Source organism: Apium graveolens, chromosome 1 (genome assembly GCF_009905375.1).
Source record: "Apium graveolens cultivar Ventura chromosome 1, ASM990537v1, whole genome shotgun sequence".
NCBI lineage: Eukaryota > Viridiplantae > Streptophyta > Magnoliopsida > Apiales > Apiaceae > Apium > Apium graveolens.
Window position 1 is genome coordinate 195,826,864 of NC_133647.1, and position 275,234 is coordinate 196,102,097.

General features: G+C 35.4%; 20 protein-coding genes and 2 pseudogenes across 28 annotated transcripts; 13 read left to right on the forward strand and 9 right to left on the reverse strand.

Annotated features, from left to right (window-relative positions):
- The first annotated feature begins 11,620 nt into the window (after positions 1-11,620).
- On the forward strand, positions 11,621-15,152 carry LOC141676171 (protein WVD2-like 3). 3 transcript variants are annotated; one of them, XM_074482096.1, is made up of 7 exons: positions 11,621-11,741; positions 12,848-13,205; positions 13,375-13,463; positions 13,565-13,658; positions 13,796-13,867; positions 14,355-14,465; positions 14,859-15,152. In XM_074482096.1, the coding sequence occupies exons 2-7, from the start codon at positions 12,852-12,854 to the stop codon at positions 14,979-14,981; spliced, it is 843 nt and encodes a 280-aa protein (XP_074338197.1). In that variant the 5' UTR covers positions 11,621-11,741; positions 12,848-12,851; the 3' UTR covers positions 14,982-15,152. The 3 variants fall into 3 exon arrangements, with proteins under 3 accessions (XP_074338197.1, XP_074338198.1, XP_074338196.1); XM_074482097.1 differs by having other exon boundaries at positions 11,636-11,741; positions 12,845-13,205; XM_074482095.1 differs by lacking the exon at positions 11,621-11,741 and adding an exon at positions 11,753-11,893.
- A 5,833-nt stretch (positions 15,153-20,985) lies between these two features.
- On the forward strand, positions 20,986-26,891 carry LOC141676209 (upstream activation factor subunit UAF30). The gene is made up of 3 exons (XM_074482098.1): positions 20,986-21,126; positions 25,990-26,185; positions 26,547-26,891. Exons 2-3 carry the CDS (start codon positions 26,012-26,014, stop codon positions 26,673-26,675), a joined length of 303 nt encoding a protein of 100 aa, XP_074338199.1. The 5' UTR covers positions 20,986-21,126; positions 25,990-26,011; the 3' UTR covers positions 26,676-26,891.
- A 39,508-nt stretch (positions 26,892-66,399) lies between these two features.
- On the forward strand, positions 66,400-67,491 carry LOC141714804 (zinc finger BED domain-containing protein RICESLEEPER 2-like). The gene is made up of 2 exons (XM_074518303.1): positions 66,400-66,933; positions 67,141-67,491. Exons 1-2 carry the CDS (start codon positions 66,400-66,402, stop codon positions 67,489-67,491), a joined length of 885 nt encoding a protein of 294 aa, XP_074374404.1.
- Positions 67,492-91,943: 24,452 nt separating this feature from the next.
- LOC141723782 (uncharacterized) lies at positions 91,944-94,074 on the forward strand. Its single transcript, XM_074525674.1, has one exon. It carries the CDS (start codon positions 92,011-92,013, stop codon positions 93,967-93,969), a length of 1,959 nt encoding a protein of 652 aa, XP_074381775.1. The 5' UTR covers positions 91,944-92,010; the 3' UTR covers positions 93,970-94,074.
- A 1,695-nt stretch (positions 94,075-95,769) lies between these two features.
- Positions 95,770-112,017, forward strand: LOC141714810 (uncharacterized; annotated as a pseudogene).
- Positions 112,018-116,530: 4,513 nt separating this feature from the next.
- On the forward strand, positions 116,531-122,684 carry LOC141714817 (calmodulin calcium-dependent NAD kinase-like; the record flags this gene model as incomplete). The annotated part of the gene is made up of 7 exons (XM_074518313.1): positions 116,531-116,824; positions 117,295-117,353; positions 120,478-120,696; positions 121,053-121,182; positions 121,263-121,585; positions 121,676-121,820; positions 122,157-122,684. Coding segments are annotated over 7 exons (1,431 nt in total), but the record flags the coding sequence as incomplete, so codon positions are not given.
- Positions 122,685-132,108: 9,424 nt separating this feature from the next.
- On the forward strand, positions 132,109-132,735 carry LOC141714823 (DNA-directed RNA polymerase V subunit 7-like). Its single transcript, XM_074518319.1, has one exon. The coding sequence runs from the start codon at positions 132,109-132,111 to the stop codon at positions 132,733-132,735; it is 627 nt and encodes a 208-aa protein (XP_074374420.1).
- A 459-nt stretch (positions 132,736-133,194) lies between these two features.
- On the reverse strand, positions 133,195-136,936 carry LOC141676225 (protein transport protein SEC23 G). Its single transcript, XM_074482099.1, has 2 exons — positions 135,918-136,936; positions 133,195-135,047 (listed from the first exon to the last, which is right to left on the reverse strand). The coding sequence occupies exons 1-2, from the start codon at positions 136,608-136,610 to the stop codon at positions 133,392-133,394; spliced, it is 2,349 nt and encodes a 782-aa protein (XP_074338200.1). The 5' UTR covers positions 136,611-136,936; the 3' UTR covers positions 133,195-133,391.
- Positions 136,937-158,838: 21,902 nt separating this feature from the next.
- Positions 158,839-160,086, reverse strand: LOC141714841 (uncharacterized). Its single transcript, XM_074518337.1, has 2 exons — positions 159,639-160,086; positions 158,839-159,524 (listed from the first exon to the last, which is right to left on the reverse strand). The coding sequence occupies exons 1-2, from the start codon at positions 160,084-160,086 to the stop codon at positions 158,839-158,841; spliced, it is 1,134 nt and encodes a 377-aa protein (XP_074374438.1).
- A 3,769-nt stretch (positions 160,087-163,855) lies between these two features.
- On the reverse strand, positions 163,856-167,440 carry LOC141676241 (auxin-responsive protein IAA7-like). The gene is made up of 5 exons (XM_074482100.1): positions 167,066-167,440; positions 166,131-166,381; positions 165,347-165,482; positions 164,593-164,654; positions 163,856-164,152 (listed from the first exon to the last, which is right to left on the reverse strand). Exons 1-5 carry the CDS (start codon positions 167,281-167,283, stop codon positions 164,115-164,117), a joined length of 705 nt encoding a protein of 234 aa, XP_074338201.1. The 5' UTR covers positions 167,284-167,440; the 3' UTR covers positions 163,856-164,114.
- A 14,052-nt stretch (positions 167,441-181,492) lies between these two features.
- Positions 181,493-191,229, reverse strand: LOC141676257 (pentatricopeptide repeat-containing protein At2g20540-like). Of its 5 annotated transcripts, none has more exons than XM_074482105.1 (4): positions 188,933-191,229; positions 183,455-183,556; positions 181,721-182,086; positions 181,493-181,574 (listed from the first exon to the last, which is right to left on the reverse strand). In XM_074482105.1, exon 1 carries the CDS (start codon positions 191,223-191,225, stop codon positions 189,309-189,311), a length of 1,917 nt encoding a protein of 638 aa, XP_074338206.1. In that variant the 5' UTR covers positions 191,226-191,229; the 3' UTR covers positions 181,493-181,574; positions 181,721-182,086; positions 183,455-183,556; positions 188,933-189,308. The 5 variants fall into 5 exon arrangements, 4 of the variants coding, with proteins under 4 accessions (XP_074338206.1, XP_074338205.1, XP_074338204.1 ...); XM_074482104.1 differs by having other exon boundaries at positions 181,493-181,593; XM_074482103.1 differs by lacking the exon at positions 181,493-181,574 and having other exon boundaries at positions 181,674-182,086; positions 188,933-189,053; positions 189,294-191,229.
- LOC141676324 (auxin-induced protein 22D-like) lies at positions 184,490-185,930 on the forward strand. Its single transcript, XM_074482107.1, has 4 exons — positions 184,490-184,945; positions 185,043-185,242; positions 185,351-185,450; positions 185,561-185,930. The coding sequence occupies exons 1-4, from the start codon at positions 184,737-184,739 to the stop codon at positions 185,634-185,636; spliced, it is 585 nt and encodes a 194-aa protein (XP_074338208.1). The 5' UTR covers positions 184,490-184,736; the 3' UTR covers positions 185,637-185,930.
- A 934-nt stretch (positions 191,230-192,163) lies between the features above and the next one.
- Positions 192,164-198,272, reverse strand: LOC141676308 (uncharacterized). Its single transcript, XM_074482106.1, has 8 exons — positions 198,017-198,272; positions 196,576-196,705; positions 196,334-196,461; positions 195,538-195,676; positions 193,812-193,926; positions 193,339-193,402; positions 192,766-193,245; positions 192,164-192,502 (listed from the first exon to the last, which is right to left on the reverse strand). The coding sequence occupies exons 1-8, from the start codon at positions 198,170-198,172 to the stop codon at positions 192,497-192,499; spliced, it is 1,218 nt and encodes a 405-aa protein (XP_074338207.1). The 5' UTR covers positions 198,173-198,272; the 3' UTR covers positions 192,164-192,496.
- Positions 198,273-198,912: 640 nt separating this feature from the next.
- Positions 198,913-201,920, reverse strand: LOC141676340 (serine/threonine receptor-like kinase NFP). The gene is made up of 2 exons (XM_074482108.1): positions 200,583-201,920; positions 198,913-199,828 (listed from the first exon to the last, which is right to left on the reverse strand). The coding sequence occupies exons 1-2, from the start codon at positions 201,690-201,692 to the stop codon at positions 199,097-199,099; spliced, it is 1,842 nt and encodes a 613-aa protein (XP_074338209.1). The 5' UTR covers positions 201,693-201,920; the 3' UTR covers positions 198,913-199,096.
- Positions 201,921-204,579: 2,659 nt separating this feature from the next.
- Positions 204,580-205,682, forward strand: LOC141714846 (protein FAR1-RELATED SEQUENCE 5-like). The gene is made up of 2 exons (XM_074518343.1): positions 204,580-205,164; positions 205,317-205,682. Exons 1-2 carry the CDS (start codon positions 204,580-204,582, stop codon positions 205,680-205,682), a joined length of 951 nt encoding a protein of 316 aa, XP_074374444.1.
- Positions 205,683-205,715: 33 nt separating this feature from the next.
- On the forward strand, positions 205,716-206,396 carry LOC141714853 (protein FAR1-RELATED SEQUENCE 3-like). Its single transcript, XM_074518350.1, has one exon. It carries the CDS (start codon positions 205,716-205,718, stop codon positions 206,394-206,396), a length of 681 nt encoding a protein of 226 aa, XP_074374451.1.
- Positions 206,397-208,173: 1,777 nt separating this feature from the next.
- LOC141714860 (ubiquitin-like-specific protease ESD4) lies at positions 208,174-209,099 on the reverse strand. The gene is made up of 3 exons (XM_074518358.1): positions 208,983-209,099; positions 208,504-208,869; positions 208,174-208,410 (listed from the first exon to the last, which is right to left on the reverse strand). The coding sequence occupies exons 1-3, from the start codon at positions 209,097-209,099 to the stop codon at positions 208,174-208,176; spliced, it is 720 nt and encodes a 239-aa protein (XP_074374459.1).
- A 23,924-nt stretch (positions 209,100-233,023) lies between these two features.
- LOC141676373 (uncharacterized) lies at positions 233,024-236,296 on the forward strand. 3 transcript variants are annotated; one of them, XM_074482111.1, is made up of 4 exons: positions 233,024-233,201; positions 234,379-234,507; positions 234,958-235,182; positions 236,024-236,296. In XM_074482111.1, the coding sequence occupies exons 1-3, from the start codon at positions 233,041-233,043 to the stop codon at positions 235,166-235,168; spliced, it is 501 nt and encodes a 166-aa protein (XP_074338212.1). In that variant the 5' UTR covers positions 233,024-233,040; the 3' UTR covers positions 235,169-235,182; positions 236,024-236,296. The 3 variants fall into 3 exon arrangements, with proteins under 3 accessions (XP_074338212.1, XP_074338213.1, XP_074338211.1); XM_074482112.1 differs by having other exon boundaries at positions 236,030-236,296; XM_074482110.1 differs by lacking the exon at positions 236,024-236,296 and having other exon boundaries at positions 234,958-235,418.
- On the reverse strand, positions 236,032-238,396 carry LOC141676356 (photosynthetic NDH subunit of subcomplex B 5, chloroplastic). The gene is made up of 5 exons (XM_074482109.1): positions 238,129-238,396; positions 237,822-237,885; positions 236,681-236,743; positions 236,541-236,599; positions 236,032-236,460 (listed from the first exon to the last, which is right to left on the reverse strand). The coding sequence occupies exons 1-5, from the start codon at positions 238,384-238,386 to the stop codon at positions 236,230-236,232; spliced, it is 675 nt and encodes a 224-aa protein (XP_074338210.1). The 5' UTR covers positions 238,387-238,396; the 3' UTR covers positions 236,032-236,229.
- A 647-nt stretch (positions 238,397-239,043) lies between these two features.
- On the forward strand, positions 239,044-246,436 carry LOC141676409 (acylamino-acid-releasing enzyme-like; annotated as a pseudogene).
- Positions 246,437-247,682: 1,246 nt separating this feature from the next.
- On the reverse strand, positions 247,683-249,373 carry LOC141676425 (CBL-interacting serine/threonine-protein kinase 7-like). Its single transcript, XM_074482114.1, has one exon. The coding sequence runs from the start codon at positions 249,274-249,276 to the stop codon at positions 247,912-247,914; it is 1,365 nt and encodes a 454-aa protein (XP_074338215.1). The 5' UTR covers positions 249,277-249,373; the 3' UTR covers positions 247,683-247,911.
- A 12,282-nt stretch (positions 249,374-261,655) lies between these two features.
- Positions 261,656-266,552, forward strand: LOC141676441 (uncharacterized). The gene is made up of 2 exons (XM_074482115.1): positions 261,656-261,877; positions 266,251-266,552. The coding sequence occupies exons 1-2, from the start codon at positions 261,749-261,751 to the stop codon at positions 266,353-266,355; spliced, it is 234 nt and encodes a 77-aa protein (XP_074338216.1). The 5' UTR covers positions 261,656-261,748; the 3' UTR covers positions 266,356-266,552.
- The last annotated feature ends 8,682 nt before the right edge of the window (positions 266,553-275,234 follow it).

Genomic DNA, 275,234 nt, shown 5'->3' on the forward strand with positions numbered 1-275,234 from the left:
TTTTTCGATTTAAATAATATTTATATTCAGTATGCTAAGCGATCTGAAAACAAAACTGCTATTCATTTAGCTCGTTTATTTGTTTGTCAACCTGATCGTATCACCGGTTTTGGAGTTTGTTCAAGGTGGATTAAGTTTTTTTGATGAAATATATAATATTTTGGAAAAAAAAGTTATAGTATGAAATATATGAATTTTTATAGTATGAATAAATATGAAACATGAAAGTCATAAAATAGTTGTAAGACTATTGTAAATTGTGTGCTCCATCTGCTTGAAAGGAAGTAGAATATGTAATTAATGATGCTCTTAATAATTACTCCCTCCGTTCCAATTTATCGGTCTTATTTGATTTTTTACGGTTAAATTGATCCAACTTTGACCGAAAATTTCACATAGTATAATATCAAATACTTATAAAATTTATATCATTAGAAAAAATATATTTAATCTACTTTTATATGTATATTTTATTTTTGTAAAATAATGAAAAAATGAGTTTTTATTTACGGTCAAAGTTGAATCAATTTGATCATCAAAATTCAAATAAAACAGATAAATTAGGACGGAGGGAGTAATATTAAAAGTTCAAACTTGACAACTGGTTTTTAAGGGGCATTTATAAATATGAAATAGTAAAGCTAATTATAGTTAGTTTATTTGAAAATATGATATATTTTTAAATATAATTATTAATGAGATATATTTATAAACGGGATTTTAAAATGGGACATATTAGTAGACAATTCGAAAATAAAATATCCCTGCAAGGACCATTAGTTTGATAATCCAAATGACATGTTCATTAATTTTTCTTTCAAAAGTCAGTTGAATACGAGGATTTCAGTTTAACACTGAATGTCATACGAAGTTCAGTTTAACACTGCCAAAATTGGAATTCAATTAATAATTATAAACAAATAAAATCAAATTTCAAATTGTAGCACAATTAGAGCATGGTTTTAATAAAACCAAATTATGCTAGCCAGAAAGAGTTTTTGTACGGAACTTCTCTAATGTCATGTCTTGGGTGCTAAGTTTGTTTAAAGATAATTTATAAAAGTAAATTAGTAATTTTAAGAGTATTTTAATAAAATCACCATGTACCAAAAAAAAGTACCGGGATCAAAATTTCAATATTTCGCATTTATTATACAATAGGATAAATAGATGGTTCATAAGTTCATCTAGACTAAAAGACAAGACTCAACTAGATATAATTTCTATCTGTGAAAACAATCTGCGATTAATACAAATAATCAAACAAGTGTGTGCGTGAGTAAACGAAATCAAACGGAGGAAGAAAAGATATAAACAGAAGAGAGATCCTCGAGTCCAGTTGAAACTGTCTCCTTAAAGCTATTTCGCCTCTCACCGTATGTGCGAGTCGATAGCCTCCCAGGATAAAACGAGGTAGCGGCGGCGTTACGGATAACGAGCACCTTCAGCGAGCTTGAACGGGCACGAAACTATCACCGAGAGAGAGAGATTTGTGTTTAGAGGCGAATATGTTTTTGGTGTGTCTAACCCTAACGCCTTAGAGGTGTTTATATAGGTGTAGATAGACTTGTGCGCTACTCTTTTCCATAATTAAATATCATTAATTATGGAATCGGTGTAATACTTGCAAGCTACTCTATTCCATAAATAATCTGAAACAGAATCGGATTAAATATATCAAGACATACACCATATCAATTAATCTGAAACAAAATCAAATTAATTTATGCCATAATATTTGAGCCAAATTCTAATGGAAAATAATAATTTCCATTATTAAGAGAATATCATCATATCTCACACATCTTTTAGTCATAATGCTAAAAAATATGACTTACCAATATGGGACTTATACCCATATTTTCCAACAATCCCCCACATGGGTGAGATTGGTGATCTTAGTAGCACACACCAGACAGACAGACAGACACGGAGTTTGACTTGGTGATAGTTTCTTCGATCAGATATAGCATACGATAGGTAGAGAATGCTCCTTGAACCTTCGCTCGAGTAAGCATACCGACTTTACTGGTAGACAGTAGACGTGCTTGTCCTTGAACTGTTCGACCGTTTATGTAAACGATGATATACTTATCACTATATCGTTTCTGACTCGTTCAGCTCTCATGAGTATGTCCATTTTGGCCATGGAACATCGTCCTGGTTCTGCAGAAGTTTCTAAAGAATTGTGCCTCGCAATTCTCCTTTGAAGCGTCCCCACTTCTCTCCCACATAGGTGATCTTTATCTTATAGAGTAACCCGCGTTTACTCAACTGAATTCCATGCGTTCACTCCTGAGCTCCATGTATTCATCAAAGATCATTAAAGGCTCAAAGCTTAACCTCGTACCTTACGGGTCTCACTGTTTCCTCATCATAGGAACAGGCCAGGGGTTACCCCCACAGTGATTTGGTCATCATGATTTAGTTGTCCCATTGAACCAAGTTCTTGGGATCTCCAGTCAGCAATGGTTGGGTATCCACCATGATGCCGTTAAGCAATAGGCTTAAGACCCATCCCTCTCGATGATTTCTCAACCACTTCTCTTGATAACCCTTTGGTTAGTGGATCCGCGATATTATTCTTTGACGGTATATAGTCAATAGTGATAATTCCGGTTGAGATCAATTGTCTAATGGAACTGTGTCGTCGTCGTATATGACGAGACTTTCCATTATACATCGTGCTCTGTGCTCTGCCAATAGCGGATTGACTATCACAGTGAATCCCTATTGCAGTTACAGGCTTTGGCCATCTTGGAATATCCTCCAGAAACTGACGTAGATATTCAGCCTCTTCGGCGCATTTATTTAGTGCCACAAACTCAGCTTCCAACGTGGAATGAGTTATCACCGTTTGTTTTGAGGATTTCCATGATATTGCCGCTCCAGCTAATGTAAACACATAGCCACTCGTAGACTTAAGTGCTTTCTTGCTAGATATCCAATTTGCGTCAGTATATCCTTCTAATACTGCTGGGTATCTGCCATAGTGCAGTCCATAGTCTCGAGTTCCCCTCAAGTACCTTAGTACCCTTATAATCGCTTTCCAGTGATCAGCTCCCGGATTACTCGTAAACCTACTCAACTTGCTAATTGAGTATGCAATGTCTGGTCTTGTACAACTCATGAGGTACATCAGACTACCAATTATCCTCGAGTATTCCAATTGGGAAACAGCTACACTTTTGTTCTTGGATAGGTGCAAAGTCATATCCACAGGTGTCCTAGCTTTCTCAAAGTCATCCTTAAGAAACTTCTCAAGGATCTTGTCAACATAATGTGGTTGACTTAATGCGAGACCCTCTGCTGTTCTAGAAATTTGAATTCCCAGAATTACATTTGCTAGTCCCATATCTTTCATGTCGAACCTTGATTTCAACATGTCCTTTGTAGATTTGATAACTTTATCATTGCTTCCAGCAATAAGTAGATCATCTACATATAGTGTCATCATGACATAGCCATTGTCATTCTCCTTGACATAGCTGTTCTCGTTATCCTTGTAATAGGCACAACTATCACATTCATTGATTTTGAAACCATTGGCCAGCACGACCTCATCAAATTTTTCATGCCATTTCATAGGCGCTTGTTTCAAACCATACAATGATTTCACCAATCTACACACTTTCCTTTCTTGTCCTGGGACAACAAACCCTTCAGGTTGTTCCATATAGATTTCTTCATCTATGTCTCCATTTAGGAAAGCTGTTTTCACATCCATTTGATGTACAGTTAGATTACGCATTGCAACAATAGCAAACATCATCCTTATGGACGTTATTCTCGTTACAGGAGAATATGTATCAAAGTAATCAAGACCTTTTTGTTGCTTGTATCCTTTAATTACAAGTCTGGCCTTATACTTATCAATAGTGCCATCAGTTTTCAACTTCTTCTTGAAAACCCACTTGCTACCTAATGGTTTGCAACCAGTTGGCAAGTCCACTAATTCCCAAGTATGATTTTGCATAATTGAATCAACTTCATTCTTGATGGCCTCTTTCCACATAGGCCCATCAGGTGAGGTAACCGCCTCCTTATAAGTTTTTGGGTCACCTTCTTCGAGCAAATAGGTCATAAAATCAGACCCATAGGATTTCTCCGTTCGTTGTCTTTTGCTCCTTCTCACTACCCCCACATTTTCGTCTTCACTTTCGTCACTCTCATTATCGTCATCTACAGACTCATGAGATCGTTTAGACGTCGTAGGTTGTTGGTTTCCTGGATTACAGGGAAACATCGTCTCAAAAAATGAGGCATTCCTTGATTCCATAATGGTATTCTTTTGAATACCAGGAATCTTGGATTCATGAACAAGAAACCGATATGCAGTGCTGTGTGGAGGATATCCGATGAAGACACAATCCACAGTCTTAGGACCTATCTTTACCTTCTTCGGTGTAGGGATCAGTACCTTTGCAAGGCACCCCCACACTTTCAGGTGTTGGTAACTTGGTTTCTTTTTCTTCCACATTTCATAAGGACTTACATCCTTATTCTTGCGCATCGTAATATTTAAAATATTATTTGCGCTTAAGATGGCTTCTCCCCACATCGATTGTGGGAGCCCAGAGCTTAACAACATCGCATTCATCATCTCTTTCAGAGTGCGATTCTTCCTTTCAGCCACACCATTTGACTGAGGGGAGTATGGTGTAGTGACCTCATGGATTATACCATGTTGTGAACAGAATTCCCCAAACGGTTCAACATATTCACCTCCACGATCACTTCGTATCGTTTTGATTTTCTCAGTTTGTTGTGTCTCAACTTCTTCCTTATAGATTTTAAATTTATCTATAGCTTCGTCTTTGCTTTTCAACAAATATACATAGCAGTATTTTGTACAATCATCAATGAATGTAATAAAATACTTGTTTCCTCCTCTTGTTGGAGCGAATTTTAAATCACATATGTCGCTATGTATTAGGTCTAGCACTTTGGTGTTCCTTTCCACACGTTTAAATGATGATCTCGTTAATTTTGCCTCAACACAAGTCTCACACTTATGTTTTGGATCGATAGTAAGTTTAGGTATGTATTCTTTTGCACTTAAACGTCGTAAAGTGTCATAATTTACATGTCCTAATCTAGCATGCCATAAATTAGGAGACTCAAGCAAGTAAGCAGAAGAATTCTTCATTTCATTATCGTCCTTAACGGACATTACATTGAGCTTAAAAAGCCCATCAGTTAAATAACCCTTGTCTACAAACATACCACTCTTAGACAAAATAACTTTATCTGACTCTATTATAATGCGAAAGCCATGCTTATTCAACAGAGAACCAGACACAAGGTTCTTGCGAATATCAGGCACATAAAGTACATTCTTCAAAGTCAGATTCTTCCCAGAGGTCATCTTCAGGATCACCGTGCCTTCACCCTCAATGGTAGAAGTTGCTGAATTCCCCATGTAGAGCTTCTCACCAGCATCGGAAGCTTTGAGGCTAGAGAAAACCGCCTTGTCTGAGCAAACATGCCTAGTAGTACCAGTATCAATCCACCATTCACGTGGATTAGAACCGACCAGGTTCACTTCAGAGACCGTAGCACAGAGGTCTATGTCACCCATCTCCTTGGAGATATTCTCTACCATGTTTGCTTCTTTCTTCTTGTTGGGCTTCTTGGGCTTCTTGCAGTCAGAAGACCTATGACCAACTTTATCACAGTTGTAGCACTTCCCTTGAAATTTCGACTTCGAAATCCCTCCCTTGGGTGCCAGTTTTGCCCCTTTACCAGAATTAGCCTTCTTGGGCTTGGAGCTTTGAGCATGCTCCACCATGATTACCTTCTCAGTGGCAACGTTAACTTTCTTCTCGGACCCTCTGTTGTCTTCTTCAATACGAAGTCTAACAATAAGATCCTCCATAGACATCTCCTTTCGCTTGTGCTTAAGGTAGTTCTTGAAATCTTTCCATCCAGGTGGAAGCTTTTCAATAACAGCAGCAACTTGGAAAGACTCACTTATGACCATTCCCTCAGCATGAATGTCATCAATGATCACCTGCAGTTCCTGCACCTGACTGACCACAGTCTTAGAGTCTGCCATCTTATAATCAAGAAAGCGGCCAACAATCCACTTCTTTGCCCAGCGTCCTCGGTTTTATACTTATGGTCAAGTGACTCCCATAAGAACTTAGCTGTTGGCTTCGCGCTATATACGTTATACAACGAGTCAGACAAACAATTTAACACATAGTTCCGACAGATGTAGTCGGAGTGCTTCCAAGCATCAGCAGCATACACAGTCTGCATGTTACTCTCAGCAGTGAGCAACGGTGGTTCTTCCTTAAGGAAGCGATCCATATGCAACGTGGTCAGATAAAAGTGCATCTTTTGTTGCCAACGTTTGAAGTTCGTTCCGTTGAACTTCTCAGGTTTTTCAGCATGTGCAGCAGGCACGGTTGGCATAACAGGTGCAGCAGGCACCACGGGTGGAATAGATGGTACGTGCGTCTGTACTACATGTGTATGCACACCGGTAGGCACCGCAGGTATGATCGGAGGAGTGAATCCTGCCGATATCTGTCCAAGAGGAACACTAAACTGTCCAATGACAGTGTGTCCCACAGGCACATGTCCCGAAGGCACATGTCTAACAGGCGTTTGACCCCCATCAGATCGTACGATCCGTGCGTTAGGGTTAATCGGCTGCTGGTGAACCCCATCAGATCCAGTGATCTGTGCGTTGGGATCAGCCGTCATGTTCATCGAATCGTTCACAGTTTGGTTCTCCATCGATCTGTTACTCAACAAAACAAGCAGATACAGATGTATCAGTCACAGATGTATATAAAATAAATAGCTTTAAGATTGTGAAAACAATCTGCGATTAATACAAATAATCAAACAAGTGTGTGCGTGAGTAAACGAAATCAAACGGAGGAAGAAAATATATAAACAGAAGAGAGATCCTCGAGTCCAGTTGAAACTGTCTCCTTAAAGCTATTTCGCCTCTCACCGTATGTGCGAGTCGATAGCCTCCCAGGATAAAACGAGGTAGCGGCGGCGTTACGGATAACGAGCACCTTCAGCGAGTTTGAACGGGCACGAAACTATCACCGAGAGAGAGAGATTTGTGTTTAGAGGCGAATATGTTTTTGGTGTGTCTAACCCTAACGCCTTAGAGGTGTTTATATAGGTGTAGATAGACTTGTGCGCTACTCTTTTCCATAATTAAATATCATTAATTATGGAATCGGTGTAATACTTGCAAGCTACTCTATTCCATAAATAATCTGAAACAGAATCAGATTAAATATATCAAGACATACACCATATCAATTAATCTGAAACAAAATCAAATTAATTTATGCCATAATATTTGAGCCAAATTCTAATGGAAAATAATAATTTCCATTATTAAGAGAATATCATCATATCTCACACATCTTTCAGTCATAATGCTCAAAAATATGACTTACCAATATGGGACTTATACCCATATTTTCCAACACTATCATATTCGAATATTCGCTAACTTCAAAGCCCATTTTTTGGATCGAATCGTAAATTACAAACGCCTGTAATCGGAGATCACACCGCCATTTATTCAGTGAAAAAAGTTTTTAAAAAAATAAGTTTTGATTCCAAATTAAGCAATCGTTTCTCCAAAAATCTAAAGGAGTTAAAAATTGGATTTAGAAAGATCAAATTTTATCATCAACAAATTTGCTTCCATGCGACACCCGAATAAGACCTGCAATTGGACTTCATGAAAAGAACTACTCACTATATCCCATTAAATTCTATATATTACTTTTTGACACGCTTTTCAATACTGTTTTAAAACATATTTCCTCTGTACCGGTGAGTTGTTTACACTGTTTGTACGTATTTCGAGACTTCAATAAAATATAGTTTCATAATGGCTTTTTTTTTTAAAAAAAATTCTGAATAAAAGTTTAAACATGAAACTTTTTTTCAAATTTTTTTTTTAAAAAAATATTATGGAAGTATAATTTAAACAAACATTGAAAAGCGTGCCGAAAAGTAACGTAAACAATCCAGTGGGACTGAGGAAGTATATAGTTCCATAATATATTTTTTAAATTTTTTTATTCTGAATACAAGTTTTATATTTAAACTTTTATTCAATTTTTTTTTAAAAAAAATATTATGAAACTAGATTTTATAGAAGCCCTGAAGTACCTGTAAATAGTAAACGTATACTACCTACCGGGACGGAGGGAGTATTTAATTAGCCAGAATCGAATAACACATGGCCTTAATCACAAAACAAATAATAAATGTTTATACGTTAATTAATTATATATTTATATCCGAATTCCCCATTGGACTCTGACAGCTAATTCCATAGTAATGCAGATATGCCCTTAAGATATGATTTGAATATAATAATCTAAATAATCCAGTACAAGTTAAAAAAGAACTAACTTTTATGCAAAGAAACACAAAAGAATATTTTATAATTTTTAATAAAGTAATAAACAGAATGAAATTAACAATTTCTTAACGCTAATGCATGCCTTAAGTCGGTAAACGACTCCGTTAACAATCATTGTCTCTAAATTTTTTTATAATCTAATTTTGCATTTTTATGCCGACAGTGTTGGGTTGGAGGGAATTGAGTCAGTGTGTAGAGTTAATTAATCAGTAATATAATAATATAAATTTTTTAAAAAAATATGCTTTAGGTAAGTGATTCTTCTTTAGATAGGAAGTGTAGCCTTTTAGGTCAACTTTATTTCTTCTTTATTGTATGCGAAATTCGAGAATGCTTGTTTTATTTGAAGTGTGATAAAGATTCTCTAGTTTTTTAGTATTAATTTATTTACGAGTTAAATAGTTTGTTATAATTTGTTCGCTTGTTAATAACTTCTGTCGAGCCCTCCATTTATAGCTGTAAAATGATCCGGGTAGAATCGGACGCCCGCGTGTTCAAGTATCATATTATTTTATTTTTAGTGTGTCCAGATTTGGATCTGTGATTATATTATTCGGATATAAATTTATGTCGGGTATATGAGGACCGCATCCAAACCGAATATAAGCCGGTCGGTACTGTATTTTCAATTTCTAACTAGGTAATTTATGATACACCAGATATGAGTGTAATATAATCCACTAACGTTAAGTATCACTTTTATTTTAACTATTCTGATGATTAATAATATTATAAAAATAGTAACCATAAAAGTTATTTTATATATAAAATTAAAACTTATATAAGATATAAAGAATGATAAAAATGATTATTTACTTACAAATATAATGAATTCAAAATATATCATACATATGGGGTCGAATCGAATATGAGGCATGGATCATATTTGAATATTCAGATATGATTATTTTATAGAAAATAATATAAAAGCTAATTTGAGTGGGTTATGAGTGCTCATATCCGTGATTATTTCATCCAAACTTAATTTTCCCGCAAGATTTTGATCGTTTATAAAAAAAATTTGAGACATGTATCATATTTTTAAGTCGGATATAAGCCGAGATACCAGATAATCCGGATCAACTTACAGCCATACCTCTTTTAATATTCCAGATAATCCCTTCACTTGCCCAAATATTCCCTGTAAACAAAATAGTTGTTTGCTGGCAAAAGAAAAAAAAATTATAATCTAATAGGTAAAAATAAGGAAATAAGAAAATTCACCTGTTTTCGATCGACAAAGTATAGAATTTTCTTGGCTTTCCTTTTTATTTTTTCATTGATTATAATGAGATATCTTTGCATGACTCTCATAAAATTCAGTTTACAGGTCATACTGCATATGAGTCAGGCTCTGGTGAAAAAAATATTAACGTGAGAAAAGTAAGAATTACACTATTATTGTGCAGCAGAACTATACAACATCAGGCATCTTAAGAATAGCACATAACTATTATTCTCAGTAATTCGACATAAAAAAGGTTCTCATCTGAATCATGCACCGTGCATATATATAGACTAAAATCTGATTTGTTCAGTAAAATTGAAAAGTAACCCAAGGCTTGCTCATACTTGCAGGCAAAGTGTCCTTTCCGGAGGACCGTTAACACATTTGTACCCACTGAGCATGACAATTCACTTATTTCCGTGTCTCCCGAAAGTTCGAACTTGTGATCTTGAGATCATAAGATCCTAAAATCATGCTCTAAAACAACTAGGACAGGGAATTAAAGTGCCCTTTTATGTTAGGCATTATTTGTGCTTTACTCGCTGCACTTCCCTGCATCTTTTAATAGTTTTAAGTATAAATAAAGTATGGCTAACCAAGACCAAGGTCATGTTGCTTTAAATAGTTTATAATTAAGATGATAAACATTAAATAAGACCAACCTGGAGAGACTATCTGCTGAACGTCCGATCTATGTTACAGATTTCGAAAATCAATATTATTCGATTGACTATTAATTTGCGATTTATTAAACGATTTTAAAAAAATCGAATAATTTATCGATAATTTATCATAAATCGAACAAATCGAACAAATATTTTTAACCGATTTTTAACGATTTATTAACGATTTTTGAAAAATTAACCGATTTTTATAACAAAGCGGATGACACCTTGCTTTAACCTAGGTATGCAACAACAAGATCCCTTCTTGATCCTTGTCTGATGTACACTTGACGATTAGTTTTCCATAACACACTTACCAGGAAGCTTCTCACTCTAATAGTTTCGAGTTTCGCTAATTAAAACACGTTTAATAAATTTCTTGTCCCGCTCATCTCTTTAGTCGGTTATTGAACGTAAAATAAATTTTATTTTACGTTCTTCCATTTCCAAAAATGAACTTGGCCAAGCATGCACTTTTTAATCTTTTGACTCTTATAGTTATGATGTTTTTTTGGACCTTCTACACAAACTTGACGGAGCCACTTCTAATAAACTAGTGTACTAACTTTTTAATCTTTTGACCAGTAGAATTTTGATGTTAATAAACAGAAATTATAAGAAATTATAATGACCAGTAGAAATATAGTTGGTGAAATGTGAATGCAGCTGTACATTTCAAAGAAGACAAAAGAAATTGGAATCACAATCATTCCGGTTCTTGAATAAATTTACTCAATCCTTTTGTTCGTATACTTAGAGCCTGTTCCGAGTTTTTTAATGAGAAGGAAACGAAGTAATAATGAGGTAAAGTATTTTAATCCCATTTTTGGAATGAAAGTTTGTTAAAATTAATATTTGTTTTTGCTCTTTTTAAAAACTCGGGAGTACGATTACGAAGAAACTGAAACTACTTATTTCCTTACTTTTTAAAACTCGGGAGTAAGGATTTGTAAAATAGTATCAACATTCTTGATATACTATATTTTTCTCGCCTTCTTTACAGAATATCGAAAATTATCAGAATCACGTAAATAATAAAGTGTGTTTAAGTAAGAAGTGTTTTTTCCTGAAAGAATTCAATAATAGACCGAGCTTGTATTCGATAATGTTTTCTAATTCTATTTACTAATAATGTCTTAATAGCTAATACAAATTAGGTAAAAATACCAATAAAATTATTGAGTCGCCAAAAAACAATAGTACTTCACCAAAAATTAACCTCTAGGAAAGACAAAACAGCCAGCCCACCGCGACAGCCACCAGAAAAAGATTCTAACAACAGACAAGCTTTCGTTTGAAACGCCGTTAGTTATCATGTATACATTTATTTATATAAGTACAGACGCACGCACGTTTATCTAGCGTATTCACTTAACATTTGTCTCTGCAGTTGACAAACTCGCCATCACACAAGGATTCAAAGCTCAAACTTGTAAGATATCGTTTTCGTTGCTATAAGTTGGTTCATTTTGATATGCATGATGTACCCTGTTCGTTTTTTCATGTGTTTGCTTTGTTTTGTTACTATTTTTATTGCATAATCATTGTCGGTGCTTACGGTTCTGACATTGTTTCTACTTTAAGGTTAGCGGCGCAGCTTGTTGCTCGTTTGTTTTCCATCTCGATGTAATCTTTCAGAATTTTGAATAAAAACTATAGAAGGACTTATATGGTTACAAAGAAAATAATAAAGCTTAACATGGGTATTTTATAACTTGTAATTGAGATGGACAGTTCAAATTTAGTGATCAACTTTGCGTTGTCGTATAATCTGGTTTTCTCTGTGATAAATGTGTGTTGTTTTGCATGGTGTCCTGTTCTGTACGTAACTCTGCCTCTTGGTTGCAGATTAATAAACCTTCCATGTTCTTTAACTCGATTTATTAGTTTCTGTTCTGTCTTGGTTTGGCGTTGTTGTGTCCAACAAAACCTGTTGTGAGGGGAAAGTAGAGTGGAGGAGAAGTATTGTGAGAAAAATTTGATCAGTGTTTGATAAATTTATGCTGAAAGTTTTTAAGTTGAAATAATTTTCTTGAAATAACGTCGAAGGTTAGGTTTATTTCTGAGAATTGAGAGAGTGACAGTCTTTTGTCTTAATCGGAAAGTATAAATATCTGTTTTTGATGAAATCTGGTGAATTTTGATTTTCATGATGAGTTTGTCTGTCAATTCTGTAGATCAAACTTTTAACAGGTCTCTTAAGTATTGTTAGTGGATCACCATGAAAGAATGCATATGCAGATATATCATTAACTCTGTCTGACATAAATCGGATGTTTAGTATGACTGCATGATCTGCAGTTCTGCACGAGAGTTGGACAACGATAACGTCTGCAAGATGCTATGAATAATTATCTAAAGCAGCGAATATAGATTACTTAGCAAGATACTATGGTGGTTTCTGAGTAGAGAGTGTGAATATGATTAGGTATTTAGGTGGATGCTTTGTGTCTGTGGTGTGTGTAGAAGACAGTTTCTAGGATGTAGTTTACCTAATTTGCTTATGTTGAATGCTTATATTTCTGCTATCTGTAGCAGCAAAATGAGAATGAAAGTAACTGATATTTTCACGAAGAAGGAACCTGATGGCAAGCATGACATACTAACCATAAATCGCGAGACTGGACTCTTGATGGAAAAAGTGAAAAGTGAGACTCAGAACATGAAGGGAGACTGTAAGAAGTCTGGAATTTGTATAAAACATGCAAAAAAATCAACTCCTGGGAATGTCAAGACCAAGTACACTGTTCCCCAGCCATTTGCTCTAGCAACTGAAAGACGTGCTCAAAGCGTTACTCGTCCCACTGGGACTGAAACAGATGCTGGTACTCCTGGGAGAAAATCATATCACTTTACAAGCAATTTGAATACTCAACCTTCCTTGAAACAGACTGAGGTAATATTGAACAACTCCTTAGTGTTGTTATAAGTTCTTACCATGATACATGACCCTGTAATCTACTGCTACTTAAACTTCAACTCTTTATCATCTAAGGTAATAATGAACAACTCTTTAGTGTTGAATGCTAACTCTGACCAGTTCCCAACTTCTCATCTCCTCACAGCAAGTCTTGCCCTTGTTACTACGGAAGCCATTGCAACCTTATTATAAGAAGCAATCCGATGAAGATGACTCTTGTTTCGTTCCTTCTTTGTATCCTTTTACAGCTGCAATTGAGTAATGTATTTAAGAATATATCATCCTCCTATTTTAGTTACACTCTTCCTTGCCAAGTTATTCTTAACCACACAAAGTACAACTGCATCACCAAGGGCTATTACACCCAGGGTCACAATTGCTTCAGCCCCCGCGTTCAGGAGCATCACTCGTGCAGAGAGACGAAAGGAGGTAATCTTTCATCAATTTCCTAAATGTAAAGATTGTTTCAGTTTCAATCCTCTTTGACAAGTGTTTTATTATAAAATTAGAACAAAATAAGAACGATATCGTTATCTCTTAAATCTTTGCTTGCACCATTTTTTCAGTTTTATACAAAATTGGAGGAGAAGCACCATGCACTGGAGGTTGAAAAAATTCAGTATGAAGAAAGAACTAAGGTACCCTTGTCTCCTTTTCTCTAACGATATAGATCTAAGAAGCAAGGATACGGGTGCAGGGATGTGGTGCATAGTGAGGGAATACATGCATTCGGCAAACAAAATAATATGAGAATTCGGGTGCGGGGATACGTCACATATACTAATACTATAAAAATAAAAATATACTTGCTGCTATGGATAATGAAATTGACTAACAAAATTAGTATATTTTATGCAAATTAGTTCAAATACATGATACAAGCATCTAAAACACACAAACTTAAACTAAAATCACTTTTGCTGGTAGTACAAATATTTAAAAAGATGAATTTTCGTTGAGATTTTTGAGGATCCAAATTTCCCAAGAACGGGGTGCGTGGGGATACAGGGCTCGTTGGATGACCAAAGAATCCTTGCTTTCTAGATATAGATGTAATAAATTGTTCCTCTGCCTTTGCTTTCTGCGGCATATCTATCTCTGTGTGATATATTTTAAACATTTTAGGAAGAGAAAGAAGCAGCAGTCAAGCAACTAAGAAAGAGTTTAGTATTCAAGGCGAACCCAATGCCAAGCTTCTATCATGATGGTCCGCCACCAAAATACGAGTTGAAGAAGGTACTCTAACATGATTCAATCTTGTTGTCTTTACGCCGCGAAGAAAGTTTTTATTGCATGAAATTTGTAGAAGGAAGTGTTAAGTAATCAACTCATCTACAACTTTAAGGTGGTTGAGGAAGGTCCGAACAGGATCTTATACTCTTTAACATTCCCCTCAATTATACGATACTTTTCACTACAATTGACAACGACAAATGCAACCAATACCAATACCAATATCAACCAACAATATTTAATTCGAGTCCCTCCCTAAACCGAGTTCTGATATCATGTTAAGTAATCAACCCATCTAAAACCTTAAGGTGGTAGAGGAAGGTCCGAACAGGATCTTATACTCTTTAACGGGAAGAACTAAGAAAGATATTCTAAGCATTACTTGCTTTTGTGCAGCCACCACCAACTCGTGCAAAATCACCGAATTTGAGCAGAAGAAAGAGCTGCAGCGATGCAGCTCCAGTAAATAAAGAAAGAAGGGATCGTAGGAGAGAAAATCGATACAATCTTGTCGACTAAGGAGCTAGTAAAATCATCTCCTCTGACATGAAGAATTACTGGACAGGGAAATCTAAATGTTGTTGTTTTGTCTTTCTTTTTTGCTGTTTTTTTTCTAGTTTCTTGTTTTTTTAGTTTCTTGTGAGTTATCTATTGATTTATTTGTGTGTGTGGGGGGGTGGGGGGGTTGGTTTGATGATAAATTTCTCTAGTTTTGTATTTCTTAGCTTGGACTCTCTTAGTTTTGTATTTCTGGTAGCTTGGTGAAGTGTGCTTGGACTTCAAAGCATGTAGATATCTTGTAATCTACTATTTTCTAATTAACAAGTTCGACTGTATATTTGAAATAATTCTATATATAAGATTCAAGTGTAGAATTCATAACTACAATCTTCATTCAACAAAAACTTATCTCTATCAATATACAAGTTAGTTATTCTATAATGATGATCGTTTATGTGTTTAGATTGAAACTTGATACTGAAAGCTTCATGTTTAACATAGTATCCGAGCATCCATGTTGATGATCTTTAATTACATCGTTTTGGTTACAACCGTGTTCAATTGTATCGTTCATTTTCGGGTGTCATTCATCTTTTCGTCTTTTCATTGCATTTATACACATGATGTTGATTGTGATTGCTTCATTTGTTGTATTCATCGTTTTCGATCTGATATTCATGAAAGATATGGTTCAGGGAAGTAATAACTGGTCAAGATTGATCTCATCAAATCAAGATGCTTCGAGTGTATATTACATACATTCATCTGATGTGAACACAACATAACTTGTTTCTGTCAAATTCAATGGCAGGTTATAGTAACTGGAAAAGATCCATCATGCTTAGTTTATCTGCCAAAAATAAGCTAGATTTTATTGACGCGTCTGTTGTTAAACCTGCTACCAAATCTAATGATTACAAAGCCTGTGAGCGATGTAATGATTTGGTTTGTTCATGGCTTATATGTAACTTGGATGATTCTATCTCTAAAAGTGTTCTGTTCTTCAAGACAGCCAGGGAGATATGGCTTGATCTTGAAGAATGATTTGGATATGCTTCCACGGCTCAGATTTTTGCTCTTGAGCAACAATTAACTGATTTGAATCAAGGTTCTAAAAGTATTTCTGACTTCTTTACTGAAATTACAGGTTTGTGGGATGCAATGAGTGATATAAGTCCCTTACCTTGTTGTACGTGCTCTAAGTGTATCTGCAATATTACTCAGAGGGTGATGCAGATGCAACAAGATCAAAGACATACAGTTTATGATGAAACTTAGTGAGAAGTATTCTATTGTGAGAGGCAACATTTTGATGCAACAACCTTTGCCTGGTCTTCCTAATGCTTTCAGAATTTCCTCTCAAGAAGAGAGACATCAAGAACTATTTTAGTCTACTAGTCACATAGAGAATTTGGCTTTTGTGACTGATAATAAGAGAAACATTAGCTATCAGAGACAGATTTATGGTAATGCAAAAGGTAATCTAAGTATCTCTACTTTCAATGCATCTACTAAGAAAGGCAACAGTTACTTCTGCAAGCATTGTAAGATTGCTCGACATAGTGTTGATAGATGTTTTAAGATACATGGATATCCACCGCATTTTAAAGGTTCTAAAGACATGAGAGTCAATGCTGCTGTTTCTCTTAATTCACCTGATAGTATGGATGATTCTCCCTCAATTTCTGTTGCTCAATACAATCAACTTCTGGAAATACTGAATAAGCCGACAATTTCTGATGTCAATAAGCATCAGAATTCTCCACAGCTTGATCATGCTTTATTAGCTGGTAAGGTTTGTTTGTTGGCAGAAAGCCATTTATAAACAGGTTGGCTAATTGATAGTGGTGCAACAGACCGCATTTGCTCCAATCTTGGTCTTTTTCACTCTTACAAACCTATAAATTCAATCAGGGTCTTATTATGCATACAGGGTCTGTTAAATTCAATCAGTATTTGACCTTAAATGATGTTTTGCATATCCCTAATTTTCAATATAATCTGATTTCTGTTCAGAGGTTATGCAAGGATTTGAACTGTATAGTCAGTTTTAATGGATTTCTCAGGACCTTTTGAAGAAAGAGAAACCAATGCTTCTTGGTAAATTTCAGAGTGGCTTATACAGCACAATAAGAGTTGTTAATACTTTGTTTTCAAACATAGAATTGATTGTGTAAAGGTGATGCAGAACTTTATTGTACATGTTGAAGTTCATTATAAAGCTAAGATTCTTACTGTCAGATCAGATAACGCACCTGAACGGTGCCAGGGTCCTATGAGAGATTTATTTTTGCAGAAAGGAATTTTCCATCAGATTTCCTGTAGTTACACTCCACAATGAAATTGTGTTGTGGAGCGTAAACACAGGCACTTGAAACAACAAGGTCCTTGTTTTTCCGGATAAGTTTTGGAGTGAAAGTGTGCTATGTGCTATTTACTTAATAAATAGGGTTCCACTACAGAGTATTAAGAATAATACTCATTATCATAAACTCATTGGTACTCATTCTTCCTTATCTCATTTAAAAAAAATTGGTACATTATATTTTGCTTCTACGTTCGGTGAACTCCGAACTAAGTTTGATCACAGATTTAAAAAAAAATTGGTACATTATATTTTGCTTCTACGTTCGGTGAACTCCGAACTAAGTTTGATCACAGAGCTGTTGCTTGTGTTTTTTTTTAATTTTCAAGTACCCAAAAAGGAAGAATAAGGAGGATAATGAGTGTTTGTTTGGCTAGGTTTATGGGTTTGAGTTGGTACAGTTTGTGAAATTTGAGTTTCTTGGACTTTATGTTTCTTTTCTCCTCCTTATTTGTCTTCACATCATCCTTTCCTTTCTTATCCTCATTCCCCTTATTCTCGTCATCCACTTTGCTGCTACTATTTTTTCTAGAATGACCTGTATTTGAGGCAGAAGATTTATGCTCATCTTTCTTCTGCTCATCATCATCCAAATCATCCAATTTATGCTCATCTTTTTTCTAACAAGACTCTAGTTTTGCTAGAATGTTAGCTAGGATTGTGAGTGGAGTTGTTCTGCTTGAGAAGCCTCCAATTGAATTGGAGAGGATTTGAGTAGCTCCCCCTCAGGAGTACTACCCTCAAACTTTGCAGTCTGTGAAGACTGTTGTGCATATGAAGGTGCAATTTGAACCTGCACAGGGTCTTCAGTAAAAACTGATGAAACCCCTGTATTTTTTATGGTGTCATTAGGCTAGCTTCTTGATAAGATCTAGGTTCTGTGATGGTGCATTTAGGCAGAACAATGAGAGAATAAACCAAATTACACCAGTGTAATGGTTTGGAAACAATGTTACATTTGTAAAATGACAAGTAAGATGGTGGATTATGAATTCAAGTAGATCTTCTAATAGGTAGAAGAGAATAAATTGCAGAATCAAGCTCAGAACTAGTACTGAGATCATGAACGGAAGAAGACGAATTGACAGGAGAAGAATTAACTACATGTTCGATGCTAGTATGATTGTTAATAAAAGAAGGGGAGTTATCAAGTTATTGACAGGAAATGTAATCATTAAAATGAAATGGATCAGATGACTCTACAAAGTTTACATGATTAGGTATAACATTGTTAATATTGTCTGTATAATTGTCTAATGAAGTAATAGATGGAAAATATATAGCAGTAAAAAAGAGTGTGGGTTGTGTATGAGGATGAAAATGGAATTGTGTTTCATGAAAAGCCACATTCCGAGAGACAAAGAAATGATTATTAGTACAATCAAACACTTTGTAGCCTTTTTGGGTACTTGAATATTCCAAAAAAATACAAGCAACAGCTCTTTCCATGTATCTTAAAACATCGAAAATGTAGTCAATTCTTCTTCTGCCCTTATGATCTCAGTACTAGTTCTGAGCTTGATTCTGCAATTTCTTCTCTTCCACCTATTAAAAGATCTACTCAGTTTCATAAACCACCATCTTACTTGTCATCTTACAAATGTAACATTGTTTATAAACCATTACACTGGTGTAATTTTGGTTCATTCTCCCACTGTTCTGCCTAAATGCACCATCACAGAACCCTAGATCTTATCAAGAAGCTAGTCTAATGACACCACCAAAAATACAGGGGTTTCATCAGTTTTTACTGAAGACCCTGTGCAGGTTCAAATTGCACCTTCATGTGCACAACAGTCTTCACAGACTGCAAGATTTGAGGGTATTATTTTTTAGGGGGAGCTACTCAAATTCTCTCCAATTTAGTTGGAGGTTTCTCAAGCAGAAACAAATCCACTCACAACCCTAGCTAACATTCTAGCAAAACTATAGTCTTGCTAGAAGAAAAATGAGCATAAATTGGATGATTGGGATGATGTTGAGCAGAAGAACGATGAGCATAAATCTTTTGACTCAAATCCAAGTCGTTCTAGCAAAATTAGTAGCAACAAAATGGATGACAAGAAGAAGGGGAAGGAGGATAAGAAAGGAAAAGATGATGGGAAGACAAAGAAGAAGGATGGAAAAGGAGGAGAAAAGAAACATAAAGTCCAAGAAATTCAAATTTCACAAACTGTACCAACTCAAACCCATAAACCTAGTCAAACAAACACTTATTCTATCCAAACTTCAAACCCAAGTACCTATACAAGCCATCTACACATTCCCTACTCAAAATACCTATCACGGCCAGCCAAACCTCACTCAAGAAAATATCTAAACCACCTTCTTTCATACCTTTAACTAGAATTCACTTCAAGACAACAGAAAGAAAGACAAGAGAAATTCAAGATGATTTTGGTGCTCTTTGGAATTGCTTCAATCAAAATGACTTTCTATCAATTTCTGAGAACATATCAAATGATGACTATCACAAACAGTTAGTTGAGGAGATAGTCAAAATTTGTGTTGTTACTTTAGGAGAAGTCAGGATTTACTACAAAGATGTCACCTTCATTTTGCTGAATAGAGGAGTAATTAAAACATTTTCAACTGCACAATTGGAGAGAGTGATTAGTTTGATGAATGCTATGGATTCATTTATAAGAATGAGGAAGGCTATATTGGCTGAGAGGTTGAGAGAGAGGAATATTAGGCATGCAAGGGAAAAGGATGAAAGGGAGGAAAGAGAAAGAAAATATATTGAATAGATTGAGATGTTTGAGAAAAGATCAAATGAACTGAATGCAAGGGGATTCAACAGGGTATCTAAGGATGGACACATGCTAAACATAAAGACCAACAAGTTTGCAAGGTACATGATTCACTTGCTAAATAGTTACTCATTAGCTGAATGACTCAAACTGGTGGAAGCTCTAAGAGAGACTGAGATTATTGAAGAACTTGAAGTATTAGTCAAAATCAAGGACCTTATTAGAAAAGAACATCATTATGAGAAATTTAGTTAAGCTTTGTAACTCTGTACTGATGTAACTGCAATTTGTATAAAAATATACTTTGTAAATTTGTCAGTCTCATTGTAATTGATTTTAACTTGGGGTTAGTCTTGTTATCAGACATGAATTTGTGATAAGTGATCTTCTCACAAATTGGGGGAGATTGTTGTGCCTGTATATAATAAGACTAAGTCATATTGACAGTTCTAAGGTTAAGTTGTATGATAACCTATATTTATATTATGTAATTGTATTACTTAAGTCTGTAAACATGTTTAGTAGATTAAGCTGGAAGGGATTTTTCTGTGAACAACCTTCAAGTTAAGGAATAAACTTTGGAAGAATATCAATTGCTGATCATGCCTGAGAGAGAAGTGTATCAGCTTGGATTTATTGTGTTTAATTAATAAAAAAAATTAACGCACTTACACAGTTAATAATATAAAACATGAAAATTTTATAATTTATATTTTTTTCCATAAAATTATGACATGCCTCTAATTATATTAAAAATAATTCTTTTTCATTTTGTGAATAAATAATTTAGTCAATATATTGTAAAATCGGGAATCATATCTAATAATAGGTTAATTTATCAAATTATAATTAAATTGAAATTCGGAGATTAAGCGACTCAAAATTGAATATATTTGAAAGTCTATAATTATTCATAAATTATTATACAAATGAATCAATCTGCCGGGAATTTTTAGAATACTTGGCTTAGTTCGTCCATAGATAAACAGGAAGTGAAGGGGGAGATCAAACTAGTTGTGTCCGAAGACTCAATTCTCTTGACAAGGTAATACATACACCTCTGTATACACATGTTCTGTAATAATCAATTATTAGTATTTGCAGATTATTAATCAATTATCTCTCATTTGTTTTCAATTTCCTAGCTAGGGTTTAACAAGGGTTTTAATTTTATCCCCCTCTCTTTAATATATCATCTCATTTTCCATTGTTTTCGAAACTTATGATGTTATATTAACTCCTGTGTATTGTTTGACATAAATTTCGAAACTGCTATTGGTTTGGGTAATTTTGAGAAGTTAGAAATGCACAATATGTTTGCCATTGCTATTGATGTGTGTGGATATGTTTCTGCTTATTTGTTAAATATTGTTATATTTTTTCGTCGTTGTTCTTGAATTGTTCCTTGTGTAGAAATTTACTATTGTTTAGGAATTAGTAGTATCTTTAATCTTTAATACATGCTCTTTACTCTTTTGGTACTGCAGAATGATTAATTTAGAATTATATTTTGAACACTATCTAGTATGCTTTTAGTTGCTAGTGTTGCCAGATGATAACATCTCCCAAGTTTTGATATCACGAACGAATTGTTTGTTCTTACTTGGAACTCCTGATCTTTGAGTGTATTTATGGTTAGAAAGAATGAACCACCGATATCATCACATAATAATATTCTTAATTTCTGGAGTGAGCTTAAATTTTGTTCACATATTATTTTACTTCGGTTGTATATATATGTTTGAGGAAATAAGTCTTGAGTTAGTTGAGTTCACGCTGAAATTGGATATGACCAACAAGTTACTTAAGTTTGCTTCTGTACAGATGCTTAGACATAAACATAATGCGGTATAATTCAATCTGAAAGTCAATTAGTATGAGATACTAAATTGATCACCTAAATTTAAGTAATATTAGACTTGTTGTGAGTTACCTAAAAACAATTTCATGTTAGATTGGAGCAATTTTACATGGGACGGGATTCGATTCGAAATGGGGTGCAAAAACGGATGTGGAACGTTACTTAAAGTGAATCCGGTGGTATGGTTGGTGTGTTGGAACGGTTGGGTACGATGGATTGAAAAAAGTGTAGGCCCAATAATAATCAATAAACCCAAAGGCCCAGTTTGGACAATTTTAATACTTTTTTTCTGGACAATAATACGAACCCTAAAGTAAACACATAAAATCAGCCGCTCAGCACCACGTTTTTCAACAGCCGCCCACGCTTTTCAACAGTATGCCTTCTTCTTCTCTAAGCCTATTCCTCCTCAAAATAGAGTCTTGCTCATCATCTCTCTTATTCAAGCTTCTTTTTCTTCACTCTCTATTTTCGTCGGTACATTATCATGGACGATCTGGGTCGCGAACCCCAGCGATTTGGATCACGAATGCACGGTGTTCAGGAATGAACGATCTGGATCGCAAAACGGGGGTCGTTCCGGTATCATTGGATTGACCCAAAACCGATATAGTATTATGAAGTAAAGGTTTGTTTTGTAACTTCCAAATATTTCGGTTTCATGTATGTTTAATAATTTCGCTTTATCTTATATTTACCCGTCATCTATAATCTCTAGTAATTTGATTAGTTTTATATATGTCACTAATTTATCACTTGATGTATATTTCAATGGTCCACTTGATCATTTGGGCACATATCTCTTTACCTCCTTATTTGACACTTTAGTTTAATATGGATTTTACTTAATTTGTTTGTGATCAATACAAAATCGAAATGAAAAGCTTGAAACATATTATGTATCTATGTTTGCTCCACTTTCATGATCTTGAAATTTTAATATAGTTTTACAAGATAAAAGAACCTCTGGTAGCTAATTATCAATGAGGACTTACCTAGGGAAACCTCTAAGGTCTAATTTGGTATGTGAAGATTATGAAACACATACTCGTAGTCTGTAAATATACATTTAGTTTAAACCAGAATAGACTAATCCTAGTAATAATATCGGTGCATCTTATTAATTAGAGCAAAGGAACGATCATTACCTTTTCGGGAAATAAGATTTATTCGGGAGGTGTTGTAATAGTAGGTATTTTCTTAGATTATATGCTTCAATATTTTTTGAGTAATTTCTATCTTTAATTTCTACTTAATTTTCCGAATGTCGATTTTGACAAATAATGAGAATTGACAAACTCAGAACAACTCCCGTCCTTGCAGGTAAGCATATGGTTTTTAGTAACAACTTTACTTATATAATTATGCAGGGGAAATTAAGAAACCCTAAGACTTAATGTTGATCAGGGCATTTCAAGGCTTAATGTATAATTAAACAAGAAAAAATTTCAAACTGTCATTTATTAATCAACCCAAACTGCAAAAGAACATTGTCTAATAATACAAAGAAATTGTAATTAACAAAATTACATTATCATGATCTTATAACAAATTCGAAATTAACATGTAGAATTTTAACATGAGACTAGTAGTAATTCGGTAATCAGTTTAATAAGGAACTGACTAATTGTAATTCAGTCGACCGGTGATATTACTAAAAAACATGTACACCAGATTACTGATCCATGCTTCCAAGTCATGTCCATTGTCACAAACATTGTTTAATATTGGACTAATGGTAATCCAGCAAACAGGTGATCTTACAACTTGTTTGTACACCAAATTACTAACGATGCTCCAAGAATATGTTTATTCTCACGAACAAAAGCTCGATCAACCGACACTCCATCATCTTTTACGCCTTTTTGCTTGAAATCCAAGAAAGAGTACAAATCCTAAGTGTGCTTGCAAGAACAAAATGCACATTTCAAATCAACCTTATGATACTCATTACCATCACTAAGTGCCTTTCAAATCATGCTCTGCTTCAAATTTACGAAAATTCCCCGATCAGAATAGTGTGATTTCCCTTATTATGCCCACTAGGCCAATTACTAGCATGCAAACAATTCATGCCAAATCGGTGATCTAACAACTCATTTCCTTGTTCATAGCTCAATCCTGAACTCTCCCGAGCCAAATGAGATCCCACACAATTGTCATAATTATCACCATTGTCGTTAACAATTTTTGTGGTCCTTGCCTCCATGGGACTACCCACCTGAGAAAAACGTGGGCAGTAGAATAAAACCTTAAATAGCGCATCCCAACCACCCAGCGGGAAATTAGAGACAGTGCCTGAGAGAAGATCGGACACTACAACTGGATTTGTTTGGGTACATTATATTTTGTAACAAACGTATGTTGTATAGAATACAACATTTTTGAAACACAAGATAGACTACCCCAGTCTTTTAAATCTTGAGATTGGGGTACTCTAGCTTGTGTTTCGAAAATGTTATGTTCTACACTGCATGGCATCACTTACAAAATAAAATGCCCTAAAAATCTAGTTATAGTGTTCGATCTTCTCTCAGACACAGTCTCTAGTTTCCCGCGGGTAGTTGGGTTGCGGTATTCAAGGTTTTATTATGCTGCCCAGGCCTTTCTTGAGGTTGTTCGTGTGGAGATAATGACCATAAAAATTAACGACAATGGTGATGATTATGACAATAGAGTGAAAACTCATTTGGCTCGTAGGAGGTCATGGTTGAGGTGTGAACAAGGAAATGAGTTGTTGGATGACCAATTTCGCACGAATTATTTGTATGTTAGTAATTTCCCTAATTGTGGGCACAATGTGGGAAAACATAATTATCTACCCTTTAAGAGAATTTTCATAAATTTAACGCAGAGCATGATTTGGAGGAGACTTGGTGATGGTAATGGATATTATAAGGTTGATTTGAATTGTGCATTTTGTTCTTGCAAGCACACATAGGGTTTGTATTCTTCCTTGGGTTTCAAACAAAAAAGCGTAAAGATGGGGAGTGCCGGTTAATCGAGCTTTTGTTTGTGAGAATGAAGATGTTTTTGGAGCATGGGTCAGTACTTGGTGTAGAAAATGTTTTGTTGTAAGATCACATGTCTACTGAATTACCCTTTAATATTAAACTTTTTTTTTGAGAATGGACATGTCTTCAGAGCATGGATCAGTAATTTGGTGTTCACCATTTTTGTTGTAAGATCACCTAATCTACCGAATTATTCCTAGTTCAATATTAAACTAACTACCGAATTACTAATAGTCCCATGTTAAAAATTCCGATGTCAATTTTGATTTTTTTATTATTGTTATAAGATCATGATCTTGTTGATTATAATTTCTTTGTGTTTTAGACAATGTTGTTTTGGAGTTTGGGTTGATTAATAAATGACATTTTGAAAATTTGTCTTGTTTAATTATACATTAAGTCTTGAAATGTTTAATTAACATTAAGTCTTAGGGTTTCTTAATTTTCCCATTCGTAATCATATAAAGTAAAGTTGTTACTTCACTAAAAAACATACGTTTACCGGGACTTATTTAGTCTGTTGGGCAACGCTTTTGGTTTGTTAATTGTCAAATTTGACGTTTGGAAATTTAATCAGAAATCAAAGATAGAAATGTGCCCTAACGATCAGGTGGATCATTGAATTATACATGAAGTGATTAATCAGTGACATATATTAAACTAATTAAGTAATCAAGTTACTAAGAATTATAGGTGATGAGTAAATATACGATATAATGAAATTACTGTACATAAATGAAATAGTAAAAATTGGAAATTATAAAACAAGCCTTTACTTCATAATACTATATTGGTTTTGGATCAACCCAACATGAAATTGTTTTTAGGTAACTCACTAAAAGTCTCATTTTAATAAAAATTGATCTTAGAAGAAATACATCATAGTATTCCTAAAAGCATTTCAAGAAGATTAAAATGATGTAATTTTTTCTGTGTTTGATTATGAAATATAGCTTTCAAAGCCATAGTCTTCTAAAGATGTGGATGTGTGAGTAGAAGGCATTATCCTGTTTTATGACCTGTGACTTTGCAGGGTTTACAAAATATTAACAATCATGTTGCCTCCACGAATGAAGATGGCAGTTACAGAAAACCCCAAAAAATTGGCCAATTTAATTGACCTTGTTAATTTACCTTCACCGCTACGTGACTTTTTGGGACAGTCTCAGATTTCTCGCTTGGGCTGTTTCATGCGCGTTTGGTCATACATCAAAACTAATAATCTCCAGGTTCTGATTTTCAGTCCATAATTTTATCTCTTGAAAGTTTCTTTAGTTTGATGACTATTCTAATATTCATGTTGTGTATCATTGTTATCTTTATGATGGAAAAGAGGAGCATTACTTGATTTAACCTTTGTTGAAACACTGGCTGTTAGTTCATATGGCATTTGATTTTTCTTTCCATTTTGAATTTGAATGCTACTTATAAAGGAAGTGATCATATAGACATTAAAAAAAGTTGAAAGCTGTAATTTCTTCAAAGGAATAGGTACATCAAGAATTTTGAAAATGTATTGCCTACTCAAGAGCGAAACAAAAAACATGATAATTCATACCCTAACTGGAGCTTTTTTTCTTCCCATTTCAGGATCCAAATAACAAGAATCTAGTGAACTGTGATGAAAAGTTAAAGAGTATTCTGCTGGGTAAGCCACAGGTTGAGCTTTTGGAGCTTCCTGTGCTCATTAAACTGCATTTTCCCAAGGAGCCAAAATGAGTTTCAACTAAGGAAATTTGCATCTCTATCATAATATTGTGGTGCATAATTGATTGTACAATATTTTCTCTGCAACCTTGAATCCGACCTTTCTCAGTTAAGCATTACTCCTGTTATGTTCTGAAGTCTTAATTATATGGTTGCTGTGGTATTGAAGTTCTGTTACAGTGACGTGATGCCTTTTTTTGAATATAAAAATTGGTTATTAGCATTAAATATGTTTTTTTTTTAATTAAACAAGCTCGGACATCTATTTTTCCTTCGACAAGGAAAAGGAGTGACGGTGATACCGCCAGAGCAAGAGCAAACAACATGTTAGTTTTATATAATGTTAAAGACAAAAAATTCGAAAATGTTTATTTTGCCTTGTATTCTGCAGTTGATGAGAGCAAGCCGTGCCTGGGAAAACTTTACCTTCGGGTCTTACTTTTTGGCTTACAATTGGCTAAATGTTGTTATTATTGTATTCAAAATATTATTATGAAACTTTGGGATGAAACTTTGTGTCATATTTAAATTTCTATAGCCATGTAGCAAATTTAGGATCCCAAATGTACTCTCTAGTGTTTGACTCTAGGATTTGCAATAAGGATGAAGTTCTTTACAGTCACTTACTGATTGAATGTCAGTTTAAAATACTGACTTGAAATTGAATGGTAATGCTGCTTAGAAATGAAACTTTACTGGACTGGGGAGTTTACCGTTCTGTTTGATTTTTTTTCCTCATCTGCTTTGAATATCTAGTGAAGTTTCTTCTTCATTTCTGTTTTAGTTTTCTTAGAAGAAGTTTATAAATTTTGGGCCCTTGGGGGTTGGGGAGGGGTGTTCGATGTCAATCTTAGTTTTTTTTTGCGGTTACTTGAGTAATAGTATATGTTTTAAATTGTGAACATATAATAAGATTTGTTGCAGTGGCTTGTACAATGTTAATGTCACACAGGCACAGTGTACATGTTTTGCAGTTGTTTTTTTTGTTTAAGAGATTACCTGCAAAACTATTGTTAGATTAAGGAAGTACTTTTGGTTGAGTTGCGATTCAGAATAAACTCTAAAATTAAATTGATGAAATAACGAGTTAAAGGCCGTTATGCAGCAGGAAAGAAGGTGATCTATGGGATCAAAACCCGAAAATCTTTGATTGCCAGGAAATGATCAAACTCGCGAACTAGCCCAGACTCTCCTTTTCTGCCCAAATCTCTTCCTTACATGCTCACATTGTGCTTGTCTGTATCACTCTCCTTTTCTGCCCAAATCTCTTCCTTACACGCTTTCGCATTGTGCTTGTCTGTAGAAGCTCTATTTGTATGAAAATCGGAGATGAGAAAAACTTGTTAGTTTATGATATCTTTCGTTAAAACTTAGGTTATATTGCTTATATATTTTGTTTCTAAGAATCTTTCTAATTCATGAATAAAATTAACAAATTTGCGAGACATGTTTATGGGATCGTGCAGTAGTTTACTGCAGAAATGTTCGCAAATAATATTTTTATTAATAAGTTGAACTCGGTTTAGATTTTTGACTATATCCAAACTAATTTTTGGTCTATATTACTCTTCAAACAAGAAGATTCTAGGAATCAATTCATTGCATTCTTACCTTCTGATTTACTCTCTGCCTCAAATTTCCAGTACTTTTAAAACAATCTAAATTATAATCTTGTCGGAAATTTTGTTATTTATAATAACGTATTTACTTGTCAAACACACTCACACACCCATCTTGTTTTTGACAAAGTTCAAGAGCGAGAGAGATACCGTTACACATGCTCCTGACTAATAGGATATGTTTTGCGATAATATATGGAGGGGTTACAAGTGTTTTAAAAAGAGTCTTTTAAATAAGAATAACTCAAAACACACCAGCAGTAGAATTTGTAAGCTTGTCATTATTATTTTTTGGATACCATGAGATAAGTAGGAATTTTTTTATTATTTTTTTTTTAGCGGCTGCGGGTTACCTACGAGAAGTAGGAATTTTTCTTCTCACCTTTTATGAAAAACAATAATATAATCCAGGATCTTTTAGTCTAGAGATCTTTTTTTATGAGATGTCGAAAGTCCGAAACTTGTCAAATACGAGTGAATGTGTTTAATTTGGAAAAAAAACAGTATGACAAAAGAAGTAAAACCCCAGCTTCCCATTGCACTGACCACAATTACAAACTATTCAATGGAGTATGATTCATTTTTCATAGACGTTCTACCTGTCTGCATAAAAAAGTCAAAATTTTCGAACGGCTCGGATATTTTGTTAATGCACACAAAAAGTACAGGAGAATTAGCAAGGCATCAATGGAGGGCACCACTATCGTTTTCATCAGCTCCTTTTTACTCTCAATCTTGTTGTTCTCCTCTGCAGCAGACACCATAACTGCAAATCAAACGCTTCGTGATGGACAAACCATTGTTTCAGCTCGTGGAGAGTTCGAATTGGGATTTTTCAGCCCGAAAGGCAATGTGGTATCTGGTACAAGAAAATATCGAATGGAACCTTACTACTTCAGGCATTTTAAGGGTCACCAGCAAGGGAATTGGTGGCTAACAGTAATTCCTCTTTTGTTTTATCCAGCTAAGAGCTTCGCAAATCCTATAGCCTCTGCACACTGCATCTCTACTACACCAGGAAACGTTCATGCCCCTGCCCCTGCTTTAATCAGCAATCCTTCATTTTTTCTGGCTATCACTAGTCTCAGTTATCACAACTGGACCTGTTGGACTTGTAGCCCCCAGTTTTTGAACACTTCTCCATTGTGAAAGGTAAGCATTTGCTTTAAACACCATTGGCAAGACATGTTAACTTAACAATGCATCTCTTCAGGCTTTATCTAACCAGGATTTCTCAAATTTTCTCGAATTTATAGAATATAAATCAGAGTCAAAATAATAAAATCATTATTGAAATGGATTCCTAAATTAAATCAAAACAAATGGTTAATCTTAAGGGAAATCGTCAAAAATACCAATTTTGGGGTATTTATTTGCAAATATACCAACATGTAATAGTTATAGCAAATTTACTATTTTTTACAATTTAAAATTGCAAATTTACATTCTAAACAACCCGGCCCATATCAAAACTATACGCCCCCTTATTTCTCTCCCCACTCTATTTCTCTCTCTCATGTTCTCTCTCTCTCCCGTGTTCTCTCTTGCTCTCTCTCCACACACACAAATATACATACGGGTTCTTATATTCAACTTGTTCTCAATTAAATTCTGAACTATTCTAAATTATTGATTCTCGTAATTCACAATTCAATCAACTCAAACTTGTTCTTAGTAATTTATGTGTAGATTTTGAGATTAGGGGGAATGGGTTTTTAGGATTTTGTGTTCATGGGGTTGTGGTTAAGAAAGGGTTTATGGAGTGTAATGTGTTTGTTTGTAATGTACTTACGATTTAAGAGTGGGGTTTTTAGGGATGCGCGGAAGGTATTTGATGAAATATGTCGGAGAGGTGTTGAGGATGTAGTTTCGTGGAATTCGATTGTGGTTGTGTATGTGCAGAGTGGGGGATGTTAAGGGTACGTTGAGGTTGTTTGAGATGATGCAGTAAGTCTTGTTAATGTTCTTCCTGCTTGTGGGGTTGGGAAAGTGTGGAGGAGAGAGAAGGAGGTTCATGGGTATGCGGTACAGAGTGGGCTTTCCGAGAATGTGTTTATGGGGAATGATATTGTGGATATGAATGCAAAGTGTGAGTTGATGGATGAAGTGAGTAAAGTGTCTGAGAGGATGAAGGCGAAGGATGTTGTTTCTTGGAATGCAATTTTAACAACCCAACTAATAAAATTTCTCAAGATAAAACTTATTTAAATCCAAACTCCATTAAAATCCGATAAAACTTTCAATTCTTGAAATATAATACAACTAAATTACAACCAAACCAACAAACTGTAAAGAAAATCTAAGAAAATACAAAACTCCTCAAAGTCTTGGAACTCGCACTCTTCCCCTTAAACAACCCATCTAAAAGAGAGAATACCCGCCGGAGGAAAACAAGAAAAACAAAGGATCGGCAGTGAGCGAAAGGCTCATATACGGATATAAAATAAAACATAACTGAACAAAGTTTAAAAGATGACGATGCTAAAAACACAACTGAATATCTGAATGAAGCACAATAATAATAGTGAATAAAACAATATAAAAAAATGAATAATCAACTCACAAAACAAAACTAAATGCTTACCAACCAAAACTTATCATACTCTTACACATATCCTTATCAATTATACATAATAATCACAAATAATATAATCGAAAGAATAATGATAAAATCAAATCATACCCTTACACATACTATTACACATATTCTCACACTTACAAAATAATACATAAAATAGCTTACATACGTACATGGGAGATAATCTTACACTTACAGGATGTCCTACATTTTCGGTAATCCAGAAATAGGTAGTCATCAAAACTTACAGGGGCTTGCACAACACAAAGCAAATGCTACCCAATATCTTACAAGGGCTTGCACGGTAATAAGCACGTGCTACCCAAAAGGCCAAATACTAGCCATGGATATACGTGTCCCACAACTTCGGCGACATGCCCATACAATTTAAGTACACCGCATAGGAGGTGACATGCACGAGATTATCCACTCGCGACGGATGTCTTACAAACTCCCAAGTCATACAAATAACATAAATAACTCAAAATAAATACTCAAATGTCACACAATCAAATATCTTACATCTCCAAAATCATATATAAATTTATCAAATAACCTCAAAAAAACTATAACCAACATCACGAAACAAAATAACATAACAAACCACTAATTATTGATAAGATCAAATCTGATCAGTTTCAAAGAATGTCAAATTACTGTATAAAGATGAAGTCAACTGAAAAAGTACGAAACACGAAAGTCGTAGAAAATTACGATACCTTTCCAGAATGGTAAGGCTCGTCAAAAACGAACAAGTAACGAATTCAGAAAACAAATAAATGCGGACTGCAGAACAGGATCAGTCCCTGATTACAATTGTATTTTGATGTTTAAGACATCAAAATCACAGAATTTAGCAGTAGAATGTAAACGCAAATTATAGATATCGAAAATAGCTTTCCAGAATGGTATTGCTCATAATATTTGACCAAATACTCAATTTATAATGAATTTATGAAGTTAGAACGTACAAGCACAATTTGACCCACCAGATTTCATAAATTGTAGACTTCGAGATACTTACAAGTAAAATTTCAGAAAATGTAAAGAACGAAAGATGAAGATAATCAAATAAGCTTTCCGATGAGTCTAGAATCACAACAATCCGATAAACAGAGAATTAATTACGAATTTCATAAGAATTCAGATTACTAGAATTGAAGCACAAGAATCCGATGAAGTATAACAAGATTTAGAATATAACGAAAATATCCGTACACACGAATTCAAATACGAAAATAAACAGTACAAGGAATATATCCGTACCTCAAGATCTTAATGACCGAGAACGCTAATAACGATTTCAGAACCACAAATCACAAGAACCCCAATTCCACAAACGCCAAATTCAAAACCATCCAAAAAGTTCTTGATGTTCATCTCTATCTCCATCTATTTTCTCTTTCTCTCTTCCTCTCTCCTCTCTTCTCCGATCAAAGTAACGCAAACCCTTATTTTTTTAGCAAACCCTAACTCTTCCCTGTTTCTCCTTTTTTTTATTAAAACCCTCACTCTTTTTTAATAAAGCCTTACTATTTTTTTAAAACTAATACTCTTAAAATAATATTCTGATTATAAATATAAAAATAAACTTACACAAACTAATTTAATTACAACATATTGACATTAATAAATAATTAAATCAAATAATCGAACTAAAAATAATTATAAAATATCGGGATGTTACATTCTTCCCTCCTTACAAAAATTTCGTCCTCGAAATTTAACTGAAACATCTTTTTTTTTAAAAAAGCGAATTTAGACAGACAACAAAGAAACACGAAGTGAATAACATTCTTAACTAACAATCCATTCTAAAGTCTATCCACACTCACAGGTCGAGCCTAAAGGCAACTCTAAGGCTATAAGTCTATCTTACAACTACCCACAATTCATACATCGAGCCCAAAGGCAAGTCTACAGAATCTTAAAACACTAGCTCTGATACTAAATTTAACAACCCAACTAATAAATTTCTCAAGATAATACTTATTTAAATCCAAACTCCATTAAAATCCGATAAAACTTTCAATTCTTGAAATATAATACAACTAAATTACAACCAAACCAACAAACTCTAAAGAAAATCTAAGAAAATACAAAACTCCTCAAAGTCTTGGAACTCGCACTCTTCCCCTTAAACAACCCACCTAAAAGAGAGAATACCTGCCGGAGGAAAACAAGAAAAACAAAGGATCGGCAGTGAGCGAAAGGCTCATATACCGATATAAAATAAAGCATAACTGAACAAAGTTTAAAAGATGACGATGCTAAGAACACAACTGAATATCTGAATGAAGCACAATAATAATAGTGAATGAGACAATATAAAAAAATGAATAATCAACTCACAAAACAAAACTAAATGCTTACCACCCAAAACTTATCATACTCTTACACATATCCTTATCAATTATACATAATAATCACAAATAATATAATCGAAATAATAATGATAAAATCAAATCATACCCTTACACATACTCTTACACATATTCTCACACTTACAAAATAATACATAAAATAGCTTACATACGTACATGGGAGATAATCTTACACTTACAGGATGTCCTACATTTTCGGTAATCCAGAAATATGTAGTCATCAAAACTTACAGGAGCTTGCACAGCACAAAGTAAATGCTACCCAATATCTTACAGGGGCTTGCACGGTAATAAGCACGTGCTACCCAAAAGGCCAAATCATACACATACTAGCCATGGCTATAGGTATCCCACAACTTCGGCGACACGCCCATACAATTTAAGTACACCGCGTAGGAGGTGCCAAGCACGAGATTATCCAATCGCGACGGATGTCTTACAAACTCCCAAGTCATATAAATAACATAAATAACTCAAAATAAATACTCAAAGCTCACACAATCAAATATCTTACATCTCGAAAATCATATATAAATTTATCAAATAACCTCAAAAAAACTATAACCAACATCACGGAACAAAATAACATAACAAACCACTAATTATTGATAAGATCAAATCTGATCAGTTTCAAAGAATGTCAAATTACTGCATAAAGATGAAGTCAACTGAAAAAGTACGAAACACGAAAGTCGTAGAAAATTACGAGACCTTTCCAGAATGGTAAGGCTCGTCAAAAACGAACAAGTAACGAATTCAGAAAACAAATAAATGTGGACTGCAGAACAGAATCAGTCCCTGATTACAATTGTATTTTGATGTTTAAGACATCAAAATCACAGAATTTAGCAGTAGAATGTAAACGCAAATTGTAGATATCGAAAAGAACTTTCCAGAATGGTATTTCGCATAATATTTGAACAAATACTCAATTTATAATGAATTTATGAAGTTAGAACGTACAAGCACAATTTTACCCACCAGATTTCATAAATTGTAGATTTCGAGATACTTACAAGTAAATTTTCAGAAAATGTAAAGAACGAAAGATGAAGATAATCAAATAAGCTTTCCGATTAGTCTAGAATCACAATAATCCGATAAACAGAGAATTAAATACGAATTTCACAAGAATTCAGATTACTAGAATTGAAGCACAAGAATCTGATGAAGTATAACAAGATTTAGAATATAACGAAAATATCCGTACACACGAATTCGAATACGAAAATAAACAGTACAAGGAAGATATTCGTACCTCAAGATCTTAATGACCGAGAACGCTAATAACGATTTCAGAACCACAAATCACAAGAACCCCAATTCCACAAACGCCAAATTCAAAACCCTCCAAAAAGTTCTTGATGTTTATCTCTATCTCCATCTATTTTCTCTTTCTCTCTCCCTCTCTCCTCTCTTCTCTGATCAAAGTAACGCAAACCCTAACTCTTCCTTGTTTCTTCTTTTTTTTATTAAAACCCTCACTCTTTTTTAATAAAGCCTTACTATTTTTTCAAAACTAATAAACTTAAAATAATATTCTGATTATAAATATAAAAATAAACTTACACAAACTAATTTAATTACAACACATTGAAATTAATAAATAATTAAATCAAATAATCCAACTAAAAATAATTATAAAATATCGGAATGTTACATTCTTCCCTCCTTACAAAAATTTCGTCCTCGAAATTTAACTGACACATCTTTTTTTTTTTATAAAGCGAATATAGACTGACAACAAAGGAACACGGAGCGAATAACATTCTTAACTAACGATCCATTCTAAAGTCTACCCACACTCACAGGTCGAGCCTAAAGGCAACTCTAAGGCTATAAGTCTATCTTACAACTACCCACAATTCATACATCGAGCCTAAAGGCAAATCTACAGAATCTTAAAACACTAGCTCTGATACCAACTTTAACAACCCAACTAATAAAATTTCTCAAGATAATACTTATTTAAATCCAAACTCCATTAAAATCCGATAAAACTTTCAATTCTTGAAATATAATACAACTAAATTACAACCAAACCAACAAACTCTAAAGAAAATCTAAGAAAATATAAATTTCCTCAAAGTCTTGGAACTCGCACTCTTCCCCTTAAACAACCCACCTAAAAGAGAGAATACATGCCGGAGGAAAACAAGAAAAACAAAGGATCGGCAGTGAGCGAAAGGCTCATATACGGATATAAAATAAAGCATAATTGAACAAAGATTAAAAGATGACGATGCTAAGAACACAACTGAATATCTGAATTAAGCACAATAATAATTGTGAATGAGACAATATAAAAAAATGAATAATCAACTCACAAAACAAAACTAAATGCTTACCACCCAAAACTTATCATACTCTTACACATATCCTTATCAATTATACATAATAATCACAAATAATATAATCGAAAGAATAATGATAAAATCAAATCATACCCTTACACATACTCTTACACATATTCTCACACTTACAAAATAATACATAAAATAGCTTACATACGTACATGGGAGATAATCTTACACTTACAGGATGTCCTACATTTTCGGTAATCCAGAAATATGTAGTCATCAAAACTTACAGGAGCTTGCACAGCACAAAGCAAATGCTACCCAATATCTTACAGGGGCTTGCACGGTAATAAGCACGTGCTACCCAAAAGGCCAAATCATACACATACTAGCCATGGCTATAGGTGTCCCACAACTTCGGCGACACGCCCATACAATTTAAGTACACCGCGTAGGAGGTGCCAAGCACGAGATTATCCAATCGTGACGGATGTTTTACAAATTCCCAAGTCATATAAATAACATAAATAACTCAAAATAAATACTCAAAGCGCACACAATCAAATATCTTACATCTCCAAAATCATATATAAATTTATCAAATAACCTCAAAAAAACTATAACCAACATCACGAAACAAAATAACATAACAAACCACTAATTATTGATAAGATCAAATCTGATCAGTTTCAAAGAATGTCAAATTACTACATAAAGATGAAGTCAACTGAAAAATTACGAAACACGAAAGTCGTAGAAAATTACGAGACCTTTCCAGAATGGTAAGGCTCGTCAAAAACGAACAAGTAACGAATTCAGAAAACAAATAAATGCAGACTGCAGAACAGAATCAGTCCCTGATTACAATTGTATTTTGATGTTTAAGAAATCAAAATCACAGAATTTAGCAGTAGAATGTAAACGCAAACTGTAGATATCGAAAAGAACTTTCCAGAATGGTATTGCTCATAATATTTGAACAAATACTCAATTTATAATAAATTTATGAAGTTAGAACGTACAAACACAATTTGACCCACCAGATTTCATAAATTATAGATTTCGAGATACTTACAAGTAAAATTTCAGAAAATGTAAAGAACGAAAGATGAAGATAATCAAATAAGCTTTCCGATGAGTCTAGAATCACAACAATCCGATAAACAGAGAATTAAATAGGAATTTCACAAGAATTCAGATTACTAGAATTGAAGCACAAGAATCCGATGAAGTATAACAAGATTTAGAATATAACGAAAATATCCGTACACACGAATTCGAATACGAAAATAAACAGTACAAGGAAGATATCCGTACCTCAAGATCTTAATGACCGAGAACGCTAATAACGATTTCAGAACCACAAATCACAAGAACCCCAATTCCACAAACGCCAAATTCAAAACCCTCCAAAAAGTTCTTGATGTTCTTCTCTATCTCCATCTATTTTCTCTTTCTCTTTCTCTCTCCCTCTCTCCTCTCTTCTCCGATCAAAGTAACGCAAACCCTTATTTTTTTAGCAAACCCTAACTAGACCTGGCAATATGGGCCCAAAACCATATATTCAGTCCAAACCAAACCAAAATTTAAAATTTGGCCCAAAAATAAATCACACATTTTATTTGGATTTGGTTGGTTTCAAAATCACGTATTTCTCCTAAATATGGGCCTAAATATGGATCAAATGTGTGATATCCATATTTTCAGAAACAGACTTCGAAGACCTAAAGACTCAATTGACATTCAGCGAGCAAAACTGTAACCCTCTCTCTGCACGACTATACACCTGGGTCTTAAAATTATTTTTACACTAAATTAGAAGAAACTTTAATTGATTTACCTTTCATCTTCGAGCAAGATTTAGCTGATTTTGCACCGTATTCTCAAGCTCAAGTTGATTCTCTGGTATGTATCTACAAACACCTAAACATACATAGAGACACACATCTTCACTTTTTCTGTTTGACGGAGTTATTTTTAATATTTGGGTATGTTGAATTTATGTATATGTATGTTCGATTCATGTATGTATGTTTAGGCGTGTTGGTCAAATTGTGTACAGTGTACTAATTGTGATAGCGTATGCATATTTGTTTATATTTCATGGTATGTTTATGTATATGTTATTATTTGGGCAGTCTAATTCTAATGTACATATCTATATTTTTTTTTGTTTTTTGTTGGTTTGATGTAGATTTAAAGTTATAATGGAAGAAGAACAAAGTTCGACCACTAGTAGACCTACAAAAAGGTTTAAGAAATCTACGTCAATAATTTGGGATTTATTTGATAAGTTTACAGAGAATGGAATACAAAAGTCTAGGTGTAAAAAATGTGATCAAGTATATATAAGTGAACATGGTACCTCAAATATGCGAAAGCATATATTTTCAAAACATGGAGAAGTTGTGCCTGGTGATGAGCTTAAAATTGTTCCTTTTGAGCAAAGTGTTTATCGTATTCTAATGGGAAAATCAATAGTACAACATAATTTGCCCTTTAATTTTGTTGAGTATGATGGAATTCGGGAAATGCATAGGTACTTAAATCACAAAGTACAAGTCATTTCGAGAAACACTATAAAAGCTGATATCTTGGATATATATAGGATTGAAAAGAGAAAAATGAAACAAGAGTTAGAGTTTTTATCTGGGAGAATATGTCTTACATCTGATTTATGGTCTTCATCAACCATGGATGGGTACTTATCTCTTACTGCACATTTTGTGGATGAAAATTGGGAATTGCAGTCAAGGATCTTAAATCTAAGATTTATGCCTCCACCACACACTGGACAGTTATTGGCAGAAAAATTTATTAGTTTGCTTAAAGAGTGGGGAATTGAGAGAAAGGTGTTTTCATTGACTCTTGATAATGCTTCTGCAAATAATTCTTTCGTAGAGATTTTAAAAAGTCATTTGAATATGAAAGGTGTCTGTTATTCCTAGTGAACTAACAATGAGATTTACAGAAGGGGGGTTGAATGTAAATCTCAAAACTTTTTCAGATTTTGAGCAGTTTCAAGGGCTATGTGTTCAAGATGAACAAGTGTGTGAATTGCTACAAGCTAATACAGACAGATATATATTCAAACACAAATATAGAGAACACACCAGACCTTAAAAACTTTTCTGGTGGATTTGTTGTTCCACCAGAGATGGTATTTCAGAAAATCTGTGATTCAAGAAGTTGATCACAGCTGCGTCCTAGTACAAACTAGATAAATTTTCTCTCAAGATTTTTCTAAACAGCTCTGGAAAATTTCTTATCTAATTACTAGCTTCTGCTTGGTTTATATATCACCAAGTTTTCAAGTGAAGACAAAGATAAAATACAATAATAAAATAAGTTCTCCACTTGTTTCTTCTCCATTTTACTCCAGTGCATTGTTGATTATTGCCTCTTTGTACTAGAGTAGAACGACTGCTTTTTCTGATGTTCCTGAAATAGGCTACCACATCTCAGTTGTCTCTGTCAACCCATGTGCCTCTGTTTGTAGGTACAACTACCACTTGTCAACTGCTATTTAACAGAACATCCGTTGAAGCCTTCATCCGTTGATGGCTTTATCCGTTGATGTGTTAGCAGTTGAAGCTCTATCCGTTGATGCACTCATCCGTTGAAGGATGTTATCCGTTGAAGCTTTAGAGACATCCGTTGAAGCTTTGTTTTTCATCCGTTGAAGGTCTTCAATATCCGTTGACACTTCTTCACTTATACAAAATTACAAGGCATGAAATATTTACAATTGGCCTTCCTATTTGCATATTCTCTAGTAGTCAACATGACTTATAATTCCTCTCAACTTTTAAGAATTATATCTCAAATACAGAGACTGAAATGTGCTACAACACTAGACTTATTTCTAAGTAAAGCTACACCATCAACGGATAGCCAAAGTGGTCTTATCCGTTGAGGCTACAAACACTAGATTTCTACTTAAGTGTTTTGCTGAACTTATCATCAAACTAATACACATATTCCTAACAATCTCCCCCTATTTATGTCTATAAGAATTGTAGGCATAAATTCAGGGTTAACTTGATGATAACAAAACACTTAACAAATATATGAACTGAAACTAAGTAGAAATTTAAAAGTGCTGCAAAAGTGTATGTACTAGAAGGTAATTGAAGATTTACAGTATTTCCAAGGGTGCTCCTCTAGCCTGAGCAAATCATCTTTTTCTTCTTTGTTCCCTGGTTTTCTTTCCTAGCCCTTTGTCATTTTCCTCAATTTGGAGTTGGAGTTGTCTGAAGAATTCAGCTTCATCTTCATCACTGATATCCAACTTAGATTGCATTTCCTTGAGAGTTTCATTGCTGGCAATCTTGAGTTGGTCTTCAAGTCTGAAAAATCTTCTGACTCCTTTATCATCTCTGAATTCCATCAACCAATGAGGTGATTTGTGAATTGTAGTTCCCCTTTCTTGAATGAGTAAGGTTCTGGGCAAAGCATTGGGCTCCCTCCAAGTTTTCCTTATGTTGGCAATCTTGTTGAGAATTTCAGTCTTGGCAGTCCTGGTAAATCCAGAATCCTTTTGTATGGCTGAAAAGACTCTGATCAAGGTAGAGTAGCCTTCATTCAGAATCCTGTAGAGAGGCCATGTTCTTTCCCCAGCTTCTTTGTATCTGAACACCAATCTCTCTGGTAGCTGTCTGTAGGCAGTTATTCCCCTTACATCCTCCAGCTCATCCAGATAGAGTTCAATGTCTGAAATTTCTTTCATGTCACAGATGTGAACATAATCATCTTTAGAAATGGGTGGCTTAGGGTTAGGTTTATGTTTTTGAGTGAATTTCTTAGAGGTTAGGGGAGGTGTAGATTTGGATTTTCTTTTCTGTTTCTTTGGTAGTGGAAGAGTGGTTAAAAAGGTAGGCTAATTGATGGTGTCCCAATCAATAGGTTCCTCTTTTGGGATGATTGGTTCACCATGGATGTTTATAGTGGGATCAACAACAAAGGGTTCAGGTATGGAAGGTAGTGGTTTAGATATTGATTTAGTTTCTTCAGTGTTGTCTTCACTCCTTCTATGTGCCTTGACCTTTCTTCTGTTTCCCTTCTGCCATTCCTCTTTTTCCTCCATACTTTCACCAAATATACTCCCAAAAACCTCATCTAAGTTTGCAATCTTGTCTTCACCCCTGACTTCAATTCCTTTCTCTTCTTCAACTAGACTTGACTTAAGCTGTTGTTCAAGCTTTGCTTGTGCTCTTTTGTCAGCCTTTAGCTGTTTGGCTTCTTCCTTCAACCTTTTGGTTTCTTCCCTCTTGGCTATTGAGAATTTGGGATGTCCTTGCATCACACATATGCTCTTTCCCTCTCTAAAGATAATAGCCATGTTTCTCCTTACAGCCTCATTCATGGTCTCTTTGAGATATGCAATACTTCTACCTAAAAGCTTGTTCTCATCAGCTTTTGGAAGAGGAAAATCCACCTCTTTTAAAGGATTCTTTGTAGAGTCCTTATTGGATCTGTTGTTGGGCTTGAGAATCATAGGTTGCAGATCTTTGGAAGAAGCTTCTCCATCCTTATGTCTCCCTACTGGCTTGAGTTCCATAATAATTGATTCCACTTTTGTGCTATGCTTCACAGATTGTGATTGAGAAGTTGTAGAACCAAATATTAGTTGCATCTTTTCATCAATCTTCTTCCTTTGCTCTTTGACTTGCAATTCAGTTGCTGCTATCTGGATTAGATCAATTCCATCTAGCTTTCCTTTGACTTGAATTGGTGGAGAAGTTGTGATGACAGGAACTAGCACTTGAGAAATCTGAACTGTTGTAGATGGCTCTCCTTCCCCTTCCCCTTTATTCTCCCCCTTTTTGTTATCATCAAGGGTAGGGGTCAAGCCTTGTGCTTGTGCCAGCTGCATGAGTAGATTTGTTTGAGTTTGTTGATTCTGAATAATGGTGACCATAGAGTCTTCAATGATTTGAACCCTATCTTCCAATCTGGCCAGCCTCTTGTCAGCATCAGATGCCTTCCTCAGTCTCCCCAACAAATCTTGCATAGTACCATAGGGTAGAACTGAATCCAATTTCTCAGCATTGTAGGATTTCAGATCAGCAAGGTCTAGCTTGAGCTCATCCACACTGAGATTGTGCTGGTAATGCTGCAACTTCAAGAGATGCAGAGATTCCAGATGAGTTTGAAGAATTGCCTTGGTACCAGCATCCTTAGTCTCCTGAATGGACTACTGAATTTTCATGATTTGTTTGACCAAAGTGACACCAAACTCTTCTGGTGTTGATGGTTTTGCCCATGCCCATGCAGGAAGACTAGGAACAGAACTTGGGCCTGCTACTCCCCCTAAGTTCATGCTCTCATTCAAAGAATTAGAGTCATCATCATTAGAATTTACTCCAAATTCTTCAGATGGCTCACCAGCTTGAGAAGGCATCTTGTTAATAGCAGCTTTATCCCTTTGAAGAGATTCTGTTGTATGTACTAGATGTAGTGTCTTTTCTGCCTCCACATTGCCCTGTGCAGCCCATAATTGATAGGCTGAAACAGGATGAGTAAAAGTGTCAGCATCCAAGGAAATGTTATCAATTACAGCTTTGTAATGTTGCTGAAATTGTCTTTCCTTTTCAGCATCATTCACAATCATTGACTCACTAGCAATGGCTGGATCCACCCTTATATCTGCTGTACCTGCCTTTCTCTCATTTTCTCTATGTTCTTGCATCAGGGGCTCCCCCTAGCTCACACAACTCACTCCCTCACCTTCACCTACTAAGGTGGTACTCCTCTCACTTACTTTTGCCATGCTGGAAGAAATAGCATGCATATTTGAGCTCTCAATCTCTCCTTTTTCCTGGGAGCAACCCAACCTCTCACTCAAATTGTCACTCCCTTCCCTCAGTCCTAGAAGAGATTGTACAGTAATCAAGTCTTCTACACTTGGAATTGTTTCAGTTGTGTGTGTAGAGACTATCAACGGATGCGGAATAGCCGTTGAAGGTGAAACTGATGGTATCAACGGATAACTGCTGTTAAGCTTATCCGTTGAAGAACAACCACTTGTCAACGGATGAGTGATATCCGTTGAAGAAGGAAAAGAAGTAGAAATTGAAAGTGATATAACTGTTGAATCTGTGTAGATTGATGTGAGTTTTGGTGACACAGATCCTTCAATTACATCTGAAAGAATTTGCGGGTGATCCAACAAATCATCTAAAAGATGATGATCACCTGTATTTGAGTGGGGCTCCTCCCTGAGTTGTAAAGAGGGAGAATCAGGAATTGATGGGAATAACATATCCACATCCAGAGATGGTGATGAAGTGTGTGGTGATTGATGTGTGTTAATTGTGAGAGAATGGGGCTGTGACTCCACATTTGTTGGAGCCACATCAAACTGAGTTTGAGAAGTGTTAGGTCCCAATCTGTTTGTAGAAGGGGGGTTGAATACAAACAGTACCGAATAATCGAATAAATGCGGAATAAAAAATGTGAAACAAAATTCAAGTTAAATAAAAATATTATTAAACTTGAAAGGTGTTACAACAACTGTATCGATTACAAGGAATTAATCTCAAATTAATTATCACAAATCTAGAATAAATTCGACATGAACTTTTTCTATTTTTGCAATAATTAGAATCAAATGCTAAACGCGATTTGAGATTAAGTTCTAGGGATTTTGATCCACTAGATTGTTACACAAGAACAAGATAAATAATTCTAGTGGTTTGGATTTAACTTTAGAAACTAGAATTTTGATCTTGAATTTCTGCAGATGAAGGATGATATATTTTCTTTTCTTTTCTGCTGTGTTCTCTTTTGTTGACTTGTGTTCGTGATGGATAAAAAATCTGCTGCTTGTCTGCTTCTTTTTAATCACCAGAATAGAATTGAACTGGCAAGACAATCCTGAGCTCAGCAAGACAATCAGTAGGACAATGGATTGAACTAGTAAGACAATCTGATTGAACTAGCAAGACAATCAGAATGAACTAGCAAGACAATCAGAATGAACTAGCAAGACAATCAGAATGAACTAGCAAGACAATCCTCCTCCTAGTGTAACTTTCGGTGAGACTATTGAAAATGGCCTAGCATGACAATCGGTATGACAATCCAGATTGTCATGCTAGTTCATTTTCAATTGTCTTGCTGATTTAAGATTGAATTTTAATCCAATTAAACTTCTGAAAATTCCTAAAATTAATTCTGAATTAATTAATCAATTAATTTAATTAATCAATAAATTAATCTTTGCAGATATAATTTATTTACTTAATTAAATTATATGACTTAATTAATTAATGGAGAATTAATACTAGTCTTGAGCAGCAACCATTCTTCTGCAAATCTTCTGAAAATCATTGAAATACATGAATCAATTCCACCACTTCAACGTTGACACTCGATGTACTGTCTGGTTCATGAGTGACTAACTTCCGTGACGTTTCTTCATGTCTTGACTTTGATACTCTTGATTTTCTTCAGACTAAATCCTTGTAATTAATTGATACTCTGACGAGATCTCTGTCACTTGATTAAATCCACGATCTTGATTTATATCACTGAGGCATGATCAACTTCTTGAACTTCTTCCAGTGAATTAACTCCTCAAGTCTGTAGATGAACCTTGTTTCTGAATCCTTTGACAGATATTACTTTGCGAGATCTCTCTGACGGTCGATCCACTATTTACTTATTACATTCTTATTTGAGTTGAGTTGAATCCTCGAATATACAAATAGGCTATGACATATGACTTACAAGAAGGCATAGATACAGATGGATGTATCTGTGCAGTGTGTGCACCCTGTGTAGAAGATTGGGTTCTAGCTCTCTTTCTTCTAATAAAGACTTTTGTTGGTGAGTGTTTGGCTTTAGTGTCCCTCCCTCGTTTGTTCTGTGTTCCTGGTTGGGAACTATTTTCAATAGTTACATCCTTTTGGGAGGATGCAGCTAGGGATATGCTAGTAACCTTTTCAACCACCACAGCTTTTTGAGAAACTGTGGCTTGGCTAGCTTGGGAAGCACTTATCTCTCCTTCCTTATCCTGGGGGTTTCTTTGATGTTCACCCCTCCCCTCACCACTCACACCCTGTTCACTCCCCTCAGGGTTAATGGTAGGTGTTACAACTGTTGTCTTTTGAGAAACAACAGAGGTGGTTTTCTTTGTCTTTAATTTTGAAAGTTTAGTTTTGGTGACCTTGGTAGGAATCTGTTGGGGCATTATCACAGATTCCATGGCCACACTAGAAGATAAAGAAATAGAGGGGTTGGAAGAAGTAGGAGTTGTAGAAGCAATTACCTCACTTACCTGAGGTGCATTCATGATTGGTAAATATACCAATGGCACACTGTTGTTTAGATCCATTCTCACTAAATCTGCAAAAACTCTTTTCTCTTGTGCCCAGCACTTGAGTTTATTATTCTCATTGGTTATGACCAAACCTTCAGCAACATGGTTAGCCAATAACATAAAGAATCTAGCATAATAGATGTTATTAGGTCTATTAGCTTTGTTACCTAATCTAGTACCCAATTCTAGCATTACATAGTTGCTAAAATTAAAATACCTATCAGAAACAAGCATATAGAGCATATTAACAAGAGATGAAGTTATGGCATCAAAATTGCTAATTTTCCCAGAGAAAACCTTGATAAAGGCATCCCCAAGAAAACTCCATTCTTTCCTAAGGCCTTTTCTTTTAATACTCCCTAAACTAGCAGAGTTAAGAGAGTAACCTATGGAATCTAACATGCTGGATACATCATTATCAGTGTGTGGTGTCATGGCATTGTTCTCAGGTAATTTAAAACATGCTAGTAAATCATCACAGTTAACACAGTGATTTTTACCTTTGAGAGTGAAGGAGATAGTCATATCTATTGAGTTGAACTCAGCAGTTGTCCAAATCTCCTCAACTACTTCACAGTAAATCGTTGGGGCTTCCAGCATTGCATAGCTAAGTTTACAGTTTTTGATGAAGTCCATCATTTTGTGATAATCTGAGTGGGCTTCATTCTTTTCTACCAAAGCTATGAAATTGTTCTTCTCATAGATGAACCCAGATTGAGACATTATCTTTACTACTGGTGCCATTGTTGTGAGTAGAAATTGCAGAGAATAACTTGAAGGTTTTGCAGAGAGAAAATGGTAAAAGCTTTGAAATTTCAAGAAAGCGTAAAGTAAAAATGAAAAATCAGAAGGGCTTATATACTTTCTCAAATTAAAAAGCATAAATAAAAGATTAAACAATAAATATATATAAGTGAATTTCAGCCGTTTAAGAATAAACTGTAAGTATTCTAAAAACTACCTTTAAAACAAATACATACAGCTGTATGTATGAGTATCAACGGTTAAGAAAATAGAATCAACGGCTGTGAAACACCTGAATCGACTGATGTGATATTTCAACGGATAAAGTAAACTGTCATCCGTTGAAGAGCACTTCGGTTTTATCCGTTGACGGATAAAAATTCCAGAAATGTATATGTTTTTCAACGGATAATGAACATTCGTTGACAGAACAATTTTGACTTTCAACGGATAGGGAATATCCGTTGATGGAATAATCTGTGTTAAAAATAAAATTTGTTCTAGCAGCTAATACATTTCAGGCTTCAATTCAAATTGCAGTTAAGACATGAATTTTTAAGAGTAATTAAGCATACCTAGCTCACTTACCAATCTTGTGAATGTTGATTCATCAAGTGGCTTGGTAAATATGTCTGCAATTTATTGTTCACTTGGAACAAAATGTAGTTCCACTGTACCATTAATGACATGCTCCCTAATGAAGTGGTACTTGATATCAATGTGCTTGGTCCTTGAGTGCTGTACAGGATTCTCTGTTATGGCTATGGCACTTGTGTTGTCACAAAAGATAGGAATTCTATCAACATGAAGTCCATAGTCAAGGAGTTGATTCCTCATCCATAACACTTGAGAGCAGCAACTTCCAGCAGCAATGTATTCAGCCTCAACTGTAGAATTAGAGACTGAATTTTGCTTTTTGCTAAATCATGATACAAGCTTGTTTCCCAGGAATTGGCAGGAGCCTGTTGTACTTTTCCTGTCTATTTTGCAACCTGCATAGTCTGCATCTGAATAACCAATTAGATCAAAGCCAGATTCTCTAGGATACCAAATACCTAAATTTGGTGTACCCTTGAGATATCTGAAAATCCTCTTGATAGCAATTAAGTGAGACTCCCTAGGATTAGCTTGAAATCTAGCACACAGACATGTAGCAAACATTATATCTGGTCTACTGGCAGTTGAATATAAAAGTGAACCAACCATGCCTCTATAACTTGTAATGTCCACAGACCTTTCAGTCTTATTTAATTCAAGTTTGGTGGCAGTGGCCATGGGAGTTTTTGCAGATGAACATTCCATTAAGTCAAACTTCTTTAAAAGATCATGAATATATTTAGTTTGACTAATGAAAATTCCATCACTAACTTGTTTAACTTGTAAACCAAGAAAATAGGTTAGTTCTCCCATCAGGCTCATTTCATAATTACTTTGCATTAGCTTAGCAAACTTTTTGCAAAGTTTATTATCTTTAGAACCAAATATTATGTCATCTACATAAATTTGAACAAGTATACTAGAGCCATTAACATTCCTAAAGAAGAGAGTTTTATCAACAGTACCTCTAGTGAAGTGATTCTCCAAAAGGAATTTTGATAAGGTTTCATACCAGGCTCTAGGTGCTTGCTTCAGTCCATAGAGTGCTTTCAACAGATAATACACATAGTCTGGAAAATTTGGATCTTCAAACCCTGGAGGTTGACTTACATAAACTTCTTCCTCCAATTTCCCATTTAGAAATGCACTCTTGACATCCATTTGATAGACTTTGAAATTGGCATGGGCTGCATAGGCTAGAAAAATTCTGATGGCTTCTAGTCTTGCAACAGGAGCATATGTCTCATCAAAATCTATTCCCTCTTGTTGAGAATAGCCTTTAGCAACCAATCTGGCTTTATTCCTTATGACAATGCCATTTTCATCCATCTTGTTTCTGAATACCCATTTTGTGTCAATAGGACTCTTGTTCTTTGGTTTAGGTACCAGCTTCCAAACTTTGTTTCTCTCAAATTGGTTCAGCTCTTCCTGCATAGCTAATATCCAATCTGGATCCAATAAAGCTTCTTCCACTTTCTTAGGTTCCTCCTGAGATAGAAAACTACTATACAGACATTCATCTTGAGTAGCTCTTCTTGTTTGCACTTTAGATGATACATCACCAATGATCAGTTCAAAGGGATGATTCTTGGTCCATTTCCTTTGAGGTGGAAGATGTGCTCTAGATGAGGTGGCCTCAATATTGTCATGATGTGAGACAGAGTGTTGATTAGTTGAAACTCCCCCTGAGTTGTTGGTCCTTTGCAGGGAACTTGGAGTTCTATCAACTGATGATGTAAATCGATTATCCGTTGATGAACTATGATCAACGGATGCTTCATTTTGTACTTCAACGGATGATGCACTATGTCTTTCAACGGATACTGCATTGCCTCTATCAACGGATGCAGAATTCTGACTTTCAACGGATGCAGTATTTTGTGCATTATCCAAAGGCATGTTTTGAATCCCTTTTGAAGTGTCATCTCCATCAGTCTCCTCTTCACTATCATCACAATATATCTCAATGTTGTCAAATTTGAGTCTCTCATGATGTCCCTCATCTGTTAGTCCATCAATCTTTTTATCATCAAACACAACATGCACAGATTCCATAACAATGTTGGTTCTTAGATTGTAGACCCTATAAGATTTTCCAGCTGAGTAACCAACAAATATCCCTTCATCAGCCTTTGCATCAAACTTCCCTTTATGGTCAGATTGATTCCTCAGTATAAAACATTTACATCCAAAGACATGAAGAAAGTTTAGAGTTGGTTTTCTTCTCTTGAACAACTGATAAGGAGTCATGCCTTTAGCTCGATTGATCAAAGAAATATTCTGAGTGAAACAGGCACAATTAACAGCTTCAGCCCAGAAATATGTTGGTAACTTTGATTCTTCAAGCATTGTTCAGGCAGCCTCAATTAAAGATCTGTTCTTTCTTTCAACTACCCCATTTTGCTGAGGTGTTCTTGGAGCTGAGAACTCATGCATGATTCCATTTTCTTCAAAGAATAGCCTCATTGACAAATTCTTGAACTCAGTTCCATTGTCACTCCTGATATTCCTAACCTTCAAGTCAGGATGATTATTGACTTGCCTGATGTGATTGATAATGATTTCACTTGCTTCATCCTTTGATCCAAGAAAATAGACCCATGAAAACTTTGAGAAATCATCTACAATCACTAAGCAATATCTTTTTCTTGCAATTGAAAATACATTGACTGGTCCAAACAAATCCATATGTAGCAGCTGTAATGGTTCATCAATTATTGTTTCAAGCTTCTTTTTGAATGATGCTTTCCTTTGTTTGCCTTTTTGACAAGCATCACACAAACCATCCCTTGAGAATTCAACAAGAGGAATTCCTCTTACTAAGTCCTTTTTGACTAGATCATTTATTGTCTTGAAATTCAAATGGGATAGCTTCTTGTGCCATAGCCAACTTTCAACTGGACTTGCTTTGCTGAAGAGACAAGTAATAGATTCTTCATCTGTAGAGTTGAAGTCAGCTAAGTATACATTTCCTTTTCTAACTCCAGTTAGAACCACTTTGTTGTCTTTCTTACTGGTGACAACACAGGCTTCAGAATTGAAAGAAATTGTATTCCCTCTATCACATAGTTGACTGATGCTCAGTAAGTTGTGCTTGAGACCTGTTATTTCTAGTGAACTAACAATGAGATTTACAGAAGGGGGGTTGAATGTAAATCTCAAAACTTTTTCAAGTTTTGAGCAGTTTATAAAGACTGTGTGTTCAAGATGAACAAGTGTGTGAATTTCTTTAAGCTGATACAGACAGATATATATTCAAACACAAATGTAAAGAACACAATAAACCTTTAAAAACTTTTCTGGTGGATTTGTTGTTCCACCAGAGATGGTATTTCAGAAATTCTGTGATCTAAGAATTTGATCACAGCTGCATCCTAGTACAAACTAGATAATTTTTCTCTCAAGATTTTTCTAAACAGCTCTGGAAAAATTCTCTTCTAATTACTAGCTACTACTTGGTTTATATATTACCAAGTTTACAAGTGAAGACAATGATATAATAAAATAATAAAGTAAGATCTCCACTTGTTTCTTCTCCAGTTCACTCCAGTACTTTGTTGACTTAATGTCTCTTTATACTAGAGTAGAACGACTGCTTTTTCTGATGTTCCTGAAATTAGGCTTCCACATTTCAGTTATCTCTGTTCACCCACGTGCCTCTGTTTGTAGTTACAACTACCACTTATCAACGGTTAATCAGAACATCCGTTGAAGCTTTCATCCGTTGATACACTCATCCGTTGAAGGATGTTATCCGTTGAAGCTTTCATCCGTTGAAGACTTTATCCGTTGATGCTTTCATCCGTTGAAGGATGTTATCCGTTGAAGCTTTAGAGACATCCGTTGAAGCTTAGCTTCTCATCCGTTGAAGGTCTTTAAGTCATCCGTTGATACCACTTCATTTATACAAAATTACAAGGCATGAAATATTTACAATTGGCCTTCCTATCTGCATATCTTCTAGTAGTCAACATGACTCATAGTTTCTCTCAACTTCTAAGAATTACATCTTAAATACAGAGACTGAAATATGCTACAACACTAGACTTATTTCTAAGTAAAGCTACACCATCAACGGATAGCCAAAGTGGTCTTATCCGTTGAGGCTACAGACACTGAATTTCTACTTAAGTGTTTTGTTAAACATATCATCAAACTAATGCACATATATTCCTAACAATCTCCCCCTATTTATGTCTATAAGAATTGTAGGCATAAATTCAGGGTTAACTTGATGATAACAAAACACTTAACAGATATATGAAATGAAACTAAGCAGAAATTCAAAAGTGCTGCAAAAGTGTATGTACTAGGAGGTAATTGAAGATTTACAGTATTTCCAAGGGTGCTCCTCTAGCCTGAGCAAATCATTATTTTCTTCTTTGTTCCCTGGTTTTCTTTCCTAGCCCTTTGTCATTTTCCTCAATTTGGAGTTGGAGTTGTCTGAAGAATTCAGCTTCATCTTCAACACTGATATCCAACTTAGATTGCATTTCCTTGAGAGTTTCATTGCTGGCAATCTTGAGTTGGTCTTCAAGTCTGAAAAATCTTCTGACTCCTTTGTCATCTCTAAATTCCATCAACCAATGAGGTGATTTGTGAATTTTAGTTCCCCTTTCTTGAATGAGTAAGGTTCTGGGCAAAGCATTGGGTTCCCTCCAAGTCTTCCTTATGTTGGCAATCTTGTTGAGAATTTCAGTCTTGGCAGTTCTGGTAAAGCCAGAATCCTTCTGTATGGCTGAAAAGACTCTGACCAAGGTAGAGTAGCCTTCATTCAGAATCCTGTAGAGAGGCCATGTTCTTTCCCCAGCTCCCTTGTATCTGAACACCAATCTCTCTGGTAGCTGTCTGTAGGCAGCTATTCCCCTTACTTCCTCTAGCTCATCCAGATAGAGATTAATGTCTGAAGTTTCTTTTATGTCACAGATGTGAACATAATCATCTTTAGAAATGGGTGGCTTAGGGTTAGGTTGTTGTTTTTGAGTGAATTTCTTAGAGGTTATGGGAGGTGTAGATTTGGGTTTTCTTTTCTGTTTCTTTGGTAGTGGAAGAGTGGTTAGAAAGGTAGGCAATTTGATGGTGTCCCAATCAATAGGTTCCTCTTTTGGAATGATTGGTTCACCATGGATGTTTATAGTGGGATTAGCAACAAGAGGTTCAGGTATGGAAGGTAGTGGTTTAGATATAGATTTGGTTACTTCAGTATTATCTTCACTCCTTCTATGTGCCTTGGCCTTTCTTCTGTTTCCCTTCTGCCATTCCTCTCTTTCTTCCATACTCTCACCAAATATACTCCCAAAAACCTCATCTAGGTCTGCAATCTTGTCTTCACCCCTGACTTCAATTCCTTTCTCTTCTTCAACTTGACTTGACTTTAGCTGTTGTTCAAGCTTTGCTTGTGCTCTTTTGTCAGCCTTTAGTTGCTTGACTTCTTCCTTCTTGGCTATTGAGAATTTGGGATGTCCTTGCATCACACATATGCTCTTTCCCTCTCTAGAGATAATAGCCCTATTTCTCCTTACAGCCTCATCCATGGTCTCTTTGAGATAAGCAATACTCCTACCTAAAAGCTTGTTCTCATCAGCTTTTGGAGGAGGAAAGTCCACTTCTTTTAAAGGATTCTTTGTAGAGTCCTTATTGGATCTTTTATTGGGCTTGAGAATTATAGCTTGTAGTTCTTTGGAAGAAGCTTCTCCATCCTTATGTCTCCCTACTGGCTTGAGCTCCATGTTGATTGGTTCAATCTTTGTGCTATATTTCACAGATCTTGATTTATTTTGTGTAGAGCCAAACAACTGTTGCACCCTTTCATCAATTCTCCTCCTTTGCTCTTGTACTTGAATTTCAGCTGCTGCCAGTTGGATTAAATCAATTCCATCAGGCTTTCCTTTGATTTGAATGATTGGAGAAGTAGTGATGGCAGGAACTAGCACTTTAGATATTTTGATGTTTGTAGATGGCTCTCCTTCCCCTTCCCTTTTACTCTCCCCCTTTTTGTTATCATCAAGGAGAGGGGTCAAGCCTTGTGCTTTTGCCAGCTGCATTAGGAGACTGGTTTGAGATTGTTGGTTGTGAAGAATGGTGGCCACAGAATCTTCAATAACTTGAACTCTGTCTTCCAACTTGGCCAGCCTTTTCTCAGTAACTGATTCCTTTTTCAATCTCGAAACCAAGTCCTGCAATGTACCATAGGGCATGACTGAATCCAATTTTTCAGAACTGTAGGATTTCAAGTCAGCAATATCCTTCCTGAGATCATCCATACTCAGATTCTGCTTTACTTGCTGCAACTTCATGAGATGCAGTGAGTCCAGGTGAGCTTGAAGGATAGCCTTGATACTTGCATGTGAAGTGTTCTGAATGGCCTGTTGAATAGTGTTGATTTGTTTGACTAAGGAGACATTGAATTCCCCTGATCTATACTCCTTTGTCAAAGCCCATTCAGGTAGATTTGGAATTGAACTAGGGCCTTCATCTCCCCCTAAGTTCATGCTTCCATCAAAAGAAACAGAGTCATCATCATCAGAATTTACTCCAAATTCCTCAGATGGCTCACCAGCTGTAGAAGGCATCTTGTTAATAGCAGCTTTATCCCTTTGAAGAGATTCTGTTGTGTGTACTAGATGTAGTGTCTTTTCTGCCTCCTCATTGCCCTGAGCAGCCAACATTTGATAGGCTGACACAGGATGAGTAAAAGTGTCAGCATCCAAGGAAATGTTATCAATTACAGCTTTGTAATGTTGCTGAAATTGTCTTTCCTTTTCAGCATCATCCACAATCATTGACTCACTAACAATGGCTGGTTCCACCCTTATACCTACTGTACCTGCCTTTCTCTCTTTTTCTCTATTTTCTTGCATCAGGGGCTCCCCCTGGCTCACACAACTCACTCCCTCACCTTCACCTACTAAGGTGGTACTCCTCTCACTTACTTTTGCCATGCTGGAAGAAATAGCATGCATTTTTGAGCTCTCAATCTCTCCTTTTGCCTGGGAGCAACCCAGCCTCTCACTCAAATTTTCACTCCCTTCCCTCAATCCTAAGAGTGATTGCACAGTATTCATGTCTTCTACACTTGGAATTGATTCAGTTATGTGTGTAGAGACTATCAACGGATGTGGAATATCCGTTGAAGGTGAAACTGATGTTATCAACGGATAACTGCTGTTAAGCTTATCCGTTGAAGAGCAACCACTTGTCAACGGATGAGTGATATCCGTTGAAGAAGGAAAAGAAGTTGAAATTGAAAGTGATATAACTGTTGAATCTGTGTAGATTGATTTGAGATGTGGTGACACAGATCCTTCAATTATATCTGAAAGAATTTGCGGGTGATCCAACAAATCATCTAAGAGATGATGATCACCTGTATTTGAGTGGGGCTCCTCCCTGAGTTGTAAAGAGGGAGAATCAGGAATTGATGGGAATAACATATCCACATCCAGAGATGGTGATGAAGTGTTTGGTGATTGATGTGTTATTATTGTGAGAGAATGGGGCTGTGACTCCACATTTATTGGAGCCACATCAAACTGAGTTTGAGAAGGCATAGATACAGATGGATGTGTCTGTGCAGTGTGTGCACCCTGTGTAGAAGATTGGGTTCTAGCCTTCTTTCTTCTAATAAAAGCTTTTGTTGGTGAGTGTTTGGCTTCAGTGTCCCTCCCTCGTTTGTTCTGTGTTCCTGGTTGGGAACTATTTTCAATAGTAACATCCTTTTGGGAGGATGCAACTAGGGATGTGCTAGATACCTTTTCAACCACCACAGCTTTTTGAGAAACTGTGGCTTGGCTAGCTTGGGTACCACTCACCTCTCCCACCTTATCCTGGGGGGCTTTTTGATGTTCACCCCTCCCCTCACCACTCACTCCCTGTTCACTCCCCTCAGGGTTAATGGTTGGTGTTACAACTGTTGTCTTTTGAGAAACAACAGAGGTGGTTTTCTTTGTCTTTGATTTTGAAAGTTTAGTTTTGGTGACCTTGGTAGAAATCTGTTGGGGCATTGTCACAGATTTTATGGCCACACTAGAAGATAAAGAAATAGAGGGGTTGGAAGAAGTAGAAGTTGTAGAAGCAATTACCTCACCTACCTGAGGTGCATTCATGATTGATAAATATACCAATGGCACACTGCTGTTGAGATCCATTCTCAATAAATCTGCAAGAACTCTTTTCTCTTGTGCCCAGCACTTGAGTTTATTATTCTCATTGATTATGACCAAACCTTCAGCCACATGGTTAGCCAATAACATAAAGAATCTAGCATAATAGATGTTATTAGGTCTATTAGCTTTGTTACCTAATCTAGTACCCAATTCTAGCATCACATAGTTGCTAAAGTTAAAATACCTATCAGAAACAAGCATATAGAGCATATTAACAAGAGATGAAGTTATGGCATCAAAATTGCTAATTTTCCCAGAGAAAACCTTTATAAAGGCATCCCCAAGAAAACTCCATTCTTTCCTAAGGCCTTTTCTTCTAATACTCCCTAAACTAGAAGAGTTAAGAGAATAACCTATGGAATCTAACATGCTGGATACATCATTATCAGTGTGTGGTGTCATGGCATTGTTCTCAGGTAATCTAAAACATGCTTGTAAATCATCACAGTTAATACAGTGATTTTTACCTTTGAGAGTGAAGGAGATAGTCATATCTATGGAGTTGAACTCAGCAGTTGTCCAAATCTCCTCAACTACTTCACAGTAAATCGTTGGGGCTTCCAGCATTGCATAGCTAAGTTTACAGTTTTTGATGAAGTCCATCATTTTGTGATAGTCTGAATGGGCTTCATTCTTTTCTACCAAAGCTATGAAATTGTTCTTCTCATAGATGAACCCAGATTGAGACATAATTTTCACGACTGGTGCCATTGTTGTGAGTAGAAATTGCAGAGAATAACTTGAAGGTTTTGCAGAGAGAAAATGGTAAATGCTTGAAATTTTAAGAAAGCGTAAAGTAAAAATGAAAAATCAGAAGGGCTTATATGCTTTCAAAAAAAAAAAAATTAGTAAAAGATTAATCAATAAGTATATGTTAGTGAATTTCAGCCGTTTAAGAATAAACTGTAAGTATTCTAACAACTACCTTTAAAACCAATACATACAGATGTATGTATGAGTATCAACGGTTAAGAAATTAGAATCAACGGCTGTGAAACACCTGAATCGACTGATGTGTCATTTCAACGGATAAGGCAAATTGTCATCCGTTGAAAGGTACTTCAGTTTTATCCGTTGACGGATAAAAATTCCAGAAATGTATTTGTCTTTCAACGGATAATGATCATCCGTTGACAGAACAATTTTGACTTTCAACGGATAGGGAACATCCGTTGATGGAATAATCTGTGTTAGAAGTCAAATTTGTTCTAGTGGCTAATACATTTCAGGCTCCAAATCAAATTGCAATAAAGACATGAATTTTAAGAGTAATTAAGCATACCTAGCTCACTTACCAATCTTGTGAATGTTGATTCATCAAGTGGCTTGGTAAATATGTCAGCAATTTGTTGTTCACTTGGAACAAAATGTAGTTCCACTGTACCATTCATGACATGCTCCCTAATGAAGTGGTACTTGATATCAATGTGCTTGGTTCTTGAGTGCTGTACAGGATTCTCTGTTATGGCTATGGCACTTGTGTTGTCATAAAAGATAGGAATTCTATCAACATGAAGTCCATAGTCAAGGAGTTGATTTCTCATCCATAACACTTGAGAGCAGCAACTTCCAGCAACAATATATTCAGCCTCAGCTGTAGAAGTAGAGACTGAATTTTGCTTTTTGCTAAACCATGATACAAGCTTGTTTCCCAGGAATTGGCAGGAGCCTGTTGTACTTTTCCTGTCTATTTTGCAACCTGCATAGTCTGCATCTGAATAACCAATTAGATCAAAGCCAGATTCTCTAGGATACCAAATACCTAAATTTGGTGTACCCTTGAGATATCTGAAAATCCTTTTGATAGCTATTAAGTGAGACTCCCTAGGATCAGCTTGAAATCTAGCACACAGACATGTATCAAACATTATATCTGGTCTGCTAGCAGTTAAATATAAAAGTGAACCAACCATGCCTCTATAACTTGTAATGTCCACAGACCTTTCAGTCTTATTTAATTCAAGTTTGATGGCAGTGGCCATGGGAGTTTTTGCAGATGAACATTCCATTAAGTCAAACTTCTTTAAAAGATCATGAATATATTTAGTTTGACTAATGAAAATTCCATTACTAACTTGTTTAATTTGTAAACCAAGAAAATAGGTTAGTTCTCCCATAAGGCTCATTTCATAATTACTTTGCATTAGCTTAGCAAACTTTTTACAAAGTTTATCATCTTTAGAACCAAATATTATGTCATCTACATAAATTTGAACAAGTATACTAGAGCCATTAACATTTCTAAAGAAGAGAGTCTTATCAACAGTACCTCTAGTGAAGTGATTCTCCAAAAGAAATTTTGATAAGGTTTCATACCAGGCTCTAGGTGCTTGCTTCAGTCCATAGAGTGCTTTCAACAGATAATACACATAGTCTGGAAAATTTGGATCTTCAAATCCTGGAGGTTGGCTTACATAGACTTCTTCCTCTAATTTCCCATTTAGAAATGCACTCTTGACATCCATTTGATAGACTTTGAAATTGGCATGGGCTGCATAGGCTAGAAAAATTCTGATGGCTTCAAGTCTTGCAACAGGAGCATATGTCTCATCAAAATCTATTCCCTCTTGCTGAGAATAGCCTTTAGCAACCAATCTGGCTTTATTCCTTATGATAATGCCATTTTCATCCATCTTGTTTCTGAATACCCATTTTGTGTCAATAGGACTCTTGTTCTTTGGTTTGGGTACCAGCTTCCAAACTTGGTTTCTCTCAAATTGGTTTAGCTCTTCCTGCATAGCTAATATCCAATCTGGATCCAATAAGGCTTCTTCCACTTTCTTAGGTTCCTCCTGAGATAGAAAACTACTATACAGACATTCATCTTGAGTAGCTCTTCTTGTTTGCACTTTAGATGATGCATCACCAATGATCAGTTCAAAGGGATGATTCTTGGTCCATTTCCTTTGAAGTGGAAGATGAGCTCTAGATGAGGTGGCCTCAGTATTGTCATGATGTGAGACAGAGTGTTGACTAGTTGAAACTCCCCCTGTGTTGTTGGTCCTTTGCAGGGTACTTGGAGTTCTATCAACTGATGATGTAAATCGATTATCCGTTGATGAAATATGATCAACGGATGCTTCATTTTGTACTTCAACGGATGATGCACTATGTCTTTCAACGGATACTGCATTGCCTCTATCAACGGATGCAGTATTTTGTGCATTATCCAAGGGCATGTTTTGAATCCCTTTTGAAGTGTCATCTCCATCAATCTCCTCTTCACTATCATCACAATATATCTCAATGTTGTCAAATTTGAGTCTCTCATATTGTCCCTCATCTGTTAGTCCATCAATCTTTTTGTCATCAAACACAACATGCACAGATTCCATAACAATGTTGGTTCTTAGATTGTAGACCCTATAAGATTTTCCAGCTGAATAACCAACAAATATCCCTTCATCAGCCTTTGCCTCAAACTTCCCTTTATGGTCAGATTGATTCCTTAGTATAAAGCATTTGCATCCAAAGACATGAAGAAAGTTTAGAGTTGGTTTTCTTCTCTTGAACAACTGATAAGGAGTCATGCCTTTAGCTTGATTGATCAAAGAGATATTTTGAGTGAAACAGGCATAATTAACAGCTTCAGCCCAGAAATATGTTGGTAACTTTGATTCTTCAAGCATTGTTCTGGCAGCCTCAATTAAAGATCTGTTCTTTCTTTCAACTACCCCATTTTGCTGAGGTGTTCTTGGAGCTGAGAACTCATGCATGATTCCATTTTCTTCACAGAACAGCCTCATTGATAAATTCTTGAACTCAGTTCCATTGTCACTCCTGATATTCCTAACCTTCAAGTCAGGATGATTATTGATTTGCCTGATGTGATTGATAATGATTTCACTTGCTTCATCCTTTGATCCAAGAAAATAGACCCATGAAAACTTTGAGAAATCATCTACAATCACTAAGCAATATCTTTTTCTTGCAATTGACAATACATTGACTGGTCCAAACAAATCCATATGTAGCAGCTGTAATGGTTCATCAATTGTTGTTTCAAGCTTCTTCTTGAATGATGCTTTCCTTTGTTTGCCTTTCTGACAAGCATCACACAGACCATCCCTTGAGAATTCAACAAGAGGAATTCCTCTTACTAAGTCCTTTTTGACTAGATCATTCATTGTCTTGAAATTCAAATGGGATAGCTTCTTATGCCATAGCCAACTTTCAACTGTACTTGCCTTGCTGAAGAGACAAGTAATAGATTCTGCATCTGTAGAGTTGAAGTCAGCTATGTACACATTTCCTTTTCTAACTCCAGTTAGAACCACTTTGTTGTCTTTCTTACTAGTGACAACACAGGCTTCAGAATTGAAGGAAACTGTATTCCCTTTATCACATAGTTGACTGATGCTCAGTAAGTTATGTTTGAGACCATCAACTAATGCAACTTCATCAATGATGACATTCCTTGTTGAAATCAAGCCATATCCCATAGTAAACCCTTTGCTGTCATCTCCAAAGGTTATGCTAGGGCCAGCTCTTTCCTTAAACTCTGTGAGCAGGGAGAAATCTCCTGTCATGTGTCTTGAACAGCCACTGTCCAAGTACCATAGATTTCTTCTATTTCCCTGCACACCACAAAATCAATCAATTTGATTTTGGTACCCAAGTTTCCTTGGGTCCATTCTTGTTAGCCTTTCTCCTAGACTTCATTCCTCCTGCATCTCTAGACTTCGGTAACTTTGAGTCAACCTTGGTCTTGGATGTAGTTGGTTGAGGTGTAGGGTTAGTCACAGAATCATTTAGCACATTTGGAATATGATAAGGCATGGATTGTGCATACATGTTATTCCACATAGGCATATTGTATGGCATTTGAGGCATACTAAATGCAGCAAGATAAGGATTGTTAAAATATGGCATGTTTGTAAAGTGTGCATAAGGATTCTGTTGAGACATAGTAGGCATAGCCTGTAGAGGTGATGCAGACATGTTAGGCATGGAAGAGGGTACAGTTATGGGGGTTTTTTTAATAGATTTGCAATTAGCAGATAGATGATTAACACTACTACAATGCACACAGCTTTTTCTAGGAGCATACCTATCAGGTGTGTAATTGTTATGTTTGTTAACACCTACCTTCCCATTTCTGTTAGATTTTCTTTTAGTTTCCTTTTTATCCTCAACCATCTTGAGCCTATTATTTAACTGTTCTAAGGTCATGTGCCCTATATTCACCTTACTGACATCTTTGGATGTGCTTGCTTCTTCTTTAACAAAGTTCTTGGAAGTTGAACCAAACTTTTTGTTGAGTTTCTTTAGATTTTCACTATTAGAAACATCTGCCTGTCTTAATTGAGGAACCTTCAACGGATGCTCATTTTCTTCCTTCAACGGATAACTTTCATCATCCGTTGATTCCACATCCGTTGACAGCCCATCAATTAATTCCAGTTTCTTTTTGTTTTTATCCCAGACAGTTTCACAGAATGATTCAATTCCTTGGACCTTGGCAATTTGAGCACTAACATCCCTAGATGTTTTCCAGGCTTTAATCACCTCTTGCTCTCTCTCTAATTGATTAGAAAGTATTTCTACTTTCTTAATAGATTCAGTTAGTTCATTCTCAACAGATATACAATGCAGCTTGGTTTTCTTTAGGTCAATCAACTTATCTTCTAACATAGCATTTCTATTACTTAAAAACAGATTGTTCTCTTTAATCCTACTATTTTCTTTAGCAAGAGATTTAAGAGACACACGCAAATGATACAATTCAGTAGACATGTCATTAAAAGCATCATTGCACTCTTCTTTAGTAAGCTGTGTTACATCAGTAGTGATTACCTGAGTTGTTACCTGATTGCTTGATGAACTAACTTCATTTTCCTCAGAATCAGCCATGAGAGCTAAGTTGACATACTCCACATCTTCATTCTTTTCCTCTCCATCAGCTGCCCAATCTTTTTCTTGAGTAATGAAAGCCCTTTCCTTTTGCTTGAGCAGATCAAAATATTTCTTCTTGTAATCTACTTGGTCAAATTTCTTCTTTTCAGAAGTTGGCTTTCTGCACTCACTTGCAAAGTGTCCACTTACACCACAATTGAAACACTTGAACTTTGATTTGTCCACCATGTTCTTATGAGGTTTAGTGGCTCTAGTGTTTTTCTTAAACTTCATCTTTGCAAATCTCCTGGACAGAAATGCAAGATGCTCATCAACACTATCAGAGTCATCTTGACTGGAGTTGTCTTCATTCTCAGCAACTTGCTCTTTTCCTTTGCTTGATTCCTGATATCTTGTACCATCTTTGGAGTTTGATGTAGATCTCACAGTTTCTTGTCTGCATTCCCTCTCATTTTCAGCTACCAATGCAACTGAACTTCCTTTCTTTCTCCCCTTCTCCAATACCTCCTCCTGTTCCAACTCTAGTTCATAAGTCTTCAAGATTCCATATAATCTTTCAAGAGTGAAGTCCTTATAATCCTGAGAGTTTCTTAAGGAGACAGTCATGGGTTTCCATTCCTTTGGCAAGGATCTTAAGAATTTAAGATTTGAATCCTTCACTTGGTACACTCTACCATACAGCTTCAATCCATTCAACAGCTTTTGGAATCTGTTAAATGTGTCATTTAAAGATTCATTTTCTTCAAAATGAAAATACTCATACTGTTGAATGAGAAGCTGCATCTTGTTCTCTTTTACTTGTTCTGTACCTTCACACAGCAGCTGAACTGTGTCCCAAACCTCTTTGGCAGTTGAGCAATTTATCACATTATCAAACATATCCTTGTCAAGACCATTAAACAAAATGTTCATAGCCTTCTTATCCTTGTGGACTTCTTCTGTGTCTTCCATTGTCCATTCTGCTCTAGGTTTTGGAATGGATTGACCAACAGCAATTGTGGCCGTAGCAACTGTGGCTACTTTGTGGGGAATGTGAGGACCATTCTCAATGCAGTTTACATAACCTTCATCTTGGGAGAGTAGATGAAGGTGCATTTTCACCTTCCAATGGTGATAACTGTCTTTGTCAAGAACTGGGATCTTTACTCCAATATCCTTCTTACTCATCTTTGTTAGTTTCCAAGATCTTTAAACTCTTTGTTTGTCAAGAGCCTGCTCTGATACCAATTGTTATTTCTAGTGAACTAACAATGAGATTTACAGAAGGGGGGTTGAATGTAAATCTCAAAACTTTTTCAAGTTTTGAGCAGTTTATAAAGACTGTGTGTTCAAGATGAACAAGTGTGTGAATTGCTTTAAGCTGATACAGACAGATATATATTCAAACACAAATGTAAAGAACACAATAAACCTTTAAAAACTTTTCTGGTGGATTTGTTGTTCCACCAGAGATGGTATTTCAGAAATTCTGTGATCTAAGAATTTGATCACAGCTGCATCCTAGTACAAACTAGATAATTTTTCTCTCAAGATTTTTCTAAACAGCTCTGGAAAAATTCTCTTCTAATTACTAGCTACTACTTGGTTTATATATTACCAAGTTTACAAGTGAAGACAATGATATAATAAAATAATAAAGTAAGATCTCCACTTGTTTCTTCTCCAGTTCACTCCAGTACTTTGTTGACTTAATGTCTCTTTATACTAGAGTAGAACGGCTGCTTTTTCTGATGTTCCTGAAATTAGGCTTCCACATTTCAGTTATCTCTGTTCACCCACGTGCCTCTGTTTGTAGTTACAACTACCACTTATCAACGGTTAATCAGAACATCCGTTGAAGCTTTCATCCGTTGATACACTCATCCGTTGAAGGATGTTATCCGTTGAAGCTTTCATCCGTTGAAGACTTTATCCGTTGATGCTTTCATCCGTTGAAGGATGTTATCCGTTGAAGCTTTAGAGACATCCGTTGAAGCTTAGCTTCTCATCCGTTGAAGGTCTTTAAGTCATCCGTTGATACCACTTCATTTATACAAAATTACAAGGCATGAAATATTTACAATTGGCCTTCCTATCTGCATATCTTCTAGTAGTCAACATGACTCATAGTTTCTCTCAACTTCTAAGAATTACATCTTAAATACAGAGACTGAAATATGCTACAACACTAGACTTATTTCTAAGTAAAGCTACACCATCAACGGATAGCCAAAATGGTCTTATCCGTTGAGGCTACAGACACTGAATTTCTACTTAAGTGTTTTGTTAAACATATCATCAAACTAATGCACATATATTCCTAACAAGACCATCAACTAATGCAACTTCATCAATGATGACATTCCTGGTTGAAATCAAGCCATATCCCATAGTAAACCCTTTGCTGTCATCTCCAAAGGTTATGCTAGGGTCAGCTCTCTCCTTAAACTCTGTGAGCAGGGTGAAATCTCCTGTCATGTGTCTTGAACAGCCACTGTCCAAGTACCATAGATTTCTTCTTTTTCCCTGCACACCGCCAAATCAATCAAGTTGATTTTGGTACCCAAGTTTCCTTGGGTCCATTCTTGTTAGCCTTTCTCCTAGACTTCATTCCTCCTGCATCTTTAGACTTAGGTAACTTTGAGTCAACCTTGGTCTTAGATGTAGTTGGTTGAGGTGTAGGGTTAGTCACAGAATTATTTAGCACATTTGGAATATGATAAGGCATGGATTGTGCAAACATGTTATTCCACATAGGCATATTGTATGGCATTTGAGGCATACTAAATGCAGCAAGATAAGGATTGTTAAAATATGGCATGTTTGCAAAATGTGCATAAGGATTCTGTTGAGACATAGTAGGCATAGCATGTAGAGGTGATGCAGACATATTAGGCATGGAAGAGGGTGCAGGTATGGGAGTTTTCTTAATAGATTTGCAATTAGCAGATAGATGATTAACATTACTACAATGCACACAGCTTTTTCTAGGAGCATACTTATCAGGTGTGTAATTGTTATGTTTGTTAATCCCTACCTTCCCATTTCTATTAGATTTCCTTTTAGTTTCCTTTTTATCCTCAACCACTTTGAGCCTATTCTTTAACTGTTCTAAGGTCATGTGCCCTATATTCACCTTACTGACATCTTTGGATGTGCTTGCTTCTCCTTTGACAAAGTTTTTGGAAGTTGAACCAAACTTTTTGTTGAGTTTCTTTAGATTTTCACTTTTAGAAACATCTACCTGTTTTAATTGAGGAACCTTCAACGGATGCTCCTTTTCTTCCTTCAACGGATAACTTTCATCATCCGTTGATTCCACATCCGTTGACAGTCCATCAATTAATTCCATTTTCTTTTTGTTTTTATCCCAGGCAGTTTCACAGAATGATTCAATTCCTTGGACCTTGGCAATTTGAGCACTAACATCCCTAGATGTCTTCCAGGCTTTAATCACCTCTTGCTCTCTCTCTAATTGATTAGAAAGTATTTCTACTTTCTTAACAGATTCAGCTAGTTCATTTTCAACAGATATACAATGTAGCTTAGTTTTCTCTAGGTCAATCAACTTGTCTTCTAACACAGCATTTCTATTACTTAAAAACAGATTGTTCTCTTTAATCCTACTATTTTCTTTAGCAAGAGATTTAAGAGACACACGCAAATGATACAATTCAGTAGACATGTCATTAAAAGCATCATTGCACTATTCTTTAGTAAGCTGTGTTACATCAGTAGTGATTACCTGGTTGCTTGATGAACTAACTTCATTTTCCTCAGAATCAGCCATGAGAGCCAAGTTGACATATTCCACATCTTCATCCTCTTCTTCTCCATCCGCTGCCCAGTCTTTTTCTTGAGTAATGAAAGCCCTCTCCTTTTTCTTGAGCAGATCAAAATATTTCTTTTTATAATCTACTTGGTCAAATTTCTTCTTTTCAGAAGTTGGCTTTCTGCACTCACTTGCAAAGTGTCCACTTATACCACAATTGTAACATTTGAACTTGGATTTGTCCACCATGTTCTTATGAGGTTTAGTGGCTCTAGTGTTTTTCCTAAATTTCATCTTTGCAAATCTCCTGGACAGAAATACAAGATGCTCATCAATTCCACCAGAGTCATCTTGGCTGGAGTTGTCCTCAATGTCAACAGCTACTTCTTTTTCCTTGCATGATTCCTGATTTCTTATACCATCTTTGGAGTTTGATGTAGATCTCACAGTTTCTTGTCTGCATTCTCTCTCATTTTCAGCTACCAAGGCAACTGAACCTCCTTTCTTTCTCCCCTTCTCCAATACTCATCCTGTTCCAGCTCTAGTTCATAGGTCTTCAAGATTCCATATAACCTCTCAAGAGTGAAGTCCTTATAATCTTGAGAGTTTCTCAAGGAGACAGTCATGGGTTTCCATTCCTTTGGCAAGGATCTTAAGAATTTAAGATTTGAATCCTTCACCTGGTACACTCTACCATACAGCTTCAGTCCATTCAACAGCTTTTGGAATCTATTGAATGTGTCATTTAAAGATTCATTTTCTTCAAAATGAAAATACTCATACTGTTGAATGAGAAGCTGCATTTTGTTCTCTTTTACTTGTTCTGTACCTTCACACAGTAGCTGAACTGTGTCCCAAACCTCTTTGGCAGTTGTGCAATTTATCACATTATCAAACATATCCTTGTCAAGACCATTAAACAAAATGGTCATAGCCTTCTTATCCTTGTGGACTTCTTCTGTGTCTTCCATTGTCCATTCTGCTCTAGGTTTTGGAATGGATTGACCAACAGCAATTGTGGCCGTAGCAACTGTGGCTACTTTGTGGGGAATGTGAGGACCATTCTCAATGCAATTTACATAACCTTCATCTTGGGAGAGTAGATGAAGGTGCATTTTCACCTTCCAGTGGTGATAACTGTCTTTGTCAAGAACTGGGATTTTTACTCCAATATCCTTCTTACTCATCTTTGTTAGTTTCCAAGATCTTTAAACTCTTTGTGTGTCAAGAGCCTGCTCTGATACCAATTGTTATTCCTAGTGAACTAACAATGAGATTTACAGAAGGGGGGTTGAATGTAAATCTCAAAACTTTTTCAGATTTTGAGCAGTTTCAAGGGCTATGTGTTCAAGATGAACAAGTGTGTGAATTGCTACAAGCTAATACAGACAGATATATATTCAAACAAAAATGTAGAGAACACACCAGACCTTAAAAACTTTTCTGGTGGATTTGTTGTTCCACCAGCGATGGTATTTCAGAAAATATGTGATTCAAGAAGTTGATCACAACTACGTCCTAGTACAAACTAGATAAATTTTCTCTCAAGATTTTTCTAAACAGCTCTGGAAAATTTCTTATCTAATTACTAGCTTCTGCTTGGTTTATATATCACCAAGTTTACAAGTGAAGACAAAGATAAAATACAATAATAAAATAAGTTCTCCACTTGTTTCTTCTCCATTTTACTCCAGTGCATTGTTGACTATTGCCTCTTTATACTAGAGTAGAACGGCTGCTTTTTCTGATGTTCCTGAAATAGGCTACCACATCTCAGTTGTCTCTGTCAACCCATGTGCCTCTGTTTGTAGGTACAACTACCACTTGTCAACTGTTATTTAACAGAACATCCGTTGAAGCCTTCATCCGTTGATGGCTTTATCCGTTGATGTGTTAGCAGTTGAAGCTCTATCCGTTGATGCACTCATCCATTGAAGGATGTTATCCGTTGAAGCTTTCGAGACATCCGTTGAAGCTTTGTTTCTCATCCGTTGAAGGTCTTCAATATCCGTTGACACTTCTTCACTTATACAAAATTACAAGGCATGAAATATTTACAATTGGCCTTCCTATTTGCATATCCTCTAGTAGTCAACATGACTTATAATTCCTCTCAACTTTTAAGAATTATATCTCAAATACAGAGACTGAAATGTGCTACAACACTAGACTTATTTTTAAGTAAAGCTACACCATCAACGGATAGCCAAAGTGGTCTTATCCGTTGAGGCTACAAACACTAGATTTCTACTTAAGTGTTTTTCTGAACTTATCATCAAACTAATACACATATTCTTAACAGTGTCTTACTTTGTGATGGGGATTATTTTCATGTGCGTTGTGGTGCACAGATCTTGAATTTGATAGTTCAAAGTGGCCTTAAAGTTGTAGATGATTGTGTAAGTAAAGTTAGAGAAATGGTAAAATATGTTAGAGGAGCAAAAGGAAGGATGATAAAATTGGCAGAATTTATTAGTCAACTTTCAATTAATTGCAAGAAGAAACTTTCTCAAGATGTTCCAACAAGATGGAACTCTACTTATGTTATGCTGGAGAGTGCATTGCAGTACAAGGTTGCCTTATCTCAGTATGAATTAGTAGATAAAAATGTGGGTTATTTAACAGATGAAGAATGGGCCAAAGTTCATAAAATTTGTCAATTTTTAAAGCCTTTCTATGATATCACAGTTTTATTCTCGGGAAGTCAATATCCAACTTCTAATCTTTACTTTCGTGGAGTGTACAAGATACAGTCACTTATTAGCAATGAAATGCAAGACGAGGGTAGTATTTTATATCAAACGGCATTTGAAATGAATGAAAAGTTTAGGAAATATTGGAAGAATTATAGCTTGATATTGTCATTTGCCGTAATATTGGATCCTCGCTACAAGTTAAAGTTCGTGGAGTATGTCTTTAGAAAGATCTATCCTACAAATTATTCTGAAAAAGTTAGACAAATCTATGAGAAGATGGAAGATCTATTGAATATCAAATATTTCTTCAACATCCATCACTTCTTGTCCAAGAGTTACTAACGAAGATCATGATGAAGAAATGGATGATATAGATGTAAGCTTTTTCTTTGATCTTAGTGTTCATTTTATATATTTGTATATGTGCTTTATTCTTATGCTAACTTTGTTTTAATATTGTAGGAGTTTGAATCAATTTTTTGTCAAAATGACTCACAAAATGAAACTAAATCACAACTTCATTTGTACTTGGAAGAAAGTAAATTGGATGCTAGAGTGAAACTTGATGTACTTTCTTTTTGGAGATCAAATAAAAGCAAATACCCCATTTTATCTGCTATGACACGAGATATTTTAAGCATGCCAATAACTACTGTTGCTTCCGAGTCTTCTTTTAGTATTAGAAGTCAAATTATTAGCAAGTATCGTGGTTCTATTACACCGGACAATGCAGAGGCGTTATTATGCACTCGCAATTGGTTATATGGGGCTAAAGGTAAAGTTAATATCATTTTAATTTGTTGCATTATTTAATTTCAATTACACATTATTTAGTTTTCAATACACATTATAATGTAATTATTGTAGTTTTTGGGGATGAAGAAAGTGATTTGGAAGATTCCATTGGCGATGTTGAGAAGCTTGTACTTAGTTTTCAGACTCCGGAAAATTGATGTTTTATTTCATTTGCTATTGTAAGGTAATATGCTTATTTACTGTTTTGTTCTATGGTAGAAACATAGTCACAAGTAGCAACTCCTGTGATTTGCTATTTAATTGCTTGGTACCATTGAATACACTACTGGCCACTGTGTTACCTGTTGATTAATGGGTCTGTTGATTAATGGGTGCATCCTCTTGAACCTCTGGCAGAATAATATTTTCTATTTTCAGTTTAACCTTTGTAGAACAAACTGTTGGTGTAAAACTATAGCTGTTGTGTTTTATGTCCTAGGTGTGCACAATTTAAATTTTTGTAAAGCCTTCTGCAGCATCCAAAATGCTTATATGGTTTCTCAAATTTTTCTATTCTTTTACTGAAATGTGTGTGATCTTGTTTTGTTGCTGCTTCTATTTCAAGTAGTTTCTTTACTCTTAAGTCACAACCATGATGCTCTCTTTTACTTTTTGCTAATTGAAAAAACTTTTCTACACTAGCTAGAACCGTCAACCAGCTCATTTGATCACTGTGCATATTGTTAAATAGTTTAGATTGTTTTTTAGATTGTCTCTATCTTTTTGGTATTAAGCACTGATGTTATAATTATCACTATATTCTTAGGTTTTGCCTTTTTATCTTCCAGATATGTACTACTACTAAGGTGCTCATCATATTGACCAGAGAATCAAGATGAAAACAGAGATACAGAAAGGGGTCGACAACAAGATCATATACTCAGATAGATATGCAGCAGTTCCCAGTGCTGCTTTTAAACGGAGAGAGTGTTGGTACTTTTATTCCTCTGTACTGTGTGTGAAATATGCAATATCAAAATTGTATCAGCATCCAACATTGGTTAGTCATCTGGTATTATAGCTTGATAAGATAAAAGAGCATGTGCTTGTGCTTCTATGAAGTTCAAACTTTCGGAGCTCTGTTTGCTGTATGGCTTTATTTGGCAGGTTCAGGTTCATTTCCCACTGTATTTCTGCCTTAATTTGTTAGCAAATGTAATTGTTAGCTGGTGTAAATATGTTGAGATTGATCCAACTTAGTCAGAGAGCCCTGATTATTGTTTATAATCATTAGCTCATTAACATCCATATACCTACTTTACTAAAAGCCAAGTAGAGTTGATCAGCAAAAAAATTTACTACTATATATTTAACCATAAAGAAATATATATTTTTAAAATAATTAAATATATTAAACAATGTTAAATAAAACAACTAAAAATTGATTGATGGAGATTTTAATTTTTATATAAAAATATGGATATCCAAATTTTAATCCATAACCGTATAAAACCAAACCAAATTATAACCATATTTGATACAATATGGTTAAAATATGGTTTTGGTTCATAAACCGGTCCAAATCCATTTTAATGAGTTAAAACCGGTCCAAATCCATATTCCGCCAGCTCTAACCCTAACTCTTCCTTGTTTCTCCTTTTTTTTATTAAAACCCTCACTCTTTTTTAATAAAGCCTTACTATTTTTTTAAAACTAATACTCTTAAAATAATATTTTGATTATAAATATAAAAATAAACTTACACAAACTAATTTAATTACAACACATTGACATTAATAAATAATTAAATCAAATAATCCAACTAAAAATAATTATAAAATATCGGGATGTTACATTCTTCCCTCCTTACAAAAATTTTGTCCTCGAAATTTAACTGACACGTCTCTTTTTTTAAAAAGCGAATATAGACAGACAACAAAGGAACACGAAGCGAATAACATTCTTAACTAACGATCCATTCAAAAGTCTACCCACACTCACAGGTCGAGCCTAAAGGCAACTCTAAGGCTATAAGTCTATCTTACAACTACCCACAATTCATACATCGAGCCTAAAGGCAAGTCTAGAGAATCTTAAAATACTAGCTCCGATACCAACTTTAACAACTCAACTAATAAAATTTCTCAAGATAATACTTATTTAAATCCAAACTCCATTAAAATCCGATAAAACTTTCAATTCTTGAAATATAATACAACTAAATTACAACCAAACCAACAAACTCTAAAGAAAATCTAAGAAAATATAAAACTCCTCAAAGTCTTGGAACTCGCACTCTTCCCCTTAAACAACCCACCTAAAAGAGAGAATACCTGCCGGAGGAAAACAACAAAAACAAAGGACCGGCAGTGAACGAAAGGCTCATATACAGATATAAAATAAAGCATAATTGAACAAAGATTAAAAGATGACGATGGTAAGAACACAACTGAATATCTGAATGAAGCACAATAATAATAGTGAATGAGACAATATAAAAAAATGAATAATCAACTCACAAAACAAAACTAAATGCTTACCACCCAAAACTTATCATACTCTTACATATATCCTTATCAATTATACATAATAATCATAAATAATATAATCGAAAGAATAATCATAAAATAAAATCATACCCTTACACATACTCTTACACATATTCTCACACTTACAAAATAATACATAAAATAGCTTACATACGTACATGGGAGATAATTTTACACTTACAGAATATCCTACATTTTCGGTAATCCAGAAATATGTAGTCATCAAAACTTACAGGGGCTTGCACAACACAAAGCAAATGCTACCCAATATCTTACAGGGGCTTGCACGGTAATAAGCACGTGCTACCCAAAAGGCCAAATCATACACATACTAGCCATGGCTATACGTGTCCCACAACTTCGGCGACACGCCCATACAATTTAAGTACACCGCATAGGAGGTGCCAAGCACGAGATTATCCACTCGCGACGGATGTCTTACAAACTCCCAAGTCATACAAATAACATAAATAACTCAAAATAAATACTCAAAGATCACACAATCAAATATCTTACGTCTCCAAAATCATATATAAATTTATCAAATAACCTCAAAAAAACTATAACCAACATCACGAAACAAAATAACATAACAAACCACTAATTATTGATAAGATCAAATCTGATCAGTTTCAAAGAATGTCAAATTACTGCATAAAGATGAAGTCAACTGAAAAAGTACGAAACACGAAAGTCGTAGGAAATTCCGTGACCTTTCCAGAATGGTAAGGCTCGTCAAAAATGAACAAGTAATGAATTCAGAAAACAAATAAATGCGGACTGCAGAACAGAATCAGTCCTTGATTATAATTGTATTTTGATGTTTAAGATATCAAAATCACAGAATTTAGGAGTAGAATGTAAACGCAAATTGTAGATATCGAAAAGAGCTTTCCAGAATGGTATTGCTCATAATATTTGAACAAATATTCAATTTATAATGAATATATGAAGTTAGAACGTACAAGCACAATTTGACCCACCAGATTTCATAAATTGTAGATTTCGAGATACTTACAAGTAAAATTTCAGAAAATGTAAAGAACGAAAGATGAAGATAATCAAATAAGCTTTCTGATGAGTCTAGAATCACAACAATCCGATAAATAGAATTAAATACGAATTTCACAAGAATTCAGATTACTAGAATTGAAGCACAAGAATCCGATGAAGTATAACAAGATTTAGAATATAACGAAAATATTCGTACACACGAATTCGAATACGAAAATAAACAGTACAAGGAAGATATCTGTACCTCAAGATCTTAATGACCGAGAACGCTAATAACGATTTCAGAACCACAAATCACAAGAACCCCAATTCCACAAACCCCAAATTCAAAACCCTCCAAAAAGTTCTTGATGTTCATCCCTATCTCCATCTATTTTCTCTTTCTCTCTCCCTCTCTCCTCTCTTCTCCGATCAAAATAACGCAAACCCTTATTTTTTTAGCAAACCCTAACTCTTCCTTGTTTCTTCTTTTTTTATTAAAACCCTCACTCTTTTTTAATAAAGCCTTACTATTTTTTTAAAACTAATACTCTTAAAATAATATTCTGATTATAAATATAAAAATAAACTTACACAAACTAATTTAATTACAACACATTGACATTAATAAATAATTAAATCAAATAATCCAACTAAAAATAATTATAAAATATCGGGATGTTACAATGGTTACTGGGTATTCTCGGGTTGGGAAGTTTGAAGATGCTTTGAGCTTGTTTGAGATGATGAAAGTGGAGAAGAGGTTTGGTATTGACAGGAAGTGGGAGAGCAAAATTGGAGAGGATGGATTTTGGTTGCTTTTAGGCGATTTTTGCTTTGCTTTTAGTTGATTTCATGGTTGCTTTTGTGATAGTAGTATTGGCCCCGTAGGGGCACTCATTTTTCGCCATTTGCAACCACTTGCAACTTATTTTGCAATTAAATGTAATTTTCAACAGATTTTTTTAAATTTGAATTTGTGGTTGCATATATGGTTGCTAGCAGTTACAGATATGGTTGCAAATGCAACCTCCGTATTTTTGCAAATATTTTTTGAAAAATAGTACTTTTGCAATTTGTTTCAAAAAATGACAGTATTTTTACAAAATATTTGTAAAATTTGGATATTTATGATAAAAGCCCTAATCTTAAATATATAAATTATAAATCAAAATAATCATTTACATCGAGCCTTAAATCACTACAAGAAACATAACCAATCTCATGACTTCTATCTCGTAAGAAGATCCATATAATTTTTAGACACGATTCTATCAAATAGAACCACTCTCTCTAGTTATTAACATCCTTTTCCCCCACAAAGGACATAGAGAGATCAACACAGTCCATTTTCTAGTATACGTGCTAGAAAATTTTAGTTTATTGACTTCTCAACTTTAGTCAATGTTCTCTTGATATCAGAGAATCACATAAATCACTTAAAAATTTGAAGCTTATCTTTGAGTTATTATGACATTGCGGACAAACATGTTTGCCAAGTCTCTTACTCTTTTTAGGATCATCCTCACATTCATCCGAAAAATTATAATCCGGAAAATTATAAGTTCGTTCAGATGACTTCGAATTACAGATACACACAGTACTACTAACTCATTATTATAAGTATTTCTTGATTTTGTAAAATATCATTAGACTCATTTATTGTCTATATATCCACCCAAAATATCTCAATTGATTTTGGATTTCATCTTTCCTTTAGAGGTACTAGTATTAAGTTTCGAAATACCCCATATTTTAATAATTTTCAATAATGTTTCACTACATTTTAATATTCATAGAAAATTCAATAATTTCCATTCCAGATACCTCACAATTTTAATATTTCAAAGAATATCAAAACGCATTCCAAAGCTAATAGGAAATTCGACTATTTTCTTTCGTGGTATCTTGTTTAAGAAATGATTAGCTTTCCGTAAATAATATCCTCAAATTCTGTGATAGTCTAAACTGATCACAATCGTTTTGTATCTCCCTTGGAGCTAAACTCAAGCATGCATCTACTCCATCTGATTAATGCGAGTAAGGTACAATGGCATCATAAAAATCACGTTGTGAACAAAATTCACCCGGTGATTTTTGATTCTCTACCATTTTAATTATTCGTATAAAAACGATTTTCAATCTTGTTCAATCTTGATCTTATAGAGCACATGCCTTTCTATTTAGCTTCATTATTTACTCGTAGCCCATTCCAATTTTGGGCGGAACAGATCTACTAATTCTTTGATGAGTACACGCTATCAATGCTTTACTATCAAACCAGAAAGTAAGCACATATCAGGTCACTACCTCTCATCTGAGCAGCTTTCACGTCATTCATTAAGAACATCTGAGGTTTTTAATATCAGGTTTAAAGAACTCGCGTAGTTCTTATCACCAGAAATTAAATTACTGAATTTCTCTAAAAATAAAAATTTTACATGGCTCATAACCAACATGGTTCACAAGAACCTACATCTCTGGCTCACCCACTAGTACAACCAGAAGAGACCCAAGGATGAACATAAATTTTCAGTAAACCCACATTCATTGGTTCTTAATCGACTGATGCGTTAGGGTTAACAAATTTCCGGATTATCTCCGAAATTCAGCATACACAATTGACATCAATATTCGCCATACTAAGTAACACATGTATCACCTTAATATGTCTGTGTGTCACTGCAGCAGCAGAACGACACCAACAAGATAAATAATATTTTTTTACGGAGGAACATATCCACCCAAAATATTATAAATCTCATGCCAACCCATAACCTGTATTCTGTACCAGGCCCGTTAGGTTTCTTAATGTCACTTCCTCTAATAAAATTTTCTTTTCGCTTGTGCTTAAGGTAGTTCCTGAAATCTTTCCATCCAGGTAGCAGCTTTTCAATCACAACAACAACTTGGAAAGACTCACTAATGACCAATCCCTCAGCATGAATGATCACCCACAATTCTTGCACCTGACTGACCACAGTCTTAGAATCCGCCATCTTATAGTCAAGAAAGCGGCCAACAATCCACTTTTGAGCCCCAACGTCCTCAGTTTTATACATATGGTCAAGTGACTCCCATAAGGCTTTAGTTGTTGGCTTCGAGCTATACTCATTATACAACGAGTCAGCCAAACAATTCAGCACATAATTCCAAACAGATGTTTTCAGAGTGTTTCTGAGCATCTACAACATACAGAGTCTACGTGTTGCTCTCACCAGTGAGCAATAGTACCTCTTTCTTCAGGAAGCGATCCAAATGCAACATGGTTAGATAAAAGTGCATCTTTTGCTATCAATATTTGAAGTTCATTCCATTGAACTTCTCGGGTGTATCAGCATGTGCAACATGCACAGTTGGCATAACAGGTGCAACATGTACCGCATGTGTGACAGTTGGTACCCACGTCTGTACTACAGGTGTATGCACCAGTATGCACCGCATGTAAAATCAGAGGAACGAATCCTGCCAACGTTTGTCCAAATGGCACACTAAACTGTCCAATGATAGTGTGTCCCAGAGGCACATGTCCCGAAGACACATATCCAACAGGTGTCTGACCCCCATCAGATACTACGATCTATGTGTTAGGATTGGGAGCCTAATGCTGAACCCCATCATATCCACCGATCTGTGCGTTGGGATCGTCCATCATGTTCATCGCGTTGTTCACAGTTTGATTCTCCTTTGATCGTCACTCAAACAAACAAACACATAAGTAATCACAGATGTAAATAAAATAATACACTTTAAGATTGTTGTTCAATCTGCGAAGAACCAAGTTATAATAACAATGGTGTTCGTGTGTGTGATTAACAGAGTGGTGTAAACAAACAATGAATGAAACAAAATTAAATAAGAAGGAGACAAGAACGGAAAAAACCCGAGTACAGTGCGTGTCTGTCTCCTTAAAGCGTATTAGCCCTCACTATATGTGTGAGCGAATAACCTCACAGGATAAAACGAGTTGCAGTGGGGCAGAGCATCACTTCCAGCGAGTTTGAGACGAACAAGAAACTATCACCAGAATATTTTGAAAATTTAGGACTAGAGAGAATGAGAATTAAAGAGATGACTCTTATTTTCTTGATATAATAAAACCGCTGCCCTAAGACTCTATTTATAAAGAGAGGCTTGAAAGTACTTGTTATTCTTTTCGATGTGGTACATGGTATTTATAAGAAAAACCAAGGAAGGGGTTTCTGCTACTCTCGATGGGGTACAAAACCACTTTTCACATTAAAAGGTCACACATTGTAACATCAGTTCTCATTCACCTTTTACTCATTTTGAGCGTGTAAATATGCGTTGGAATCCCCTCGTAGATGAGAATACGTTCCAATAAATACACACCACTAATACATACTGTGTCTCACTCATATAGTCTCAAAATAATTCACAACTTAGTTTAAAATACTAAGTTTTTCCAACAAACACAATACAAAGTACTTCCTAACATATCTGTAAACTAACATAATGACACATAAAATGAAGAAATGTCATAGAGATAATACAGAAGAAAGAAATACTTTAAAAGAAGCAAGCCTCAACTGGCCAGGAAAAAGTTCACATCATGTTCAAAATAACAGATGGAACGTTAGTACATAAAAATATATTTCTAAGAAGCTTAGTCAAACAACTAACACTTCTACTTTTTTATATGAAGGAAAAAGATAAATGTTACTTTCTGGAATTCGTTTGTAGAATAATTTTAAAAGGATTGGGAGGAACCAATCATATTGATCATTGAAAGTGCAAAAGTTAGTCCTTGGAAAGGTATTTTATCATGAAAGAAATTACAATTAAATGTTCTCATTCCTTTATTACCTTATAATAAATTCTATGTTATAGATGAAATAGATGTGTGCAACTACTCCCCCACCAAGTTCTACTTAATCTACGACCATCACAGTGTGGTCCACTTGCGAAAAATGTATTATCAAATCATCCATTCATATAAACCTGAAATTTTCATTTTATCTTCTAAATATGTTAAGTTCAAATGATCATCTTGTTTCTTTGTTTTAGGTTAAAAAGATCCAAATTTTGCAAAGACTCAACTACACACAAATGAAAACTCTTCAAGTATGCACTGTGGAACAGTTAAAAAATTTGGGGAACAAATTTCTTAATGTAAGATTTTACTTTTACTTTTCCATAATACATTCTTATATGATTATACTGCTACAACATATAATGCATAAGTTTCTTATCCAATAGGAAGAAGTTGTTCTTAAAGCTACCATCGAATTTGTTGAGGAGACTATAAATTGGATGATTTATGTATGCTCATCATGCTACGAAGATACGTAATTGGTGGGAGGAAACTACTTCTGTAAAAATTGTAAGAGAAAATTCCAGAACCACTAAAAAGGTATGTCACGGTCCACAATCTCCTTACTTTACAATTGGAAGAAATTACAAATGATACATCCAAATTCAATTTAATGCAGGTTCAACATTAACATGGTCGCAACTGACAGCATTGGTGGTGTATAGATTATTTTGAAAGACCGTGAAGTGCGTACATTGCTGGGGAAAAATGCAGAGGAACTGGAAACTGAGGTACATTTAAATTAGTTTACAATTATATGTTAGAAAATGGAAAGTTTGAGGCATATTTTATATATGTTCTTGATATGATTTCCGGAAACTAACACTTGGAGGTTGTTCCTTGACATGAGGACTTAAACTTTCATATTTGGATCTAAGATATTTTCTTAGTGGAATCCATGAATATATTGAGACAAAGTTGCTTGTTTGAAATGGGTTTTGGGGATTTTGTCCCACATTGGTATTGTAAAAGAAAGATATTGAGTTTATATAGCATCTTGTGTTAATGTTGTTTACAACTACTAGCATAAGTGGAATGCTTGTGTGGCCTAGTGCTAGTGGGAACTCTTATATTTTTCTTTTCTATTACAAGTTTAATTATTTATATTGATTATTTAATTATTAATATAAAATATATTGAGTAAGGATTATTTTAATCATACTCTGAATATATTTTATAATATTAATATTAATTAATCAGGATATAATATAAATAATAAGGAAAACCCATTTTGTTTACTTTTTCTGTTTTGTTACTTGGTGTACCACATCGAGTAAAATAGAAGAAGAGCAACTTGAGATGTCTATATATTGAGAGGTATACTTGAGATTAAAATGACACAAGTCTCGGTGCCTACCTCGTAAACATATATGAGTTGCATAGGTTTTTGGGCAAACTGAGGTGCGAGTCACCGTTGATCATTGTTGGTTCTGTGACCAGATTGATCTGTTGTTGTTTTATCCTGGAAGCGATATTGCTGCATTCCATCACAGCTTAAGTGGGGGGCAATAATCTCTTCAAGAACAGTCAAGTCCTCTTGAAGGGTTTGGCGACTCAGCTGTTTTGTTCTTCTTCTTATCAGAATTTGGAAAGCGATAAGCGATAAATTTTCTTTACTTTCTTTGTCAATTACAGTCTTTATAGTTTGTTATTGCCTTCGTGTTTTATTTCGTTAGTTGGTTATTTGCCATGTTCTTGTTATTATATATATAACTGCCCATTGTTGCTGTGTAGTTAAAATTATACCCAACAATCTTGAAGATATTATAGTTATATATAGTTAATTAGCAAGATGGTTAACGAAACTGCTGATGTTCCTAAAATTGTTGAGACTGGTTCTGGTTCTGGTGGTACTACTACCATTGACTGGACCACGTATCGTTTTCCCCATCCAATTGATTTATCGGGTATGCCTAATAAATTTAGTGGTGGAGCTTCTTTTTCTCTTTGGCATAAAAAGACGAAGCTCTAGTTAACGATTAAGGGTCTATTGTTAGTGGTAAAGTATGATCCTCCTGGGTTAGATCAAGAGAAAGCTGAATCTGTTAAGGTTTATGCTTTATGGGCTGAGAAGGATGGGGTGGCTAGGGCAGCCAATTTTGGCATCCTTGGAGAACACCTTGTTCGATGTTTATTCATCATATGTCTATACTGCTAAAGTCTTATGGGATAAGCTGGACCAAACCCATAATACTGATTCTCAAGGATTTGAGAAGTATTCTGTGGCTAGGTTTCTTGATTTTAAGTTGGTGGATGGAAAATCTATGACTGAACAGGTTCATGAGTTTGAGATGTTAGTTCATGATTTGGGTGAGTCCGGTATGGTCTTGCTTGAGAAGTTTTGAGTGATGTCTGTGATTGAAAAGCTCCCTAAGTCTTGGGAAGAGTTTGCTCTCTCCCTGAAAAGACAGAAAGGAGAGATCACATGGACTAACTTGATGTTGGACATCTCAGTACAGGAGCAGCACAAGTCCAAACAGGGACATGTGTTGCCTGTGGAACATGGGAGCTCGAAGGTGAATGTAGTGACTGTAGGACAGAAAAGAAAGGTAGTCACTAAGAAGGCTAACACTAAACCTGACAAGAACAAGGCTAAGAAACCAAAGGCGAACAAACCATGTTGGTCTTGTGGACGGGTTGGTCATTGGAGCAAGGACTGTCCAAGTAAGAAAGCTAAGAAAGCTGGAGTGGTAGCTCAAGCAAATACTGTGCTTGGACTTGGAACCACGAGTGGGCCAGTAGCTAACATGGTCATTGGTGAGGTTGTTGCCTCTGGAACCGATGACTGGTATGTTACTTACCACTCTGTACTACTTTCCACTTATCTGTCACGTGAGTGGTTGATTGATACTGGAGCTAATGTACATATTTGTGCTGATATTAGCTTGTTTGTATCTTATCAACAGAGTCATGGAGTGATAGTGACGATGGGGAATGCTAGTGCTGCACAAGTGCTTGGAATAGGAAACGTGGACCTGAAGTTTGCTTCTGGGCGGATTCTATCTCTCACTAGAGTGTATCATGTTCCCTCTATTTGTAGAAATATTATAAGTGGAAGTTGTTTAGTTAAAAATGGCTTTGAACTTTCTTTGAAGTGTAATAAAGTAGTTATTACTCATACTGGTACATTCTTTGGCAGGGGTTACTTGTCTGATGGTTTGGTTTTTAATAAATGTTGAAACCGTTTTGGGTGGTTTTATTAATGATAGTGTTGCACCTTCTGTTAATTGTGTACAATCATCTGATTTGTGGCACTTACGACTTGGTCATTTAAATCTTGGTGCTCTAAAGAATATGATGAATTTAGAGTTGATTCCAAAGTACGCCATTGATAAGAAATCTAAGTGTCAAGTATGTGTAGCTGCTAGACAAACAAGGAAACCTTTTCATAATGTTGTTAGGGATTCAGACTTGTTAGATTTAGTGCACTCGGACATATGTGAATTTGGTGGTGTGTTGACTAAGGATCACTGTAGATATTTCATTATCTTTATAGATGATTATAGTAGATATTGTTATGTTTATTTGCTTAAACATAAGAATGAAGCACTAGATAAATTCATTATGTATAAAAATGAAGCTGAAACACAAATTGGCAAAGTACTTAAACGTTTGAGGTCTGATAGAGATGGTGAGTATACGAGTACCTTGTTTAATGAATTTTGCGCAAACAATGGTATAGTTCATGAGGTTACTCCACCATACACACCTGAGTCTAATGGGTGGCAGAACGAAAGAACAGAACTTTTAAAGACATGATTAACAATATGCTAATTAATTCTGGGTTGCCTAAGTACATGTGGGGAGAGGCTCTGAATACGGCTTGCCATATTCTGAACAGAGTCCCTCTGAAACATATGGACAAGACACCATATGAATTATGGAGAAAGCATAGAACAAGTTTGAGTTATCTTCGTGTGTGGGGGTGCCTTGCTAAGGTGCTTTTCCCTGAACACAAGAGAAAGAAACTGGGTCCAAAAACTGTTGATTGTATCTTTCTGAGCTATCTTGAAACCACAACTGCTATAAGATTTTTAGTATTAAAATCTAACATAGATGGTATTGTGGCGAATACGATAGTTGAGTTTCGTGATGCAACTTTCTTTGAGGAAGTATTCCCAATGAAGACTGGTATATCTTTGGGTAGTTCTGAGGATGATCCCACTCACACATCAAGTTCTATTCCTAATCATGTGGAAAAGATGATAAATGTGGGGGTGGATCCTGGTAGTAGCTGTACTCCTAACAAAGTAGAGGAACCTAGAAGGAGTAAGCGTGCAAAGGTAGTCAAGGACTTTGGAAGTGACTTTATCACTTACAATGTCGAGGATGAGCCTTTAACTTTCCGTCAAGCCGAGGATTCTTCGGAGTCAAGGAATTGGAAAGGCGCTGTAAAGAGTGAAATTGACTCAATTGTTTCAAACGGAACATGGGAGTTAGTTGATATCCCTCCAGGGTGTTCTACTATTGGATGTAAATAGATCTTCAAGAGGAAGCTAAACCCTGATGGCTCAATAAATAAGTACAAGGCTAGGCTAGTTGCTAAGGGCTTTAGGCAAAGGGAAGGCATTGATTATTTTGATACATATTCTCCAGTTGCCCGAATGACAACAATCAGAATGCTTATTGCATTGGCTTCTGTACATGGTCTTATCATCCATCAAATGGATGTAAAGACAGCTTTTCTTCATGGTGACCTTGAAGAAGAGATTTATATGGATCAACCTGAGGGATTTGTTGCTTCTGGTAATGAGAGGAAAGTATGTAGACTAGTCAAGTCCATCTATGGCCTTAAACAAGCACCTATAGACTGGCATAAAAAGTTTGATGAAACTGTTTTAGACTTCGAATTTTTTAGTTAATGAAAGTGACAAGTGTGTCTACTATAAGGTTAGAGGTAATGACTGTGTGATCGTATGATCGTGTGATCGTGTGCTTGTATATAGATGATATCTTGTTGTTTGGAACCAATATTGAGATTATTATCGAGACAAAGAGTTTCTTGAAGAGGCACTTTGAGATGAAGGATATGGGTGAGACTAGTGTGATTCTTGGGATCAAGTTGACTCAGTCAACTGATGGAATAACTTTGTCAGAGTCTCATTATATAGAGAAATCTATACTTGAGAAGTATGGTTATTCAAATTGTAGAATCGCTAGTATACCATATGATTCAAAAGTTGCCTTAGTCAAGAATAGTTCAGGAGTTCCTGTGTCTCAGTTAAGGTATTCTTAGATTATTGGGAGTTTGCAATATCTTGCGATGTGACTAGGCCAGATATTTCTTATTCTGTATCTAAGTTGGCTAGATATACAAGTTATCTAAACAAGACTCATTGGGAGGCACTGGATAGAGTTCTTAGATATCTGAAGGGAACTATTTCCCTTGGCTTGCATTACCGGAGATTTTCGGGGGTACTCGAGGGGTACAGTGATGCAAGTTGGTTAGCTAAGAAATCTGGTTCCAATGGAGTGACTGGATATGTGTTTACCCTTGCGGGTGGAGCAGTGTCCTGAAAGTCTTCTAGACAGACTTTGATTACTCGGTCTACTTTTGAGGCTGAGTTGTGTGCACTTGATGACACGGGGACGGAGGCTGAATGGTTACATGGACTCATGAGTATGTTACTTGTAGTAAGCAAGCCGCTTCCTGCCACATCTGTTCATTGTGATAGCCGTACAACTATGGACAAAGTCAGAAGTGTAAAGTATAATGCTAAAACAAAGAGACACATCCAAGTTAGACTAAAGTCTATAAGGGGTCTTGTGTCTGATAGGATTATTGCTATAGAGTTCATAGGAACTCAGGATAATATAGCTGATCCGCTGACTAAAGGAATTGAGCATGCTATAATCCTTAAGTCGAGGTTTGGGATGGGACTGGTAACCCATCATAATTCATCAACAACGGGAACCCAATACACCTGAGAGGAGATCCCTCGAAGTGTATTCAATGTGGTTATAACAAGTTGTAAGGATGAATTGGTAGTACCTCTACCATATACATTTAGATACTTATGTATCTGAGTCTATCCCCTATAAACCTTAAGAGGTACTTGAACTGCTAGTTAGCAAGAGTTATTTGAACTCTGAATGGGGTCAAGTCGTTTGACGAGATGATAGCAGTGCATCTCTGGAGATGCCCAGCTAAGCGAATGTAATTGTGTGGTCGCAACTAGAGGAAAGGGTTATTCCTCGAAACATTCGACGAACAGGATCGAGACATGACCATTAATGTCTCAAAGCCGTAGATTGGCACCATAGCCTTTGACTTGTCGTCGTCTATGGAGTGTGATTACACCCAACGGATTAAGATTCAAGGTGAAACATTCCATCTGTATCTGGTAGCCATCGAAGTAGAGGACTTAGGAGGGTTCAAACCCGGAAGGGTACCGACTCTGAAAAACATGTCATGTATAAAATCTGGTATGCAATTTAATTATGGATTTGTGGGGGATTGTTAGAAAATGGAAAGTTTGAGGCATATTTTATATATGTTCTTGATATGATTTCCGGAAACTAACACTTGGAGGTTGTTCCTTGACATGAGGACTTAAACTTTCATATTTGGATCTAAGATATTTTCTTAGCGGAATCCATGAATATATTGCGACAAAGTTGCTTGTTTGAAATGGGTTTTGGGGATTTTGTCCCACATTGGTATTGTAAAAGAAAGATATTGAGTTTATATAGCATCTTGTGTTAGTGTTGTTTACAACTACTAGCATAAGTGAAATGCTTGTGTGGCCTAGTGCTAGTGGGAACTCTTATATTTTTCTTTTCTATTACAAGTTCAATTATTTATATTGATTATTTAATTATTAATATAAAATATATTGAGTAGGGATTATTTTAATCATACTCTGAATATATTTTATAATATTAATATTAATTAATCAGGATATAATATAAATAATAAGGAAAACCCATTTTGTTTACTTTTTCTGTTTTGTTACTTGGTGTACCACATCGAGTAAAATAGAAGAATAGCAACTTGAGATGCCTATATATTAAGAGGTATACTTGAGATTAAAATGACACAAGTCTCGGTGCCTACCTCGCAAACATATATGAGTTGCATAGGTTTTTGGGCAAACTGAGGTGCGAGTCGCCGTTGATCATTGTTGGTTCTGTGACCAGATTGATCTGTTGCTGTTTTATCCTGGAAGCGATATTGCTGCATTCCATCACAGCTTAAGTGGGGGGCAATAATCTCTTCAAGAACAGTCAAGTCCTCTTGAAGGGTTTGATGACTCAGCTGTTTTGTTCTTCTTCTTATCAGAATTTGGAAAGCGATAAGCGATAAGTTTTCTTTACTTTCTTTGTCAATTACAGTCTTTATAGTTTATTATTGCCTTCGTGTTTTATTTCGTTAGTTGGTTATTTGCCATGTTCTTGTTATTATATATATAACTGCCCATTGTTGTTGTGTAGTTAAAATTATACCCAACATTATATTCATAACTTTACTAATTTCCGGATTATATAGGATAATTCTTTCCCAATAACCATCAAAAGCATCTAAGCAATACACTATGAAGATTTTCATAGAAAAGGAAAATATCAAAAAGAAGAACAATGTCTATGTGGCAACAAACATATTCGAAGGAGTGAACTATCAACAGGAAAAAATTAAACAGCAACATACAATGGAGAACACACAAACTTTTAATATCAAGGCCACATTGAAGTACCACAAAGATCTTTAATTAAGAACTTCTTTTCTTATTTTTATTACATTCCAGACCATCTTTTAACATGGCATCATATTCTCCAAATGTACAGCCTTCTGGATCATCTTACCATCTCGACAACATCTCTCAGATGAACTACCAGAAACAGTAAAACTCTATAACTTTTGACAAGGTATAATAAACAAGCTACAATACTAATTGTGAAATTAAATTATATTTGGTATAGTAAATCTAAAATAACAAACTCAACTGCAATGTAGAAAGGTCAATTACTTGAAGGACGGAATATCTCATTTTGAAAGATAATTCTAATTACAACTTTTTTATATAAATAACAAAAAAATATAGAAAAACAGATTCAAAAATAAAATCCAAGCACACTTACTCATCAGAGATATTATCGGAAACCTTCTCAACCTTCTCAGCTTGTGCTCCATCAACCTTATCACCTCGTGCTCCATCAATAACATTGACAAAACATAGAAAAACGTATAAACAACAAAAAATATATAAAAATAATAAATTCAAAAATAAAATACAAGCACACTTACTCATCATAGACATTATTGGAAACCTTCTCAGCTTGTGCAACAACTTTCTTAACCTTCTCAGTTTGTGATGTATCAACCTCATCACCTCGTGCTCCATTAATAACATTGACAAAACACAGAAAAGCATATGAGCAACAAAAAATATATAGAAAAGATTATATTCAAAAATAAAATCCAAGTACACTTACTCATCAGAGATATTATCGGAAACCTTCTCAGTTTGTACAATAATCTTTTGAACCTTCTCAGCTTGTGCTCTATCAACCTTATCACACTGTGTTTCATCTCCATCAATAACACTGAAAAAACACAGAAAAACATATAAATAATAAAAAAATAAGGAATATATAAACAACAACACTACTACTGAAAAAATATATACATAAAAAAAATCGAATCACTTACTCATTTGCAACCTTCTCGGTTTGAGAAAAATCAACATCTTTCATTTTCATTCGGAAACCTGTCAAGTCAAAAACAAAAGTTACATGAACAAAAACGTGAGAATGAACTTAAATATGCACATTCATACACACACACACACACATAATTAAAATGAAAACTAGAAAGTAATATAAGCCACTAGATCAATCTAATCCAGTGGCCCCTTATAGGCGCAACAAATAATTAAACAACACCGTCTCACACAGAATCTCAGCTTTTCTTCTCCATTTTTAATTTGATTTTTCTTTTGAAACGGTAAATTTTTTTAATATCTGACTTCACTATTTTTTTTCTACATCTCCAACGATCAATTTGCATATCTTATGTGCTATATTTCGACATGATTTAGAATTTTTTTATTTTAATTTCTAGTTTTCATTATAAGGGAGTTTCTATTAGAGTAAGACCATCTATATATAAGTCGCAGTACTCGTATAAATAGAGATGATCATCACATTATATTGGACTTATGCCTATGTTTATCAAGCCTATGCAATTCTCATACCAAGTGCTTCGTATGTGATATTTAATGTCGGTCAACCATGATTTCAGTCGGAACTCGACCCATCATTTGAAACCATCTCTTTACCATACACCAAAATTTAGAAATTATTATCATGAAATAAGAAAAAATTGAAAATAAAAAGATGGAGAAACAAAGTTTAAGAAATTCCATAATATAGAATCCAAATTAACCAATAACAAAACATAATGTACATATAATATACATGACTCAGACAATATATGTATGTATATATAGATCAGAAGTGATGGTGCGGCTTGAAAAAGTAGGTTAGGATAAGTTGAAGAAGTGGTTGCTTAGAAAAGGGGAATAGGGTAGACGAATCTCGTTTAAGGGTCGAGTTAAAAGAAACCAAACAAGGATCTGATTCAATTCAATGGAAACTTCGCTTCTACCCTGTGTGGTATTTTGGAACTTAGTCCACTAGAAAGCGTATTTTTTAGCTTGAATTTTAGCCTTTCAGGAGTGAAAGTTTGAGTTTTAAAATAAAAGGAGAACTTTTTCTTACCTTTCTGCTCTGCCTTTGCTTTAATGCGCCGATTACTTATCGGACGATTTGACTTTTCTTTCAGAACCTCTCTTGCAGCTAAAGGAAGAATTGGGTGTAGAGTGAGTTTATATGCGACCTTACATGTATAATATATTATAATTTATAGATGGTACAAATGTTTTCTTTTAAAAATATATAATTATAATGGGTAAAGATTTCGACTCATTTTTAAAAATATATTATTATAATGGTATAATCTACACTAGCCTAGTTAGGGTAAAGATTTCAGTTCATTTCTCAACTCGACTCGTGAGAATAAATGAGCCGAATTCAGGTAGAGATTTAAACTTGATTCGGTGTAAAATTAAACGAGCCGGCTCGCCCGAATCGTTAAAATCGGATAGTTTTTAAAAATATATCATTATAATAGTATAATTTAAACTAGCATAGTTCGGGTTGAGGAATGAGCGGAGTTCGGGTATAGGTTAAACTCGATCAAATATAAAATTAAACGAGCTGACTCACTCGAATTGTTAAAGTCGGCTCGTTTTGCTAAACGAGTCAGCTCGACTCAAATCATGAAATAAAACGGGTCGAGTTCAGGATGAGGTTTTGGTTTGATTAATTTAAAAAATCCGGCTTCGACTCGATTAACCTCGACTCAAATTACGCCTGGTTCGAAACTCGGCTCTTTCGACCCGAACTACAGTCTTAGTAAAAGTACACAAGCCGCTAACGTAAAATATATTTTTGTTACCATAAAATTTGAATTCAATTATGTTTTTATTTTAAAAATTTTATGAGTAAAACGTACCGTGTGTACGTGCACTTTAGGTGTCAGATCCTTTGGAATACTACACTTCATAAACTAGCAAAGTCTATATCACAGTCCATATAACTCTGTTACTTTTTGAAAGGGTAAAATAACCATTTCCTTCATCTTCTTCATTTTATTTTCCTCAACCTTCTTCATTCCATCTTCCTACTGCTTCAAAAATTCGGCCACCTACTTCAACACTCTGACCTTTGTCTGGTTGGCCCCCAAAAGGCACGGTTTACACATGTATTTTGTCCACATCCAAAAAATCACCATTGACTCAAATATTCATAATAAGCTGATTTAAATCAACAAAACATTAACAACACAACCATAAAATTGAAGAACACGTACAAGGTGACAGTTTTCCGACGAGTATTAAACGAACACAAAAAATTATGAAAAAATATGTATGAGCTGCAAATCACACGATTTATACAATCATAACATCAAAACGTATGGAAAACTAACTTGAATAAAAAAAAATCCTAATTTGATAAAATTCAAAAAATTACCAAACTTACAAACTAATTAAGAATATGGAAAGGTGGTGATTCAAGCTTCAGTTTGGCTACTTATGTTAGGTAATGAATACAACATAGAAGGGGGGTGAATGTGTTTTGGATTATTTTTAAGCTTTTTAAACTGTTATGGATGTGGTGAACAAAATAATCTAACTTATAGAGATAAAGTGTTTTAACAGGAATAATAAAACATGCACATTAACACAATATCTTCAAAACTCACTTAATTTTATATTAAAATCAAGTATGTCTTACTACAAATTTCTGGGTTTTTTGTTTATAGAGAACTCAGCTTCTTTCTTGAGAGAGTTACAAGATTTTTAGATCTATTTGTTACTTCTTAAAACAAAGCATCTGGTGTTTACTTTATAGAACAGTAAACACTGGTTTTACACAACATGCAATAGCATGTACTAAACCCTACTTTAATTTAACTAAAACTTTTCATTTATGGCTTAGTGTATCTTTTCAAATTGTGCATGTATGTGACTTTACTTTGTCAGTTAATCTTGGCCTTTGATCTTGAACTCTTCAAGCTGCTTTTGTTGACTTTTCAAATCATTGATTGATTTGTTTGTTGATTGACAATCTTGGATCTTTAACTGGTCTGCATTTTGTACTTGAGTTTTATATCGAGATCTCCAGTTTTTTAGATAGAGAACTCGACATCTCTATAAGTATAATGACTTATCGAGATCTCTTATTTCTCTATAGTTGTTTTGACTTATCGAAGTCTCTGAGTTCTCTATAAAAGAACTTTACTTGTCGAGATCTCTGAATTTCTGTATCTAGAAAAGACTTGTCGATATCTCTGAAATCTCTATTTGCATATTGACTTATCGATATCTCTGAGATCTCTAATGAGAGTTTGACTTGTCGATATCTCCAATCTTCACATCTTCATTTTGGCTTGTCGATATCTCTGAGTTCTCTAATGCGGAAATGACTTGTCGATATCTCAGAGATCTCTATATACATTTTGAATTATCGATATCTCTGAGATCTCTAATGATAATTTGACTTGTCGATATCTCCAATCTTCATATCTTCATTTGGCTTTTCGATATCTCTGAGACACCTCTATAAGTTTTTCTTGACTTCTCGATAAGTCATTCTGGAGTTCTCGAATTACTTCTCTATATGACTTGATCTATTTACACTTTTACAGACTCAAGTAATATAATACAAAATGCAAACTTAGATTATCATACAACTTACTTAGGGCTGTCAATTTGACCTAGTCTTGTTATTGTACATATATGTCTTGTTCAACAACTTATACATGCGATTTTGAAACTATAACACGATCAAAATGCCTTTGATTCGCAAGAACATTCACGAACAATATTTTAATTCGTAACCCCCTATTTTGTAATCTGTAATAAAACTTTAATTTAATTTGAAAAGATGAGCTTACTCCCGTAAAAAACTAAAAAAGTTATACATAATTAATAGTCGTCTACCGTTTTTAAGTAAACGTGAACTATGATATAGCATGTGCTAGTTTGTGAAGTGTAATATCTCAAGTGGTCAAAATCCTAAAGTGCATGCATTTTACTCAAATTTTTATTTTTTTTATTCCATTATATTATTTTGATTATTTTGACATTATAAGATTTTTTAAAATTTAATTTGAATTGGAATTTTTAAGATATGAAATTTGTTTATTTAAAATTTTTAATGATATAATTTTATAATAATTATATATACACGTATATATTTTTGATATTTTTTATTTAGAGATATTTAAATTTGAAAAAAAGTACATATTAAAAGATACATTCTTATTGATATCTTTAAATGTGTTTATGAACGGTAATTTTTTTTATTTAAAAGATAAGTTTTAACATGTTTCAATAGTATACAAATTACCTTTAGTTTGCTTTTAATTTATTTTATCCGGAGACCAATTATATCGACCAAATACAACTAATTATATTTAATTTGATTTTTTGGAGGGTCAAATTATACTTGATTTTATTTATGTTTTATCATAGATTAATTCTATAAATCTTTAGCATTGATAAATTGTATATATTATTTTATTCTAGAATGACGTTAACATACTGATCAAAGAATTATCTCTAGTTTTTTAATATAAAAATATGGATATTATCGATATAGAAGTACGTTCGTTATTATATAAAATTTTGTTATAGTGTGCACCAATGATATGCATTATTTTGTTCTAGTAATAGTACAATTCTACCGAATAAATAATATAATTTTGTTTTTGTCCACACCAATATTTTAATTTATTTTTGGTTTTTATACTGTGTGTCCAAGGGCACAACTAAGAATCCGTACTTGATGAGTGTCAAAATTTTATTGGTGAAGATTTTTGTGCATACAGGGGGTCCACCATTATTAATAAACTATCGGTTTTGTAATACAAGCCTTAATATAACAAGACTAAGTCACTTTTGTAATCTTAAGAATTAGTTGACTTTTAATTATTGTGTAATCTGTAATTGTGTTCCTTAAGTCTGTAAAAATATTTAAGAAGACTAGACTGAGATATTTTTATATGAACAACCATCAAGCTAAGGAATAAACTCTGGAAGAAGATAAAGCCTGATCATGTCTCAGAGAAATGATGTAACAGCTTGAAGATGAATAATGATGCATGTTGAAAAATGTCCTAAGTTAGACGTCAAGAAGTCACAGATCAAGGATTACAAAGAAGTCATATCGAGGAGTCAATTTGACATGCAGAGAAGTCACTTCACCTGTAGTGAAGTGGAGATATCGACAAATCTTTTACACATGTAGATAAGTGGAGATATCGATAAGGCAAATGTATGTAGAGAATTGGAGATTTCGACAAGTCAAATGCACGTAGAGAAGTGGAGATATCGACAATTAAAAGCAGGTAGAGAGGTAGAGATATCAACATGTCACTTATACATGTATAGATGCAGAGATATCTACAAGTCATTCGACATCGCGATACAGATATCTTTATACACTTTGAAGATCTCGATAACAACTCGGGTCCATGCAGGGTGCTTCCTCTGCCGTGTTTCTTTTACTGTTCCTAGTTTCTTCGAAAAAGGCTAATCTTCTAGTGCTTTTGTGCAGGGTAAAGATGCTGAACTAATCATTTTAGATGACTAAGTAGGTTTTATCTAGAGTAATTTTTGTATTGTGTACCTGAAATTTCAGGTTGGTGCACTTTGTGATCGAGAGTTCGATAACTAGCAAAATACATGTTGCAGTGTCAAAAACCGTGCAAGAAGCATATTTCTGTCAAATCGTGATAACTCCGTGATAGTATTTCTGTGAATTCAGTAGGCAAACTGAAGACATCATTACAAAAACTGTATAATAACAATCAGAAAGGATGAAAAATGATACCATTGATGTACTCTGATGTCATTCTATTGCTTTCCAGATTTCTATGAAACACACCTTTCGAAAGCTGTCTTATTTCTGAATGTTAATAGAAACTTCAGGACAAATTTATCAATCCATGTATTAAAACAATCAGGCGGATAAACAATGAGACCAATACCTTGTTCTGGTGTCACGCTTTGATCAATAATTGATAACGGAGTTCTTACAGAATGACCTGTTTTATTAACATAAGCACATCAAATATATGTATAACAATGTACATTATCATCACTCTTATGCTCAGTCCGAGAAGATACATGGTATGTTACATAACATGGTCGGTCAAACATATATACACATCAACCAATCGAAAATTCTTTAGAGAAAGCTTACGTATATCATATATGTTCGCTGAATTTGTGAGATTCTTGTCCACATTCATCCCACGCGTACGACGTTTGACAACCGAATTAATACATGAATATTATTATCACTTTCAATAAACGAATCAGAAATGGAATTAAAGTGTACACTACCTTGATTCTCTGGTTTTGATGGATTTTTAAATACATTTTCAACATTGCGTCCACGAACACGTCGTTTTGAACCTATAAGAAAATCATGATCAAATCAGATATCTGCAAAACGATGTTATTATAAGTAAACTTACAAAGGAGATGAATACCCGATGTACTTGTTCCTCGAGAATCCATCCGGATATATTCAGTAAATCATGAACCTGGTTTTAACAGATGAACAACATATTATGTAAACTTGTATGACGAACATGATACACATCAAATCTTCATCAAGAATTTTATGAAAAAATTAGGTCATGCTTGCAAAGAATGAGAGAGAATAAGGAAACCAATAATTATCATTGAATTAGTGTTGTAACAGATGTGAGAAAATCATGCAAATCTTTCCTTAGATAAGATGTTTAAATTTTAAAATTCAAAAAAATTCCATGTTTAGTGTGTTGATGGATAAAAAAATGAGTAAACTTATATGGATATATCCATGAATATATAGATTTTATACTTAATATGGGTCATGAATAAATTAATTTACCCATTGGGTAAATTTTGTGGATATATCCATGGATCTAGTGATTTTATACTTAATATGGGTTATGGGTAAAAAAATTAACCATTTGGAAAATGGATAAATTAAGGAGTATATTTTAAGAATATATAGATAATGTTGTTACTTTCACTTGTTTTTACTTAAATTCTTGGTAGCTGTTAGGAGTTTGAACTATAGGAAGTATTATAGAAACACTCACCGATAGTGTAAAATAGATAGATCCAAACAGCAATGATAGTACGGTATTTGCATCTTTATCTTAATATTGTGGTCCATGATTAATTTTACGATATTTTTATCTTCAAGCTTGAACCTATTATATTATCAAGTCTTATTAAATGCAATAATTTAATTTTTCAAAAATCTTCTGATAAATCATAAATCGTTAGCTCAATCAATTAGTTTCGATTTTTGAAAACGTAACTAATTACTGAACTGGACGATTTTCGAAATCCTTAAAAAATGGCCGGGCAGGATATTTATTTCAAAAAAGGAAAAGATAATCTCTTGCAGTCAAAAACTTAATTACAGCTATACCATATCGATAACAGATTCTAAAAAATCGTAACCGCCCTAAACAAATTAAACCCTAAACTTGGTCATCAAGTTTAATCTTCAAAACTACAAATATATATACACTCCTCTTCTGGTCTCTCCAATCTCATATTCTTATTCTCCGTTCTGTCAAAATCTCTCTCTCTCTCTCTCTCTCTCTCTCTCTCTCTCTCTCTCAAACACACAAACAAATTCTTAGCCATGGGTTATGGTTATTTTTCACCTTTGATGGGACTTACTGACGATGAAGACTCAGGCCTGACTGAAAACGTACAAATGATCCGCCTGTCTGATGAAGACTCATCAATGTCTGATGAAGACTCGCCAATGATGGGCCTGACTGAGAACTCCTCAGCCACGTACTTGTCCACATGCAATCCCTGCCTGGACTTCTTCTTCCATGTTGTCCCTGACACGCCTCCTTCTCAACTTATCGAACGTCTCGAATCTGCATGGGCTCATGATCCATTGACTACTCTCAAACTGATCTGCAATCTTCGAGGCGTTCGAGGCACTGGGAAATCGGATAAGGAAGGGTTTTACACTGCTGCATTATGGCTTTTCAAGAACCATCCTAAAACCCTAGCATGCAATGTTCTAGTTTACGCGTCATTTGGGTACTTTAAAGATTTGTTGGAGATCATGTTTAGGATACTTCAAGGGCCTGATGTGAGGACTGTGATGAAGAAGGAGTGGGAATCTGTTAAGGTTACCTCGACAATTAGAGGATTGAAGAGGAAGAGTTTTCATGTTACCAAGACTGGGAAGAAGAGGACTGATACGCGGAGTCAGGCTAAGAAGAAGAGGAAATTGAGAGCAGAGGTGTCGAGAGAAGAGAGGATTGAAGCGAATAAGGCCAAGGTTTTGGAGGAAAAACAGAGGGCTAGGGCTTTGAAAAGGGAAAAAGATCTTGAGAGGTCTAAAAAGGCTATGGATATCTATAACGCTGATTTGGATTATCAGTTGTTGTTTGAGAATGTTTCTACCCTTTTCGCGGATTTATTGAAGGCAGATATCCAGTTTGTAAATTCTGGTGAAGCCAAGAAAATTAGTTTGGCTGGGAAATGGTGCCCTACAGTTGATTCGTCTTATGATAAGTACACACTGATATATACTAGCATTGCCAAGAAAGTGTTTCCGCGTGAATCGTGCCCTGAGTATGAAGGAATTGCAGAGGATCAGTATGTGTATAAAGTTAAAAATAGGTTGAGGAAAGAAGTTCTAGTTCCACTTCATGAGGTGCTCAAGTTGCCCGAGGTTTATATGAGTGCAAGGGAATGGAATTTGATTGCCTACAATAGGGTTGCATCTGTCGCGATGAAGAATTACACCAAGATTTTTATGGATCATGATAAAAAAAGGTTTAACGAGTTTCTTATGAATGTGAAACATGGGAAAGCAAAAATTGCAGCCGGGGCATTGCTTCCCCACGATATAATTAGGTCTTGTATGGGAAGCTATAGTGACAGTGATAGTGATAATGAGGGAGAAAGAACTGTCGCAGAGCTGCAATGGAAACGAATGGTGGATGATATGACAAAGAAGGGTAAACTGAGAAATTGTATTGCTGTTTCTGATGTCTCGGGGAGTATGCATGGAACTCCAATGGAAGTTTCTATTGCACTTGGTTTACTAGTCTCCGAGTTAAGTGAAGAGCCTTGGAAGGGACATGTGATTACATTTAGCGAAAACCCAAAGCTTCACTTGATTCAAGGAAGTAATCTCCAAGAGAAGTGTGAGTTTCTTGAGGAAATGGATTGGGGTGGTAGTACAAACTTCCAAGCGGTCTTTGATAGGATATTAGACCTCGCGGTCACTGCAAAGCTGAGTGAAGAGCAGATGATCAAGACGGTGTTTGTGTTCAGTGATATGGAGTTCAATCAAGCATCAGAAAATCTATGGGAGACTGATTACATGGTGATTCAGAAGAAATTCAGGAAAAAAGGGTATAAAAAAGTCCCTGACATTGTGTTTTGGAACCTCAGGAACTCCTCTGCAACGCCTGTCACAGCCACAGAAAATGGTGTGGCTATGCTTAGTGGATTTTCAAAGAATTTGTTGATGATGTTCTTGGATGGAGGGGGTGAAATCAGTCCTCAGGTTGTGATGGAGGCGGCCATTTCCGGTGATGACTATCAGAAACTTGTGTTATATGATTGAGAATGAATATGTATCCTGTAGCAATGGTGAGCTACTAATATGAAATTTACATTTTTTCTGAAAAAATAAACATATGTCCTTTGCTTGTAAACAATGAGTGTTTTGTTCTTGTAATTTGATTATGTTTTGATAATTATTTGACTTTTTAGCTTTGCATATGACTTTTTTTGCTTGTGCAATTTTTTATCCGTTAAAGAGTAGCAATGGTGATTGTTTTTTAGAAGTTAAGAGTGGTCACTGAGCTTTTGTTACTAGAGATGTTTGATTTTGCTTATTCAACTTTTTACGGACTAAAAAGTAGCAATGGTGAATATTTTTTAGAAGTTAAGAGTGATCGTTTGTTACTAAAAATTTGTAAGTTTTGACATTAGGGCCAATATTGTACTATTAAAATCTCTCAAAATCTGAACCAACCAAATATGTCCCTGTTTTATCTCCAAAAGTCTAAATAAATTGAATTAGTGTTTGAATATTACCAAATTTTAAAAAATTCTTTATAATCTATAATGAATAATCCCAACTTCACGGGTTAGCTCAATTGATAAGAGCAAGGATTTGTTTGAGAGTGTTGTTAAAAACTGCTGTGTTGTGATAAAAAATGCTGGTGGAAAAAGTGCGGTCAGGAAAATTTAGATGACTGTTTGATAATTTTTTTTAATTTACGCATATTTTGAGATATAATATATAAAAATAATATTTTTGAGAATGTTTGATAGTGAAACCGATAGCTAATTCATGCAAAAGCTGAAACACACAGTTTTTTCCAAAAGCATGGAGGACATGTTTTTGCTAATAGCACCTTTTAAACTAAAAACGCTTTTCTAAACACCAGTTTTTAGAATTTACCAAACACAGCATCTTTTCAGCAAAAAGCTGTTGTAACCGTCTGCAACAGCAATACTAAACGGAGCCTAAGAGCAAGTTGTAGTTATTAAGACGGAGGGATAGTTCCTCAGTTAAAAAAAAGAGCAATGCAAAATATTCAAAAAAAAATCCAAAACATTTCCAAAATGACACGTGTGATTTTTTTTAATTCGTGAGATTCATATTAATATGAGTGGCCCATTTTATTTGTAAATAAATATTTAATAGCACTTTCACAACTTATCATTCGGAAATGATATTGGAAACCGTTTTTAGGATTTTAGCATTTTTCCAAAAAATAAAATAAAAGATCCTGCATCTTAAATATAACTCCTCTTCTTTTTTAATCATAAAATATTACTCTTTAAAAATCTGGATTAAAGATCTCAAACTTCTTAAACTCTGAACAATATTATTGAATTTTATTTAAATCCATATAAAATTCAGTTCAAATTTTAATTTTCTTTAACATCATGCTCGAATAAACTCATTTTCTAATAATTTCTTTTATAGATTTCAAATTAAATGCCTCATTTTCGAAATCCAAATGATTCTATAAATCAATAACAATTAAATTTCTTTACCCATTTATGGAAAAAAAATCACAATTCTCCTCTTATCTTTCCAAACTGATCTTGTAACCGTTCTTGAGTAATTTTTGCACCGTACTGCCTAAGTAAACTTGGACCCCAAGATTATAGTTTTGCTATATATCTAAGATTATAGTTTTGCTATATATCTAGGACACTGTAAGTTGTAACACTCCAACTATTTCATAATTATCTGCAATATCATATAGCTAGCACACAGGCCTATAATTTCTCTGCAAAAATTTCAGATAAAAATTGTGCAGCTGCCATGGATTTCAAGAATGCACTAGTAAATTGTTCTAAACCAGCCCCAGTCTCCCGGACCATCATAATAAAATCAACTGACATGTGCCCTCCTGCCAAAAGTTCCGAAAATCCGAAAATGGGCTATACTGAGAACAATTCAGCTACTTACTTGTCCTCAGGCAATCCATGTGTTGATTTCTTCTACCATGTAGTCCCTGATACGCCGCGGTATCAGCTACTTCAGCGTCTGGAAGCATCATGGGATCGTGATTGTGTCATGACTCTGAAACTAATCTGCAATCTTCGAGGCGTTAGAGGCACATGCAAGTCTGATAAAGAAGGCTTTTTCACAGCTGCTTTGTGGCTTTATGATAGCCATCCGAGAACACTAGCTTGTAATGCGCATGTTATTGCTTCTTTTGGATGTTTTAAGGATCTGTTAGAGATTTTGTTTCGGATACTGCAAGGCCATGATGCTCGAACGAGATTAAAGAAAGAATGGTTAGCTAGAAAGACATCAAGATCAGGCAAACGTGTTAAGAGGAAGATGGTATATTGTTATGCCACGCGTAGGTTGAAGAAGAAGAGAGACAGTCTAGCTGTATTGATGAAAAAGATGAGGCTGAGGGCTAAGGTGCCGAGAGAAATAAGGATTGAAGCGAATAAGGCCAAATTGATGAGGGAAAAACAAAGGGCTAGGGCTTTAAGAAAGAAGAAGCAGCTTGAATTGACCAAGCAAGTACAAGAGTTGTACGTTTCTGATGCAAATTATCGGTTGTTGCATGAGAAGGTTTCTACATTTTTCGTGGATTTGTTGAAGGCAGATTTGGAATGCCTAAATTCAGATAAAGCAAAGAACATTAGTTTAGCTGGGAAGTGGTGTCCTACAATTGATTCGTCGTATGATAAGCACACTTTGATATGTGCTAGCATTGCCAGGAAATTATTTCCGCGAGAATGTTACCCTGAGTATGAAGGACTTGAAGAAGCGAAATATATTTGTTGACGGAGGAATCTGGTAACAACAAATATTGAGGTTTCTCGCCGGAACTAAGATCTGTGACGGTGGTTCTTTGCCGGAAACTTAAGCGGTGTGTGGTTGATTGTGATTGTTTTAGGCTGAGATTGATTAGAGTAAGTGGTGGCTCTCTTATCAGCTCTCAACTTCTTACCCTCTCAATGTGCCTACGTACCCTTTATATAGGGATCAAGCCTAACGTAGTTCTCGTAGAACAGGAAGTCTAATAAGGTTAGACTTCTTACTCCTAAGCCCAGTAGAAGCCCATCCAATATCCGTCTTCCGCTAGCTTTAGGAATGTCCAACTATGAGGCCCAACCGCGAAGGCCCAAGGCTCGTCCGTAATCGTAGGACTTCACGGATAGTGCATCTCCCTGTGCTAGGATAACACTCCGCTACAGCTATCTCCCTTGATTTACGAACGCAGGTATAGCCACGGTTCACCCCAAATGCCAGACGCGTCCCTGTCCCCCGAATGAGGATAACCCACCAGATAGCAGGACAGGTGATCCCAAGCTCTTGGGTGCAAAGTGCAGGATGACTCCAAAGTTCTCCAACGAGGACACCCGTTGAATACAAGAACAGAGCTCCCAAAGCACACACCAAAATTAACCCCGCATCCCCAACGAGGACACCCGTTGAATACATGAGGAGGCCTTCAATCATCAGGCATACCCCTGAAGGCCTTCAAGCTTTTCACGGACATCCCCCTCCTTGACCGTCTCAAGGAGGGAATTCTTTAAAGAGTACCTGCAACAAATACATGAGTAAAAATAACCTCCATTGCTCCTCTCCATGCAAGCTTTGTCCTGAATTCAACATCAAAAGTACATAGATCAAACACAGGACGCGTCCTAACCCTTTGGGCGCGTCCTCACCTTCATAAATCCAAACCTGTTTCCTCATCAATCGTTCCTTATAGCATTCAAAATCACAGGACACGTCCTAGAATTTAGGGCGCGTCTTCCTTTAAACCATCATGCACAGCGTTTCACCTCCTATGACGCATCCTTGCTAAAGTAGGTGCGTCCATCACCATAAGATTTCATCTGCCAAGCACTTTCATAAACATTGACGCGTCCATAAAGCCTGGGCGCGTCCTTCCTTGACCACGCACTCTTCTCGCCTCGTAACATATCCCTTCTCAAGTAGGCGCGTCCTTAATGCTTGGACGCGTCCTCACTTTTACAACGCAATACTGAGTTTGACCGTAATTAGCCCGCGTTTGACTTGAGTCAATCCAATGCCAAATTTTGGGTATAACAACTACCCCCCAAATTCCATTTGCAGTTGAAAACAAAATTGGAATTTCTTTCCAAGCGAAATTTGGCTCAAAATAGATGGACGCGTCGTGACAGGAAGACACGTCTTACTTTCACCTTCTGCATGTGGTGTACCGCTGTCGTCCGCATGGTCGTCCTTCCTCTATAAATACCCTAGTTTCGTCATATCACTACCACCATCCTCCTTTCTCTCTCTCAGAACCGCCATTACTGCCGCTGCAAGAAGTTAAATCCAAGAACTCGGCAACCCCACCGGCCATTTCTCAATTTGTGCTGCTTAATCCAACTCCCAACTTACGAGGTATGCAAATCCTCCATTATCTCTTAATTTCTTTGAGCAAATCGACTAGAACAAGCAAAAACTGTTCACATTCCTTATGTTTCCATAAACTGTTCATATTTTTTCCTGTATGTATATGTGTATATATCTGTAATTAGATCATATTCTGCTCTTTTGATTCCATAATTACATGCTTCTAGGTTCGTAGAAAAACTTCCCCCAAATTGATCACAATCGATTGAAATTCCACCATTGTAACCATATAGGACGCGTCTTCCCGTTAGAGCGCGTCCTGTATCTCTTAATTTAAGACATGTCTAAGCTGTCCCAAACAAAGGTAATATAGGGCCAAAGGCTTATTAGGACGCGTCATCATAACACACCCCCTACGGTAGATTTTTTAGGACACATCCTCCAATGTTTCCATTATCCTCCCTTCTCTTTTCTTTCTTCTTTTCTTCTTTTTTTATGGACGCGTCCTCAAGTTTTTGTTCATTCTTTTGCAGCTGGAGGACGCGTCTTCTTCCTCACCATTTCACCCGTTTAAGGCTCTCAACAAACGTATTGGAATCTATTCCCCACACCTGATCTCTTTTAAACCCGACTTTCCCAACATCCACAGGACGAATTCCTTCCTTAGAGCAGAAAGACGCGTCTTTCGTTCCCTTAAATCAAAAAACTCAATAATGTCTGATTCCAGCTCCGATTCCATGGACCATGTTCCCATAAGCTCAAGAATGGAAAAGAAGGGAGTTAAAAGGCAAAGAACTTCAGTTCTCCATGCTAGGGCCGCCATCGAAGACTGGACGGATGATGAAATTGTTCCTATCACAGGCCAAAAACCCCGAGGAATAGCTGTTTCAGACGAGGACGCATCCTACTCTCAGGACGCGTCAGCTTCCTAAGGCGCGACTCCTTCTCAGGACGCGTCACCTCTCAGCGTAAGCGAATTTGAAAGGAGGGTTCCTGACCCCGAGACATATCCCGTATCCCCTCAGAAATCAGACTCTCCTCTGGACCATTGGGATCCTTCAGATGTTGAAGTGGATTGTGACTGGGCCAGGCTTGGCGCCCTAACTGAGGCAGAGAAAAATGCCAGAAGGAAGAAAGAAGGTAAGCTAGCATGTGTTGCCCTTGACTCGACCGCAACCGACTGGGAAATCCAATGGTACATGAAATACTATGACATGGAGGGCATCTGGGCGCGCCCTCTTCGAACCATGAGGCCGCACATTTTCAACGTCGGGAACCAAAGGATCCCAAGAATGGTGCTTACTCCAAAGTTAATTTCCTTGGGTGTGGGCGCGCCTTTGCACCCATACATTAAGAAAATTTTAAAATGGTACGACGTGGCTCCAGTTCAACTATCACCAAATTCATACAAGCTAGCCTGGGCTTTGTATATTATGTACCATAACTTGAGGCTGGGCGCACCCTCAATGAAAGAATTCAGCTTTTTTTACAGCATCAGGAAATCAATTCCCGGGTATCATTTTCTGGTAGTCAACAAATGGTTGAACAACAAGGGATTTAATGAAGGTAAAATTAGCCACGAAAGAGACTGGAAGGAGCCATTTTTGTACATTTATGACGTCAAAAGGACGCGCGTTCGCTTCAACTTGGAACCAAGTGAGTTCAACATTTAGGACGCGTCCTCTCTATCAGGGCGCGCCTTTTCTTTTATAACCTTTTCTTTATTTTCCTTGTTGTAACCTATTATCCCTTCTCTTAGATAAAAGGACCCAGAAAGAGCTAGCAGGAAAGAAGAAGAAGAGAGCAGAGAAGGTTTTACAGTATGCTGAAAAACATTTCAACCTAAAGGACATGATTACCGAGGAGAATTTGAAGAAAATAGGAGCTTTGTCCCCACGGGTGGGTTCTCTTTGCAAATTTCGAGATTTCCATAATGGGAAACCCATCATCACCGCTTCCGAAAAATCCAAAGGGCTCCAAGCCACAGAAATTATTCAGCCAGACGTCAACAAGAAGGTGGATTTAGAGCAAGGTAAGAAATCATTATACGTAAGACGCGTCACGGCTTTAGGACGCGTCATATTTATGCTCACCTTTTCCTTTAACTTTAGCCTGATTTATAAACGTTACTTTATATATGCACTATCACCCTGGGCGCGCCCTACCCCCCGGGCGTGTCTCTTTATTACAAAAAACGTCTTAGGTAAGACGCGTCACTTTTTTAGGATGCGTCAGTTTCACACTCATTTATACATCTTTGCATTTTTTTTATATCTGTCATGCACGTAGACCTTTATATCATGATATGGGCGCGTCCTACTTTCAGGACGCGTCTTCTTGTACATAACTAATCCCTCTTTATGTTTATATCGCAGATATGGCCTCACTCCCCAAAGGATTCGCAATTGGGGCTTCCAAAAAACTAAGGGCAAGGAAACAGGCTCCTACAAAGGTTGATTCAAAGGCAAAAACCCCACCTCCTGTTGCAACTCCTTCTCCTCCACCAAAGATAATCGACACTACCGTGTTTGACATTCCCGAGAAGGTGGAGGACGCGCCCTCGAAGCGTCAAAAGGTAGTTCCTGATGACCAGTCTTTCGTTCTCAGATATCTGGACGCGTCCTCTGTTGGGGATTTCACAGAGGACGAAGTCAGAGGTTGGACTTTTAGAACAGAGCAGCAAACAGAGGAGGCCATGGTGAGGGCTGCAGCTGAGCTTCACCTGCATGCCAGGCAGAGTGCTAACATGGCCGCTAGGGCTCAGGGCGCATCTTGCTGTTACAGATACTGCGAAGAGCCAGGCCGAAGACAAAGTTAAATCTCTGGAAAAATACATTACCCTGCTTGCCCAAGAAAAAGATGCTGAGATCAAACGTCTGGAGGGGGAGAGGACGCGTCTAGAAACAGAAAAAGCTATTTTGGAAGGCAATGTCTCCTCAATAGAGAAGCAAATGGACAGCGTCATCGCCCTGAATTCCACCATACAGCTGGAGCTTGACACCTTGAATGATGATAGGCTGCATGGATGGACAGAGGAGAAAAAGCTAGTTTACCAGCATGGCTTCCAGGCTGGGTTTGAAGAATGGTGCTCTGGGTTCATTGCCAACGACCCAGAGTATACATTCTCAAAGTTTGATGCAGATACCTAGATATGGGTAAATAATTTCAGGGTCAGGGCCGCGGACTCCATCAAGAACAAGAGGATTTTTCTAGGTTTAGAGGAAGAGGACGCGTCCCCTGATCCTGCTCCACCTCAGACTCAACCTCCCCCTGTAGAAGACCAAGACAAGCCACAGGACGCGCCTCCTACTTAGGACGCGTCCTTTATCTTTTATGTACTTGAACTATTTTAAGGGTGTGGGCCCCTTGAAGCCTTGCAAGTTGTAAATACTATTTTTAAACATTCACTTGCACTTCTTTTTTACTCAAGTAGTCATTTATATGGGCGCGCCTTGTGTTAAGGGCGCGTCACCTTTGACTAATTGTTATTATTTTTCACTCCGTCAAGCAAATATCCACTGTGGGCGCGTCCTCTCTAGCTAGACGCGTCTTTGTTCGTTTTAGCAGCCACTACTTCAGTTAACATCCACATAGAACTATCAATCAAGACGCGCCTCACCTTTGATCCAAAATACATCATCCTTCAAGCAGGACGCGTCTTTGACAAGCACTTTTTTCTTTTTTAATTATGTTGTCAATATTATAGTAACATCCAGTCTAAAGGAGCATCAACCAAGATAACTTGGGCGCGTCCTTGAAAATAGCACATTTTACTTGAGTTTCATTCATATAAAACCCTAGCTTAGGGCGCGCCCTTCATTTAGGACGCGTCATGAGACCATGCAAACTGAGCAAAGATCCTTTTGAAAAGTTTCAAAATTTTATTTATAATGCGCTCTGATGTCAAAAGTGCACCAGTCCCACGGCTACTATGCTCTGTGGGGAAATTATTTCTAAAAAATGACCTTTCAACTAGTCCCAAGGTAAGTAGTACATGCACTACCCCCTAGGCTAGGAGGAATTTATTTAATTCTAGCCTATAATCTAGGCATAACCCAAAATGATAAAAGAAATATGCAAGGGGCCAAAGCCACGCCTTACTGGTAATACTTTCGGAGATGTTCCGCATTCCAAGCTCGCGGAACTAGCTTCCCGTCCATATCTTCAAGGTGATAAGTCCCCTTCCACAGGATGGACTTTATTCTGTACGGTCCTTCCCAATTAGCTCCAAACACTCCATGTTGGGGGTTCTTTGTATTGGGCATCACTTTCCTAAGTACCAAATCCCCCACCTTCAGCAATTGTCCTTTTACCTTCTTGTTATAATACCTTGCGGCGCGCTGCTGATATGCCGCTAGCCTTAGCTGAGAATTTTCCCTCGTCTCCTCTAAGAGATCTAAATGAAGCCTTTGATTAACCTCAGCATCTTCTTTCCTGTAACAATCTCTGCGAAGTGATCCCGATCCAACTTCCACAGGGACCATAGCTTCATAGCCGTAAGTCAGCATAAACGGCGTTTCTCCCGTAGTAGATCGCGGCGTAGTGTTGTATGACCACATCACCTTCGGGAGTTCTTCAGGCCAATTCCCTTTACGTTCCTCCAGCTTGGTTTTGAGGGTATGCTTTATTATTTTGTTAACAGCCTCTATTTGTCCATTGCTTTGAGGATGATAGACCGCCGCAACCTCTTTCTTGATTTTCAACTCCTCACATAGCTGTCGCAACTCCTGAAAGGAATATGTCCTAAGTCCAATCATGTATTAGGATTTAGGAATAACTTCATGTGTAATCTGTTTTGATTTCATTGATATTAATAAAAGACGTGTTTTGTTTTTATAACGGGCTTTATCTATTTAAGTGTTTAAATAAGATATACCATAGTTTAGAGTAAAGCTTTTTATGGATTATGATGATATCATAATAGTGAGACCTAAAAGATGATAACTCTAGACTTAAATAGTTTCTGGTCGTAGGATTACTAACTGGTAATTAATAATTCGCAGAGATCGGTACATATTATGCTTGCTTCATTATGAAGGATGTCTGTTCTCATAGACATTTGTGTGGTGACACTATAGCTAGTATGTAGGTGCTTATTATGGAATAAGTTCACTGAACATGACTCGCACAGCTGAACAACTGATGGAGTTCACTCACGTGTCAGCAGTTGTTCACATAGTGATAGTTGTACAAGTATCCTTAGACTTGAGGTCATCATAGTCATCTTGTGTACACTGAACTATGCTTTGGTTTAGTTCTTAGTCTCCAGGGACAATTATTAGGGCTCTACGGGGTATAGGAATTTGTACACGAAGATAGTGTATGATCAATAAAGGATCTACCCCTTCTAGTGAAGGAAGCGAATGTTCAAGGCTGATCCACTTATGCTAGTTCAGGAATCTCTGGCCAGAGTGAATGAAAATAGAAAGGAGTTTCTAATTTGCATAGAACTACGCATAGTAAATGGTAAGCAAGTGATTAAATTAGATAGGCTTGACACGAGATCCATGCCTTGTATTTAATCGGGACATTGTAGGGTAGAAGGAGTTTATTGTACGGTAACTATTCACTGAATAGGTTCTTGGTATTCTAAGCAGTGAATTCATATTATCCGGATAGTCGCGATATGCTGAGAAGTATCCCTCACGATGTAGAATAAATGTGATTAATTAATTAATCATATTTAATAAATTAGAGAATTTATATAAATAATGATAAAATAGTTTTATTATTATTTATTTCTACTACCGGCTTAATATTGAACCTACAGGGTCACACCATAAAAGAGAATGATTTAATGGTGGAGGAATTAATTAATAATGGCTGATAATTATTTATTTATGAAATAAATAATTAATTGGCAAATTTAATAATTGATTAAATGAGATTTAATTGATTATAAATTAATTAAGAAAAGTTCTTAATATTATGAATTAAGGATTTAATTTTTGGAAATTAAATCAAGAGAGAGAATTATTTCTAAAGTGTTTAGAAAAAGGATTAATAATTAAAAGGTATTTTAATTATTAATGAGAATAATAAATGGGATAATAATAATAATAATATTTATGGGAAAATTTCAGCTGAAAACTTTGCCTATAAATACACTATTATAGACCCTATTTTTATATGAACCTCAAAACCCAAAAAGTTTGGAAAACCCAATTCTCTCCACCTCCTTCCTCCTCCTTAACATCGTTTTCTTGGTGGATACCGGTGGAGTGCTTCACACTTGAGGAGCAACTGCTAAGGATCTCTGATCGTTGTCTCCGAATTATTTTAAAGGTTAGATTCGATCCCTATGTTTTTACCACGATTTATATGCTTTTATTTGGATTTTATATGTGTAAAAGTGTTTTGCCATGCCCCGCTGCGATTAAAAATCCAACAACTCCTTGCTATCAAACTGCTTTCCATTGTCGGAGACAAGCTTGTAAGGGATTCCAAACCTACATACAATTGAGTTGAAAACAAAATTTCTGATTTTCTTTGCGGTGATAGTAGCCAGTGGCATAGCTTCCACCCATTTAGTAAAGTAATCGACCGCAACCACTGCATATTTGACGTCTCCTTTAGCTTTCGGCAATTCCCCGATAAGATCAATTCCCCACATGGCGAACGGCCACGGGCTTGCCATAGGCGTCAAGAGTGTCGCCGGCATAGATGAGTAGTTTGCAAAGCACTGGCAGCGATCACATGCCCTGACGAAATTTGTAGCATCTTCTCTCATTGTGGGCCAATAATACCCTTGGCGCAAAACTTTCATTGCCAACGAACTACCCCCCGAGTGATTGCCACAGATTCCTTCATGCACCTCTCTTAGGATGTAATTTCCTTCTTCTTCTTCAACACACCTAAGCAGAGGTTGGTTGAACCCTCTCTTGTACAGGACTTCATCGTATATCACGTATCTTGCAGCCTGATAGCGGAGTCGGCGAGCCATAAACTTATCCTCGGGGAGTATTCCCTTACGAATGTAAGCTAGAATGGGCGTCATCCATGTTTCCTTGGGAGCCTCATCCACTCGCATAGTTTCTACCTCGGGGATAATAGGAATCTCCTGGATTTCAAGGGGGATGGATCCTAACAACACAGCCTCTTGTTGCGACCCCATTTTTTCCAGAGCATCCGCCGCATTACTGTTGTTCTCCCGCGGAACACATTCCAATCTAACTTCTTTGAACATTCCAATCAGGCGCTGTGTACATCTCAAGTATAATTCTGTTCGTGGGCCTCGCGCTTGAAATCCCCCGTTCACCTGATTCACTACCAACTCTGAGTCACTTCTTGCAATTAAGTTCCGCACCCCCATTTCCGAAGCGATTTTCAGGCCATTAATCAGCGCCTCATACTCCGCATCATTATTGGTTGCATAAAACTTGAAATGAATGGCGCTCATCAGATGGTGGCCTTCCGGAGATACAAGTACTATACCCGCACCCACTCCTCCATGGTTAACCGCCCCATCCACATGCAAGATCCACCAAGGATGCGGAAACTCTTCCAAAGACTCCTCAGAATGAGGCAGATGCAGCATTACCAAAGCTTTATCATCAATTTCAAAATCAAATTCCAACAAGAAATCGGCTAAGGCTTGCCCTTTTATCACTGTTCGAGGTACATATTCCAAGTCAAACTGTCCCAACTCCACAGCCCATTTCAGCATTCTGCCTGATGACTCTGGTTTGTGCAGAACCTGTCGCAGCGGGTACGCTGTATGAACTTCAATTCTATGGGCTTGAAAATACGGTCGCAATTTTCTTGACGCAAGAATTAGGGCGTAAACCAGTTTCTCCATGCTTGTGTAGCGAGTTTCAGCGTCGTGTAACCGCTTGCTCACGTAGTACACTGGTGATTGCTGCCCATCTTCTTCTCTTACCAGAACTGCACTGATCGAATATTCAGAAACTGCGAGGTACAGTATTAGAGACTCCCCATCCAACGGCTTTGACAATATGGGAGGGTTTCCCAGTTGCTCCTTGATTCTTTTGAAAGCATCTTCACATTCTGGCATCCATACAAAGTCTTTCCCAGCTAATTTGATCGCCTTGAAAAATTCCTTGCATCTATCGGACGACATGGAAACAAATCGATTTAACGCGGCGATTCTCCCCGTCAAACTCTGCACTTGTTCACATTGGTGGGTGACTTTATATCCATCAATGCCTTGATCTTTGCGGGGTTGACCTCAATTCCCCTGTGGTTGACAATGAACCCAAGAAACTTGCCCGACTCCACGTCGAACACACATTTTTGCGGGTTTAATTTCATACGAAACCTCCTCAGAATGTCAAACATTTCCATCAAGTGCTTGATGTGGTCACCCGCTACTTGGACTTTACCAGCATATCATCCACATACACATCCATAGTTCTTCCGATTTGATCCTTGAACATCATGTTTACCAACCGCTGGTAGGTCGCGCCAGCATTAATCAATCCAAACGGCATTCCTATATAACAGTATAACCCCCTGTCAGTAATCGATCGGGGCCATACATCGGAATTTGATTGTAACCGGAGTATGCATCCATAAAACTCAACAACGCATGCCCCGCCGTTGCGTCAACCAACTGATCGATTCTTGGCAACGGGAAGCTGTCCTTTGGACAGGCCTTATTGAGATCTGTGAAATCCACACATGTTCTCCACTTTCCGTTCGGTTTCTTCACCAGTACCGGATTTACAAGCCATTCGGGGTAGAAAGACTCTTTGATCAGCCCCACCTCCAATAACCGGTCCACTTCCTCTTTTAACGCTATTGCCCTTTCTCCACTTACCGGACGGCGTTTCTGACGTATGCCTTTGCAATTGGGGAGGATATTCAAACGGTGACACATTACCTCCAGGTCGATTCCTATCATATCTGAATGACTCCATGCGAAGACATCAAGATTTGCAATTAGAAAGCGGGCAAGACTTCCTCTCATCTCATCATCCAACTGGGATCCCACTTTCAAAACCCTGCTCGGATCATTTTTATCAACTGGAATAGATATTGTATCTTCGGCCGGTCCCGTCTTTTCGGCGGGCATAAGGATCCTGGGATCCAAATCGAAATCAAAGTCTCGGGGGTCTTCGACTTCCACTTTCGCATCTGAGGGCGCGTCCTCGTTTGGAGAAGCATCAACCTCAATTTCATTCAAGGGCGCGTCCTTCTTTTGAGGAGCATCCACCTTGAGGTTATTCCCGAGACCTTGTAAAATCTCACTTCTTCCTTCCAACTTTTCCCCGTTAACTTCTTTCTGTATGATCGCCTCGGTATGGTTCACCACCACTTCCTCCACGCTACGGATCCTCGAAATACGTCCCCGCGTCAAACAAGAGTTGCCAGAGACATTGGTTTCTTCCTTTTCGGGGCTTTCAACGAAATAGTGGGCATGGACCTCTCCGCTTGATTTTGTATGAATATCTTCTACATCTACAAATGGGAGACCTTTCCCTTCATACCTTCTTCTACGAAATTCCTTGACAGCCTTATGATAGCAGTCGCGTGACTCATACTGTGACCCTCTCAGACTGCCAACCCCGTTTGGCGTTGGGAACTTTATCATCAAGTGGTGTATCGAGGTTATCACCCTGAACGCTCGCAACCAAGGTCTGCCGACCAGCACATTATGCGCGGAATCCTGATCTAGCACCTTGAAATCTATCATTTGGGTAACCGACAAGGCTCCTTCCCCGAGCGTGACGGGAAGCCTGACAGAACCCATAACTCTCACTGCTTCCCCAGTAGGTCGCGACTGCTCGATTGCTTTGAACGACTCCGCCTGCGCAAGCACATCAGCCAGCGACACTGGGTCCTTCCCTTGTAGGTGCTTCCAGAAATCCGTCCCCACACGCAACCCAGCTATAAGCAATATTTTCAATGTTTCATCAGTTGCACCCCTCACCAAAGTAGATTCTGCATTAAACCTCTTGAAATACGAAGTCAAACTTTCTCCTTCCTTTTGTTTCACATTAGCCAGCGTGGTAACAGGTGGTGTGTACTTCACCGCGGCTTGGAATTATGTCAGAAACAAAGTTTTCATCTGTTCCCAGGATGTAATTACACCTGGACCAAGTTTTTGGAACCACTGTTGAGCGCCTTCTCTGAAAGTGGCTGCCAAGAGACGACATCGAGCCAAATCAGGTACTTGATATACATCCATTTCAATGTTAAAACGCCCCAAGAACTCCACAGGATCAGAGTTCCCGTGGAAACGCAAGTCATTGGTTGTGTTCCTGTATCCCGCGGGCAATTGCACCTCCCTCACAACAGCAGCAAAAGGAGAAGGAGTTTGCACAGTCGCCGTTACTCTTCCTCCCTCAAGATGGTTGAGCAACCTCTTGAGGTCGTTCACATTAAACGTCCCTACCCCAGGAATGGTTTGAACATTAGGCTGCTGGGGTTGCTCTGCGACTTGCTGAAATTCCCCTTGATTACCCCCCGGGTGTGGCGGAGGATCTCGCCGCCCCTCACCCTGAGGCTGCGGCGGTGGCACGTTACCATTTTGGTCCTGGATATTTTCCCGTACACGAGGTTCATCTTGACCGCTTCACGGAATTTCATCATTGTTCTGCATTCTTACTTGAATTCGCCCGTCGTCCTGGTCATGAGGACGCGCCCCAGACCCATTACCAGTAACGTTGTGGGAAGCTACGGGAATAACTGCGGGGGCTTCTCCCGCGGAGTGTGCTCCACCTCTCCTACCATTGTAAGGGGCTCTTCCGTATTGATATCCCATTCTTCCTCGTCCATTCCTCTGATATCCCTGGTAGTAATTCCCGGGCCTTCCTCACGGAGGGGCACGCTCGTGCTCGCGGTGTCGCGCCCCGTCATCCATTTGGAATGCGGGGGGCACACGCGTCGTATCACGGGGCCTCGCTTCTCCGGAGTTTCCTTCCTTTTGCCATTCTACCAGCAACATCCTCAAATCGTCATCCTCCAACCTTATGCCAAGCCTCCTTTTCAAGGCTGAAAGATCCCTTCCTTCCCCATCTTTGTTTTGGGTGTTCTCCGCACGACGTCGCTCGTCCATCGTACGCCCAGACCTATGTGGGTGTGGCACTACTTGGTTACCCAGGCGAGGCCTTTCTCTGCCATCAGTGTCTTCATCCGCAAGCTCCACAATAGGTTCTACATCATCAGAGTACTCCAAGCACCGTGGAGTGATTCGCAGGTTTTCCCTGCTTCCCTGGGTATATCCTTCAACTACAGGGGCTTTTCCTAAGGCATGACCGTGACGGGGGAAACGACGACCTCTCCTCGTCTTTCGACGCTCCACCGTGTTCAGCCTTGAGTTAAAACTGTTAAGAGTATCCCCCATACGATATAATTACTCCAATATATCAGCATTGCTGATGAGAACTGGAGGTTTTCCCCCCACATCCGGAGCCCTTGGTGGATCCGTCATGTTTCTGGGAACGTAAGGTTCGTGGCGAGTATAGCGCCCCCCGTCTTCTCCTTCTGACCTGCTGTCACTTCCATCATAAGAACTTCCATCACGATTGTAAGACATCTTTTCCTCCTAAGATTGCGACCTTAATTAGCTCCCCCTCCTTCTAGCGCCAATTTGTTGACGGAGGAATCTGGTAACAACAAAGATTGAGGTTTCTCGCCGGAACTAAGATCTGTGACGGTGGTTCTTTTCCGGAAACTTAAGCGGTGTGTGGTTGATTATGGTTGTTTTAGGCTGAGATTGATCAGAGTAAGTGGTGGCTCTCTTATCAGCTCTCAACTTCTTACCCTCTCAATGTGCCTACGTACCCTTTATATAGGGATCAAGCCTGACGTAGTTCTCGTAGAACAGGAAGTCTAATGAGTTTAGACTTCTTACTCCTAAGCCCAGTAGAAGCCCATCCAATATCCGTCTTCCGCTAGCTTTAGGAATGTCCAACTATGAGGCCCAACCGCGAAGGCCCAAGGCTCGTCCGTAATCGTAGGACTTCACGGATAGTGCATCTCCCTGCGCAAGGATAACACTCCGCTACAGCTATCTCCCTTGATTTACGAACGCATGTATAGCCACGGTTCACCCCAAGTGCCAGACGCGTCCCTGTCCCCCGAATGAGGATAACCCACCAGATAGCAGGACAGGTGATCCCAAGCTCTTGGGTGCAAAGTGCTGGATGACTCCAAAGTTCTCCAACGAGGACACCCGTTGAATACAAGAACAGAGCTCCCAAAGCACACACCAAAATTAACCCCGCATCCCCAACGAGGACACCCGTTGAATACAGGAGGAGGCCTTCAATCATCAGGCATACCCCTGGAGGCCTTCAAGCTTTTCACGGACATCCCCCTCCTTGACCGTCTCAAGGAGGGAATTCTTCAAAGAGTACCTGCAACAAATACATGAGTAAAAATAACCTCCATTGCTCCTCTCCATGCAAGCTTTGACCTGAATTCAACATCAAAAGTATATAGATCAAACACAGGACGCGTCCTAACCCTTTGGGCGCGTCCTCACCTTCATAAATCCAAACCTGTTTCCTCATCAATCGTTCCTTATAGCATTCAAAATCACAGGACACGTCCTAAAATTTAGGGCGCGTCTTCCTTTAAACCATCATGCACAGCGTTTCACCTCCTATGACGCGTCCTTGCTAAAGTAGGCGCGTCCATCACCATAAGATTTCATCTGCCAAGCACTTTCATAAACATTGACGCGTCCATAAAGCCTGGGCGCGTCCTTCCTTGACCACGCACTCTTCTCGCCTCGTAACATATTCCTTCTCAAGTAGGCGCGTCCTTAATGCTTGGACGCGTCCTCACTTTCACAACGCAATACTGAGTTTGACCGTAATTAGCCCGCGTTTGACCCGAGTCAATCCAATGCCAAATTTTGGGTATAACAATATCTATAGAGTTAGAGACATGCTGAGGAAATAAGTCCTGGTGCCACTGCACAAGGCCTTAAAGTTGCCCGAGGTTTATATGAGTGCAAGGAATTGGCAGGCATTTCCTTACAACAGAGTTGCATCTGTTGCCATGAAGACTTACACTGATATTTTTGTGGCCCGTGATGATGAAAGGTTCAAGAAGTATCTTAAGGATGTTGAAAAGGGAAGAAAGAAGATTGTAGCTGGAGCATTGTTTCCGCATGACATAACTAGGTCTTGTGTCCTTGGAAGTGATGTGGAAAAGACAGTTGGAGAGCTACAGTGGAAAAGAATGGTGGATGGTATGTTACAGAAAGGTACATTGACAAATTGCATTGCAATTTGTGATGTTTTTGGCAGTATGAGTGGAACTCCAATGGCTGTTGCGATTACACTTGGTTTATTAGTTTCTGACCTGAGTGAGGAGCCTTGGAAGGGGCATTTGATCACATTTAGCCGGCATCCAGAGCTTCACTTGATTAAAGGAGATACTATCCAAAAAAAGACTCAATTCATTAAGTATATGGACTCGAATATGAATACTGATTTTCAGAAGGTGTTTGATCGAATATTGGAAGTAGCTGTGGCTGCCAGGCTAACCGAAGAACAAATGATAAAGAGGTTGTTTGTTTTCAATGACATGGAGTTTGATCAAGCATCACGCAATCCATGGGAGACTGATTACCAAGTGATTCAGAAGAAATTCAGGGAAAATGGGTACAATAAGGTCCCTGAAATCGCGTTTTGGAACCTCGGGAATTCTTCTGCAACGCCTGTCAAAGCGACGCAGAATGGAGTGGCTATGTTCAGTGGATATTCAAAGAATTTGATGAGTCTCTTTATGGAAGGAGGAGGGATAGTTAATCCTGAGAATGTGATGGAAGCTGCGGTTTCTGGCTCCGAGTATCAGGAACTAATTGTGTATGATTGAAAATGGATACTTTCATATAATGTGGTGTTCTAGTAACATAATCTGTTCTTGATTCTCTATTCAATGTTTTTCATGTTCTAAAATGGGAAAAAAAATATGCAGTTTTACTTCTCATCTTCTCGTTCTTCAGTGTTGAGAATGAGAAAAACTAATGCTTTTAAATTTATAAAAATCAATGAATGTATGCTACAGGAATTCATAAACACACTAGAGTTCTTGTTGATATAAATATGGGATTGAAGACTTTAGATTCACACAAAAACAAAACATTTTCCCATCCCAAAGAAACTAGCTAGTCATGACTCGAGCTTCTAAAAGACCTTCTACCTTGAGGGCCTCTTCTGGACAGGCTCGTCTCAACTATTTTGGAGGCCCCATACGAACAGGGGCGGACCTAGCATAGGACCATCTTGCCCATACTGCCCATCTCATCTTTGATAGTAACCCATATGATAATCCCAAATCACCCCGGATCCTTTTCCTTGTCGAGCCCGGACTCAAGCTCCATTTGGACCAGGGGAGGAACTAGGGGGACCGAAGGGAGCCCCGGTCCCCGCCAACTGCGGAATAACTCCAAAATTTTAATATAAAATTTTAAAATTTACTATCAAAAATTTTTTTGGTCCCCCTAGATTTAAAAAAAAAATTGAAATTGAAAATTGATTATACAAAATTTTATTGATTTTGTTAATTATTTCATTCAAAATAATATTGATTAGATGGAAATCATGAAATTTGTTCATTAATCTTAATAATTAATAAATAAACATATAAGATAAAGATAATACAATTTGAAAAAAAAATGCTTAAAACTAAAGTCTAAAAACAGAACATACTTGTTCAGTTGTTCTGCTCCGGTCCCAAAACCCACAATACACACTATACATACAAGTTACAAAATTACAATCCGTAATATCATCTCTCTTTATCTACTCTACCTTTGCATCTAATCCGTAAATATGAGTAAGAGAAAAGAGATTACATCCTATTTTCAACCCAAGAAAAAGCAAACAACTACTTGTGAAGATGAAGAACCTTCTGCCGCCTCAATTGAAGTCACTGGAGATGGAGTTGAGCCTCTGATTTTTGGTGGGATAAACAGAAACTCCGAGCAAAATCCTCAAAATCCAAAGATTGTTAATGAAGGTATTGATTCTGAGAACACTGATGAAATTATTGATTTCAATTCGTTAATACGTGATCCTGGTTTGCGGTAACAAATTGAGACTTATCATCCAGATGAAAAAATTCGTTATTGATGAAAAGTTTTATCCAGAAGATTTTTTGGGAGATGAAAAAATCCATCTACAGTGTGAACTACGACATTATGGGTTAGATGTTCCGGTTCATCCAGATTTGAAGAATCTGTCTACTCTTGGTGATTTATGTCATGGATTGGTAACCAGAGAGAAAACTGACATGTATCCATTAGTTGATATACTATTAAGGCTTGTCTTGACTCTTCCAGCATCTCCTGCAACATCTGAACGAACTTTTTTTGCTATGAAAATTTTGAAAACAAGTCTTCGCAATCGAATGGAAGATGAATTTCTTAGGAATTATTTGATAGTGTATATTGAAGAGGAGATTGCGGAGACCATTTCTGTCGAGGAGATCATTGATTCTTTTTATTTGATCAAAGAAAGGCGTGCACATCTCAAATAAATCGGTAGGTTTTCTACTTTTATTTATTTTGGTCCCCCCATGTTAGATTCCTGGTTCCGCCCCTGGTTTGGATAGAAATGACGGCGACGTGCGGTGTAGCTGTAGGGTGGGAACCTACAAAACAGAACCGGAGGGGGGTGGGGTCCCCGCGGCACCTCCGGCGTGAGAATGAGAAAAGGTTTTAAGGAGTAAAGGGGGCAAAACGGGAATTATGCAAGTATTTTTATGGTGTGTACGTGTGTATATGTAAGTATATGCGAGAGAAAAAGTATGTAACCTGTAACCTTCCTTCTGTCCTGCCTTTTATAAGCCTCCTACTAGAGTTTAGGGGTTTGTACCTTTTAATCTGAACCGTAGGTGTGCCTTTTGGACTGTAGGGCATATGGACGTCTGGGATGCGTCAGAGTACTACCTGATCCGGACCGTAGAAACGTTCTGGATCCAGGGTAACTGGACGGTTCTTATGTTGCCACGTATCCTAGGCCTTCAAGGTTATAGCTGAGTACTTCTTGAACTCTTATTATTGGGCCATGTGCCTCTGTTATTGGACCTCTATTATTATAGGCTATCACCATAAGTCTTAGTCCAATTATAGCAAAGATAGAAGTCTACAGATTAAAATGTCCATTTCTAAGTCTAAAAGAACTACTCCTACATCTTAAGAATTTTTTTTAAAAGAGTTCTTCGACTAAACGAAGATCGGTGAGTAAAAAATTGACAAAAAAAAATATCCAAAACAATAAATCAGATTTTTAATGACAAAGAAGTGTTTTGTAAATTTTTGGCGGATTCTGCATCCGCCGCTGCGTACGAAATATAAGATTCGAGGTTCTTATATTTACACACATAAACTCTTTAAAACAACTCCAATGCAAGTCAAAGAGCATGATGGAAATCAATGACATAGAAGATGAAAATGAGCTTTCCATTCCCATGCGTTTAATTTAATCATTTGTATGGTTCTGTGCTGTCTGTATTTAGTTGCTGCTGCATACTCACAGGTTGGCTCACCAGCTTGTAAGTCTCAGTGGATATAAAAATAATGATGTCCACGGCTACTACACAAATGTGCATGTATACTGGTCGCAGTTATATATTTCGAAAATTCGAACTATTCAGTTGAAATATCGATTTATAATTTATTAGGTGATTTTTAAAAATTGGATGAACTATCAATAATTTATCAGAAATCGGTTAAATCGGACAAATTTTTTTAACCAATTTTCAATCGATTTATTGACGAATTTTAAAAAATCGACAGATTTGTATAACAATGATATTGCCTAGCACATACCGGTGGGAATTGCTAGTTGCTACCCCTTTTCTTGTCATTTTCCATTATTTGTTACAAGTGTATAGCTACTAATTTCAATATTTCAATATTCCATATTTAAGTTTAAAGTCAAAATTGATAAAATTCGAAGTACCACAGATTGAGATATTGCCTTTAAGTGGTGCAATCAACAGTAAGATTACCCACCCAATTAATTATGTGGGCTAATTTATTATGTTGTCGGATCATGACGTTCTCAGATACTCACGCACATTTTTAAATTTTTATAAAATGTAATTGTTTAATTTTTTTAAAAAAAATTCTTATAAATAATGATACAATATTAAAAAATTTATATAAAAAAGTAATAATAAATTATGAAACTATAATCTTAAATACGTGTCAAATATAAGAAAAATTTGTACATAAATAACTGAGACAAGAGTATAAAAGTCTATACTAGTGAAGTCGAGATTAAGTTCTCGGTACTAGATTAATACTCCTTCTATTTCTACTTTTCTGCACTCATTTCTAAGTGCTTTGATCGCATGGTTAATATATAATTTTTTTAAAAAAAATATGAATAAAAATATATAACTTCAACTTATATTTATAAAAAAAATGATAATTTTTACTATGCGGTCAAGACACATTTAAAATGAAACAGAAGAGGGAGTAATATATCTTATTTTCAGGTCGAGATTAAGTTCCAGGTAATCGTTTTGGGGTCGTTTGGTTCAAGACATATTATCGGGTTGAAATTAGAAATCGGGTTAGGCTAATATGGTGATCAAGTATCATATCTGATATCATGTGTTTGGTTGAGTGATGTAATAAATATTTTTAATTTAAAATATGTTAAGTCAATAATTTTAATTTAATGAAATATATTAAATTGTATTATTATTTTAATATTTTTTAGGTTTATGGATTTTTTTAATACTAAATATATATATTTTATTGCTTAAATAAAAATTAAAATAGTAAAATAAAAATTGATACACATACCCTTCTCTCATAAGTCATACCCACCTCCCTACCCTATTTGAATATGAAAAACCATATTATGGGGGTTTTAGGAATAAATATGAAATTTTATTTTTTTGAACTAAATATCACGGACTCATACGTGATTCCAGAATGTAGCTAATCAAGAGGCCGACCGCATGATATATCTTATTTCGAACCCTTTGGAATCTTATTTCGGTTAAAAACTTCCTAAATTTTCCTCAAACAAAAATCATGAAAGTCTATTCTAACAAATATATTACCACATGGTCTCCACCCCTTTTATACCAAATAACATGTTGAGTCTTTGACACACATCCTTAGCTGTCTCTCTCTATAAATTTTCAGTTCTACATAAACTCATTCCAGAGGGTGAAGAATAAGTATTAAGTCCTCATCACCAACATTTTTCTGCCAAAATGCATCACCTTCGACATCTGCACAAAGCACACAAAGACAAGCACGATCATCCTCTTGTTCCCAGGTTGGAGAATTCAGAATCTGGCCACCTCACAAGGCTAGAAAATTTTGCTAATTATGTTGGCAAGTACCTCTTAACTCTCCTGACTCTACGAGATATACTGGGTATGTTTGGTTTCGTTTATAATACGTACACTGTGTGTTTATGTGTGTGCAGCAAGGCAGATCGGATTTAAAGATGGGAGTGAGTGTCCAGAACTGAGCAAACTGGCATATGTGTATTTGAAAGAAGGAAAAGTTTGTGAAGAGAAGATATATGAGTATTTCATTTCTGAAGCTGATGCTGATTTGTTGTATGGGAAACTATTAGAAGAATTTGACAGATGCATTTTGTCCTATTTTGCATATCACTGGTCTCAAGCTTCTAACATGATCACTCAGGTATTGTTTTCGATACTAATTAAACACACTCACACGCCCCCGTTTCAAATCGCGAAATCCTTATCACCGGATCAAGAGGTCGTTGATGCACCGAGTGTGTGGTCATGAGTCCACACTACAACAATCACTTTTACGAGTGGTGATAATTTTAATGTATAAAGGGGACCAATACTATTAGTGATAAATGAACAAATCAAAATTTGTCACATATAAATGCACGAATCATAGAAAAATCCAATGTTATATCATTTAGGTGAAATCTTTATCATCGCTTGATCAAAATGCCATCAAATTGATGTACACGATCTATTGTGTGTTCATGGATCCACTATAACAATCACTTTTTTTGCGAGTCTTGATCATTTTTATGTATAAAGAAGCCCATTACTGTTAATGAGAATGAACAAATTAAAATTTGTCACAATGCACAGAATAAAAGAATCCTTTGTTATATCATCTTTGTGTTATAGGTGTTGAGCGTTGACTCTGAGCAGAAGAAGCTCAAGAACATGGTAATGGCAGCTACAAGGTTTGACCCCATGCCTATAAATTTAGTTCAACTTGCTTATATTTTTATGAATTTCATTATTTGCATGTTTAAACTTTGAGGATAATTAGGTTAAAAAAATGGTTAGGAGAAGCAACATCTATCGACCCTGTGGCTGTCATGCATTGATAATGATTTTGTTAATCATTTAACAGGAAATTATAAAGGAGTGGTGAAATGTTTTTTTTTATTTCTAGAAGTGATGTTTACCTGATTTTGACAGTTTTTATCGTTTGAAGGGAGAAAAAAATCAAATCAGTGATAATATTGGATATTCTATGCTTTCATTGACCAATTTTTAATTTAATATTAGAAATTAATTTTTAATATTTTTGGAAAATTGATAATTACATATTAAAATAGATTAAATTTATTTTATAATGATAAAAAGTTAACATTATATATATATATGTGTGTGTAAAATGTAAATTATATTCAAATTTTATTGGTTTAATTATTAGAACCTCTATTATAAAAATTATCGATTTTATCGATTAGTTGTCCGATTAATCGTTAAAAGATAAACTATCCATTCAATTTTAGAATCTGATTAATCAATGCATATTTTTCCTATTCAATTTTAGAATCCGATTAATCGATGCATATTTTCTTAAACATATTTATCAAATTTATATGAGTCCGTAGAGTTTACCCGATGCGCACTCACAGGGTAGCGGCTGCGTGTTAACTACGATAAAAAAATTATAAATTATATATTATTAGATATTTTAAAAAAAAATCGATTAGCATTTTGATTAATAATTTTAATTAATTAATAATTATTCGATTAATCACTAAAAAATTAATCTGCCTATTAATTCTTATTACCGTAGTTTAGAAAAATGACTAGATGTAAAAAAATGCACAAAGTGATTAGAAACGGAAGGTAATAGTGTTGTAGTTGGGAGCTTATTGACTTGTTTCTGGTACTGCTGGTTTGGTGGGAAGTAATAAATGACAAAATGCCAGTAGCCCCACCAACGTTTTCTATTTGTGTTGAACACATTAATTCACACTTTTAATTGTTGATATCTTTAATTTTGTATTAGTATTAAATATAAAAATTTCATTGTATTAAAGTACTCATAAATATGAATTCAACAAAATCACTAATGACTATATTTGATCTTTTAAATTAGATGTAATCGCTTACCATGAACAGTGTTACAAGTCAAAATAGTAAAAGTAAAAAAGGGACGGAGGAAGTAATATTCTACTTGTAAAATAAGTACTTTTTTAATTTTTAAAATATTTTTTATTATGTATACATGTATTTTAGGCCAAATTAATTGGTAGGTTCATCACTATTATATAAAAAATGAATCAAACAAAATACACTAAACTTATAAATTTTCTTATTTATCATGTGTTCGGGGCATATAATAAAAAAAGAAACTGTTTAAACAATTGTTTATTTTTCATGTTTAAATTATTTAAATTTTGTCTGAATATTTTAATTATTTTTCTAATAATATACGTTTTTCAGTTATATATTATTATATAAATATCAATCAAATTTTGATAAGTTTAATTAATAAAAATAATTCTTCCAACCCGGTGACGTTTTTTGACTTTTTCTAAATCCTATATTATGTGAGGTTCTTGAGACTTTCAGGGTAATAATTATACTCAGACATATTTTTCTTTACATGAGTGTATTTTTCTTTACATGAGTATTCTATATTTGTGTAATTGTGGATGTAGACTTGTGGTGAATGATATCTTTGCTACCTAATTAGTTGTCTCGCATTGAAATCTTTGGAATCATTGCTAGTTGCTACAGCCTACAAATCTTATCTAAACATATGTGGAACAATGCTGCTCTGTCTTGCTCAAAATATTTTATTAAGTAGTCCGTCTTGATCGTGGTTGTAAAAATCGGTAATCGGTGCTAATCGGTTTGGGTACCGATTCGGTTTGGGTACCGATTAGGGATTAATCAGCAAATCGGGGATTAATCGGAGGGATTAATTGGAACAAAAATCGGATATATTTAAATATTTTAATAATATTTAATATATTTACCTTATTTATTATGAAATATATAATTCAAAAATAATTTATAAATATTAATCGGATTTCAAAAAATAGATCGGCCAAATATTTTTTAAGGATTAATCGGAGATTAATCGGGGATTTTTAGAACAGTGGTCTTAATAGATAATTAAACGGTTCGGGTTCGAATCGGATTTTTTTAAATCGGATCATATTCATACGTGTTTGAATTCTAAGTAATCAAATAAATCAAAATTAATTAAAATTACACTTTAAAACATAATTTTTTAATTTTTTAAGATGGTAAAAGAAATTAGTTTTTGTTATTATAAAAAATTAATCAGTTTGAAATGTGAAACAATGCAGTACCAATAATCATGCCCACAATCAATTTCATGGATAGTCATGCCTGTACAATATGTCAATATCATTTAATTCTCGTTTTTCATGGAATAGATATGTCTGTATATTTTTCATGTAAAGAATTTAAATTATAATATTAAATTTTCATGTTATTTTAATATTTTTCCCAACTAAATTATAAGTGTTTATATGTCCCGTGTTCTAAAATTCGGCGATTAATCGTTGTTCGGTAGAAAATTGAACTGATTAAGAGAGAATCGGGTCAAACATCATTATTTATGAAAATCGGATTAATTGGTCAAAAATCGAATTAATAGGTCAAAAATCAAGAAAATATTTTAAAAAATATTTTTAAAAAAAATAAATAAATAAATTAAGAAAAATAATAATCTCGTATACATATTTACTATTTTAAATGGTTAAATATATTCTTAATTTTTCGGTATCATTAGTACATGATCTGTCCTTGCCTAGCGGCTCAAGCAAATAAAAGAGCACCACTAATTTAAACTGAAATCTCGACTGAACTCAAAATTTTGCTATGCACGACTTTTTTCATAAAGCTAAAAATTAGTAGAGATTTTACTTCAAGCCCAGTGTAGTTTTACTTCAGGCCTGTGTAGTTGAGCCTGAGAGAGTAATGTTTGTTTTGTTTAATATAGTAAAACTGTAAAATAGAAAAATGTTTACATATGCCATTGCTTAGTTGATTGTATATTCTAGACTGAAGTTTGTTATTATAAATCAGGAAGAAGAGATTTGAGAAGGTAACAAAGGATCTGAAAGTGACAAGAGCCATGTCTCTTTTAGTTGAAGAGATGAAGGCCATTGGTTCACCGAAAGGACGAGACGATTCAAGCGAGCTCATGGTTCCAGTGGCTCACAATGACAGAAGTCCTGTGCTCCTTTTCATGGGAGGTGGTATGGGTGCTGGAAAGAGCACTGTCCTCAAAGACCTCCTCAATGAGTATGTACCAACTTTTCGAGATTAAAGAATGTTAAAGAGTATAAGATCATGTCCGGGTCTTCCTCTAGTACCTTAAGGTTTTAGTGTGACTGGTTACTTAACATTAACATGATATCAGAGCTCGGTTTAGGGAGACATTCGTGTTCGAGGCCTCCCACCCCCATTTATTTAATTTAAATATTTATTGATATTAGTGTTGGTTGTATTTGTCGTTGTCAATTGTAGCGAAAAGTATCGTACGATTGAGGGAGAGTGTTAAAGAGTATAAGATCATGTTCGGGACTTTCTCTAAAATCTCAAGATATTAGTATGTCTGGTTCCTTAACAAAGAATACTTATAAACAAATTCTGGACAGTTCCTTTTGGTCTGGAGCTGGAACAAATGCAGTAGTTGTGGAAGCGGACGCTTTTAAGGAAAGAGATGTGATATATAGAGCTATTAGCTCTAGAGGACATCATCAGGACATGCTTCAGACTGCAGAACTGGTAATATATAGTTTTTGAAACAAGGCTTGGGTTTTATAACTAAGAATTGGTAGTCTAATGAATGTGTTGAACTGAATCAGGTGCACCAAACATCAACTGATGCCGCGTCATCAGTCCTAGTAACAGCGCTGAATGAGGGGAGGGATGTGATCATGGATGGTACATTTTCATGGGAGCCTTTCGTCCAGCAGACGATTGTCATGGCACGTAATGTTCATAAACATCGTTATCGTATGGGAGTGGGCTACAAGGTCCAAGATGATGGAACTGTTATCGAGAATTACTGGGAACAGATAGATGAAAATGAAGAAGGTTATGAAAAATTAGGGAAAAGAAGGCCGTACAGAATAGAGCTTGTGGGAGTTGTTTGTGATGCTTATCTAGCTGTTGTTAGAGGTATCAGGTATGCAAATTTTTACCTATAGAAACCTCAATTTTTCCATAACTCGATCTGTTACTTTCATTAGGTTGAGGATATATTGGACTAATGCAGGAGGGCCGTAGCAACTGGAAGGGCAGTGAGAGTGAATTCACAGCTGAAATCCCATAAGAGATTCGCGAATGCATTTCCAAAGTATTGTCAACTTGTTGATCATGCCAGGCTCTATTGCACCAATGGTGTTGGTTCTCCTCCAACTGTAAGTCCTAAAAACTAAGGAAAAATTACGCAATAATAGACAATATTGAGCAGTTAATCTACACTATTTCATTGAAGCTGAAACGTCTCAGTTTGGTAGTCGGTCAGATCAGTCACCTCTGTTGATCATGCCAGGCTCTATTGCACCAATGGTGTTGGTTCTCCGCCAACTGTAAGGCCTAAAAATTTAAAGCTGAAACATTTAAAGTTTGGTAGTCGGTCAGATCAGTCACTTCTGTTTTGGTACCTGGACTTCAATACTCGGTTTAACAAGTCCAAAATATAGATTTTTTTTAAAGAAGATTGAGTGTTTTGTGATCATTGAATAATAATGCAGCTAATAGGGTATAAAGACGGAGCAAGCAAGTTGTTAGTGGATCCAGATGAAATCAGATGTTTGAAAATGGTTAGCAAATTGAACGACGAAGCTGAGTCCATTGAGGAGCTTTATGCAGCAGCAGCAGCACCTGGTGAGGAACTGATAGTGGGGACTGGATCACAAGTATGGAAAGACATAGTTCTGTTGCCTGACAGGCCCAAGATTCAACAGGAACTAATCGAGGCCATTCGAAAGATTGAAACTTCAGCATCATCATGATCAGAATCCGTGTTTCCGGTAATAAAACATCAAAGATCATTGCAGAACCTTGTTCTCAAACCTAGGAAGATAATGCTGGCTACTTGTAGCTAACATTCCCCCATAATAATTTAAACCATGTACATTAAAGATATTCTTATTTTCTGTTATCATCCCCCTTAATAATTTAAACTTTGTACATTAAAGATGTTCTTATTTGCTGTTTGTATGGGTACATTAGCTTATGCTGCCATTGCTATCATGAGTAACCAGATTATGTTTTTTACAGTCAAATTTTGTGTAGTCCGTTTCTGCGGAACAATTCTTAATATTCGGTCAAAATTGAGTCAGTTTGACGGTGAATAAAAAATAGAGTATTGTTTTGAAACGGACGAGGGATTCCACTAAGTGACAAGAAAAACCATAAAACTACTACAAATTCTTTCATCATTGTGGCATAAATAATTATAGATAACAAATCTACATGAATGTTTAGGTGAAAATGATTGAGATATTATAAAAATCTTTGAATATTAACCATAGATAAGATTTAGTACAAAAAAATTTAGGTGAAAGTGTTTTAACTATGAATTCCAAAGCAATTCATTGAGATGTTAGAAACTACACACTGAAGCAGCCTTATGGGTAAAAATCATTTCTGGGATTCTCTGTATTTGTGTTATCTATGCAACATTTGGCATTAACTTGCCTGTTACAGTTTTTTGCATATAATAGACGGCAAAAGTCGATTAATAGCCCGTAAGAGTTGACTCAGTTGATTGGTATGGATCGAACATCAAAATGTTGAAAAAAAAAATTCAGATTATATTATTTTAATGCTAAGTTGTTGTTTTGTGAAGGTGAAGATGATAACACCTGTGAATGTCTCTCGGTCAATAATTAATAGTCATTCTTAGGTCTAAGTACAACCTTTGATGTAATCTGTTAAATGATAATTTTTAAAATGAATGAGTTTTGTATCATTAACTTATCTATTAATTTATCTTCCGGAACAAATTCAAAGTTATTTTTGGTTGAATATTATTTTGACCTTAGTCTACCACCTTAAAATTTTAGAGTTACTGATTATTAAATAGGGTATCAGAACTCGATTTAGAGAGACACTCGGATCATTTATTTAATTTAAATATTTGTTGTTAATATTGTTATCATACGATTGAGGAGTAGTGTGAATTCCGTGCTTTATCTACCACCTTAAACTCTTCATCTCTTTTAGGGACTCCAAACATCAAAGGCCAAGTTTTAGTTGGTAATACTTAAATGTTATTCAATAATTAAAAAAATAAATAAAAAGATGATGTCTTTAAAAATGAAGACTTAAAACACATTTTTAAGAAACTGGTTGTCATTTAAATATTGAAAGAAGAATTAAAACCTACATTTAGTATCTTCTTCAGAAACTGAAAAAAAAAGTGTTGTAACTATGTTGTCAAAAAAAACATTAAGATACTAAATAAAGATTTAAATCTACGGTCAAAACTCAAAATCATTAACTGAAAAATAAAAGCCATAATAAGCTCATTTTAAGTAATAAAATGAAGAATTAAAACTTACATTAAAAAACGGTAACTGAAAAAGAATATATGTTGTGAGGTAGTACATTCTTATTCTTACTTACACAAATGAACATTCATAAGTCAATTTTTTAGATTTGTATATAAACTTTTACATTCAAACAACTAATAATTTTTTATTGAATAATATATGAAAACCCCAATTCAATAACTGATACTCCCTCCATCTCACTGGATTCTTTACATATTTTTGTCTCATGCTTAACACGCACTTTAAGGCTACTATAAAATATAGTTTTATAATTTTTTTTAGAATTTTCTTTTTATGTATAAAAGTTTAAACATTATATTTTTATTTAAAAGAAAAAAAATATTTAAAATTATGTAGGAAAACATGTTTTACGGGAGTCTTAAAATGTGTATCGATCCCCCGTCCCTCAATGTAAACAACCCACCGGGACGGAGGGAGTACTAAAAACCCTCATAAACACAATTCGATTTTTGACCAAAAAATCCAATAAATAAAATGTCTGTTATGGTATTAATCAGGAGTCCAACAAATTTCTATCAAATTAAAATATTTTTGTCAAAAAAGTTATAATATTGGGAAGCCACCATAATCCACAATTGGAAAGAAAATCAGAAAAAAATGATAATTATATATACACCCCTTAAGAAAAGAAGATCCACAAAATTATTACAAAATCTTATCATAAATATATAAGAAACCATACATGAAGATTTAGGTGAGATATTTATGAAATTAAATAAATATTATCCAAATACACGTGACATGTTTTAACTATAAATTTCCCTTTTGTCTCTGGCTCATAACTTCACACTTTCTCGAAGCTCTAAATTTGTAAGCAATTAGCATTATGGGCAAAATCATTTTTGGGATTCTCTGTATTTGTGTGATTTATGCCACACTTGGCGTAAACTTGCCCGTCACAATCGGTATGTATTGCATCAAATTATAAATATATTTATTCGTTAATTTATTATTTTGTCAGAATCGTTATGTATCGCATCAAATTATATATGTATTTATCCGTTATCATATCTTGTTTCACGATCAACGTTAGGTATGACATGTTATTTGTTCCGTATTGAATATATCAATATGTTATATCGTATAAATTTTTAAGCATTATAATCTTGAATGACAGTTCAGAACTTACATTAACCTTGATTTGTATGTATGTGGTATGGAGTCTGTTATAAAAAAACGGTCGATTTTTCAAAAATCGTTGATAAATCGGTCAAAAATATTTTTCAGATTAGACCGATTTTCGATAAATCGCAAAATCCATATTTAAATCGAATAATTCTGATTTCGGAAATCTGTAACACTGGGTATAGGTATGGAGTTTCTTCAGATATAAGTATTTGCGCAACAATGTCAAATGTTGTAAAAATTTCCGAAAAATCGATCGATTACCCGGATTATATGATGAATTGCTTAGAATCGATTTTTGAATTTTATAATCCGTTGTAACAGGATATTGAATTTTATAATCTCGTATAACAGGTGCAGTGAACAACGGAGAAAAAGGCGAGAGATACGGGTTGCGAGATTTAGACGGAGGTCATCCGATTACGGGCAACACTACCTTGCCGATAAGCAACTGCACCCCCCAAAGCTGTCGGAGTGAATGCTTGGCGAGTAATCCTGGGGGCTATCTGGCATCAGTTACTTGTCTGAATGCTGATACATGTGAATGTACTTGGCTCAATGGTATCTAACCGTAGGATTAATTGCACCATTTATGTAATTTATTGAATAATACTAATGCTTTGGAAGAATATAACAAATAAACGTTTTATGTGTGAGCCGTTTGGATCATGAGATTTCAACCTGATTAACAACGGAAATAGGAACGAGGTTATAAGAAAAATTATTCCTATTTCCGCTAATCATGTTGAAATCTCATGATTCAAACACGAGCTAGGTGTTCTGGGATAAATTTGATGGACGTGATCAGAATTCAATTTTTATATTTAGTACTCTTGTTACGTAATACTTTTTCACATGGACTTTGAATCAAAAAAATTAAAATAAATTAAGGAAAAGATAAAAAAGAAAAATAATCGTATAATTGTTTGATTTAATAGAATCTAAAAAAAAAAAATTTAGCTGAGCATTTGTCAAAAAAAAATAGCTGAACAAAATGATTTCTAAATTTTATCGAATTTTAATATCTAGTGGTCTGTTTATTACTCCTGCAAAACGATTTGTAACTTAACAATTTGGGCCTTTCTGCTGTGCTTCTTGGACTACAAATGGGCTGAGATTCTTTGGACAATTGGAAGTCCAGTTTCTAGAAAAATCTACCTCTGAGCCTTCTTGGACTACAACTTGACTGAGATACTTATGGACAATTGGAAGTCCAATACCAAGCAAAGTCCACCTCTGGGCCTGGCCCCGTTTAAAAATGAGATGAATTTAAATTTATTGATATTAATAAAATTAGTAATAAGCAATTTAAGGTATTTTGTAATTTGTAACTTTAACTATATTTTGGTGCAATGAAAAAAATTGTCAGCTACTCGATTCGATTGAAAGCTTTAAAAATACTTGATTGACACCACAAACTCATCAATTTTTCATTAAAAAGAAAAAGAAAACAAATTCATCAATATTCTACAAATTATAAATTAAATTTTCAAAATTCCAAGGGGTTATTCTTTAAATTAGTCAATAAAATCCAAAAATTGACATGTAGAATTTTATTTTAATTTTTGTAATAATCATTTTCACTATTTAGTTCATCATTTGATTTTAATACGGAAAAAATAAATGAAAGAGTATGTACACAACAAAAGGGTGATAAATCAGAATATCCCTTATTTGAGGGCAAATGTCCAAAATACAGTTCTACGCAATGTTCCGTTTAAAATACCCACTAAATACACATCTGGGGGATTCGTGTGCAAAATTTTAAAATTTTGCGAATAACAAACATGTTCCTTTTCCGTTTTCCTTAAGTACGCAATTTTATTATACGTATTCTTTCCAATTTAAAAAGGGAACACACATGCACATACGCGTTCTTTACAGAATTTTAAAAAACTGAATACGCACCCCTGAATGTGTATTTTGTGAGTATTTTGAGTGTAAAGTACCGCTGATCAGTATTTTGGATACTTAATGCCGAAAATTAATATATTTTACGCGCATTTTTTCCATAACAAAATACAAAAAATTTATAAAATAACAAGACATGTGTGATGTGACGGTATAAAATAATTCATTTCGTAATATTGTTGTGAACGCAAAATAGTCCATTTTAATTTATCAAATAAAATTTTGACGTGATATTTTGTAACTATTTTGCTAAACCGATCACCAATCCATACTCAAAAAGTCAAGTTGACTTAAAAAAATAAACAAAGAAATTTTTTATTACGAGAAATTGAAAATAAATTAATTATTGAATATATTTTTATCAAAAAGTGCATAAGCTAATTTTTGCCTAATTCACCAAATAAAAAGAGGAATAAAATTAAATTACACTCAGCTTCTTTTAATATCACAATAGCAATCTCTCTCTCTCTCTCTCTCTCTCTCTCTCTCTCGCTATCGCCCTCTCCCTCTCTCTCTCTCTCTCTCCCTCTCTCTCTCCCTCTCTCTCTCATCTCTCTCGGTGACGCACAGAAATATATGAAATCAAATCCTTGTTTTTCCCGAATTTCAACCCTTTTTGCTGTTGCTGAATTCTCTATCAGGTCAGCCCTTAACCCTCATAATCTTATATATATGTGTGTGTAAATATACACAGTACTTGTATTGTATACATTTATATATATGTGTGTAATCACTAGTAATTTGCTTAGTTTTATTTAGTCTCAAGATTAAAAGATCTAATTCTTGGTATTTTTACACAGTGTAACTTTAAATCTTATATATATGTGTGTGTAAATATACACAGTACTTGTATTGTATACATTTATATATGTGTGTGTAATCACTAGTAATTGTCTTAGTTTTATTTAGTCTCAAGATTAAAAGATCTAATTCTTGGTATTTTTACACAGTGTAACTTTAAATTTGCATAACGAGAACTAGGCTCGAAATGAAAAATCGAAATCTAAATATTTTGTAGTACTTCTTTTAATGTTATTATGTACGGTGCATAACATATGGCTGTCATGGGGTCCGGCTTAAACGAGAACTATGTCCGAAATGAGACCGGGGACTAAATGTTTTGTACTTTTTCGTGCATGCACAAAATATTTAGTTCTCCGGGTTGCGATTCGAATTTGAGACCATTTTATATTAGATTGGATTTGTGCTTTTTTATTTTCGCAATGTTGCTTCTGTAAATTTTGTATGCAAATTGTAAAATTTTGTGTAATAATCTTGTAGAAATGATGTATGATTTTGCGGTACACTGAACTTTTGATTTTGTGTCTAAGCTTGTTGCTCGCCCTCCTCGTTTTTAATAGACAATTGTGTGTGGAAATGCATAGATGTGTTACATATTTTAGTTGGTTTTTGTTCAAGTATAAATTGCAGCCGAAATTGTGATTTGTAACTTGTAAGTGTTAGGTAAAAGATAATTTGGGAAATTGTATCAACTACTCTGAATTAGGAATGTTAGATTTGCACTAGAATGCAGATAAGGCCTGCAAACTATTTTCGTTTTAGTCAATTTGAATATTTGATCTTATCTGTGAAATTGATTAAAGAGAATATAAAAAGGATCACTTAAAATTAGAAACTACAGTAGCAATGAGGTAGTAGGAATTTGTGGTTCACTAAGTTTTTTATTTTGTGTCTAAGCTTGTTGCTCGCTCACCCCTCGTTTTTAATGGACGATTCACGATTGTGTGTGGAAATGCGTAGATGTGTTACATATTTTAGTTGGTTTTTGTTCAAGTTTAAATTGCAGCTGAAATTGTGATTTGTAAGTGTTAGGTCACTTAGGTGAAAGATATAATTTGGGAAATTGGATCGACTACTCTGAATTAGGAATGTTAGATTTGCAGTAGAATGCAGAAACGTCCTGCAAACTGTTTTCGTTTTAGTCAAATTGATCTTATCTGTGAAACTGATAAGAAGAATAGAAAAAGGAATAATGAGATTGTAAGTTATTCATATATTGTTAGCTTAAAGGATCACTTATAATTAGAAACTACAGTAGAAATGTAGAATCCTCTCATAACAAGCTATGAAAATGTTGACCTACCTAAAATCTTTGCCTTTGAATTTATTTAAATATTATTTAAACATGCCTGCGACAAAAATTGTAACTCAAAAAACTTATGTAATCAAAAAAATTAACTAAAAAACATAGTAGGTCTAATATATAATATGCCTGTGACATTTTATTACAATGTACTAACAGTTAAGCATGAAGAAGAAAATGGACAGAGCACTTGCTTCTATTCAAAAGCTTCAGCAACCCTAGAATCCTACATTTGTAGTTACCAAAACAATTTCCAAAATGGAACACGGTAGAATTGAACTAGACCCGAAATGGAAAAAATAAGCTAAAGAAAGCAATAAAACTCAATTAAGGAAGTAAGATTTAGAACTCACATAAGAGATGATTAAGCGAAGATGTAAACTGCGATTGCGACGGGTTTTGTATAGAAGTGTAGACTGTCCAAGTGTCCAAGTGAAGATGATTAAGCGAAGATGTAAACTGTCCAAGTGTAGACTGTTGGTGTATTCTTCTGGTTCATTTCATATTGTAAGTAGGAAAAACTTGAATCAATTTAATCAAATTTCATATTAATAGCTTTCCTGTGAAATAGCTTTCACGAGTTCTCTCAGTAATTAAAAACGTCTACCCAGAGGAGATAGTTGTGATTCAGACAGTCCTATTGGTGATTAACATAGTTTTGTGCACTATGACTTGTCCAGAAGACGCAGCCCTTGGGATTGGTTCTTACTACTTTTTTTGTGCCCTGTCGGTTATAACCTATACGACTCAGTGTGGTTATTAAAGTTTTGATCTAGAACTGACAGCTGTCCATTTATGTTTATTGTTGAAAATAATTTTACATTTTTATCTTAAGAAATAGCTATTTTGGTCCATCGTACCTGGAGGACTACTACTAACATTTGTAAGCATTTGGTATCTAAGTTTCTCCATACACTTTTTAAAATTGTTCGGAAACCTGAGAGTTAGAGAAAAGCAAAGGATAAAATATATAGAAAAACTCCAAATAAAAATTTAGCACTATAAACAAACTATGGCTTCATAATGAGCTATTTTGGAAGGCTTTTGTTTGTAGTAAAAGACGAATCTAGTGTATGCTTTCTGAAAATATGAGAATATAAGATTTTAATGAGGTAGAGAGAGTTAGCAGAATCAATATAGCCGCACTTCTGGTGCAGGAATATTATAGAGGATCAAACCTTTTTGGAAGTATTGTTATTAACAAATATTTAATTTCTCTGGAGGTTTAACAGGAGTTTATAGGATAATTTTGGACACGTTTGAACTGCAAAATTCCTTCAGGCAAACAAGTCGTGTGTATGGATGATCAGAGTGATCTAAATATGGTTGCCCAACTGTTTAGGCCTTTAGGGTCTGTGAGTTGCTTTAAAATTCTGCAATTTTTATATAGCAGGATTAAGTCTGGGTTAATTTCATCCTATCATTTCTAAGAAATGCTATCTGATATTTAAAAATTTTGTAGTTGTATGAATAATTATTTTTCCAGATATTTTAATGGAGTAAAATGCGAGCTACCAGAGAATAAGATACCTCCCTCAATATGCTTGAAGATTTATAGAAGGCAACTTTAGGAAAATACCATTGCATTTTGACTTTCTCATATCCCCAACCCCGAGGATATATTGGTACAATAAATAGATAATATTTCTATATTAATAGTTATAGGATTAAGAATCCAAATATTAAAGTCGCGATATGATATTATAATTCGTAGGGTATAGGAAGCGAAATCTGGCATATTATTGCACAAAAGAACGTAATCCTATTAAATTAGACTAAATTGCATGTTCCATCCCTAAGATTAGTAAATATTGACATGGGTACACCTGTTATGAAAATGATGCAGTTTGGTCTGACAACCTCAAAATCCGATGAACTTTGCATAAATATTATCCGTCCAATTTCAGGGTATCCTATTTTTGTCGAAAAGTACTTAAGTAATAAAAACTTAACTCCGTTAAAGCTTTAATGATTTTTCATAAACAAAAAACTATAATGAGACTTCAATAAACTCTGACAGGCTCATTTAAACCTCCATGGAACGTGTTTTTTTTTGTTTTTCTAATTGAATTGCTTTCATATTTTATTGGAGTTCTTTAAAAGAAATTTCAAACCTACGGATTTGGTGTTTGATGAATATTTATTGCTGTGTTTAGGTTTCTGTTAGAGTGTTGATGAACAGATGAAGTTTTAGAACCTAGAAGCATGTTGGATCTTTAATGACTTTAATTGGAGATTAAAAGGAAGTCATGATTTTATATCCAAAATATTCAACCAAATCAGCAGCACCTCTTTATTTAGATGGAAATGTCTGAGAAATGTAACGTGCATTAGTTTTAGAACTAACCTGACCAAAGTGGATTACTATAACCAATGTGTGAAAATGGCACTATTTGTGAATCCTGGGAATTTGAATTGCATTTCAATTTTCTCATCAAATTGTTGGACCTAGCTGGTTAAACATTGCAATTTGAGAGAAACAAGTAGTACCTGGATGGTGATAAAGGTGTTCATAGTACTAGAAAAGGTCTTGAGTTTCATTGTTACCTCACCTTTCCTAATACTAAATAGTATACCAACTATCTAGGAAAAACTTTAAGAAACCAGAATGCAACTGCAGTAGTTTGATTTCAACTTATCAGTTTTCAGAGGCCACTTCAAAAAGATGCCCATTTCTGGAAAATACGTCACCACATGGGACAGCCTAGCAACTGCTGGCATTTCTAATCGATAAAATGGTTTATGGGTAATTCTAGACTGGGGATTCTGTTAAATACGTTTTGCTATTTAAGTCGATAGAATGTGTTTGGATTTTAAGAAAAAACTATAACTTAAATTTTTTTAGGTTTACATTTTATGTTATAAATAGTGGTTTCAAGTGCGTGGTAAAGCAGTCTAAGCAGACTGTTAAATTGTTTACATATAGAAATCAAATTAAGTGTACTGTTCTCACTATTATTTCTTCGTTTAGGTAGAAAAGTGAACATGCTGGAGGAGGTAGAATATTCCTTTAATGTCGTGGTCCGCCTGACGGAGTTGGACGAGAATAAGCAAGTGCCTCAAAATGTGATCGTAACTCGCCTTCTGAAACAGATGATGAATGTGAAGTCCACAGAAGAGATTGGCTATTTTCTTGCTGTCACAAAATTGAAGAGGATTGGCACCGGAAAGGTTTTGGACTCCCTAGACTATGTTCTGTTTCCTGTTTGTGTTCAGTGTCGCACATTCTTACCCATGGATGGAGAAATCATGCATGGTGTTGTTTTCAATGTAATTACGAATGGGGTTTTTATGAGGAGGGGTCCGATTCGTTTTATCTATTTACCTGCTCAAAAGATGCCCGGATACTCGTATGTGCATGATGACCAAAATCCTTTCTTTGTGAGTGCTGATGGATCGAGGATAGGACGTGATGTTGTCGTCAATTTCATGGTGTATGGAACAAGGTGGGTACACAAGAACTGGTATGCTGAACGAGAATATACTCTTATCGCTTCTTTGGAAGGTAATAGCTTAGGTCCAATGGCCTTATCTGGTCATGATGGTTTGGACTTGGAGAGTTGCAGGTTCCCTGACTTTAGCCAAGAGGACTTAGAGTTGCAGGATCCTTGACTTGTAACAGCCATATGTTGTAATTGTGAGGACTTGCAGTTGCAGCTTTCATGACTAGTAGATTTTTGTTGTAAGAATTTGTGTTGTGATATTTTTATTTTAATGTAGAGTTATACCTGTTATTCTGCTATTATATAAGAACATCATTCTTCTTTGTAATATTGTGAAACTAGAAGTGAAGTTCTAGGTACTAGAAGAAGCATCTGTTTGAATTTCTGTGCTATTTTTATATTTATTTCAATTAGCAGCAATCGTAAAACATTTTGACACTAATCTACCAAAGAACTCTACCTTATTGAAGTGGATATTATAATATTATATGAAGCTTGTTTTTTTAATTTTTTTATCATTTGTTTTTGTTCTCTCAATGATTGTTTGATTATATATAATATATAAAATATAATTTTATTGTTAATATACAGTAGTATTATTTTGTAAATGTAAATTAGAGAAGCCAAATTGAACCAAAAAAGATGAAAAGCTATCTCATTTCAAAAGTGAACATATTTTACACTATAATATTTTTTTTTTCAGCCGTATGACCACATGCACGATGCAAGCAGCTAAATTCTATACAAAATAAGCAAACCCAACCCAGCCTGATGTTACAAAAACTTGTACTACTAACTAGCAAGACTTGCAAAAGCTGAACATCATCAGCCCTGCACTGCAAGAGTTTGCAAGTGTTCTATGAAAACTTGTAAGCTAACATCATCAGTTAAAATTAACTCCAGGCCGTCAGAGTAGGTCGAGTTCTGTGTAACAGATGGATTTAATTTAGCAAGAAGAAATCTCGCCTGACTACTGTGCTGGTCACATTTTACAAGTTTCGGAACTGGATACCTGTCAGCTACCAGTTGCTCTGCATCAAGTTCTGGGGCTTCTAACAGCTTTCTAAAACTTTCATGGTTTGGGTCCTTGTCATAACCAAGTTTTTTCCACTGTGCAATCTTAGACCCATAGTGGATGACAACACAGAAATAGGAATCAAAGAGCAAAATAACATCAGGAGAGACAGAACAGACATCTAGGAGCACAGGAACAGGAGGGCCGTCAAATGAGTACTGGAAAAGTGTCGGTTGGATCATTATAACAGAACCAACCACCCCCTCGCGGTTTAACATTAACCGGAAAAAAGCAGTCTCGTCAGGGCTACAGTTAAAAACATCGATAAACTGGGACCTTCTTAAATAATACATGAACTGCGGGAAGAGAGAAAAGTTGGATGCAAGACGAAATGAAGATGGATCTTCAGACACATAATCACCAAACTTGGAGGCGAAACGAATCAACATTGTATCCAACCATTTAACAACATCTGGATAATACCTCCGTCCAGCCTCCTGGACAGCAAGTCTAGCCATTACTGAAGCTGCTGCTTCTTGGTCAAACCCAGCATCAATGTCTGCTGACTGGCTCCCAACCCACCTTCTTGCTACAGTTGTCACCCGCTTCCGAAGTCCCATGTTGCCATGCCGGTAACATGTAATGAACTGTATAAAGAACGCAGAACTAGGTTGGGGCATCTGTTCACCGCCCACTTTAAAAAAGAAAGCTATACATGTTCTATTATCAAGTGTACCCAACTTCCATGAATGAGTACCACCCTCGCCAATTTCCTTATCGCTCACAGATCCATTTTTCTTCTGAAGAGAAACACAAGGACCGAGGGCTCCACAAATTTTCAAATCTTTTGTGGTTACCAGATCAATAGTTGCATCAAAACACATTTTTAAGCTCCCATCATCGTCAAGTCTAAAAATGTGACGAAGGCATTTTCTAAATTGGTCAGACTCAAACGACTCCCCTAACATCAGGAATCCACCTGATCTCTCAACAGGAACTCTCAACTCTGCTGCTCCTACTTGATCAAGAGAACAAGCAAACAGATCAAGAACAATAGATGAAGATAACAACCTTAAACATATCTGTTTGTAGAAATCACACGACTTTCTGTATAAGGTTGCATGACCACTATCCAGATCTCGGTGATTTCTAATGGCATTTACAAAATCCGAGTTAACAATCATTCCTGGGCCTATAGTTGCAGGACCAGACGTGAAAACCATTATACGAGAACCTGTGGTGACTAAGCATCCTTCCAAAAGTCCGACCGCAACTGATATTGCAACGCCTGTGCAGCGTCGAGGACGATAACCTCGCATGGTATGTGGTGTAGAACGGAGATCATCAATGGCTGCAGTAAGACTGAACTCACATTCAGATAATGGTAACAGAAACCCCTGTTTTTCAGTAGCACGTGGCCTTCCAAGTTGTTGCTTCATGTTCTGGATTCCAAGAAATTGTTTGGTCTGTAAACAAAGGAAACATTGTAAATCTGAAGTAAATGAAACTACGCAGGTGACTCGTATACCAGAAAGAATACCACAAAGAAGCTAGTTGATGTATCTTATATTTCTGTACACGAGATTTGTAATTGCAAGTTATTAAGTACATTTTATAAAATTAATAAAGTAATAACACCAAAATAAATTTAGTTAAAACTACTATTATCAATGTCTTAACTGGAATATGATGTGTCACAACTGAAATGAAGAATCCAATAAGCTGGCACAAAAAAAAACTATAAATGCGATGCATAAATAAATAACAAACCTCAGATAGTATATATTTTCTACTAACAAAAGATCTACAAATCCTTACAGGTAGGTTCATGTGAATAAAACCAACAAAGCAATCAGAGAATAAGGTATGAACTTTTACGAGACTTGCATACTGTTCACATAGCTTGGATGGATTTAATTTTCATTACATCATTTTATAATGCATCTATCATTTATCTAAATAATTTCAAAAAATAAATGAATTTTATATCTAATTTGCCCTGAAAAGAATAAGCATGGATTGTTTGAACTATTTTTTTTCTTCCATGGAACAAGAGGATTCCATCACAGCATACAAGCAAAGGCTTATGGTTTTGTACAGTTGGACATATTAGTCGCTTCAGTTGGATATCTATTCTTATACATCAAGTGAAGAAGGAATTAGCTAAAAAGTGATAGTTAAAATATGCAACAAAAATTTAAACATGGACTAGCTTTTACATGACATTGATTCAATTATTTAGTGAATTAACCTCAAATTTTCCTTAACAAACAATAATCACACACATATCAAAACTATCATAAAATCGACAACCTACATAGCAACTTTAAATGTACCTCATCAGACGAGACATGGCGCTCTCCATTAAACAAAACAACTCTCAAACAATCCGTAAACCCAAGATCATAAACCCGAACAAAAGAATCAAACACAATCAACCCCACCAACACATTATCCGGCAACTGAGAAACCACAAGCAAAATCTCATTCCTAAGCGCTCTCAACTCCTCATCCCCTGAACTCCCATCCAAAACAAACACAAATGCCGGCCCAACCCCACCTCCACTCCCACCCCCTCTCCCCTCCACACCACTCAACGAACCCGACGAATACGACCCACTCAACGACCCCAAAGAACTCTCCTTACTCAACCCTACATTACTCAAACTCAAATTCCCCTTACTACCCAACTGATACTCAACCGTACTATATGTCGGAAAAAGCTCAGCTGGAATATTATCCTCCCCTATACCAACATAAGACCTCGGAAACACATTCTTTTGATAACAAAAAGGGCAAACCCAAATTCTACTACGATAATCGACACGAGCATACGGGTTCAAAATAGCATTACATTGATTACAACTAACAGGATCATAATGTAGTAAAGGAAGCTCATTAAATTGCATCAATGGAGTACACATAATTGATAAAGGAACAACTAAAGCATTCGATTCAGATTTCGATACTGGCCATGAATTCCAAGCCCATCTCAAGCCTTCCATGGCTTCTAATTCGATGAAATCCATGTGGGTTTGCGTTGAATTGGATTAAAAATGGCTAATTTTGGAGATTTTTACATGGGATTTTAGGGTTTTGTGGTGATTTGGGGATTAGGGTTTACGGGTCTTTTTGTAAAATTGGATCTGGGTTCGGGTTCATTTCGGGTCGGGATCATTAGTTAGTGTGTATTGTTGTAGATGAAGTACAAGTAGAGAGGGATTGGATCAGTGGAACAGAGTGAATGAAGAAAGTGAGAGTGATGAATGTTTTGCTAATTGTATTGTGAAACTCACTCATCATTTGTGGGGTTAAGTAGCTATTTCACTATCCAAGTATGGCTCACATTGTATGTAGGTCATTAAATCGAAAAAACTTGCACTTGTATAACTAAACTCAAACAAGTTTGCAATAACATTAATTTGAAATTACGTTTTATCGAAATAGAATACTCACAGGAATGTATACAAGATTGACACTGAGTACTAATATAAGATTACATAAGATTTTTTTCAAACACTTGATTTTCGTAGCAACAAATTACCAACACTAATTATAGAAATTACAGAAACGCTATTCGCAATAAAATTCAGTTTGTTTCATAAAATCTTCATCTTTCAAATTTAAAATTTGTGAAACCGATATTATTTGTTTCTTATGATGCACTGAGATGTTTATATAGACATGTTATATACACCATATATGTACATTAATTGTTGATATGATAAATTAGTCATTTGAAGGATATAATCATTAGTGTTGATATGATATGTTACTGTAATTGTGATTTGTAAGGGAGTGATGAAGATGAACAAAAAGAAAAATAATAATAATAATAATAATAATAATAATAATAATAGCTTAATTTGGATCGGGTTGTGTATAAACGGGTTTGGTTATGCATGTCGGCTCAGTTTTGAATGTGGTTAGCAAATATGTTTGCAATCACTGTAAATATAATACACATCATTTTTCAGTTTAATGAGCTACTTGCACGTTATGCGTCACTTCGACGATGAAATAACCATTTAACTCATCATTCATGTAAAGAAAAAACTTGACTCATTTTATCAAATAATGATCACGCGTGTGAATCTAATACCTAGTACTTCAGTAAACCCAAGATCCAAAGAAATATGATATGGTCTATCAATAAATCCAAAAACTCAATTAAAAAAATGATTCAATTCATATGGCCCGTGGGTGTTAATTGGTATTCCAATTTTTTAGAAAATTCGGTTTTGCCTGAAATCTAAAATATCCAATCAGATAAATGATTCAAATAAAACCAGACTAAAATCTAAAGACAAATGCTCGCTCTCATTCACATCATCTCTTTCAGCAGAACCTTGTTAGATTTTTCATGAATCTATAAATATACTTTCGAAAAATGCAAGACTCAAGCATAAATTCTTTCGATACACCAACATCACCAGATTATCTTGCTGATAATTTAGAACTTAATTTCGCAATTTCTTCAAATTTTCTTAGCATGAACATGTTGAATGTTTATGAGCCCCAAAAAACAAACAATTTTGTTGACAATGTTGTTGTTATGCCCAAAAATTGGTATAAACAATATTTAGATTAAGATTAATATAATGGGCAGAATTAAAGGAGAAGCGCCTGAAATCTAGGAAAAAGATGAGATTGACTTTCCATAAATAGAAGGCGCGCCCTAAGAACGCGCCGCATTGATTGAATAGCTGATTGACAGTTGTGGTTATCATGCTTTAAAGGCGCGCCCTCCAACAGGTGAAGAAGGCGCGTCCAATTATCGAGAAGGAGGAGAGAATTCTCTTAACTGAAACCTGTAGTGTAAGTGAGCCTTAGGGCGTGCCTAGAGCAAGGAAGACTCTTTGGACGGGTTGTTTGGACATGATTGTTTTGGCAGACTTGCTTGATTTAGACAGAATTGGAACGAGCCCTAAAGATGAATAGTTTAGGGCGCGCCCTATGATGTATAATGATATAAGAAGAGACCAAAGGCTGGTAACACCGGGCGGCGCCAACATACAGAGATGTTAGGGCGCGCCTTGAACCTCTACTTGAACATATAAATATAGCTTTTATGTGCTGCTTGGATGGATTCTCTGGAAGACTCAAGGAAGATGGAGAATGTTATTACTAACTTATTTGATGCAGGTACTCTATTGAAGAACTCCTTCCTGTAGCATATTTACAGGAAAGGCGGTGTCCGTGGTCAGAGACCTCCAGGGGTATGCCTGGACTGAAGGCCTCCTCCTGTAGTCAATGGGTGTCCTCATTGGGGATGTGGGGTAAAATCTGGTGTGTGCTTTGGGAGCTCTGTCTCTGTAGTAAACGGGTGTCCTCGTTGGGAGACTTTAGAGTATCCTGCACTTTGCACCCAAAAGCTTGGGATCACTTGTCCTGCAATCTGGTAGGGGCTCCTTATCGGGGGACAAGGATGCGTCCAACATTTGGGGTGAACCACGGCTATACCTGCGTTCACAGACTAGAGAAACAGCTGGTAGCGGAGGGTTATCCTTGGCCAGGGAGATGCCTCATCCGTGAAGTCTCGAAGCCATGGACGAGCCTTGGGCCTTTGTGGTTGGGCCTCATCGGCGGAAATTCCTAAAGCTAGTAGAAGACGATTTCCAGTGGGTTTCCCATTGGGCCTCGGGATAAGTAATCTAAGCCCATTAGGTTTCTTGTTCTCCAAGAACTACGTGGGCTTGATCCCCTATATATAGGGGTACGTAGGCACATTGTAAAGGGTCAGAAGCGAGAGCGCAAAGGAGCCACCACTAACCCTAAGCAATCTCAGCCCCCAATAATCAACACCACCAAAACACTGTTCATCTTTTCCGACGAATACTGTTCATCGGATCCACCGACTACTATTCACATTTCCGACAAAGAACCGCCATCACAGATCTTGTTTCCGGCTACTAACCTCAAGTTTTATTGTTCCCAAATTCCTCCGTCAACAAATTGGCGCTAGAAGGAGGGGTCGAACAAGATCTACATCTGGGAGGAAGGATGTCTCAATATCACGATGGAGGTTTTTACGATGGAAGTTCTGAAGAAGATTCCGATCATGGCTATGAATATGAACCCTACGTTCCGCCCATGACTGACCGTCCCACACTGGACGTTGGAGGACAGCCGCCTGTGCTCATCAGCAACGCCGACTTGTTGGAACAACTGTATCGCATGGGCGACGCTTTGAATGTTTTCGATTCAAGGTTAAGCACCGTGGAACGACGCAAGGGCAAGAGGGGTCTTCGCCACAACCGAGCGGCTCAGGCGCCTGGAAAAGCACCCATGACAGATAGGGATGTCTCGGCCGGCCATGGCCACACTGAAAGAGGGCGTGTGCCGATAACCCCGCAACGCCTGGACTATTCAAATGACACGTCCCCGATCATTGAGCTAGTGGAAGAAGATGCTGATGGACGGGAAGTTCTGCGAACAGATAACCGGGGAGCCACCCATCCGCACCGCTCTGGTCGTAGTCTCGAGGAACGCCGGCAGGCGGAGTCAATACCGGAGAATCAGCCACGAGGCTTCGCAGCTCTGAAAGATCGCTTGGGGATTCGCTTGGGCGATGACGATTTGAGAATGGTATTACTTGAATGGCAGAGAGAAGCTGATCGCGGAGATGTGACGCCCCATGATACAACGCGTGTGCCCCTGAATTCCCAGGAAAATCGGGAGCGGCACCGCGATCCAACGCGTGTGCCCCTGAATTCCCAGGAAAATCGGGAGCGGCACCGCGATCCAACGCGTGTGCCCCCGAATCCCCAGGAAAATCGGGAGCGGCACCGCGATCATGAGAGAGCTCCTCCCCGCAGATCGCTGGATCGATATGGACGTGGGTATGGAAATGATCGATGGAGAAGGCCTCAATGGAGAGGAAGAGGTGGAGGCCGAGGCAGATATTTAGACGGATACCGTCGTGGCAATTACCGCGGACACCTTGATTCCCGCTGGAATAACCAAGCAGATGGCTATAATTAGGTGGAGCATGATGATCCCAGTAATATAGAAAACTATGATCGCGGTACGGTTCGAGGCCGCGGCCAAGGTGGGGAAGAGAATCAAGGGAGAAATCAAGAACGAAATCCTGAAATAATTGTAATACCTGAAGACGCCCAGAATACAAACCAGCAGCAAGCCCCTCCCGGGGGGAATCAAGTGGAAATACCTCTGTTGCAACCCCAAGGTCCGCAGCCTCAAATGCAGACCATTCCCGGTGTGGGAACTTTCAACGTAGGAGATCTGAAAAGGCTACTTAACCATCTCGAAGGCAGGGTGACGGCTACAGCTGAAATCCCTTCCCCATTCTCGGCAGCAGTAAGGGATGCACAATTGTCGACCGGGTATCGCAACACTACTAGCGATCTCCGTTTCCACGGAAACTCAGATCCGGTGGAATTCCTGGGTCATTTTAATATAGAGATGGATGTGTACCAAGTCCCGGACTTGGCTCGATGTCGTCTCTTGGCGGCAACCTTTAGAGAAAGTGCCCAGCAGTGGTTTCAAAAGCTCGGGTCAGGGGTGATCACCTCGTGGGATCAGATGAAGAATTTGTTCTTAACTAAGTTCCAAGCCGCGGTGAGATACGCTCCCTCTGTCACAACTCTTGCCAATGTTAGGCAAAGAGAAAATGAAAGCTTAACATCGTACTTCAAAAGGTTCAACGCCGAGTCTACTAGCGTGAGGGGGCGTCAGAAGAAGCCTTAAAAAGTTTCCTGATCGCAGGATTAAGGGTTGGTTCAGATTTTTGGAAGCACTTGCAAGGGAAAGATCCGGCCACTCTCACAGATGTCTTCGCTTTGGCGGAATCTTTTAAAGCTATAGAACAATCTTTGGCAGATGTACAACCAACCTCACAGTCGAGTCAGAAAAACAAAGGAAGGAAGAGGGATAGGTCACCAAGCCCGAGATACCGAAGGGATAGTCGAAGCCCATACCGGATAAATACAGCAAGCACAAGGAGGGGATGGAGCCCTCCCTCAAACTATGACTACAGGACAAGCCGGTACACACCTTTGGTCGCATCTATCGACCATATCTACGAGGTAAACAGAAATAAAGGGCTATTTAGAAAACCTGAAGCTTTATCATCATGGCAAAGCAAAGACAAGAAAAAATATTGCGAATACCATGAATCATCTGGACATAACACGCACGAGTGCCGAAATTTAAAAGACGAAATCGAAGCGCTTATCAAGGAAGGATAACTCGGAGAATGGGTAGTCAAGGAAGTAAGGAAGCACAAGAGTGACAGGATAAGGGAAGAGGAAAGACGAGCCCCACGCGGGACAAACAATGATACCCCGGAGGAAAATAAATTTATCAGAGATGGCAGTATCCGAACAATCTATGGGGGAGATCCCGGAATGGAATGCAGCAACCGAGCCTTGGCAAAATACGCTAGGGAAGCCCGGTTCAGGCCTCTCACAGATATTCATAGGGTGGAAACCCGGCCACCCAAGGTGTTTAAAGGTGAGTCCATGGATATCACCTTCAGAGAAACAGATGCCCGATGGGTACATCACCCACACAACGTTGGTTATTTCCATCCAAATCGGTACAAAGAATGTCCATAGAGCCTTCATGGACAATGGAAGCTCAGCAAACATCCTCTATTACAGCACCTTTAAAAAGATGGGACTGCCTGATCAGGATATGTCGGGGGAAGACTCGTGGGTCTATGGTTTTTCAGGTGCAGGAGTTAGAGTCATGGGGTCAATTCGGCTCTCATGTACACTGGGGGAAAGCCCACTGTCGGTGACAAAGATGCTCGAATTTAAGGTCCTGAATCAGGAATCGTCCCACAACGTGTTATTGGGACGACCTTTTCTGCGGGAAATGAGAGTCATCTCTTAAATTCATCACCTAACTATCAAATTTCCAACGCCGAATGAAGTGGGAAGTATCAGGGGTTCCCAATATGACTCACGGGAGTGCTACATGCAAGCAATGAAGGGTTTCAGAAAAGACTCCCACGCTGATGATACTCCGGACGTGGATCGGGAGAAAAGCATTGAGCAACCAACCGAGGAAATCCAAGTCCACTATTATGTTGAGCAAGAAGAAGAACATCCCTCTGAGTTGCCCTCGACAATATTGTACTTGGAAGACACAATCAGAATTGAGATGTTGGAAGAAGAAGAGGAGGCGATGGATACCATAGTCCAAGCAGATTTCCATGGGGAACGTTTAGAAGGAAGATTTGATGTCTTGCAAAGCCTCGAACAGGGTGATGCCATTCCTCTTGCAGGAGCACCCTCACCCGCAAAAAATACTGAAAAAGTTGATGAATCTACTACGCAAGGCACACCTCCTAAAGGGGATGCACCCTCTCTACAAGACCAGGAGATCTATAATCCCCTTGATTTGGATCCCCAGATACCAATGCCGACAGAAAAGATGGGGCCAGCAGAAGATACGATCGAAATCCCCGTTGATGAAAAAGACCCGAGTAAGGTTCTGAGAATAGGGTCTCAATTGGCACCAAGGTTAAAGGAAGGTCTTTCAATATTTCTGTTGGCAAACCTTGATGTATTTGCATGGAGCCATTCTGATATGGTGGGGATTGATCCAAAAATAATGTGTCACCGATTGAAAATCGACCCCAAGCATAAAGGGGTTCGACAAAAACGAAGGGCCGTAAGTGGAGAGAGAGCTATAGCCCTAGCAGAAGAAGTAGAAAGGCTCCTAGACGTCGGACTAATTCGAGAATCTTTTTACCCAGAATGGCTAGCAAATCCGGTATTGGTCAAAAAACCCAACGGCAAATGGAGAACGTGCGTGGACTTCACCGACCTAAATAAAGCATGCCCAAAAGATAGTTTTCCCCTACCAAGAATTGATCAGTTGGTCGACGCCACGGCGGGACATGCCCTGCTCAGCTTCATGGACGCATACTCTGGGTATAACCAGATCCTTATGTATGAGCCTGACCAGGAGCACACCTCTTTCATCACTGATAGGGGGCTTTACTGCTATATCGGAATGCCATTTGGTCTAATCAACGCCGGTGCCACTTACCAAAGGTTGGTAAACAAAATGTTCAAGAAGCAGATTGGGAAGACTATGGAAGTGTATGTGGATGACATGCTCGTGAAATCGAAAAGGGTGGAAGATCACGTCGCCGACTTAACTGAAATGTTCCATATCCTGAGAAAATATAGGATGAAACTAAACCCACAGAAGTGCGTGTTCGGCGTAGAGTCGGGAAAATTCTTGGGATTCATGGTCAATGACCGGGGAATTGAGGCCAACCCGGCAAAAATAAAAGCTCTTCTAGACATGAAATCTCCCACCAGTGTCAAACAGGTACAGAGTCTAACAGGAAGGATCGCTGCCCTAAATCGATTTGTGTCAAAGTCGTCGGATAGGTGCAAAAAATTCTTCAAAGCGATCAAAGGGAGAGGGAAGGATTTTCTGTGGACCCCTGATTGTGAAGAAGCTTTTCTGAAAATCAAAGAACAACTGGGAAATCCGCCGATGTTGGCCAAGCCAGAAGACGGAGAAACATTAATTCTGTATTTGGCGGTGTCAGAATATTCCGTCAGTGCCGTCTTGGTAAAGGAAGAAGCAAGCCACCAGTGGCCTGTATACTATGTAAGCAAAAGGTTATTGGATGCGGAAACCAGATATACCAACATGGAAAAATTAGTGTACGCTCTTATTCTTGCGGCACGAAAGCTAAGACCATATTTTCAGGCTCACCGAATAGAAGTTCGCACCGCTTATCCGCTCCGGCATATTTTACATAAACCCGAATCGCCGGGAAGAATGTTAAAATGGGCCATAGAGCTAGGGCAATTCGATTTGGAATATTGTCCACGCACGGCAATCAAAGGATAAGCGCTGGCCGATTTCGTACTTGAGTTTGATGAAGAAATTGACGATAAGGCCATAGTACCGGCAGAACCAACCTCGCAAGAAAGTCATCAGGACGAAAAGAAGCAGGAACTCCCCCACCCGTGGTGGACATTACATGTGGACGGGGCCGTAAACAACAGCGGGTCAGGTGTCGGGATAGTCTTGATCACCCTGGAGGGGCACCGCTTGATGAGTGCTATCCATTTCAAGTTTTATGCCACCAACAATGATGCTGAGTATGAAGCCTTGATTAACGGTCTGAAGTTAGCTCTGGAGGTAGGGGCCGTGAATTTGATAGTTCGAAGTGATTCCGAATTAGTTGTCAATCAAGTCAACGGAGGATTCCAAGCCCGAGGACCGTGGACAGAGCTGTATATGAGATGTGCAAAACGCCTACTGGGAAAATTTTCAAGTGCCAGACTGGAAAGTGTTCCACGAGAAGAGAATAGTAATGCGGACACTTTGGCCAAGATGGGTTCACAGATGGACAGCGTTCAACTTGGACAAATCCCTTTGGGAATCCAGGAAGTTCCAAGTATCCCAGAGGTGGAGGTGTTTCAAACGCAAGAAATCCCACAAGAAAACTGGATGACCCCCATCCATAACTATATTCAGTCAGGGGCTGTACCGGAGGATAAACTACATGCTCGACGTCTTCGGTACCAAGCTGCATAGTATGTCGAGTATGACGGGGTACTATACAAGAGAGGATTTAACCAGCCACTGTTACGTTGTGTGGACAGGGAAGAAGGAAATTATATTCTAAGAGAGGTGCATGAAGGGATTTGTGGCAATCACTCGGGAGGTGGTTCCTTGGCATTAAAAGTGCTCAGACAAGGGTACTACTGGCCGACTATGAGGGAATATGCTTTCAATTTTGTCCGGGCTTGTGATCGTTGCCAACGGTTCGCCAACTATTCCAACGTCCCGACATCCACCATTACCTCATTAACAAGTCCTTGGCCTTTTGCCATGTGGGGGATTGATCTCATTGGAGAGTTACCCAAAGCAAAGGGGGGTGTGAAATACGCCGTGGTAGCTGTGGACTACTTCACCAAATGGGCAGAAGCCATGCCACTAGCCACGATCACGGCAAAGAAGATAAGGGATTTTGTGTTCAACTCCATAGTATGCAGGTTTGGTATTCCTTACAAGCTCATTTCAGACAATGGAAAACAATTTGATAGTAAGGAGTTAAGGAAGCTCTGTGAAGACTTAAAGATTAAAAAAGACTTCGCCGCTGTTTATCATCCGCAGAGTAATGGTCAGACAGAAGCCATAAACAAAATCATTAAACATACCTTGAATGCAAAGTTAGAAGAAAAGAAAGGGGATTGGCCAGAAGAAATGCCTATGGTCCTTTGGTCTTACAACACGACACCTAGGACGACCACAGGTGAAACCCCTTTTCTGCTGACCTACGGGTATGAGGCCATGGTTCCCGTGGAGGTGGGAGCAGGATCTCTACGGAGATATGCGTTCGTCGAGGAAAATGCAGAAGTTAACCAGAGGCTCCACTTGGATCTGTTAGATGAAGCCCGGGCAAACGCTCAATTGAAGCTCGCCGCGTACCAACAGAGGGTCGCAAGGTATTTCAATAAAAATGTAAAACCCATATCGTTCAAGGTTGGAGACCTCGTGTTGCGAAAGGTTATGCCTAACACTAAGATAGCCCAGCACGGGGTGCTTGGAGCTAATTGGGAAGGACCGTACAAAGTCAAAGCTATACTCTGGAAAGGGACCTATCGCTTAGAAGATCTGGATGGTAAACTTATTTCTCGAGCATGGAATGCAGAACATTTGCGGAAGTATTATCAGTAGGGTGTGGTTGTGTCCCCTTGTTTCCTTGTTTTAATTATTATGTAATAGGCTAGTAGCAAATAAATTCCTCCTAACCTCGGGGGGTAGTACACATGACTGCGAACCTCGGAACTAGCAGAAGGAAGAAATTTTTTTCAAATAATTTCCCCATAAAGCATAGTAGCCATGGGACTGGTGTAATTTACCCACTAGAGCGCGTTATCAATAAAAGAGAAAAGTTACTTCAAAAGTTACTGTATTTGCTTAACATGAAAATTCTCATCTGAAAAACATCAATGGCGCGCCCTATAAAGAGGCGCGCCCTATCTGATAACTCCTGCTTTATGATCATGACAGATATAGTAGACAAAGATGAAGGAAATAAATGCACATGGTCAACAAAGTAAGACTAAGGGAAAAAACTCCCCGAAATAAGGCGCGCCTATTGGACCAATAAGTCAATTAAAATATGGCAAAGGTATTAATGGAAAGAAACACAATGACAAACTTTGAGATCACACAAAAATCTATAAGGGCGCGCCATATAGTAACATACTCCATGGAAACATATGATTGCCAAAGGAAAAATCAAAGTGACTTAACAAATTTTTGAGTAAAAATGAAATTAACAACGAGTCATACATGCAAGAATGAAAGAGTAGCAGAAGAACAAGTCATACAACTTTGCACAGCATCAAAAGAGGGTTGGCTCCTCATAAGTATTTGAAATTTAAAACTGTAAATGATTAAGGCGCGCCTTGGGACTGGTCTGTTGGAGGAATAGATTGGAGAGGGACCGTTGGATCAACTTCAGGCGCATCCTTGGAGACTTCCTCTTGAGGCACGCCCTCCCCTTCTTCTTCTTCCAATCCAAGCTCTACCCTCCTTGCCTTGATTTCAGCAGCATGCTCCTTTTTGAATTCCACCATCTCAGCAACAGTCTCCTCCCCAAACTTCTCAAAGGAGTAGTCGGGATCATTGGCCACAAAGCCCACTCTGTAGAAGTGAAAACCATTGGCAAATGCCTCATCAGATATCTCCCTCTTTTCATCAGGCCAGCCTAGTTTCTGTTGCTCCTCAAGATATTCAATCCTCAAGTTGGCTGCACCCAGCTCAGTGTGGAGAGAGGTAGCCTTTTTATTGGCAATCTCTAGCTGGGAAGTAAGATTGGCCACCTCATCCTTGAGAAAAGAGATCTCAAAATCCTTAGCTTTAATGTCCTTGGCATGCAGAAAGTCTTTGTCTTTGAGGGTGTTCCTCAAAATATTGTTGTCCCCCTGCAGCCTCTCCAGGCGCGCCCCCTCTTCCAGTAGCTTATCCACCACTCGAGTGGAGTGGATAAACAATTGGCAAGATGCCTTTATTGAAGCACGAGCTGCATCTCCCAAATCCATGGCTTGCCATTGCTCCACTTCTTCATCAGAAATATGAAGGGAACCCATGGGGCCAAGAGCGTTCAAGGCAGCAGAAGAGACGGAAGGCGCGCCCTCTGCTCTTTGCCACTTAGGCGCGCCCTGCTTTTCTGTGAGGTCAATGATGGGCCTCTTTTGAGCAGGTGCAGTTTGAGGGATGGAAGCAGAAGTTGGAACAGATGCCTGTACAGTAGGAGCATCCTTCTTCGATTTGGGCCTAGGCTTGTCACCAGGGCGCGCCCTAAAAGACTTAGGGATTCTTGGAGGAGCCATTTCTGCACAAGACATAAAGACATATTAGTTAAACATTACAGTCAAATATGTTGAACAATGCAATAAATAGAAGCAATTGATAGAGACAATATTGATAAACATGAGTAAAATACTACGCCTAGAGTAACAGGGCGCGCCTTAAAGACGCAAGAAGAATAAATGAACGAAAGTTTTTCTATCCAGTATGGCAATGGAAAGTTAACAAAAAAGAAGTAAGACACGCCAATAGTGAAAAGGCGCGCCTTTATATTCTACAGTGAATGAACCTGAAGGATCTTGGTCTTGTAGGGAGCCATCCCCTGTTTCCTCTTCTTCTTCTTCAGCTTCTTCGCTGTCTAAGTCAATAACACGAGAAACAGGAGCACCCTTCCTAAATTTTACGTATTTGCACTTCACTCCTACTTGGTCAGAAAGGATCCCTACTCGCATCAAGTTGGATCGAGTGACTAAGGTTTTTAAGTTCCACCTGTCAGAAGCCACTCTAAGGAGGGCTTCAGCTCATTTTTTGGGCTCGCCTTTAAGGGGTTTTGAAGCTGGTATGTCTGAAAAAGTATAAGGATGAGAAAAAAAAATGTAAAAATAACACAAGGGAAAAGACAAAAGGGCGCGCCCTTACTTGGTGACTTGTTGAATCTTATCCTTATTCTGGGAACGTCATACAGGTAAAAGAAGTTTTCTTTCCAACCTTTCTCATGGCTAAGCTTGCCAGAGGAAAAACCCTTCTTGTTATGTTGCTTGTCCACCACCAGATAGTAGTACCCATGATCAGATTTCCTTAGATTGAAAAAATAAGCAACTTCTGCCATTGACGGTTGAGGAAAGCCCAAGTCCATATAGAGGATAAACAGAGCCAGGATAAACTTGTAGCTGTTGGGGGATAGTTGAAGTGGAGCAACATCATACAGTTCTATTACTTCCCTAAGGTAGGGGTGTAAGGGCGCGCCTATACCCAAAGATACCAGCTTGGGGCTGGTCACCATTCTGGGAATTTTAAAGTTTTTCCCGTAATTAAAGATATGGGGCCGCATCATGCTTAAAGGGCGCGCCCATAAGCCCTCCATGTCATAAAATTCCATAAGTCATCCCAGTTGATCATCTGAACAAGCTGAGGATAGGCCCACGCAGAAAAGCTTCCCATGCTCCTTCCTAAAACGCTTCTTCACAGCTTCAGTACATGGTTCAAATTCATCCCAGTTAAAATCTAATTCACTATCAGAAACTTCCCAGTGGTGGAAAGGGATTGGAGAAGGTTCAGGAGAGGTGGAAAATTGGAAGGAATCCTCATCAAAGAAATTTTCCTCATCGCGAATGGGGGACGCACTCGCTTCAGGCGCGCCCTCAGAAACGGGGGACTTAGGCGCGCCCTCTGTGTGTTGGGGAGACGGACTTGGGGATACGGTCCTGTAGGATACTTTAGAGGGTCCTGCTCCTACGTTGACGCCCCTCTCAATGCCCCTATATCTATCAGAGTTCAAACTCTCGAACCAATCATCGTCGTCCAGCTCTGTCCTATCTGGGATTGGAGATCTATCCTTTTGGACCAGCTTCTGCTTGCCTTGCCTACGAGATAAAAGAATATTGTCTGTTGATGAATTATCCGAGGAATCTGCCATCAAGGTACCCTCTTTGGAATCCTGAAGAAGGCGCGCCACCCGGTTCAGAAATTCAGGAGTGTGGTGGGCGTTTGGAGGTTGAGGATCAAAGTAAGTATTTGGGGGCGAATAAATCCCCAAATTGATGAGAAAATTCTTGAAAGGGTGAAAAGGAGAGGAAGCGCCCTCGTCTTCCAGCTGTTAAGAAAACCAAAAGAAATGTTGAGGGCGCGCCCAAGACGAAAGAACGAGATACGAAAGAATGAAGGAAACAGAAAAGGTAGGGATAGATTTAAAAGAAGAGCAAGGAGAGCCATATACTAAGAAGGCGCGTCCTATTCTATCAAACAATTATAAGTAAAAAATATCTATAAAGACTAGCAAATTAGGTGACAATGGCGTGGCTAAAAATAAAAGGGAACGCGCCTCGTATCAACAAAGAGGCGCGCCTTATCATAAGGCGTACACTTTTGGGGGTTAGACGTTTGAGATTCCCAGAAACATAAAATTAAAAATTAGACCCAATGATTTTGGATCTAGAACTACAAATCACGCATATACAATATACATACACAGATACATACATCATTTCATATAAATCATCAAGAACAGAAGTGGAAGATAAAAAGGTAACCTGACATGCAATGTGATTTACTTAATGAAATTCAAAAATGTAAGAAGCCAGCCGTACCTTTTCAGATGGAGAAGAATTTGACTGAAAGAGATTTGGAGAATGGCGACTGAGAAGGTCGGTTCTGAGCAAAGCAATACCGCTGGGTTTGGAGCTTTTGAGAAGAGAGAGAAAGTAAGAAAAAGAGGGAAGGTAAAAGTAAAAGAAAAAATGACTGCTTATGACTGATATTTATAGTAAAAAATATGACAGCTGTCAAATCAATCATATCAATTGTGAATCCCTAATAAGGGGAACGGCTTTTAAAACCGTTTGAACTTCTGGGACGCGCCCTATAGGAGGCGCGCCTTATTTAATTATTATGAAATCCTTAAAACTTTAAGGGAAAAATTGGGAGGCACTCCCTATTCAGGGCGCGCCCTGTAAAAAAGTATTGGAAGATATGTTTATACGGATTTTAATAAAGATGAAAAAAAATTTCAATCCCATTTTCAATGACATATGGAATTTGGGGGGTAGTTGTTATGCCCAAAAATTGGTATAAACAATATTTAGATTAAGATTAATATAATGGGCAGAATTAAAGGAGGAGCGCCTGAAATATAGGAAAAAGATGAGATTGACTTTCCATAAATAGAAGGCGCGCCCTAAGAACGCGCCCCATTGATTGAATAGCTGATTGACAGTTGTGGTTATCATGCTTTAAAGGCGCGCCCTTCAACAGGTGAAGAAGGCGCGTCCAATTATCGAGAAGGAGGAGATAATTCTCTTAAATGAAACCTGTAGTGTAAGTGAGCCTTAGGGCGCGCCTAGAGCAAGGAAGACTCTTTGGACGGGTTGTTTGGACATGATTGTTTTGGCAGACTTGCTTGATTTAGACAGAATTGGAACAAACCCTAAAGATGAATAGTTTAGGGCGCGCCCTATGATGTAGAATGATATAAGAAGAGACCAAAGGCGGGTAACACCGGGCGGCGCCAACATACAGAGATGTTAGGGCGCGCCTTGAACCTCTACTTGAACATATAAATATAGCTTTTATGTGCTGCTTGGATGGATTCTCTGGAAGACTCAAGGAAGATGGAGAATGTTATTACTAACTTATTTGATGCAGGTACTCTATTGAAGAACTCCTTCCTATAGCATATTTACAGGAAAGGCGGTGTCCGTGGTCAGAGACCTCCAGGGGTATGCCTGGACTAAAGGCCTCCTCCTGTAGTCAATGGGTGTCCTCATTGGGGATGTGGGGTAAAATCTGGTGTGTGCTTTGGGAGCTCTGTCTCTGTAGTCAACGGGTGTCCTCGTTGGGAGACTTTGGAGTATCCTGCACTTTGCACCCAAAAGCTTGGGATCACTTGTCCTGCAATCTGGTAGGGGCTCCTTATCGGGGGACAAGGATGCGTCCAACATTTGGGGTGAACCACGGCTATACCTGCGTCCACGGACTAGAGGAACAGCTGGTAGCGGAGGGTTATCCTTGGCCAGGGAGATGCCTCATCCGTGAAGTCTCGAAGCCATGGACGAGCCTTGGGCCTTTGTGGTTGGGCCTCATCGGCGGACATTCCTAAAGCTAGTAGAAGACGGTTTCCAGTGGGTTTCCCATTGGGCCTCGGGATAAGAAATCTAAGCCCATTAGGTTTCTTGTTCTCCAAGAACTACGTGGGCTTGATCCCCTATAAATAGGGGTACGTAGGCACATTGTAAAGGGTCAGAAGCGAGAGCGCAAAGGAGCCACCACTAACCCTAAGCAATCTCAGCCCCCAATAATCAACACCACCAAAATACTGTTCATCTTTTCCGACGAATACTGTTCATCGGATCCACCGACTACTGTTCACGTTTCCGACAAAGAACCGCCATCACAGATCTTGTTTCCGGCTACTAACCTCAAGTTTTGTTGTTCCCAAATTCCTCCATCAACAGTTGCATCTGCTAGAAAAAGCTCTTGTGCTGAAATGTTGATTCTACCAATATGGATTGGTATTATCTTCATTTAGGCTGAAGTTATGCATTATAATAAGAAGGGAAGACACTACTATGTATGAATATTTTGTCAAGTTAGGATACATTAACAAGTTGATCAATGATGTTTTATTAACGCGATGAAGAATGAAATTGCATCATTGTAGTAAAGAAAGTTAATTAAATTGCATCAAAGGAGTACACATAATTGATAAAGGACCAATTAAAGCATTCGATTCATATTTCGATACTGACCATGAATTCCAAGCCCATCTTAAGCCTTTCATGGCTTTTAATTCAATGAAATCCACGTGGGTTTGTGTTGAACTGGATTAAAAATGAGTAATTTTGGAGAATTTTAAATGGAATTTTAGGGTTTTGTGGTGATTTGGGGATTAGGGTTTAAGGGTCTTTTTGTATAACTGGATCTGGGTTCGGGTTTATTTCGGGTATATTAATTGCAAGTAAAGAGAAAGTAGAGGGAGATTGGATCAGTAGAACAGAGTAAAGAAGAAAGTGAGAGTGAGAAATATTTGCTAATAGTACTGAAACTTGCTCATCACGATTGCCACGTGTTTGAATATAGTACGAAGTACTTTAGTTTAGTCAAAATCCAATCCCATTCGATTTGATACGATCCGGAAATAAACGGGAAAATTAAATTCGGAAAAAAGTGTAGCCCAGCTGCGGGTCATATACAAACATCACGTTTTCAAGAAAATTCGGCCTGGCCTGAAATATGTGAATTCCGAAAAAGAAGAAATCAATTTTGAGCCCCAAAAAAATAATCAATTTTGTTATCAATATACCATATGCAGAGAAATCTTTTCTGTTAAAAGTTGGTTTTACTCATATGGGTTGGTGTTGTTTTCAACGAGGCTGCAGCTAGACATTGTGATGAGAAAAGAAGATCGTGATATACTTGAATCTTTTTCCAGGCGAGTAATCGTTAACAACCAATGATGTTTGTTTTTGTTAATAGTTTTCAGTTGATCTTTTTTTCATTATGGGATCCATTCTTATAGGAGTTATATTTTCACGGTGCATATGAAGATTTCATGTACATGTGAGTAGATTCGAAATGAAGAAGAAGAGAGGAAGGATAAATAGAAGTTATTAACTTGAAAACCAATTATAAAAAATTTCATTGCAAACAATAGAAATATACTAAAAAATTTCTAAACTTTATTGCAAATTCAAATCACAGTATTTAATTTACATTTAAGTACTTTGTAGCAAAAATTACTACTCATTTTGTTGGTTTGATTTATGGTCAAATCTTGGTTATGTTTATAAGAAAAAACGGGTATAATCATCAATAAAGGACACATAATATCTAGAAACCCCTTTTGTGGGTACATGTGAAGGTCCCCCCACACATCAGAATGAATAATATCAAAAGGTGCAACGGTAAAAGAAACACTTTTATATAATGACAAAGCAACAAATTTAGCCAGTTTACAACCACTACAATCAGAAATATCATGAGTTTTTAAATGTCCTAAAACTCATGTAGAAACCATATACTGTAAACGAGGGGCAGACACATGGACCAAACGAGAATGTCAAAGATAAAAATTTGACGAAGAATTACTCAAACGAAAAGATGATAAATCAACAGTAGAAGCTCCAACATCCGAGACTTTCAGTTCATCCAAAACATAGACTCCCCCTTGCCTACGACCTATCCCAATCACTTTATGAGATCTTGGGTCCTGAACACAACAAGTGAAAGAAGAGAATGAGAGTAAGTATTCAGATACATGCACATAACTGACTCATGGAAACCAAATTCATCTTAAGATTAGGAACATAATATACATCAAATAGAGACACGTTAGGTGTGACAACAGAATCAACACCTTCCAATAACATGGGAGAACCATCAGCAGTCATAATAGACAAAGATGCGGTATAATATAAAGATATAAAAGATGATAACGTTGGAGACATGTGATGAGAAACACCTGAATCCAAAATCCATATGGAAGAAGATATATCTGATGAAGTGGAGGATGACAAACATAGTGAAAGAGATACAAACATAGCATGTGGTTGAGAAACAATAAACTGTTGAAACTGCTCAAGCATATAAGGATCGAAAGATGGAGCAGCAACTGAATTAATAGCGGATGGAGGTCGAGGTGTCCAAGTAGCGGATGGCGAACGAGGTGTCCAAGGAAGTTGTTGGTGCTGAGATGAACGAGATGTCCGAGATCATTGTTGCTGAAGTAACTATTGAGGTGTACGTTGTTGCATAGCCAATAGTTAAGGATACGAAGACCTCCAATAACCCCTATCTCTATAATAAGAACATTCATCTTGAAGAGGCTGAATAGACCTATTTTGAATACTACCGGATGATCGTGGAAAAACGGCAAAAATAGAAGGAGTAGCAAATGGCAAGTTTTCCTTAGCACCGTTAGATTTAATACGAATCTCCTCTGCTAAAAGTTTATTAACAACATAATCAACTGATGGAATTGGAGTACGATGCAAAATTGACCCTCGCAAAGGTCCAAAATCAGAACGAAGAGACATTAAAAATTGTACCAAACATTGTTTTCTCGTCTTTTGACATAAGCAGCTACTGCAGTCAATTCTGTTGGTTCAGTCAATGCAAGTTGATCCCATAAAAAAACATGGCAGAATAAAATTCTTGAATATATATATTTTGTTGTTGAAATTCATGAATATCCATCTCTAATTGATACTGTTTAGCAAAATTGGATTGTGTATACAACCTGGATAGATGATCTCATACATCTTTAGTCGTTTCATACTTTGATAACTAGGCACCAATAAAATTTGTAAAAGAATTATTAATCCATGTAATAATTTTCGAATTCTCAGCCTCCCAAACCTTAATTACTTTTGCAGAATTATTAGTCTTAACATCTACTGGTTTAGTCTTAGTATCCTTATCACGAACATAACTCCACAAATTTTTACCACGTAATTTTTTTTCATAACATAACTCCAATATGAATAATTTGTACCATCCATATGAACATTAATCGACTGAAGAGAATCATCTTTACCAAAAGTCATGACAATAAAACAAACAAACTCAACTAAAATAGAGCAATCAACGGACTTATTTTTCCATGACCTAACTCTGATACCATGATAAAAGTAGAGAAACAAAATAAACCACTAGGGTTTTATTATAATACTTAATAATCAGGATACATGTCTCCATGTTTATATAATAAACTGTTACAAGCTAAATTACGAAAATACCCTTAATATAATATATCATTAATAATATATAATAAATATATATTCTAACAAATTTATCTACACACGATGTCTAGCACTGCTTTAAACGAAACACCACCCCCACCAGATTATCATTGATTTGATTGTTGTTATTGTGAGAAGATTTTATATTTCTGTTACTGCGTTAATTACGATTCATGCGACTGGTTTGGTTCATAGCCATTTATCATTTGGTCAGGTATACAGGAAACAAAATTGTAATGACTATCAAATTGGTTTTGGTGCAACTGTATATGAATCTGGAGTTAAAAAAGTCACCACAACATTTAATCGGCCATCAAAGATTTGTGAGTGGGCATCTGCCCCGGAGGTTTTCTACAATATGAACGATCAGGATTTTCACACCAGTGTAACAGATATTTGGCAAGTGGGTATTACCACACTTGAGTTGGCACTGGGAGATCTTCAGGTCCGAAATCACGACGAGTTAAATATGTTGATCGTATCTGCCAAATCAGGAAAGGGGCAAAGTATCTATGGGAACTCATATTTCAGATCATTCTTGCAGGTTTGTCTTGATGCAAAATCCAGTAATGAGGCCTACTTCTTGGGCACCGGTTGATCATAATTTCTTTAGAGTTAATCACAATCATCTCAAATATATCTTTTACAACGCATAAAATAGTAAGCTTGTTCAATTTTGAGACAGTTATGATCTCAAATAAATTTTAACAATTTTGACTTATAAAATTACAACGGTAATATAGGCAAATTATTTTAAATATTGAGTGCACACGAATTTGAATACAGAGAAGGGTGAATATATATTTGATTCTTTTTGTGTAATTTTTTTTCTGTTATATTTTAATCTGAACTGGATAATATTATAAAAACTTGATATTTGCGTGAGTGTGTTTTTAAGAATGTGAAATTAAACATGAAATATACAAACAACTACTCAAAACTTAATAGTTGCAATGAGTTTGAATGTTGTTATAGCCGGGTTTGTAAATTACAAATTCAGCTGCCATTTTCTCTGAGATTTTTATTTTTGCACTTCTAAACTTTTGAAAACTAAGATACAAATTATGCAAAATAAATACAATTGTAAACAAAGTTCAATACACTTATAAAATCGCATACAAGAATACATTTTACATTTTTCGTATGCCTTGTAGGAAGTACAATAAGATAGTTCAAATTGTCTTACTAAAAGTAGAATGCCGATACCTTATAACTTGACTTCCTTTTGTCCGTAAGATATACCATATCCTCGTATCCGCTTTTCCTTAATTCACTGACCAAGTTAAGTTGTAGACTTTCCCTCTCAATTTAGGATCCATTGGAAATTTTGTCGGGTTGCATTCTTTCATCCCCGCCTTTTCAAGAATCCTCCTTGCGTATGCAGACTACCGAATTTCAATAACGCCCTTGCTCTAGTCAACCTCAATACCGAGATAGTAGGAGAGCAGACCCAAGTCACTCATTTCAAAATGCTCATCCATTTACCTCTTGAACTTACTTATAATTGATGCATCCATTCCGGCTATCAGTAAATCGTCCACATAAACTGCGACAATCAACGTTTCCCTTCCTTCCTTAATGGTGTATACAACGTGCTCATAAGGGCATCGAGTTAATCACATGCTCTCAAGACATTTGCTCATCTTTGCATACCATGCCCGAGGGGCTTGGCGAAGGCCATACAACGCCTTAGACAGTTTATAAACCAAGTCCTCTTGGCCTTTTTTAACGAAACCTTCAGGCTGAGATACGTATACCTCTTCTTTCAAATCGCCATTCAAAAAAGCCGACTTTACATCCAAATGGTGAACCTGCCATCCGTTTTTTGCAGCGAGAGCTAGCAGCAGGCGTATTGTTTCCAAGCGTGTTACAGGTGCGAAGATCTCCTCAAAGTCCACTCCATACTCCTGAACGTAACCCTTTGCCACGATCCTTGCTTTATGTTTCATAGCAGTCCCACGCGTATCCTTTTTTAACTTGTAGACCCATTTCAAATCTATCATCTTACAGCCTGCTGGTAATTCTGTTAACGTCCATGTTTCATTTTTCTCAACTGCAGCTATTTCTTTTTCCATGACGAGTTTTCATTCATTCGTTTTCAATGCCTGACTCTAATTTATGGGTTCATCAATACCCATGAACATCAATTCATCCTCTGCCAATTCAATTTATTCGGTGGCATTATATACATCAACAATGGATTTGTATCTTCGAGGTTCGCTGCTTTGATCTGAACTTTTCTCCAAAACATAAGTTCCTGGCAGCTGGGTTTCAGAATTTGTAGTACGGTGTTCAACAGTACTTCCACTTCGCACTGTTCCTGAAGAAACTGGAGTACTAAGACTCATGTTAGAACCACCATTCTCGCCTCCATTCAACATCGATTCACTAGAGCTGTTGTTGCTCAATTCTCCTGAAAAATTGCCACTAACAGTGAAGTAACTTCCTTGATGAGTAACATTTTCTTCTCGATGTTGACTCAACAACCACTTTCTTTTCTCTTCAAAGATAACATCTCGACTAACATGAATTCTTTTTGACTCGGGATCCAATAATCGATAAGCCTTCGTCCCTGGCTCCTTACCGAGATTTACTACAACTTTACTCCGGTCATCTAATTTTGTTGTGAGAACACCAGGCACCTTCATATGAGCTATATATCCGAACACTCGAACATGTTCAAGTCTCGGTTTAACCCCAGTCCAGACCTCATATGGCGTCTTGTCTGATAAGGCTCTCGTAGGAAGTCGATTCAGTAGATAAATGACGTGGCGTACCGCCCCACCCCACAAATTTGACGGCATTTGCATTTATTTCAGTAAGCTTCTGGCCATTGCAACAACTGTACAGTTACGTCTTTCTACCACACCGTTTTGTTGCGGTGAATACAGGGCAGTATAATGTCTTTGAATGCCCTCAAATTCACAGTACTCTTTAAAATGACTCGAACAAAACTCCTCTCCTCTGTCCGTCCTGAATATTTTTACCTTCTTTTCTGGTCCTTTCTCAATTTGTGCCCGGAACTTTTTAAAAGCATCAAAAGCTTCGTATTTATGTTTCAACATAAACACCCACATTATTCTGTTGTATTCATCAACCAAAAGAAAAAGAATTTATTACTTCTTGGTGTCTCTGGCATTATGGGTCCATACAAGTTTCCGTGAACTAACTCCAATGCTTCCTTTGCTCTGAAATTCGTTTGGGACGAGAAAGGTTTCCTTGTCTGTTTGGCCATTAAGCATCCCGAACAAACCTCCTTTGGCGGTACAATATCTGGTAAAGCTTCTGCCATCTTGTTCTTGGACATCATGTGCATTGCTGCGAAATTGACGTGCCCCAACCTCGAGTGCCAAAGCCACGCCGCTTCTTCGGTTTTTTACAGTAAGCAATGCGATTCACTATTTTCAATAATCAATTTATAGAGTCTGTTCCCTGATCTTCTCACTTTCATAAGTAATCGACCCTTAACATCATACACCTACAGAAGGCTGCCATTCAATACTACCTTGTTACCATCTTCAGCTAATTGCCCGAGACTTATGATGTTGTTGCATAAATTCGGAATATAATACACTTCGTGAAGAATTTTCTCCTCTCTATTCTTGCACTTAAATGATATCGATCCCTTTCCTTGAATACTCACGGTTGAACCATCACCAAAATGAACCTGTCCTGTAACGTCACCATTCAGCTCCTTGAATTTTGATAATTGGCCAGTCATATGATTACTGGCTCCATTATCCAGATAACATATGTTCGAATCAGCCTTATCAGTGTTTGAGCTCAATTTTACCGTCGTCTTCTCTTCGTTCAATAGTACCACTCCATCCTTAGGGACATCACAAGTTGCCATTAATAGAGCTAGTTCCTCATCCTGTGTTTGTGACATGTTTACCTCCATGCGTTCCTTTTCCTTCTTTGATTTACGACATTCCGCTGCGAAATGCCCGTAGATCCCACAAGTAAAGCATCTAACTTTGCTCTTGTCTCGAATAACACGGCTCCCATCTTTGCTACGAGAGTCACTCGTATTACCTCGGTTTTTCTGACTTGACCTCTTCAGCCATTTCTCTCTGGTAAAAAACAGCCGTCCTTCGTTGTTTTCCCTCCTGACCCACTCATCCTCGTTAAATAACAATTGTCCTCCAGTGGGCTCATTTGCCCCTTCAATCGTTCTTCATGTGCTCTGAGTGAGCCAATAGCCTCCTCCACGAACATGCTTTCCAAGTCTCCGAATTGCTCTATCGTTGAAGTGATTTGAAGAAATTTAGGTGAAACATCCCTGAGTAGTTTCTTCGACTATCTTTCCCAGGGTTCTGATATTGGCGACCAGTCCATTTAATTTCAAGCAAAAATCATCCAGAGATTCAGTGTCTTTCATTTTCAGCGACTCGAATTCACTTTTTAAAGTCTGGACCTTGGCTTTCTTGACTCGTTCAGCTCCGAGGCTCATAGTTTTCACGGCTTCCCACGCTTCTTTGGTCGTGGTCTTGTCTGCTACTGACAAAAAAACATCTTCTGAAATTCCTTGATAAATGGCTGCCAACGCGACTTTGTCTATTCGCTCTTCAACTGGCGTCTTCGGATCCTTGGGCTCTACTGCGATCCACACACCGTGATCTTGCATAAAGACCCTCAACTTTATTGCCCAAGTTGTGTAGGTGTTGCGTGTCAACATGGGATAACTCATACCAACTCCTCCCTCTTTAGCTTTGTTTATATCCATCTCTTTTGTCCGAGGCATATACTTGGGCATCCGCCCTGAACCAAAAGCTCTGATACCAAAATATAGACACACACCAGTATGTATTATAGCTGATAACTATGAAACGGAGAAAAACAAAGTGTACGTGAAGTTGATCTTATTGAATCTCAACTGATTACAATGCATATAAAAGAACAACACTAGAAGAAACCAACTAGCTACAAACTAGGAAAATAATAAAACGGGTTTCCTGAACAGACTCTACTACTCAGACTTATTCCACTACTCCTAAAATATCTCTAAACACGTGGCATACCAATTCTTCAGCTTACATCAAGACGCTAGCTTCAGACAATACCATAGACCAAGTTTAGATTAAACTAACACTTCCAACCCTAATCAGCATGGCACAAGTTTTTCCAAACTTCACTGTTACTACTTGGACTTAAACGCCTCCATTCGCAACTCACGCATGCAAGCCTCGCTAAATCGCAGCCTGGTAAATAACCCATAATCTGTAGTTTCAATTCCGTTGGGAGTTTTTCTATGTAGCACGCAGCTTTCATCTTTTCGAACTTCCTCTTCATACTTTTTTGGGAGTCGAACTCTTAACCTCATGAGACTTACGTTTTTAGCTAAGTGAGTTTAAGACTTAACTAGCAAACCTAACTATGTCCGGTATTTATAATGTTACATAAACCTAATAGGACATTGCTAGGTGTTGGGATAATCTTCTTTATAAAGACTTCTAATTTGTACTTTACAATGCCAAGTCTCAGTAATATATTTTACGATTTAAATTTTAAAAAATTATCAAAAATATTAATTATTCTAATTTTTTTGCGATTTTACTATCTTCTGATTTTTTTTTGCAAAAATACGGAATCAACCAAAACAAACAGATTTGCAACTAGTTTAATGGAGTTGCAGCTGCAGAAACTCGTCAAAGGTTGTATGCAGTTGATTTCAGTTGTCATAAACCGTATTTTGAAAAAAAAAATGAAAAATAGTATTTTTGCAAATTAATAAGTATTTTTACAATTTTTTTAAAAAAATAACAGTATTTTTGCAAAAATATTTTTAGACTTGGATATTTTTCAAAAAATCCCTTTAATTTTTGTGAAACGTGTTTTTCAATTTTTATTAAGTTTGTAGTTGGTTCACAAAAAAATCTGTAACTCTGCAGTTTGGTACAATAAATCTGGACTATCGAGAATATCAAGCAAGCCTCTTTATCCGGTCCATTGAGAGGCCTGGGGAAATATTTGAAATGGGCCGAACACTTGCCATTTACGTTATAAGTTGGACTCAACCTTCTATTTGGTTTGCTATTTTCTAAATGGGCCTGTCACGTTTCCGATAATATTTTTGGAACAATTATCACCAACAAAACATGGAAAAGAAAGCTCATTTTTGATGACTATTTTTTTTTTTAAAAAGCGTGGTCAGTCGACCACGCTTTTTATATTTCTATAATTAAAATACTAATTGTGAAAATTTAAATTTACTAAACTATTGACGATAAATATAAGGGGTTTTAAAAAAACATTGTTTCTTAAAAATATTTTTAAAAATACTCTATATATATAAATAATTTACAGAAATACAATTTTTTGCTTTTATTTTTAAATATACAATGTGAGCACTTACTACTTCAAATGTAACTCTATTTAAAAAGTTATTTTTACTATCTACAACCTTATAACGTAAAATGCAACCGTACAATTCATATATAAAATTGATTCTTCCCATTTTCTATCCCTCTACCACATAAAGAATACAATTTAAACAAAATTATCTAAAATCGAATCTATAAGTAACCAAATCAATCGTAACTCATAAAATGGCTAGAACAAAATTGTAACTTAAAATTGATCGTATAGATAGAGAGTTAAGTTTTATGAAGTTTTGTTTTCGTGATTACTTGAGTATACATAAGTTTTGTAATTAAAATATTACATAAAATATGAAAGTATTTTATTTTGTCAATCATCTTATATAAATATTATTATTTTAATAAAAAATTATAAATTACATATAATATAAGGCTTTTTTGAAAAATACCAAGACTAAATTTTTTTTTGCAAAAATACTGTCACTTTTTTAAAAAATGTGCAAAAATACTTTTTAATTTGCAAAAATACTATTTTTTATTTTTTTTTTGCAAAAATACGGTTTTTTGACAACCGGAATCAAGTGCATGCAATCCTTTGATGAGTTTCTGCAACTACATGCAACCTCAAATCAACCAAAAAAAACTTTATTCAACTAGTTGCATATCTGGTTGATTCTGGTTGATTTTGGCTGATTCCGTATTTTTGCAAAAAAAATCAGAAGATAGTAAAATTGCAAAAAAACTTAGAAAAGTTATTATTTTTGGTAAATTCTCTGTAATATGAGTAAAAATTTATAAAACATATTCTTTCACAAGACATGTTTAGTTTGCAGAATCAGATATATTTGTTAAGCTCCTAAAATTTGAGTGAAGTTAAGAGTTTAGCACATTAAAATTAAGAAAAATGAATAATTTCTTTAAATAACTTTTGTTAATTCCAATATATTAAAATAGTGTATTAATTATCATAAATAATTTTCATTAATAAATAAAATATTTCGATCCTAAAATATTTATTTCTCGAGTTTAACCATAATGCACTAAATTGTAATAGACATTAATTATTGCTTTGTCGAGCAAAAGATAAATAGAGCATGTCAATTATGAATGATCTGTATCATAATTAAATAAAACCTACACAAACAAATGGGGATCGACATGCATGTGCTCCTGAGTCCTGACCACCCTTACACTATATACAATTCCAAACTCCATTAAATTCTGTTCATTCAAGAACCTTATAGCTCCATTAAGCTGTCACATTTATAAAATAATACTACTTGTATATCTGTATACACATATAATTTTGTGTATATAAATGAATACACATATAATGTATTCACATGGCTTTGCTCCCTCTTTCACTAACTTCCCCATGACTTAATCAATGATTAATTAATATACATATAAATTAAGTACTCCCTCTGTCCCATTGAATTCTATACGTTACTTTTCGGCACGCTTTTCAATGCTCCTTTAAAACATAATTCCACAATATTTTTTTTAAAAAAAAAATTCTGAAAAAAAGTTTCATGTTTAAACTTTTATTAAAAAAAATTTTTTTGAAAAAAACATTACGGAACTATATTTTATAGAGACCTCGAAATACGTGCAAATAGTAAACGTATAGAAATCAACGGGACAGAGGTAGTACTAATTAAATTAATTGTTTTTTTATCGTAGTGAACCACATCCGCTATATTTCGGGTACACACTGGCTAAACCCCATGAGCTTAATAGCCTGTAAAACACATTGCAAATCACGTGAACCAAGGTAAACCGGATTTAAGCGACAAACTCTGTAGGCGTAATCATAAATCTTCCTCCTGTGAGATTCGAACCCCCCTTTCTTTTTTAATATATGACGTTTGATTTTCTCACACACTTGTATTTGGGAGATTTGATCATAAAATATTTTTTTGAAAAAATTCTTTTATAAATAAAAGTTTTGATCTCATTTTTTATTCAAATTAAAAAAAGATTCTTAAAAATAATAATTATAGCTATGTCGTCAATCCTCCTATACTCCTATGTGTATCAAAAAATCAAACATAATATATTAAAAAACAGAGGGAGTACAAGATAGTAAGAATCTTGAGACCCAAAAGCAAAATAAACATTTTAATTGAAAATTGAAAAACTCACAGAACAACAACTATGACAGAAAGGACATGATGAAACAAAGAAAAAAAGGGGGATTATTTAGCCATTAAAAATGAACAAGGCAGACAATTAAAAAGTTTATTGCTTCTTGTCCACTAAAAATGTCCCAAACTTTAATAATATAATCTATATACTGTCAAATTAAAAATAACAGACACATTCAAACAACAATCCTGCTTTATAGATCCATGTTTGCTACTTGCCCTTCAACAATAATTATCAACTTGTTTAAACCATTTGAGTCACTTTTGGCATGCTGGGGTTTTATTTATCAGCACCTGCTCTTGCACTTCTCCATTGCCCTTGGTGCTGTAATTTAATTAATTTCATGCAAATAAAAACCATAAATTAGCCCCATATATATAGTACACGTATTGAAACATACACATATATCTCATCAAAAAATTTCAAAAATAATTTTAAATTACATAATTCGTAAAACTCGTATTTATGTATGAGAAATTCATCCGTCTTATGAAATAATAATTAATAATATGCTAAAGAATCAATATTCGGTAACAGTTTTTATATATGTACGAGAAATTCATCTGATTTATGAAAAAATAATCAATATTAATATGTTAAAGAATCAACATTTGGTAACGGTTTTCATATATGTATGCACACATGTCCATCTTATTTATGAGATTTACGAGAGAATGATTAATAATAAAGTGGCAACTTAGGTTTTTAAAACGCTTTTAAAAATTCTAGCATTCTCGTAATAAAAGGTAGATTATAAAATTTACCAAGTCCAATAGCTTCCGATCCTTTCATTATACGCAGACGCTTGCATGAATCAACAAACATCCTGCAATAGAATCTCGATAAATTAATATTTTCTTCTCGATCTCAACATAATAATCTCAATTTATTTAATCTCGAAAAAATAACAAAACTCAGTGCGCACTTAAAGGATAGCGGTTGCAGGTTACCTACGATAAAAAATAATAATAACAAAACTCTAGTTCTAAAAGTAATTGATTAATTACAAAAGTTTTACTCTATATGCATAAATAATTAGTAAAAAAAATTCCACATATAATGCCATGAAATTGTCTGACAGAGGCAGTTCACTTGTTTACTTTGTGGTTAAAAAACAAGTCTGACAAACTTTAACTAAATTACAATTAAAATTGTTACTTTGATGTATATTCAAGTCTCGCATGCTTAACTTAAGGAGCAAGGTTATTAGCTACTCCCTTTGTCCCAAAATATTCTTCCCATTTTGACTTTTTATACTGTTAATGATAAACGATTGACTACTTATATATGTTTAATCTACAAGATCAAAGTGATTTTGTTGGATTAATATTTACTAGTACTTTAATATAATAAAATTTTTATATTTAATACTAATACGTAACTAAAGATATTAACAATCAAAATTGTGTATTCACAGACTTGTCCAACACAAACAGAAACGTTATTTTTAGGGATAGAGGTAATAATATTTATTTAAATAACTTAAAAGTTAATTAATTGAATATAAGAAGTACTCACTCCCATGGGACATCGCCGACGAGCATCCAATCGCCATCCTTATCTTCATAGCTAGGCACATACTCAGAACTGTTCAATAGATCCATTAGCTTGCTCTCATTCATGAAATCTATCATTCCTTGGGACCCGTAGTTACCTGAATAATGGAATTAAAAAAAAAAATTGTTACAAGTGGGATTATATTTCTTATAATATTGTTGCACTAACTTTGAGATTTAGCAATTAAACTTGAGTAATTATCCTAAGATCCACTTTCCATTACATAATGACCTTATTTCAATAAATGACAAATTATCAATAATGAAAAATGTTATTTTCAGAGTAGTTTTGTTTATTTTTAGTGTAAAAAGATCAAATTATCCTCGTATTGATTTTTTCAAGAGTTATTTATGTGCATACATGAGGGGCAGTTTTGTCTTTTCGTCATTTTTTGCTCTGAAAATTAAAAATAGTTTTGAAAATAACATTTTCAATCATTAATATATATTGACGAGGTCCTAAGCCATTGACGAAAACTTTCAGACACCAAGTTATGAAAATTTATATATTAATTAGACGAGTTTCTAAATTAGTGACGAAAACTGTCACATTATTCTATATTTTAGGAGTTGTTTTTGTAAAAAAATATGACGAATTATGAAAATTTGTGTATTAACTAAAAAAATATTACCTAACAACCTAGATGTTATTTGTATACAATAACATAAGGTAATGAAATGAAACATTTGTTTCCCGACAAAATAAATGAGACAGAGGGAGTATTAGTTAAGAATCGAAGACTCACTCATGGTAAAGGAACTGAACATTTTGGCCAAGGCATCAGAGAGTTCTTGGTAGCTCTTGTAAACCTTCAAGTCTACTTTACGAAGATAAGGCGCTCCATCCATGGAGACCTTGACAAATGCAGCTGCTGTGCTGATCATGCTATTTCCGATGACTGCAGACTTCTCAGGTTTCTCCTCAGTGGTGCTCTTCTGTACAGCCATTACATTTTTCCTGTAAGATCTCACTGGTGGCCAACCTACAACTTGTGCCCTGTCAAATTTACCATGCTTACATTTAGTACTACAATTTTCATGTTATTCATAACAATACACTACGAGAAAATCGGGTTATTTTCACGGGACGAAATCCGTGGTATATAGCATTTTTTCGACAGAAATCAGTGGAATTAAACTAAACTCGAACGATTTTTCAACAGTGTCATATAACTCCACAAAATTCATAAATATGCTCAACTTAATTGTACTAAGGACGAATCTGCGATCCGTTAAGGCCGTGTTTCTTGTAGTGTATAACATGGATGGTTAGCCTAATTAAAAAGTCTTAATTATTTGACTCGTTGACTTATACGAAGCCTAAGAGATATGAGCATGCAAGTTGATATTATACAACTTGTCTATGTATATATGAAAGGTGAATTGCATGGAGATTCGAGATTCGTAAAACATTGCAAAATATATTTTTTTAAATACGCCGCTACTCCGAGAAATAGTGGTATACATAAAACAGTATTTTTTTTATAAATACCCAAGTTAAAGAAAATATTTGTAAAAATACAGATCAAACTCATATGCAACCACATATGTAATCATTTCAATCTCATATGCAACCATATATGCAACTCGTCCGTTTTTTTGCAAATATTTTCGTAAAAAGTGGTATTTTTGGTAAATTCCCCGAAACTTTTGCGAGGTTACGAAAAAATAGGTGACATACTTGGCAGGTGGCTTAGTGACTTGATCTTTGTTCTTCTCCATAGCTGAATTCTTGGTGTTGTCATGTTTAAGATCTAGCTTGGTTGAATCAATATCTGACTGAAGATTAAGTTTGAGCTCAACAGTCTCAGAAAAGCCTCTCTTTCCAGATGTCTTCATGGTTTCTGCATCACCTCCCCCAGGCAACCCAAGGCACAGCTCAGTCTTGAGGTTCAACATGTTACTTTCTTTTGTATAATCACTTCTCTCTGGCTTCCAAAATCACTTCTTGTATTAATGCTGTTTCGTTTCCTTTGCTTTGGTTACTTCTAATGATGAACGAGAGAGAGAGACAGAGAGAGAGAGAGAGAGAGATATGGCAATAATGGAACAAATGGGGAGGCAAATGTATACAGTTTGTTGGCATATATACCGAGGGCTCATGGCTGCATTCTAAACTATCAAGTTTCAACGGCGGATGTGTGGACACGTGGAGAGAGTTGGTCTCTTGATCTCGGGGAATCAAGTGCATGTTACTGGCTGGAATATTTTATTTCGCCCCTCGAATTTCCTCAGAGTTTGCTACTTGCATAATAATTGCAAAAATGCTACAACGCTGTTTTATCTACATTTTTTATATGTAATGATACAAAAATGGGAATGGCAGAGTTAAAATTTAGAAAATTTTAAAATAAATAATTTATAACTTAAAATAAATAAGTAACCTATAAGTATAAGTTAATAAATATTTATAAGTTACGTAAGTGTTTGGACAATTTTATTAATAAGTCAGATTTTTTTTACGTAACTTAAATGAACTAAAATAAATAATTTTTAAATATAATTATTTTAATTTGTGAATTTAATATTAGATTAACATTTAAAAATAAATATTTTAAACTAAAATAAATAAAAAAACAAAAAATCATAATAAGTTGAGAAAAAGTACGTCATCGCTAACATTCAACTTATCAGCTTATAAGTTGTAAATTCGACTTATAAATTGGGTTAACAAACAGTAATCGATAAGCTATTACACGCTTATAAATAAGTTGCACACAAACAAGCCCAAAGTATGGAAATTTATTTACCAAATATAATATATTTTTGTTGGTTTCGATCGGGTTATTACAATAAAATTCATGTTTTCATATTAACATCATCAACAAGAAAAATTACAAAATCATCAACTTATTTGAAAACACATATACACACTTTTTTTATACATATTATCGTCCATGTTTATATAATTTTTATCAATTTAGATATTAAAAAATATACACCCAAAAGATATATAAATCGAGATTAGCACATCAATTATTATCAATGTTGAGAGTTTAAAGATTTATTTGAATTTTTTTTTAAAATTTTAACGGATTTGCCTTTAGTTGATCAACTAGTCGACGTAGTGTGTCGAACGCCTAATTAATAAGCCAACTAATTATTAATCGATTAAGTCGACTGAATAATCGAGAATTTACAAGTAGACGTCTATAAGCAACTAATGAAACTAGTTTGAGTATCATGACCATAATGATAAACAGAGAATTTACGAATATAAATATTTTTTGAAACTCAACCTAAACAGGATTTTTTCATAAATACCCAAATTACGGAAAATACGGATCCATCATATGATATGCAACCGTTACATTTTCATATACAACCCGTGTCCATATTTTTACAAATATTTTGCTAAAAAGTTATATTTTTGGTAAATTCCAAACATAAATCCGTCTGAGTGGAATTAGCATAAATATTTTTTATAAATCTTGTACAAATATAAGGGAAATAACAGGATAATCGAATGACATGATGAGGGCGAAACCAATGGACTTGTGGTCCAATACTTTATAATCAAAGTGCTCTTAATTACCAATAAAATAGAAACAGTTAAGCTGAGATACATACATTAATTAATCTGCAGAGAATAATTAATAAATAAATAGATGTTGAAAAATGGGCAATCATGTTCTGTCAATTATACTCCTCCTCCATGTGTTATTTTCAGAAAAAACCAACCATTACCGTGAATATAGGCTTAGAGCAAGAGCCGCAAGACCCTCCTATACGTACTCAGTACATGTGTGTATATTTATCTCATACATATTTTATTATAAGCTATTTTTATTAATTAGTAAAACATTATTAGATGTAATAATTAGGGTATATAATCATATAAAGAATTGTTAGGACTTTAGGAGTGCTCACTCCGAGATTGATATTCAAATCTAAACATACGCGGTACATGGAATCGTTAGGTTCACCGATTTTTTCTCAAAAATATTTATTAAATAGTACGAAATAGGTATTTTAGGGTGGCCCTGATTATAGGCCAGTAAAACTTGCGTTTAGGGCCCCGACATATAAAAGAACAAAAAATTTCTAACTTTTTAGTATATATATATATATATATATATATATATATATATATATAAATTTTCATGATATGTGTATATTAGGGTCCATAAACTGATTTCGACTAAGGCCCCTCGAATCTTAGGATCGGCCCTGATTGTGACGAATGATAAATTTTAATTATATGGACGGATAAATAAACACGCGAGATCTCATTTTATTATTAGAAAAGGTTATCAATTATTCATTGACACATCAATATTGATGATATTTTCAAAATATATGAGGTTAACGCATTTTTCTTTACCTAATTTGAAGTAAATAATAGGATAAAAATAGACTTTCAAAACTTAAAATATTCAAGTCCATATAAAATTTTAAGATAGTAGAGAAAGATCATAACAAGATTTTATATTTTTTAACACTCCCCCTCAATCGTACAATACTTTTCGCTATGATTGACAATGACAAATATAATCAATATCAACAACAAATATTTAAATTAAATAAACGGGGTGGGAGGACTCAAACCTGAGTATCTCCATAAACCGAGTTTTAATACAATGTTAAGTAATCCGTCCATCTAAAATCTTAAGGTGGTAGAGAAATGCTCCAACAAGATCTAATACTCTTTAACAATATTCGGTCAGTCAGTTGTATTTAATTTAAATTCAACGGTCTAAATTCGATTGATTAAATACGACCGCTAAATTCGACTAATTATGAAGCATTTTTTAGATTATTATATGATATTTCTAGTTCGACTAAATATATTATTATCTCTTTTTGGCTAATATAATGAATTATTCTCTTAATATTCTTTTGAACATCAAAATAAACAGAAAATAATGGATGTGTGAACACAATAATACATATTTTAATGTAATTGATGACTGAGAGAAAAATTAAACTCAATTTCTCGATCTCTCTCCTAATTAAAGGGTCGGTAGAATGTTGGAGGGAACATGAAACTGCAAGCATGATAGCTATATACAGATTACAGAAAGGGAGAGAGATATTTAAATTAAATTGTTGTACTGGTAGTCTAGTACTATGTATTTATATATAATTATACATAAAGACTCTTCCTCGAAGCTCCTAACTATGAATAGGATCACATGAGTGAATGATTCAAGCGCCTGCAGAGACATGCACTGATTGTTTGGTGCTTATAAAGATGTCATTATGCAGCCAGGCAAAATCTCCCTCCTAATCTCCTATTTTTCTGTGTATAAGATATAATGGTGGAGCCTAATTCATTTTAACCGTTCTATAAGTTCATTCTTAACCGATTTTAAATTTCAACAAAGGAATTACTAGTTAAGTATGATTTAGCATAGTTCCACAAAAAGAGAGAGTACTCCCGTTGTCTCAATCATTTTTTACACTTTTTTTTGGATGTTTTATTCAATTCTTTACATTTCAAAACTTACCAAAAATAGCAAATGGATCCCATCACTTTCTCATTTTTTTCCCTTTTCACACTAATTTTACCCCCACTATCTCCTTTTTATACATTAAAAATCAACGAGCCCCAGTACTTTACTCACTTTTTTTTTTCTTTTTTATTACTTATATATATTTCTTAATTTCCGTGCACAAACCAAATGTAAACAATTGGCTGGGATAGCAGATAAATAATTACACTACCAGCGCCTTTTCGTTATTAAGAACCCTAGAATATTGCATGGTACAGCATCCTCTTCAATCTCCCATCTTTAGCAGGAAGCGGCTTCTTTTTGCATCCTACCTAAATTCTATACAATTTCACATACCAAACTCATCCATCTCCTACTTGTGCATTCCAAATCTTTTGGAATTTGCGGAAACGTTGCAAATCCCACATATCCTATACAATAAGATCGAGAAAGTGACGCTTAAGCTGTACGCAAGAATTACACTTTGTTGGGATTCATTCTATCTTACTTTAGGGATAACGATACATGCATATATGGTATGAATACATGTGGATGTATAGTAACATTTTAAGATATGCGTACAATATGGATAATTTAATAACAAACATATTTTTATCATTTAAATATTTATTAACCGTTTGGATCATGAGATTTTAACCCGGTGAATAAAAATGAGTGATTATAATATATTTTTGTATTGAAATATTATTATTATTTTGGTTAAGTGGGTTGAAATCTATGATTCAAACACTACATTCGATATCATCAATAAAAAAGGAGAAAATATTTCATAATACCATATTTCTAATTAGTGGGTTGAAATCTACTATTCGAACACTGCATTCGATATATCATCTATAAAAATTCGATATTACAAGTGAAAATATTTCATAATACTCCCCAAGTAATGTATAATTGTTTACAAATTTTTTTAATACTTGACACGTATTTTAAGTAGACCTGACAATTCATTAGTACTGTATACTTTCGTGTCGTGTATTTTCGTATTTCGTGTATTTGAATGTCAAACACAAAAACCGACATGTGTTTAGCGTTCGTGTACATTCGTGTTCGTGTACTTTCGTTTCGTGTTGTGTATGTCGTGTTAATTGAATATTAATATATATTAAATTTAATATTAATATAAAGTAAAATATAAGATTTTTAGGTAAAAAAATTATAAAATATATGAAAAATATATATTTAGATCTCAATTCTATACAATATAATGAATTCAAATAATATTTTTAAAAATTAATATGCATACATTTATTATAATTCTACATATATTTATAAAAAATATTAAAATTTAATTATAGTATTTATTTATGTCGTATATTTCGTGTTGTGTCGTGTACTCGAATGTTAAACACAATACCGACACTAAATCTCGACCGTGTACTTTCGTGTTCGTGTACTTTCGTGTCGTGTACTAAAAATTCAAACACTAAATTTTCGTGTCGTTTCGTATCGTGTAAGTTGTGTCATGTATAAAATTGCCGGGTTTAATTTTAAGGTGAATCTAAAGTATACTTACATAATGTATTTTTATTTTTTTTTATATTAAACTTTAAACAATAATTTTTTATTCACGAGAAAAAAATTTAGAAAAATAATTCTGAAACTGTATTTTAAAGAAGTATTAAAATGCTGATCAAGCTCTGTTCCCCATATATACTACCTACGGGGTGGTAGAGGGAGTAGCATTTCTAACTCATCGTGTACTCCCTTCATCCCATTGATTATTATACGTTTACTATTTGCACGCATTTCGAGGTATTTATAAAATATAGTTCCGTAATGTCTTTACTTGTATAATCTAACTAAATTCCAGTATTATGGTTTCTAATGCTAATTCGTCAGCAAATACGCAAAGCATAGGCTTCTTACAAATAAAAAAAATTGCAAACAACCAGGTCTTTTCAAGATTCATAATTAAATCATCACAATTATTTCAATAAATAATTAAGCAAGACTTTTATATATCTCAATTTTTTTAGACACCTCAATTAAAGTTGCGAAGCATAAAAAAATGTCAATTAATGATTTAAATTGATCATGAGGAGACAGGAAGCATGTTACATCAATCAGTTGAGCACATAATTAATACTTAATTAGGGTAGATAGTCATAGATTAATATATGAGCCACAAATGCAATATTTGGAGAATCTCCGCCACAAAAATATGATTCCAAATGCTGGTTAAAATAGAGACATATATATCCAATGGTGGGGGCTGAACAAGCCATTCAGTACTGCTAGCTTAGAATATAGAATGTGTATGTACTTACTCCCTCCGTTCCTAAAAATGTTTCTTATTTGCGTTGGACATATTTGCCAATGCACACTTTTAATTGTTAATATCTTTAATTTCGTATTAGTATTAAATATAAAAACTTTATTGTATTAAAGTATTCATAAATACGAATTTAACAAAATCACTCATGACTTTATTTGATTTTATAAATTAATAGTCAATCGGTTACGATAAATAGTATCAGAAGTCAAAATGACAAATATATATCGGGATGGAGGAAGTATTACTCCCGCTGTCTAACTTAATTGGCAGAGCCTGATTGGTTGCTTCATTTCATCAAAACTACTTTTATCTACCTATATTATGTATTGTTCTCTGCGGTTAGTTGTTACCTATCTAATCTGGTGTTCGGAATCAAATGAATTTAGATGTTATCAAAAATTTATATGAATTTGAGAAATATAGTTAATTATCTTTTTTGTCACAGTTTCGAATCCTAATGAAGAAGAATTTATGATTATATCTCATGAACTAGAGTCCGGTGCTTAAGTGTGATTCATCTTGATTCACATGGTTTGCAGACTATTGTGTGAGCATGTGGGGTTTACAGTGCTCACCCGAATCGTACCGGCTGCGGGTTTCATATAATAAAAAAAATCGTATATCCAACAATTTTTTAAAAAACTTAAGATAATAGACAAATATTTATTCCGCTATTCAATTCATAGAATCATATAGATAAAAGAGTGAGAGAACTTAAACCTAATATCCTACCTAAATAAAAGTATACAATTAAGTAGAGCTAGCCTTAATAGTGTACATAGTCACACCGAGAACTAATTTTTATGAATTTGACTCATTTTTATCGGTAGATATTTTGTACATGTATGAAATCATCATTATTAATAATATTTCGTTCCAATTTATTTATTTTATTTGACTTTTTATTGTTAAATTAACTCAACTTTAATAGTAGATAAAACTTACTATTTCATTATTTTGAAAACTGAAAAATACATATTAAAATAGATTAAATATGCTTTTTAATGATATATATTATAAATATTTTCAATTAGGGGTCAAGTCCGTGGCAACCGTTTGTAGGGAGGTGTTATATAACAAACAACTTCTAAGCTCTTGGATGAAAGATTGGACGACCTAGATTTAAAATTTCTCTTCCACCAACAGCTGATATTATCCGCGGTCCATAAAACTTTTTCAATAGTTTAAGTAATGTAACATGTGATCATCTAGTCCACATTATTTTATCAAATTTGTTTTTTGTTTATTACATTTAAAATGTAATTTTTTTCTATTTATTTACTTATTGATTTATGTAAGAGTAATAAAGTTAATTTTTCTAAACAAATCACACCTCAAGTAAAATATAATTTTGTTATATTTATTTACTTATTTATTTATTTAAGATAAATAATGTTAATTTTTTTAAACAAATCAGACCTTAAGTTTTTTATTAAATTTAAAAAGATTATGCATAAAAATTTGATAATGCTCATTAAAAATAAAATCTTGCAAAATAATTTGTATTATCATTTGTAACGGTAGTGTATATTAATATTTTTATATATTAATATTTTTATAATTATGAAATTTAAATAGAAATGAGTTGCTTAAAATATATAAAGCTATTTTGTTCTTAATCAAATAAATTCAAAATGATGAAATATGATCAAAGTTTTAAAAGTGATTATTTTAATTTCAATTTTTTATATACTGTTAAGTAAAACAAAATAAAATTTAAAGATACACTATATAAAAATGATTAAATTTCAAATTTCTTGTTATAATTTAAAAATACTATACACTTAATTTTAATTAGATAGTTATAAAAAAATTACTTTATTTTTCAAAAATAAATAAATAAATAGCATAAAATAATATTTTAATATAAAAAATGAAAAAAATATCTATAAAAGAATGCAAAAATGTGAGCCATATGATCACATATTATATTTCTTAACCTAGTAACCGCCGTCGGCGGTACGTTTAAAAAAGTTTTAGAGATCGCGGACAATGTTAGCGGTTGGTATGAGAGAAATTTTAAATTCAGGCCGTCCAATCTTTCATCCACAAATTGTTTGGTATATAACACCTTCCTCGAAAACGGTTGCCTGGACCAGACCCCTTTCAATTATATGCAACATGAAATTTTTAGTTAAACTTGGGTTAGTTTAACAGTAAAAAGTCAAACATGACATAAATTAATAAATTGAGACAATGTAAGGTAGTAAAAGTTTGAGAACTAAAACTTTTAATGTGTGTTCATAAACATAAGTTTGAAATACATTATTAAGTAATCATATACTTTGACATCTTAAGGTGTCATTTGACAATAGCTTCAAGAAAAAAAGGTATTTGCTACTAACATATCATATCAACAAAACTGGATAGAAATTACTTAATCATTTTTTACCAACATGTATTCTGGTATAAATTGTTTTAGTTGGGCCCCAAATTTTGTAAACGTGCCATTTTTTAATGAAAACCTACAAATTCTTGTAGTAAATACTCAATCAAAACCTAGCAATTCTAGTAGGAAAAATGATGTGTCTCTGTAAATTTTCATGTGGCAAGAATCATAGGAAGGCTGCAGAAGCAAAAAAAGCACAATCTGAGGCTGCAAAAGCACATTCCTTATGAAATAAACAAAATGTGAGGAAACAAAAAAAATCACAGTGGTAGTTAAGTTTTAATAGGTGAATTGTTCATTTATCATTTGTTTACAAACTAAACTTAGTGTGTGAATTGTTCATTTGTGCATTTCATTGTAGACTACAACGACACCTTCATCAGAGCAAGCACCACCAAAAAAAGGGGTAGGCCAGTGCATACCAAGGCAGATGACCAGCCTCCAACATAAACTATTCAAAAGAAAAGGAGGGGAAGACCTCCAAAGGCCTCAACTACTCAAATTCAGACTGAAAGGAGACCATCTGGTATAGGAGTGTTAATTGGAGATGATGGACATACATATTTGTCCTCATCAACAACTACAGTCAGATTGACTAGTTCACAGCCATGCACTCCAAATTAAGGTACAGAGGAGTTACAGAGGCAGACAACTTCAAGTCAGCTATCTCCATTTCATTCTCCATTAACAAAAAAATGGAAAAAGAGTTTACACAAGAAGTGAACTGGAGAATAACTGATGGATGCACCTTTTAAGTATTTTATGTAGTAGACTCCATTTGATATGAGACTATGTAATTTTTTTTGGTATGCGACTTAAAACTCTGTAATTTCATTTGCAATCAATCTATGTAATTACTTTTGATATTCAGTTATGAAGTTTTTATCAGTCTAACTATCTATATCAATACAGTTAAATAAGCTATAACTTTAGTAGTAGCAACAAAAAACAATCAACAACATCATGATATAATCAATACTTGCAGTTCAATGTTAATAAAGTTGCAGTCTTGTACAAGTTGCAGTATAATCAAATTACATCATATTCTTGTTTGCTAGTAGTTTAACAGTAGTACAAGTTAACATGATAAATAACACAACAATGGTAGCTCTGTTCCACACCATGGTCTCATTCTTGGATTGCAACATTAGCTTCAAGCAAGCAATTTCAATCTTCGAACATTCTAATAAAGCCTCCAACCTGTTGATTTTTTCCTCTAATGTGACCTTCTCAAATTCTAAATCTCGAATTGGATTGTTGTCTTCACATCTTGTCTGCACTGTGACCTTGTCATACCATAAAAAAACCACAATACTTACTTCGACCCTTGTAAAATGGACATCCGTAAAATTTCAAACCTCTGGACTTTGATTTAGAAGATACCCAGATTCGTGCTTCAACTCCATAGTAGCAACATAAGGCTCCAGCTCGCGAATCAATTGAAGATGTGGACATGATATAAGCTATTGCTTTTCAGAGATATTGAACCCTAATTCAGATTTTTCCCCAAATTTGAAATGAATAGAACCGGGTTATATTTAAATATATATAGATATGACACCTCAGCAAGACTGTCCACATATGCACTATATTTAACAGTTAGAAGTTAAACTTGACGGAATATGGTACAATCCAATCCAAGAGTAACGTTACTGACGAAAATAAATAAAAAATAAGTTCACTGATAGGTTTCTAAAGAAAGAATTACTTGAGTGACAAAAAAATTGATTTTCCCTACAAATATTAGAAGGGATAATGGAAGGTGGAGGACTAATAATTAAGTTTGGTTTCCGTATATCTAATGGGTCTTACCTTTTTGTAGGTTTAAGTCATGCATGACGAATTAGTTTACATAAGAAAATGGTTTTCAAAGGGTTTATTTGACTGATCATGTGCCAGCAAGTAAGTATACATTTCAGATGAGTTGCTGTCTTATTATAACTTTCTTTCATAAATCAAACGGCGTTAGAAAAATATGCATGTCAAGATTGATGACTGGCTAATTATGTGACGACAAAACAAATATTATCTCATCCATGGTAGGTTAAAAGTGAATATACTTTGATTTATGACAATCTGTAAAGAATAAAATTTGTAAAGATACGATTACCCTAATGGTATTAGTCAACTTCGAGAGATCAAACAAATTAGGTTTTTTTTGATATAAACTACAATGAGAAGTGATCCTAATTTTGAACTATATATATTCCTAGCTAGTAGCTAGCTAGCTACTAGAGTGCCATTGGTTATTTGTGATTCTCTCTAAAACTTGAGTTACTTTAAGACAGAATTAAAGATCTAATTAGTTCATTGTGTTGTTAACTAATTAGCTAACCTTTATTCGTAAAGATTCACCTTAAGCGTAGCTGCATTTCTAGAAAATGGCAAGCTTCATTTTTCGTTACAGCACTCAAGTCGCACTCGATGAGTATGATGGTGATACATTGTACGATTATTGTTGTTGAGTAACCAACTCATCTAAAACCTTAAAATATTAGAGAAAAGATCAATCGGAGCTATATCTAACATTTCCTCTTACTGGAGAGCCGATTTTTCGGTCGAAAAGTGGTACACGGGCGCCCATCTTTGGACATAAATTATCTTTCGTGTTTACATTAAATTGTAAGAATATTGAGAGTGGCTGTGAATCGAATATTAGTCCTCCCGCCGGTCTAAACTCTGATACCATGTTTAATAATCAACTCATCTAAAATTTTAAGATGTTAGAGCAAACTCCAACCGGATCTATATTCTAATAATTATATTTGATGTACAAAGGCGTGTCGAGACTTTGATAATTGAATTATTTGAATGAAAGAATCGGAATGTGGTTACGGCATCCATTAATTCTCCGGTTGCATTTAGTTATTCCGTCATCTTGATTGGGGTTCGTCAGAATAAAGGGGGAGGGAGCGTTGTTCCACGTTTAACGATTATTTGCAAATAATTTATAATAGACAAAGAACTCTATAAACAATGACGTGACCTCTATATATTCACATCAATTTTCTATTTAACATATCAAAAATTTTAACGATAAATAATTACGATCATCAATTATCACGGAACAGGACCATTATTTGGTTGGATGTTTAATTCCATCACCATTATTTGGTGATCTACACATACATGAAGAATATATGTAAGACAATATACGTACGCCATTACTTCTTTAGCTGTTGGTAGCTACTGATTTCATATAAACTTAATACCTTGTTCAACATATCTACGTCTTTCCAGCTCAAACATGCCTATATTCAGCTTAGTTGGAATCAATATACCGTACTTCACATTTTTGCATTCAATTATGGGACCAGAATCCAGATCAAGAACTTGCTGGCTGCAGACATTCTTGTGATAGCCTGCTGCCTGTACACATTCCAGGTGTAAATTGCGAGCAACACCTTCTTGGTGTAAATTGCGAGCAGATGCAGGGGCGGAATCAGGATTCTGAAAAGCGGAATTATAATAAAGGGAATTGCATGTTGTATTATTTAACTTTGTTCGAAAATCACTTTTGAAAAACTATTTTCAGAAATTGCATTTTGCATCTTTTTTTTTAAATCCGATTCAACTTGTACCTTTTTCCGTAATCCGTCAATTATCTAGCTCTAATTATTGTTTTTTATAATATAATTTAACTAGCTTTAAAACCCGTGTGATGCACGAGTTTTCATTAATATTTTTATATTATTTAAAATTATAATAATTTTTTTGGATTATTATCTTATTAGTATATTTATAAATAATAATATAAATATTTGTTGTTGGAAGAATTCGAACCTGAATCTTGGATAATATATAAATGATAATATAATATTTGTTATTGGAGGGTTTCGAACCTGAGAGTTTTAGTAATGTATAAAGAATAATATAAATATTTGTTGTTGGCGGGGTTCGAACCAGGGAGTTTGAGTAGTATATATTATTTTAGTATTTGAATCTAACGGTCCTATTTGTTGTTGGCGGGGTTCGAACCTGTGAGTTTTAGTAATGTATAAAAAATAATATAAATATTTGTTCTTGACGGGGTTCGAACCAGGGAGCTTGAGTAGTATATATTGTTTTAGTATTTGAATCTAACGACCCTATTTGTTGTTGGTGGGGTTCGAACCTGTGAGTTTTAGTAATGTATAAAGAATAATATAAATGTTTGTTGTTGGCGGGTTCGAACCAGGGAGCTTGAGTAGTGTATATTCTTTTAGTATTTGAATCTAACGGTCATGATCACTTAATTAAAAAGAACAGTCATAAAGTCATAAATGAGGATAAACAAATCAACCAAAAAAGGCATATCAAATTATATAACGTTTCGGTTATTATAGTATAGTATAGATCGATACAGTTTTAAATTTAAGGATATTACGGATTTTCTCAGATGTAAAATCAAAGTAAAATAAAAAAAAAAAACGATGGACCCCAAACCCTTTAATAGTTTGTTCTTGGAATTTTGGTTTTGTAATTTTATGCATCTCCGTGTACAAATATGTACATAGAGTGGTCCAGATGGGCAGTTAGATGATATATGTGTTGCTCCATATGAGGTGCAAATCAGTACATGATGTTTCACAATACAGTGCCCACGGATTTAATTGCACCAAAAGCTAATTTATCCCCCCACCATTTTTGGTCCATCTATAATTCCCTCCACTTCTCTTTCATATCATTAATTCTGTACTACTCTTTGTGTGTTGGACTGGAACATCTTTGTCTGCTTACTACTGCCAATTTATATCCATCTTTCCCTTCTGCCAATTTATATCCATCTTTCCCTTTGCATGTGAGTTTGTGTTACGGATTATTCATCTTTTCTTCGAGGGTACTGATGTCGAATACTTGACACTAGACCTGACAAATCGGATAAAATCGGTTTCGGATCAGATCTATTTCGGATCGGTTCCACTTTCGGATTATGATATAACTGGAGGTCATTCGGATCGGATCGGATGTGATTTGATTCGGGTCTAATTCAAATTAAAAGCGAATGAAATTCGGTTCGGATATTTCGGATCATAACTTATTTATTTTTTCATGTTGTGAGACTTAAAATATATCTTTTTATTAAGTGTAGTACTTTTAATATAATATAATGTACTTTTACATTAATTTATGATTAAATAATTAAATTATCACGAATATAAGATACAAATATGAATTTTGCTTATTTCGGATCATATTCGGTTCAGATATTATATTGATCGGTTTTGTTCGGTTCCAATTTATAATCGGATCAAGTATTTCAGATCATTTTCGGTTAAATTTTCAGTTCAGGTAATTTTTGGATTGGTTTAATTTGATTTTCGGATAATTATCGGTTTATATAATTCGGATCTCGGATCCATAGATTTCGGTTCGGTTTTTCGGATCCAGACTCATTTTGTCAGGTCTACTTGACACTAAGGCACTCGGACATGAATAACACTTTTACACTAAGACAGTCGGACATGAATACCTATTTTAGGTAAAAAAAAACAGATATTTTTTGAAATGTGTCTGTATTCGGTATTTAGACAAGTATTTATGTTGGACACTTCTAACTCGGTCTAAATGAGACTTCAATTTCTAGCCCTACATGTATGAATGAAAAATTTATCCCGAGAGATTTGTTACGAAAACTCTATCCGATCCATTTGTTCTGATTTACTTCCTCCATCCAAAATTAGTGGTCATATTTGACTTTTATGCGTATTTTAAGGTATCTTGACCGTATATCTCCGTTAATTATTTTTTAAAAAAAATTTGTGAATAAAAATTTAAATCTTAAACTTTTATTCCCAAAAAAAAAGAAATTGAAAAATAATTAACGGAGATATGCTATTTTTGCCCGTTAAATTACGTGCAAAAGTTATGACCACTAATTTGGAATGGAGGGAGTATAACGTAACGGAAAGGATATTGCCATCCTGACTCCTAATACACCAGCTTTGAGTGTCCGTTCACGCACATATATGCATAAGTATGTTGACTGAGTGCCCTTGAACAGCATGATTACTAGTTTACCTCTGGGAAAAGCATTATCAGCACTTGAATGCATTGCTACATCGCCAGCACCATGTAAAGACAGGTACTGATAAATGAAAACCTACCTGGAAAATGAACTTTTATCCACCCTAAGAAAATGACTATACGAAATTCGTAGTTTCGTACGTAGGATGAAAAATGACCAGAGAAAAGTATACTGGAGATTCATGTTATAACGATAAGATGCTATACCAGAACATTGTGTGCCACAAATTCAGCATCCTTGTTCACAAAAATCGCAAATCCTCTTGCCAGTTAATTACAAATTCCATTTAATGAGTCCTGTCAAGTCCATCTTCTCTATATGCAGTAATACTGCAGCACGAGCTGATACTCAAGCACCACGAGATTCACACACACACACACAGCAATATATCTACTCGTTATACACAAACCTTTCATTGTCCCCACGGCCTTTGATCACGATCGCAACGTTTCTCCAACTTTGAATGTTTTCATATCTTGTACCTTTCATGCTCTGCTGTTTGATTAACCTTGACTATCTCAAGTTGATCCAAACAAAGCCATAGATGTCGAATATTGATATATTCTTGTTACCTGAAATGCGTAATTCATCAAGACAAGTTCTCAATTAGTAAAACTAGCTCTGATAGGCTGATAGTCCTCTAACGATTGGCTAAGCTTTCTTACAAGGTTCCTATCCCGTGTCAACAGATATTTATCAGAATGATTATCTCTTTTCGCTTTCACATTTTCCGCAAATTTTATCAAGTTAGGAACCAGCTTAGACTTTTGTTGCGAACACTTCAAAGTAATGTCATTTTTGCTAAGCTTGCAATTTAAGAACTCTAAGATAACAATCAAATGTATCAGAATAGTCATATGCAATCAATGTACAGATTCAGACCTTACATATTCTCCAAGTTACAATGTCCCATACTTCAAAGACTTAATTAGAACTATACCATAGATTCTCTCATATATTTTATTCCTCTCTGTTATCTAATCAGGATAGGTATGTGGATATTAATATAGAGAAATGTACTACCAGGAACAGACACAAAAAGGGCATCTTATTACTTTAATGTATGGTGTACAGCATAAATATTAGTATACTCCACCACTACAGAATATACAAAATTACTCTTTGAATCATTCCATTTGTTTCCTTCTTGCTATCCGATATAATATAGAGGTCACAAGAAATTAAATCAAATTTTAATAATTACATTCGACCATCCAGAAGCCAGGTATCACAGAGAGAGAGGGAGAGAGAGAGAGAGAGAGAGAGAGAGAGGGTGAGGGAGAGAGAGAGAGAGAGAGAGGGAGGGAGAGAGAGAGAGGGGGGGGGGGAGAGAGAGAGTTGTCGTTCGGTGGCTGAATAAATGAGTTGGAATTTGGTTATTAGTTAACGCGGTGAGCAATGATTCGGAAACAACATACATTATAGGGCAAAGTCTTTAGTGAAAGAGAAGATAGAAAAAAATTAAAGCAAGAATGCCAGCACACGCATGGCATATATGGACCCTGATGCTGATAATACTATATGGGATCCTAGGGGTGAGATAGTTGAGAGTCTTGAGACCAAGGAACAAGATATGACAAAGTTCACTGTTTTTCATAATCTAACTTTAAGGTGCTTTACTTTGCTTCATAAACAGCACAGATAGTCATGTTCATGTGCAAAGCATTTGGTGCTAAAAAAAGGTTTTAACTAGAAGCACAAGTAAAAAAATATGATCTGTAAACACAAATACTATAAAACTAAGCAATTCTCTGTACTCTATTCTACATTTAACAATACAAAGTTAACCTTTAAACATTCATGCATCTTATGGTACATTTCCTATTGAAGGAATAAGGAAGATTGACAAGTTCAAGATTCAAAAGTTTTTAATTAAACTGTATCGAATTCTACAGCTGCTCTGAGTAGAAAACTTCGAGAAGAAGACAGAGATGACTTACATGTTTTCCATGTGATTAGGTATCTAACACTTAGGGGGATTCTCCAGATTCATGCACTTAAACAACAGTTCAAATAGTCTATCACAGTTCTATCACAGTATTCTGCAAAATGTCCAAGTAGTTAGCAAAATGCAATATTGCAGAACACAAAAAGTCTCTGAACTTTTTGGAAAATAAGAAGACAAATATTCAAGAGTTCGATATTATGTGCATAGTGTTTCATTATCCGTAAAACCTGATTTTGTCCTGCAAATGGTGACATGAATCGTAAATTTGGAATCTGGTACAAAATATAGACGCGAAACTAAATACATCAAAGTTGAAACTTATATATTATAGAACCAATGGCCTTTTACAAATTCTGCAATAAGTTTTCTGCATATAATGTGTATACCTATTAAAATGAGGGAATCCTTCAACAGACCATTTTGTTTCAGAGAATATAGGCATACATAGCTCAAATTATTCGATCGATAATAGTCTGAATCTGGATGAAGCTACTCGATAAGAACTTTTGATACATTTGAAAGCATACTTACATATAGAGATATGCATAATACATAGTAAAACAATAGTTAATCCATTACATATTACAGACATGTACATAAATTTTGGTGTGTTCATGTGTGTGAGTATTGGGTAAAATGAATGCTGACTCATAGATGCATGACAAACCACATGTATTGTACTAGTATAGTAGCTCTATTATCTTCCTTTATTTTCATTTTTTTTCTTTTTTGTGGACAATATGCTGCTACTAAGAACTTGCTTAAAATCAACCTGCCAAAAAACCTAGTCCCACATGTACATTCTTTGCCCATGCCCAACACCAACAAAGTGACCCCGTAAACTCACAAGAAATGTTAAATCTCGCTTAATCTATCTAATTTTACACCCTTAAATTCATCTTAAACCCTTTAAAATGCATTTTTGACCATCACATTCAAGTCCTGATGTCTTCCATATGGGCGGCTGAGCTTGTCTAACTCTTGTCCCCTAAATGTAGGAGCAGTTGCCTCAAAGATGCCGCTAATGCTACCGACAGCTTAGCTTATCTTTGTCCTAAATTCATGCCCTTCGATAACATTTCTAAGTCACTTCATAGATATATATTCCCTTCTATATAGTCATATACCATATACCTGTAATAATACCCCTTCTTCTGTACTAACAATACAAACTTCTCTTACCTTGTACCACATACTTTTGATCCACCTTCACTTCTAAACAGCACACCTACAATAAGATTCTAGCTTTTTTTTCTTGTCAAGAGCTGTTACAAATGGAAAGCATAAGAATTGAGGAAACAGGTCTCAATCTTGAGGCTACTGAACTCAGGCTGGGTTTACCAGGGAGGGACAAAATTGAAAAAGAGACGATCTCTAGCTTCAACAAAAACAAACGAGCAGCACCAAAGTCTGCTGAAGATGATGAATCAAAGGCTAATGATGATATCAAACATCATCACCATGAAGCTGCACCTGCTGCCAAGTAAGTCACAGCCTTATATAGTTTTATGATATTGTATATAGCTAATGCTGAAATTCTTCCGGGAATATAGAAAACTAATGAGTATGTAAAATTACAGGGCACAAGTGATTGGGTGGCCACCAATTAGATCCTACAGGAAAAATAACTTTGCACCAAAGAAGGCTGAGGCAGAGTATGGAAATTATGTCAAAGTAAGCATGGATGGAGCACCTTACCTAAGAAAGATCGATTTGAAGGTCTATAATGGCTATACAGATCTCTTAAAGGCTTTAGAGAACATGTTCAAACTCTCTATAGGTAATACTAATATAGACTTCTTTGTTTTTTCTAACAATTTACCTATGATTTTTCTGTTAAGATTATATCACATGTTTCTAAATGTATCGCGGTATAATTTGGTTTTAGGTGAATACTCTGAGAGGGAGGGTTACAAAGGATCAGAACATGCACCTACTTATGAAGACAAAGATGGTGACTTGATGTTGGTTGGAGATGTTCCATGGGAGTAAGTTCTCCTTGTCCTGTGTGTGTGTTAGCGGTTGAAGTTCATGTGTGCTATTGGTCTGTTTGTTTATAATTTGTATGCTCATCTCTATCTGTTTCTCATTTCTGCAGTATGTTTATGTCAACCTGCAAGAGACTGAGAATCATGAAAGGGTCAGAAGCCAGAGGATTGGGTTGTGCTGTTTGAAGAAACCTCAAATGACAACAAACAAAAGCTACTGTGGAGGAGATCTCTTCATTGAAGAAAAAATCTTCCAGCTTGGGTTCTCGAAAGACTTCTAAATTTTACTACCTTGATCAGTACAAACCCTTTATCTGGGTATCGACCGGGAAAGTGGGAAGTGAAAGTTTCTTGTAAAAGTTATGGTTTCTTTATGATATATATTGCGAGAAAATCAGTGTTAGTTTTAACGTTCTATTATGATGTCCTTGTTTGTAATATATGATCAGACGAATTAGTTATACAAATTTGATTGCTTAATTGTATGAACTATTCAGAGTACTTTGGTCATCTATCGATCACCCCTATGAAAGTTCATGTACATATAAAAGTAGAAGATATGAGTTGGTCTCCTTGACTGTTTATCTATCAGGAAGGAAGTGTTCTCCAGCCAAAATTCATAATATAAGTTCGAAAAAGAAGTTTCTAAGTAGATATTCTAGTATCATCGGCCAGTAAATTTTTGCAGTTACTATTTGCCACATCTGAAACCACCATGCCTATTGTAGTTTCCGGGTTATCAATTCACCAGGGAACTACTAGGGGCAAGAACCAGAAAATTGTTCTATTAAGTAAGTTTTGTCCACTAAGGTTTCCCTATACATTACTAGAAATAGTGCATACGACATCGGTGATTAGACATCGGCACGTAATCTTATCCTAATTTCTTCTTCGAACTATAGTGACTAATAATTCTCTGACACCTCGCTACTCAATTATTTGTTATCAAGCAAACAGGATTTGACAACACAGAAGTCCGATCTGTACTTACACCTACTAGTATAGATTGATACCGTTAAACCATATCATTTTCAGTCGATTTCAAAATGAGATGGTAGGGAAAAACATTACACGCTCTTTGGATTATACCAAAACAATAATGTAAGCTTTCTATATTTTGGGACTGGGAGTGATTTTTGTGCCTCAACATTTTTAGTTTGAATAGCAAAACTAGTACGAGCATATTATACACACATTTCAAAGTATTTACCTATATATGACACATTTTAAAACCTAAGAAAAATTCATAAAAACAACTTCTAAGGTCTGCCAAAAAACTTACAAAAGAAAGAACACTGATAAGTAGCTTCAAACTCCTAGTCAATTTTGACATATGTTGGAGAACAATGATTATGGTGTTTACCAGCTTACTCAATAACTGACAAAACTCATTGTACTAGAAATCCAGTCATAGTAGTTATCTACCAAGTACCACCTTCACTCAACTGAGGACCAGGCCTTTCCTGGACAGAAGTATTTTTCAAAACATTAATTGATTTTATAAGACAACAGCTCTTAGTGCTTTGACAATGTGCTTTTTAAACTGGTATCACTATTAATAATTATATGTAGATTTGGAATCTAATGTTCAATACATATTAACATGTTCAGGATACATAATTATTTACATTTAAAACAAATAATGAGAAATGCCCAAGAAAAAACTACTTTAACACAAGAACAACAAGAATATGTAGGGTTTAAAATCTTTATTTAATTGTTATTCATGGTTATTTTGAAGGTTATGCTGTACCTCCTGTTGCGGACAGAGAAGGGGAGGGAATTCGGGCCGGTAGGGTGCACACATGGGACTACAAAGACTAAATATAGCATCAACAGCAATAAACCTTGTATAGAACATGAATGTCACCACTACACTGTCACTAAGTAAGCATAAACAATGAAACCTACTAATTGTTAATTTCATAATTTCAGGACTAGAGTAAGGCTATAATGATCATGACACATGAATTTCGGCAGGGTCCATCAACAAATAGTGGTGCAAGAACGATATCAGGTTGCAGACAACCCTAATCAATTTTTTCCAACAAACATATAAAATTTTACAAACCATAAATGAAAATGCCTAACTTAAATTAAAAGAGATAGACGAGTGAATCCAAAGCTGTTACCATATGCATATAATATATTTATTTTATAGTTTTTTAAGTTAATGTCCTTTTAAAAATATAATAAAAACAATTGACATCCTTGCACAATTTTGCGGAATAGGGCAACCAAAAGTGTTTCTTAGTCAATACGCCCTGCTACTTGGTGGTGGGTATGAATGGAGCTCTTCTAAGTAAACTTAAATTAAAAAAATAAGAGAATCTTATTGAGCAGTGTACAAATTTTTTGTGCTTTGTATTATATAGCTTAACGAATATTTATTTGGCAAGTGATGATTGTTTTGGAGCACTGTGCGACAAAGCAAACATCTCACTTATTGTTTACTTAATGGTGGAAGCATGGAATATATTAATCATATATGAAGATAAGGAGTTCATCCCTTTTACCCAGTGCAGAATAAAATCCAAGAATGTAATCTTGCAGCTATCTTTATAACTTTTTTTAACATTAACTTTAATATAAATATACTCAGAAGCGGAGATATGGGCACAAAGGTATCATACACGCACAATGGTCAAATGTCTACCTGTTATCAAGTAGCCTGTAGGTCACATTTTTGCCCTCGACACCCTCTTAACCTGTACATTTGGTAATTCACTCTTAAATTTTAGATTAAGTTTGGTGAACACAGTACACCCGTATTTTTAGTAACTTGTAAGGTCGTCCAGAAAAATAATCAATTCATTTCATTCTTATACCATTCTGATTCTGCCAATCGGACTCAACCTAAGTCTATTCCATTAGTCTCAGCTATGGTTAGAGCAAACATATGTCCGGCGTGTAATGTGGTTATTTTTTATTTATTTTTTTGCTAAATTATAATGTGGTATTTATCTTCAAGTGCCATGTTTAAGACAATGTCAGGCAATCTTTTTCATATTTGAGTTTTCTAAGGACATACATATATATATGTACTACTTTCTTTTATGTCAGTCTTGATGTCTTTTTCCATGTTCACATTTAACTGTAACACAATACTTCGTTTCTTTTATTAAATATTATCATCATACTAATTTTTTCTGCTGGCATTTTGTAAACGAGACTTCTCATGAAGGACTCAATATTAGCTTAGCAGATCAATCGTAAAGTTGAATGTATTGTGAAAACGGACGAGTCAGAGAACAATATTTTCATATTAAATCAGATGCTCAACAAATAATTATATACACAAAAAAAGTGACATCACAGGGAGAATGAAGAAGCTAAAACTGCTAAATAGTAGCCTAGACATCGTACTAGGCTAAAAGTATCTATATTGTGCTACCTCTTCCATAATTAAGATAAACAACTTTCTTTTGAACATATTGAGAGAGGCAGAGAGAGAACTTCAAAGAGTGAAAAAAGATATCTACCTCTTCTGAAGAGCAAATTTCCAAATCCAGATATTCTATCGGGTATAGACTCCGCAGCAGGTTCGTTGATGCATTTTTTCTCTTTTTACTAGGTTCACACCTGACAAATGCTCTTCATTGCCTAAAGTTTCAAGATATTGATAGAATCAGTCAATTATCTACTTTTTAATATCCAATAATCACCAAATAATTAACAATACAGAGTGTTCTACAATTATGTGTCTACTCTATGGTTCTGAAATGACAGTCGGGCAACGTTTACTCTATGGTTCTGTAAATGTGTCACAGGACACATTATTTTCTAAATCCCATTTGATCAGCCAATATCTATATCACCGAGTATAGGGACAAAGAAATGTACTTTAATAGTTTCCCATCAGATATATGAAAGCTTCATATCTTCTGTAAGCAATTCCAAGATACAGTATATGTCATCGGCATCCTTGTGTGAATCATCTGCCATGACAAACTCATGAACAACTGCTTCCAACTCGATCCAACTAGAACCTCTGTTCTTTCTCACTCGTTCAGACCTGATCATTGCTCTTACATTAGAAACATCACGCCATCGTCCAGCTGAAGCATATATATTGGATAGAAGAATGTAGTTTCCGGAATTATCAGGCTCGATCTTAAATAACTCAGCTGCTGCAACTTCAGCTAGTTCAACATTACGATGGACACTACACGCTGCAAGTAAAGCTCCCCAAACAACTGATGAGCGTGCCATGGGCATGGTAGTTATCAGGTTATGTGCTTCCTGAAGGCAACCAGCACGGCCAAAGAGGTCAACCATGCAGGCATAGTGCTTCTCTGTGGCTTGAACATCATACTTTTCAATCATTTGTTTAAAGAACCTCCTCCCTTCCTCAACTAGACCTCCATGGTTGCAAGCACTCAAAACACCGATAAAAGTTACTCCGTCGGGTTTTATATTTTCTCTTTGCATATCATGAAACACAGAAATGGCTTCATGTCCCAATCCATAATTTGCAAAAGCTGCAATCATTGAACTATAACAAAGCAAGTCTTTTTCTAATGTCATATGAAACACTTTCGAAGCCTTTTCAATGCTTCCGCATTTGGCATACATATCTATCAAACTGGTTATGACATGTAAATTAGAATAGAGTGAGGGTCCAATATAATCATTAATAACCAACTCAGCCACATCCAAAATTCCCAAATGTGAGCAAGCTGAGATAATACCAATAATCAGAGTTACATCTGGCTTAATACCCTGTTCCTTAAACTGTTCAAAAAGTTCCAAAGCACGGCGTGGCTGCCCATTTTTTGCATAACCGCAGATCATTGTAGACCAAGAAATCAAATTCTTCTCTGGCATCTCATCAAACATAATCCTTGCCTCGTTCAAATCACCTGATTTAACATATCCATCTACCATCATAGTCCACGAAGCCACATTTTTACAAGGCATTTTTTCAAAAAGGCGTTTAGCAGATTGAAGGTCCCTCGCCTTGCAGAACCCTGATAATATTATATTCAAGGTCCCGACTTCATGAATAGGCATTGCTTCAAGTAAACCAGCAGCAGCAACAAGATCTCCAACATCAACATATCCAGAAATCATTACATTCCAAACAGCCAAATCTCTCATAGGCATTGCCTCAAAAAGAACCCGTGCCTCCTTCATATCACCGGCCTTCACATAACCACTAATAATGCTCGTCCAAGAAATCAAATTCCTCTCTCCCATACAATCGAAAAACTCACGTGCAACATCAACTCTACCATTACTTCCATACCCCAATATCATTGAGTTCCACGTAACAACATCCGTCTCATTCATCTCATCAAACACCAATCTCGCCAAACCAATCTCTCCGCACCTCATAAACAAATCAATCATAGCATTCTGCACCATCACATCAAACACAAACCCGCATTTCCAAACAAACCCATAAACCGCCTCCCCGTCTCTCAATCTACCACTCCGAGCCAACGCCTTAACCACCGACATAACAGTAAAATTCAAAGGCAAAACCGACAACTCCAACATACAATTAAACATACGAAACGACTCGATATACTTCTGATTCTCAACATACCCATGAATCATTGAAGTCCACAAAAATGTATTTGGTTCAGGACATTGATCAAACAGCTTACAAGCATAATCAGTTTCCCCGAAACGAAAATATAACCGGAGAAATTTGTTTAGGACAATGTCGGAGGAGTTTACGGAGCCTTCGATAACGAGACGAGAGTGTAGAGTTTTTAGGTTTTTGAGAGTTTGACATTTTTTGAGTTGGTTGAGGACTGTGTGATTCATTTCATAGTGGTGTAAATGGCGGGAGCTAACTGTTTTTTTGAAATATGAGTAACTGATTTTTATATGGGCCTGAAATGTGGGCTTTTGGTGTAAAAGCCCAGTTTGTTATTTGGATCAGATGTAAAGGACTAAGGGTTAAATTTGTATTTTAACTTCAGAAAAATAAAGATGCATGTACAAATGTGTATCTTTTTATAAATATTAATAATTTTTATTTTATATACTTTAATTGTACTTCTATTGTATCACGTAAAATATTTGTTGTTTTGCTAGCTAACAAATTATTAATTGCAACCCTGACCGTCTAACTCAGCTGGTTGAGGTTAGGATTTTTGGGGCTTACCATCCAGATCGTCTAAGTCAGCTGGCCGAGACTAGGATTTTTGGGGTTTACCGTCCAAGATCCTAAATTTGATTTCAAATGAACACTCGGATTTAATTATGTGCACAATCCCTTTTCAGCATTCGAACACCTGGTTAACAAAAAATAAAAAGATATCAATTGTTTTTAATAATTATCAGGTCGAAATCGAATAGGTGTGAATATTTTTTTTTCAGAGCGACTTCAGTTCAGAACTAAAAAGAAAAATGTACATATACTACAGTATAGCGAGACGAGGGAACTTCATTCAAAAATTTTGTACAAAAGCTATTTGGATCCTGGGATTTGAATCCAGTCAACAGCAATGGGAATGAACTTCAATTTAAACATTTCAGATTTTGCACACTCATCGAACCTCGACGAAAACACATCCCAGAGTTTGCCAGCTTATCGATCGAACACGGATGAAAACACTATAACTTTACAAAGCAAAGCTCGATTATCTTAATGAAGCAAAGCTCGGATTTACTGATGTTTTTTCAATCTCAAGTCTCAATACTGAAGTTCCTTTCTCAGTCCAAGACATCGACGAACTTCACAATTACACAGGCAATAGTTTCATCCAACAAATGATAAATCATTACATCTTACAAAACCATTTATAAGAGTAATAATAAATACAAAATCTAATTATTGAGTTGACAACAGAAGCAAAGTGGTCGATACTTAATCAACCCATGGAAATATGCGATGTTACAAAGTGAAGGTGCTTGTAGATTTGACAAAAACGTAGCTCCAAATAATAAACATGCATGGAGCTTAACTGTCAGTGTCGATGACTTTTCCGAACTTTTCCAAATCATAGTTTTAATGCAGCTTCAAGATACTTCCTTGCAAATCCGGTTACAGCTTTATAAGTTGGTATGGCATTTTAGCAGATCCCCTCGGTTTATGACTGCACAAGAAATATTACAAAATATCCAACATTAGAAACAATAAAAATAATCGTCAGATTAATATTTTAACAAGCAATGGTACAAGTATTAGTGCATAGAAAAACTAAAATGGGAGACCATCGAGATTTGAGAAACACCAGATTTTGGGATTTGGCACATTATATCACCAGTCACCACTAATATTGCAGAAACAAGTTGAAAACAAGTATCATACATTTGCCAGAAAATGAACATTACAGCCTTGGTGCCTCGTGTACATTACCTGATCCTTTTTCTTTTTCGGCCGTCTCTTTCTGCGCGGTTTTCGAACGTCAGAGTTCGAACTCAAATTGCTACTGTTGCTTGTTAATTCATTTGTATTTCTCCGAAATTGTGTTGCTTGCAAGTGCATACCAGAGTTCGTATTGAAATTGTTAATGTTGTCAGTACGAGGATTTGAAATTGCCCTGTTTCTGAAGTTAGAACTCGGATTGCTCCTATTGCCTGCATGAAAATTTGAGTATCCACTGTTTTTAAAAGATGGTCCGCTCATGCTATTTGACATAGCGAGATCTTCAGGTCTGCGTGTGAATGGTTTTTTGCTTGATGGTCCGCTCGTGCTATTTGACATAGCGAAATCTTCAGGCCTGCATGTGAATGGTTTTTTGGTTGATGAGCCTTCAAACCCTGGCTTTACATTAACCGAATTTAACCTTTTAGATGGTCCGGGTGGAGGCATTAATGCACGAGCAGATAATTGCCTCTGCATTTATTCATCAAAAGGAAGAAGAGTGAAAAGACAGCACTAGCATCCTTCAATATTTAGGGTAGCAAAGTGCCAAATTCAATTAAAAACCTGAGATTTTTCATCACTTGACATCCCAGATGCTGCTTTGCCAGAAGTACTAGAAGCTTGTTCCCTGCCACCATAATAATAAGATAAATATAAGGACCTCTACTGAGCCCTTCCCTTGGAACAGTTTTAATGGCAAACGCATAGACCAGACATTAAATACATAATTAAGACAGAACAGAACCAAACATCAAAAATTATATTTCCGTTAATATTCCTCGGAAACTTAGAATGGAGTGCTATAAAGAGTTGCTTCCCAAGATGCGGTCACAAAATCTTTAAACAAGAATCAACCATTCAAAATAAATTATGGCATGGCACCTATATACTACATTCAGCCGGACTCCTATCTTTTTTTTTTGTTTCAGTATCTTTGACTATTTCATATAAAAAAAGAGCTGAATCCTGGTTCTAATACATATAAATTTGCAAAATTCTATCAACTTAAATAATAATTTACATATAGTTGAAGATACCTTGTACTTTTATCTGTCCATTCATCATCTGCGTCAGCTTCATCACTGGAGCTTCCAATTAAAAAGAAATCATCTTCACTTGGATCCAAATGACCATCATCCTCACTCCCAGTCTCTGTTAATAGTTTCAAGCAAAAAAAATACTACTAAGACAACCAAAAATACAGGTTAGGATAAGTGTAAAGGAGCTTGTACGAGAAGTAATCCTAGAAAATCACACAAAAATGCACTAATACCTAGGAAATGTAAATGTAAGACAGCCCTAAAATGTAAATGTATGACTGTTGGAAAATATCAAATCGTATTTTGATTCCAAATTCATACACATGTGTCGAGAATTGAGATGTATTTGAAGACCTGAACGCATGTCCACAAGTAAACAGCCAAGAAGTGCTCAACAAAGAGAACTTTGGAAACTAGGAAAGTTCTATTACATGATATGGAATGATGAGATATGAACTAGAAGTTCTGTCTACACAACTGGTGAGAAAGGAGAAAATTGAGAACATAAATAAATGTCCTAGTCTTCTAAACAATAATATTTAACCATAATAGTGAGAAAGGAACAGAAAATTGAGATCATACTGAATGTTCTAGACAATAAAAAATTATTGCCAAGACACCAGGGCATCTACTCTAGCACCATGTCTCATTGATACAGTTGATCATCATTTGTACATATACATATAGGAAACTGACAAGTTTAAAACATGACCGACTCTCAACAGATAGTAGAAGAACCACAATCATTAACTCACATTAAAAATGGTGAAAGTTGAGCAAGTGCAGCCTGGAACTCATCAGATATATACTTATGCTAACAATTATATTATTTTTGCAAACACTGATAATATCAACTTTAAAGCCACAAGCTCCAAAAATACAAAGCACAATTGTTATCAATTGATAATTAAGATGTTGTAATCTCTTCAATCCTATACATGATTTGGTCGAGATTTTAGGCTGTTGGGAATTAGCTTTGCCACTTAAGGGAAGGAGTTCATGGTGCTCAAATATATCTATCCAAGCTTGGCCAATGAACTGTAGGTTAAATTAACTCGTTCAAATCAATAAGCTATTTGATTTCCACTAAGATTGGCTTATATATTTAGAGAAGTCTAGTTAAATTTGACTGGCCACCAGGTAGTGTGGGTTGTTTATGTCTTTTCCGTGGCATCTATAATCCAATTTACGAATTACAATACCTACTGGGGGAGCAAGAACAGAGTTTTACACTCTTAGTTGTTTCTATTATGTCTTTTACTATGCAATCTCATCACGTACTTATATGTAAAAATATAATGGTCAAACATGTTTTTTTATAGCACTATCAACACTCTGATCACATAGGCAGAAATACTAATGCAACATGTGCGCATTTCAGATCTGTATTTCAATCCGTTAATCGTCATCCATATCACAGGGTGTAAAATTGGGAAACATACACATCTTTAATGGATACACAAGTTTCATACACCTTACTGGACCAAATAAGCTAATCTGTTACATATGTAGGAACTGAAGTTGTCACAAAAGTCAAAATTCCAAACAGTATAGCCAAGTAGCGATTTTAATTTTATATATGTATAGCGTTCATTATACAACATACTTGGTAGTAATAAGTAAACACGTAAATTAATCTAATAACATCTATCTTAGCTGATTGACGCTTATATGTAATAGTAAGCTGGATTTTAATTAAAACAAGTAGTGCAAATGAATATACCTTCTAAATCTTTACCACTTGCTGCAGCAGTAATTATATTGGCCTTAATCTGCTTCCGCAACACATTCCGCCTATCAACAGTTTCTGTATCATCACCGCCCATAAATAAAGGCACATATTTCTCATTTTTGGGGAAGAACTACAGTTTAAGTGGATAAAACAACTTTAGCTCATGAAAAGATCGTACAGAAAGAAGCTGATTCAAATACATCTATATTAAAGTATTTACAACAATGTGTGCTTAGTAGTAAGTGAACAAAACACTTAACTTGATTTACATTTAGATCGTTGAAAATATTCTCAAGAGGGCTGAAAAACCTATACTAGGGCATGTTTGTGCATATCATTGGTAAGTTTAAATCAACTAATAACTCCAATATATGATTTGGTATGTTTTCCAAATAACAAATCATGACTTAAGACTGAATTATAAGTTAAATTTCAAAAAGTAGTTGCAGGACAGAAATGATCATCTTCCAAGATGTTTGATTAAAATCTGATCTTAAGGATGCAGATGCAAAACAAATTTTTGATGCTGAATGCTTTATCATCTGTACTTTGTTTTGTCTTAAATGTTAAGTTGATAACTTCCAAACAAGTATTCAACTACCAAGGCAGTTGTGAACTTATTATTCTACTAAAAATTAATAATAGCAGTAAACTTTAACAGTAATTTCACATGAAGATGTTGACAGAAAATTTAGAACTTGGGATACACTAGTTTTCACCAGGCAATTATAGGTAGATCAAACAAAACAGTTAGCAGCAAGGGTGTACAATGTCCAATACAGCTTACCCTAACATATTCAAGGTCCTCTTTCAATTTTGAAAGCTGATCAGAAATCTCTGCTTCTTGGTTTTGACCTGCTGAAACTCGATGCTGTTTTTCCAGACGTCTTATTCTCCGTTCAATTTTCCTCCTCTCTGACCATCACCCACAAAAGAGAAACACATTGGATATTACAATTTGTTAAATCGGAAATTGGATGATAATGATAAATACAGCAGAACGAAATGTATATAACAAGGTGGATTTACCAAAAAACTTTTTCTTTCTATCCAGCAAAAATGTTTTGCGTTCATCAACCAAACGTGTCTGGAGCTCTATCTGCTTCTTGAGATCCTCTAACTTCTTTTCTTGCGCCTCTCTAACTTCAGCAGGAAGATCCTAGAATGAATCATTAGGTTAAGTATTAACAATATCTTACATAGAAACGTAGAATTTACAGACATACATATATATAGATAAATTTACCAAGGATCTACGAAAAAGGGGAAAGTAAATGAAGTGCACATTTTAACATTTTGAACTCGTCTACAAGAGAGCAACTTGTCATTTTTCAACAGAAACGATCCAACACAAATCCAATACCCACACCCATGTCGACATGTCATGTCATGCCAGACAATGGTGTGATGTCAAGATTGAAGAGTCCTGGTAACAAAGCAACAAACTATGCATCTAGGCCCATGCATTGCAAAACACTCTATTCATAGTTTATACCAATTTAATACCAGCTAAAAATCTAGAACGAAAATAAACCTCCTCTATATAACTTTAATCTTAATCCAACCGAACCTACACTAAATATTCAGTAGAATTACTCACCCCCTAACCGAATACACCCAATCCTCACCGAGTGATACTAGAGGTGCCAAATATAGTTGCCAAATGACGTGGCAATGACGTAGCATTATGGGGAGTTTTTGTTGGTAATATCAGTGTGACTGCACGTTATTCCATTGAGATATACCCAATCAAAATCTAGCACGCGTCATTTGGTAAATTAACTCATACCCAATTTATGACCTCTACCATTTTACATCCTCACCTACGAACCAATTTCTCCTAACAAATAAACCAACAAACCACAATTACACATAAAATCCAAGTCCAAAACACGCACCACGCAACAAACCAAAACAACTCCCCCTTCCCCGTAAAAACAAATACATCGCAAACTTTCCCGAAATTAAAACAATCCCCTAACCTCATAACATTTAACAACACCCACCACATTAGTCCATTGAAATATACGCAATCAAAATCCAACACACATCATTTGGCAAATTAATTCATACCCAATTTACGACCTCTACCATATTTCATCCTCACCTACGAACCAATTTCACCCAACAAATCACCCAACAAACCATAATTACACATAAAATCCAAGTCCAAAACACGCACCACGCAACAAACCAAAACAACTCCCCCTTCCCCGTAAAAACAAATACATAGCAAACTTTCCCGAAATTAAAATAACACCCTCACCTCATAACATTTTACGATACCCACCACATTCCCGAAACAATAAACATACTCACACATCATCCTAATTCCCCTAATCCACCCCAACACTTTTCGAAAACACAACAACTACCATCAATCACAATCAACTACAACAACAACTTAACAATTAAAGCATTATAAATTTATCATATATATATATATAAGTGTATATATATATGTGTGTACCTTACGAAGAAAGCGCTCAGTGGATCGAATTTGGTTCTTGAGAGAGCCAGATGATTTGGGCTTACTGGGCTTGGGCTTTTCGATGGTGGCGGTGGCGCCTTTGGGCCGCCGGTTGTTCGCCGGCGGTTTGCGCTTGCCGTAGCCTCCGTGGCCCATTTCAGACAACAAGAGAGACACACTAGTGATGTTTTTGTAACCTAGTTTTTAGTTCTGTGACTTCTGTCTAGTTTTGTTAGGGTTTGTGTTCTTTTTTAGTTTTGTACCCAAGTAAAAAATCAATTAATAGAGTCCGTTTTAAACTTTATTTTATTAATTTTTCCGAATTTTTTTATTATTTATAGGCGTACTATAATTTTGTAGCAACACGAATTTTCAAATATGATTCATTATTGCATTACATGTTATTGCATTGTTGGCGCTTTAGTTCCTATCCGTCCGTATTGCTCGTGTTCAATATGAAAGTAGGTTCCAAGCGCTTGTGCGGTGTTACGTGAATTAGATTTTTTAAGATTTATTCTTGTAAAGTCTCCGTGAGATGACATTCTCGGAAAAATGATAGCCGACCTTGTTAGCCGTGTAGGAGATTTGTGTGATTTTGTTTGTGCATGGTCGATTGGTTTCGTCATGTTAACAATTATACTCCTTAAAAAACCGTTATAATTACTTTATTATGATTTGCGAAAGCCAAAATATTATTTTGAACATGATTAGTTATTTTTTATAACAAATTCAATGCTTTAATATCGAATTATAAATCAATCGGAAAAAGTTAAATTTAAATCAATTTGATTCATTTATCACCTTGAATTGATGTTCATTGCCCTGCTGTTGAAGCTTAAGATCTGGTTGCGGACGAGTGCATAATGATTTTGCAGCATTTTATATTTGAACAACGATTATTGCAGCATATCGTATCATAGTTCGTTATCACGGTTCATAGCTTATTACGCATTTACAAGTTAAGACCAATCATAACACAAAGGCATCTCTAATCTCTAGACTCTCAAGCTAGGCGCTAGCTAATCAATCACCTGCTTAACAAGGATCTCAGAATCCAAAACAGCAGACAACTCTCAGCTTTTACCTAGCAACAACTAGCCCTGGTGAAAAATCTTGCGAAACATCCGAAAACAAATCATCACTCTTGCACAATGCATACACAATGTCCACCATGCTAGGTCTCCTGGCAGGATCTCTCTGCAAGCAAGCAATTGCCACAGACACAACATTCACTACACTGTCCATCAGATTCGATTCTCCAGTACCAAGACTTTCGTCCATCCACTCGATTAATCGCTCCGTCTTCCCATCATTCTTCTCCAGAATTCCATCCACCGTCGACCATAAGACCTTCCCTTCTTCATTAATTGCCTCTCTTCCGGAAACCAGCTCAAGTAACACCACACCGAAAGAGAAAACGTCCATTTTTGTCGAGACCACGCCATCAGTTAGATATTCAGGCGCAATGTAGCCTTGAGTGCCAACAATGTGCATTGTTATGGCATTGCAGCCGGTTTTTGCTAGTCCAAAGTTGGCAATTTTGGCTCTCATGTAGCCATCTAGGAGAATGTTACTACTTTTGATGTCTTTGTGGACAACGCGTGGTTGTGTATGCTCGTGAATGTATTGGAGCCCGTTCGCCACATCAATGGCTACTCGCAGCCTCATTTTCCAGGTCAGTTGTTCGCTACGACTGCTGTGTAACCATGAGTGAAGAGAACCATTTTCAACATATTCGTAGATCAAGTAGCAGTTTGCATCTTCAGGGTCTATGCAAAAGCCCTCTAGCTTCACCAAATTCCCATGATTTACCTTCAAAATCAAGATTATCATTCAATTTAGTATAATATAGATTCATTCATAGGTTTGATGTTATTTTTTACAGGTAAAAGAAGCATAGACAGATAAACACTTAATAAGAGTGAGGGACCCCTTGGATTATGGGATTACAACCCGACACATTTCTGTATTGATTTCTCATCTGATTCTTGTTAATCGAGTTGAAATCACGTGATCCAAACGACGCCTGAGTGTAATGTTTCCTAATAGTATGTAATGTCATGTAGGGTTCATTATACTAATTTATTTCATCACTAAATCAAAGATAATAAAAGAAAATATATCTATAGCCTTCTGCCCTCCTCCCTGAAAAAGGTCATGAGTTCGAATATTCATTCTACCTCCACTCCCACTCGAAAATCTTATGCATCGAAAAAGGGTTAAAGTATCAAATTTACCAGCATATAACTAGCGAAATATCAAATTTACCACCGATTAATTCGGAGTCTCAAATTGGCCATTTTTCACACAAAAATGCTAATTTTCGATGATAAATTTGGGATGTCGTTAGCTTATGGCCGACTTGAAAAGTGGCAAATTTGAGACTCTAAATTTGTCGATGATAAATTTGAAACTTTGTTAATTATATAGTGGTCAACTTGATAATTAACCCCATCGAAAAATATGTAATATAGAAGGCACAAAAAGGACAAAAAGTAGATATGAGGTAGAACAATGTAAAATTTACTAGTTAGTAGTTGCATTTTGACATTGTAGTAAAATTTACCTTCTGCAAGATCTTGAGTTCTTCACAGGCATTCCATTTCATCTTCTTGATTGCATACAAAATCCCATTGATATAACCTTTGTACACAGATCCTTGAACAACACATTTCTCATCGAAATTTTCAGTTGCTTCTACCAATTCATCAATACTAAAAACTCTGTACTTATCTAAACAATCTGAAACATCATCCATCAAATTTACATCTACTGTTTTCTTCTTTAGACTCATTTGTGGCTTTTCTTGATCTCTATATTTTCCTCTATTTTTCTTCATCAAAGTCTCTCTATAACCCCACAATCCACAAACTAAGAGCAGTAAAAAACCACAAATTCCGAGCCCGATTGATAATCCTCTGACCTTACCTTTATTTTCACTTGTCTTGATTAAAACAGGAGCAGCGGGAGCAAAAGCAACAACAGGCTGTGTGAAAACAGGTAGTCGAGAAACCGGAACAAAAACAGTTTGAAAAGGCTTGATGTTGTTCCCATTTACATCAACAATAGCCTGAGTACTTGATCCAAATGTTTTAGCTATTGAGGAGAAGGTATCAGAAGGCTGTAAAACATAGCTGATCAAGTACTTTGTTTGTTTTTCGACCTGGGATTTATCAGGGCACTTGCAAAATATCGGAAAGATTACATTTACACCGATCGTAAGATTAGTTGGAACAAGGGTTGGATTGACCACAATAACAGATTGGAAGCTAGTGAGGTTTTGGAACTGATTAGTTGAAACTAAGTAATAAGTGTCATCTTTCTTGATAGTAAAATTAAGACCAGCAAAAGAAATGGTCATGCTACTATTAATTTTATTGCAAGAACATTGAATTGGAACTAACAAAGATTGAGAAGGTACTAAAGGAGAAGACGGGGAAGATATATTACTTGGTTTCGAGATCATCAGCCTGCTTACGGAGAAAAGATCACCTACAGAAGCTAAATCAAGAAAATCAGGAGCCTTGGCTCTGTAATATACATATGTTTGGCATGGACTAGTTGTCTGGTTTGGACTGCAGGTGTAGCCTGAAGTGGTTGGCTCGATTATCGGCTGCGATTCGCAGCCGAAGAAGAGAAACAGAGTAGTGAAGAGACAGAGTACTCTGTTTTTCATTTTTCTGTGTCTGGAAAAGTTATCCAGAAGCTCTGCTTATAAGATCAGAAGATTTGTGTAAGAACCAACAAAGGGTTGGTGTAATGATCGAGGTCTTGGTTTCTCGAGAGGTCAATGGTTCGACTCCTGTGTGAAGAAGCTAGCAAGTAGCATGTCAAGCTTCTTGTGAAGATGCCTAAAAAGTAAAAATTTAAAGGTTTAGTTTAATGTTTGTTGCATCACATTATCCTTTTAGTCGAGTGTTTCATTTTGAATTTTCTTTGTTGAATTTTTCTTTGAATTACTATTGACACAAAAGAAGATGACCAATGTTTGGTTAGTATATGACCATGACTGACGTCCTCCGTCCCAAATTGTTTTTCCCATTTTAACTTTCTGCACTGTTTATGTTAAACGATTGACTACTAATTTATATTTAATCTATAAGATCAAACATAGTCATGAGTGATTTTGTTGGATTCGTATTTACGAGTACTTTAATACGATAAAATTTTTATATTTAATATTAATACGATATTAAAAATATTAACCATCAAAAGAGTGTAACGTTTTTAGGACCGGAGCGAGTTTGCTCCGTACGTCCATGTACACATGTAAAAATATATGTGATCCACTCTTGTCCAGACATACTTTCAAGACTTTGTTATCCTGCTACTTATTATGTGAATGTATTATTTATTTATTTGTATTGCGTAACTACTATGGCACTTTAAAAGGTTCCAATTTGTTAAACAAATGTAAATTTCTAAATGATGTGTTTTATTTTCAAAAGGCGCTTGTCCATGTCATGGTCGGTAAGTTATCTATTTACGAAAAAATTTCGCAGACATATAAAATTTTAAAAGAAAAATCACGGATATAATATGTTAGAATAATATAAGAACCTGAAAAGGATGTTGTTATTAGTTCCTTAACATAATATCAGAGTTCAGGCTAGGCTGATAGATAACTTAGGTTCGATCACCGTCACCCCTAACATTTCTCACAATTTATGAAAAACACGAAAGACAAATTTATGCCCTAAAGATAGGCGTCCGTCATCCACTTTTCGACTCATAAATGAACTTTTGAGTGAGGTGGTTTCTTGACACAGTGTTGTGTCTTTTAAATTCATATTAGTTTTCGGTGTTAAATGTATATATAAAAATTTAAATATATAGATACTTTTAGCGATCAATTGTTAGAACATCTCCAACCACATAAAACCCTTAGCTAAAAATCATTAATACATACTATAAATAAAAAATATAGAGATTATGTAAAAAAATTCATCTCCAATGGTGCATTCCCCTTATCTATAAATATAGTCAACCTCTTGATGTTGGCTATATTTGTTGAACCACTACAGACCTGTAAGAAATCCGTAAAAAAATAAAATTAATCACTTATTACCATATTGAAGTAATGTATTCTATTTATAACAATATAAAATTTTAATAACATACTATTTTTAAAATATAGCTAACCAATATAGCCAATAACATCGAAACACAAATTTTACATATTATTTCACGGATCCAATTTAGTCAACTAATTATAACTAACGCTATTGGAGATGATCTTAGGATGATGCGGACATATTTTCATAATGCGCAATTCAGGCATTTTGCCATTTCAAATAGACGATCCACTCATTTTGAGTTTTTGTGTATTCTAGATACTATGCACGGAAATTCTATGCATAACTCATGCATTTAAGCGACTTTTACCAAGTGAAGGCCTTTTTCTGCTCTCAAGGTAGAAAAGTGAAGCCAACATGTTCTTGGCAGTTGGGAGTTGGACTTCCGAGTCATTTCATGTCAAAGACTTCAAGTCAACAGCATAATGCAGTGAATCCTAACATTATTATGTAGCGGATGAGCAAAAATCGAATTTTTTGAATTTCTTAACCTCTTTAAGGACAATCATATATATTTGTAAAAAAATTATCATAAAGAATATTTAGGGAGCCTTTCGTGCCTCTTTTTAGATCCGGCCATTTCTTAAATATATATAGACCATCAAAATAAGAAAACTAACACATAAGTATTAGTTTTAGGAGAACGGTCTACAACAACAGTTTGTTGTAGACCGTTTTACAACAAACACATTTCTAGCCGCGGTTGGTAGGATGGACTGCTGAAATTTTCCGCGGTTGGTAAGATTGCCCCCTTATCCCCAGCAATCCAACAGCCCCCTTCACCACACAAAAAATCAAATTCCACAACAAAAATTCTACTCTTCAAGTGACCAAATTAAGCGATTTTTGGGCATTTTCATCAAGAAATTCAAGTACTTTTGTCAATTCAAGGTATATTTCTTGTCTTAAATTTCACATTTTCATGTCGGATAATTTATTTGCTCGTATGTTTCGTCATAAACGTCAAAATGAAGACCTAAAACCCTTGTATTTTTTGAAGATGATGATTTTGTAGATAGAAATGAGGAATTTATTAATTTAGATGACGATTTGGTTGATGTTGAAGATGAAAATGAGGTTGAAAATGATAATGATAATGTTTAGGGTGAGGATGAAGATGATAATGTAGAGGATGCAAATATGTATGAAAATGTTGATGGGGGAGTTCCATATTTGAATAAAAAAATTCAAAGTGTGGATGAGGCCGGTCATTTTTTTAGGGCTTATGCTTTACGAAATGAATTTGCTATTAAAATTTAAGCGAGCCATCGTAATAAAGACAACGAGATATATGGTCGTTTATATGTTTGTAGGCTTTATGGAAAAAGTGTCGTCGCCGAGAGTAGTCAAAATAAACGGCGTAGAGATGTTCTTCCTAAAAGTGAGTGCAAGGTGAGGATGTATGTCAATTATCAAAATAAAAAAAGTCTTTGGGAGGTAACTAGTCTTGAATTGGTACACAACAACGGTCTTGTTTCTCCTAGTAAGATGAGTTTGGTACAACGCGAAAGACATGTCAACACCGCTACCCGTAGTTTGATTAAAACGCTTTATGATTTGGGGGTTCGTAATTGTCAAGTGATGAATGTGATTGGTAACATTCATGGAGGTAATGATAAAGTTGGTTTTAATGTTCAACATGTTAGGAATGTGTTAAGAGACGAGAGGAAGAAAAGGTTTGAGATTAGTGATGCCCAAGCGGGGTTGGACTTGTTGCATAGGTTGAATGAAGAAAGTGGTTCTAAATATTTTATTAGGACCGAAGTTGATGAAGAGAATCGTTTGAAGTGTCTAGTATGGATTGATCTGAGATGTTTAATGGCCTACCAAAAATTTGGCGATGTTGTGGCTTCTGATACCACTTATCGAACAAATAGATATGCAATGCCATTTGTCACATTTACCGGAGTCAATCATCATTATCAATCGGTGATTTTCGGGTTTGCATTGATGCGGGATGAACACGCGTCGACTTTTGAGTGGATTCTTCGTACTTGGCTTGAAGGTGTGGGGAATAAGCCTCCATTGACTATAATCACGGATCAAGATAAAGTCATGGCAAGCGCTATTGCGGTTATACTCTCGAATACTACCCATTTATTGTGTTCTTGGCACATAAGTCAAAAATTTCCCGAGAAATTAGCTCATTATTATTCGGCTTTTCCGGAATTCAAGACGGACTTCAACCATTGTATTTATAAATCTCTCACCGAATGTATTAATAGGCTATATGGGCATCGTTTGTGGAAAAGTATCACTTGCAAGAGCATAAATGGTTAAATGGGTTATATGAGTTGAAGCACAAGTGTTCGACATTTCAAAATAGTACATCGAGGAGTGATGGGATGAATTCTTTCTTTGATAAGTATGTGAGTTCGGCAACGGTACTGAAGGAATTCATTGAAAATGCCCAAAAAGCATTGGCAAGGCAATTCATGAGGGAGAAGGAAGAAGATTATGTCACAATTAATCTAAAACATCCCATGAAAATGCATACCACATTGGAGTATCATGCTTCTTGTATTTACACTAAGGAAATGTTTAGAAGATTTCAAGATGAATTGGTTGAGTCTTCAAAATACTTTGTTTAAAAAGACCGACGAGCTTGTGAAGAAGGGGAGAGAATGGGGGATGTCTATACGTACTATAGTTGTTATAGGCCCATGTCCGAGCCTACGAGAAGAAATGTTTATTTTGTGGCATTCGAGAAAGCAAGCTTTTTGGGAATATGTATGTGTAGAATGTTTGAACATTCGGGGCTACCTTGTAGACCCATATTGGCGGTTTTCACTAAGAAACGGGTTTCGAAAATTCCCCCGTATTTCATAAACTCGAGGTGGACAATGCATGCCAATAGAGTAAATGGTGTGTTGCCCTACGATTTGGATGTTGGACAAAGTCATGAGATGACCTCAACCGATCGATTTAATAGCATGACAATGTTAACCATGATTTTTTGTCAAAGTAGCATTGCATCCAAGGAACGGTATGATTATGCCGTTGGAGTGATGAATCGAGAAATACCAATTCTCGAAAGAATGGGCGTTGATGGAATTAAATCTTGCGAAAGCAATTCTAATGCTCCAAATGCAAGTGCTCATGAAGGACCAATTCTTGACCCTATTATGTCCCAAACTAAAGGGAGGAAAAAGGACGTTCATTTCAAAAGTCCCATAGAATCAGTTGATAAAAAGGAGAATCCGCCAAGAAAGTGCACCTATTGTCAAATGGAAGGCCATGATAAAAGAAAGTGTGCTAGTAGACTAGAAGATCTTAAAAATGCTCAAGAATTGCAATATAATTAGTAGTGTAGTATTTGTAACCGAATGTTGTAATCTTTTAATGAATTTGAATTTTTAGTATTTAACATTGCTTTCTTTTTTGTTATGTTTTATTGTCATATAATTGCCAATTATTGTCATATAATTGTGTTTTATTGTGATAGGTAACATGACTAACGAGTATAGTGGTGACAACAACTCCGATCATAGTTGTGATTCGGTTTCCCACGTTAGCAACACATTCTCGGACTCCCTACCAAGCGACTCATGGTATGAGGACAATGACGAGGAAGATGTGGTCTCACTAACCTTTAATGAGATGGAAGATGCATGTGCCAAGTTGATGCCCCTTGTGGACAATGACGAGCCGCCCTATGTGGAGGAAGAGGAAACGGACTTGTACCCACCCGATGAGGGGGCTTATAGGGCCAAAAATTGGATCGAGGCATGCAATTGGATGGAGGGTAGTGAACCGTGGAGATTGGTGAACTCTCATCTGGATCCGTACTTCCTTCCGATCTTGAATTTGGGCAACAACACGCCCGATGGAAAATGGAAAGAATCTGGATGGAATGGCAGTAAGCATGTTAAATGTGATCGGATTGTCGATATTATAAACTTGAGGTCTCGTGAGGGCTGTAATATGGACAAAATGCGCATTGAATATGTGAAGGGTTGGGTTTCACACCTAACGGGAGGGACAGAGAGGGAACGCGACACATATTTTGCAAGATTTTGTCTCTACGATGGCTAAAGTACCATTCCCGTTACCATTTGGAACGACTCCAACCCTTACCCGTGGAAACTTACAGAAGGGCATATCCGTGATGGTTGTGTACTTGTTCTCTACCATATTGCATGCGCAAGGAGTTGCTCAACACCGGTTATCCGGTAGTCTTTCTAATATACTAGATATTTTTGGTTAGGATCAATATATTTCGTAAAATTTAGTGGATTGTATTGATCATGTAATTTTCATTCGAACCTATGTATTTTATAATTTTCATTGAATTTGAGCGGAAAGTATGTATTTTCTATGAATTCAAGTACGAAATTTAAGATTAAAAGTCTACCTATAAATTTAAGATTGAAAATTAAAATTTACAAGTCCAACTATACATTAGAAATTGTTATGAAATGTATTGAAAAGTTTTTTTTAATATTTGGACAAAGTGTTGACTTTTGTTGACTTTTTAAGGACTTTTCAATTTAATGTAAAAATTGAAAAAAAATATTATTTTTTTGAAAATCACTCATTACCGTATTTTAAGAATTTTGAGAGTGGTTTAGGTTTTTGGAAGTTAGTTTAGGACCAACTTCCAAAAATTAAGAAATTTCAACAGAAGGTTTGTGCTCATTACTCTGTTTTGTGCTCTGTTTTTTGGGGAAAAAGCAAACACACGGACCGTGGAAATTTTTCGCGGTTAGGCTGGAGATGGACCGCGGAAAATTTCCGCGGTTGGGTCTGGAATTTTTTTTTTGTAGACTACAAACAGAGCAGCCAACCTGCATACGACCCAAAATCCAAATTCACAACATGCCACACACCTTATCACAATCCACCAAAATTCACAAAAATCCACCAAAATCGAAAACAATCCAAATTCCACAAAAACAACCAAAATCCAGCAAAATTAAACTACGTCAAACCAAATAAAATCCAACTACATACGAAATAAAATCCAACTATATACGAAATAAAATCCAACTACATACGAAATAAAATCCAACTACATAAGTATTACGAAGCTTCGTGACGTCTACGCATACAAATCCCGGAAATCCCCCTTGCCTTCCCTAGCTAAAGCTCCCTGGCTATCCGATACCTGAAGGTATCCACCTCCTCTTGCGACCAATTCGGTACCGCGGCTAAGTCATATCCTTGTGTGAAGTAGTCCATGTATTTCATCACATAAACACCGCAATCATTGGAGTTTCGTTGCTTTGGTCTGGACGGTAGAGCCAGGACCTCGGCTGAAGTAGGGTCACGCCCCTCGACTGGCTGTATCATATGCAATAGCCTCGGTAATAACCATGACTACAATGAAATTATGATCCGAGAATGAATACAATATACAGTTGGTAAGGACTATATAGAAGACATTAATAGTAGATAAGTAAAAGACCATACCACCACTCGTATATCCTCACCATAATCTGACTCGTCATTCATTGAATCTATGATAAGACCTTCAAATCGTCTAGTACCAAACATGAACAAAACCCAATGCACATCTCCGACACAACAGGGGATGAATATGCAGTCCGCCTCAAGAACAGAAGGACCAACAGTAGTAGTGGCAAAACCAGTAAAACTACGTAATGCTTTATTCCATGCCCTCTGCAATGTATCTCCACCGATCCGCGATGCTTTTCTGATTTTCTTCACATGTCCTTTCCCAAGTACCATGAAGTAGGGATCCATGAAGTAATAGATGGGTTTCCTCTCCCATATACCTCTAGTGTGAATCTCCTCCTCCCGACTCCTTAGCAATCCCTGAAAATAAATATGAATGCAACAACTAAAATGAATGTAACAAGTAAAATGAATGCAATAACTAAAATTTATTAGACAACTAAAATGTATTAGCAACGAGTAACGAACAATACCATATTAGTGTATATGATCCTGTCATCAACCCATGTTCCTGGAGCCAGACTCTGCATAGCTGATGCATGGACGTGATAGTCCTGAACAGTAAGACCACTGGGAATCCTCGGCTCCATCCCAAAGGCCCATCCCTAATCTGAATATATAGCATTCTTCTTTGTCATGCTGAGACTCTTAGTGATACTCCACTTCTCTTCATTCATCCTGCCGGATGCAAGCTTCACCGGCGCCCGTGGAATCTGGGGACTACCACCAAACTGTCTGCTCACCCTGTCCGGATGCTGCCACTCGACCACATCATAACATACAAGGGGAACTCGACCGCACCCAGCTAACTGTGCCTGTATCATCTCACTATCCATAACATCGTCGAATCTAGCATACGGTCTCCAAACCACCTCATCACCAGCAACACCATCAAACTCACCCCCACATGAGTATCACTAGAATAGGCTCATCCCTCAGCAACCGGATAATACTCCTGACCGGGAGACCGTAAAGGCACGCCAATACGAGGAAATCTCTCGTAAGACCACACATGTAACACCCAGGCACAACAAACAATGCTCTTACTGTCCTTCTTTGCAGCAATCTCCAAATCCCGGTATATATGAGCTAACACAGTTGCACCTCAAGCATAATAACGAATCTCCCGCATATTAATCAATGGGTGCATATATCACACATGAATAAAAGACCGGTTGATGCTAGGGAAGAGGATACAACCTATCAAGAATAGCAGATACGTCTTAGTATGTACAACCGTGACCCTCATATTATTCTTCTCAGGCTTCTGTGCAATATATCTCTCAAACAACCACCCTAGCTTGATGTTATTCTGATACAAAGCCTCCTTTACCTCCTCCTCGGTCAAAGGCTCAAACCAAATATTAACAAAATACGCAGCCTTGTTCTCTATCACCCCACAAGTCAGTGCATCCCCCTGAACTGACAACCCTAGAGTAAATCCTCCATCCTCCAGTGTAACAGTCATCTCCCCCTGTCTCGTGAAGAAAGTGTTGGTCTCAGGTCTCCAACGCTCTACCAAAGCAGATATCAACCGAGTGTCAGTAGCCAAGACAACAGCAGGGTCTGCAAAAATCCCAAACCCAAGCATGTGTAACAATTCCCGCTGTGGTTTCCTTAACTTCCAATCGTGCAATGACTTGTTCCCAGAATAGCTCTGTAACTCATCTCTCCCTGCACCGTCCCAAACATCCTCACTAACGTGATACCGATTATCCCAAATAATATTATGCGCGTTCGGACCCGACAACATATTCCCAAAATCACCAAAATTATACATACCTGAAAATATTGTCAACATAATTCATCAATCACCACAATAAAAACACCAACGCATACACAATAAAAACAATACCACATATATAATCACCAAGTACACAATACATTAACCCCTATATTCGCAATTCGTAATTATACACCCATTTGTTCGAATTATTGTAAAATTCATCCCAAAATCATATGTTAATTACATCCCAAAAATTAAGCACCGAAATTTAACCCCTAAATTCATAATTATAAATTCTTAATATAATTCGAATTTAACACTAATTTTATCATTAATTTTTTTTACACTAAATAATTCGAAATTAACACTAATTTAATTCGAATTTCACACTAATTTTTTCATTAAATTCGATTTATACACTAAATTAATTCGAAATTAACACTAATTTAATTCGAATTTAACACTAATATTATCATTAAATTCGATTTTAACAATAAAAATAATTCGAAATTAACACTAATTTATCCTAAAAAATGAATTAAATTAATCCTAAAAAACGAATTAATTTTTCATACTACAACATTAATATTTTTGAATTAAATCAATTCCAAATTATGAACCCTAGAAATTCTAAAAAATCGAATTTAATCATACTACAATTCATATGATAATTCATTATAAGGATTCATACATTAATTAACCCTAAAAATTTGAATTACATACACAAAATCAGATCTACACCAAGAAGAAAGCATAAATTTATATCAATAAAACTGTAAATAATAAAAAAGAATCGATTATATACCTTAATTACGAAAGGTATATAAGGTTTCAGTGTTCTTGGGTTGCTGGGTTTTTTGCTTTTACTGTGTTTATACCCGTTTATATGCCTCTGCTGCGGCTTCTACTGTGTCTGTGTCTGTTTAGAGTTTGTTTTTGCTAGGAATTAGGCAAACAAAAAATGACACCAACCGCGGAAATTATCCGCAGCCCGTGGGCTAAGGGTATTTTCGTAATTTCTCCGGACCGCTGAAAATTTTCGCGGTCCCCTTTATGCTGTTTCAATTACCAGCCGTTAGATCCACCATCCAACAATGGAAAACACGTTTGTTGTAAACCGGTCTACAACAAATGTTTGTTGTAGACCGGCCCCCTTAGTTTTAACTAGAATAGGTAAAGTTTTTATCTTTGCAACAGTGGTGACACTAAGATCTTTGGATACAACATAGTATTGTCAGGACTGTTCTTGTACATATACAAGTGTGACTTCTTGCCTGCTGCCACTTGTGTCTGTTGTTGTTGTTGTCGATGCCTTATCCTATCTCGTCATGATGTCATCTTTTGTCACTGTAAAATCCAAGAGGTATCGGTAATGTCCTAAAGTTTTAAGTAAAAAATAAACATGTGAAAATGTATGAATAAGTCAATCATGATTCACCAAGTAGGATTGCTGTCCAGTTTCCTAAGGCTTCTAGGTTTCCAAAAACAGTACAATTTCGAGGCAGGGAAATTGCGGTGTTCTTTCTCACTGTGACATGACCCGTTAATAGGTAAATCTCCAATTATTCATCATCTAGGAAACAAGGACTTTTCCTTTTGGCTGCCGTTTGCGAGTTCGATTCGGCCCTGACTCGGCTGAGTACGTATTGGACTTGTCAGGTGGAGAGCCGGGAAAGATTGTTGGACTTGGCACCGACTCTCCTGAGACTCGGCCCAACAAGAAAAATCCCAACCCGACTATAAAAAATCCCAGCCCATTAAGTTTTTAGCCTAATTTTTATAAACCAGTGCCATATATACACACACCAATACATCATACTACAGGCTACATCATCCAAACCCATCTCTTTTAATCCAAACTCTCTCTTTTAATCCAAACTCATTATCGATTTACAGCCATACATCCATATATAAACACAATTATATACGCATACACATACACCCATGTTATTCCTAATGAACTAACAATGAGATTTACAGAAGGGGGTTGAATGTAAATCTCAAAACTTTTTCAAGTTTTGAGCAGTTTCAAAGGCTATGTGTTTAAGATAAACAAGTGTATGAATTGCTTTAAGCTAATACTGACAGATATATATTCAAACACTAATGTAAAGAACACAACAGACCTTAAAAACTTTTCTGGTGGATTATTGTTCCACCAGAGATGGTATTTCAGAAAATCTGTGATTCAAGAAGTTGATCACAGCTGCGTCCTAGTACAAACTAGATAATTTTTCTCTCAAGATTTTTCTAAACAACACTGGAAAAATTCTCTTCTAATTACTAGCTGTTACTTGGTTTATATATCACCAAGTTTACAAGTGAAGACAAAGATAAAAAGTACAATAATAAAATAAGTTCTCCACTTGTTTCTTCTCCATTTTACTCCAGTGCATTATTGACTATTGCCTCTTTATACTAGAGTAGAACGACTGCTTTTTCTGATGTTCCTGAAATAGGCTACCACATCTCAGTTATCTCTGTCAACCCATGTGTCTCTGTTTGTAGGTACAACTACCACTTGTCAACTGCTATTTAACAGAACATCCGTTGAAGCCTTCATCCGTTGATGGCTTTATCCGTTGATGTGTTAGCAGTTGAAGCTCTATCCGTTGATGCACTCATCCGTTGAAGGATGTTATCCGTTGAAGCTTTAGAGACATCCGTTGAAGCTTTGTTTCTCATCCGTTGAAGGTCTTTAAGTTATCCGTTGACACCATTTCATTTATACAAAATTACAAGGCATGAAATACTTACAATTGGCCTTCCTATCTGCATATCCTCTAGTAGTCAACATGACTTATAATTTCCCTCAATATTTAAGAATTTATATCTCAAATTCAGAGACTGAAATGTGCTACAACAGTAGACTTATTTCTAAGTAAAGCTACACCATCAACGGATAGCCAAAATGGTCTTATCCGTTGAGGCTACAAACACTAGATTTCTACTTAAGTGTTTTGTTAAACATATCATCAAACTAATGCACATATATTCCTAACAATCTCCCCCTATTTATGTCTATAAAAATTGTAGACATAAATTCAAGGTTAACTTGATGATAACAAAACACTTAACAAATATATGAACTGAAACTAAGTAGAAACTCAAAAGTGCTGCAAAAGTGTATGTACTAGAAGGTAATTGAAGATTTACAGTATTTCCAAGGATGCTCCTCTAGCCTGAGCAAATCATCTTTTTCTTCTTTGATCCCTGGTTTTCTTTCCTAGCCCTTTGTCATTTTCCTCAATTTGGAGTTGGAGTTGTCTGAAGAATTCAGCTTCATCTTCATCACTGATATCCAACTTATATTGCATTTCTTTGAGAGTTTCATTGCTAGCAATCTTGAGTTGGTCTTCAAGTCTGAAAAATCTTCTGACTCCTTTATCATCTCTGAATTCCATCAACCAATGAGGTGATTTGTGAATTGTAGTTCCCCTTTCTTGAATGAGTAAGGTTCTGGGCAAGGCATTGGGCTCCCTCCAAGTTTTCCTTATGTTGGCAATCTTGTTGAGAATTTCAGTCTTGGCAGTCCTGGTAAAGCCAGAATCCTTTTGTATGGCTGAAAAGACTCTGATCAAGGTAGAGTAGCCTTCATTCAGAATCCTGTAGAGAGGCCATGTTCTTTCCCCAGCTCCTTTGTATCTGAACACCAATCTCTCTGGTAGCTGTCTGTAAGCAGCAATTCCCCTTACATCCTCCAGCTCATCCAGATAGAGTTCAATGTCTGAAATTTCTTTTATGTCACAGATGTGAACATAATCATCTTTAGAAATGGGTGGCTTAGGGTTAGGCTTATGTTTTTGAGTGAATTTCTTAGAGTTTAGGGGAGGTGTAGATTTGGATTTTCTTTTCTGTTTCTTTGGTAGTGGAAGAGTGGTTAAAAAGGTAGGCAAATTGATGGTGTCCCAATCAATAGGTTCCTCTTTTGGGATGATTGGTTCACCATGGATGTTTATAGTGGGATCAGCAACAAAGGGTTCAGGTATGGAAGGTAGAGATTTAGTTTCTTCAGTGTTGGCTTCACTCCTTCTATGTGCCTTGGCCTTTCTTCTGTTTCCCTTCTGCCATTCCTCTTTTTCCTCCATACTTTCACCAAATATACTCCCAAAAACCTCATCTAAGTTTGCAATCTTGTCTTCACCCCTGACTTCAATTCCTTTCTCATTTTCAACTAGACTTGACTTTAGCTTTTGTTCAAGCTTTGCTTGTGCTCTTTTGTCAGCCTTGAGTTTTTCAGCTTCTTTCTTTAACCTTTTGGTTTCTTCCCTCTTGGCTATTGAGAATTTGGGATGTCCTTTCATCACACATATGCTCTTTCCCTCTCTAAAGATAATAGCCATGTTTCTCCTTACTGCCTCATCCATGGTCTCCTTGTGTTTTATGATGCTAGTACCCAAAACTTTGTCTTCATCAGGCTTTGGAAGAGGAAAGTCCACTTCTTTCATCTGAGCAAAGTCTAGAGGGTTCTTTGTGGAGTCCTTGCTGGATCTAGTGTTGGGCTTGAGAACCATAGGTTTTAGATTCTTGAAAGAAGTCTCTCCAACCTTATTTCTCCTTTCTGGCTTGTGCTCCATATTGATTGGTTCAACCTTTGTGCTATGTTTCACAGATATTGATTTATCTTGTGTTGAGCCAAACAGCTGTTGCATCCTTTCATCAATTCTCCTCCTTTGCTCTTTCACTTGAATTTCAGCTACTGCTAGCTGGATTAAATCAATTCCATCAGGCTTTCCTTTGATTTGAATGATTGGAGAAGTAGTGATGGCAGGAACTAGCACTTTAGATATTTGGATTTTTGTAGATGGCTCTCCTTCCCCTTCCCTTTTACTCTCCCCCTTTTTGTTATCATCAAGGAGAGGGGTCAAGCCCTGTGCTTTTGCCAGCTGCATAAGTAGATTTGTTTGAGATTGTTGGTTGTGAAGAATGGTGGCCACAGAATCTTCAATAACTTGAACTCTGTCTTCCAATTTGGCCAGCCTCTTTTCAGTATGTGATTCCTTTTTCAATCTCAACAAAATGTCCTGCATTGTACCATAGGGCATGACTGAATCCAATTTTTCAGAATTGTAGGATTTCAAGTCAGCAATATCCTTTCTGAGTTCATCCACACTCAGATTCTGTCTTACTTGCTGCAACTTCATGAGATGCAGGGAGTCCAAGTGAGCTGTAAGGATAGCCTTTGTACCAGCATGAGAAGTTTTCTGAATGGTCTGTTTGATAGTACTGATTTGTTTGACTAAGGAGACATTGAATTGCCCTGTTGTAGACTCCTTTGTGAAGGCCCATTCAGGTAGATTTGGAATAGAACTAGGGCCTACATCTCCCCCTAAGTTCATGCTTCCATCAGAAGAAACAAAGTCATCATCATCAGAATTTACTCCAAATTCTTCAAATGACTCACCAGCTGTTGAAGGCATCTTGTTAATAGCAGCTTTGTCCCTTTGAAGAGATGCTGTTGTATGTACTAGATGTAGTGTCTTTTCTGCCTCCACATTGCCCTCTGCAGCCAATAATTGATAGGCTGAAACAGGATGAGTAAAAATGTCAGCATCCAAGGAAATGTTATCAATAACAGCTTTGTAATGTTGCTGAAATTGTCTTTCCTTTTCAGCATCATTCACAATCATTGACTCACTAGCAATGGCCGGATCCATCCTTATTTCTGCTGTACCTGCCTTTCTCTCATTTTCTCTATGTTCTTGCATCAGGGGCTCCCCCTGGCTCACACAACTCACTCCCTCACCTTCACCTACTAAGGTGGTACTCCTCTCACTTACTTTTGCCATGCTGGAAAAAATAGCATGCATGTTTGAGCTCTCAATCTCTCCTTTTGCCTGGGAGCAACCCAGCCTCTCACTCAAATTGTCACTCCCTTCCCTCAGTCCTAGAAGTGATTGTACAGTAATCAAGTCTTCTACACTTGGAATTGTTTCAGTTGTGTGTGTAGAGACTATCAACGGATGAGGAATAGCCGTTGAAGGTGAAACTGATGGTATCAACGGATAACTGCTGTTAAGCTTATCCGTTGAAGAACAACCACTTGTCAACGGATGAGTGATATCCGTTGAAGAAGGAAAAGAAGTAGAAATTGAAAGTGATATAACTGTTGAATCTGTGTAGATTGATATGAGTTTTGGTGACACAGATCCTTCAATTACATCTGAAAGAATTTGCGGGTGATCCAATAAATCATCTAAAAGATGATGATCACCTGTATTTGAGTGGGGCTCCTCCCTGAGTTGTAAAGAGGGAGAATCAGGAATTGATGGGAATAACATATCCACATCTAGAGATGGTGAAGAAGTGTGTGGTGATTGATGTGTGTTAATTATGAGAGAATGGGGCTGTGACTCCATATTTGTTGGAGCCACATCAAACTGAGTTTGAGAAGGCATAGATACAGATGGATGTATATGTGCAGTGTGTGCACCCTGTGTAGAAGATTGGGTTCTTGCTCTCTTTCTTCTAATAAAGGCTTTTGTTGGTGAGTGTTTGGCTTTAGTGTCCCTCCCTCGTTTGTTCTGTGTTCCTGGTTAGGAACTATTTTCAATAGTTACATCCTTTTGGGAGGATGCAGCTAGGGATATGCTAGTAACCCTTTCAACCACCACAGCTTTTTGAGAAACTGTGGCTTGGCTAGCTTGGGAAGCACTTATCTCTCCTTCCTTATCCCGGGGGTTTCTTTGATGTTCACCCCTCCCCTCACCACTCACACCCTGTTCACTCCCTTCAAGGTTAATGGTAGATGTTACAACTGTTGTCTTTTGAGAAACAACAGAGGTAGTTTTCTTTGTCTTTGATTTTGAAAGTTTAGTTTTGGTGACCTTGGTAGGAATCTGTTGGGGCATTGTCACAGATTCCATGGCCACACTAGAAGATAAAGAAATAGAGGGGTTGGAAGAAGTAGGAGTTGTAGAAGCAATTACCTCACTTACCTGAGGTGCATTCATGATTGGTAAATATACCAATGGCACACTGCTGTTGAGATCCATTCTCAATAAATCTGCAAGAACTCTTTTCTCTTGTGCCCAGCACTTGAGTTTATTATTCTCATTGGTTATGACCAAACCTTCAGCAACATGGTTAGCCAATAACATAAAGAATCTAGCATAATAGATGTTATTAGATCTATTAGCTTTGTTACCTAATCTAGTACCCAATTCTAGCATAACATAGTTGCTAAAATTAAAATACCTATCAGAAACAAGCATATAGAGCATATTAACAAGAGATGAAGTTATGGCATCAAAATTGCTAATTTTCCCAGAGAAAACCTTGATAAAGGCATCCCCAAGAAAACTCCATTCTTTCCTAAGGCCTTTTCTTTTAATACTCCCTAAACTAGCAGATTTAAGAGAATAACCTATGGAATCTAACATGCTGGATACACCATTATTAGTGTGTGGTGTCATGGCATTGTTCTCAGGTAATTTAAAATATGCTAGTAAATCATCACAGTTAACACAGTGATTTTTACCTTTGAGAGTGAAGGAGATAGTCATATCTATTGAGTTGAACTCAACAGTTGTCCAAATCTCCTCAACTACTTCACAGTAAATCGTTGGGGCTTCCAGCATTGCATAGCTAAGTTTACAGTTTTTGATGAAGTCCATCATTTTGTGATAATCGGAGTGGGCTTCATTCTTTTCTACCAAAGCTATGAAATTGTTCTTCTCATAGATGAATCCGGATTGAGACATAATCTTTACTACTGGTGCCATTGTTGTGAGTAGAATTTGTAGAGAATAACTTGAAGGTTTTGCAGAGAGAAAATGGTAAAAGCTTTGAAATTTCAAGAAAGCGTAAAGTAAAAAATGAAAAATCAAAAGGGCTTATATACTTTCTCAAATTAAAAAGCATAAATAAGAGATTAAACAATAAATATATGTAAGTGAATTTCAGTCGTTTAAGAATAAACTGTAAGTATTCTAAAAACTACCTTTAAAACAAATACATACAGCTGTATGTGTGAGTATCAACGGTTAAGACAATAGAATCAACGGTTGTGAAACACCTGAATCGACTGATGTGATATTTCAACGGATAAGGTAAACTGTCATGCGTTGAAGAGCACTTCAGTTTTATCCGTTGACGGATAAAAATTCCAGAAATGTATATGACTTTCAACGGATAATGAACATCCGTTGACAGAATAATTTTGACTTTCAACGGATAGGGAATATCCATTGATGGAATAATCTGTGTTAAAAATCAAATTTGTTCTTGCAGCTAATACATTTCAGGCTTCAATTCAAATTGCAATAAGGACATGAATTTTAAGAGTAATTAAGCATACCTAGCTCACTTACCAATCTTGTGAATGTTGATTCATCAAGTGGCTTGGTAAATATGTCTGCAATTTGTTGTTCACTTGGAACAAAATAAAGTTCCACTGTACCTTTCATCACATGTTCCCTAATGAAGTGGTACTTGATATCAATGTGCTTGGTTCTTGAGTGCTGCACTGGATTTTCAGTAATGGCAATGGCACTTGTGTTGTCACAAAATATTGGAATTTTGTCAACAGTCATACCATAGTCAAATAACTGGTTCCTCATCCATAGTATTTGTGCACAGAAACTACCAGCTGCAATGTACTCAGCTTCAGCTGTTGATGTGGAAACAGTATTCTGCTTCTTGCTGAACCATGATACAAGCTTGTTCCCTAGAAATTGACAGGTGCCTGTTGTGCTTTTCCTGTCTATTTTGCAACCTGCATAATCTGCATCTGAGTAGCCAATTAGATCAAAACCAGACTCTCTAGGGTACCAAATTCCTAGATTTGGAGTCCCCTTGAGATATCTGAAAATTCTTTTAATGGCCACTAAGTGAGATTCTTTAGGTTCAGCTTGAAATCTAGCACAGAGACATGTAGAAAACATTATATCAGGTCTACTAGCAGTTAAATATAAAAGTGAGCCAACCATGCCTCTATAACTTGTAATATCCACAGACTTTTCAGCCTTGTTTAATTCAAGCTTAGTGGCAGTGGCCATGGGAGTTTTTGCAGGTGAACAATCCATTAAGTCAAACTTCTTTAAAAGATCATAAATATATTTAGTTTGACTAATGAAAATTCCACTACTAACTTGTTTTACTTGTAACCCAAGAAAGTAAGTTAGCTCTCCCATCATGCTCATTTCATATTTACTTTGCATTAATTTAGCAAACTTTTTACAAAGCTTATCATCTGTAGATCTAAATATAATATCATCTACATAAATTTGTACAAGTATCTTAGAGCCATTAACATTTCTAAAGAAGAGAGTTTTATCAACAGTACCTCTTGTGAAATGATTATCTAGAAGGAACTTTGACAAAGTCTCATACCAGGCTCTAGGAGCTTGCTTTAGTCCATAGAGTGCTTTCAACAGATAATACACATGGTCTGGAAAATTTTGATCTTCAAAACCTGGAGGTTGGCTTACATAAACTTCTTCCTCCAATTCCCCATTTAGAAATGCACTCTTGACATCCATCTGATAGACTTTGAAATTGGCATTAGCTGCATAGGCTAGAAAGATTCTGATGGCTTCAAGTCTTGTAACTGGAGTAAATGTTTCATCAAAATCTATTCCCTCTTGTTGAGAATAGCCTTTAGCAACCAATCTGGCTTTATTCCTTATGACAATGCCATTTTCATCCATCTTGTTTCTGAATACCCATTTTGTGTCAATGGAACTCTTGTTCTTTGGCTTGGGTACCAGCTTCCAAACTTTGTTTCTCTCAAATTGGTTCAGCTCTTCCTGCATAGCTAATATCCAATCTGGATCCATTAAGGCTTCTTCCACTTTCTTAGGTTCCTCCTGAGATAGAAAACTACTATACAGACATTCATTTTGAGTAGCTTTTCTTGTTTGCACTTTAGATGATGCATCACCAATGATCAGTTCAAAGGGATGATTCTTGGTCCATTTCCTTTGAGGTGGAAGATGACTCTAGATGAGGTGGCCTCAGTATTGTCGTGATGTGAGACAGAGTGTTGATCAGTTGAAACTCCCCCTGAGTTGTTGGTCCTTTGCAGGAAACTTGGAGTTCTATCAACTGATGATGTAAATCGATTATCCGTTGATGAACTATGATCAACGGATGCTTCATTATGTACTTCAACGGATGATGCACTAAGTCTTTCAACGGATACTGCATTGCCTCTTTCAACGGATGCAGAATTCTGTGCATTATCCAAGGGCATATCTTGAATCCCTTTTGAAGTGTCATCTCCATCAATCTCCTCTTCACTATCATCACAATATATCTCAATGTTGTCAAATTTGAGTCTTTCATGGTGTCCCTCATCTGTTAGTCCATCAATCTTTTTATCATCAAACACAACATGCACAGATTCCATAACAATGTTGGTTCTTAGATTGTAGACCCTATAAGATTTTCCAGCTGAGTAACCAACACATATCCCTTCATCAGCCTTTGCATCAAACTTCCCTTTATGGTCAGATTGATTTCTCAGTATAAAGCATTTACATCCAAAGACATGAAGAAAGTTTAGAGTTGGTTTTCTTCTCTTGAACAACTGATAAGGAGTCATGCCTTTAGCTTGATTGATCAAAGAAATATTCTGAGTGTAGCAGGCACAATTAACAGCTTCAGCCCAGAAATATGTTGGTAACTTTGATTCTTCAAGCATTGTTCTAGCAGCCTCAATTAAAGATATGTTCTTTCTTTCAACTACCCCATTTTGCTGAGGTGTTCTTGGAGCTGAGAACTCATGCATGATTCCATTTTCTTCACAGAACAGCCTCATTGTCAAATTCTTGAACTCAGTTCCATTGTCACTTCTGATATTCCTAACCTTCAAGTCAGGATGATTATTGACTTGCCTGATGTGATTGATAATGATTTCACTTGCTTCATCCTTTGATCCAAGAAAATAGACCCATGAAAACTTTGAGAAATCATCTACAATCACCAAGCAATATCTTTTTCTTGCAATTGACAATACATTGACTGGTCCAAACAAATCCATATGTAGCAGCTGTAATGGTTCATCAATTGTTGTTTCAAGCTTCTTTTTGAATGATGTTTTCCTTTGTTTGCCTTTCTGACAAGCATCACACAAACCATTCCTTAAGAATTCAACAAGAGGAATTCCTCTAACTAAGTCATTTTTGACTAGATCATTCATTGTCTTGAAATTCAAATGGGATAGCTTCTTGTGCCATAGCCAACTTTCAGCTGAACTTGCTTTGCTGAAGAGACAAGTAATAGATTCTGCATCTGTAGAGTTGAAGTCAGCTAAGTACACATTTCCTTTTCTAACTCCAGTTAGAACCACTTTGTTGTCTTTCTTACTGGTGACAACACAGGCTTCTGAATTGAAGGAAATTGTATTCCCTCTATCACATAGTTGACTGATGCTCAGTAAGTTGTGCTTGAGACCATCAACTAATACAACTTCATCAATTATGACATTCCTTGTTGAAATCAAGCCATATCCCATAGTAAACCCTTTGCTGTCATCTCCAAAGGTTATACTAGGGCCAACTCTCTCCTTAAACTCTGTGAGCAGGGAGAAATCTCCTGTCATGTGTCTTGAACAGCCACTGTCCAAGTACCATAGATTTCTTCTTTTTCCCTGCACACCATAAAATCAATCAAGTTGATTTTGGTACCCAAGTTTCCTTGGGTCCATTCTTGTTAGCCTTTCTCCTAGACTTCATTCCTCCTGCATCTTTAGACTTAGGTAACTTTGAGTCAACCTTGATCTTAGATGTAGTTGGTTGAGGTGTAGGGTTAGTCATAGAATCATTTAGCACATTTAGAATTTGATAAGGCATGGATTGTGCAAGCATGTTATTCCATATTGGCATATTGTATGGCATTTGAGGCATACTAAATGCAGCAAGATAAGGATTGTTAAAATATGGCATGTTTGCAAAATGTGCATAAGGATTTTGTTGAGACATAACAGGCATAGCATGCAGAGGTGATGCAGACATATTAGGCATGGAAGAGGGCACATGTATGGGAGTTTTCTTAATAGATTTGCAATTAGCAGATAGATGATTAACACTACTACAATGCACACAGCTTTTTCTAGGAGCATACTTATCAGGTGTGTAATTGTTATGTTTGTTAACCCCTACCTTCCCATTTCTATTAGATTTCCTTTTAGTTTCCTTTTTATCCTCAACCACTTTGAGCCTATTCTTTAACTGTTCTAAGGTCATGTGTCCTATATTCACCTTACTGAAATCTTTGAATGTGCTTGCTTCTTCTTTGACAAAGTTCTTGGAAGTTGAACCAAACTTTTTGTTGAGTTTCTTTAGTTTTTCACTTTTAGAAACATCTGCCTGTTTTAATTGAGGAACCTTCAACGGATGCTCCTTTTCTTCCTTCAACGGATAACTTTCATCATCCGTTGATTCCACATCCGTTGACAGCCCATCCATTAATTCCATTTTCTTTTTGTTTTTATCCCAGGCAGTCTCACAAAATGATTCAATTCCTTGGACCTTGACAATTTGAGCACTAACATCCCTAGATGTCTTCCAGGCTTTAATCACCTCTTGCTCTCTCTCTAATTGATTAGAAAGTATTTCTACTTTCTTAACAGATTCAGCTAGTTCATTTTCAACAGATATACAATGTAGCTTAGTTTTCTCTAGGTCAATCAACTTATCTTCTAACACAGCATTTCTATTACTTAAAAACAAATTGTTCTCTTTAATCCTACTATTTTCTTTAGCAAGAGATTTAAGAGACACACGCAAATGATACAATTCAGTAGACATGTCATTAAAAGCATCATTGCACTCTTCTTTAGTAAGCTGTGTTAAATCAGTAGTGATTACCTGGTTGCTTGATGAACTAACTTCATTTTCCTCAGAATCAGCCATGAGAGCCAAGTTGACATATTCCACATCTTCATCCTCTTCTTCTCCATCAGCTGCCCAGTCTTTTTCTTGAGTAATGAAAGCCCTCTCCTTTTGCTTGATCAGATCAAAATATTTCTTTTTGTAATCTACTTGGTCAAATTTCTTCTTTTCAGAAGTTGGCTTTCTGCACTCACTTGTAAAGTGTCCACTTATACCACAATTGAAACACTTGAACTTGGATTTGTCCACCATGTTCTTATGAGGTTTAGTGGCTCTAGTGTTTTTCCTAAATTTCATCTTTGCAAATCTTCTGGACAGAAATGCAAGATGCTCATCAATACCATCAGAGTCATCTTGGCTGGAGTTGTCTTCATTCTCAGCAACTTGCTCCTTACCCTTGCTTGATTCTGATTTGCTTGTGCCATCTTTGGAGTTTAATGTTGATCTCACAGTTTCTTGTCTGCATTCTTTCTCATTTTCAGCTACCAAAGCAACTGAACCTCCTTTCTTTCTTCCCTTCTCCAATACCTCATCCTGTTCCAGCTCTAGTTCATAAGTCTTCAAGATTCCATATAATCTTTCAAGAGTGAAGTCCTTATAATCTTGAGAGTTTCTCAAGGAGACAGTCATGGGTTTCCATTCCTTTGGCAAGGATCTTAAAAATTTAAGATTTGAATCCTTCACCTGGTACACTCTACCATACAACTTCAGTCCATTCAACAGCTTTTGGAATCTATTGAATGTGTCATTTAAAGATTCATTTTCTTCAAAATGAAAATACTCATACTGTTGAATGAGAAGCTGCATTTTGTTTTCTTTTACTTGTTCTGTACCTTCACACAGTAGCTGAACTGTGTCCCAAACCTCTTTGGCAGTTGTGCAATTTATCACATTATCAAACATATCCTTGTCAAGACCATTAAACAAAATGTTCATAGCCTTCTTATCCTTGTGGACTTCTTCTGTGTCTTCTATTGTCCATTCTGCTCTAGGTTTTGGAATGGATTGACCAACAGCAATTGTGGCCGTTGCAACTGTGGCTACTTTGTGGGGAATGTGAGGACCATTCTCAATGCAGTTTACATAACCTTCATCTTGGGAGAGTAGATGAAGGTGCATTTTCACCTTCCAATGGTGATAACTGTCTTTGTCAAGAACTGGGATTTTTACTCCAATATCCTTCTTACTCATCTTTGTTAGTTTCCAAGAACTTTAAACTCTTTGTGTGTCAAGAGCCTGCTCTGATACCAATTGTTATTCCTAATGAACTAACAATGAGATTTACAGAAGGGGGGTTGAATGTAAATCTCAAAACTTTTTCAAGTTTTGAGCAGTTTCAAAGGCTATGTGTTTAAGATAAACAAGTGTATGAATTGCTTTAAGCTAATACTGACAGATATATATTCAAACACTAATGTAAAGAACACAACAGACCTTAAAAACTTTTCTGGTGGATTGTTGTTCCACCAGAGATGGTATTTCAGAAAATCTGTGATTCAAGAAGTTGATCACAGCTGCGTCCTAGTACAAACTAGATAATTTTTCTCTCAAGATTTTTCTAAACAGCAATGGAAAAATTCTCTTCTAATTACTAGCTGATACTTGGTTTATATATCACCAAGTTTACAAGTGAAGACAAAGATAAAAAGTACAATAATAAAATAAGTTCTCCACTTGTTTCTTCTCCATTTTACTCCAGTGCATTGTTGACTATTGCCTCTTTATACTAGAGTAGAACGGCTGCTTTTTCTGATGTTCCTGAAATAGGCTACCACATCTCAGTTGTCTCTGTCAACCCATGTGCCTCTGTTTATAGGTATAACTACCACTTGTCAACTGCTATTTAACAGAACATCCGTTGAAGCCTTCATCCGTTGATGGCTTTATCCGTTGATGTGTTAGCAGTTGAAGCTCTATCCGTTGATGCACTCATCCGTTGAAGGATGTTATCCGTTGAAGCTTTAGAGACATCCGTTGGAACTTTGTTTCTCATCCGTTGAAGGTCTTTAAGTTATCCGTTGACACCATTTCATTTATACAAAATTACAAGGCATGAAATACTTACAATTGGCCTTCCTATCTGCATATCCTCTAGTAGTCAACATGACTTATAATTTCCCTCAACATTTAAGAATTTATATCTCAAATTCAGAGACTGAAATGTGCTACAACACTAGACTTATTTCTAAGTAAAGCTACACCATCAACGGATAGCCAAAATGGTCTTATCCGTTGAGGCTACAAACACTAGATTTCTACTTAAGTGTTTTGTTAAACATATCATCAAACTAATGCACATATATTCCTAACAACCCATACTAATCTCTATTGCCGATAAGTAGTTCAAAGAATTTATGATTAATGATGAAAATCCAAAGTATTTTTCATATACACCTTTTATCAGGAATAATTTTTTTTTTTATTATTTTATTTATCGAGCCTCGTATCCAAAACTCTTCGAGGTTTAATGAATTCCCGTGTTCGCGTACCTGAGTCCCGTGCCACCGTATCCGAGTTCGTGCTTCTTAGCTCATCAGTTTGGAACTTGGCTTATTCGTGTTAAGAACTTGGTTGGTAAAATTTATCACATTTTTTCGAAATCAGACTCAAGTCTCTCGTCCTTTAAATCATATCAATGCAATTGAACTCATGAATCAGTAATGCTGCACACAATTTCGGACTAGACCTGTAACCTAGACCGGTAAGAACATAGCCAGTTCGGTCCCGTTTCTTAAAATTTAAAAAAATCGATATTATACTAAAAAATTAGGGTTTTGAGAGTCGACCCCCGAAACTAGAGTTCTAGCCACCACTTCTCCATTCTTCAACCTTCATCCATCAATCGATCAAACCCCCTTCGCTCTCCCATCTCCTCTTTTTTTATTTATCATTTTCTCAATAAACCAAGATCTAATTCTTTTAGGGTGAGATCTTGTCGAGTACCTTGTTATCAAGGTTGTTAGTCGTGCCCATCTTTTTGGGATGTTAGTGTTTTATGTTATGATGTTATTTTATCTTTTGTTGCTGGTTTCGGCCTATCTGAAAAGGATTTATATGATATTTTTTGAGATCCGTAAGGCATGTATCAGATCTTAGACGGTGGTGGATATCGCAAAAGCTCACCTTTCACAACAAATAGGTGTTCGTATTTTAGGGGTTTTTGTTGCTCTAATATCAATTGATATAATTGATAGTTCTGAACATTGGGCTACCGATGATGCTTATGTGAAGATCAATTGTGTTAATACTAATTTCAGAATTGATGTAGGTTGGATTATTCAAGATGTCATTGTAATACTTTTTAGATTAAAGAATTTGAATATTCTATGCGTTAAACAATCTGAAAATAAAATAGCTATTTGGTTAGCTCAATTTTTATTTCACAATCAGGTTGTAGTTGACAGTTCGGTGGTTTGTCCCGGCTGGGGTTCAATGTTTTAATGAATTCTTCATTTTGTTCGTCAAAAAAAAATTCGATATTCGGTTTGATCCGATTTGGTCAAAAAATTTGTTCCAATGGACATGAATACATGTATCTAATTATTTTGCATTAAATTTATATCTTAAAAGATATTATATAAATATTAAACATTCACCCATATTATATATTTTAGTGATAAAATTAATAGGTAATAAATTAATATGATAAAATAGATCGATGTTGCACTTTAAATTACTGAACTTCATACTTAATGTGATAATGCATTGATCATGCATTTAAAAATTAATATTTAGTTTTAAATTAATAAGGATGTACTTATTTTAAAATTTTTGTTGTCGTGCAAAGTAACAAATTTATATATATCAATTTGAAAGAAAATTCAAAATTAAATAACAAAAATTAAAATGTTATATAAATATTAATTAAACCGGTCCAGTCTCGGTCCAATCCGAATTTTTTCGATCCAGTCAATATTTTGAAAGAATCTGGTTTTCAATCCGGTCCGATTTTGGACCTTTGTGCAACGTTTTCAATAAACAACTATATATTATGTAAAACTATTGCTATCAACACTTAAAACTAAAAGGAACTAATATGATAAGTCTCCTTTCCATTGTCATAAATTTCATGTTCTTAATACCATTGAACTCGGAAAAGTAAATTTAAAAACACCTAAAACTGTATTTAGCTTTCTCATGATCACCCAGATGATGATAAGTGCGATGATAATTCAATATGTAAATCGTTTGGTTGATTTAATTAATAAATATATGTGTAATTGTTATAGCCAAAATTTGGTACAAGAGATATCCGGATCAAAGTCGGGTCAACATAACTCAATTTGGGTGGATGCCAAGGAAATGGATTTTCGCGGATGGGATGACGCGAGCCAAACCCCTTGGGCAGGTTGGCACGCGCCAAAAGCCTTGGACAGGCCAGGGCAAGCCCTTACCTTTGGACAAGTTAGGGCGAGCCCTAAATGTTTGATAGATAAATTCCTTGGACGAATTCCTTGGACAAGATTACTTTGACAGATTCACACATTGGTTTTCCATGGAGGTGGTTAAGGCGAGCCCTAACCGTTGAATACGTCAGGGCATGCCATATAATGTAGAATGATAAAAGAAGAGATCAAAGGCTGATGACACAGGACGGCGCCAACATACGGTAATGTTTATGCGCGCCCTTAGCTTTTACTTGGCATAGAATGCAACTTTGACATGCTGCTTGGACGGGCTCTTTGGATGATTCAAGGAAGATGGAGATTATTATTACTAACGTATTTGCTGCATGTACTCTATCTTAGAACTCCTTCCTGTAATGCAACCACAAGAAGGCGGTGTCCGTGGTCAGAGACCTTCTGGGGTATGCCTGGACGGAAGGCCTCCTCCTGTAGTCAATGAGTGTCCTAATTGGGGATGTGGGGTAAATTTGGTGTGTGCTTTGGGAGCTCTGTCTCTGTAGTCAACGGTTGTCCTCGTTGGGAGACTTCGGAGTATCCTGCACTTTGCACCCAAAAGCTTGGGATCACTTGTCCTGCAATCTGGTAGGGGCTCCTTATCCGGGGGACAATGATGCGTCCAACATTTGGGGTGAACCACGGCTATACCTGCGTCCACGGATTAGAGAAACAGCTGGTAGCGGAGGATTATCCTTGTCCAGGGAGCCTTATCCGTGAAGTCTCGAAGCCGCGGACGAGCTTTGGGCCTTTGTGGTTGGGCCTCATCGGCGGACATTTTTAAAACTAGTAGAAGACGGTTTCCAGTGGGTTTCCTACCGGGCCTCGGGACAAGAGATCTAAACCCATTAGGTTTCTTGTTCCCCAAGAACTACGTTGGCTTGATTCCCTATAAATAGATATACGTAGACAAATTGCAAGGGGTCAGAAGCGGGAGCGCAAAGGAGCCACCACTAAAACCCTAAGCAATCTCAGCCACCAATAATCATCACCACCAAACACTGTTCATGTTTCCCGACAAACAATGTTCATAAAATCTGACGAACACTATTCATAAAATCCTATGAGAACTGTTCACGTTTTCCGACGAAAAACCACCATCACAGATCTTGTTTCCGGCTACGAACCTCGAATTTTGTTGCTACCAAATTCCTTCGTCAACATTAATCTTGAGTTGAGATATGACGGGAATTGATGGAGCTAGTTTGTCTGTTGATGGACATTTGACTGTCGAGGCAGTGCATAATGTGGCGATCCATTTGGTGTCAAATATGGTTTACCGGTAATTGCTTACGCGAAAAAATTGGAAAAATTCATTGGACCGAATTTCAAGGGGTGGCAACAAAAGAAATTGTTCTACTTGACCACCTTGAACCGTGTGAGGTTTTTATCAAGGATGCACCTAAGCGGAAAAAAAGACGATACGATGTTCAGTTTTTTTAGTGTAATCCAACGGGAAACCACCCTGTTTTCTTGTGTTGAAATTATATAATGAAATGTTTGAGTGATTCACTGTAAAATGTGCATATTGTGTTAACGACGTCCAAAGATTTGTGGGACTCACTCGACCAAAAGGAATATAACTGAAGGTGCGGGTACTAATAAGATTATAATGGCCAAAACTTTTTGGTGAATTTCAAATTTTGTGCAAAATATAGAATTACTTGTCTCAATCATATGAGATAGTTGAGCGTAAAAATACAACCTTGAAACAAATGTGCGATTCAATGTTGTCAAGTTCAGGGATGCCTGGAAATATATAGGAAGATGTTGCTGTCTTGTTAGCAAAATTATCTATCAGGTAAGATACCCTGAGTGGAACTATGTGAATTTTTGATTAGTTTTGGAAAAAAAATAAAATATTTCCAAAATATACTAAAAATGTGGGGGTAACTTAAAAAGAAAATAGCATTTTTTTATTTGAATTCTTGAATGTGAGACATTCTTGGACCGATTTAATTATAGGGGTATTTTGATGATGTCTTGATACGAATACACCTGGTTATAATTTTTGCATGAATCTAGAGCGTAAGATTCATACGAATGGGACTACAGAAAGTATTGTAAAAATTAATGGCTTTAAAAGATACGATTAAGTTGCTAATTTGATGACGCTCGAATTGGGTAACTAGATCAATGTGAATTGCCAATTTGAGGACGCTCAAATTTGGTACTATGGTGAACTAAAATTGTTGTTTTTTGAGATGCTGAAAATTAGTAATGTCAATTATGAATTGAAGTTGTAATGATTTAGTACATTCTGTAATACTCTTTGAATTTGTAGCCACAAACTACAAAGAATGAAAAATTGGTCATTTGGAATAATGTCGAAACATATTCGTCGGCAACAAAATTCAGTTAAACAACTACTCTCAACTGGAGTTATCACTATTAACTACAACATGTCGAGTAATAACACCGCGAATCCGCTAACCAAATGGCTATCAAGAGGGTTAGTTGAGAATTATCGAAAGGAAACTAAAGCCCATCATAAAAGTCATTACAAAGAAAACCCAACCTTGTTGACTGGAGATCCCAAAATCTTGGTTCAGTAAGAAAACCTAACTATAAAGACTTAGTGAGATCATTGTGGGGGTTTTACTTCCGGGTCCATTCTTATGATGAAAATAGTGATATAATGCGAAAAAGGCTAAGCTACGCTTTTAATTATCCTGCTGTGGTGTTATGTCGAACAATAATACATTGATACTATTTAAGAGATCGCCTACGTGGGTGAAGTGGGGTCGCTATAAGAAGGAATTATGGGGGCAATTTTGGGTAAAACTCACAGAACCAGGTAAAGTTCAGGACCAAAATGGGTTTAACAGTGAGAATTGAACAAATATAAAAAAGACTCCAGTGGAGAATATATCATCATTTCAAAATAAAGAACGGCGGTCAAGGTTAACGCGACTACTAAAATTCTAAAAATGTAAATATATTCTTCTAAAGGAAGGTTCAAGGGGTAACACCTACCTATCCTATACTGGTTTCGACCGTGACTACCTATCTCCGTGTCAAAGAGTCTTTTACAATATCAACTTTATTCACGTGGGGGATTGTTAAAATTTGAATAAAGTTGAATTCTATGTATATTATTTTATTTTATAACTTCTATACTAATGATATTGTAACTCCTATTTAATGAAATAATATTGAATTATTTATTATGGCGGTGGAGGTTGCAATACTAATTGGTCTTGTAAGTTACATATTTTGTATTCTTATATAAATAGTTTTTTTTTATCATTGTTGGGGAGAAAAAAATTACACAAGTTGTCGTGTCATTTTTTTGCATTCTTAATAGAATCCTGGGATCACGAAGATAGAATTTGTGTTTGTTCGGTTCGCAGGAGGAGGGTCTCAAATGGCTAAGATCGCCTCAATTCGTTATATCCTGGAAAACGGAAGTCACAGCACCTTCAAGCACCACGTGAAAGGGGTTTATCTATTTTAAGGACAGCGTGATTTTCACGTACCTTGAATTTTTCCATATTTTTGTTCATGTTTTCATAATTTCATATAACTCATTTGCAATACTTCTTACACATCATATTCTCTCCATGTATAAAATCATCCTGCAATACCACCCATTCCAAACACAACAACATTAACACATTTATCTTTTTCCCTGCACACAAAAATAAAATCTTTCTAAATTACAAACCCCGACTCAAAAAATAAATTTTAAAGTTTGCCCAAGTCCGAAGCCCGAGTCATCACTTTCACTAGCGGTGATTATCAAACCGCACAAACCGCCTGCACCGCCCCGCACCGCCCCACACCGCACCATAAAATGCGATTTTTAATATTTTTTTAATATTTTGTGGTGCGGTTGCGGTTTAAGTTTTTGACAAACCGCGCGGTGCGGTGCGGTTTGCGGTTTGACATTTTAACAATGCAGTTCAAACCGCAACGCAGCGCAATTTCATATACATATAAATTTATTTATAAATATAATATATAAATAATGTATATATAGATATATTTATATATTATAGATACATTTCTTGTTTACTATTGTTTTGTGTTATAAATACTAACTTACAAATTACCTACATATTTATATTTTTAATCAAAAACATATTTTTTAGCTTTCTTTTTAGCTAAATTATTATTATATTTGTATGTAAATATTATTTTTTTAATTAATTAAACCGCACAAACCGCATCACACCGCACCGCATTTTCGTGATATGGTTTATGCGATTTTTGCGGTTTTTGAGGTTACGCGATGCATATACGGTTTTGAAATTTGATCAAACCATATGTACGGTTTAATTTTCGGTTTGAACAAAAACCGCACAGCCCGTAGCGCGATCACCCCTAACTTTCACAGCACTAACTTATAAAAGTTCATGTTGGTCGACTCGAAAACAATATTACTACATTAGTGAGACCGGAGCCCAAATCAGCACTTCCTATATCATAAGCCCTGTCTCATCTTGCGGCATTTACGTCTTACTCCCGAGTTTTTAATAGGTAAGTGATTAGAAAATAAAATATTTTTATTCCATTTTTGGAATAATAGTATGTCAAATGTGCAATTATTACTATTTGCGTTCGTTCCTTTTAAAACTCGGAAGCACGACTATGAGTAAAAGTGAAAATATTTTATTTATCATATATTTGATTTTGTTCATTTTTAAACTTGGGAGTAAGGGGCCAGGTTAATGTTCATAAATCTCTGCAGTGCAATATGATTTATCAATAATTTTAAAGTAATCATTCTATCACTAATTTTGTTGAGAAAAATTAGACTTCAAAGTTATTATGTTGGGTACTTTTCTTGTATCATTATTACTATTCCAGTAATTACTTTTTGTATTATTAGTTCATCCTCCCATTCTACATATTTTCTTTAAAAAATTACATTTTTTTTTCAATTTTTTTAATGTAGATAATATTTTTTATAATTTATACTTATAAATATAAGAAACAACGAATAAAGATTGAATCTATCTATACTAAACTATAATAACCGAACATGGGTATAATTTGTAGTTTGGTTAACCCAGTTTTTGGTTATCGCTTTCGATCACGACCGTCAGATCCCTTAACCAAATGATTAACCGTTAGATCTGAATACTAAAAAAAATACACCAGCCAAGCTTACAGGTTCGAATCCCGCCAACAACAAACATTTTTATTATTGTTTATAAAATTACAAATAAATTTCTAGGTTCGAATCCTGCCAACAACAAACATTTAAATTAATATTTATAAATAAATACACTAACCAAGTTCACATATTCGAACCCCGCCAACACCAAACATTTAATTATTATTTATAAATAAGGTTAATGGTTCAAATTTCATCAACCATATACTATTTTATACTATACTATTTGATTTAATTTAAAGTTATACACAATCAAATTATAATTATATTATTATTAATTAATGTATTTATTTATATTAGAATTTCAATAAAATCATATAAAATATAAATAAAAAATATAAATATTAACGGAACCCGTACATCGCACGGGTTTTAAGCTAGTATATATATAAGGTAGAATCATTATTTTTGCCAAAAAAAAATAGTGAAATAAATGCGGGAAATAAAATGGATAGGACCGGGATTAGATTACCTTCAATAATTGAGTCCATCATAATTGAGTACCACATTGCACCACATAAAAAAGCTTTAGAGCTGCAAAAGCTAGCAAACCTACAGCAGAAGAAAATTGCCACTCAGTACATGGAAGATTCAAGCACATCTCAGAGGTTCACTTCTTTTTCTTTATTTTTTTGCTAATTAATTACACACGCACACACCGGGAGTCGAACTCCAGACCTCCCTAATTAATTACACACGCACACACCGTGAGTCGAACTCCAGACCTCCCGCAAGGAACACCTTGTTGGTTGAGGTTCACTTCTTTACTTGCTTAATGTGTGTTTGATATTGCTGTTGCAGACAGCAACATCAGCTTTTCGCTGAAAATCAGTTAAAAAACTGTTTGGTAAAATTTAAAAGCTGCTTTTATGAAAAATGCTTTTGGTTTAAAAGATGCTGTTAGAGAAAGCAAGTCCCCCATGCTTTTAGAAAAAACTGTTTTTCAGTTGCGGGAAACAGATGCTGATTTCACCATCAAACCTTACCAAAAACATCATTATTTTTAATTTTTTGCATCAAAACATATACGAATCAAAAAAATTACCAAACAATTATCTGATTTTTACAACGGCACTTTTTCCAGCGGCACTTTTTCTAACAGCACAACAATTTTTAACAGCAATCCCAAACAGAATCTTAGTCATTTTTACCATTTTAATATTTTTTGTATATTTTTGCTTCATCACAACTATCATTTTATATGAATATATATTATTGTTATTAACATCGATCCTTTGCTGACAATTATAAGAACCCTTACATGTGAGTGTCCATATTACATGTAACTTGTCAGAATTGTCCTGATCTTGATAATTGAAAAGTGAATATAAGCAAAGCTTATGAAGAAATATGCTTGCTTGCATAACATGAATTTAATGGAATCATAGTTTGTTAGAAATTTATATTTCTTTCTTGTCTAATACTTCATGTATTGTTAACTTTTTAAGCATCTTACACACATTCACACACAAGACACAGTCTTTGTGAAGCAGCCTCTTCATTTTTCTGAATTAGGGTAAGGCTGCGTACACCTTAGGTTGGGTATATTTGGTTGTTTGGTTAATAGTCTCTGAATATTAATCTGTATATTCAAACAGTTGTATTCTATATAAGTAGGGGAGTGTTCTTTTTATCTGTATCCAGGTAGAATAGGTTCTTGGACTGCATGATTGTTTGTCGCAAAATTAATCAACCATAGCCATATTTTTAGTGATCCTAATACTAAATTATAATTTTTGTATTCACTATTACATATTTACTAATAGTATCTTACTTGTTGCGCAGGAAGGTGATAATGGATGATGGTAAATTCTGCAAATGCGACGAAGGTTGGACATGTAATATTACTCAGACTGAGGCATCCAAAGCTGGAACCCCCTTCTCCAAATGTGGTTCGAGCTGCATTTGTATCACGTATGTTCTCAACTCACTTTTTTTTTTGATAGAACTTTTATGCACAAAAAACAAGAAAATTCAATATCAATATCTTGTACAATGGCTATGAACTGACACTGAAGGCTTTTCCTCTGGTACTATTAAATTTCCAAAGTAAGGGATTATATTTGGATAGTGTTATTTCGATATCTAACCTGGTCAGAGAGACTCTAAGCAGATAATATATCGCTCATTCGCCCTAGACGAACTCATGACCTCCTGCAAGGAGACCACGAACTCAACCACTGCACCAAAACTTTGTTGGCTCCCTAGACGTTCTTGTCACCGACATGCAGAGTTTTTTTTTTTTTTTTGCATTCTAGATATGCTATTGCGCAGTATGTGGAATGTGGTACAAAGTCATGTACCTCCATTGTCCCCTATATTTGATACACAAGTAGAACATGATTGTGTGCTCTTTTTTTCCAGTGATGGAACCACAGGAAATCGGTTCCCAGACTTGCAAAATGCATTGGAGAGCTCTGCTACAGGCAAGGTGTTCTGTAAGTGCGATGAAGGCTGGACATGTGTCATCTCCAAGGCCGATGGCCCACAAGCTGGAAAAGCGTTCTTCGAATGTGGTGAGGGGTGCATTTGTGTTATCGACGAAGCAAACAAACTTCAGGTTACCTGCGCTTGATCTACAAGCTATAGGTAATGTGGATTTCTAAGGTCACTTGTGGATGAGAGTGTGTAGCAGTAGCCTAATGTGTTATGTTTGATGCTCTGTTTAATCAATGTAAAATATATGTATGTGTGAAGAAATAAAAGAGAGTGACTATAGAATGCCTCTCTGCTTTACATGTGAAAAAGGTTTGTGTTGTTAATAAGTAATCAAACAAGTTGCCATGTAATGTTTTCTGCTATCATCAATGTGTGACTTTGTATTACTTTTGCATGTTTTTGTTTCTCCTTCAAAAAAAAACTTGCCTGTATTAAGAATTTGCAACTGAGATTTTTGTAGTTCACAGGGTAACTTTTCTGTGTGCTGACTTTGATTCTTGGAAATTTCCGGCAGAAGCAGGGTTTATTATAATTTTTTAAAGTTCAAATCTAACACAACCCCGAACTCGAGCTATAAAATTTTAGTGAATCAAACTAGAGCTCTGTGCAGACTGGATTCGGCTCCGTTTTCTATAGCCACGCATCTAGATTCTAGGATGTGCATTCGTTTAATCGAAACCAAAACCTAGTTTTAATTTGGTTAACTGAAATGCACCCAATATGGTTACCAAAAACCTTATTTTTATATAAAAAAGTCAAAAAATATATTATCTAGGAGTACCTCACCGAGCGCATTTAAATGCGTGAAAAAGAAGTGTCTTATTCATTTTGGGACGAGGGAGGAGTCAATAATTATTCTGTATAGTTTGATTGTATAGACTATCTTGATATGAAGATATATAGTTAAGTTATTAGGGAACTATCTATGATGATATATTTCTTTAGCTGACTTGATGTGTGGATAGCCTATGAAGAGATTTTACTGTTACAGGAGCAGTCTTTAGGCAAAATTGAAGTTGGTTCTGCCATTATGCTCAAGACATGGTGCTCGAACTAACACACAAGTATTGGTAGTTTTTCCCAGAAGAGGTGAAGCTTATTGTTACAAACAGTGGTGACTAGATCTTTGGATACAACATAGTATTATCAGGACTGTTCTTGTGCATATACAAGTGTGACTTCTTGCCTGCTGTAACTTTATCTCGTCATAATGTCGTCTTTTGTCACTGTAAAATCCCAGAGGTCTCCGTATTTCTCGTTAAAATCCCAAATGTCCATGGTATTATAATCTGCTATAAGTTTGTCGCGAGACTTCCTCTCCAGATTGTATATCTGGGGTTCAAAGTTGTGTGCTTCGCTTGGTTTATCCATCTCGATAATGCAAAACACTACTGTGAAAATGGCTGCTCCAATGTATATGTATTCTCCCTGTAAGAGATCACTGGAAACATTAGTACCTTTTTTGTTAGAAAACTTAAATAGAAGGTGTAAATGCAATGTATATGTACCGGAGCATCAAGGTACATTGCAATGGCAACTGTAGGAAGAAATAACCATGATATAAGCCCTGCTCAGAGAAAAGGGAATAAGTTTACACAGTATGTAAGTAGGATCAAACACATAAGACTGGTCGAGGTTATGCTGGTACCCTGGAAACCAGTAGGAGGGTCAATTGCCGCGCAGTCTTCTGCAACTGATTCCCAAAACGATACTGAGAAAAGGCGAAATCTGAATTAGAAGGAAGCTGAAGTATATTTTAGGATTCTTCTAAACATCACAGAACTGCCTCTAAATACCCGAAAAAACACTGTAGTACTTTGATTCCTGTCATAAACAGGTCAGGTTTAACAGCAACCCTGTTTTGGAGAAATATATAACATGAAAAGACAAAGCTTATTGTGAGGTGAACAACTATCAGAGTAAAATGTTAAAAGCCTCATCTGATCCTAAAAAATCGAACCTGAGACCTGCTTCCAGTATTAACTTAAATCCTGCTTCAAGAATTAGGACCTCATGAGGATGGTAACTCGACACCTATTCTCATTTCGATTGAAATACTGGATGTCGACTATGTCATTGCTCGAGATATTGTAACATACTCACAAGAAGCAATGTGCACTAAAACCTGTGCTATCTATTGTCGAACATAATTGAGCAGTCAAGGGCAATAGGTTTCTGAACCCTTGGGATAAATATTGTGACTGGTATAGAAAGCTTAAATGCACATACTTTCATATTCACCATCATGGAATATGACACTCAAAATAGCAAATGTGCATCTGCATATGTTCCATGTAATTGTTAATTAAGTTTACTTGCAATTCCCATCAACAATCTAGAAGCATATGAAGTGAAATTACAAGATTTACAACTTGGAACTGGGCTCATTCGTGTTATCACTACAAGAAAAACGTCAATAGACATCGGTTATTGACTGTTGTGAAAGATGCAAAAAACTGATGTCTACCTGGGTCCTTAATGACATCGATGTCTATGAGGTGATGTCTATTGATCCTTTTCTTGTAGTGTATGGAATCAACTTGATTAGCAAACTTTAGCACATTTTTTCGAAATCAGAGATAGGTCTTGCCTCCTTCAAATCATATCAATACAATTGAATCTCAGAAACCAGGCTTCTATTCAACAAGTTTCTTCACTTATTGCTATAAACACCTCAAACTAAAAGGCACTAATATGATTAGCCTCCCCTTCATTGTCATAAATTTCTTGTTCTTCATACCATAAACTCAAAAAAGTAATTTAAAAGACACTTAAAAGAATTTACTCACCTTTCTCATGATCACCCGGATGATAAGTGTGATGATCATCATATTCTCCATATATAAAATCATCCTGCACCACCCATTCCAAATACCACAATATTAACACACCTTTCTCTCTTTACTCACAAAAAAATTTTACGTTTTTTTACCATTAATTTTTGAAAATGTATGAAATTGCCCCCGAAAATTAAAAAATAATAAAGACGTATTCATAAAATATGGTCGGTGTGTCCCGGAGTTTAAATCCTGGATACGCCCGGCACATATGCATGCAAAATCACAAAGGGTAACCAAGAAAACATAAAAAACTTACAGGATCAACACCATTAGTGGCCCAACGATCTTTAGGGTCTTCATTTAAATCAGGTTCAATATCAGCTAAACCAGCTGCATTCAATCTTTTCAAGCTAAGCCTCCCATAACTTGCTCCATGTCCATATTTAACTGAACTTGCATGTCTTTGTAATAAAACTCTAGCTCTAGAAGTACACGGGTCGGGTCTGAACCCGAACTTAGGAACCAAATTTAGTGAGCTCACTGACACTGAACTTGCCATCGATTTTAAGTTCATTCTCAAAGGTGGTTAGTGTTTTGTTTTGTCACAAGGTAAGGTTGTGTTGTAGTGACTGCTTGTTGATGGTTTGTGGATGACCGTCCAATTGTTATGTGCCACGTGGAAGATGATGCTTGTGATTTAGTAGTTGAAAACTGGAGTTAGCTAGTGTTGGAGTAGGAAATTGTGTGGGTGATGAAGAGCTGTTGTTTTTAGCTTTATCCTCTGGGGCTAATATTATTCCATTACTATATAAAAATCTGTTGATGTAAAATCTTCTTCTACAGCTTATTGTCAAAAAGTTAGTAAAGATATCATTTTTAAATTAAAACACCCAACTCAAATTTGTTAAAAAGACTTATTAGTTGTCCTCGGTGTTACAGGTTTCGGAAATCATAATTATTCGGTTGAGATATTGATTTGCGATTTATCGAACGATTTTTAAAAATTCGGATGATTTGTCGGCGATTTATCGGAAATCAATCAAATTTCGGACAAATATTTTTGATGGATTTTTGAGCGATTTATCGAGATTTTTGAAAAATCGGCCGATTTCTATAACAGAGTCCGTCCTACTCCTGATTTCGATTATCGCTTGCAAAGAAATTTATCTATAATACATTCAAAAGCTATTTTTACTGAACTTTCATATTAATCCACACCTTGTCAGAACATTAAAAAAGACATCAACTTAGTCCCATGTTTACTTATATAAAAGTACCAACTAGATCAAGAACTGTAAAGTTCATTCAAGATTCCACAGCTTAACAATCATAAAATAAACCATATATACTATTTTTTTTATGTTTAAGTATCCCATCAGTTTGGTATCAGCTACCCCATTTAACTCAGTTGAAGCTAGCATTTCAAAAGGCCTCTGTGAGGAAGCTAAACATTCTAAGGTTAGTTTAAGTTTTTAAATAGCTGATTTTTAGTGAAAGCTCACAAATTTAACTTGCATGCACTTACTGCTCACTTGATAATATAGATGAAAGCTCACAACATTTTAATAAGGATGAAATAGTTGATCTTGGTGAAAACATAGCTTATCTTGGTAATGGTTAGAATTTTAGAGGTTGGGAGAAAGCAGATGCAATTTATAGAGATTATTATGTGTTAGAATTAGTTTTGAGATTAATGTAGAAATGGGCATTATTATGTTAACTTTAATCGAACAATTGGGATATGAGAATTTATCTGAAGTACCGAAATACGATAGAATTTTAGGGGGTTTTGATGGAATTTAAGTTGAAGATGTAGTATTCAAGTGCATAGTGGCCTGATACATGTCTATTACTAGTTGTTTAAATAAAACAGACATAATTTCTGTAGGGAGAAATGACATTGACAGTAAAGTTGCATCTGCTAAATGTTAAAGCATTCTGTATGCTACACGTCCTGCGATAATTAAGTGTCAAAAATGCCAATAAAAGTCTGAACAATTCATTGCTAGCTGGTAGAGAAGAAATGCTAAAAGGCTGGACGGGAAGGTGCCTTACAGTGCAACAAAAATTACTGATCTTAAGCAAAATTCGACCTTGAGGTACCAATTATTGTGTATGGATTTCCAATGTTGGTGCTGATGTGCTCAATAGATGTATAGAATCCTAGAATTATGCGATTTTGTGCTCTTTCCTGAGACACCAAACCTTGAAATACTTCTTCTTGTAGGTGTCAATGTGCTCAATAGAAGTATAGACCTCTAGAATTATGTGATGTATGTGCTTTTCTGTGAGACCCCAAACCTTGAAACCCTTCTGATTGTAGGCATGACAGGTACAATCACTGACATAAATGTTGAGAACAATGATGTTGTACTTTCTAGACATTTGTGCACCGCCACGTTGTTGCATCTTAGGTGCTTTATAGTTTTAAATACAAGGTTTGATGAATGTGGCTCTATTGCATAGATAATATCAGTATGACACAAGCAAAGTGTGAGAACAAACATATCATCACTTTCTAATGCTTATGATTTTCGTTTTCGTACTTTAAGTTCTTAACAGGTCTAGTCAGGTTAAGGTGGTGTGGTTCGGTAGATATAGTTATTTTTTCTAAACCAATATCTAGTATTTTACCAAAAATTTACCATTTTTTGTAGCTGTTTACAGCTGGCCTAATTGAATTTCTTTCGACTTTGTTATGTAATACCAGCCGGTTGGTCTGCTCGCCCAATGCCCATGGATAACTCCAGAGTCGACCCCAGTAGGACGCCTCCAGCATGTTTTGAGGAAGAATATGTTTCTCAGTCCATTTTGCTTCAAGAATTCTCACATGTCTCCAACATTGAACAAGCATGGACTATTAAGTCTATGACCGGTATGCTTTTTGGTTTAGTGCTGCAATGCCTTCTTTTTATCTGCTTCACTAATATGCTCCTCTTTTTTCAAATTGGTCAAATTTTCTTTTGGAATTATTTAAGCGTTAAAACTTTTATTTCAGGTGACTCCCAGGCAATGTTCTTAATTAGCCAACCAAATCTTTTGAGCAACAAGAAAAGAAAACATATTTTAAGCAGTAATATCTCTCGAGATAGTACCAGCACTGTGAGCTTCCAGTGGTCACCATTTCCTATTGAGGTTGCAGGGGCATCTGTCATTAGTCCATCGCCATCTGGTTCAAAACTTCTTGTAATTCGAAACAATGAAAATCAATCACAAACCACGTTCGAAATTTGGAGTTCCTCTCAGTTGGAAAAGGAGTTCTACATTTCTCAGTCTATCCATGGTTCAGTGTATGCAGACGGTTGGTAAGTCCTTGTAACAATCATATATTAATTTCTCATCTTAATTTCAAATTTCAAATAAGTAATTATTATTTCAGACCAATCTGCTGTTTTAAACATTAACGATATCTAAATGCGAGCATAAACATTATTCTCTCTTTTTTCGGTCTTCACATTTTAAGACTTCAATGGTGAGTCAGGTTTGAGGGAATTTCATGGGATTCTACAGAAACATTTATTGCTTACGTGGCTGAGGAACCAGCTCCCTCCAAACCAATATTTGATGGCATGGGTTACATAAAATGTGGATCCAAAGATGTAGATAGTGGTTGCTGGAAGGGCCAGGGAAGTTGGGATGAGGACTGGGGTGAAACTTATGCCGGTAAAAGGAAGTCTACACTTTTTGTCATTGATACTAACAGGTGAACCTCAATTCTAATCTACCTTGTGTTTTACTAGGGTGAGTTCTTGTTTTTTCAAATTTCCATTTTGTACATTGATTATATGCAGCGGAGACGTACATCCTGTCAACGGAATTCTGAAGTCACTGAGTGTTGGACAAGTAATATGGGCTCCGTCAAGTCTAGATTCACATCAATATTTGGTTTTTGTTGGATGGCCCTCAAACAAAAGAAGACTCGGTATTAAATATTGTTCCAATAGACCTTGTTTCCTATATGCTGCCAGGTCTCCGTTTCATGAAACAGAAGTCGACTCAAGGCAACACATGTAAGTTTATTAGGTGTTAGTATTTTCCTGTGAAAATCTTGCATATAGCTCATTTGCTTAACGTTTGAATTGGGACTTCTATCACAATATTGCATTATGTTATTAATTTTATTTTTTTTGTATATTCAGGTGCGATGCAAATGATAGTCCCTCCATGATTGGTCTAACTGAAAGTATAACTAGTGCATCATGTCCACGTTTCAGGTATGTTAGACTCTACATTTGATTATCAGCGTTTTTCTCATTGCTTAAGGTACTTCTTCTTTTTCCTCACTTGAAGAATGTTTGTGTAAGTTCAGGCTTTAAGATTGTAAACTGATAATTCTGTAATCTGTGATTTCTTTATCCTACAAATTATCGGAGTCATATGTTTTGCTTTGCGGACTGATCGATAATAATCACCTATCCCCAAAGAAGCATAATACAATATTAGTCAAAAGTGATACTTGTTGTATAGATTCGATTTTAGAATGTTACAGTGATTGCTGAATTTTTATATGCAGCCCAGACGGTAAGTTCCTTGTGTTTTCATCAGCAAAATGTTCTGTAGAATCCGGGGCACATAATGCTACAGAATCTCTTCATAGAATAGATTGGCCAAGTGATGGAAATCCATATCCTTCAATGAAGATTATTGATGTGGTGAGATTTTTAAGCAATATGTGGTAATTATTTGTATGATGCAGTAGATCATGTAATTTAGAGCTTCCTTCTTTCGAATAATCTCCAGAAACTAATAAGATTTGCAAAAATGTACCTTTATAATTAGTCGTTGTCTCTGCATGTTTGATTTTTTTCAAAAGATAGTTGATTTCTAGGGAGTTGAAATCAAATAAATTGTCCTGTAAAAAACAATCAAATGAATTTTATTATGGCTAGCACTTAGATCCTGCAGTCGCAGTTGGCTTTTTAATGCACCAATCAGGAATCTTGTCATTACGTAGATCAAAGCCAGAAGTTGGTCAGAAGTTTGCATTATTAATTTATTTGTAATTTATTCTTACATGTATGTTTTCCTTGCAAAGGTTACAACAGAAAAGAAAGCAATTTAGATATTTTATCACTCTACCTGATATCTGCTCATAGTAATTACAATAATGTTGAACTAATTACTGATGTATATGGAATATATAGATTTGAAACAAGGTTTTCCTAGTATTTTTTGTTTTATTGAGATTCACGTAATGTGTCCCATTAATAACTCCAGGTACCTGCTGTGATGTGTCCTGAGGAAGGCGGCTTTCCAGGGCTTTACTTTCCATCAATCCCTAGTCGACCCTGGCTTTCAGATGGATACACCATGGTCATGTCTTCTATATGGGGGAGCACCCAAACAATTATTGTTGTGAATATCTTGAGGTAATCTATAAGACTTGCACAGATCCTAGATCATTAATGTAGGCCTTGACACATGTGCTTTTAGTGTTAATACTTGATAATTTGTATTTGTGTTTCAAGTGGAAATGTATCGCGCATCAGCCCTTCCAACTCAAATTTTTCGTGGGAAGTTCTTGCACTGGATGGGGAGAGTGTTATTGCTGGTATAAGTTAGTGAAGATATTCTTTCTTTTGCTTATAGGTAGTACTTATATTAAGCTGCTTATGATAAACATTCTTATTATTTTCTCAAGTTTGTAGCAGCCCGATACACATTCCTCAAATCAAGTACGGTTCTCTTACTGGTAAAGAGTGTTCTTCTGTTCCATGGAGTTGGGTAGATGTTTCAAGCTCTATATTAAGATGCACTAAGAAGGTTAATTCTTTTGTCTTGTGCGCAAGCCTTTGAATCAAGAGTTGTATATTCTCTAATATGTACAAGCTTATGAACCTTTCACAGGTTAGTGATTCGCTGTCAGCTCTGCAGTTCAGTATAATGAAGGTTCCAGTCAAGTATACAAATGGGAATGAGAAGCAAACAGAAGGTTCCTTACGCATTTTATAATTTTCTGTTCTGCTTATGTTCTTTATTTGATCTATAGCAGACAAGTTGCATGAAAAATATGCTTGTTTCAAGTGGAAGTTAGACGTGCTATGTGCTTGTTTAGCACGTGTAATATCTGAGCTTAAAAACCTTTTCATTGTAATGTGTACACCCTAAATCTTATGCTGCAGGTTCTGTAAGACCATTTGAAGCCATATTTGTGTCCTCCAGTGTTAAGAAGCATGATGTGTGTGATCCTCTGATTGTAAGTCTTCATGGTGGGCCTCATGATGTCTCTTTGTCAAGCTTCTCAAAGTCCTTAGCTTACCTTGCTTCAGTTGGTTTCAGCTTGCTAATTGTGAATTATAGGTAAATTAGCTAAGTTTTTCATCTTTTATTAATCTCTTATAAGTTGTCTACAAATTCCTGCATAATTTTGTTTTCGTGTTACTGATATAATGGATAGTGTTTCTAAGAACTGTGACTTGGCCTTCAGATCTCCAATCTCAATCAGAGTTTAATCACACTTTACAGTTTACATTGCCTGAATTGTGGTTCCCTTAGGCTCTTATATTAATAGCAAGGTTCTGTTTCTATATATCAGCATTTGTTAAGATAGAAATTCCTTGCAGAGGATCATTGGGTTTTGGTGAAGAAGCATTGCAATCTCTCCCCGGGAATGTTGGATCCCAGGTGCTTGTAAAACACTAGAAGAAAGAAGTTTTTTGGGGTCCTTGTACTGTTGTACATCATGTAATTTTGCTGCTAATTGGCACAGGATGTTAATGATGTACTCACTGCTATTGATCATGTCCTTGATATGGGACTTGCAGACCCGTTGAAGATAACTGTGCTCGGTAATTCCCACGGTGGCTTCTTGGCAACGCACTTAATTGGCCAGGTGCATTATTTTCTTGTTATTCCATTGCATCTGGTTTCCATATATACTGTCGACAGACTTGATATTCTTAGTTGTTAAAATCTGTCATATCTCAATGAGCACTCACGTTACATGGATTATCCGTACAATTATGAATTGTCAGGCTCCGGATAAATTTGTTGCAGCAGCTATAAGAAACCCTGTTTGCAACCGGTTGGGACAACTGATATACCAGATTGGTGTTATGTTGGAGCATATGGTAATAAAGGAAAATCTGCCTTTACGGAAGCTCCATCAGCCAAACACCTTGCAGTCCTTCACGGAAAGTCTCCAATTTCACATGTTTCAAAGGTGTGTGTATGTCATTTCTGTTTCTTTAATATGCATTATAGACGAGGTTAGTAGAAGATACCGATATTATGATTCCAAACTAAAAGATTAACAAGATAAAGGCTTGTGGAAAATACCAGTGTTTTCCTACTACATTCAGAAGCACTATTTTTCTCTCGCAAAAACTTTAGCACTGGTATTAAATAGTTCATGCTTGCAGGTGAAAGCTCCCACATTGTTCCTTCTAGGTGCAATGGATGTTCGTGTTCCGATTTCAGATGGATTGCAAGTAAGTTTTACCCGTGTCATAGCTTTGATCTCGAGTTACACTCTCCCTAATAATTTTAAAGACTTAAGACAGCCTGCTTTCGGAGGCACTTCGATCTTAGGTGTCACTGATTATGTTATTACTTATATGAAATCGTTGCAAAGTAATAATGCTAATGTTCTTATTACTTTGGTACCATCCAGTATGCACGAGCATTACAGGAGAAAGGAGTAGAGGTGAAAATTGTAGTGTTTCCCAATGATGTGCATGCCATCAATAGGTAAATAAACCTATACACTACTCTTATATCCACTTAGTTACGTTTAGGGGGCATTTGGTTGATGTTTAATGTGTCCGGTTAACGAAAATCGGAACCTTAAACCCAAGTGATAGTATTTGGATTACCAATTTAGTGGTGGGGAATGAGAACTCCATTCTCTCTTGGTGGGTAAATCTAACCCAGCATACCCCTTGGGTTTCCATTTCATTCTCATTCCCGTTAACCCTCATTTCATACCCTCCATTCCCATTCCCATTACCGATTCACATTCTCATGGTGCATCCAAATGCCTCCTTAATTGCATTTGCAAGTCTTTGTCCAAAGTTGAGTCAGTATATTCATCACTTGTATACAGCAAATGCATAAAACAGCTCATGTATAACAGTCCTGCTAGCTTTGCAGAAAGAAACAATGCACCGAAAGCTACTGCATTCATAGTGAATGCGATAATGATCCTCTAACTCTTTAGATAACTATATGCTGATTCTATACTTCAAACTGGAACCTGGTTTAATCCTTTCGATTGTTTTGCAGAACACAATCGGACTTCGAAAGCTTTCTCAATATAGGACTGTGGTTCAAGAAATACTGTGTCTAAGCTGTTATCTATCCCCAATTCTTTTCTTAAAAAGATACAGCGATATAATGATATAAATGTAAAATATCCTTGTCAAACAGAGAAATAATCTTGATACAAGCGGACCGGAATTTAGGAGGGCCAATCCAAAGTTAGTTATGTCCCTTTAGTACACGCGGGCAAGCGATTTTTGTAATATATAAAACCGCGCAAAAAAACTGTTACAAGTGTAAATATGAGCCTCATGCACTAGAAACCTTACTGTACACGTAAAGAGGAGGAAACCTTATTGTACACTTAAAGCGGAACTGTGTATGGTATGTCCCGTTAATACAGGCGGGAAGCGATTTTTGTAATATATCATACCGCGCAAAAAAGTTGTGACAAGTGTAAATATGAGCCTCATGCATTAGAAACCTTATTGTACACGTAAAGCGGAAGAAACCTTATTGTACACGTAAAGCGGAAAAAGACCGTGCATGGTATATTACGTTTGCCGTAGACCGGACACATAATTATACTAATAAGTTAATAACCATAATTATACTAATAACAATAATTATACTAATAACAATAATTGTGCTTTATACAGGCATCAGTATGTAGGACTAGAGGGTAATGAACAGGACAAGATGTTGTAGAGTAAAAAATTCACACAAGGTAGAAGACAGTGGATATGTTGGCATGGGCTGGCCTTTGGAGCTCTGGAAGGTACTGTGAAGATTTCTAAACTGGTGGCTGTAACTGAAGAAATCTTTAGATTGGATCTCTACATATTGCTATTAAAGAAGGAACACAAGTTCTATCTTTCTATCATGTCCGGATCGAAAACATTTCAACCAAAAAGTTTCCAATTTCGGAATACAACACTGAAAGAAAATTATCTTTATTGAATATGAAAGAGGCAAAGTAGAACACAAGAACAAAACTGAAGGTAAAAAATGAAAGACACGAGTATTCTTCATCCTCTGTTTTCAGGGAGAGGGACTAGTTATAACCATAAACGGAAGAAGCACTAGTAACAATCACTGAAAAACAGTTTCAATTCTCACTTGATGTCTCATTCATTCTAACCAAACAACCTCAAGAATGAGAGCAAATTCCTGCGTTCATAACTTTCTACTTGGGACTTGCGAGCATTCAAAATCAAGAATTAGTAAAGACTTATATATTTTCATAGCTCTCTACATGGAACCCGAAATTAGTGTTACTATGCACAGTTACTTAATTACAAGACCTAAAAGGGAGTGAGGCGGTATGGCGGAGGAAACCCAGGAGACTTAAAAGGGAGTGAGGCGGCATGGCTGAGGAAACCCAAGCTCTTCGATTAAGCATAATATAAACATTATGGCCGAGGAAACCCAAGCTCTTTGATTAAGCATAATTATAAGACCTAAAAGGGAGTGAGGCGGTATGGCGGAGGAAACCCAGGAGACTTAAAAGGGAGTGAGGAGGCATGGCTGAGGAAATCCAAGCTCTTCGATTAAGCATAATATAAACATTCAAGACGAGTCTACCATATGAAATTCCAAAAACAGATTGCATATGCAAATTCAGATCAAGTAAATTAACAAAAGAAATAATCCAGTCAAGATAGGTAAAGGTTAAACCAAAAAACCAACTTCAGTCAATTACGAAACTAAAACGCTAGAAAGCAAATTTCAATGTACAAAATTAAACCAATTTTACCAAATTCCACCAAACTAAAATAAGAAAGATAAGCGCTTGATCATCTTTATCAAGAATCTACAAATCAAACTACTAATGATCGCGAAAGCTCACCATCACGGTACATCTCCACCCCACAGCCACCATCATCAATCCGCCTTAACCTCAAGCATTGACAGCTACATCATTAGTATGCCACGAAACAGCAATGTCTCCAAGTCCTAACTTCAAAGCTTCTAACTGATCACCATCACCCTTATCAAGCTCATCAGCACCACTAACAACTTTCATTTCCACCATCAACAATCCCATTTTCGCAGCCAACTCCAAAATCCTAACCAAAAGAACCATCTTCCCTTTAACCAATCCCATCTCCCTCCCCTTCCCTTTCTCAACTTTATACCCCAATTCCCCACTAACTTTCTCAACTCTTTCCTCCACATCCTTCATCGAAGCCCTCGAAGTAAACCTCCTCTCCTTCTTCCCTAAATCCTCCTCAAAAAGCCCAGATAAATTCAACCCCGAAGACATCGAAATTATATCAAAAGCATTAACACTAACATCACCCTTACAATCCTCCTTCCCTAACAAAACCCCCAATTTATCAACCTCACTCTCAACCTTCAATCCCTTCTTAAACCAATTACTCCCAACCACCCCTTCCATACTCATCCTCGTACTCGGATTCGGATCAAGCAACTTAAAAATCACATTCTTAGCCCCCTTCGATATCCAATCCGGAAACACAAAATCCCTCCTATAAACCTTCTTATACAATTCCCCCAAATTCCCCTCATTATAAGGCAAAAACCCCGCCAAGAACACAAACAAAATCACCCCACAAGAAAACATATCCGCTTTCGCCCCATCATACCCACTCCTCCTAACAACCTCAGGCGCAGTATAACTCGGCGTGCCACAAGCCGTATACAATAGCCCATCTCGCACATGTTCAGGCAACGCTGACAATCCAAAATCCGAGACCTTCAGTTTCCCACACTCATCCAACAACAAATTCTGCGGCTTCAGATCCCGGTGAGTAACTCCGTTCCTATGACAAAACCTAAGCGCCATAATCAGCTCCTGAAAATACTTCCTCCCTAAACCCTCATTCATCTTCCCTCTTTTCGAAATCTGACTAAACATCTCTCCGCCCTCCGCCAACTCCATAACCAAATAAATCTTCGACTTCGTCGCCAAAACTTCATATATCTTCAAAATATTAGGATGATCATTTAATCTCTTCATAGCCGAAACTTCTCGCACAAGCAAACTCTCCGCCGTCGCATAAGACACGCCAGAACTCACCTTCACCTTCTCGATAACCTTAATAGCAACATCGCGATCACGATCATTATTCATCGCATTGTTAATCAGTGACTTAGCACGGTACACTTTCGCGAAACTGCCGCGCCCTAGAACTTGACCTAGCTGGTATTTCTCGTGAATTATACTGCCGCTGCCGCCACCGCCGCCGCCGCTAATGGTGCGTTTTATTAAATTAGGGTTAGGGTTAGGGTTCCGATCCATTTTTTATGATCGGCGGTGAAGAAGGGCGGAGAAAAATAGAGAATACTATTTATTTTGTAGGCCAGAGTGCATGGGGATGTGTGAGAATCGGCTTATAGGGATGTTTTTATAGGAGAGGATAATAATGTAAATTTGTCACACAGTTGGCTCTATTCTGTCATGCCTTTTCTAGAAATTTACTTTTGTTAATTTTCGGGGAAAGTTTAAAGAGTGAATAAAATAATGTGATCGATTAATATTATATGTATAAAATTGGTATAATAAAGGGAAATAGCGTAAATAAATGGGATTTGTTAATTTTCGGGAAAAATTAAAAAAATGAATAAAATAGTGAAATCGGTTAATATTATATATGTATATAATGGGTATAATAAAGAAAAATAACATAAATAAATGGAAAAGAGCACTATTGTAAAAATCGGGAATCGGAGAAGATCTGTCGAGCTACCAATTTAGGATTAATTGAAAATCGGGGATTAATCGGAAGAATTAATCAGAGTAAAAATCGGATGTATTATAATATTAAATTATATTTAATATATTATTATCATTATATTAGTTATTTATTAACAAATATATATTTATTATATCATAATTTCTATACTTATTTATATTTAAATTAATATAGTATTTAAATTTTAATAGATAATTATATATGCTCCAATAAAGAAAAATTCATAAAAATTAATCGGATTTCAAAGATCAAATCGGTCGGATACTTTGTAGGGGATTAATCGATTAATCGGGGATTTATCGGGGATTTTTTGAACACTGCAAAAGAGGGAGATGGAAATAAAGTGTCACACGTGGGGCTCTATTCTTTCATGCCTTTTCTAGAAATTTACTTATGTTAATTTTTGGGGGTAAATAAAATAAAATGCATATGTTAATTTGTTTTATGGAAATGATTTATTGAGATGGTGGAAATTATGAATTAGAGGTAATCGAATATGCGAGGTGAGCTGGAAAATGCGTGTTATTAGATGACTGTAAGAGATGTTATCAACTAAATATGTTAATGATTTAAAGTTGAATCGGATGAGTTAAAGCTAACCGACTATTATTTGTTTATTTTTTAAATTTTGAAAAAGACTAGAGGTTACAATATTAACCGACCATTATATTTTAAGCCCAATACTCGTGGATTTTGTTGATTAAATACAAACGTGAAAATCGGGAATTGGAGAAAATTGGTAAAGCTATCGATTTGTGATAATTAAAAATCGGGAATTAATTGAAATAAAAATCAGATGTATTATAATATTAAATATATTTTATGATTATATTAATTATTTATTAACAAATATATATTTATTATATCATATAATTTGTATAAAAGAAAACTGTGTCTGAGGTTGTACCGTATTTTACCTAAACTTATAACAGTTTCTATACAAATCATGTATGGCATTTTTGTAATAATTGAATTTCCCCATATATTTACAAAAATAATTCTCACTTGTATTGTATTTTTTTAACCTCTGGGTTGTCACCTGAGGGTGACCTCAGGGTCAGCAATCTTTTTCTATAATTATTTATATTTGAATATATATATTATTTTAATTTTAATAAATAATTATATATATTCCAATAAAAAATGTTCGTAAAAATTAATCGAATTTCAAAAATTAAACGATTAGGTACCTTCTAATGAATTAATCGAAAATTAATAACTCAAATCGTAGATTTTTTAAAAACTAATATTAATGATGTTAAGGGTGTGTTTGGTATTGCTGTTGCTGGTAAAAAACTGTTTGGTAAAATTTAAAAGCTGCTTTTCGGGAAAGTGTTTTTGGCCTAAAAGCTGCTGTTAGAGAAAGCAAGTCCCCCGTGCTTTTAGAAAAAAACTGATTTAAGCTGTTGCGGGAATCAGATGCTGATTTTATCATCAACCCTTACCAAAAATATTATTATTTTTAATTTTTTACATCAAAATATATACTAATAAAAAAAATTACCAAACATTCATCCTATTTTTAAACAGCACGGTAATTTTTAACCGCAATCACAAACGGAACATAAGTCTTAACCTCCTTCCTTCAAACTTCATGACTCCTTCACTGATTAAGTACTGCTTCGAAGTCCACAAAATGTTTAAATAAAACAAAATTAAAATAATATGCGGGCCTTCGTCTACCAGAAAATTAATCATAGTAATGAATTTGGTGACTAATTATTTATTCACCAAATGTGAGTGGTGAAGACGGCTGCATGCCGACTATAAGTACAATAGTAGTATTTTTTTATCTTTCAACAAAAAAAGTATTTTTTACTACTATTGTTTAATCATTTTTCCATGTGATTTTATCGTTTTGACTTGGGAAAACATATAAATTAAAATTTATATTGTAGATTTGTAGTACTATTCGTATATTGCAAGTATATTCCATTGCATTGGCTCACCGGATCCGGAGTTACGGAACGGTGAATGATTATGTACGTAATTAATATGATCACTTTGATAAATAAATTGAACATCTACGCGCCCGTTTGGAAAATTTTAAAATAAGTAATTTATAATTTAAAATGAATAAGTACCTTATAAGTGATAAGTGGATAAATATTTATAAGTTATATAAGTGTTTGGATAATTTTACTTATAAGTCAGAAATTTTTTTATTTAAGTAAATCAAAATAAATAATTTTTAAATATAATCATCTTATTTCGTGAATTTTAGATTATATTAACATTTTAATTTATTTATTTTTTTGACAAAATGCTTTTTATAAATTGCATCAACCAAAATTACAACTTAATTTCAATAGGAACAAAACTCCCATCGAAAAAAACACGGTCAGGATTAAACAAATAAACGAGCTAAGCAAATAGTCGCTTATGTTTCCAGACTGTTTAACATCATGAATCTCAAGATTCTTTGAATGAAAAAAGATTAAAATGGCTTCCTGATCGATAATACCTGCACAAATCCTGGAACTAGTAATATCACAAATGACTTTCACATACGCACCACCTCTAGCCCAATGTTCAGAAGCACCCAAACTATCTACATGCCAAAAACCAGCTCTAGATAAGCCGAGGGTGAAAGATCTCAAAAGATGAACACATTTTAGTTGTGAAAAGTAAGCTCTTGTAATATTCGGCACCAGCCCAAATTCAATGCACGAAAAACAAATCTCCGACAAAACCACATAAATCATTTTCAAAGTAGTCGGGAACAAAACAAAAATAAACATCCAAAAAACATACTTCAACATTCCAACAAAAGGGGGACAATCCAGACACACGTCAATAAACGAGACTTAAACCAAAAAATTCAAATACCTTGGAATGACACCAAATTTTGGTATGATGTTAAGGAGGAGGATTTGAATCTAGAGGTAATTTTTATTTGCAGAATCGAACTCAAAATCAATATAGATTTGAGAAATAAATTATAGATATTTGGTTTTGTTTCGATTTTTATTGAAAGGACAAAGGAAAATCAAATAAAAGGAAAGTTTGGGGGCTTACCACCGGTGAAGTTCCGACGAAAGCCCCCGGCAGCCGGTAGGCAGGAACAGAAATGGAAGAAACAGAGGGCGTTCTCACTTTAGGGTTATTTCAATAGATGGTTAAGAGTTTATTTTGTTTGAACTCTTTACTATTTTTCACTCAACATAATTAGTTTGGGGTTCTCTTAAAAATTATTTTTTAAAACTTAAGTTAATGAAAAGGCAAACAAATCAAAATAAGTTGAGAAAAAATACGTCGTTGCTAACATTCAACTTATCAGCTTATAAGTTGAAAATTCGACTTATAAGTTAGGGCGACAAACACTCCTTTATATGTACTTACGAGCTTATAAGTTAATAAGCCACTTATATTATGTTGCCAAACAGACCATAGGATTAAGGGACCATGAGGGGTGGTCTGACTGTAGGTGAGCAACTTAGGGCGCCCGATATTCAAGTGCCTCAAAATTTTTTAATTTCTTCATGTAAATATATATAAATTTACATGATATATATATTAGGGCCCTTAAATTAATTTCGACTGACCCCTTAAATCTCAGGGCGGCCTAGTATAACTTTTATCATTATTAAATTTCAAATTACTTATAATTTTACTAAAATTTTAGTAAGTAATAAATATTAAAATTAATTAACAAAAAGATATAATCATATTAGGTGTGTAAAATATTATATACATATATTTTAATATTTATAAATAGTAATGTACATGCCTGTTGTCGGTGAGAATTGGACTTGAGAGTTTATTTATATTTTTATAAATATGCATAATAATATAAATTTTTGTTAATAATGAATATGATTCGAATCAGATATAAATTTTGTTTGTTGTCGACATTTGAACTTGGTACTTTGATATTGTATATAAAATACTATAAATATTTGGATTTGAATCTTAAAACTTGGATAATAATACTTGGATAAAAATGAAAAAGGATAAGAAAATAAACAATCGTTTTCTTGGAAAAAAGAGAAAGAGGGTTGAATAGAGAAAAACATATGCGTAGCTCCTAGCGGCCAGGAGTAAACATGAGTCCACCAACTTAACTTAATTTCTTGTCAAATTAATCACTAGCTATTTCTCTTGTCAATTTTATAACCAAGTACGACACAGAACCAGGTGGAAGATTCATACGTTGACCAGGTTCAAGTGGACTTTTTTTAAGGTTCAAGTGGAAGTTTTCATTTGTTAAACAAATACGAATTCTTTTACTTAATTGTGTTTCTAAATAACAAATTTGATTAGGTTCAAAATATTTTCAAAGTATGCGCTATTTATATTTCTTTTTAGGAGTTCAGTTTTATGAATTCCACTATTTTATTGGAGTCTCTAGAGTTCATAAATGTTCTGCAAATAAAAATAACTTAAACTATTGCCAAACATATTATTTTTCGAATGATTTTCTACAAATATTACTATTTTATTGAAAATTCTGCAGATTGCATATATTTTACAAGTATAACATTAAAAATTATATTATTATTTTGCAGAACATGAATGTTCATGTTACAAAACATACATATTTAATTAGTTGCAACATACATATTATATTTATAAATGTATGAGTTTTGCATGATTTTATTGATATTTGTTAAACATGTTTTACAAAATAACACGTTTTACAATATATTTTATTTACAAAACATCTCAATGACTCTGATAAAAATGTGGACTCCATAAAATTTACTCTTATTTTTAAATTTAAAAATGAATTTCGAGTAGGGAAGATTATCATAATACTATATAACATGCATACTAAGTAAATTTCTATCAGGACTTTAACAGACGAAAATATGTCCGAAGACTTTTAACGAAATTCAAGTAAAAGGTTATAGTCGTTAAAGAAACACGAATTTTTTTTGGGGTAAGTCACCAAAATATCTACCATTTGGGGCTGATGTCCAAAATACCCACCGGCGGAAAAACTGCCTAAAATACCAACGAAATACGCATTATCATCATGCGTATTCTGTTTTTTTTAAAAATTTACAAAGAATACGCACATGCGTATTCACTGCTACAGTAAACCGTGAATATGCATGTCAGACATGCGTAATCTTTGTAAATTTTTAAAAAAACAGAATACGCATCTGTAAAATGCGCATTTCTTCGGTATTTTGGGCAGTTTTCCCACCGGTGGGTATTTTGCACACTTGAAATTGGAAAATAATGTATTTTGGGCATTTTTTTTATTATGTACTAGAAAAACTAATATAATAAGTTTCACAAACATAAGAAAATTATATGAAATGTGCACAGCTATAATGCTTTTGGTTTATATACTAAAAAACAGCTTTCTTTAACAGAAAACAGACGCAAGATCTTGGCCAATGAAAGGCTATCAATCAGGTCTCGGGGATCTAAGCTTAAACAAATGTTTTTTGTATGAATATCAACAATAATTTAAATTGACCTTGAGTCCTTGACTAATTTATATATTATCTAGCGTAGCATATGGTATATAATTATGTGGAGGCAAGTTAAAATAAGCTAAATTCCGAATCAGTACAGGTGCGTCCGGTATAAAAAGATTAATATATACTCCCTCCGTTTTTGTCATTTGTTTATATTTTATTTGGGCACGAAAATTAAAAAAAATGATAAAATAGTGGATAAAAATTAAAAACGGAAGTAAAGTAGTGAGATCGATTAATATTTAATGTATAAAGTGGGTATAATAGAAATAAGTAATGAATGCGTTACTTTTTATATTACTCCCTCCGTTTCCCTCAATTCTTTACATAGGGACGGGGGCTCGACACGCATTTTAACTCTCTTATTAAATGTAGTTTCATATTTTTTTTAATTTTTTTTTCATCTAAATAAAAATATGAAAATTTAAATTTTAATACAAAAAAAGAAAATTTTAAAAATAAATTACTGAAATATATTTTACAGAGAGGGACGGAAGTAGTATAAAATTTACTAGGTTTGAAAGTTTTTGAAATGTAAAGAATGAGACAAGACGTGCCAACAAAAAGTGTAAACCAACTGGAGGAACATATACGGTAAATAATGAGTTGATCTGTGAAACATGATTGCCGAGCTCATAATAGTTATCATTTTTGAACAAACAATCTTAAACAAAAATATGCAGACATAAGCAGCATTATACAAGCTGCAAGTGCAACTAAACAAGTTGACTGTGGGTACCACAGGTCCCAGCTTGAGCTATGAGGTGGTGTAAGTATAGTTACCAACTTTCCTGATTGCTCATCTTATAATTTGAGATTCATAATTCGACTGCTGCTGCATGCTGTATGTATAGTTATTACGATTTTTTAATATATATAATTTGAACTGATCACCTTTAAATCCTGTCCCGAATCAAGCGTTTTTTACACGTTAATTGGCTTGTATCGGGTCAGATATAGTACTCCCTCCGTCCAAGACAATTCTTTACGTTTGGTTTGGGCACGGAAGCTGAGAAATATGTATAAAGTAGTGAAAAGGAGAAAGAAAACTCAGTGAAGTGGTGGGACCCATTAATTTTTAATATATAAAAGGGAGATATGAGAGTAAAAGTAGTGTGAAAAGGAAGAAAAAACGAGAAAGTGGTGGGACTCATTAACTATTTTTGGTAAGTTTTGAAATGTAAAAATTTGGATGGGACATCCTAAAATAGAAAGTGTAAAGAAATGGTTGGGACAGAGAGAGTAGAATTTATATTTAATACCTAATTTATACATAATTTATCAATTAATACCTAATTTATTGATCAATCTCCAGAACATACTTTGTTCACCTTATTGCCTATTTAAATTATTTGAAAATTAAATTTCATTGAATTTATTATTTTTAAGATAAATATAAAAATACATGTTCAAAAAATTATACAATAAAATCTATATTATATATGTGTAGTATATATATTAATATAAAAATATAGTATATTATAAAAATATATATGTATAATATATATATATATATATATAATATTATAATGTATAATATATATAATTATAATATTATATCTATTCATATTCATATTCAGATTTCTTTTGGGTTTTGGATTCGAATAGGGGTTGGATCGGATTTTGAATCAGTATACCTAAAATTCAAATATCAAAAATTTTCGGATTCATAAATTAAATCAATATTCAAATCAAATCCAAAAAAAGATTTCGATTAAATCCTATTTTTCGATTTTCGTATTAGGTATCCGCCGGCGCCGTTCTTTTGACATCCCTAGCATTTATCAATGTCATATAAGTTCAATTATTTAGAAAAATAAGTTCACGAATTTGTTAAGGATCCTTATTTTGAGGAAAATTAAGCCATTTTCTAATATATTTTAGTCTTACACCGATGTACGTAGTAAACTAGTCAATTTTCATTCTACTCCAATCACATAACCTTACAAAACATAGGCTTCACCGTTCACAGTTCACACTACAATTCTGGGTGATGGCCAAAAATACCTTTTTTTTAGAAAAAATAACAGAAATACCATATTTTGAAAGTTATGGCCAAAAATACATTTGTAATACGCATTTCAAAAATGGGTAAGGCTATTACGCATTTGACAAATGAGTATTATTTAAAAAAAAAAAAAAGTAAAATCCTGATACGCATTCCTGACATGCGTATCATGTTTTGCAAAATCATGATACGCATCTCAAGAATGCGTATCCAAAATTATTATTATTTTTTTTATTTTTTTATTTTTTTTTACACAAGTTATCCATTTCTAAAATGCTTATTACTAATACCCAATTTTAAAATGCGTATTAGGTAGGTATTTTTGGCCAAACATTTCAAAAAATGATATTTTTGTCACAAAATTTAAAAAAAGAGGTATTTTTGTCATTTTTTCTACAATTCTTTGTCGTAACGAAGGATGCATTATTTTGCCAATTTATCGTCTACGACCAAGTGCTTAAACAAAAATAATTTAGACACAAAAAACAGGAAATTTAATCGTGTAATGTTGGGGTTCCAATTATATATGCTTTTAGTGGGCAGCTTAATTCTAGTGCCTACGCACCACACACTGTTACTTTAAAGGTGGTCACCAATTATTTTCTACTTTTTTTTTTTTAACTTTTCCATTTGTATTCTACTGTGTTGACTTTTGATCACAAGTAACCTATTTTCTTATTTGAATTACTATGTTGGATTAGATATTTGTATTATAAATCAAATATTTTTATTGTTTGTTGAAAATTTAAATAATAAACATATGTTTTAGAATAAACAGAATAATATACTTTTAAATAGTTACATGATATAATCCACTAAATAACACACAACTTGTAACAAAATTACAAATATCTTGTCTCACTTATTCTGTCTTATCTTGACTTTGCATAATAATTAGGAAATTTATTAAAAATACCTATATTTGTGAACTTATTTACAAAAATACGGTCAAAGTTACATACGAGATTGCAGAGAAGACTGTTCGAATGACATACGAGTTTGTAAATATTGCATTTCATGTAGTATATAAGATTGCAAATGTTACATTACAACGTATTTTCAAAAATATTTTATGCAATTTGGATTTTTTTGAAAAAACTTCGAATAACAAAACTGGACAAATTATGACTTACAGTTTTTTCTGGTCAGAAATTTTGACTCACGGTTAGTACAACGTAAATCATATAAATTTTTTGAAAAGAATATCCTTAAAAATTGTGTGATATATTATAAAAACTGAGTTTTAATTTAATTATATTTTATAATTGAAATCTGATGAAGTTAATTCTAAAAAATCAAAAATAAAACAATGAACAAGACAAAAGGAACAACACTTTCACTGATTCGTGACAAGTTAACATCTTAACTTGCCTAAGTTTGTAAAATCCAAGATATTTGGCCGATTAATAATTTCCTATTTCATTGCTAGGTAGCCAACTATTTGTAGCCTTTAGGGAAATTGACACAATGTAATTGGAACTATTAGTTTACCAGCATTATTGTTATGAAAAGCATACTCATCCGTCCCTCCCATTTGTTTACATATGACTTGAGCACCGATGTTAAGAAAAATGATGAAATAGTGAAATAAAGTTAAAAAATGAGTAAAATAGTGATATCGATTAATATTATATATATAAAGTAGATATAATGAAAAAAAGTAAAGGATGCAGTAACTTTTTATATTATAAAAACTTTACTATTTTTAGAAAATTTTAAAATAGAAATTTTAAAATAGAAACAATTGGAAGAGACATAAGAAAAGTGTAAACAAATACTCCCTCCGACCCTCCCAAATGTTTACATTTGGGTGGGGCGCGGAGTTTAAGAAAAATGATAAAGTAGTGGAGAAAAGTTGAAAAAATGAGTAAAATAGTGGGACCGATTAATATTATATGTATAAAGTGGGTATAGTGGAGGAAATTAGTGGATGTAGTTAATTTAAAAATTATAAAAACTTTAATATTTTTGGAAAATTTTGAAATTTAAACAATTAGAAGGGAAATTCAAAAAAAAAAGTGTAAATAAATGGGAGAGACAGAGGGAGTATTTAACAGCGACCCATTGTCTACAACAAGACAAATATACTATAAAATATTGGGCGATATTACCGAATCGAATCAATAACAATGCACCATTAGATCTCAAACTAGTTTGGACCACGAATTAAAAGATATGTAGTTACTTTCACTCCACTATTTTTACTTTTAAGTGACTAGTGATTGATATGTACTCGTACAATATATTTGGTTTTAACATATTTGCATAGATTAGTCCAAAACGGGCTTGTGCAGTTGTTGAGTCCTGCCGTCGAATTCAGAATTTAAGACTATAGAAAATATAATTTTATTTACTTGAATTATTTAATCAATTGCGAATTTATTGAAATTGATTATAATGTAGTACTTTCGTTCCACCGGGTTCTTAATATTTGAAATATAAAGTTTGGTACATATTTTAATACTCTTATTTGGTAAATTTCATAACTTATTAAAAAAAAAATTCTCAATAAAAGTTCAAATTATTAAATTTTTATTTAGATTTTTTTTAAAAAAGTTATGAAACCATATTGGATAAGAACCTTATAATGCGTATTGATCATTACATTTTAAATGTTAATAATCTAATGGAACGAAAGGAGTACCGTGTTTGAATAATTCGTACGTCACAGCTTTTGTGATATTTTTTATATTTAAGTATTTAGTCTTTATTTTGTGTCAATGAGCTAATGACATGACGATTATTAAATCAGTGTTCAAATATTTTATATTTGAGAGTTAAAAAATTGTGATATATCTTTTCTTCGATAGTTCTGCGTTTATATTTTTATTATCCATTTTATTTTATTACAAAAAAACTCAGGACCAGGACAAATTCTCGGGGGGACACCAGGAAATATTTAATTACTAAATTTTAAGTGCCAAATGCTTAAAGTGCTGACTAGGTTGATAGCGATTCTTGAATCGCAAACTTCTTCTAAACTAATTCGAACCAAAATGAATATGTGATTTGTGATTCGTGATTCTTGATTAACTATTTTAAAAATTCGCAAATGAAATGCGGTTTACCTTATTTCACGTGATTTACAAATTATTGTGTAAACCCATGAGATTTATATACTGCGCATCCGAAATGTTGCGGCTACGGATTTAAAAAAAATAAAAAACGCAATTTATGTGTTAATTTCGGTTTAACCTAAACCCAATTCACCTTTCAGCCGCATATACATTATGAATTTAAAACTATATAAATAAAGTTATTTTATCAAAAATGGGTCATTCTTTATTTAATATTTGATTACACAAAATATGAAAATACATGAGTATTTAAAACATAGTCATAACTTAATCTTTCTGTCATAACTTAATTTTTCTGTTAAATTATTCAATCTTACAATATAAATTACTTAAAATGTTTTAAAATAAATATTTCTACCCATTTCGAAATGTAATATTCATTTTCCTTAAGATCATTAAAGGCTAGCTTATAATATTTCCACTATAGGTCATGGGTTTCTCTTTCTTTTTCCTAAATGGTCCTGGGCTTTTTTCTGGACTTACTTAAAGATGAACATGAGTATTCAAATTTAAATTTGGGCTGGGCCATATATTCTACAATTGGTATTCAATTCAGGATAAGCGCTTAGAAGCCCAATCACCTTTCTTTCCAGGTCCTGATTACTTCACTTCAGTCCAAAAGCCGGCTCAATTTTATCACAACTATTTATAAATAAAGAAATAATAATATAATATACATGCCTATTTATTTATTTATTTGACAAAAGAACATGGGTCCTAGCACGCATGTTGGGACATTTTATCTAACACATTACTCCAAGGCATGTTAGATCTATTTTTTAACGAATCGGATTAAGGGTCTGTTTGGCAACCACTAAATAAGTGGCTTATTGGCTTATAAGCCCGTAAGTACTTATCGATGAGTGTTTGTCGACCCAACTTATAAGTTGAATTTACAACTTATAAGCTGATAAGTTGAATGTTAGTAATGACGTACTTTTTCTCAACTTATTATGGTTTTTTAATTTTTTATTAATTTTAGTTTTCAAATTTATGTTTTTAAATGTTAAGTTAATTTAAAAATCATGAATTAAGATAATTATATTTAAAAAATATTTATTTTAGTTCATTTAAGTTAAAAAAAATTCTGACTTATAAGTAAAATAAACAAACACTTAACTAACTTATAAGTATTATCTACTTATCACTTTTAAGCCATTTATTAATTTTAAGTCATAAGTTATTTATTTTAAAATTTCCAAAACATAACACTAAATTATGGTCTCTTTCGTTTCCGCTATAAAATTTCGCGAAAAGCCGAAAAGTTGTCCTCATGAAAATATACAGGCCAATTTACAATACAATCTTTAAGTTGTCCGGTTATGAGTAGGCATATTGAACCGGCCCAGGCCCAGTACATTTGGACAGGGTCAGTGTCAGTTAGTTAACTTACTTTAATATCATCATCTTAATTCTCATCCATTTTCTCGCTCTGGTTCTAAAACTGAAACTGATAAAACCCAATTTTATCAATCAATTTCAACGAGATTTGAATTTCATAATGTCTTCAGTAGGCACTTCCAAAGGTGTATTGGAGATCGCTAAATTTGCTGTTTATGTATCGGTTCCGATTGGACTCATGTATTTCTTCGCTAACAATACTCACAATCTCCAGCGGTTTATGGGCGCTGTATGTACTCTCTCTCTCTCTCTCTGCCCCTCTCTCTCCCTCCTCCCTTCCCCCCCTCTCTCTCTCTCCCTCTCTCTCCCTCCCTCCCTCTTTCTCTCTCTCTCTCCCCCTCTCCCTCCTTCCATCTCTCTCTCTCTCTCTCATTTCTCTCTCTCTCTCTCTCTCTCTCTCTCTCTCTCTCTCTCTCTCTCTCTCTCTCTCTCTCTCTCTCTCTCTCTCCCTCCCTCCCTCTATCTCCCTCCCTATGTGTATATATGTGTGTTATTTTGCTAATTAGCTTTACTTGTTATTATTTTAGCAGTTTCTAGCTCGATTACTGTTTACATTTGTATGTATATATATGCGAGTGTGAGTTTATAACTTGTATACTTTGATTGATGCTTTAGTTTGCGTGGATGTGACCGGAAATGTAATTTACGCTATGCTTGCAGAGTAATTTTGGTTTAGGATGATGATATTGTTTTGACACTAGAAATTCTAATTGGAAATGTTTCAAAATTTGGATTTATGTAGGTAAGAGGGGTTACAGGAGAGTGATTAGAGTGATTTAAGTTGAGTGGTCAGTGGTATTGATGGAACTAATGATAATGCTTTTGTCTTGAGAGGAAGATGTCACATGAAACAGAAAATATATAATATGACAACGGAATACTATTGAAGTTGAATAGAATATGTTGACATACACGAAAAGATTTAAGACGATAGAATAGAGAGAGCTCCGGAAGTAGATTTGTAGTTGTTTCAGTCCGCAAGTACTTTGGGAGAAGGATTGTAGCAACTATCCAACTGAAAGGGATGATAAGAAGCAGGTGGCAGATCTGCAAAATGGGACACGAGGGAGCAGTGCCATCCCTCGTATTCTGGAATAACCAACTTTTCTTTTTCTTTCATTTATGTCCACTCTACTATACCAACAGCATTAAAACCCATCCAGTGTTTCAAGTCATATATAATTTTATGGCCTCAAAATTAAATTCCACCAATCCATGTAGTAGTGATTTTTAGTGGTTTAGTAATTACAATTTATTGATATAATTGTCATAGAAGTACAAAAGATAATAGGTAGAAGGTTCTGTTAAAATTTGAACTAAAGTATTTATTTCAAAATCTTCAAAAATAAATAACGTGGACCAGTAATATTAACAGCTATTGTGTGGATACTTTGAGTTAAATTATTTTTTCCATATATTTGTTCATTCATATGAGTATGTAGTTATTAGCTAGGCAGCCAAACTTTTAGCTATCAGCAAGCATTGTATCCAAAGTTCTGTCTTCCTAATTATTTCTGAACGCTCTGAATTTGAGCCCTTTCTGCTCCAAAATATCGAAAGGTGATCCTGTTAAAGATCTATTTCAGGCTTTCAGGTGATCGAGTTTTTCAGAAAAACCAAGACAAGAAATTGCCAGAACTCCTAACCACGTTATGCATATGTTGTATTTGATTTTTGGGATCCACTTGCACTTAGTTGAAGTAATCATGGATTTGATATTTTTGAACTTAGATATGAAGTAAAATTACTACTCATAGAGTTCTGTTCGCATATTATAATTTTTTGCTATGATGAACTGTTATTACAACACAACATGCAATGCAACTTATCTGGCGGTAATGTCCCTTATCATGCATAATCTTAAATGAGAGAAGTACAGCTACAAAAGGTTTTATTATATATGAATGCCATATGTAAGAGTAAGGGAAGCTTGTTACTTAAACTTCAACAGGGCCATGGGAACTTTTATATTTTTTTCTAGGTACACTCTGACCTTTCAGAGGAGTGAGAACAGCAAAATAACTATGTTATGGAAATATAGTGCCGAACATAACATTCTCGACTCTTTCAGACTTTTAAGGAATCAAATATAAAATTTTCAGGACATAGGAACTTCAGTACTGGTATTAATGTATTACCAGCTTACAGCATGTATTGCTTTACAATCTGTGCGATGGTTTATATTTATGAATGGCTATTTACTTCAATAAAAAATTGAGTATACCTTCATTAATATTTATACAATATTTAATTAAGTACATAATTAAGATGCGTAATTATATATATCTTATTATTACTTATTGATAATTTTGAAATAATATATGAAAGTATGCATGCATACACACACACACACATAATATTTTAGTTATTGATTATAAATTTTTGGTATATATACAAAAGTATCGCATTTATTATTTTATAATTTTCTCATTGATGTTTTAATAATTATATATAATCTTAATGAAATTCTAATGTGAATAATAAAATATAATCTTAGTTATATATAAATGTAAATACTAGATTTTAATTTTAGTAGCTAATTAAATGTTATAATCAATTATTATATAGTTTTAATCTTATTTTGAGAGTATTTAATTGCGGGGCTCTAGTCATGACCAAAATATAGTGACGAACTTACTTATATTATGTATAGGTTATAATTCTTTAGTTTTAGCTCTAAAGGTTCTCATCTATTTGTTTTGAATTATATTTGTGGTTAATGAAATGTAATAACAATTAACAAAAAAAGGGTTAACCAAAAGTTACTTTTCAACTACAAAATATATCTCTATGTTTGATTTTAACAATTTTGTATATGTGTTTGTCTGTACTTATGCAATGAACCTAGGGGAGTAGGTCGCACAGTCGGTCACAGTTAAAACCTTTAAAATTACTACATTGGTTTTCAAAATTAAAAAGACATTTCTTATATTTCTGATAATCTAAGGTTTGGTTTAACCATTTAAAAACTAAGATTTATAAGCACTATTTGATAAGTGCTAGTCAACGTTATTGTTGTGGCTAACTCGTTACTTCTGTTAGGGTTCTTTTAATTTTTAATTTATTTTTTGCTTCAGATGACATGAAAATAAAAATTCTGGTAAATGGAGAGATAGAACATAGACACATGAGCTAAAATGATGCCTAATAGCAATCTCGAATCAAGATGTGATAAGATTTTGTTTTATAATGTCATTGACTCATTGCTTATTAAGTATTGTTAGGACAGAAAACAAGTTGATTAGCATAAAATTTGTGAAGGATCATTAGTTATTTAGTTATTAGTTCTAGCATTAAGCAATGATTTTTTTGGCCAAAGTCTACATACCAATCGGCCTAATCCTTAGCTTGAATGAAAAATCAAATATAGTGCTCCGACATTTAACATCCTATGTAGAAGCATTGGAAGTCACATCAGAAATAAGCCTGGCACCACAAATCATGTTATATTATCTCGGAGACGTGTTCCTAATTTGATTTGTATATTAAGTTTGAATTATTGTCAAATCTGTGCTAGACATGTATCTAGTTCCTTGCTATCTATGGACTTCATACATGTGGTTTTTGAACCATTTAATTCCTAAATAATTTGAAAAACAATGTAAACTTGATGATGAACTTATGGCGCAGAAGCTCGCATTCTAGTGCCAAGAGTGGGCATCAAGTCACATTAATATTGTTGTAATGTTGTTGGAAGTTTCTAGATTACAAGTTCAAGTTTGCTAGTCATGAAACTTTACCGCGGTTTGTTGTTTGTTTTCGAAGCAAAGAGGGGAACTAAAACAGGTTTTTTGAATTGTTGTTTCACCAAGTTCTCTTGTTATGCTTTCTTAATAATTCTTTATTTTGTTTATCTTATATTTGATTTAAGTTTTAACTCTAATATATTGATATCTGGACTTTTTATCCTTGCTGCGATGAACATTAAAGTTTGTCAATATTGAAACCGATGGCAATATTAATTTAGAGCCGCAAGGTATGGCCATAGGCCCATATTGCAGTATTAATTATGTGTGCGTGGCTATGTGCGGGTCTAAGTGTACATCTAGCAAATCATGTGACTTTGGTCGACCATGTACTTATTTTGAGCGGTGTACCAGCAGCTAATTTGTTAAGAACTGTACTTCAGTTTTACTTGCTATTAATCTTCAATTTGACCATTGAGTACACGATAACTTCACTACAAGTCAAGTCATTTGCAGTGTGTTGCATTGATTTAATTTTCTACTTGTCTTGACACTACATTATCAAGAAATATAACCGTCACAGTATAACAGCTATGGTTTATCAATTATCATGGTTAATGAAAGGGGTTGTGTTAAATATTAAGTTTGCCTTGTGCATAAACTTATTCATGAGTCTATTTATTAAAGGAGTAGTTCAGTCAGGGGTGGAGGTAAGTAGAGCTGAGAGTGTTCCAAGAAATTATAGTGTATATTAATTTACTTGGGAAGAAAGATGGCTATCTCATTTTTTTCCAAATTGACCTGGATTCTAACCTGTTATAAAATATCTCCAGATAATCTATATTTAGGTTTGAATTTATTTATAATTTTTTTGTTATATATAATCAAATTTTAATTTTTGTCCTCTGTTGTGTAGCGTCAATATGTGGTCTATCCGCCTGAGGGAGAAAGACCTCCATCACCAGAGGAAATGAGGGAAATGGCTCGAGAATTAGCCCGGAAGCGAGATAGCCGTGGATGACTATTCGGTGTAAGTAGAACGTGCAGCTACTAGTTATTTTGTTTGTACTTTAAATAATGTAAAAGTCTCTAATAATCTCTGTATCGGGTTGCTGTTAAAAGAACAGAAAAGATGAACAGTAATAAGTGTCTGTATTACTGTCTGTCTGGATTTTTATTCAAATTCTGCTATATATCTAACGTTGCATTTAGTTACCATTCTTTCTTCCTCTACAAGAGAAAGATATGACTTTAATAGTCTGCTTCGCTGACATTTATATGTAGTGTTCATCTCTGATCTTCGTTCTACTTCGAGAAAGTGTTGATTGGTATGTGCTCAGTGCTCACCCTTGGTAGAGTGATTCTTACTTATCACTTCCCCCAGTCTTTGTAAGAAGTCGTCATAAATTTCTTACCTTTTTTCTTTTCTCTCCAATTTTAAACTTGAGGTAATTGTGTGGTTGTAGTTTGTGGTTAGTAAAATTTGTAGTTATTGTAGTTATACAATAAAATAGTTGTGGGCGATGTTTGATGTGTTTATCGGGGTTGAATCTGTTGATTAGTCGTAAAAGTCATTTAGAATGGAAGTAGTGAAAGCAACAGCTCTTAAAATGTAACGATAATAATCAGATATGGTGTATGATTTATAGTTGTTTTTACTGCTAAAGAGATCTGTCAAGTGAATAATTTTTGTTTGATCAATATATACAAATGTTATTTATATATCAGTTTGAATTATAGTTGAATGAACGTGATAGTGTTGATTAAATTCAACTGGCCTATGAGCTTCTTTGGCATTTTCATATTTTACTTGACTTGCTGAAAACTTTAGAACGAGATTGCTGTGATGCAGAAATGATACTTAGTCAGACAGATTTAAAGGAGTGTGGAGATAGTCGTCAACGCAAATAATATATTGGTTTGGTAAGAAATTCTTTTATTTTGGATGTGGAGACAGGTGGAACTTCATACATGCTAAAACGGACAACAAGTCAGAACTTTCTAGTCCTGGTACTTAGGAGTTGTATACAAGTTAGAGATAACTTGAATCATATTTTTCCAGAAAAATATTAGCATTCACCTATACTGAAGGGGACATCACACATATATTAATTGTAGTTATACATATGGGGATGGGAAGAGATTTAGGATAATGAAAATTGAAGTTAACCTATTTTGTAGTGGGAGTAGTTGCTTGTCAATCTTGTCATGTGTTTAGACTTTAGAGCAGTTGCCTATGTTTGAACTCGATGAAAGGACTGATAGAGATAGTTGTTTTTTTCTTGTGGATTTGTGTTCTTGCCTACTACCTCTAATAGCTCTACTTATTCTTACCAGAAATGTTTGACCCAATCTCAAAGTGACACTAGTGTTTTAGGCTCCGTTTGGGAGTGCTGTGAGAAAAAATGCTGGTGGAAAAAGTGCTGTAAGGAAAATTAGATGACTGTTTGGTAATTTTTTTTAATTTATGCATATTTTGAGATATAATATATAAAAATAATGTTTTTGAGAAAGTTTGTGAGAAGGTTTGATAATGAAACTAACTACTTCCTGCAAAAGCTGAAAACAGCTTTTTCCAAATGCATGGAGGACATGTTTTTGCTAACAATATTTTTTAGACCAAAAACGCTTTTTCAGACAGCAGCTTTTAGAATTTGCAACAGTTTTTCAGCAAAAAACTGCTATAGATGTCTGCAATAGCAATACCGAACGGGACCTTAGTGTATTTGTGAAACTGACATGGCTCTCAAAGGGCTGAGAATTCAGTTACGGAAAAAGAAATTCTCTATTTGTGAATTTGGGGGTGGGGAAAATCGGTTGATCAAGGGTTCTTGGGACTTTAGGTTGGAGTTCGATCAGTGTCTGTATACAGAAATATCGAATTTACTATAATTATCTAGGGTTCTAGCAAAGGATCTGCTAGTTTCATATGAGAGCTGGTTGGTACAACGAACACTTAAATACTATGATACCTTGATTCTCCTGTATATCATAAATCAAACACTACATGATACATTGATTTTCCTGTTAATTATCTAGCTAATACATGGGTGTCCAAGATGTTACTAGTTAGAAGTTGGAAGTTGGCATTCATTTAAGACTAGTTTCATCAGTATAAAATTAAAAAGAAAAGTTTATAAAAGACAAAAAGACATTAGATTATAAAAAATGAGTCTGGGCCCTAACAATCGAGAATCATTTATCCGCAAAAAAATTGCGGATAGAATTAATGCTTACAATTGATATGAATGTAGGGAGTAATAGTAACACATATACATCCGGTTTTTTAGCGATAATTTATTAACCATCACATGTTATGAATCAACGTAGACCGGCAATTGGCTGAAACTAGTCTGTGAAGGTCAGCCAGACTTATGGGTCACACATACATAGAATTTATTCAGCCCAACACCCCTTAGGAGTGTATTTAATTTCAACACCAACAATTGCAAAACTAATAAATTGAATGTTTCCATTTATATATTCCTTTGCTAGCTTCTTCCTCTCTTTTTTTCCAGAAGGCATGGCCAGATCATCTTTGAATGTTCAAACTATGTTCACATCACATTTAGCATTAAATTTCTTCATCTGTTTCTTGATTTTTAAGTATCAATTAGTTGACTTTTGCGTTTATTTTTAGATATCTTTGCCCGCAAAATTAAAGCATACATGAAAGGATCACTTGTTCCCGCGATTTTGACCCGATTACTTAATTTTTTATTATGTTTCTAAACCCGAGCTTGAAATCATTTAGAATGTCTTCGCAACTTACGATTTTGACCCGATTACGCAAAATTAAAATTTTAGGGTGTATTTGGTATTGTTGTTACAAAAAACAACAGCTTTTCGCTGAAAAATAGTTAAAATACTGTTTGGTAAATTTTAAAAGATATTTTTCGGAAAAGTGCTTTTGGCCTAAAAACTCTGTTACATAAAGCAAGTGTCCCCATACTTTTAGAAAAAACTGTTTTTTAGCTGTTGCGTGAAGCAGATGCTGATTTCACCATCAAACCTTACCAAAATCATTATTATTTTTAATTTTTTAAATCAAAACATATACTTATAAAAAAAATTACTAAACAATCATATGATTTTTACAACAACACTTTTTTCAGCAGCACTTTTTCTAACAGCACAACAATTTTTAACAACAATCACAAATAGAGCCTTATTCATATTCCAAAATCCGAATACATAAATTTATTAGAATCTCTTCGAAACTAACCCCTCGTATCACTGATAGAGCGCTCGCTAAATGTACCTCAGTCTCTGTGACCCGAGTTTATTACTTAATATATACGTATATCATGTGTCACAAGTATTAACGACAACATTGTATCGATCATATTCATGTATTACAAGTCTGATTTGTAGTAATTCAACGATCACGATAAGAAAAATGAACCAAAAGTATAATGACAAGTGCACTGAGCACCTAAGGAACATTTCCTTGGTTAGACAAACGAACTAATTAATGGAGTTAAATTATTCTTACAAGATAGAAGCTGCAGTTCCCATTTTCAGCTTGATCGAGCTAGTTTACACACGCGTAGAAGCTTCATTTCACATACAACTATTGTTATGCAAATTCTTCAATGAGTATTAGTCATGATTTGACGGAATAGCCCGACACTTCTTTATTCAGTGTATCTCCTGGGTTTTTTTTCGGAGTGTCAACAATTCGAATTTTGTCAGAAATAAGGTTGATGACTCATCATCTTCACACAATGTTAAAGGTTCGAATCTTGTTCAAGATAAGGTCGGTGGATGAGGGTGTTCAAGAAGGAAAATAGGGATTTGACAGGAAACTTTTTCTGGTTTGTAATATATTAACTTTTTACTTTCTCAAAATTACAATATACCTTCAAATTAGACGTTTTTTATGGGTAAGGTAAACTTAATCGGATGAAAACTTTGCTCATTATGGAAAATGGTTTATCATCCACCACGGATGTACTAATTAGTTTAGAGTATGATTTAAGGGCGTACCATCTCAAGTTCACAAGTTCGAAACCTCCGGGAGACACGGAACTAAGTGAATTGCCCTGCTCGATGGGTACAAGTGTGCTAGTAGTCCTCCAGATTAGGTGAGATGCGCGAAAGCTGGTATGGACACCGGATTTAGAAAAATGGTCGATCTACATTAGTGAATATTAATGAGTTGTGCTTGTCTAAAGTACAATTCCTACTTGCCAATTAGACACACTTTTTTGTTCCCGGATATATTTGCCGAAAATATTTATGAGAGTGTCAATTCTCATGTAAACCCGGATACTAAATATATTTCATTTTCACACCAACTGGCGCCTCGTTGCATTGCATACTTGCGTTTCCTTTTCACGAGTTTCCCCAATGTATCTGATAAAAGCTGCCACAGTTAATGTGTTTTTGTACAACTTGGAAAAGTGGCGAACAAGAGAACGAGTCAACAATTTCAAACGATGGAACGAGTCAACAATTTCAAACGATGGAACGAGTCAACAAAGCTGTACTTTTATTTTGGATAATTAATCATACGCTCACCTGATATGAGCGGAAGTACCGAGTGGTGACCCTAAATGTCACTTGATGGTTAAAAATGACTTTAAATGTCACTTTAAAATGATACATCGTGTACCGTTTATGCAAAACTCCTAAAACGGAACTTCGGGTAACGTTTTGACATTTTGGTACAAAACGCTATATGATGTACCGTTTTGAGCCAAAACGTTACTTCGACACCGTTTTGCACATTATAAAAAAATTAAAAAAAAATAAAGTATCAAAATGGCACACTATGTACCATTTTGCTTTAAAAATACAAAACGGAAGACGAAGTAGCGTTATGAAATGACATTTTGGGTCATTATTTTCAAAAATGACATTTTGGACCATTTAACATTCAAAATTGACATTTTGGTCCATTTTTCAAGAACTTCTGGTCTGTGGTAAGGATATAAGAAATCAAAAATCAATCTCTAGTTTATATTTTGAAAAATATAAACTTTGATAAAATTTAAATAAGGTGTTTTCTTGAACTTGATAAATTTTAATCGATTTTTAAAAATTTGATCTCTAATTTATATTTTAAGGAATCAACTTTATTACTAATATTATCGACATCATTCCGCATACTATATGTGTCGTTCAAATCATGGTATTTGAATCCTATTAACAAAATAAGGATGAGATCATTGAAAAATGTATTAAAATTTTATTTCCAAACCGGATTAAAATCTTATTATCCAAATTAGACATGTATCTTATAGGTATGTAAGCATGATTATAGAAATCGATCAATTTTTAAAAATTGCCGATAGATATCGAACGAATATATTTAACCGATTTAATAAATCACCAATCAATCAACAATTATCATTCAATTTTTCACAAATTACCAATAAATCACAAATTAATATATCAATCGATTAGTTCGAATTTTGAAATGAAAAATACTAGAGGTACAAAATCAGTTACCAAAATAGTTACAAATGTTTGTTAGCTAAATATAAATGGACCCCTGCATTTGTATTAATATCACCAATTGAATCTCTTCTATATATAATAGCACAACAACGGGATAATATTGTGAGATTAAAAAGTCTCATTGAAAACACTAAACTACCCCTATTTTTAATATTTATATTAAAGTTGTGCTTTGTGGGAATCGAACTCGGGTTGCTTCATTCTTCTATACAAACTCGTACCACCACACCATATTGTCGCATGTGCTTTTTATCATACACATAATATGTAAGTGTGCTAAAAAATATTTTATTTAACTTTAAAGATAGGTACTTGAATTCCGCAAAAAAAATAATAGTTACTTAAATATTTGTGCAATTAATTTTAAAGAACTGAATTCCAGATATAAAGTTAGGCATAATACATATATGAATTATTATTTTATTTATTATTATTTTTTAGTTTGAAAATATATCTCATATATTTTTAACAATTTTTTATTATAAAAAGTAACTAAATGTGTATATATAATTTTTAAAGAAAATATTGAAAATAAAATCGCCTATATATAAATAATCTAGATTGGTATTAAATATTTAGATAAGTTCGAATTATAATGAGTCGATGAATTTTAGTTTATTTTGAATTTGAAATCAGAATTTGGCCCATTGTTCAAAAAATACTCGAAATTTCACTACATGACTAGCCGAAAAACATTGTCACATTCTACGTTTAGTAAATTTAAATTACAAGTTTGACGAGAATATCTTACCAATAATGTGAAATTTTTTGATATCTTATTTTAATATAAATTAATGTGTTTGAGGTATTTATAGGATCAAGTCAATTGATTATTTGTATTAAAATTACTAACTTCACTCATAACACAATAGTGTTTTGGGACTTGTCCCGATTTTAAAAATATTTGAAATTTGATATGAGATCTCACGATATTTGTTAAAACTACGATGATATATTAAATAGATTTATTTTTCATTTTTCAATTTAAAAAAACTAGTATTTTAAAAAGAATTCTTTTAGATAAACAATATTTATTGATCAAGATAATATTGTACAAATATTTTGAATTATTTTAATATTTTGAATTATTCAAATAAAAGCTATATCTATACTATATTGTAGCATTTGATTCAATACATTTTATACTATTTAAAAAATATATATATTGTTCAATAATTTGAAGGAATTAACCAGTTCAACTAATATTTATAAAACTTTATCGAATTGAAAAATATTTAATTTTAAGAAAATAGTATACAATATTATCAAACTATTATATGAAGAAATATTAAAGTTGTAATGAAAGAAACTTAAAAATAGTTTAAATAACAATATAATTACAATTTTTTTCAAATTCTTGAAAAAAATCATGAACATCAATAATAAGTCTTACAATATATAATTTATTTTTATGTTACATGATTGATACTCGGTCGCATAAAAAACAGATATGGATTGTTTGTTAGTGATAATGTAAATACCATATATAAATTATTGCAATTTATATATTACATAATTTTAATTTTTGAATAATTATAAATACATGTTATTTAAGTAATCAATTGTCTCACTAGATATTAATAATAATTATACATGTACATAAATAATATATTTAGCATATAAATAATTGAAACCATCGTAATTTTCTAAGAAATGTAATATACGATAATTCACAATGCTAACATAGACACATTTAACTTAATCTTATTTTGTTAAGAGTAGTGTAAAAAAAACTAACATTTTTCCAAATATACATATATTAAATTTCAAAAACTAACATTTTTCATTAAAATCGACTTTTATATTAACATTAGTGTAAATTTTATATTATTTTATATTATGATTGCAAGTAGTTCTGAATTCAGTTGTTCATTTTTTATCTTTTTAAATTGAGTAAGTTAATTGTAAATTAGTAGAGAATTCAGTAATAATATAGACCAGTTATATAGTTTATTTAAATGAAATTCAAATTTTTTGGTCAACTCTGTATTCAACATATATGTTAGTTTTTAACTTTTTTCTTTGTAAAAATACCAATGACATTCTACATATTAAGTTTATTTGTTTCATTTTAAACTACACTGACTACCCTATTTATATTCATTCATTAAATACAATTATACAACACAAACAAGAATACATATATTTTTCTTAATAAGCTATATTGGAAACGTTGTGTAATTTAGTAATGTGTTGTATGAAAATGATACACAGATAAATACGTTAGACATTATACACAACATTTACAAATAAGAATATAACTAAAAACATGATAATTGCATGCATAAAAAACTCTAGAAAATGACCCGTGCCTCGCACAGGTTATTATGCTAGTTATTTCATTATGCCACATCACCCATAACATATTATTTTATAACAATTTTTTATAACTTTTTTTGTGCCTCTAACATTACTCTTTCAAAATTTACAACCATTGCTACATACTCCCTCCATCCCAAATTAGTTGTTTTACGCGTATTTTAAGATGACTTGACCACATATCTCCGGTAATTATTTTTAAAATTTTCTTTTTGTGAATAAACTTTTATTCACAAAAAGAAAATTTAAAAAATAATTACAGGAGATATGCGGTCAAGCCAACTTAAAATACGCGTAGAAAGTCGAAAGGACAACTAATTTGGGATAGAGGGAGGATTACCCACCAACACTAGGTCAACACTGAGAGGAGACATGCACTAGGTCAACTCAGAGTGACAATTTAGGTTTACATTAAACATACAGTTTGCAAAATTACTAAAAGGCAACAACATGCACGAGCTTATAGTTAAACCAGTACTGTATACATTTATAATCAACTGGAACCTAAAAACAGCTTAAAGTAGGGGTCAATATTACTATGAATAGAGCAATTATTTACGTGTCTGCTTCTCTGCTTTAGCATGGATAAATATCCAGTGTGATAAGATCATAAAAGTGTAAACTCTGAAATCATGCAATCTGTGTTGACGCTGGTTTTCTGGTACTCGTCGTGCTCATACATATGCAATCACCGTCTTCAATGGTTTGTTGTTTGTGAACTTTAGATCATGTCATCTTTATGAATGCATGCCTTTAGTTATTGTAAAGCTTGCAAGATGGCTAAATTGGATTCATATTTGGATTAATCACGTGATAATAACTAATTTAATTAAGCGCTAATTAAAGAACAACAATGTTAAGTGTCCCATAATATATCTCAAAATTGTTTTTTTTATCGTAGGTAACCCGCAACCGCTAGGAGTGAGCATTTCCCGGTTCGGAACCGAGAACCGAACCGATCAAAAATTGCGGTTCCGGTTCGGTTCTTAACTAATTCGGGTCCGGTTCGATTCTTGTTTTTATATATTTTCGGTTCTTGGTTCGGTTCGGTTCGGTTCTTAACATACTCGAACCGTAAGAACCGAACCGAACCGTATAAAAATGAATAAATACAAA

Excerpts from the sequence above, each read along its gene's own strand:
- LOC141676171 (XM_074482095.1), top strand. The coding sequence starts at position 11,784 with ATGCATGATGTACCCTGTTCGTTTTTTCATGTGTTTGCTTTGTTTTGT. Across the intron at positions 13,206-13,374 it reads CTTCCTTGAAACAGACTGAG|CAAGTCTTGCCCTTGTTACT; the intron begins GTAATATTGAAC and ends ATCTCCTCACAG. Across the intron at positions 14,466-14,858 it reads CAAAATACGAGTTGAAGAAG|CCACCACCAACTCGTGCAAA; the intron begins GTACTCTAACAT and ends GCTTTTGTGCAG.
- LOC141676209 (XM_074482098.1), top strand. The coding sequence starts at position 26,012 with ATGTTGCCTCCACGAATGAAGATGGCAGTTACAGAAAACCCCAAAAAA. Across the intron at positions 26,186-26,546 it reads TCAAAACTAATAATCTCCAG|GATCCAAATAACAAGAATCT; the intron begins GTTCTGATTTTC and ends TTCCCATTTCAG.
- LOC141714804 (XM_074518303.1), top strand. The coding sequence starts at position 66,400 with ATGGTAAAATATGTTAGAGGAGCAAAAGGAAGGATGATAAAATTGGCA. Across the intron at positions 66,934-67,140 it reads CTACAAATTATTCTGAAAAA|GAGTTTGAATCAATTTTTTG; the intron begins GTTAGACAAATC and ends TTAATATTGTAG.
- LOC141723782 (XM_074525674.1), top strand. The coding sequence starts at position 92,011 with ATGGGTTATGGTTATTTTTCACCTTTGATGGGACTTACTGACGATGAA.
- LOC141714823 (XM_074518319.1), top strand. The coding sequence starts at position 132,109 with ATGCTGGAGGAGGTAGAATATTCCTTTAATGTCGTGGTCCGCCTGACG.
- LOC141676225 (XM_074482099.1), bottom strand. The coding sequence starts at position 136,610 with ATGGATTTCATCGAATTAGAAGCCATGGAAGGCTTGAGATGGGCTTGG. Across the intron at positions 135,048-135,917 it reads GCCATGTCTCGTCTGATGAG|ACCAAACAATTTCTTGGAAT; the intron begins GTACATTTAAAG and ends CTTTGTTTACAG.
- LOC141714841 (XM_074518337.1), bottom strand. The coding sequence starts at position 160,086 with ATGGATATAAACAAAGCTAAAGAGGGAGGAGTTGGTATGAGTTATCCC. Across the intron at positions 159,525-159,638 it reads CGAAGAAACTACTCAGGGAT|GGGCAAATGAGCCCACTGGA; the intron begins GTTTCACCTAAA and ends GAACGATTGAAG.
- LOC141676241 (XM_074482100.1), bottom strand. The coding sequence starts at position 167,283 with ATGTTGAACCTCAAGACTGAGCTGTGCCTTGGGTTGCCTGGGGGAGGT. Across the intron at positions 166,382-167,065 it reads GTCACTAAGCCACCTGCCAA|GGCACAAGTTGTAGGTTGGC; the intron begins GTATGTCACCTA and ends TAAATTTGACAG. Across the intron at positions 164,655-165,346 it reads GTCGGCGATGTCCCATGGGA|GATGTTTGTTGATTCATGCA; the intron begins GTGAGTACTTCT and ends ATTCTATTGCAG.
- LOC141676324 (XM_074482107.1), top strand. The coding sequence starts at position 184,737 with ATGGAAAGCATAAGAATTGAGGAAACAGGTCTCAATCTTGAGGCTACT. Across the intron at positions 184,946-185,042 it reads GAAGCTGCACCTGCTGCCAA|GGCACAAGTGATTGGGTGGC; the intron begins GTAAGTCACAGC and ends GTAAAATTACAG. Across the intron at positions 185,243-185,350 it reads CATGTTCAAACTCTCTATAG|GTGAATACTCTGAGAGGGAG; the intron begins GTAATACTAATA and ends ATTTGGTTTTAG.
- LOC141676257 (XM_074482105.1), bottom strand. The coding sequence starts at position 191,225 with ATGAATCACACAGTCCTCAACCAACTCAAAAAATGTCAAACTCTCAAA.
- LOC141676308 (XM_074482106.1), bottom strand. The coding sequence starts at position 198,172 with ATGGGCCACGGAGGCTACGGCAAGCGCAAACCGCCGGCGAACAACCGG. Across the intron at positions 196,462-196,575 it reads TAGAAAGAAAAAGTTTTTTG|AGAGGAGGAAAATTGAACGG; the intron begins GTAAATCCACCT and ends GGTGATGGTCAG. Across the intron at positions 195,677-196,333 it reads AGGACCTTGAATATGTTAGG|TTCTTCCCCAAAAATGAGAA; the intron begins GTAAGCTGTATT and ends CTTAAACTGTAG.
- LOC141676340 (XM_074482108.1), bottom strand. The coding sequence starts at position 201,692 with ATGAAAAACAGAGTACTCTGTCTCTTCACTACTCTGTTTCTCTTCTTC. Across the intron at positions 199,829-200,582 it reads AACTCAAGATCTTGCAGAAG|GTAAATCATGGGAATTTGGT; the intron begins GTAAATTTTACT and ends TTGATTTTGAAG.
- LOC141714846 (XM_074518343.1), top strand. The coding sequence starts at position 204,580 with ATGAGTTTGGTACAACGCGAAAGACATGTCAACACCGCTACCCGTAGT. Across the intron at positions 205,165-205,316 it reads TCATGGCAAGCGCTATTGCG|GCTATATGGGCATCGTTTGT; the intron begins GTTATACTCTCG and ends ATGTATTAATAG.
- LOC141714853 (XM_074518350.1), top strand. The coding sequence starts at position 205,716 with ATGGGGGATGTCTATACGTACTATAGTTGTTATAGGCCCATGTCCGAG.
- LOC141714860 (XM_074518358.1), bottom strand. The coding sequence starts at position 209,099 with ATGGAGCCGAGGATTCCCAGTGGTCTTACTGTTCAGGACTATCACGTC. Across the intron at positions 208,870-208,982 it reads GGATCATATACACTAATATG|GGATTGCTAAGGAGTCGGGA; the intron begins GTATTGTTCGTT and ends ATTTATTTTCAG. Across the intron at positions 208,411-208,503 it reads GTGAGGATATACGAGTGGTG|TCATGGTTATTACCGAGGCT; the intron begins GTATGGTCTTTT and ends ATTTCATTGTAG.
- LOC141676373 (XM_074482111.1), top strand. The coding sequence starts at position 233,041 with ATGGATAGGACCGGGATTAGATTACCTTCAATAATTGAGTCCATCATA. Across the intron at positions 233,202-234,378 it reads GATTCAAGCACATCTCAGAG|GAAGGTGATAATGGATGATG; the intron begins GTTCACTTCTTT and ends CTTGTTGCGCAG. Across the intron at positions 234,508-234,957 it reads TCGAGCTGCATTTGTATCAC|TGATGGAACCACAGGAAATC; the intron begins GTATGTTCTCAA and ends CTTTTTTTCCAG.
- LOC141676356 (XM_074482109.1), bottom strand. The coding sequence starts at position 238,386 with ATGAACTTAAAATCGATGGCAAGTTCAGTGTCAGTGAGCTCACTAAAT. Across the intron at positions 236,600-236,680 it reads CCCTCCTACTGGTTTCCAGG|GGCTTATATCATGGTTATTT; the intron begins GTACCAGCATAA and ends TTCTCTGAGCAG. Across the intron at positions 236,461-236,540 it reads CAATGTACCTTGATGCTCCG|GGAGAATACATATACATTGG; the intron begins GTACATATACAT and ends GATCTCTTACAG.
- LOC141676425 (XM_074482114.1), bottom strand. The coding sequence starts at position 249,276 with ATGGATCGGAACCCTAACCCTAACCCTAATTTAATAAAACGCACCATT.
- LOC141676441 (XM_074482115.1), top strand. The coding sequence starts at position 261,749 with ATGTCTTCAGTAGGCACTTCCAAAGGTGTATTGGAGATCGCTAAATTT. Across the intron at positions 261,878-266,250 it reads TCCAGCGGTTTATGGGCGCT|CGTCAATATGTGGTCTATCC; the intron begins GTATGTACTCTC and ends TCTGTTGTGTAG.